The sequence below is a fragment of the Diceros bicornis genome, chromosome 37 (assembly GCF_020826845.1).
Source record: "Diceros bicornis minor isolate mBicDic1 chromosome 37, mDicBic1.mat.cur, whole genome shotgun sequence".
Classification (NCBI taxonomy): domain Eukaryota; kingdom Metazoa; phylum Chordata; class Mammalia; order Perissodactyla; family Rhinocerotidae; genus Diceros; species Diceros bicornis.
The window spans coordinates 18,755,344-18,991,985 of NC_080776.1; the positions used below are offsets into that span (position 1 = coordinate 18,755,344).

General features: G+C 42.0%; 4 protein-coding genes and 1 pseudogene across 9 annotated transcripts; 3 read left to right on the forward strand and 2 right to left on the reverse strand.

Annotated features, from left to right (window-relative positions):
• Positions 1 to 2,222: 2,222 nt before the first annotated feature.
• On the reverse strand, positions 2,223 to 34,558 carry SLC16A14 (solute carrier family 16 member 14). Of its 2 annotated transcripts, XM_058533166.1 has the most exons (5): positions 34,166 to 34,558; positions 26,835 to 27,106; positions 20,635 to 20,778; positions 13,104 to 14,081; positions 2,223 to 4,766 (listed from the first exon to the last, which is right to left on the reverse strand). In XM_058533166.1, the coding sequence occupies exons 2-5, from the start codon at positions 27,091 to 27,093 to the stop codon at positions 4,615 to 4,617; spliced, it is 1,533 nt and encodes a 510-aa protein (XP_058389149.1). In that variant the 5' UTR covers positions 27,094 to 27,106; positions 34,166 to 34,558; the 3' UTR covers positions 2,223 to 4,614. The 2 variants fall into 2 exon arrangements, with proteins under 2 accessions (XP_058389149.1, XP_058389148.1); XM_058533165.1 differs by lacking the exon at positions 2,223 to 4,766 and having other exon boundaries at positions 11,919 to 14,081.
• Positions 34,559 to 53,444: 18,886 nt separating this feature from the next.
• On the forward strand, positions 53,445 to 54,689 carry LOC131399104 (tubulin alpha-1C chain-like; annotated as a pseudogene).
• Positions 54,690 to 66,858: 12,169 nt separating this feature from the next.
• LOC131399105 (probable G-protein coupled receptor 148) lies at positions 66,859 to 81,229 on the forward strand. Its single transcript, XM_058533172.1, has 3 exons — positions 66,859 to 67,118; positions 69,335 to 69,485; positions 79,536 to 81,229. Exons 2-3 carry the CDS (start codon positions 69,406 to 69,408, stop codon positions 80,470 to 80,472), a joined length of 1,017 nt encoding a protein of 338 aa, XP_058389155.1. The 5' UTR covers positions 66,859 to 67,118; positions 69,335 to 69,405; the 3' UTR covers positions 80,473 to 81,229.
• Positions 81,230 to 101,725: 20,496 nt separating this feature from the next.
• SP110 (SP110 nuclear body protein) lies at positions 101,726 to 150,401 on the reverse strand. 5 transcript variants are annotated; one of them, XM_058533168.1, is made up of 24 exons: positions 150,280 to 150,401; positions 147,799 to 147,946; positions 146,023 to 146,191; positions 143,834 to 144,100; positions 143,423 to 143,464; positions 142,444 to 142,527; positions 140,981 to 141,058; positions 139,056 to 139,121; positions 135,713 to 135,853; positions 133,870 to 133,950; positions 132,728 to 132,781; positions 130,352 to 130,417; positions 128,875 to 129,024; positions 123,002 to 123,034; positions 121,808 to 121,861; positions 119,379 to 119,444; positions 113,430 to 113,528; positions 112,799 to 112,941; positions 111,921 to 111,965; positions 107,039 to 107,154; positions 106,224 to 106,332; positions 105,884 to 105,955; positions 105,166 to 105,306; positions 101,726 to 104,072 (listed from the first exon to the last, which is right to left on the reverse strand). In XM_058533168.1, exons 2-24 carry the CDS (start codon positions 147,943 to 147,945, stop codon positions 103,959 to 103,961), a joined length of 2,337 nt encoding a protein of 778 aa, XP_058389151.1. In that variant the 5' UTR covers position 147,946; positions 150,280 to 150,401; the 3' UTR covers positions 101,726 to 103,958. The 5 variants fall into 5 exon arrangements, with proteins under 5 accessions (XP_058389151.1, XP_058389150.1, XP_058389153.1 ...); XM_058533167.1 differs by having other exon boundaries at positions 143,423 to 143,467; XM_058533169.1 differs by lacking the exon at positions 101,726 to 104,072 and adding an exon at positions 104,740 to 105,012 and having other exon boundaries at positions 143,423 to 143,467.
• A 50-nt stretch (positions 150,402 to 150,451) lies between these two features.
• LOC131399106 (nuclear body protein SP140-like) lies at positions 150,452 to 223,178 on the forward strand. Its single transcript, XM_058533175.1, has 28 exons — positions 150,452 to 150,515; positions 152,183 to 152,309; positions 155,073 to 155,235; positions 164,668 to 164,845; positions 165,794 to 165,962; positions 168,339 to 168,422; positions 170,541 to 170,690; positions 172,471 to 172,554; positions 174,724 to 174,804; positions 176,917 to 177,000; positions 181,952 to 182,032; positions 184,124 to 184,207; positions 184,603 to 184,695; positions 191,072 to 191,158; positions 191,378 to 191,494; positions 192,359 to 192,412; positions 206,162 to 206,227; positions 207,895 to 207,975; positions 211,118 to 211,192; positions 212,467 to 212,571; positions 214,297 to 214,439; positions 215,153 to 215,200; positions 217,945 to 217,986; positions 220,320 to 220,435; positions 221,145 to 221,253; positions 221,549 to 221,626; positions 221,858 to 221,998; positions 222,730 to 223,178. The coding sequence occupies exons 6-28, from the start codon at positions 168,392 to 168,394 to the stop codon at positions 222,835 to 222,837; spliced, it is 2,058 nt and encodes a 685-aa protein (XP_058389158.1). The 5' UTR covers positions 150,452 to 150,515; positions 152,183 to 152,309; positions 155,073 to 155,235; positions 164,668 to 164,845; positions 165,794 to 165,962; positions 168,339 to 168,391; the 3' UTR covers positions 222,838 to 223,178.
• The last annotated feature ends 13,464 nt before the right edge of the window (positions 223,179 to 236,642 follow it).

A 236,642-nucleotide genomic window follows, 5' to 3' on the forward strand; every position in this document is an offset into this window, starting at 1 on the left:
TGCAGGTTCAGATCCCTGGCATGGACATACGCACCGCTTATCAAGCCATGCTGTGGCAGCATCCCATATAAAGTAGAGGAGGATGGGCACGATGTTAGCTTAGGGCCAATCTTCCTTAGGAAAAAAGAAGAGAATTGGCAACAGATGTTAGCTTAGGGCTAATCTTCCTCAAAAAAACAAAAAAAATATTGTATGAAATATCAAAACAGGGCTGGCCCCATGGCTTAGCAGTTAAGTGCGCGCGCTCCGCTACTGGCGGCCCGGGTTCAGATCCCGGGCGCGCGCTGACGCACCGCTTCTCCGGCCATGCTGAGGCCGTGTCCAACATACAGCAAGTAGAAGGATGTGCAACTATGACATACAACTATCTACTGGGGCTTTGGGTAAAAAAAAGGAGGAGGATCGGCAATAGATGTTAGCTCAGAGCCGGTCTTCCTCAGCAAAAAGAGGAGGATTAGCATGGATGTTAGCTCAGGGCTGATCTTCCTCACACACACACACACAAAAAGACAAAAAAAAAAAAAAAAAAAGAAATATCAAAACAAAAACATCCACAATTATCTGAAAAGACTATTAAAATACTCCTCTCCTTTCCAACTACATATAGGTATAAGGCTAAATTTTCTTCATATGTGTCAATTAAAACCACATATCACAACAGACTGAATGCAGAAGGAAATATGAAAATTTAGCTGTTTTCTATTAAGCCAGATATTAAAAAGTTTGTAAAATGTAAAACAATGCCATTATTCTTACTAAAATTTTTTTTGGAAAATATGGTTACTTTTCATAAAAATGTGCTATAAACACAGTAGGCTCATTATTGTTCTTTTAAAATGAATACATAAGTATTTAAAAATTTCTTAGTTTTGCTTTCTATTACAGTAAATATCAATAAGATATAGCCTACAAAACAAAATATCTTTGGGTCTTCATTGGTTTTTAGGAGTATAAAAGGGACCTGAGACCCAAGAGTTTGAGAACCGTAAATCTAGCACTTGTAGTCTGTATCTTTCATCTGAGAAGTAGACACATCTGTGACAGTTCTTCAGTCATTTCATTGAACCTCTCTGTATCTTTTATATTATCAATTACAGTTTCATTTAAACAGGTTACGACTCAAATCTCCCTTAGCTTTGTTATCACCTTGCCTCTTATAGTGCCCTGCAATAGCAGCTTACTTCTACATGTAGGCTACTGGAGGGCAGGCACTTTGCATAGCCTGCCTTGTTCTTAGAGAAACCCAGTTTACATCTATTGATCGGAAAAGGACCATGCAAGCAGAAAGACTTAGCAGAATAAAAATATTATACCCTATGAGTACTCCATAGATAGTAATTGACCAGAACGTTGTATAAAAGGAAATAATCAATGCGAGAGAGGCAGGACAAGTATTTGAAATTGATTGGAATGTTTTACTCTTAAAAATGTTGAGAGTGAGTTTCCAATTTCAGTGTGCATAAGAATCAACTGACAAGCATATCTAACAGGCAGATTTATTGGCCCCATCCCCCAAGATTCCAACTTAGTAGGTTTTAAGTAGCCCCAGGAATCTGCATGTAAAATAATTTTGTATGCAAGTTTTAAATGGAAAAAGCATTATGTGCATAAGGAAAAAAGTCAGACCCACCCAGTTCCCAGACTTTCCTCCTAGAGCCAACTACTGTTAATGTTTTCTTGTGTTTCCTTCCAGAAATGTTCTATACATATACAAGCCATATGAATAACCTTTTCTTGTTGTTCACAAAAACATAATTGGGAGCACATTCAACATATTTTATCTAGCTTTTTTCTTTTAGCAATATATCTTGGATACTATTTTCTAATTTTAAGTATGGATCTGTCTTTTTAAAAAAATAGTTGCATCAATACCACACTTTATTTAACAGTTCCCTATTGATGGGCATTTAAATTGTTTCCAGTCTTTTATATAACAAACAAATCAGATGATCTTTGTTCATTCGTTTTTGTTCATATATAGGAAAAAATTTTAGAAATGCGATTGCTGGATTAAAAGGTGTGTGCATTTTGAATTTAATAGCTGGACTTGGCATTGCTAACAATCACGCGATTCCCTCCAGGTGGTTCTGTGACCACAATTGGAGAAAAACTGTTCCAGGGGAAAGAACCAAATGGATAATCATCAGTTGCATTTTAGGAGTTTTCCCCTTAAGGCCAAGAAAATAGAAATTTTATACAAAAACTCACTGACCATCTTTAAAGAGGACAAATTTATTTACTTGTATGTAAATAAAAATTACTTGGATATGTGAGAGGAAAACTATAAAGCACATAATATAAATATACAATTAACCCTTTATAATATTTTCAAAAAACTGTAAATAATAACATTTTAAACAGGAAACATTAATATATTTGCTGTAATTCTTTATAGCATTCTTTTTTATTCTGTTGTCAACATGAATATTGCAAGCAGGTTTTAGTCTATTTTCGTAAAAGGGGAATTTCTAATTTGGTAGAAATCATCACTTCCATAAACAGAGTAAGTCAGCAAACAATGGTACAAACCGAACGTGAGCAGGTCTAACTTGAGTATTACTAAACCTGGGTCATTGGATAAAAAGTTCATATTTATGACGCACAACCAGCAGCACGAGCATCAAAACGCATCGGCATTAGCACCATTCAAAATATTTAACACTGCCTCTCGTTAATTTGGTGTTGTCAGAAAACGAGAGTAATGCAGTAATGTAGTCAGTTTCAAAACACACAACATGTTTTTCAATCTAATCATCTCAATTTTATGGTAAATAGAGAGAGAGAGAGAGCATCACCTTGGCTTTTAAGATTTCCTTTATCAAAACAGAGAGCTGGATTCTTTAACAGCAGCCAAAGCTGTGATGACAACAAACAAGTCGTTGTGTTGAACCAAATGCAGTATGACATGCAATTTATTATCTATAATAATTTACAGGCAATTCTCGAATCATTGGAGGTAATATCAAGGATGTATATTAGCAATGCTTTTGTTTCTCCTTTCCATTAGCTGCCTTTTATTATTATTGTTATCCTGGTGGTCCCTTTCATTACACAACCCCTCCCACTAGACATTACAGCAGGAAATAATGGAGATGAAACAGAAAGGAAACTTGTCCATGTAATATCTTGTTAACAGCTCTGAAGAGTTTGGTGGAGTAACACTGACACTGCTGGCTAAAATCAGGCTTGGGGTAACATTCTGTGATTCCAATTACTAGTATCATTCCTGCCTCTAATTACCAAGGATAATTGAGAATGGTCTGTACTCACTTTAAATAAATTTGACCCAAGACACTGGCAACGATGTTAAAGGAGTTTTTTGTGTGTGATGAGCAAATTGTGAGCAGAAATTTAAATAGTTCGAAAATATGTGTAAACAAGGCAGCCAGAAATTTCAAAATGATTCGGGGAAGAACATTCTGCAGTCTGAAAAATGTTTGGCTTAGAAAAATAGAGATCTCAGATAAAGGAAGAGCATTATTTGACGTCATGAATCACAGTTATCTTCTGGATGAAATCAATCAAGACAACTATTTTTAAACTGTGCTGAGCTCAGGCAAATGAATTATCTATATAACAACAGCAGGCATTGGAGAAGGGCTATTTGTTACCCCTACTTCAATGTTAGGTGCAGACATCTAGACCAAGGGCATTCTGTTTATTACCCTCACAACTTGATAGTCTTATATTTTGGATTAGTAACACGCTTTACAAATGATTTATCCACTGACTTGATATGTCAACCAGCAGTTAGCTGTCTATTTTATTTTTTGGGCAGGAGAAACTCAGAAAAAAAATTTTATAGGCCCCAGATCATGCTCATAAACTAAGAGGCCAATGATATGAATAAAAGTGCTTGAATCATAGCCCTTGACTCAATGGTTGTGTGCACAAATATGACTTTCGATAAGGAAATCATTAATATTATGTATTTATTAAGGTTTTATCTCAAGATTCAGTTTATAACGGGATAATATTGAATTAGGACTGATGGCAAATGTTTTTCTTAGAGGAAGATTTAGAAATTGTACTCCCTCGCTGCAGAATTCTTGCATAAAAATATAAACTGCGTTTCTTTAATTGTACTAAATGTATTAGCACTGAAATCAGAGCCTGCCTTTCTTTTACAATGGTAGGTCAATAGCTCCCTGTAACAATTAACTTCTGAAATCTAGTCGTATTCTTGTGCTTAAAACCCATTTATCGTAAGCTTTCCGCAAGGATTTAGATACTTTATTTTCGCCTTACAAAGAAGCAGCTGGGTTGAAAAGCTTTTATTCCTTGTCCGTTTTAAAAGCTGAAACCGTAGTCCCAGTGGATGACACGAGACAATAGTTTTTATAAGGGCATTTCTAGTAATTATTTAATAGGCTGTCTTTGAAGGACAGTGTCATCTCTAAAACGTATGTAGTTCTTAATACCTTCCAGCATTGCTTCTCCCCAAACAGAAAGGCGGTGCTGCTTTCAGACGAGGCAATGACAATGGCATTTACAAGTGGCAATGCCAGTTACTGTACAGAGCTCTTTTTCACGATACGTCATAGGTCCTCACAGCAGCCACGTGAGGTAGGCAGGAGTACCACAAGGAAACCTTACGGGAAACATAACATGACACTACACGTGTGCACCGTCCATGTATTTTTTTCTGGATTGTTCTATAATTCGGACACACGGTTGAACGAGTAAAAAGAGTATTCCCACCATGTAAAGTAAACCACATATGTAGAAGGAAAAATCATATTTTTCAGTGATGTCGTAGATCCACCCTACAAAACAAAAAAGAATATATTCAGTGTAACATGGTTGATAAAAGTCAAGAACACAAAGCAGGCATTTATTGCTACTACGAATATTTCTATAAGAATTTGTTTATATGCCATTTAATGCCCAAAACATTTCATTTAGCTTTAAGTCCAGGCTATGTAAGCTAGAGTTCTTGGGCCTGGGGATGGCTGCATTTATCTTTTCAGCCACTGGGGTACTTTTTAAGGCACTGGAACAGTAGCTGGCTGATCCATGGGAGTAATCTTCTGGTTTTCAGCCCTCGGGGGTAACTCTCAAGTTGGCACAAAGCCAGCAGTGGAAAGTGAATCTAATGATTTTCTTTTTTCACAAATATAAACAGAAATCTTTTCTAAAACCTTCAAAACTCTTCTGAAGAAGTTTGTAGTGTATATTAAAAGGCTGAGCAGAAGACATTTGAACTTTCATTCATTCTGAAGTATTTGAGGGTAAGCATTTGTTCTAGAAGGAATCAAATTTTCGAGGTTTTATAAAATCCACATTTACAGCTATAAAATTTTAATATTTATATTTATAAATCTTTAAATTGCCAAAGATATAGGCTTAAAAGCTGACTAAATTATCAGTTCTTTTCAAATACTTTAATATTATAATCTAATAATTTCATATAATAATGTTACTAGGTACTTCTATAGAAATACTACTATATTTCATGGATTCTAAGATACCATAAATTATATGATGCATCATTATCTTAATGTATCAATAAGAAAGAAATATCCTTGTCAATTAAAATATGACTCAATGTTTTCTTAGGACTTTATAAAATGCATTCCAATTTCAGAGATGTTAAAATGTGAAAAAAGTCTCAGAAACTATGAAATATGAAGTTTCTTTTACTACAGTGATTAATTCTAAGAGTCAGTCACATAGCACGGTCCCCGTATAGCCAACTATGTGAACTGAGAGCATTAAGCCATTCACAAGAATTTTATTTACAGTAAAAATGTAAAATTTGAACATTTACTTTTTCCATATCAACAGCTGCATTAACTAGCAAAGACATAAGAAAAATATAAATGACTTAATGACCAAACAGAGTATTCCATGGCCACTTTTCAAAAATATCTTTAAAAACTATCTAACTGGCAAATGAATGCATAAGTGCAACTTAACCTTCTCCCATCAACAAACAGCAACACAAAGGCAACTGCTAAGTGTGTAAACCGGTACCTCTGACTTTCTGGTAGTTATCGATATCTCTTGGTTTATCGTATCTAGAGCATAATTAATGTGCCTGCACCAGTCAAGGAGTCATAAAGAAAGACAAACACTTAATAGCATTAAAATTAAAAATTTTTTTAACCACTCAAAAGCTATGAATTCTGAATATACTTTAAAAGTTAACCAAGTTTTTGAGTTTGTTATTTGATATAAAAAAGAAGAAAATATCAGACTCTTTAGATGTGGCCTAGTAAAATGCTCTATAATCTTTTCTTAATCTCCAGTTTGAGACAAGAGAGACTTGTCTCGAATAAGATTAAACATATAATCCAAAAACAATGATTCAGCTTCAGAGTTGAATCAGAGACACATTGACATTGACATATGAACCGAAACGCATCCAACTTCCCCTCAATGTCACTATTTGTCAACTGTGGACCAAATGTGAATTACGAGGAAGTGAATGATTCACTCCCAGATAATGCAGAGTGGTCTGTATCTATAAGCAGAGTATGTGAGGGGACTATCTGTAAGCTACAATTAAAAAAAAATCAATGAATATAAATGAGGTTCTCATACTCCACTCATCCCATATGAAAGCTGACCTTGTCACTTTAATAGTTAAATCCTCATTTTTCGTATGATCAAGTAGCAATGATGGCTCTAAATAACAAACACCCATAGCTGAAACAAATTGAACTACCATCGCTACTGAACACGGACCACAGAAATAGGACAAAATCCTAACTGATTGGAAAATTAACTTGTATTTAGTTCAGACTATTCACTTTTTTGTGTGAAGTGGCTGAGTATAAGCTCCAGGGCTCTGATGTGGCCGCTTCCCACCTCTCTCCCCTGCTGCCCCGAGCTTAGCCACGAGCACAGCCACAGTGAAGTTTTTGGAGTTGCAAACACATTTCTCTTGGCTCCTTGATGGTACAGGTACTAGTCCCTCTTCTGGGGGGATAGTAATTAATAAACACTATCACCCTTAGAACACCCTAGCACCTCCTTCCTCCACTCCATCCTCCCTCTTGTCTCTGCAGACTACAGACGGTCCCCAACTTACAATGGTTTGACTTATGATTTTTTGACTTTACAATGGTGTGAAAGTGATATGCATTCAGGAGAAACTGTACTTCTAATTGTGAATTTTGATCTTTTCCTGAGTTAGCAATATGTGGCATGATCCTCTCTTATGATGCTGGGCAGTGGTAGTGAGCTGCAGCTCCCAATCGGCCCCACGATCATGAGGGTAAATAACTGATACACTCACAACCATGCTGTACCCACCCAACCACTCTGTTTTTCACTTTCAATACAGTATTCAGTAAATTACATGAGATAGTCAACACTTTATTATAAAATAGGTTCTGTGTTGGATGATTTTGCCCAACTGTAGGCTAATGTAAGGGTTCTGAGCAAGTTTAAGGTAGGCTAGGCTAAGCTATGATGTTCAGTAGGTTAGGTGTACTAAATGCATTTTTTTTATTTTTTATTTATTTATTTTTGTGAGGAAGATTAGTCTTGAGCTAACATCTGTTGCCAATCCTCCTCTTTCTGCTGAGGAAGATTGGCCCTGAGCTAACATCTGTGCCCATCTTTCTCTGCTTTATATGTGAGACGCCACCACAGCATGGCTTGATAAACGGTGTGTAGGTCCGCGCCTGGGATCTGAACCTGTGAACCCTAGGCCGCTGAAGCCGAGCATGCGAACTTAACCACTACGCCACCTGGCCGGCCCTCTAAATGCATTTTTGACTTACGATATTTTCAACTTACAATGGCTTTATCAGGACCAAACTCCACTGTAAGTTGAGGAAGATCTGTATAGAAAATATCTGCTAAGTATATTACATATTGTTACAATCTTAAATTGGGTTAATTATATTTTAAAATCTTGCATCTTTCTCCTAAAAGTATAAATGTTTATAAAAGCATCTCCACACACCCCAATCTTTAAAAGTAACTCCTATGTCATTTTTTTAAAAAGCACACCCAACTTCGCCAAAGAATTTAACAGTACAAATTGGAGAAGTAGTCCTAAATTTTGTTAAATTAATTCTATAGGTTTCTCCAATCTACCTTTAGAGTTTATTTTTAAATGATTCTGGATCCTGCCATCTCTCGTTGGCACCTGTTTTAATATTTCCACTAGTTTGAACTCAACCCAGTCCTGCGTCAGATGCAAAGCGGGTCAGGAGAGACGGGACTTGACCACATGCTTTCATCCTCAGCATGTGTGGACACAACTCGTCAGAGAAAAGACGTTTCCAACAAGCTGCCTACCTCATTCATCCTTCACCACCTCTCCCTACAGGTCTGAGCTCAGTTCCTTGGTTTGGAGCCCAGGATCCTTGGCAACCCGGATCCAACCATCAACTCAAATCAACAGCTTCCAAGTAAAATCCAGTTCTCTATTAAATTGCATTCCCTTTTCATTTGAGTCTGTCAAATGCGGAGTGAGAGCTGTTTTTCTTATTTATTAAGTAAGTGTTCCCAGCTCTTGGTGAAAAACATTGCAAATTGTTGTTAAGGTGTTATATTTTATGCAAATGGAGGAGATATGTGTAGATTCTTGGTCAGTCAAATCTGGTGGCTGAGTTTTGCTATATTTTACACTGGAAACATCTAGAAAAGTATCTACTATTATTACATCTTTAAAGGAGATGAATTGAATGCCTGGCCATATTATAAATAAATGAGATCAAGAAGTTCATGTTGCTAACCAACATGGTTGAAATGTCTGTTCAATGGCTTTTATTGTACATTCTTCTAAATGGAAATGTGTAATTGTCTAACTTGTTACTAAATTGTACCAGATTTTATAATGTCAGTAGAAATTGCTTTGAAAAATGGAAAACACGTTCATTTCTAAACCCGTTAAAAAAGAAAAAGGTAATGTGAACAGTAATTTTCCTTGTAGCAAACCCAGCTAAGTAATCATTTCTAGCCCACCTCGAATTTCTAGCAAGAATTTAATGTGGTTTTTTAGTCACGCATATTGCAGTCACTTCTGAACTATGATGCAGAAAGGCTGGGCTTGTATCTCACTGCAGTGTTGGCTCCTTGGCCCCGGAATGTCAATGAATGAAACACAATGCAGTTAGCCAATGATGTTGTTCAGCATTCCTTAGCTCCTGAGTTCAGTGGAAGAAGAAGAAACAAACAAAATAAGGAAACACCATTTGTCCAAAGAACGTATACTCACGGTCACAACAGGCACATGAAAAGATGTTCAACAACATTATTAATTATTAGGGAAATGCAAATCAAAACAATGAGCTATCACCTCACATCCATTGGAATGGCTATTATTAAAAAGACAAGAAATAACAAGTATTGGAGAGGATGTGGAGAAAAGGGAACCCTCATACACTGGTGGGAGTGCAAACTGGTGCAGCCACTATAGAAAACAGTATGGAGATTTGTCAAAAAATTAAGAATAGAAATACCATATGATCCAGCTTTTCCACTTCTAGGTACTTTCCAAAGAACATGAAAACACTAATTCAAAAAGATATGTTCACTCTATATTCATTGCGGCATTATTCACAATAGCCAACACTTGGAAGCAACCCAAGTGCCCATCAACAGATGAATGGATAAAGAAGATGTGGTATATATACACAATGAAATACTACTCAGCCATAAAAAAGACAAAATTGTGCCATTTGTGACAACATGGATGGACCTTGAGGTTATTATGCTAAGCATCATAAATCAGACAGAGAAAGACAATCACCATATGATTTCACTCATATGTGGAAGATAAACAAACACATAGATAAGGAAAACAGATTGGTGGTTACCAGAGGAAGGGGGTAGGGGGAGGGTGAAAGGGGTAAAGGGGCACATATGTGTGGTGACAGATAAACACTAGACTATTAGTGGTGAACAAAATGCAGTCTATACAGAAGCTGATAAATAATAATGTACACCTGAAATTTACAATATGACCTCAATAAAATAATTAAAAAAAAAAAAAAAAGAAAGGCTCCTTTAGGTTGCTGGCCTAGAGATGCACATCAGAACACTGATTTTAAAGTCCCCATAGCAGCATTTGACACACATTCATAGAAGGTTCTTAGCCATTAATACAATGGGTTCTACCATCTATGGTGGCCCATATTCAGCTACAGAATCCACTTCTAGGGAGGAACCTTGAAGCAGGCAGAGATAAGACCTGAGGACTGAGATCTGGGTATAACCCCCTATGTTCCAGTTGTAATTCCTTTCTCTTCCACTCAAGAAAGTGCACTAGAATGCAAATAAGGGAGAAGGACATGACCACAGGAATGGGATAAGGAAACCACGTGGGTAAACGTTGGTGCTTTAATTAACATTGATCATGAATTACTTATGCCACACTTCACAGCTATGTTGTGATGCTGCTATTGAAATCTGATGGATCAGTATAAAAATAACCCCAGACTGACCATTAGAAGCAGAAAGTACTCCTGGATCATGCAAAGAACCATCAATGACAGATTCCATTTCCATACATACAATATATCTGAAGGACCTCCAACAAGAGGGTAGATGAGCCACTGATAATGTTCCCATCCCCTTAATGGATATTTCAGTTTGACATCTCTGGAAGGTACCATTGGTTGACTGATCCAACCCCCAATCCTGATTCTTTTCTCCTCTCCTTCTTCTAGTACAGAGGCTGGAAAGCAAAATACTCCAATTCGCAGTTCCCCTTGAAGCTCGGACTAGCTGTGTGACACAGTTCTGGCCAATCAGACATAAGTGGAAGTCTGCTGGGACTGAGCCTTTCCTCTCTTCCTCCTCCTTGTTATAAATGAGGATGTAGTGGCTGGAGCTACTGTAGCCATTGTGTGATCATGAGGCAACTGGTATGAGGAAAAGGCCAAGAGGATCTCGAACACATCATCCCAATATCATCCAGCTCCTGAACTCTATTTTTTTTTTTTTTTTTTGTGAGGAGGATCAGCACTGAGCTAACATCTGCCAATCCTCCTCTTTTTGCTGAGGAAGACTGACCCTGGGCTAACATCTGTGCCCATCTTCCTGCACTTTATATGGGACGCCGCCACAGCATGGCTTGACAAGCGGTGCGTCGGTGCGCACCCGGGATCCGAACCGGTGAACCCCGGGCCACCGTAGTGGAATGCGTGCACTCAACCGCTTGCGCCACCAGGCCAGCTCCCAGCTCCTGAACTCTAGATTTCTGGTTATGTGACACAATTAAATCTCTGTTGAAGCTACCATGGGCGGGGTGTTCTCTTATAGCCACATGCATCCCCAACTGATAGAGAATTCTATACAATGAGATCACTGAGCAAGTTCAGACGGTTCGGCTCCCAGTATAGTTTGCTGCACTGCTATAGTTATTCACTGTCACCTAGAAATACTGTGCCTGAACTCTGTGCACGGGCAGAGAACGGGAGCAGCTTGACCCAGGAGGTGCCCCATATATAGAACCTAAAGTGATTCTTGGCCTTAAACCTTTAGTCAGCCAGCCGCCAGGGTTGTCAGCTGTATAGGCAAAATCCACGATTTCTTGAATTTCAAATTCTGAGGAGGACTTAATAATGGGTATGTTGACACAGGCCCTCTGCCAGCAGGGTCCTAGGACAGGAGGTGACTATAGGATCCCTACAGAGACTGGGAAGGAAGGGGCAGGGAAGGCTTTGTCCTGCATCCATGGGGTTCCCCATCCATGGGGAAGAGGTATTCTTACAGAGGATACGAGAATAAAGGGCTGGGAGGGGCCAGACTAGCAGGGGGTGGGGGCATCTGAACCAGTGAGGCTCTATTGTTTAGCCCAGGTTAGCTTAAAACACTGCACAAATCCTCTGGCAGCTTTGACAATCGCCACCCGCTGTGGCCTGGCCGCCCTGGCAGCCCCCTAGAGAGCACCTTTGTGTTGACTTTGTGTTGACATTGCCCCTGCAATGCTGTGTGGGCTCCTGCCTCCAATCTTTGGACAGAGGGAAGACCTGTCATTTTTGCCTAGTACCTGGCCTCTTGGGGACTGAGTCTACCTGCTCAACCCTTGTGTGTCTTTTCACAAACAACAGGTTCAGAGAGGTACCCAGCCTAACACAGGCCTCCTCGGTGCCTGTGACTTCTGGTATGCCCTTTGCAAGAAGCAAATTCTCCGTTGAACTGAGGTGAATACGTGAGAGAGATCTTACCCTAGATGGTGCCAACTGGTGGCTGCTGGGCCTGTGGTGGGCAGAATGCCTCAGCTCTCCCCAAATGCCCACGTCCTAATCCTGGAACCTGTGCATGTCACCTTATGTGGCAAAAGGGCCTTTGCAGATATGATTAAGAACCTTGTGATGGGGGATTATCCTAGATTATCTGGTAGACCCAGTAATCACAGGCGTCTTTATAAGTGAAAGAAGGCAGGAGAGTCAGAATCAGACAGAGATGAGACGATGCTACACCTCTGGCTTTCAAGACGGAGGAAGGGCCAGGAGCCTAAAACACAGGCAGCCTCCAGAAGCTGTAAAAGGTAAGGGAATGGATTCGTCCCTAGAGCTTTCAGAAGGAGCGTGGTTCTGCCAACACCTTGATTTTAGCCACTGTGATCCAGTTTAGCCCTCTGACCTCTAGAACTGTAAAATAGTAAATCTGTATGGTTTTAAGCCACTAAGTTTGTGGCAATTGATCACAGCAGCAACAGGAGACTACAGGGCTAGGTCCAGCCCACAGATGTGTTGTTGGACTTACGCAGCATTGGAAATGTCGCCTAAGAGCCCAAAGTCTTAGTTTCTCTTGGGGAAAAAAAAAATCCTAACAATAGAAGATCTGGCAACCATTCTCCATATTTCTTGGTGATGGAACTCAGTTGGAGCTAGGCAGAGGCTGCCTCCTTCAGACCGGGCAGGGGCTCTGTGCCATTCGATAGTTCGCTTGACTGTCTGGCCGCTTATCTTGCAGATGAAGATCAAAAGGTCATCTACATTCTCCATGAAAGAATGACCTTTAACCTGCTAAAATTTATAAATGAGAAATCGGGGAGCAGGAATGGGAAGGAAAAGGAGCACGTACACAAATGGAAACTTCTTTCTTATTTATCTCGGACTTCATCACATAAATGAGAAAATAACCTAACAACCTACATGCGCTGTAAGCTCTTAAAGCCTTGCACCGTTTACCTGCAAAAGGTGGTCCCAGCAATGCGGAGATGCCGTTAGCACAGATGATGATGCCATAGGCGTTGGCCAGGTGTTCGATGCCCACCAAGTCTTCAGTCACCACAGGCATCAGGGAGAAATAACCGCTAGAGAACCCTATCAGGGCACAGATGACCGCCAGGCCAGCATACGTGTGCATCAGCGGCAGAATAAAGATACTGAGGACCAGGGTGAAGTTGGCCATCAGGAAGACGTTCCAAACGCTGATGCAAGGTAAGTCAGCCACAATGCCCAGGATCACTTTCCCGAAGATATGGACTATGGCTATAATGGAAGTCAGAGGGAAAACATCGTTTTGCTCTGATAAATTATACAAATTGACGATTTCTGGGAGGTGAATGAAAGGGATGACAAAGCTGCTGTATGCAAACAAAGCCCAGAAAATAAAGGCTACGAACATTCGATTAGTAAAGAGCGAGGCGGTCCCAAAATAGCCCGAGTACCAGTCCCGGAAGCCCCTCCTGACTCCCACGGTCAGCTGGCTCACCGTCTTCAGAACCCGAAGGGCGCACATGTTCTTTCTGTGCCCCGCCTCCTCCTGGCACACCTGGGCTGCAAGGTCACTGAGGGTCTCCTCGTTCCCAGGCCCGTCCCCCTTCTCTTCTGCTCTGCCCAGGGGTCCACTTGACTTAACAGATTCGGTGGAGGGAGCCGGGAGGACTTGGGGATCTTTCCCTCCTGGGTCGTTTCCGTCTTTCCCGGGAGAGAGGGGCCTCATGAGCGCCCCACAAACACACAGGTTTAGGGAAACGGCGCCTTGGATGAACATTGCATTCCGCCACCCGTACTCCGCGCACAGGTACTTCAGCAAAACCGTCATGAGGAACGTGCCAAAGCCGGTCCCTGTGGTGCTCAGACCCTGGGCAAGGGCGCGCCTCTTCTGAAAGTACCTCCCCACCATGACCACGGCCGGCAGGTAAGCCATCCCGCTTCCAAAGCCTGCGCAGGAGGGAAGGGGAAGAAAAAGCACACAGCGCGATATAAATGGCCATATCCAGAAGCTGCAGCATTTAAAGATCACCCGCATTTCATCATATTAGTCTCTCTCTCTTTTTTTAAAGGAAGAAATAATAATGATGGTAAAAAAGAAGCTCTGTGGGTAAGCACCAAAAGGGTCATCCATGGAAGTTTCTGGTCCATCATTTCTCCCAACAGGCTGTGCAGCACAGGTGACTTCAATAATGAAATAAGTCTGCATTTTCACATCACAATATAAGCTCCAGGAGGATAGGACTGTCTGTATTTTCACCCCTGGTATGCCGGCCCGCTACCGCCCAGAACACACAGCCTGTGCTCAGTGATTTGCTGACAGAGTGAATGGATTCTGAGGGCTCTGTTGTCAGTGCTAATTGCACTAAGTACCCAGAAAAGTACGTACAAGGGGATGAAGAGCGACTCCAGACAATTTGCAGGAGCCTCAGGAATGGGCCAATTTGTTCACAAATTAATTAGAAGAGTAAAAGGGATTATAATGTACCCATAAATATAGCAACTACTAGGTGTCAAAACCACATAACACTTATTTGTATCTCTGATTTTTAATTGTGTCTTTCTTAGAAAATTGGAACAGTTTGTGATTTACATCGACAACATTAAAATGCTGGTGAGGCAGGTTGTGTGTGCTGGGGGCAGGGGGTTTGGGGAACTTTCTGCACTTTCTGCTCAATTTTGCTGTGAACCTAAAACTGCTCTAAAAAATTGAAGTCTATTCAAAAAATGAAATGAAATAAAATAAAATGTTGGCCGAAAGCTTGTGAGTTATGTTCTCAACTTCTAGGTACAGACAGGGGAAACCATATGCCCCACTTCAGATGATCATGGGGCCCCATCTGGACCTCCTGACTTTAGGATGGCAGCATGACAGTATAAAAGAGACTTGACCAAGACTGATCCTCAAAGCTGAAGCCTCGCTAGTTCAGCATCATTGAATACATCAGAATTACTTGAATTTGGAAGGAGACCAGAGCAATCATACATGCAAATACAGTAGTGTTTACCACTGATTGAGTGCCGATTATGTGCCAGGTGCTTACAGCCTTTATCTGATTTAGTTTTCACAATAACCCCCAAAGCTATGCCCATTTTATAAAACGGGGTACTGAACATCATGGAGATTGAATTACTTTCCAAGACCCTGCAGCAGGTAATTGGAGAATCAAGATTGGAATTCAGACCCAACCGTGAGCCTGGTCCCTTTCCACTGCCCACGTTGCCTCTCACCCTAAACTGCTCATCTCCCCAGCTGCCAGCAGGTAGCCACAGAAGGATTTGATTCAGCCTGAGTTTCTAAAATGAGCCCCAAGAAGCAACCTGCCTCCTTTATTTACCTTAGAGCAGTGATATTTACAGCAACTGTCGGGAGCCAATGATCCCCAACTAGTCGCTCCTCAGGTGGAGACCCTTATTCTAAGAACAATTAAGCTGGCCTCTAAGTGACTCCCAGCAGAAGCGGGAGCAGTTCCCCACGCCTCAGTGAGGGCGGCTGTGTTGCAATAATTTGCATTATGGGAGAAATGAGCATGAAGAAAATGGCTATCCTTAGTTTCGAACCAAACTAAGAATGAATTAGCCTTTATGACTTTTAAGTCTACAAAAGGCAGAAATCTCTCATTTCCTAATATTCAAAGGGACAGAGAAAAATAGTCAAGAGTCCATAAGCTAGGCCTACACTCTGACAAGTTGGTTGACTTTCAATTATCTGGAAGATCTGCATGCTGTTTGAGAAAATTAAAAGAATTCTGGAGATTTCTATGGCTAATATGAATTTTGGGGACCTTGTGCTTTTATATAAGCTAGTTGTTCCCTCTGCTGGAACGTTCTTACCCTCAGACAGACCTAGGGCCCCGGCCCCCATCTGCTGCTCATTTCTCACCTTCTCAACCAAACCCACCTTGCCCACCCTCTTTTAAAATGCAACCCTCCTTCTGCCCACCACTCCTATTCCCAGCCCTCTTAATCTGGTCTACTTTTCTGTTTTCCTATAACATGTACTTAACCGTGTAATTTACTTATTTATTGTGTATTGTGTTTATGGTCTGACCCCTTCTCCCCTTTGCTGCACTATGAGCTCCATGAGGTCCGGGGTCATCTTCTGTTTGGTTCACTGATGGATCTCTTCCAGTGCCTAGAACAGTGCCTGGCACATAACAAAGGAATGAAATGAATGAAAGAAAGTTCTAGGGGAAGATAAAATGGCCATATTTTGAAATAATAGCAACCTTTTTCATACAACATTAATTTTACACTTCTAAGGTTAAGGCACAAAAAATTCAGCTGCAAAGTAAGTGCATTGATGGCTACTTTGAAAAAATAATTATTTATTAAGGAACTAAGAAATTCCTTGATCTTAAATATTGTGGCACAGTATTCTCGCCCCTATGATGGTACGGGGGTGGGGGCAGGGCAGGATGTATAGTAGAAAGAACCCAGCTCTGGCTGTGCTCCCCAGAAGCACCATGTGACCTTGATCAAGTCAGTTAAACACGCAGAGGCTCAGCTCCTTGGTAAAGCAAAGACAACACCACCAGCTGTGTTGTGTTGTCCTGCTATAGACATAAATGTAATACACCTGTGTCGTCGCATGCTGTTAATTAATGTTACCTTCTTACCTACTATAACAGGCCATTGGCTAATGAAACAGTTTAAATCAGATGCAAGGTAAGCTTTTAAAAAACAGAAGGGTTTAGTGAACCTTCATATACTCATCACCCAGCTTCAACAATTATCAACTCCTGGCAATTCTTGTCTCAACGCCCTCGCTGCCCCAAAACATACACTCCCTTCTCCACGGTACACTCCCCACCCCCACAGGCCCTCCTCCGTATTATTTTGAAGCAAATCCAGAATATATCATTTCATGTGCAAATGTTTTACTATAAATCTCTAAATAGAAGAATTCTTCAAACAGCATAATCATCATCTCATTGTCTTATTTGAAAAAATGAACAATTCCTTGATATGAAATATCCAAAAGGTGTTCAAATTTCCAATTGTCTCATAAATGACTATATTTTTTAAAAACTTGTTTAAATCAGGATCCAAGTAAGGCCCACACATTGCTATTTGTTGATATATATTTTAAGTCTCTTAATTTTTCTCTTTTTGTTTTTTCCTCGCAATTTGTTTGTTGAGGAAACTAGATCATTTGTCCTGTGCAATTTGTCATAGTCTGGATTTTGCTGATGGCAAAAATTAAGCGTAATTTTTTAAAAATCTGATTTGTCACTGACAATAACCAATATCCTAAATTTAATGTGGTTATGGATTTCTAAACAGCAGCAGAATAAAATGACTAATAGGAACAGAACTGAGGGACATACGCATAAGAGTAGCGTGAATTCTAACTTAGTTTGAATAACAGATGCTTCCTTGTGTGAGAAAAAGGAAAACCTCGTGCCCAATGCTAAAAGCATCTATTTCCCTGTTACACTATCCAGGCCTTTACAACATTCCCCCTTCCTAATGTGACCTTGTTATCCATAATCAGCACAATTATTTCATGAGCTTATAAGACAGGCCTGGGGATATTCAGGCTCAAGCCCAGCGGTCAGGCAAGACCCTGCTAATATCCAGCCCTGTGCAGGGCCCTGCAACAATTCTTCACCACACTCAGGATTAGAGGAGGAGTTTACAGCCCGACAGGCTGGGTGGAGAAAGGAGGCCCATATGGGGAGAGAGAATCCTGTGGTCCTGGGTCAGTGTGGATGGGGGAAAAGGTGTCTTCAGAAGCCAGGTTTAAGTGGGGCTCTGGCAAAGCTGAAGAACTTTGTCCAGACTCCCTTGGCTAAGTAAGATTGCTCAAACAGACATGAATTTTCTGCTTAATAGGAGGACACTCCTATGCAATTTTAATTGCCTAGGTGTTAAAAAAAAAGATATAAACAAATTTGCCTCAAATGTTTTTTGGAATGAAGACGGTATAGAAATTAATAAAAGGAACCTTAACTAAATTGGAGTCAGGAAGGACTGTAGGGGGAGCTCTCACAAGAGAGGGAGGGCAGGAGGTAACACTACTTTACTACTGAAGGAAGATTTCTGTCCTCACCCAGCAACAGCCCAGCCAATGAGAAATGCTGCAGCTCAGCCAATGAGAAGCTGTTGCAGCCCTGAAATGTTACTTTCACCCAAAGGACTTTCTGTTTAGAACAGCCCCTCCCTACTCCCCCTTTTTCTCCATAAAAGCAGCTCTGCTCCTTTCTTTTCTGGATTTGCCTATGGTTTGCCATAGCATGTGCATCCTGACTTGCAGTTCTTTTGGCTATTCCTGAATAAATTCATTTTGAGATAAAATAACAGGCAAGTTTGCTTTTTAAGTTGACAAAGGATATCAACAGAGTTTCTTTCAAACATAAATAGTATCTCGATCACTTGCTTTTTGCAGATCTTTACATCTAATGTTTTCTTTTCTATTAACCAGGGGCTAGATTGCCAATCAGCTTCAACACGCCTCAGTAATGACAGCCCAACAGCATTTTACATAGATAAGCTAACTGATTTAGCTGGAGTTTCCACTTAAATATAGTTATACATGTATTTGTGGGGGAGGTGGATAAATTTATTTTCAGAGACTTTCTTTGGGTTTTTCCTGTATAAAAAGTGGGAGTGATAAAGTGTCTCAAGAAACACTTTCCTTTCACCAGCCTCCTGAGTTCCCTCCTACTTCCTTGGATCCATAAATATTTGTTGAAGAAATAAGTGAATGAATGAATAAATGAATAAATATGGAGTAATATAATTTGAGGATCAATAGGCAATTAACTGCAAAAATAAAATTCCATTTATTTATTTATTTATTCATTCTTGTGAGGAAGATCAGCCCTGTGCTAACATCTGCCAATCCTCCTCTTTTTTTTGCTGAGGAAGACCGGCCCTGGGCTAACATCTGTGCCTCATCTTCCTCCACTTTATATGGGATGCCGCCACAGCATGGCTTGCCAAGCGGTGCATCCGTGCGCACCCAGGATCCGAACCAGCGAACCCCGGGCCACCACAGTGGAACGCGTGCACTTAACCACTTGTGCCACTGGGCTGGCCCCCTAAAATTCCATTTAAACAAAGAATCTAACCACAGAAATCTCTAAATGATGAGAATAAATCTCAAGTCCTGGTTTTTAGGATCAAGTCACAGTCCATATAACCAAACACCACCAGAACAAGTTCATAGAGGGTCCCACGTGTCTGCCCAGAGACCCAGTGTGGCTCCTTAGTCTCGGCAGAAGGAATGTTTATTTCCTCACCTATAGTACAAAAATCCCTGTGCTAGCTCTATTCATTGAATTATCACAGGGAAAAGTTTCTAAAACACTCAGGGAAAACATCTTAAGTTGTTCAAGACTGTTGGAAGGTCCTTCAGACCAATGGTTTTCAAACTATGCTTTAAAGGATACAGAAGTGCTTTAGGTGTATACGTGAATAGATGTACATTCCAGAGAACCAATTTGTCCACTTATATGGACAGTAGGTTTTTGTGTTCACTGTCTCCTGCTATCATAAAGCATATTCTTAAGCTCCTAATGTAATAACAATGTTATGTTACATATATAAGAACAATCATAGATTAACTGACACTTATTGAGCACTTTATTAGGTGCCAAGCACTGTACTAAGTGCTTTATATAGATTATCTCACTCATCATTTGAACAACCCTGTAAACTAAGCACTAAATTATCCCATTTTGCAGATAAGGAAACCGAGGCATAAGCAGGTTAAGTAATTTGCCTAAAGTCACACAGATAATAAGAAAAAAAAAAAAGCAAGAATTCCAAACTCTAACTTTTAATTCTTATTCTAACACTGCTGCCAATGTGTCATTTACTGGGATTATAACTCTCAACTCAAAAACGTCAGGCTGGATCTAGTTTATTGAAATACAATTGTACAAGTAAGAAACAACTTATCTGTGGGACTTCTGCTACCTGTTGATAAAGGAAATTATGGCTGGGACTATATCTTGCAGAACGGATATGCAAACCGCGCTGCCTGGCAGCCAATTTTAACCTGCTCTCTGGGGACCAACACTCTGTGTTCTAGATTTGCTTCTTAGAGTCTCTCCATGTATGTGGGTTTTGCTGCTATTTCATTAATCTGAACAGATTACTCTGTGACTCATGCTCGAGTCTGCAGTTATTAAATGAGAGAATGTTATTAATTTCCTTACTGTTTGGTCTATTCACCCACGCCTGTATTATTACCTCCTTTTCCTGTTCCTCATAAGAGAAAGGACTAGCACTTAGAACCAGGTATGGAAAATTTAATTAAATTCTGTTAGGGAGGCCAAGTACAGTTGCTAGGTTGTTTTCCCACGCTTAAGGCATATTTGATATCTTATATTAAAAAGTATTTCCTGGAGGATGGGATGGGGTTTGGGGTGGCGTGGAGGAGACAAAAGGACAAAATATTTTAGTGGGTCTCTTTTTTCCACAATTAAATGCATTGCCAAAATGCCCAACAAAAACATTTAAAATCAAGTTAAAAAAAAATCAATATGCTTACCAGCTGTCACTCCGAAGGTAATAAAGAGATAATGCACGTTCGCAGCGTAGGCGCTCAACACCCAGCCGAGCGAGTTCACCAGCCCTCCAACTATTGCGGTCCGGCGGCAGCCGCAGGTGTTAATGAACAAGCCGATAAAAGGCCCTGTCACAGAACGTAGAAAAAGGAATTGACTAATGGCGTTTTATTTTCATCCTTTCTTAGGAAATCCTCATATGACGATAAAGAATAAAACATTACTAGGGCTGTTAAATAAAACAAACAAAAACTCCCCATTTTTATGCAAAAAGTCTTTAGCATGCAAAGATGGATTTCAACAATTTCACTGGAGAGCACAAGCTTATAGGTTTTCAAGGAAGGCAGACCTGAAATAAATAGATAAATAAATTGGTTCATTCTCTTGTCTACAATAGAAGTCCTAAACTCGTGGTCTAGGGTCTCCATGTGGCCTGAGGATGCATCTTCCTTATCTGAAAGTTTAGAAAATGTTTTGAATCAGTTGCTAACATTTAAAAATTAAGAGAATTCACAAAAAAATCCAGTGGAAGCACAGAATACCTTCTCACACAGCCAAAATCGGCTGGAGCTGCACAGTGGCTGATCCGTTTAGCTGCATCACACCCTCGCTCTTTGCCGCAGTCTCCACTCTTCCCATTAGTCTTATATCTGGCCCCCTGCCCTCATTTACGTTACTTGTTTGGCCTCTGTACACATTTGAGTCTTTGACTCCAGACCTAAAGGGAGTCTAGGAAGAGGGTTCTCAGGACTGCCATGCTTCAAGCAGGGAATCTACAGCCTGTTTTCATGAGGTCACCCAGATGCAAAGCAAGTTGAAAAGAACTTGTCATTGCTTCATACACACTTCAGCCTCTGCTGACTCTCAGGCCATGACTGGACCCATCAGGCTCTGCACTTATGACACCGTGTGGAATACACTTGGTTGTGTGAGAGATGCCAGTACCCCCAACAGTACAGTATTATATGATCCACATTCTGATTGCTTACTTTACTAGGACACTCTAGTTTTTGTCAACTCTCTTTGTTTTCTTCTTGATTTGGAGGTAATTTCTGATGTCACCGAAGCTTAACGCTTGCCTCATGACCAATGATTCCTTGTCCAAATAGCAATCCGGATTTTAGCCATACAGTATGAGGCTGTACTCAATATTCAGTAAGATGGCGCATCTTAAACATCATCTTATTTTTGATCATTATTACTTTACATAGTCATGAAACCCTGTATTCAGGTGGCACTATTTCAGGTTAAAAACTTGTTGAACTCCAAGGAGCTTCCCCTTTTAGCCCAAACTGAAATAACACTTTCCTGTAAAGTTCTAACTATATTCATGTGCAAATTTGGGTACATAATCTGCTAAGAGGTTTTTTTTTTTTCCCGGTCTAATGGTTTTGAGAAGGCCTAATCCTAAAAATTATGAAGGCAAAGACTTATTCATTTAATTAACCCTGTCGCATTACAGAAAATAATTCAGTAGATAAATCTCTTAGAACAGACCATATAGTAAATATATTTTATATAAGTATACTGTGATTATATATTATAAAATAAGCACATTGTAAAATAATATATAAACTAAGTGCATTGATATAAACATCTGAGGAAATTATTGGGGGCAGCTGAAATTCAGAAACCATAAATTGAAGATATTTCTTTGATTTCTTTACAAATATTTTTATTTCCTAAACGCTTCATCACTTCACTACCCAAATCTCGGATGAATGGAAAAAAAGAGAAAAATGCACGGCTCATCAGTTTGCCGTTAACAGGCCTTTAAAGATACGAAATGTCAACAGATCACAGTTCAGTAGCACGATCATATTTTCCACATTACAGAAGGGGCCCAGAAGCAAGTTTTTCTGCGATACTGCATGTTTGTGAAAAATTGCATTAAGAAAGCATTTGCAAGGGGTGAAGGGATGCATTTATATGGTGACTGACAAACAGTAATGTACAACAAAAATTTCACAATAAAAAAAAGAAAGCATTTGAGGAAAAAAGGGGGGAAATTCTCGTGTAAGTGCAGATACTCATGTCTGAAGGAACGTTATATATCAAAAAGAAAGTATTAATTGCTTTACTGATGAGAGCGTTCAGTTGATAACAGTGTCTGGGCTTTTAGCTCATCAACTCCTGGACCAGTCGTGCTGGAGCTTCAGCATTTATGATTCGCAGATGCACAAAGTCAGCTTTGGAAATGCTGCGACTCCTCCATAGTTACAAAATATAAACATGTCAGAAAAAGGAAGTCAGACCCAGGCTGTCTGACTGTTTCACTTTCTAACCGTTGCTTACTGATGATCAGCTAGCATCTCCAAGATCGAATTGCCACTTCAACAAAATGAAAAGAACTCCCCACATGGTCTAAGGAGGGGGGAAAATAAGATCGAGATACAGTCCTTTGGCTGTGATGCCCACTTTTAGAGGAATTCAATGTTTTGGAATGAGACTACACACATCATCAGACTTTCTCCTCTTCAGAAGGAATCTGAACCTTGGCCCTTTTCCCACATAATAAAGTGTCACATTGGTGCAAGGAACACCCTGAGGAAGTCATAATTTCTTGCCCATTCCAGTATCTCATAGGTTGAGAAAAGGTCAGGGGAGGAGAGAAATAATCTGAGATGAGCCTTGGCATACAGTCATGAGTGAAAGTAGGTGGTTCACTGAACTGGTCTCTTGAGTAACGCCTCACTGTGATAAGGAGTTAGGAGCCTACAAATCAATGGCTCTCTGCCTTGGCTGAACATCGGAGTCACTTAGGAGCTTTAGGAAAAAAAGAAATCTTGATGCGTGGGTCCCATCCCGAGAGATTCTGATTTAATTGTCCAGGTGCAGCCCGAGCAGCAGGGTTTTGAAAAGCTCCGCAGTGGATCTGATGTGCAGCCAGGATTGACAACCACTGCTCTACAAGCAAGCAACCATCTGCAGCCCATGGATTCCCCTAACAACATGGCTTCCACAAAGAGTTATTCCAAGAGCCCTCGCAAAGGCTGCTGTAGCCACGAGTGAGGTGATTATATTTTGTTAAAAATTGGGGCCTCCTGCAGGAAACTGGCAAAATCTCTGTTGGCAAAGAATGAAATTACTGAATTTCCCATGTATAAATCACTACTTGAGAGATGGCTTTCAACTCTGTAACAGAGTTCATGGATTTTTTTTTTAATTTAAAAGAGGTAACCCAAATGTGCTTACAATGATTAAAAAAATGAAAACAATTTATATTTATTCACTTCAAACATATTTTCAGCTCCATTTGACATAGTGGCAGGCCATGTGGTATAGTGGACACAATTTTGGAGTCCAGTGGACCAGGTTTGAAGCCTGTCCCACACTTACTGGCTGTTTAACCTGCAGTAAGTTACTTAATGTCTCTGAGCATTGCATGTTCTTCCTCTGTGAGCTAGAGATGATGGTCTGGCCTGCAGTGTTGCTGCAGAATCAAATGAGATCATGTACGTAACATGCACTTGGCATGTGGTGAGTGTTCAATAAAGGAGAGCTGTTCTTGCTGGCTTCTGGTTGGAAAGTCACCGAACATATCTGCAGCCACCCTGTACCAGGCAGCTTAAGATAATGAGCAGCAATTTAGGGTGACGATAGATATAATAAAAACCTTTTTCATTTATATAACTATAGGCCTTGCTGTGTTATGATTTCTGAGTCCCAAGATAAAAGATCTTTATCTGGCAGGCACCTTCCTGTAGAAAGGTTAGTCTACAATCAGAAATTCCACCATCTGGGGCCGGCCCCGTGGCTTAGCCGTTAGGTGCGCGCCCTCCGCTGCTGGCGGCCCGGGTTCGGATCCCGGGTGTGCACCGACCCGCCGCTTCTCTGGCCACACTGAGGCCGTGTCCCACATACAGCAACTAGAAGGATGTGCAGCTATGACATACAACTATCTACTGGGGCTTTGGGGGGAATAAATAAATAAATAAATAATTTAAAAAAAAAAAAAAAGGAAATTCCACCATCTGGAATTCAGGGACTCTCCAACAGAATTCCAGATACACAGTTACCTCCCAATTAAATTAAAGATGACAATCACATTTCACCATCATTATGAGTTCGGTGTTCTTATTTTGGGGATCATCTTCAAAACCATATCCAATAATTTCAGAGCTAGTTTCCATTGCATATTTCTATAGAACTCGTGAAACACATAATGATGTCGAAGACAACCTCATAGGACGGTTTGGAAAATACTGGGACATTTCATATCCTGGCCTTTTCCTTTTTTGTTGCAGGCACACATTTCCTAGATTGAATCTATAAGTGTTTTGTTCTACCCCTTAAAAACTTATTTTTAAAAATGTAAGAAAACTTGGGGCCAGCCCGGTGGCTTGGCGGTTAAGTCCAAGAGTTCCGCTTTGGCGGCCTGGGGTTCGCAGGTTTGGATCCCGGGCGCGCATCGATGCACTGCTCGTCAAGCCATGCTGTGGCAGCATCCCATAGAAAGTAGAGGAAGATGGGCATGGATGTTAGCCCAGGGCCAATCTTCCTCAGCAAAAAAGAAGAGCACTGGTATCGGATGTTAGCTCAGGGCTAATCTTCCTCACACACACACACACAAAAGTAATAAAACTGGATTTTAAGTATTCTAGAAGCACAGTTTTCCTTTACTGACTTATTGAGAAGGTAGAATCGCATCTAACATAAAACTAGCACATTCCCTACACTGAAGTGAATCTACCTGCATTTTTCATATGACAAACAGTCCTAGTTTTAACAAGGGCAATGTCGGGTTGAAGGAGTCAGTTCATTAGTGTTATAGGAAAGATGATTTATCAATAATTCTCTCACGCACATAATGGTGCCCTTATTTAATTTTAAAACTAGATCAGTATTAATTCCCTTTGATAAACACACACACACGCCACACACATCTTGAGAAATAACACTCTGTCCTTGTTTTCTGTCATTAGTATCACCACTGTTGTTAATGTTGTGTGGATTATCCGAAATCACATCGATTGAATGCCAGCCAAGATCAACAAATCTCTGAATTGGATTCAAGCAATTAATTACTAATGTGGAAATCGTTGAAAAGGCACAGTCTCCCATCAAACACACATATGCCTGTCATACACACACTCTCACAAAACCAGAAAAAGATTTGAGGCCATTTATGCTTCCTCTATAAAATATATCACAAATAGTTTAAATTAAAAAAATAGATATAAAAGTATGGTTTTTACTTTCAAGGGAAGCAACTGAACAACATTAGGGTAGAGTGGCATGACCTCATAGGATTGTTAAGAGAATTAAATAAAATTAAATAAGATAATGGAAGCAAAAGCACCTGGTGTATAATAGATGCTGATTAAATATTAGTTGACAGTAAATGTTGTTTAGTTCCCAAACTGAAACACATTAGCCATAATGACATATTATATTTATAATAACTTTCTGGTTTAGTATCTCCAACTGGCTAAGAATTGGTTTCATAGATTGCTGTGTGGTTAGAAAATACAAGAATATATTATTATTCCTTCCTGTTAGCTAACTCAATAACCTTTCTAAAAGAGTTTAATAGATTTTGAAACAACATATGATCAATATTTCAAATTAAAAAGACTAGAACTCTGAAATAAGATTGTTACTTAACTTTTACAGTAGTTTCTCTAAAATTTTTATCTTTTAAAAATATTCATAAATGTTAAATAAACAGAGCTTTGTAATGATAGATAATGAATTATAACAGTTAAGAAAACAGAGTTTGGGGCAAAAGAGAGTTTTTTAAATGATCAATTTTTAAAATACTCCAAATGTTTACAATATCCAAATAGTAATATTACACAAAATGACAAATATTGTATGATTCCACTTATACGAGATCCTTCGAGTAGTCAAATTCATAGAGACAGAAAGTAGAATGGCAGTGGCCAGGGCCTGGGGGGAGGTGGGAATGAGGAGTTATTGTCTAATGGGTGCGGAGTTTCAGTTTGGGAAGATGAAAAAGTTCTGGAGATGGATGGTGGTGATGAACATACTCAATGGCACTGAACCATAATACCTAAAAAATGGTTAAAATGATAAACTTTATGTGATGTATATTTTACCACAAGAAAAAAATAATAACATCATTAGCATCTAATGTTTCAACAATACACAACATTACTTACAGCGGGGAATTGTCATTTTATAATTATTCAGTTTTACAACAGGTCACACGCGAACATACCCACAATCAAGGTGATACCCATGCTAAGGGAGCTGACCCAGGCAGTCAGGCCGCGGCTCTGATGGAATTCTTCAAGCCATTCCACATTGAGGACTCCCAGGGCCATCTGGGAGCCCATGATGAGGATGTGCACAAAGAAAGAGGACAGGACCATCATCCATGCCCATCCACCATCAATGTCTGGGTGGGGTTTAAGTGTCTTCTTATCTTTGGGGTCATCTTCAAAATCATATCCAATGTCTTCATGACTTGTATACATTTTTCAAGATTTTCTGAAATACATAGGACAGATCATTTGGTTGAACATTAAGACAAAAAATGTCTTCATCTTCTTTGGACAGCTCTGCCTCCCCATCATAACCAAAGCAGCCCCATCATCACATCAGCCCTTCAGATCAATCTTTGTCATTATGCGGATTTGGGAACATTCCTCACTTTTTCACAGTGTTTTTATGAAAGCTGTTTCATCTTTACAGTCATCCTGTATGTAAATATTATGACCCCCATTTATGGACATAGACTCAGAGAAGTGAAGTGCCTTTCCTGAGGTCTCATGGCCAGTAAGTAGTACAGCTAGACAGGAACCTGGGAACTGAACCCAGCAATTCCCGACTCCAAAGCCCATGCCTTGTGTCCTTTATTGAGATGGATACTGACAGGTAACAACAACAACGTCAGAGAAGGAAGACACCTGTCCTTAGGCAGACTTCCAGGGTAGCTTCACTTTGGTGGGGCCGTGGCAGAGGCTCTGTTTCTCAGTTTTGTGGGTCCAAGTGTTCTATTTCCAGTACAGCCAGAGTGGATTAGCTTCAGGAGACTGACTCATACGAACCCAACTCAGGAAAGATCGATAAAGTAGAAAGCCAATTTATTATTTTTGCAATGGGAGATAACAACTTTCTAATAATGGTAATACTTATGTCTGATATACAAGACACCCACCCCCATTCCCAGCATTTGCCTGGGAAACAGTTACTAGAAATTTGCTTGAAGAATAGGAAATCAGACTAAAAGATTTTGGATACTACAGTGATATACAGGCTACTAAGTGAGGTTACCAGAGAGCTAGAATCTGGATCTTGCCTGCATGCCAAATAAGGAGCTTTGAGTTTATCTCATACATAATAAACAGCCAGTAGCTGAATGTGCACAAGGAAGAGACAGGATGAGATCTGTGCTTTGTATAGATCCATTATCTCTCAAGATGTTCGGACAAGAGGAGGGAGGCTGGATGGAGCTAGAGAGGGGATAATGCCAGGGCAGGGGAGGACTCTGGTTTTGCTTTAGTTTTTAGGATGAGAATTAAGTTGTGCATAAGAATTGAGAATAAGAAGCAAAAGAGGAAGATAGAGAGGATGACTCATCCCAGAGATGGTGGGACAGAGTTGGTCTTGATTGGGTGACCCATCCTCTGAGACTAGAGGAAGCAGGAGGTGGGTGGAGATAAGATGGCAAGCACTGGGATGGAAAGTCACAGCTGTTGGTCTAATTTCTTTGGTGAGGTAGGAAGCTAGATCATTGGCTGAGAATGAGGAGGAGGGTGTTATGTAGGGGCCTCCGTGTTCAGGATAATGGAAGAGATTGTTGCCTACAAGTGGAAACGATTGTTGGGCAGTTCCAAAGGTAGCGCTGAGCCCTGCAGTGATGGGAACACTCTGCCAGAGAAGCAGGCAATTAGGTGGAGCATCATTGGTAGAGAACGTTAAAACAACAACAAATGCCTAAGAGTTGGTCTACTTTTTTATGATCGCCATGTGCCAGGAATTCTAGACAATGTCTAGACACTGATAAAATACTCCTCTCCAAAAGCATCTTTTGCTGGTCAAAGTTCCAAACAATTATGTTTTAATGCTGTATCTGTAAGCTTCAAATCAGCATGCTTTTATTACTCATCCTTTCATAAACATTGTATTCTACACAGAAGTTATTTCAAGAGAACTGCTGGTTATACACAGTTGACCCTGACACACATGTGGCCCCAGCTACACACATTTGTTTTGAGAGTAAGTTCCTAAGAGCTCAGAATTGTTGGAGCTCACCTCGGCTCAATTTGGATCTGCAGCCCCTGTGGTGTCACACCCATCACTGCCTTTAGCAGGACATAAGAGATGGACTGTGACAGCACAGTTATCATGGAGATGAAGAATCAGATGTCCAGTTACTTCACTTCTGTCACTTTAGGTGCCCCTTTGGAGACTGTATTTTTTTTTTCTGTTGCCCATCTTCCTCTGTTTTTTTGGCTCGAGGAAGATTAGCTCTGAGCTAACATCTGTGCCAATCTTCCTCTACTTTATATGTGGGTTCCTGCCACAGCATGGCTGGCAAGTGGTGTAGGTCTGCACCCAGGATTTGAACCCATGAACCCAGGCCGCTGAAGCGGAGCACGCCAAACTTAACCACTACAACACGGGGCTGGCCCCGGAGATCGTAATTTTGTTTAAATTTTAACATACTGAAACAGAGTGCAAGACTGCGAGGTGAAAAACTTTGGTTTGGAAAGCCAAATTTGTAGTCAATACATGAAATGTTTTACTCAATTTGAATAATGTCTTTAAAATGGAAATCTATCTTTTTTTTCAATTAATCGTCTTAAAATAGAAGAACAAATAAGAAAATAATGATTACCCCTAACCACTATATATGACTATTACTGAAACTCATTTTGTTGCAAGAGAGGAAGGTGGTGTAAAAAATGATCCCAACCACCTCCCGTTGTGGGACATCTCTCAGCCATGTTCTGATGTGGCTGGGGAGGACAGAGAAGCAGACTGTGGCCACCTGCACAGCGCCCACAGCCTCTTTCTGTACAGCCCTGAGCTTAGAATTGTGTTTACCTTTTTAAAGGCCATATGGCTCATAAAACCTAAAATACATGCTCTCTGACTCTTTATAGGGAAAATTTTCTGATCCCTGGACTATAGCACTGGTTCTGGCTAAGAGTTTACTGGGAAGAAATGGGCGCTAGGGAACCAGGGAACCAGGATGTCAGTGGAAGAGCACTTTAATGGATCTGTCCTGTCATCTTGATTCTTTCTTTCTCTCATACCTCATTCTCATTATTATTTTTATCTGTTAAATGATTCCGTCTCCTAAACAGCCATCTACTTCTCAACCACTGCGCTTCCTGCCCACAACGCTGGTCTCTGCCTGGGTCTTTTTCCACCTCTCCATTATCCAGACTGCTGGGAGGGATAAAGGTATCTTACCACGTAATTTCCCCGCCATGTCAAGTTATCTTCAGAATCGAGTCCAAACGCCTCCTGGCCGCTGCCAAGTTCTCCTCTCCCGTTACCTGTGGCCCCTGCTGGGTCCGTTCTCCCATCCCCCACCTTTGCTCTTTGCTCTCCAACCCTGCTCAAGCCCCTAGAGCTTCCTACACCTAGTGCAGTCTCCTGAGCTTTGTGCATGACAGTTCCTTCTTCCCTATTTTGGGAACGCACCTCTCTCCTTTGAATCGCCTGGTAATCTTCTGTTCATCCTGCAAAATTCAACTAAACTGTAAGAGTGAAACCTTGAAATAGTGAGAAAAAAAACTCTGCAAACATCTCTAATATTCAACATTAGAATGCGTGTTCAATCAATCATGGTATAGCCATGCAATGCCAGTGCACTATCAAGATTAAAATCGTACAAGGCTCTTTCAAGACGTGGCAAGCAGGTCACACCAAGGTGTGAATTATACATGGTGGTTACAAAATGGGATGTATGTGCTAATCCCTTTGTTGTTGCTGTTGTTAAAAATGCGTATCTGTAGGGGGCCGGCCCTGTGGCTTAGCGGTTAAGTGAGCATGCTCCGCTACTGGCGGCCCGGGGTTCTGATCCTGGGCGCGCACCGACGCACGCCTTCTCCAGCCATGCTGAGGCCGCGTCCCACATACAGCAACTAGAAGGATGTGCAGCTATGACATATAGCTATCTACTGGGGCTTTGGGGGAAAAAACAAATAAATAAAATTATAAAAAAAAAAAATACATATCTGTAGGAAAAAAGACCAGAGTCAAACAAAGAAAAACGCTGATGGAGATTATTCTTTGCATGATGGTCTCAGAAGTAATTTTCCCTCTTTTTTATTTATCTTATTGGTAAAAAAATTCTAAATAAACATACACTAACTTGTTATAAGAAAATAAAGTTCCCTCTCTCTATCTTTTAAACATCATCTGGATCAGCATCTTGCCTCCAGTAGGTTAGTGGCTAAATTGTAAAAGAGAAGAAAAAGAAGAAGAGCCACTTCTCTTGAGAAGTCTAGTTTGCACTGGGCTCTAGGCTTGCGTGTGTGTCTGTCTCCACCCGCTTCTCCTCCAATGAGATGACAGGCTGCCAGGGGATAGAAGGGGATGGGGCAGCCCTTGCTTTTCAAAGCTCACAGCTCAGAAAAGAGCTGTACTGTTGGAAGGACCCAGAGGATGAACCTGGAAAGGGTACAGAAGGGGTATCTGGCGTCGTCTTCCCTCCACCCTAGCTAGTTGTATGCAGAATCCCAAGGAGCCAGAAAGAGGAGAACCAGGCAGCTTGACAGGGAGCCTGACTGGCCTATGTGAGTAATAACAACATCGTTTTACACCCGTGGAACAATGGTCTGTTATGTTTAAGAAGATAAACAACACAACTTGGCATTTTCCTAAAGTCCATCTACATCCAAGGAAGCTTTTGAAATAATAAGAATACAAAAGTTATAGTTTTTCAACCCATGAGTTGAAATAGTAAGCATTTTTCTAGGCAATGTTAGAACTTTATATTCTCACTGAATTATTTACTTTATGGGTTAAGAGATGCAGTCGCCATTGAACTGCTCTCGACATTTCCAGTTTATTTCTTCATAAATAAATGATAGTGAATAACATTTAATGGACAAGTTTTACTCAAGAGGCACAACCATGTGTGTAGAATATAGTATCAGATGGAGAGTACTGGTGGGGGTGGGTGAAAGTTCTATCAGGTCCTCAGGGGGTCCCTAAAGATCTACCAGGAAATAGAATCATGTGCACGTCCCATCGAAATCTCTCTGAAAGTAATTCCTGTTTTGACTAATCACAGTTAACTTAGTGTCCAATCAGGTTGACTAAAATAAACAATATACAACAAAAAAAGAAATGACTCTCCTCTCCATCCCCAAGTTTGCTTTTAGCATGTATATAATTATAAGATGCAAAATATTGATTTGAGTATGATAATCCTACTCTGCACCTGGAGAATGGGAGGGTTTCTGGACCACTCTGCCCCAGGCTCCACGTCTTTCTCCACCATACACCTTCAAGCTCCCCCACCTTTTCCATACCCTGACACACGTGTAACATGACAACATGAGTGTGGTGCACTGGGGTAAATTGAGGCAGTGAGTGTGGGGCTTCTGCTAAGGACCAATATGTAAAATGAAACCCATTCAGCACATACTCTTAGGGCCTCGAGCTGAAGAAGGTGGAGAGAGGAAATGGGAAGACTATGGGACCAACAGTCAACCTTCCATTCTCCCCAAATGCGAGCTCATAAACGGTGACAAAGAAATCATAAATGCGGGGAAATGAAGTAACGCATGTAGGCTATGAAATGCAGGTCAGCTACATATTCACGTGCTAACAGGCAGAAACGAAAATAATGTAGAGCCTGCTGGAGTGTATCAGAGATTAAAACTAAATTTTCCACAGTTCTGTTACGAAAGTAAATTTTACAAGCAAGTCGTTCGTTTTTAAGTTGGCTATTGTGATTTTGTTAGCATGCCATGAGCTCTTTAAAAATGAGAAGCAAAGGGGAAAGCGCCAAGTTACAACTAAAATTACAATTTTCCCCAAAGGGGGACAGAGCACGTTGGTAGCAGGTTCCTCATCAGACGCAGGTGTAGTGGGTCCCTCTTTAATCTGGCTCTGTAGATAGTTTTGCCCTCTAGACCAGGGGTGCACGGGAAATCTCGGGCCCTTAGAGGGCGCACTTGAGGCCAACAGGCTGAGGTCGGAGCCGCGAAGGTTAGGAGCCGAGCTAGTGTAGAGACGACAGCGCAGGAGAAATGGGAACTCCAGCCGGGTTCACGCTGTATTAGCGGAACTAACCTATAAATGCCTTCCATGGGTCAAGGACTGTGCTGGGGGCTTCTCCACAACGATCCTGTCGGGTTGATATTAATGTCCCATTTCACAGATGAGGAAATTGAGGCTATCTGTCGAATGGAGGCAAGGAAGCTTAGAGAGGTCAAACCAGCAGGTGCAGGAGCTCAAATTAGAACCCAGGCCTGAGAGATTCCAAAGACTATTTTATCCCCTCCTTCTCCCCAACTAATACATTCTCTCTGTCTCTGTCTTTCTCTGTCTCTGCCTCTCTCTCTGCCTCTCTCTCTCTCCCTCTCTCTCTCTCTCTCTCTCTCTCTCTCTCTCTCTCTCTCTCTCTCTCACACACACACACACACACACGCCAGACAAGACGAAAAGGGATCTTTCTAATCCCCAATAATAACCCTCATTCATTGTTGCTAATGAGCCTGAATCAACTTTTCCGCAGAAAGAAAACAGCCTAAATGGGAAGCAGAGAAGAGCCCCTACAACGTTGTCAATGGCCTTGGCGGCGTTTGGCTCCGAAATGGCCGCCCCAGGTCCCTCGCCCCACTTCAGTCTCTCCTTTTCTCCCTGGAGGAGCCTTGATCAGAACCGCTCTGGGGGGCCCAGCATCTGCACGCCCCGGGCTTGCCCCCGCGGGATCCGGGATCCGGCCTCCGCGCCCCGCTCCGAGCGCGCGTCCCCGGGCACTCGGTTCTCCCCCTTTCCCCGGCACCCCGAGACTCCCTCTCCCAGGCCCCCCGCGTCCTCTGGCGCGCTCGGAACCCGCCAGCTCCGCGGGGAAGCGGGGCCGATCGCAGTCCCGGAAGCCTGCGCGGGGAGGCATCCGGCACCCCTAAAGGTCCCCTAGCCGCAGCCTCCCAGTCTCTCCCTCTGGGCTCCGTCACGGCCAGTTCGAGTCCCAAACTGGGGCCGTGAGAGAAGGCGGGGAGCGAGGCTGGGCGCGGGGCAGAGCGCGCCTCTCCGGCCGGGCGGGGTTCCGAGGGGCGCCGTGCGCCCTGGATGACGCGCGCGGGGCCCCGGCCGCCGTGGGAGCGAGGTGCGCGTCCCCACGCTCCGCCCTGGACAGCGGTTACCCCGCCCGCCCCGAGGTGGCCTCGCCCGCAGCTCGGGAGTCCCCCGCGGGCGGCCTTGGCGCGACCACCGTGCCCCGGCGCAGCCCTGCTCTCGACCGCCGGGACCCTGCCCTGGGCCCGCGCCGCCCCGTCCCCCGGGCCCGCGGCTGGGGTGCAGCGGCCACCCATAGTCCAAGATGCCCGCGGCGCCGCGCGGCCTCGGGATACTCACCGCCTGCAGCCCCCGGGGCTGCGACCTCACTCGCCTCCTGGCCCCGATCCCCGAACTTGCTGTTTCCCTCGGAGCCCCCTGAGCGGCTGCGTGTAGAGATTTGTTGCAATGTCGCCTGTCATCCTGGAGCTGCCGGTGCCTGCGGCTCGGCGCTCCGCCCGGCTCCGTGCGCTGGGTGCGGGGCTCCCGGGCTCCTCGGCCCCTCGCTGCCCGGCCGGGAGAGCGCTTTGTGAAGCGTCGAGCTCGAGGCCTCAGTCCGTGTTGGCTTTAAAGAGGGTTCGTGTGGAGGCGCCCGAACCTAAGCCGAGCTTCCTTCCAATCGATGAAATTTCAAATCTCCACGCTCTTTCATTCCTATACCGGCTAATTCTGGTTTGGCAGAAAAAAATTGCAGTCACCTCACGTGCACACTCTTGTGGCCGGTTGAAGTTTACAGCTCTGGCTGAGGTTCGCTCATGTTCTGCACGTTTATCACTGGCGGAGAGGGCCTGAAACCTAACCCAAGGTGCGGGTGAAGATAAAAGTGTCTTCCTTTCTCTGAGATAAGAGAGAAGTCAGGAAAAAGCCCTCACCCAAGTCTGGGCCGCAAAATATGGCAGTTTGTAGATAAAAGAGCTGGGCAGGATCTGCAGTATTCTTGGCTAAAGAGGACTGAAAATCTGTTATCCTTTGCCCCATCCTGGGTTCCACCTCCCTCTGCTCTTTCTCTGATATCTGACTGTTGCCTGTTACCTAGGTTCTTGGGCACCAGGCACAAATTTCCTTTCCACATGTTCCCGACACAATGCTTTGCCGGTGGACAGTTTTCAATATTTGTTAGGTGAATGTGTGAATAAATGAAGCCAGTGCTGTTTTACCTCACTTGAAGGATTTTGTAGTAGTTTTCCATTGCTGTTGTAATAAATAATCACAAACTTAGTGGCTGAAAACCATGCAAATGTATTATCTTACAGTTCTGGAGGTCAGAAGTCTGAAATGGGTCTTACTGGGCTCAAATTGAGGTGTTGGCATGGTTGTGTTCCTCCTGGCAGCTCTAGAGGAGAGCCACCAGCTTCTAGAGGGTGCCCACATTCCTTGGCTCAAGGCGACTTCCTCTGTCTTTGAAGCCAGCAACATTGCGTCATTCTGTGCCTTTCTCCCATAGTCAAATCACCCTCTGTCTCTTCTATTCTGTCTTCCTATTCCACTTTTCAGGGCCCTTGGGATTACGTTGAGCCCACCCAGTGGTCATTAGATTATTAGATAATCCAAATAATCTCCCTGTTTTAAATTCAGCTGATTAGCAATCTTAATTCCACCAGCAATCTTAATTCCTCTTTTGCCATATAAGGTAACATATTCACAGATTAGGATGTGGACATCTCTGGGGGACCATTATTCTGTCCATCAGAGATTTATTTCCTCCTTCCTTCTGTGGGAGATCAAGATTTGGCCATCCTAAAATATATCTCTTTACCTTGATTGTTTTCTCTGAGGGACATTTGACCTCCCCCACTAACTGCCTAAAGAATTTGACATGGTGGCTCCTTCCTGGAACAGATCTTCTATCATGATGGCTATAAAGATAATGTAGGATAGAGGTTATAATAGGAAAGACACCAAGCCCCTTTTATCAAAAACTTTGTCTCTCCCTGACCACATTATCTATAGATGACCCTGAAAAGAATTGTCCTCCTGCCCTCTGAAGTCCCAGGCCACTACCCACCCCCAACACGTTCCTCGCCTTTAGCTGCAATACTTAAGCAAGCAGCTTAGACAGAGGGGCTAGTTGCTCATTTCTGAGTTTCTCCCATGTATACATGTTATTAAACTTGGTATTATTTTCTCCTGCTAACCTGTCTTGTTGATTATTTGGCCAGCCAGAAGAACCTTAAGGGAAAGGGCAGAGGGAGATTCTCCCTCTTCCCCCGACACTTCCTTTTCTCCTTCCTTCTTTTCTTGTTCCTTTTTCTTTTTTACAAAAAAAGAATATCCACCTGTATTTCACATTTCCATTTCTTACATCAAATCTTGATTAAAAAATAATTTGAGAACATTGTGAGAAATGGTGGTTAAGTGAGGACATTTTGGTGAGGCACCAGGCTTATGTGGTCCAAATATTTTACTTTTGCTGATCAAACATGAACAAATGGATGGTTAGTATTCCCTCGGGCTGTCCTTCTCAGATATCTTAGCTCATTTCAACCAGGCTTTTTACAGCAAGTCAAGATTGGGGTTCCTGGCAAGTGCCTCAAGTACAGATGACTCATCTTATTTGGAAAGAGATCTGTAAGATTTTTGTCTGTTTTTTTTCTCTGAAACATTATAGATTTATTGAGGTATAATTGTTGTAGTATGAACTGTACATACTTAAATGTATAATTTGATGAGTTTTAGTCTGTGGAAACATTACCTCAATCAAATAACTCTAAAATTTCCTTGTGTCCTTTGTAAACGAGTCCTCATCTCGCTCCCACACCCCCAGGCAACCTCTCATCTGCTCTCTGAGAAGCTTCTTCTGAGATGCTTCATCTCTGGACTATGTGTACTTCGAATCTAGAATGCCTGTAAAAGGCTTTTCTTTCCTTTCTTTTTCCAGCTTTATTGAGGTATAATTGACAAATAAAATTACATATATTTAAAGTGTACAACATGATGATTTGGTACATGTATACATTGTGAAATGATTACCACAATCAAGTTAATTGACACACCCAACATTTCACATAGTTACCTTTTTCTGTAGTGAGAATGCTTAAGATTTACTGTCTTAGCAAATTTCAAGTGTACAATATGGTATTGTTAACTATAGTCACCATGCTGTACATTAGATTCCCCAGAACTTATTCATCTTATAACTGAAACTTTGTACCTTTTGACAAACCTCTCCCCATTTCCCCCATCCCCCACCCCTTGGCAACCTCCATTCTAGTCTCTGTTTCTATGAGTTGAACTTTTTTTTCGTTTAGGTTCTACATATGAGTGAGATCATACAGTATTTTTATTTCTCTGTCTGGCTTATTTCATTTAACATAATGTCCTCCAGGTTCATCTATGTTGTCACAAATGGCAGGATTTCCTTCATTTTTTTGTAGCATAATAATATTCCACTTTCTTTAGCCATTCATCCATTGATGAGCACTTAGGTTTTTCCTAAGTGTCTTGGCTGTTGTAATAACACTGCAATGAACATGGGGGTGCAGATATCGCTTTGAGATACTGATTTTGTTTCCCATAGAAGCCTTTCTGATAAATCATTTTTTCTTTACAAGTGTCATTGCTTTTCTCTGCCTGGAGGTCTGTCGTTAACACAGGTAGGCTGAGAACAGGCCCAGAGCAAAGGGACCTAATTGTGATCCTTGGGTTGGTATGTCTGAGTTAACTGAATAGAAATCCACTCTATATTAGAATGTAAAAGACAAGCACTAACCTCTTTTGTTGTATCTGAAGTAGAGGAACCTGATGTTATCTCTTGATTTTTAGGCAAATTACATATTGTCCCATGACAGCAATCTTATTGCTTTTAAGTGAGTCATATCAAGTAATAACCTTGTCCCTTAAGAAGATAAAATGACTCAAGTGCTGCCTCTAAAAGCCTTTCCTCTCGGTTTTAATCATGCACTCAACTGATTTCATAGCTCCATGTTGGAGTTGGGGCAGAACTAAGAATCTGGGCAATCTGTGCCTTAATTTTGGTGGCTCAGTGGTGTGGATTAGGCATAGTGCGGTATAAAATCAGCTTTTGAGGGAGTTGCTAGCACAGAATATTGAAGGTTTTAGAGGAATACCCTGAAGTGTCACCTTGACTGCCCCATTTTTATAGCCAGTCCAGATATGAATATGGCCTGAAAAGCACGTGGTTATCCCAAGGACATTGTTCTGCCCGTCTCTCAGCCTAGAAGGCAGCCCCACCCGCACCCCTCCGAGTTTAATACAGGGAGACTGTGATGGTTAATTTTGTGTGTCAATCTGACCAACAAGTGTTGGTGAGGATGTGGGGAAATTGGAACCCTCGTACACTGTTGGTGAGAATGTAAAATGGTGCAGTTGCTTTGGAAAACAGTCTGGCAGTTGCTCAAAAGTTTAAACATGGATTTACCATATGACCCAGTGATTCCACTTCTAGGTATATATCTAAGAGTAATGAAAACACTTGTCCACACAAAAACTTGTACATGAATGTTCATAGCAGCATTATTCATAATAATAAAAAAATGGAAACAACCCAAATGTTTATCAACTGATGAATGGATAAATGAAATGTGATATATCCATATAACGGAATATTATTCAGCAATAAAAAGAAATGCAGTACTGATACATGCTAAAACATGGATGAGTCTTGAAAACATTATGCTAAGTAAAAGAGGTCAGTTACAAACGACTGAAAGACTACATCTTATCTGATTCCATTTACATGAAATGTGCAGAATAGGCATATCTACAGAGACAGAAAGTAGATTAGTGGTTGCCTAGGGCTGGGATTTTGGGAGGAAACAGAGAGTAACTGCTAATGGGTACAGGGCTTGTTTCGGGTGATGAAAATGTTCTAAAAGTGATTTTGGTGATGTTTGTGTAAATCTGTGAATATACTAAAAACCACTGAATTACAAAAAAATTTTTTTAATTAAAAAAATAAAAAATTTCCCCCCAAGGTGACTAGAATGGACCATATTCAGTGGACTGAGAATGGGTTATGATCTGAGCATAATGATGAATCCATTTCTATGTACCTGAAGTCCAAGATATATTTAATTAATCTCTGTTCTTTAGTTTAAATACCTTCCTTAGCCTCATCTTAAACAATAATATCTACAAAATCGTGGTTGTGGTGTGCTAATCATACGTTTGTCTAATGCATTTCAATAGACAACCCTAATTATTTAAAAGTTTATCAGCCTAGCTCCTGCCTCATGGTTCCAGCCACCTCCTACTTGGTCTTGCTGCCTGCATGTATCTGTCTGATGGGCATTCTGCAACAGAGCCTGACTGTTTACCTGCAGGTCTGGCTCATGAGATCGTGTGAGAAGACCATTTGCTTTTCCAAAGGGATGTTATAAGCAAAGACATGACAGAAATCCCAAGACCTTCGGGTCTGAATTTTCCTCCTGGTCTAAGACCTCCCCAGACTTTATCCCAAAGCACCTACAAAACTTTCCCTGCCCGCAGTGGTTTCAAGTTACACCATGAATTCAAATTCAAAGAACAGATCAAGGGTGAATGAATACACAGCAAAATCAGCAACATGTTTTTGTCTTTACATTAGTCTTCCACGTTTTCTACATTTTCCTTTCTGATGAAAATAATCAATATCCTCATGTAGTAGCATATGATTACATAAGAGCAGAAATTCTAAAACACCAGTTCTGTCACTAACTTGGAAATTAAGCACTTTCTCACACGTGTGTCTTAAAAAATAATGCTTGGTTCATGGGGGTTGTATGATAGTTTTGTTGGTTACTATTATAAATTATTTTGTTGACTTTTATGAAATCAGTGATGTTAGTTAGCAAATCATTAACCCTTTTTCCTGCAGCTATAGGCTTTTCTTCTTTTGTTTAATATCCATTTTCCTGAAAAGTTGCATGTAGATCAAACCTTATTTTAAATGCTCTCGGGGTGTTCGCTAATGGAAATGCCTGGTGAATCCTTCTGAGGCTAGAAGAATCCTCATATACTGGTATATTTATATACCAACTTTTCTGTTTTATAGGTTTGGATTTAAATTGTATTATTTCCCGTAAAGCATAGCACACTTGCAACTTATACTATTTTTGAAATATTTTGAGTGTCCAAAAATGGATTGTTGGCATTTAACGTCCATGCTCCATGTTAAAAATTCAACTCCACATCATATTCTTTGAGAAGGTCACCAGTGAATAGGACTAAGTCTGGGACTCCATGAACATGGATGAGAAAGATCTAGCACTTTCTCTTGTCAGTCATGACCTCAGTGTGGCTTTATTTGTGGGAGCAAATGTTTCTGATGAAACCAGTTGAACATATGAGATGTGGATGCCATGAGAGGAAAGGGGTTTGGACCGAAGCACCTGAACTATTCTCTTCTTGTGGGACAAGTGTGTTATCTGGTAAAATTAATACAAATTATTAAAGGACAATGTATAGTTTAAGGGAGAATCAGTAGACAGGTTCTTTTACTTTCACAAGAGGAAGATGGTTCTCTTCCCTGTGATCATTTTTGGTGGATTTCTTATACTTCTACCTTGTACCTTTAAGCCAGACAGACAAACCTAGGAAACCTATTAACCAGAGATCAATCAGAATGGGCTGCAGCTCTTCAGCCCCGTTGCAGCAATTTTCTTGGACCTCTTTGCTCTGTCCTGCCCTTGACCTTGGGCCCTCCTCGAATTCTGTTTTCTACCTGACTCTTGCTCGTGTTGACTTGGCTTTGTGTCTCAGGTCCCCAGTTTTTCTCTTCACCTTGATGACAAGTTGGACTTCCAGTGCTCTCCCTGGAACACTGGTGGATCTTCCAGTCCCAAGCTGTTTCTGTAATCTTGCTCACAAGCTAGTTCCCCAGCTGGACCTTGGCTCCTCTGCAAGAGAGGACCAGATAATTTTGATGTATTGTGAAGGCCAAGGCCAGCATTAGGAAACTCTTATGACTGTGTAATCAGTGGTTATGAAAACCAAGGACTGTTCTCCTCCTGGTTGCAAAGCAGCAGAGCATGTGTGGTGGAAGCCAAGAGCACACAACGCTTAGGCATTTAGGTTGTGAGATCAGCCAGACCTGAGCTGGAAGCCCTGCTCCTCCCCTCTGTGTCTGTGTGGCCTGAGCATTCGGCCTAGAGTGGGTATGATGGCAGTACTACATCAAAGGGTTATTGCGAGGATTAAATAAGATAATACGTGTAGAGCACCGTGCTTGGCATATAATTAGGGAACTTGTTTCTCAAGTAGTGATAATGGTGTCAACGCAACCAATTCCACCTGGGAGAGAAAACTGCCTTCCAGCAGAGTCCTTCTGACAGGCAGCATAAATGAGCAGTTAAGAGCAGACGCCCTGGAGCCTCATTGCCTGGATTCAAATCCCAACTTTCACCACTTATTTCAGCTCTTAATGAGGTTACTTAGCATCTCTACATCTCAGTGTCATCTTCTGTAAAATGTGAAGGAGAAGGAGAAGAAGAAGATTCAGGTCTGGAAGTTAGGTAATAGTATCATAACTGTTCAATTTCCGATTTTGAAAATTGTGACTGTGGTTATGTAAGAGCATGTCCTTGTTTTTAGGAAATGCTCACTGCAGTATTTAGGAGTAAAGAAGAATTTAGAAAGTATGCAAAGTCCTTAGAACAATGCCTGGCACATAGCAGCCCATGAGTGTTTGCTGTTATTTGCTAACTGAATATTTTCAGTGCTGAATTCCGTTTGGTATCAAACAGTGCTATCGTGGCCTTCATTAACAATGTTGCAGGAAACTGGCTAATCTCAGAGCCTCTAATCAGCTTTCCAACAAAGAACCAAAGGAAGGAAGTCCAAACATGCACGTGCTAAGTTAATCGAGGTTTTCTTTTTTTTTTTTTGTGAGGAAGATCGGCCCTGAGCTAACATCTGCCAATCCCCCTCTTTTTGCTGAGGAAGACTGGCCCCGGGCTAACATCCGTGCCCATCTTCCTCCATTTTATATGGGACGCCGCCACAGCACGGCCTGACAAGTGGTGCGTCGGTGCGCACCTGGGATCGGAACTGGCGAACCCCTGGCCACCGCAGCGGAGTGCGCGCACCTAACCTCTTGCACCACCGGGCCGGCCCCTAAGTTGATTGAGTTTTAAGAAGTTGGTTACAGTAGTGGAATTGGAGGGCTGGTGCAATCGTGAATTAAGTAGGTCACATGGTGGTAGCTGGTGGGTGGTGCCACTCAACTGGCCCGCCATTGGTGTATGCTGGCTAATAAGAATAATCACAGTGCTTACGGTGAGCCTGGCACTATTCTCAGATCTTTGTGTACTATTTAACTTAATCCTCACAACACCTCCACGAGGGATTTACTATTATTTCCGCATTTACAAGTGAGTAAACAGAAGCACAGACAGGTTAAGGAGCTTGCCAGGTTTGCACAGCTGGGATTTGGATCAAGGCAGTCTGGCTCCAGAGTCCCTGCACTCCACGGCCTCATGCTGCCTCCAGGTGGGTATACATTTCTAGAGAAAAAAAAATGTCAGGGACGCACCCCCCAGTTCCTGCAGGCTACAGTTGCCAAGAACAGGTGTCCTGATCTGTCTAACCAGCTATTTAAAGGCCTCCCTGATCCAACCCCAGCTCATTTTTCTGGTGTCATCTCCTACTACATCTCTGTGCCATCCATGTTCCAGGCTAAGTGGATTCTCCTCAGTTCATGCCTTTCTGTTTCTATGTGTTTTTCCCTTGGCCTAGAATCCCTTCCACTTCTTTACTTATCATAACCCTTTTTTTTCTTTTTTGTCATGACTCAACTCAACCTAGCTTCTTCGGATCAAAATGCCCAGGACTTCTTCTGTGTCGCCATGGGATTTGTGCATCTATGGGACTCTGGAAAGTACCTCTGCTATTTTCACCAGCTCAGCATCCGTTCTTCCTGCTTCTGCTAACAGCAGCCTGGTTTTCCCTTGGTGAGCTGTCTCTGGTGAGAGTTGAACTGCTCTTCTAGGATCCACGTCCACCGTATTGGGGCATTCTTGCTCTCTGACCACAGAAATTAGCTTAGGAATGAACTCGAGACCCAAACCACTCCAGTCACCCCCAATCCCAGCACTTCAGCTGTCACCGTTGGGAAAGAGGCAGTCTCTGCTAGATGTGCGAAGCTAGTAGGACCCAAGCCTCAAACTGCTGGGGGTGGGAGGGGGGGACTTTTGCTACCTCATGGGAGTGTAGTAGGGTACGCTAGCTAAGGCTGAAGTCAGCACAAAGGGAACAGAGTCAAGAGTTAGAGAAACAATGAAATGAATGACAAAGAAATGTAAACTCTTGAGCCATTTTCAGTTGTGACCCATCCCTTGCAAGTGCGAGGATCCTGAGTCACGTGTGGTCCGTGGTCCTTGTATTACGATTGATTCCATGGCTTACGTGTGTGATTGATTCGAGGTGGTGCCAGCACAGAGTGGGCCTTCAGTAATGCATGTGGCAGGTTTGGATGAGCTGCACTCCTTGCTGTTGGGTGTGCTGGAGAATCCCACTCTGTTCCTATGTGTCTTGGAGAGCATCCTCTGGTTTGCTGCTCTGGTCCCACTTCCTACTCTGGAAGCCAAACTTTCCCTAGTTGCTGACAGCAAAACAGTTGCTGTGGGGAAACACCTTTTTACTTGTTCAGTCCAGAAGCATGGCTCATCCGCTCGCTTGCTTTTTCTTAGAAAAACTCCACCTTGGGAATTAGAAGAATGTATTCCTGTTGTGAAGTTTGCCTCAGGGCGTTTTAAACAGCATCACAGATCAGCAGTACATACACTCTATGTTTTGTCTAAATTTAACAGAAAACCTAAAGGCGTGAGAAGCATAGAGAGGAGGGGATTTGCAGGGAGCCATTTCTTGAACAGGGGAGAAGAAGAATGGAAAGAAAGTCTCAGCATGATGGCCTGGGGTTCGGAATTTAAATGACATCTATAAACAGGGAAAGTCCAGAGCAAAGTAGTCAAGCAAAGTGGCTTTCGAGCCCACTGGCTCCCAGTTCAGTGGCCCATCTTTCCCCTCCCGCTGTTCCTCTCCAGGTGGCTTCTTGCCCCTCAAGCCACTGAGGTCAACTCGTCCTCTAATTGTGTCTGTCTGGCTCTCTCATACCCTTTACCTTAGATTGTTGGAAATTACATTCCCCATCTTCGGGCCAAACTGCCCACCTCCTGGGGCCCCAATGTCTTAGTGACCATTATTCCTCGTCATTGAGCTAGAACAGATGGGCATTTCAGAAGTAAGTCTCAGGGCTGGCCCCGTAGCATAGTGGTTAAGTGCTCGTGCTCCGCTGCTGGAGGCCCAGGTTCGGATCCCGGCTGTGCAAGGGCGCGCACCAATGCACTGCTTGTCAGGCCATGCTGTGGTGGTGTCCCATATAAAGCAGAGGAAGATGGGCACGGATGTTAGCCCAGGGCCAGTCTTCCTCAGTAAAAAGAGGAGGATTGGCAGTTGTTAGCTCAGGGCTGATCTTCCTCACACACACACACACAAAAAGTCAGTCTCAGATCTTGTTACACCTGTGGAATCAAGCCCTTCCACTTAAAGCACCCTCACCCCACCTCATCCTCCTCTCCCAGCCTCAGCCCCACCATTTGGTCCTTGTGCTTGTGCATGTCCTGGGCTCCAGCCAGACTGGATCCTCCTTCCGTTACTCACACCAGTCTCCGAATCTGGTCTTACATTTTTCTACCTCTCTGCCTTTTGTCATACAATTCCCTTTTCCTGGGCTGCCTTTCTCCCCCATCTTTTCCTGTCTATCCTCTCCATACCTCAATGGAACCTTGACCCTATTCTGTCACTCAGCAAGGATGTTCTCGATACCTCTTGAACTAACCCATCACTAGTTTCTGCCTTCATGACATCTATCACATTCTAGATGTGGTATAGACATTTATCTCATGTTTTATGTTCCCCACTAGACTTCTCTTTAATGGACCAGGTCTGCATTGCTCATCTTTGCAGAGCAGGGCAGTGAAGTGGTTATGATCATGGGCTCTGGAGCCAGGTTGCCTGGGTTTGAAGTGTGGCTCTGCCGTTCACTAACTGTGTGACCTTGGGTATTTTACTTAATATTTCTCGTCTCTGTTTTCTGAGTCAATGGGAATAATAATAGCACCTGCCTCACTGGATTGTTATGAGGATTAAATAAAATAATATATGTAAAGAGACCAGAAAAGTGTCTGGCAGAGAGTAGTGTTACTCATAATGTTAGCTATCATCATCATCATCATCATCATCATCATCATCATCATCATCATCATCATCTTAATTTCATTCATTCAACAAGATATTCACAGGATGCTGTTATGTGCCAGACACTGTTCTAGGCAGTAAATTACAGTGATGGCCAGATCAGTCTTTGCCATTGTGAGGTTCATGTTGGGGGAGGAGAGAAAGAAGGCAAACAAACAAGTAAACGAATAGATGACCCCACTTCAGATAGTGATAAAGGCAGAAACGTAATAAGTGAAAAGATGATGTGATAGAGAGGGACTTGGAGGCTATGAGGTGATTTTTGATCACTCTTAAATGATACAAATTGTAGATGTCTTGCATATCCTTGATGCTCAAAATATTTGGGAAAGATGAATAGATGAATAAATAAGGAGTTACGATATTTCCCCAAGGGCTGTGTTTATTCTCATTGATTCTGGAATCTTGAGAAGCTCTTATGATTCAATGATTTCAGGCATCTGACAGAAGGTAGGGTGGGAGGAGGATATTCTGAGACGGGGGCCTCTTCTCTGCTCCCCACACACTGCCCCTCATTTCATATGCTGTGGGCTCCCTTGATCTCAGGTCAAGTCTGAGTTCTGATGAGGTTGTTCTCAAGTTCAGACACTTGGTTCTGGCTGAGTCTCGCAGCTCCAGCCAACCAAGTTAGGTCTCACCAGTTATGTGGCCAGGGGCGGTGAGGTACTGCTTTGTGGGCCATGGAAGGGGGCATGGCCAGAGAGGTGCCTGTCTTCTTTATTCAACTCAATCCCACAGAGCCCAGTAAAGATGTGTTCCTGGGAATCAGGGCCAACTTTATGCACAAGAGATAGAACTAACCCTCTTCCCCAACTACATAGCACACTTTGAAGCTTTTCTCCCCTAAAAATCACCTCCCTGGACTTTGTTTTAGGATGGGCACTTTGTTATAGGAAGACTGTATCAAGAGCATGAGATGCTTCTTGGTGCAATGGAGGCATCTCAGGGAACATCTGAACAGAGGGCCCGGGGCTGAAGGAGGCCAAGGCCAGGCAAGAGTGAACGTGCAGTGGAAAGAGGGGAGTAGATAAAGGAGCAGCAGGGACAACCTTAGTCTATGTCATACCTTGCCTGAGGCTGGCCATGCTGTGAACACTAAGCCTGAGGTTCCCGTGCTCAAGAGCTCTGTTGTGAACCAGGTACTGAGATTGAAAACAACTTTCTACCCTTTACCGTTCTGAAGTAGTTCTTCACGCATTGGGGAAGTACTACTTAATGACAAGTCTTAATGGCACATCTGTCCCAAACTGCCTTTTGGTCCATTTTGGGGACAGCAAGGCTGATGTTTAGCTGGTATTCCTATAGAGGGTGTTAAATGGTTGACACATTTCTATCACGATTGCTAAATAGGAAAAGAGCTCTTCCTGGCCCCTCATACAACCTCCTAGCCTCCCACCAAGGCTGGGTGCATTCTGATTGGTGGGTAACTTTGCCTTTCCAGACATGAAATATTTTGAATAGCACTCCTGGGATACCTCAGAATGCTGCACCAATGAGCTATTGTTCTATGTCATGTATTTAGATATTTAAAAGTACTAAGTTAAGTCATTTGCTACAAATCCATGCTTTTTGAGTGTCTGCTATTGGTAAACATTCTGATGAGGTCTCCATGCTGCGCTAGACAGATTGCAGGAAAGGCCCATGTGCCTACATGGACACACTTCACCCCACAAAAGCCCAGATGCTGGTATGCCTCAGTTTCCTGCTTTCCGCAGTGAGGAGAAACAGGAAGAGGGATGACAAAAGGTGAATGCTCTGATAAGCAAGCCCAGACAAGCTCTCCTCTGTGCCCTCTCCTCTCAGGGGGACCAAGCAGGGCCCTGGTTCCACAGAGCAGGCAGCTTGGGAACAGGTGCCATGTGGTTCTCCATCTGGAGATCTGGAGGTCTGGTGCTTCCGGGTGAGCCTGTGAGGCCACTGCCTGGAAGAATAAAACCGTCAAAGACGTTTACCCATGGGAGAGGCCACTGGGATCAAATTCTTGGGGTCTGAGTGATGACTGAGGCTTTAGAGGTGGGTGGCTGCATGGCAGAGCCTTTGTAACGTGTGGCAAAGTCTATAGGGTGGTGGCACCTAAAGTGGCAGCAGAAAATGGGTCAGTATAACTCAGGACGAGCCTCCTAACACCCGAGGCATTTGGGAACAAGTTTCCCTCTCTGATAAGTGGACGACATCCTTGCAGTTATGGCTCCCTCCTGTCCTGAACTCTCTGTTTTCCCTAAAATGCACAAGCTCTCCTTGGATGATTTCTATGACATGTACTCAGTTAAGAATGGCATAAAATGAAAGCAGTAGATGGAAAGAATGAAAAATGGCAAAGAAAAAATGTAGAAGTTCTCTTAATTTTGTTTCTTGTTATTAACCCTTTGAGGGCTTATTTTACTTCTTCATCCCAGTGCCTCCTGGAGAGCAGATTGTCTTTGTTGAATGGAGGCCCATACTCTAGGGCCTGGTGGGCTTCAACTTTCAACATGCTCACCACTAGGGTGATGAAATTGGCCTTTTCTCCACTCCTGCTATGAACATGCGTTAATGTCATTCATTTCAACACGTGGGTGCTTGAAGGAAGTAGCACCCTTCTTGTTCCTGATCTTCATCTGCTGGTGGGGGTGGGGCAGGAGGGAGTTGGGCCCCACCAGCAGCTGGCCGGGTAGGGACCCTCTCTGATTTTAGGTCATCTACACTCCAACGGTCAAGCAGCACTAGACTTTTCAGCAGCCCTCTCCCCTCCACTGCACACTGACCTCCCTCCTACCATCCTTGGGGCCCGCCCATGTTCATTCTCATGGGCCTGGATCAAAAACTATTTCCAGGCTCATGTTCAAACTGTTGAGGGACCACTATTGAGGGTGTTAGCATTTTGAAAGTTAACTTATCAGAGAATCTCAGGGTTGAAAAAGATATTGGAGATTATTTAAGCCCGGGATCAGCAAATTGGGCCGAATCCAGCTTGACACTCATTTTTGAGAAATCCAGCTTTACTGAAATACAATGCCCGCTCATTTACAATTTTCTTTGTGCTATAAAACAGCCACAATGGCAGAGTTGAGCAGTTGCGATAGACCATATGGCCCAGAAAGCCAAAAATATTTACCATTTACTCCTTTACAGACAAAGTTTGCCAATACCTGCTCCAACCTAACCTTCTTTACCTCCCCTACAAGCGACCAATTCTTGAACACCTTCTGTGACAGTGGGCTCACTTCCTAATACTCACCAGGTCTTTAATTCTAGAAGGTTCCTTCTTATGTTAAGCCACATTCGCTTTCTTGGTTTTTTTTCTTTCTACTACTTTATTTTTCCAATATCTAAAAAGTCCGAGAACCTCAAAGAGCTAATCTCTGATGTTAGAATTACAAACACTTTTACAGTGAAGTGGAAGAGATAGTTGGTGAGAAGGGGCTGTAGAAGTAATTACCCTTCATACCGCATGACATAGGTATTTACTTCTTTTCTGCCCACTTGCAAAGTCACTCTCCAAAATTTGGAGATTGAGGCTTGTAGGTTGAGCCAAATCAGCCTTTGGAGGTAGAATTAACCACACACCAGCATTCCCTTTTCGGCCCTTTGAGGGTAGTCAGCTCATGATATCATGGTCTGTGATCATGTCACACACATGGAGTGAGAAATAATAAAAGACAAATAATTATACAAGGGAAGAAAAGAGTCTGAGATTTTGTAATCTGAGGATTTCACTTACATACTATTCCTTTTACTACTGTTGTGTAATAAATCACCCCAAAACTTAGTGGCTTAAAATAGTCATTTCATTTTGCTCATGACTTAGTGGGTCAGGAATTCAGGAAGGGCTCAGCTGGGCAGTTCTGGTTTGAGGCCTCTCGTGTGAATAGTCAGATGACAGCTGGGCTGGAGATGCTAGAAGGCACAGCCACATGGCTGACAACTGACGCTGTCTGACAGTGGGGCGCTCAGCTGGAGTGTTGGCTGGAGCGCCTCCACGTGGCCTCTCCGGCATGGCAACCTTGGCTTAATTAAACTACCTAAATAACAGCCCAGGTCTCCAAATACAAGTGTTCCAGAACACAGTGGAAGTGTTCTCTATTGTTAAAGTAGTCACAAGCCCACCCAGATTTGCAGTGGGCAGAGGGATTGGACACAGACCCCACCTTCCAATGGCAGGAGTGACAAAGTCACATTGTAGAAGAGCAGGTGGGATGGAAGACATGGTCATGGCCATCTTTGGAAAATGCAATCTGCCGCAGGTATTGTCCTGACATTGTATTCCCTGCTTCTTCAGGAGCTGCGCCACATCCAAAATACGACCCATGAAGGAGGGGCTTTAAAAGGAAGTTTTCTCCACTTTCTATTCCTCGGCCCTTCTCCTCTCAATTCCTTCCAGCCCTCCATGCACAATGACAGTACAGATGAACTACCTGGCACACCCTGGATTGATTCCATTTTGGATGTCGATGGCAGTGCCATTTGGTTCCACTGTGCTTTGACACTAAATTTATGGCTTTGCACGTTCATTTTCTCTATTGCATTGCTTAATAGCTTGGTTGTTCTGGTGTTATATCAGGGTTGGATGACAATAGAGGCTACTTCATCATTTTCTGGAAGGTCTTTTGGAAAATTTCCAGAAGGGCCAGAGGACCTATTCTTCTCCACTCCCCTCACCTCCTCTCTGGAGGAAATTGTCTATCTGCTCCAGGAAGGTGACCTGACTCCGGGGACTCTGGATAGCACGGCCTGCATCATCTTGCTTGGCATGGCCCCTTATACAGTGTCATGAGCCATGCACTTGCCTTTCCTCCCCTCTCTCCCTTTTCCTGGGCCTTACAACCATCCTACTGGTTCTTTAGAGTTTTTGAGTACAGTCAGCCCTCCCTATCAGTGGGTTCTGCATCTGCGCATTCAACCAACCGTGTATCATATATGTATTGCTTACGATCTGCAGTTGGTTGGATCCTCGAATGCGGAACCCGTGCCTACGAGGGCCCACTAAGGGACTTGAGCATCCATGGATTTTAGTATCCGAGGGGGATTCCTGGAACCAACCCCCTGCGGTACTGAGGGAAGACTTCAGTTGCTTCCAGGAAAAAACAAACACACGACTTATTATGCGAAATATGTAAACACAGGAATAACATTTAAATATTCTTAACCAGTACAGCAGTTCGAATGCTTGGCAAGCTGTTTAGAAGAAACAGGTAAGAGCCTGTGCGGGGAAAAGTGGATTACCAGTAAGTATCTTATTCATCATTTGTATATGACTAAGCCGTTTCGCAACTTGATATAATTCAAGTCTGTGTCAAAATTAAAGGGAGAACTTACCAAAGAGAAATAAAATTTGCGGTATTTGATGAGGCATTAGGCGTGTGTGTATAATCCATGTACACCCACCCCATGAACTCTCTCGTGGCCTAGGAAGAGTTTCCATCCCCCTCACTGTTGGGAACTCGCGGTGTGTTAGCTCCTGTACCTGTTGCCTCAGCTGGTCCACCTCTATTTGGTTTTTATTCAGTGGCGCACCTTCCCTCACAGCCGTGAGCTAGACTGAACCAGAAAATAGTCTGGTGTTCAGATGATCTGGGCAGCAGGTAGAAGACGTAACTGGGGGCCTGTCATGCCCAATATCTAATTTTCCATCTTGGAGTTGAAGAGACATTTTCTTAGGCACCCGAACTTTATTCGCATGAAAATCACTGCAGGCATTTGTTAAAACACAGCTTCCTGAGCCCCATCCCTGAAGATTCTGGTTTAGTAGGTCTGGGGTGGGGCCCAGGTATCCTTTAACATCCACCGCAGACCACACTTTGCCAAGCGTTCTGCCCATTCCAGCTCCCCCCACCTTCTGCCACACTGACCCTCAGTGAGGTCCTGCTTTCCGCTGGGTTATGTCCTCAGTTTTTTGAACAGAGACAGAAGGAGAGCTCGTGTGACACACCTGAGGGGCAAAGACATAAGCCCCTTCTCTATGGCCTTCATTTAGCTGAGCACAAACCGCACTTCTTAGCCTGAAGAGTGTCTGGCCGAGGGTGGAATTGGGCTAAGATAAGCAGTTTGTCAAAGGACTCTTCCCTTCCTTTTTTCTCCATCCTTTTGCTGAGCGGGCCTCACGCCACCTGTGAAATGGTTGGGCAGTGAAGACAGCCATCTCAGGGGCACTCCTAAGGAAGTGGGGGGAGGTAGAACTCTCTTTTCCCAAGCCTGAGAGGCAAGAACTTTCTTCTACCTTTCTGAGTTCAAAGGGGGAATTAGGGTCATCCTTCCAAAAATCTTAGCGGCCTCTGGGACTTTTATGTGCATGAATTACCTGCAATCTTGTTAAAATGCAGAGTCTGATTCACTGGGCCTGGGGTGGGGCTGGAGATTCTGCGTTCCTCAAAAGCCCCCAGGTGATTCCCATCCTGCTGGTCCTTGGACCACGCTTTGAGTAGTGAGGAGTGTGAACAGATACCAGAATCTCATTGGAAGAGAGTGCCAAGCTCGCCCCAGGAAGCTTCGTCCTTAATGGACTGTCAATAGGAACAGACAGGTAATTGAATGAGTTTGGAGCTGAGGTTTCCCCAGAAATGAGGGCAGGAGGGGGATATCAGAGGAGCCAGCCAGCAAGCAAAGAGAAGCAGGACGAAGTGGGGGAAATAGTCTCGGGTAGGAGAGGTCCAGCTTCCAAGGTGGGCTTTCTATCAGCTCCATCTGAGGGCTCACAGTGGACTGAGGGCACGACTCTCCTCAGGACCCTGCTCTCAGGTGTAGGGGCGCCAGGTTTAGCAAATAAAAACATAGGATGCTCAGTCAATTTGAATTTCAGATAAACAATGAATACTTTTTAAATATAAGTATACCCCAAATTTTATGTGAGACACACATGAAACAATTATTCATTCTTTATCTGAAATTCAAATTTAACAGAACATCCTGTGTTTCTATTTACTAAATCTGGCAATCCTATCCCTGACCCCCATATTTTCTCTGTTCCTGATACTGAATTGAGTGCCCATCACCTGTGCTCCCAGAGTGATGTGTGCATCCATCCATTGTATCACCCATCACACTATATTTAACGAAATTACTGCTTTATTGTGTCCCTTCTCCACCCACCTCCTTACCGGACTGTAAACTCTTTGAGGGCAGAGATTATGGCCAGTTCACCTTTGGATCTCCAGTGCATTGGACATGGTTGAGCATGTAGGAGACTTCAGCGTTTGTTGAATGACTAACGCCTAATTCCTGTTCCCTCTGCTCCCCATCCTCTGCCCCAGGTAGGAAGCCACCCTGAGACGCAATGGAAAGTCCAAGTATCTCTAACCTGAACCCCCGAATCCTGGGGTTGGAAAAGGGAATGCCTGAATTGGGTCCTAGGAGCACTCCTGAGGTCAAGCTAGAGGGATGCTCCACAGTGGATCTTCAGAGCCAGGAGAGGCCAGGGTGGAGTAGCAGAGGCTGAGATAAAGAGCCAGGAATGGGGAGAGTAGGGAGGAGTAGGTACAGTCGAAAGGAGCAGGAAGTGGATTTGCGTGAAATCTGCAGAAGGCGTATCCCAGGCTATGAGTGGTGATTTTATTCCCTCCATTGTGCACTTTTGTGAATGGGTGGAGCTATTTTTGGGGACTAGCACTCGACATGCATGACAACCTTCACCTGGGGCTGAGAGAAGCAGGAACATCCCTCTGAGGCTCTGTATCCCTCCAGGCTTTGTGGAGCCACATGAAGACTTGTACTTGTGGGAGATTGGCAAGGAAGGTCAGATTTCCCAGCCAGGGAGAACTGGGGAGGGAGAGATTTGTTTTGGAAGTAGCAAATCTCTTTGGTATCCATATTTGAAATGAGTAAATAAGTGAAATAGACACTCATTTCTTTCTTTAGGGTTATTTTAGTAAGAGCCAAGGAAAGCAAACAATACTAGTCAACCTAAGATAGACTTCTAATAATTGGCTATCTTCTGAAAGTTGATTCATTACCATTAAGACAAAGTGAGTAAAAGATGTTTAACATTTATACTTGCACAGATTATGGCTGTGGCTAAGCATTGTTTTTACTGGCTTCAAAGAAGATTTTTTTGGTCTTAATCTTCTTTGTTTAAGGTATAAAAATGGATGAAAGCCCTTAGTTACATTTATATTGAAGATAAAGCTATCAGGAAATGATATGCTTACCAATGCTTTTCACAGCCTATTAGCTGTTGGTCTTAAAACAATCAGTAAGACCAGATGAATTTAAACACGATAACAGACTACTTCTCTCCCGGACTCCTCAGTAGACTGTTACTGGGAGAGCCTTGTTGCCGTCCCCTCACTTCCTCCAGACCCTTGGAGTCCTACCAGTCTCAGTCATGTGTGAGTGAATCTCCATCCACATTGGCCAGGCTGGTGTCCAGATCGGCAATGCCTGCTGGGATCTCTACTACCTGGAACATGGCATCTAGCCTGATGGCCAGATGCTAAGTGACAAGACCATGGAGGGATGAGATGACTCCTTCAACACCTTCTTCAGTGAGACGGGTGCTGGCAAGCATGTGCCCAGGGCAGTGTTTGTAGACCTGGAACCCACAGTCATTGATCAAGTCTGCACTGGCACCTACCGCCAGCTCTTCCACCCTGAGCAGCTCATCACAGGCAAGGAAGATGCTGCCAATAACTGTGTCCATGGGCACTACACCATTGGCAAGGAGATCATTGACCTCGTCTTGGACTGAATTCAGAAGCTGGCCAACCAGTGCACAGGTCTTCAGGGCTTGCTGGTTCTCCACAGCTTTGGTGGGGGAACTGGTTCTGGATTCACCTCCCTGCTGATGGAGTGCCTCTCTGTTGATTATGGCAAGAATTCTAAGCTGGAGTTCTCCATTTACCCAGCCCCCCAGGTTTCCACAGCTGTAGTTGAGCCCTACAACTCCATCCTCACCACCCACACCATGCTGGAGCACTCTGATTGTGCCTTCATGGTAGACAATGAGGCCATTTATGACATCTGTTATAGAAACTTCGATATTGAGCACGCAACCTACACTAATCTTAACCACCTTATTAGCCAGATTGTGTCCTCCATCACTGCTTCCCTCAGATTTGATGGATCCCTGAATGTCCATCTGACAGAATTCCAGACTAACCTGGCACCCTATCCCTGCATCCACTTCCCTCTGGCCACATATGCCCCTTTCCTCTCTGCTGAGAAAGCCTACTATGAACAGCTTACTGTAGCCAAGATCACCAATGCTTGCTTTGAGCCAACCAACCAGATGGTGAAATGTGACCATTACCATGGTAAATACATGGCTTGTTGCCTGTTGTGCCATGGTGATGCAGTTCCAAAGATGTCAATGCTGCCATTGCCACTGTCAAGACAGAGCATACCATCCAGTTTGTGGACTGGTGCCCCACTTGCTTCAAAGTTGGCATTAATTACCAGTCTCCCACTGTGGTACCTGGTGGAGACCTGGCCAAAGTACAGTGAGCTGTGTGCATGCTGAGCAATACCACAGCCATTGCTGAGGCCTGGGCTCACCTGGACCACAAGTTTGACCTGATGTATGCCAAGCGTGCCTTTGTTCACTGGTATGTGGGTGAAGGCATGGAGGAAGGAGAGTTTTCTGAGCCCCATGAGGGCCCTTGAGAAGGATTACAAGGAGGTTGGAGCAGATAGTGCTGAGGGAGATGGTGGAGAGTATTAACCTGTCTGCTGCAATTTTATACTCCGTTGTCTTGAGACTGTCTTATTTCTGTTGTTCTGTGAAGCTGCCCATTGTGGCCCTAACTTGTCAATAAAAGTGATGTTTCTAAAAAAAATAAATAAAAATAAACACAATAGCAGTACCGAAGACGTTTAAACGAAGAAAAACTACACACAAATTGCTTTTGCTTGTTAGTAAAATATCTTTTCAGAGATTTCTCTGGATTCTTTACTGCAGCCACTCAGATCAGACAGGGGAAAAGCAGGAGCCCTAATTTGAGAACAAGTTTCTGTTGAGAGGTTCAGACTGGATCACTAGTGCTCAAAGAGGAAAAACCCAAAGAGTTTTCTGACAGTTCTGCACATTGCTACACTCTGGCAAAGATGATAATTGATGCTCTGAACCCCATATTGTTACCAAGCAATGGGCTTGGTCTGCTTGCTGGGATCTCAGCCAATTAATCACAACAAGTTAGGGATTAGGAAAGGAAGTTTTAATTTGATTAGCTGGCATAATCAGAAAGATGGCAGACTAATGTCTCAAAAAAAACCATCTTAAAAATTACAGAATCATGAGGTAGTTATATAGGGAAAATGGGCAGTAAGAAAGGAGTTTCCTTCAGGCATGATGGACTCCAGGGTCTTTTATTGTTCCATTCTTCTGTCAGCTGTGATGGATACCTTGTAGGTGTGTTTCCCACCTGTGGTCAGCCTGTTCCTGGAGAGAAACTCATAGAACAAAGTTTTAATTTATCAAGGTATCATGGAGTACATACATAAGTGGAGGCCATAAATCAGGAGAGCATGTGAATTTTTTAGAGTATGTGCAGAGCAGCGAGTAGTCACACAGAGGAGGGAGTAGGGCCATTTAGCGTAACAAGATGGACTCACTTACGTTCACTTACAATATCTCTTTACAATTCAGTTAAACAATTATGTAGACCTAATGTAAGAAAAGCCACAGCTGCATACTCGAGGTGATGAGACAATGAAAGGCTTTGGGATCTCAAGGAAGTGACAACCCAGTTAGCGGAGATTAGCTGATACCAGGCAGGCCCCAGGGATTCTTTGATTTCTTTCACTCCTCCCACACCTCCCACCTCTCCCCATCAAAACTATTAGCAACTGGAGCTCAAAAATTTACCCTGAATCTGTCCACTGTGCTCTTTCTTCACTACCACCATCCTGGTCCAAGACATAGATATCTCTCACCGGGACATGGGCAATGGCTGCCAATGGTCTTCCCAGTTCCACTCTGTGCCTGTGTGGTAAGCTGAATAATGTCTGCCAAAGATATCAGGTCCTTTTCTTTGGAACCTGTAAATGTTACCTTATTTGGAAAAAGGGTCTTTGTAGATGTGATTAAGTCAAGAATCTTGAGATAGATTATCATGGATGATTAGGGTGGGCTTTAAATGCAATCACTAGTGTCCTTATAAAAAAGAGGCAGAGGGAGCTTTGACACATGGAGAAGAGGAGGACAATGTGGTGACACAGACAGAGGTTGTAGTGATGTAGCCACAAGCCAAGGAAAGCCAGCAGCCACCAGAAGCTGGAAGAAGCAACACCTGACTTTTGGCCCAGGGCTACTGATTTCCTTCTTCTGGCCTCCAGAACCATGAGAGAATAAATTCCAGTTGTTTTACACCACCAAGTTTGTGATAATTTGTTATACCAGCCCCAGGAAACTAAGATAGCCCCTCAATCCATTCTCCATGCAGAAGCCAGGGTGAACTTTTAAAGATGAAAACTGGACCATGCCAGTCTTTTGCTTAAGCCCTATTCATGAATTATCATCACAATTAAAATAAATCCAAAGTCTCAGAGAGATATCTGTTGGAGAACTGGGAAATCTGAATATGGAATGGATATTAGATAATATTGAGGAATTGTTATTAATTTTTTCATTTGGTTTATGTAGGAGAAGTTCCCTATTCTTGGGAGATGCATGCTGAAGGATTTAGGGGTGAAGTGTCTTGCAACTTTCAGGCACTTCATGAAAAAAAAATATATGTTTTGGAGTAGACTGGTTGGGTGATTCTGGCTTAGAGTCAGTCAGTAAGATGTTGCCTGGGGCTGCAGTCATCTGAAGACTTTCCTAGAGCTGGAAGACCACTCACATGACTGGCAAGGTGCTACTGGCAAGTTTGTTCCTCTCCACATGGGCCTCTCCATGAGACTGCTTGAGTGTCTTTACAATATGGCAGCTAGCTTCCCCCAAAGTGATCCCAAAGACAAAGGCAGAAGCTGCAATGTCTTTATGACTTACCCTTAGAAGTCATGGACTAATCACCAGTTCTATTTTATTCTATTGTTCATACAAGCCAACCCCAGGTCAGTGTGGGAGGGACTTATACATAGGTGTGAACACCAGGAGCTTAAGATCATTGAGATCCATGTTGAATGCTGGCTACAATATTGGGGAAAAAATATAACCAAATTAAATTCTAACCAAACTCCTTACTATAGCTTATAAAGTCCTACATGATCTGGCTCCTCTCCTGTATCTTTTCAAATAATTCTTCTCCTTGTCTACTCTGTTGTAGCCACACTGATCTTTCAGTTCCTTGAAATTGCCAAGTATCTTCATGCCTTAGGGCCTTTGCACTACCTGTTCCCTTTCAGGTATGCTCTTCCTCCTCCTCATTACACGGCTGAAGGCAGTCAAATCTCAGCTTAAATGTCACCTCTTCAGAGGCCCTGTGCTATAGAGTGAATGTTTTTGTCCCCCCAAATTTATATATTGAAACCTATTCTTCCTATGTGATGGTATTTGGAAGTGGGGACTGTGGGAGGTGATTAGGTTTTGAGAGTAGAGCCCTCATGAATGGGATTAGTGCCTTAAGAGACCTTAGAGAGCTCCCTTACCCCCTTCAGCCATGTGAGGTCACCGTGAGAAGGTGGCTATCTATGGACCAGGAAGTCCTCACCAAATACCTAATGTGCTAGAGCCTTGATCTTGGACTTCCCAGCCTCCAGCACTGTGAGAAATAAATTTCCGTTGTTTATAAGCCACCCAATCTATAGTATTTTGCTATAGCCGCCCGCAAAGAGTAAGATATCCTCCCTGACCATTCACTCAAAAGTCCCTTGCTATGACCCCACCTCTTTTGATTCTCTATATAGCAGTTATATATTTGTTGGTTTGTTTATTATTTATCTTTCCCACTTATCATATAAATTCTGTGAAAACCTCTCTGTGTTGATTATCTTTGGACCCCCAATGCCTAAAATGCTGCCTGGTACACATGGCACGCAATGAAGATTTGTTGAATGACAGTGAAGGGGAGAAATGTGTTCTAGCAGTAGTTTTGAAGAGTGTCATGGCAACACAGAAGAGACGACATTTTGCAGCCTCATAATTTTGACACTCTATCAGGTAATTGCTTCCTGGAGCTGTCACATGGACTAGATTGATGAATGGCCTTTATGTGCTCTGTGACGTTGTCTAACAAAGCAATCTCCTGACAAAGCTTAAGGACACACCAGTCTTCCTACCAACAATCACCCGTTGCTAGTTGCCACCAGATTTCTTTTTTTATTTTTGAAGTGGTCTAAAATCCACCTCGGCTCTCCTCCTGTCAGGCACGGTTGTATCCTTCACAACCTCACTGTGTGTTCATGGCCCCCAACTTCCCTCACCTGCTGCCCCTTCCCTGCAGCTCAAAGACAGGTTGCAGATTATTGCTTCTCAGTAGTCAGGGGCGCAGGAATTTCTTATGCCTTTCAGCCTCCAATACATCTCCATCACAGGAATGCCAGCTGAATTCCTAAATCCTGGGGTGCTTCTGGAAATTCCTGGAGATGAATCCTTCTGTAGCCTGCCTGTGGAAACACTTCTTACCCACATTTTGTCCCTGGAGTATTTACTCTTGCTCTAGTAGATCAAGAAGTGTAGATACCTGTTGTCTTTGTCTAGATTCTGTTGGGAGATTTGAAAGGAGACCCTTGCTGCTTAAAGTGGGATTTGTGGATAGCATTGGCATCACCTGGGATATTTGAAGGCCTCCTGCATCTGATTCTGCATTTAAACTCATGCCCCAGCCAATTCACATGAGTATAAAAAGTGTGAGAAGCACTGGTGTAAAAAACACCTTGGCGTTGTCTTCATCAGGTGCTAAGGAGCTGGGGTATTTAGACTCCTGTATCTGCCAGTCACTAGTTACAGGCTGCCCCAGGGGGAGTGAATTCTTCTCAGGATCATCGGGTTTACCGAGCGCAGCAGGCAGGTGGATTTTGATAGCCAGAAAGTGGTCCTCCAACAAAGAGAAGCAGATGCTGGCTGCTGGGAGGGAAAGCATACAATTACCGGACATGGAAAAGAGATTGGAGGGAGTGTGGGCAGAGCCCGGATTCCACCTGCCACACCTCTCGTATGAGCAGATTGGATCCAGTTTTCTCTCTCCTGATTTTATCCACTATTGCCCACAGTGACCTCCTCTGAGAGGAAGTGAAAATACTTGAAACAAAGCATCCTCCCAACCAGCAGCCAGGCTCCCAGCCTTAAAACAAGTGTGACCAGGTTGGAGGAACATGGAGAGGCACTCTTAGCAAAGCTAATTTCTGCCTCAAAAAAGTAAGTAGTCTATCGCTAACAGTTTTTTCAAAGCTGGTGGTGTGTAAATGTTCATAGGTGCTTGATTGTGTTTTAGAAAATGGAGAATGTAAGTTTTTGAGGGAGTAAACGTGCCTGGCTTTCCTTCCTCGTTATGGGAATCTCCCAACATTAAAAAAAATAAGTTTCATATAGTTTTTTTTTTTTTTTTGGAGAGGGGAAGTGGATTAAGAGAATGTTTTATTTTTTTTAAATTGGATTTATCGAGGTATAGTTTACATACAGTAAAAAATCACCGTTTGAAGCATAAAGTTCTCTGAGTTTTAACAAATGTTTACACTTGTGTAATCACCACCACCATCAAGACATAGAACAATTCCATCAAAACAAAAAAGCTCCCTTCTGCTCCTTTGTAGCCATCCCTTCCCTCACCTCTAAATCTTGGCAACCAGGGATCTGATTTCTGTCTCCACATTTTTAGCTTTTCCAGAATATCATATAAATGGAATTATGCACTTGGTAATGTTTTGTGTCTGGTTTCTTTATTTGGCATAATGCTTTTGAGATTTACTCATATTGTGAGTGTCAGTGTGTATTCCTATACCTTAACTATTTCTTTTTATTGCTGAGTAGTATTCTTGGTATGAGTATATCAAGATTTGTTTATCCATTCATCATTTAATGGACATTTGGGTTGTTTCCACTTTTTGGCTATTATGCATAATTCTGCTATGAACATTTGTGTACAGGTTTTTCTGTGAACATATGTTTTCATTTCTCTTGGGTAAATACTTAGGAGTAGGATGGCTGGGTCATGTGGTAACTGTATACATTTTTTAAGAAACTGCCAAACTGTTTTCCAAACTGATTTCCAAACTGATATTATACCACATTGCCGCCAGCAGTGTGTGATAGTTCCAGTTGATTCACATATCCGCTAGCATTTGGTACTGTCAGTTTTTCCCCTGGAATTTTAGACATTCTAATAGGTCTGTGGTGTCTCACTGTAGTTTAATTTATGTTTTCCTAATGACTAATGTTGTTGAGCATCTTTTTATTGCTCATTGGCCTTTCTTCTATCTTTTTTGGTAAGTAAAGTGTTCAAATCTATGATTTTTTAATTTGGATTGTTTGTTTTCTTATTATTGAGTTTTGAGAGTTCTTTTATATTCTGATTACCTTTCTTTCGTCAGTCTATGTTTTGAAAATATTTTCTCCTGGTCTCTGGCTTGTCTTTCCATTTTATTAACATCTTTCAAAGAGCAGAAGTTTTTTTTTTTTAATTTGCTTCTTTAAAAAAAATGAAAATATATTTCACATACCATAAAATTCACCCTTTAAAAGTATGCAATTCAGTTGTTTTTGGTATATGCATAAAGTTGTGTACCCAACAGCACTATCTAATTCCAGAACATTTTCATCACCCTAAAAAGAAACCTCATATCCATTAGCAGTCATTCCCCATTCTCTCTTACTCCTAGATCCTGGAAACCACTAATCTACTTTCTCTCTCTATAGATTTGCCTGTTCTGGACCTTTCATGTAAATGGAATCATACAATATGTGGCCTTTTGTTTCTAGCTTCTTTCACTTAGCATAATGTGTTCAAGATTCATACATGTTATAGCATGTATCATTCCTTTTAATGGCTGAATAATATTCCATTGTATGGAAATACTTCACTTTGTTTATCTATTCAGCAGTTGATGGACACTGAGTTGTTTTCACTTTTTGGCTATTATATGCATAATGCTGCTATGAATATTTGTGTACAAATTTTTGTGTGTTTTCATTTCTCTTGGGTATATACCTTGAAATGAAATTGCTGGGTCATATGGTAATTCTATGTTTAACCTTTTGAGGAGCTTCCAAACTGTTTTACAAAGCAGCTGTATCATTTTACAGTCCCACCAACAGTGTATGTGGGTTCCAATTTCTCCACATCCTCACCAACACTGGTTCCTGTCTGTCCTTTTGATTCTAGCTCTCCTAGTGGGTATGAAGTGGTATTTCATTGTGGTTTTAGTTTGTGTCATCCCTAGTGATGATGAGCATCTTTTCATGTCTTCTTGGTCATTTGTACGTCTTCTTTGGAGAAATATCTATTCAAATCCTGTGCCCTTTAAAAAATTGTGTTGTCTTTTTATTATTAAGTTGTAAGAGTTCAAAAAGCAGATATTTTAAATATTGAAATAAACTTTGCACCTTTTATTTTATGGTTTGAGCTTTTTGTGTCCTATGTAAGCAATATTTCTCTAACCTAAGGTTGCAGAGATTTTTCCCCTATGTTTTCTTTTTTTTTTTTTGAGGAGATCAGCCCTGTGCTAACATCTGCCAATCCTCCTCTTTTTTTGCTGAGGAAGACTGGCCCTGGGCTAACACCCATGCCCATCTTCCTCCACTCTATATGGGACACCGCCACAGCATGGCTTAACAAGCAGTGCGTCAGTGTGTGCCCGGGATCCGAACCTGCGAACCCCGGGCCGCTGCAGCGGAGGGTGCGCTCTTAACCGCTTGCGCCACCGGGCAGGCCCTCTCCTATGTTTTCTTCCGGAAGTTGTATAGTTATTGGTTTTACATTCAGGTCTATGATCCATTCAGGTTGAATTTTGCATATGATTCAAGGTACAGGTCAAGGTTCATTATATATATATAAATTGTTTCAGCACTATTTGTTGAAAAGATTCTCTATTTACTATTGATTCACCTTGACATCTTTCTAAATAATCAATTGGCAATATATGCATGAGTCTTTTTCTGAACTCTATTCTGTTCCATTGACCTATAGGTCTGTCCGTACACCAATATCACACTGTCTTAATTATTGTAGCTCTTAGAGTAAATATTAAAATTCAGTAGTGTTATTCCTCCAACTTTGTTCTTTTTCTCCAAAGCTATTTTGCGTATTATAGGTTCTTTGCTTTTCCATATAAATTTTAGAATCAACTAGTTAATTTCTTTCAAAGCAAATGCCTGCTAGGGTTTTGATTGGAATTGCATTGATGTGTCAATCAAATTGGGGTGTATTGGCAATTTAACCATATTGAGTGTTCTGATGTATGAATGTTCCCGTGAACAGATAGTTCTCAGCAAGGCTCACTGTTTTGCCCAATTCCTGTATGCTTTTCGCTCGTGGCTGATGATTAATCTAAGTCAAAAGTGGCAATTCCCCTCCTCTTGCCAAGACTGGTCTAGGAAAGGGCTTGCGACTCGGTTCTGACCAACGAGGCTGGAGGAAAATCGGCTTTGGGAGTTCTGGGAAAGGCGTCTCTGTTTTAAGAAGAGGACACAGCAAGAGAAGCCCCTTTCTTTCTCCAGATGTCATAGCGCCTAGATGTGGTACCAGGAATCATTGCGGTCATCTTGCGAGAAGAACCAGACGGAGGGCAAACAGCCAACATGCAAATGACAAAGCAAAAAGACAGACCTGGACCTAGACAACCCACTGAGCCACCGAAGTCGCCAATCTTGAAGCCCACACAATGCTTCCTTGTTATGTGAGAAAAAGATTTTCATGACTGTTCGAGTCTATTTGGGTTGGGATTTTCTGTTACATGTAGTGGAAATCACCTTACCTAATATACTCCTTCTAGTCAAACAGCTGAAACATCCCTGAAAAATCACAAGCTATAGATTTTTCATTTAAAAAATATTTTTAGTTTATTTTTACCACTCTTTATTTAAACCTTTTATGTTGTTTTTCAGATTTATAAATTCAATATAAGAAAAAGTACAAACAATACAAGTATGGTTAATATAAAAAGTCAGTTTCCTCCAGCTCCTGCCTTCTCCCCAAGCTAACCCAATACGCTTACTGGAAAAGAACCATTGTTATCAATTGGATGTGCATCCTTCTGGATCTTTTTCTATGCATGAAAGTGACATATATTTCTAAAACATAACTTATTTGAACGTTCATAGGCACAGGTGAATGAATATTTAAAATTTATAAGGAATTTTTAGATATAAGAACTTTTGTCATATGTGAATTGAAATTGTTTTAAATATTTTTCCTTTTGACGGAGTAACATTATATTGAGATACATATTATATGTTATATTTCAGAATCCAGTAGGTAGTCCTAATAACCTTTAAAAAAGATAAAAATGCATATCTAAAGAGAAACGTGCTGATGTCCTTCAATATTGGTCCATAGTAGTTATAAAACACACGTTTACTATTAATGATATAGTTCCAATCTCAGCCAGTCCTGTTAGAATTAGAGACTTTTCCACTATCGTAATTTTTGCGCCCATTCCTCAGTCACGCTTTTTTTCCACCCATAGAGCCTAGGGCTATGACTAAGTGAAAGGGGCTATTGGAAAAAAAAAAGTGTTTAACCACCTGGGGTAATGTGAGTTACTGAGTCAGAGCTAACTGGACTTTTTAAAAATTAAAGAAAAAATCAATATTAAAAGAAAAGTTCATAATTTTCACCCAAACTCCTACAATCCTATTCCCGAGTTAATTAATGTTAATGGGTTGATATGTAATTTTCTTTATCATCTCTTATGCTGCTGTGTGTGTAAAATGGGTCCACGCATTACTGTTTAAGTTAGGATACAGGTTTGACTCTGTAATAAAGACCCAAAATAACAGTGGCTCCCACAAGAGAGAAGTGATTTCTCATTCACAAAACAGTCCAGTTATAAGCAGTCTAGGAGATATGGACTTTCTACAGTGTCAGGGACCCAGGCTCTTTCTAGCTTGTTGTGCTGTCATTCTTAACTATTGTACTCATCTATAAGATTACCATCATTTCTTCACTCCAACCCAAGGAAGGAGCACAAGTCAAAGGGGAAGGCATTTCCCTTTCTAAAGAGCACAGCCCGGAAGTTGCACACATCCCATCTGCTCCCATCCAGTTGGCCATAATTTAATCATAAACTTTACCTCACTGCAAGGAAGGCTAGAGAGAAGCAATCAGGGGTGGAAGGGTTCAGAAAACTCCCAGGCTGCCTCCCAAGGGTCCAGAATCTCCAGCACCCCGAGCATCAGTGTTGTTGCTGTTCATCCCAGGTCATCTTTACTGGTGGAGGCTGAACCTGGGCGACTGCGAGTTCTCCAGTTAGAGAATAACACAAAAAGGGCAGAAACAATAAAGGGAAAGCTTGATTGATTTAACTAAAATGTAAAACTTCAGGATAGTAAAAAACACCATATGCAAGTTAACAGTCACGTGGCTTACTGTAAACTATTCGCAACACATGTAATAGGCAAATGCTTAATAATCTTAATAGCTCTTACAAATCGGGAAGAGATAAACAAATGCTTCAATTAAAAATGGGCAAAAGATGTCAGTGGCAATTCAGAAAAGGAGAAATATAATAAACACATAAATCTGTGAAACACTCTAAGCACTCTATATGGTTTTTTAAAATGCAAATTAAACAGCAATGGGATCCCATTTATCACATAAAGACTTTGTGTTGAAACTTTATACATATCGAGGGTTCTGGGCTGGGAGGAGGGAGGGAATTTTTTCGGCATTTTCATGCTCTGCTGGTTGAAACAATTGAAATAAATTTTGGGAAGGCCATTTGGCAATATGAATCAAAAATCATTTAAAAAGTACCTACTTTGACTCAGAAATTCTACATTAGAAATGGACCCTAAAGAAATAAATATGTTCTCTAATATTTAGGAGACTCAACGCAGAATTGTTTATATAATATGGAAAAACCTGGAAACAACAGAAATACCTAATAATAGGGGATTGGATAAATAACTGAAGGTCTGTCCACATAATGGACTATGCTGAAGCAATTAATAATTTTGTAAAAGTATATTTATCTTTGATACCGAGCATGGGCTCGCTCTGCTGCTGCCATCTGAGCCAACTAATCACAATGAGTTAGGGATCAAGAAAGGAAACTTTAATTAGATTAGATTAGCCTGCAAATGGGAAGATGGGTGACTAATGCCTCAAAAAAACCCATCTTCAAGGATTACAGAATCTTGGGGCAGTTTTATAGCGAAAATGGACAGAAAGGAGGGGGTTCAGAAGTGTACATGACAGACTCCAGGATCTCTCATTGTTCTTTTCTTCTGTCGATGATGAATATTCTACAAGTGTTCTTCCTTCCTGGAGGCCTTCTTATTCCTTGGGAAGATTCGTTAAAATTGTTAAGAACAAAGCTATCAGAGTACCTCAACAGGGGTATGTGCACAGGATCAGGGCCAGAAAATCATGAAAGCATGCAGCAATTTATAATGATCACATTATAAAAACTATATAAAACTAAAAGAGTTTCAACTAGGAAAGGGTTATTTAGTGTCACAAGATGGCCTCACTTGTGTTCACTTACATCTTGAAAAGGAAAGATGGTTATGATGTATTTTTGCACGGGAAGTTGTAAACAATGTGTCCAATATGGACCCATTTTTATAAAAATATCTACATAGGTCATTTAGGATGCACTGTTACAATTAACAGAAAACTCAATTTAAACTGACTTCAACAAGCAAACTTATTGGTTCATATAACTAGAAACTCCAGAAGTAAGACAAATTTTGGTGTTAGCTTAATTTCACAGCTCTGAGTTTTTTAAAGACTGAATTTCTTTTTATATCTCTTTTTCACCTTCTGAAGCATCTGTTTCACCTGAAAGTGGTTTGTCTTGCTGTGGCAAGATGGCTGCCAACAGCTCCCAGGGTTGCCTTGTCCCAGCTCAGAGAAGGACTGAGTGTCTCTCCTCCAGCCTTTAGCAGGAGTCCTAGGCTTCCCTCTGACTGGACCATCTTGATCACGTGCCTTTCCTGGAGGCCAAAGGAATGCTTTGTACTGATTGGCTTAGCTCTGGGTTAGGTGCTGGTCCCTAAAACAAACACTGCAGCAAGAGCACGGATTACTGTAATTTAGTTTACCCACATATGGGTCTATACTGGAGCTAGGCATGGGGTAAATCCCAGCAAAACTGCGTGGATGTTCCACCATGGTGTGAGGTGAATGGATGTTGAGAAGCTCATCCTAAGATCTACCTCCACAGAAAAAAGCCTGGAAGGATGTACACCAAAGTGTCAACAATGGTTATCTTACCCTGGAATTATGGGTAATTTTTATTTTCTTTTTCATGCTTATCTGTATTTTACATTTTTGACCACAAACATATTACTTGCATAGCTTCGAAAAGAATAAAGGCTATAAATATCAGGAAAACCTGGTGTATAACACTTGCATCATAATTAGCGGTGTGAGAGATTTAAAGCAGACATCTTAGCAGACAGGAAATAGGAGTTTTCGGAATGATACCAACTGTGCCTCGCAGAAGTTTCTAACTGTCTTTGTTATGAAATTGTGGTCATCTCCGCAGGCATAATCTGAGATCTTTGAAGGCTAGTCTGGCTTAAAGCCGCTGGTTGAGTGGCTTGATTTTTCCTTTATGTTAGGGTGGAGATACGTTTTATCTTTCTCTGGAGACATTTTTCCTTGTCGCCTTCAAACACTATGAAGTGGGTCCCAACCCCAGAAGGGGTGCAGAGAGCAAATGCCTCTTTGCAAAGGGACCTCTGTGTAGAGAGGGGAGGCGCTGGCTCCGGGTTCCTCCACTTCCTTCTTAGACAGAAGGAGTTCAGGGTTCTTTCAGGAAGTGGCCACCGCAGCGAGTCCCCGGCTTTCTCTGACATCCTGCAGCTCTCTACAGACTTGAATCACGTGTCTGCAGGCACCACGGAAAGGCTCCCGGTCTGAGGGCTCAGGGTCCTGGGAGAATGTGAAGTGGAGCATGTCCCTTGATTCACTTCTGTTAGATACCGGGTGTTGGGAGTACTTACCAGCATCCCTGAAGAAACTCCTGCTGCTCTTCTACATATTTTTTCCTGGAAAAGAGAACTCTGTGTTCCACTGGCAGAAAAGAGCCTCACTGGTGAAGTAAGGTAAGGATTTCTCATGTCAGTCTGGGCATCCCATTTCTCACTTTTATTTCTGCTTGAAATTGATTCTCAGCTCTGCGTTTTCAGAAACTCGATTTTATCCGATCACGCCCTTCTGGAATTATTCCATTCTGATGGTAAGCAATAAACTAATTTCAGTTTCATGATGAGAGCTACGCTTACCAAAAGGATAGAAGTGCTCCAGTTTGAGCGATCAAGGCACTCTGGTCTCAGTAGGAAAATACACGTGGGCGATGAGATGAGGCCAGAAGGTGGATACTGGATGATTTTAAGACTCCATTCTGCGTTTCTCCTGGTAATGTCATCCACCTCCCACCAGAATGTAAACTTCACTTGAGTGAGGACCTTGTCTGTCTTGTTCAGTGTCGTATCCGCAGCATCTAGAACAGTCGGAGGTACTCAACACGTACGTGATGAATGAATGAATGGAAAGCTGGCTAGCTGGATGGATAAATCCTTATTATTTCTAGAGTCACTGTCTTATGAGAAGTTTTCCCTGACCTTTCTAGGAAGGTTAGACTCCCTCCTCTGGGTTTCCATGGCCCTTTGAATTAAAGCACTTAACTCATAGTATTGAAACTATCTGCTTATATATGTATCCATCTTCCCTGAAAGACTGTGAGCTCCACATGCAGGGATTCTGCCTTATTTTTCCGTTTAACTACCTAGAGACGCTCTTCCTGGTACTCTAGCACATAGTCTATACTCACTGAATAAAATAAGACCGTGGCAGCCTCATGACTCTCAGCCTGTGGGATCAATTTCTTAAGTGGATCAGTGGATATGACATTAATCGGGCCCCTTCGACTCTTCAATGTTGGTGATCCATTATTAACTTCTTACTATTTGCTTTTCATTGCTTCTAAGGGAACACGCATCCTTCGATTTTCTGCTGTTATTTCAGTATCCTCTCTGTTGAACCTACAAATACACTGAATGGTTTCCATGGATTCCATTTCCAGGATCAAATTAGTCATGTCCTGATGTTATCCTACCCTAAGACAAAGAGACACCTTAATCTCATCAGCAAACCACCTCCAAGTCTTAGGGTAGGGTGCATTGTTTCTGGGAGGGCTACCTGGAGATAGCACATCCCTCTTGGGTTATGTGGATTCTTACAGCTCTGGTCGTACAAACTGAAGTCCCCGGTCTGGTCCCCACTCACTTTTGGCTCATCTCTTTTATCACCTATGGTCCTCTTTCTGGAGACTGCACTTCCTGCAATAGGTACACTTGCCTTCTGACCAGGTCACATTTTCTTGGGGTCCAGGTGGGGATTGTATGGCACCACTCTGATGACTGTGAGAGAGCAAAAGGTCTCACGTGGCTCCCGGTCAGTCCTGGATCATCCAGAAATAATATTCACTGTTTTGAGACCAGGTATTTAGGAAGTAAGACTTAGACTAAGTGGCAACTACACATTTAAGATCAGGGCAGGCTGGAAGTCTGAAACAAGGTGGATACTCAAGTTAGGTAAAACTGGCAATAACCAGAGAATGGTGATCTGAGCCTGATTTTTTGGCAGAGTTTGCTACAGCCAAGGAGTCCACATTCTCTGTTAATTTGTGTGGGCCTGAACCCACGGATGTGGATGGTTTAAGTGGCCGAGAAGGTGGTGAAAAGGAAGGTGGACATTTGTAGTTCTATTGGAAGGTTTTTTGAATGCCGGAGCAAGTCTCTCTAGACCACAGTGACACAGCCGTGCATTGGTAGGTACACACCACAGGGATTTATACATCTCAGCCATTGTTTCCTTATCTAAGGCCCACCCTCACCTCCCAGGAGGACTTGCATCCTGCACTTGTGTTGTCACCCAGATCTGTCCAGTTGTGTCATACACTGAGAGTCCCCGTGATGACTGGTCATTTGTTCTTCGATAAGATAGCCTCTCCATATGTCCGCATCCTGATAGCTTTGAAAGCCTCTTCGTCATTTGGGTCAAACCCCAGAGTTGGCCAGTATTTAGATCTAGCTACCTGTACCCTTCACACGCATGTGTTTCCTAAATTAGGCTATTTCTTGACTGTTTCCTTTCAGTAGGTATCATTTCTAAGTTTGCCTGTATCAGATTTGACCTCATTTCCTATCCACAGTGCCAGCCTCTTTGGCACAGCTGTGGTTTTCTGGAGGGCGTCTTTACCCACTTCTGTCTTCCTCAAACAGCCTTACTCAACTTTTTGTGTCCTTGCTTTTTTCAGGAGGTTTTTCCTGCCAGCCCCATGTCGGTACTGCCCAGGATTCATCTCAACATCACCTGCCCTGGATTTTCATGCAAAAGAAGGAAGAACACCTTCCCCAGATCCTCTTCTTGGGAAAAGGAGAAAGGAACTCACCTTTCTCTAACCAAAGGTTTGTGGTTTACATATGTTTTTTCCAAAAAATGTGAAATTGATCTATGTTTTTACCGTCCTGCTCATAAACTGCACCAGTGTTCATTCCTGCTTCCACTTCCAAATCAATGAAGTAAATTTCTTGAGGACAGTAGCCATATCTCACTCATCTCTGTAGGCCCAGCATTCTAGCACAGTGCCTGACACGTGGTAGGTGTACAATCCATGCTTATTGAATGAATGAATGAGCGAATGTATAAGTGGAGAAATCGGGATATGGGCATGAATTTAAAGATTCTGATTATAAATTTTTGATCACTCAAAAGTGGTTTCATGATAATATAGCTAGGACTTTCAAAGTTAATAATTTTCTTTGTCATCAATACTTAGAATGTGGGCCGGCCCCGTGGCTTAGTGGTTAAGTGCGCGCGCTCTGCTGCTGGCGGCCCGGGTTCGGATCCCGGGCACGCACTGACGCACCGCTTCTCCGGCCATGCTGAGGCCACGTCCCACATACAGCAACTAGAAGGATATGCAACTATGACATAGAACTATCTACTGGGGCTTTGGGGAAAAAAAGAGGAGGAAGATTGGCAATAGATGTTAGCTCAGAGCTGGTCTTCCTCAGCAAAAAAAGAGGAGGATTAGCATGGATGTTAGCTCAGGGCTGATCTTCCTCACAAAAAAAAAAAAGAAAAAAAATACTTAGAATGTAAGTTCTTTTGAGAAATACAAAATACAGTTATAGATAATGTGTGCAAAAATAGCATTAATGACAATAATATATTTTCTATTTGAGAATAAGTCCATTAAATAGAAAGATAAATATAATGGTCATATTTTAAGAGAATCACAAGGATGAGTATTGAAACAGCCTTTTGCTCTATAAATATGATTCAAAATTCTATGCCAATTCTAAAAGGCAAATATAAATGCTAGTGAAAATAACCAAGACTTTTATTAACTTGGTGTAAGTGGACTTGTTATGGAAAAATGCGAGTCCATCCAAATGGTAATTGAGAATTTGCTATGATAGGTGGACTTATACCCTTGCCAAAGGAACTTTATAAATATATAGGTTCCAACAATTGAGAGAAATCAGTTATACAATAATTAAGTAAAAATTCAAGTTAATAATCAATTATGTGCTAAGTAAAAGTTCTTAGAGTAGGCAAAAAGTTAAGGCATTCCATGAATTTTCAGTTTCAGTTATAAAATTTATTTAAAAATCATAGTTTTCAGGGGGACTGACCTGATGGCACAGTGGTTAAGTTTGTGTGCTCTGCTTGGGTGGCAGGGGTTCATGGGTTTGGATCCAGGGTGCAGACCTACACACTGCTCATCAAACCATGTTGTGGCGACGACCCACATACAAAATAGAGGAAGATTGGCACAGATGTTAGCTCAGGGCCAATCTTCCTTACAAAAAAAGAAGAAAAGAAAAAGAAAAAAATTACAGTTTTCACGTCTAGGGAGTCAACTTTGCATGACATGTATAATATGTATGGTGCAAAGACACCTGATAAAGATAGGAGTATGTAACCAAGCAGGGTATATTATAAATAGATTTCAAAACTAAAGAAATTCTTTTTCATCAGTGAAACAAATCACAGTGTATAAAAAAGCTTGGTAAGAATAGCTATAATTAAATTGTACCTTAATTTGAGGAAATAGAATTAAACTTGACAGAAGGGTTACAAAAAATCCCCAAGGCTGAATGAGAAAGAGAAACTAAAGCACTTCGTGGAATCTGCTGATTTCAGCTTTGCCAAGATTGTACTGACGAAATGTCTGGTTTATGGCTGAAGCCAGGCGAGGTCTGCTGAGACAGAAAGGGTGTATCTTGTTGCTTAGGATGGGTCAACTATCTTAACTGTGCAATGAAAGAAAACCATTGACTATGGAGTAGAGGATTGCCTACTAGCAAAACACAAGCCTCACCATCTTGGCTGCTGTGTGTTATTTGTTTATTTATTTAATTGAGCTTATATTGGTTTATATGTGTTATTTTATAAGCTTTAATAATGTTAAAGTCATACACAGGTAAATTAACTTTTAACTAGCTTAATAATTGCAATAGTGCAACATTAAAATAGCTTCAGCGTATTTCAAATGTAAATGCTACAAGATGAACTCTTATTAGAGACGAACTAATAGACTAATAGACTAAAAGACTAAATAGACCAACAACTAATAGACCAAAAATCCTCTCCCTTTCTGGGAAATAGTATTGGCAATGAATTATTTTCTCAACAGCATACAGATTGCTGTTTACTCTTTGCAGTTTGTAGACATCGTATTGACCTTTGGTGTTTGGAGAGACAGGGAGGAAGGAAGAAAGGCCATCTGTTTACTACCTGCTAGGTAACTGTCAGAAGATTCAGGATTGTGTGAGCTCCATGATGTCAGAAACTTGGTGTGTGTTGGTTACTGTGTATCCCCAGCACTTTGATCCCTGCCGGGGACACATAGGTAGTTGGAATTCACCAACTGATTGAATAAATGTCTAACTGTTGAGCCTGCCACTTTTGTTCCTTGGTTAGTCCCATGCCAATGCAGAGAGCTCCATCCAAGGAGAATCAAATGGCTGTTTTATTTTAGCCAGTGTACCATAATTTCATATAAATTCATTATTTAAGTTTCTAAGATTCATGAAAAATGTTGTTACATATGACATGATTATAGTAGGTATTGAACCATCTTTTTCTGAAATCCTGGAATGAGGCCTATGCCTTATTTCTATCTGCAGATATATGTAGGGCAGTGAAATGCATCATTAAATTGTGTCCTCTTTGTTCACACAGATATCATTGTTCCTGTAGTAAGTTGGATCACACACATTTATCATTATCTAAATTATAAAATGAAAAGAGCTTTGTCGCCATTCTTATGGAGCTACCTTCTTTGCAATACTTCCTTCTTAAATATTTATTTATATTCCAGGTTGGGAGATTTGCTTTACCCTCCCCTTGTCCATGGTCAGCCTAGTGTTTCAAAACCTCAAGGTGTTCAGTAAAGACACGTGTGCACATTGCTTTTTAAGATGTGTTTTTAAACATTAAGTAGTTTGTTTCGAAAAGGACAAGTTTCTATTAAAGCAAGGTGGTGAGTCTCTAGGTTAACGAATCCTATGAGGACTTAGAAGAATGTCTGTGGATCAAAACTTTGGTCATAAAAAAGTGGGAGAGGAAGCTGGAGAATTTCCCTTTTTATAAAAAATGACGGGTTAACATTCAAAAAGTTAACTGCCTGGGAAAACACTCAGAAAAATGTGTGATTTTTCTGTCTTCAGAAGTCACAGGGTATACCTATAGAAGCAGTGTGATTTCACCCAGTTCTCCACGTCACCTCTGGGAGCTGTTTCCAGATGATTAACAGAGCTAATATTTAGTTAAGTTCTTATTCTTGATGAGGAGTGCCTGGTGCTCAGTAAACACCGGTTCCCTCCCTTCCTTCCTGCCCGCTTTGAGGAGAATAACAGAGGAGATGGCAGAAGCTTCACAGACTGGAGTGGTGTTTAAAATACTAAAGAAGTAAGGCCACAATTAGAGTAAAGGGGACGACATGTTTAAAGAGAAAGGGGCATATTTATTGTGGAAGAGAAGTTCTGATCATTCAGGGAGGGTTTTAAGAGCCATTCTGAAAGTATCTACTTCTCATTGGCCTTCTGCCAGCAGGCACGAGCACTTGAAATCATTTCTGAAGTTTGTTCTCAGCTGATGAGTTCTTCCCATTGGTGTTAAGTCAGATACTGGCCCTAACCTTGCTGGACACTGGTGAGCGCCCTAGAAGAGAAGGCTCTCCTCCCTCTCTGAGATCTTTCCTCCTTCAGAAGTTCCCAGGTGTAGGTTCTGGGGGGAGTCTAGCTGGACCCATGGGAAGCCATTCTCAGCTATCTGGAAATAAGGTGGTAGCTGGTAGCTGCTTTTCCCTGCTGTATCAGTCTGCTCAGGCTGCCATAACGAAATACCACAGACTGGGTGGCTTAAACAGCAGAAATTTAATTTCTCATGGTTCTGGAGGCTAGAAGTCCAAGATCAAGGTGCTGGCAGGGCTGGTTTCCTCTGGCGTCTCTCCTGGCCTTGCAGATGATTGTCTTCTTGCTGTCTGTTTATATGGTCTTTTGTCTGTGCACACACTTCTCTAGGGTCTCTCTCTGTATGTCCTAATCTCCTCTTCTGACAAGGATGCAAGGGCACCAGTCAAATTGGATTAGGGCCCCCTCATGGCCTCATTTTAACTTAATTACCTTTTAAAGACCTTATCTCCAAATACAGTCACATTCTGAGGTTCTGGGGGTTAGGGCTTCAACATATGAATTTGGGGGGAGGGGACACAATTCAGGCCATAACACCTGCTCGGTCTCTTTTTTTACAGAATTCAATTCACATGCATCAATATGGTACTGTTAGGAAAAGACTCAACAAACAACAGTAACAAAATGTCATCTCAGGAGTCGGAAGAGCTGGGTTTGAAGCCAGACTTTGCCATTAACCAGCAACCCCCTGAGAGGAAGTGTGGGGAGCCCTTCACCACCTTCAGATATCGCCCCTCACTGACACGGGGGCAGCTAGCCTGTGGTTTAGACAGTGACTGCCTGGTCCAAATTCCAGTGTCATTGTCAAAAGCTAATTAACCCTGGCTGAGTTCCTTCCTTCCTCTATCCCTCAGTTTTCTTTTCTGAAAAATGGGAATAATGATAGTGCTTCCTTTATAGTCTTGTTGTGCGGATTAAAGAAGTTGGCCCTCACTAGAGCCGTGTCATAGTGAACAATCAACACGTTATCTACTTTTAGATTTTGTCTGTCATAATCCCTTTTCTCATGCTCCCTTCCGGGCCCTTCACTCACACTGGCACACATCCAATGCTCCATTGATTTTCTTCTGCAGTGGGGCGTCTGTTCAGGGACAGTTGCCTGTCGACCCTCTGAGGTGAGAGAAGTGGGAAATTCTCTCAGCTCAGTGACCCAGATCTCATGATGAGGCCAAGGTAGCAGTTGCTTGTCCATGAAAGGAATCTGTCTCATTCAGCCCAGACTCCCCAGTCTGCCCCTGCTGCTGACCAGGAGGGGGACAGGATGGAGAGGAAGAGTGGGCTCCCACAAATTTGTGAGCTCCCTGCAGAAATGGCTCAAAGCACATGTCCTGTTGTAGAGCCACTAACATCATCTTTTCATCCCGATGTGGAGAAAAACAAAGACCAACCAAAGGAGAAAAGCAAAGGCTGTTTATTCAGAGCTCACTACGGCAAAGGAGTCGGCCACCATCGCTTGTCTTTTGGCAGAGACTCAAAGGCAGACAGAGGAGTGGGAAAGCTTTATGCGGGAAAAAAGGAAGGGTCCAAGTGTGCCCTGATGGGAGACTGTGGGCCTGGGGAAGTTGGAGGCAGCCAACTAGAAGGAGGGCGTCCTTTGTGGCTATTTAGATGTGCGTATTTGGCTTTCTCTGGTTGGTCCTAAATTGGAAGAAGGGACAAAAATTGGAGAAGCTGTCAGTTATTAATCAAATCTTGGCTGTTGTGGGCCAATAGTTACAGAGGTTGTTTTTCAGCTTCCTGGATTGTCAGAGAGACAGCAGTCTGACTTCCCCTAAGTCAGACTTGCAGCGGGTTGCCTTCTGGGCTCAGTTACTGCAGATAAAGGGTTGGTTTCCTGGGCAGGTTGCTGCAGGTTGTGGGTGCGAGATCTATTTTTATATATGTTTGTAGATTCATACACCGAGGGCAGCACGTGGTGCTCAAGGCTTTGCCCTAAGCAGGGCTCTTAGGACGCGACCTGGGTGCTCCACTGACCTTGTATGTATCCATTCCAGCCCTTCCCACACATCTGCTTCCTACAGGATTTTTGCAGGGAGTGGTGGTGGCTGGTTCTGATTTTATTGGGGCAGTTGTGGATATAATGTAATCCTTTGCTGAAGTCTCTTAGCTCAAGGTTTTATTTCAAAGCTGGAGCCAAAGTAACATTTTGGGCTAGAAGGAAACAGGTATTTCCATTTCAGAATTTCAGAAGAAGAAAAAGTCTCTAACAACTCACATTAAGTAGAGGTAATATGATTAGATGAGGGCTTAGTATACGGATTTCGTTGCCATGAGCTCTTGAAATGCAAATATACCTCTGAGAAGGAATATGGATTCGGAGACTGGGAGATTCTTTCTGGCTGCATGATCCTGAATAAATTGCTGATCTTCCTGAGGTCTCATAAATAGATTAAAGGCAGTAAAACTTGCTCTCATTGATTTTGCAGATTTGCAATGCTCCTGGAAATTTCCTGTATACAAAAATTATTCTAAGCCACTTGCTATGGTAGTGGTGTCTTCATTGTGCAAATTCTCCTTTGCTGGGCTGCCTGCCCTGCAGAGCTCCTATCAAATAGCACTGTGCAAGAAAGCCTGGGCATCTCATGTTGGCTCTTAACCTGTGGCATGTGCTGCTCCTAATTTTAATCATGCAAGGCTCCTTATTGTCTACAAAATCAATTTTAACCCTTGGAATGGTATCAAGGCCCTCCAAATCTGGTTCTGGTCTTAGTCTGTCCTTAGTCTTCTAAACAAGCCTTCAGTCCACCAAAAATGATCTGCTTATTGTCTCCTGAACATACCGGGTAGGGTCCTCCCTTGGCTCCTTCTACTCTCTGTGGCCTGGCATCTGTACCTCCCCTCTCCCCTGCCCACCTTGCCATTGACCTACTTTGTTCCAGTTTTCATCCTTGAAAGGCTGGATTCAAGTCTCGCCTCCTCCAAGGAGCTTTCTCTCACTGCCTCAGTCATTGCTTCTATTTCTGAACAACCTCCAATAGCACACCCAGCTTTCTTACTCATTTGGTAAATGAGTGAAACTAGACATGATGTTGGTTATTATTACCTAATTACGTTGTATTCTGCATCTTCCACTGGACGAGAAGCTTCTGTATGTTAGTGCCCATGTTTTACCACCTTGTAACCTCTCTGTTTAGGATTCTGCATTGTATGTTTCGGTGCTCAGTGAGGTTTGGTTGAGTTTGACGAAACAATGTGCCACATTGATGAGTGTGTTCAACATATTAGAAAAATAAAGAAACTGGTCCTTGTCTGGTCTCAACGATAAATAGTTCCCTGGAACCATTTCAGATCTGGGAGGAGGGGGGTTGGTGGTTTAGTCTTTGTTATAACTGCAGCTGCAGCAATTCAGGGGAGAAAAAGAACAGCTTTTAAAATTTCATTGTAAAGGAAGCACAATGACAGTCACTCATGCTCTTTGTATGGTTTCCAGTCTTAGAACACAGCTAGGCCAAGCCCAGCTCATTGTCACTGGGGAGGTGCTGTCAAATGAACTAGAGCAGGGGTGGTGGGTGGGGACCCCAGGCAGGTTCAGGGAATTCCTGCTGAGCAGGAATGAGGAATACAGTGGCGATGCTACAGACATGACTGGCATTCTGCGCAGAATGAGGGGTGTGGAGCAAGATCGAATAATGGAGAAGAGCCCATTTTTTTGCTAGGCCAAACCGGGCAACGGTGAGCCCGGGAGTGGGCGTTATTGAGAAGCCCAAGCAGACAGGGAGGCCGTCATCATGTGGAGACTGCCAGCAGCGACCACCCTAAGTCTGGGGCTCAGAGGCCGGGTTTCAGGTCCTGGGAAGGGGCCTGATAGGCCCTGTCCTAGAGAGCCAGGGGTGCTATTCAAGGCTCAGCCATGGAGAATAAGATGAGGAGGTTCTGGATCAGGGGTGGGGGCAATCTTGTTCCGAAGAATAAAGTAAAAGCCCAGATACTCCAGGCCCAAGTGAAGAGTTGGCCCCTGAGGATGTGAGTGAGGACGACTCCAGATGCAGAGAGAATGGATGTGGAGCATGGCGGTGCTGCATGGCTGTGATGTAAGGAACCAGGGACCAGACGAGCAAGGTGACTTCAGCATCCCAAGTCACGTTCCTTGTTAGCGGCAGATCTAGGCTTAGAGTCCAGGTCATGGGATTGCCCCAGTCCAGGGGTGGGGTGTTTGTTCTAACTTCCCAGGGTTTCCATGCAGTCTTCATTGGGGCCCCCAGTGTCTATGGTGGTGCCTGAGGACAGCTACAGGGGCGCATGCTCTGGGAATGAACGATTAAGGAGGAGGCATTTAATACGGGCAGATGTGCATTCTTCTGCTTATTATTGAGGGGTTCTCGTGTAAGATTTTGATTGAACAACCTCCAGCTACAAGAAAGCTTGATGATGAGTTTGATGATGACAGTGACCACTACAATTTCGATTCCTCTCTGGAGAGCTGGAGGGTGGAGAAAATAAATTCCTGGAGTTCAACAGCATGACAATGGCACAAAAATCCATCAGAACAGAGAAAATTCTCCACAAAGGACGACAACACAATATACAGAAAAAATTGTGCCTTCAGCAAGAGATTTCTGAAGGAGCGATGGCATTTTAGATTCTCAGGAAGTTGCAATAGTTGTATCTCCATTGTGATATGCCCTTTAGGAAATCAGTATAATTTATTGTGCCTCTTCAGGGTCCATTTTATATACTTTGAACTCCAGGGGACAGAATAAAGGAAAGGAAACCCATTTAAGCTAGCTCAAGTAATAGAGGGGTGTGTTATATTTTTAGAACTCAAGGACGGAAAATGCAAAGCAGCTCAGTGGAATCAGAAATTCAGAAGCCAAGGGTGTTCTCTTTGGCTTGCAAGGTCTTTTGTGGCCTCTCAGGGGCCTCATGATCTCCCTTGTCTCTGCTTCTCTTCTACCTCTCTCTGTCTCTTTCTTTTGCTCACCTACACTCCAGCATGACTGCCAGGCCAATTACACGACATCACACTTGGACTACATTCTCTGTGTGAGAATCTTTGGGTCTGATTTTTAAGAGATAGACTGATGGACTCAGCACAGTCTACAGAATGATTTTCCATGGATCAGAGGTCTACTCCCTGTCCAATCAACTTTGATGGGGAAGGAGGTGATGCTGTGGTCATGAGGAAGTGAGGCAGTAAGGCTATGGTGGGGCTGATCACCTTGGGTGGAGTGTGGAAGGGGAGGCAACAGTTGGCGTTTCTATAGCAGGCTCTCACAGAGACAAAAATGATAATGTAATTTGGGGGTTCCTCAGGCTGCTATTCATTGCTGTGCACACTTGAGAAGATTTGATGAGGCTACTGTGCATGACTTCCCATTTCAGTGGTCACATTCCCAGCACCTTCCTGGATGTGCAGTCTTCCAGCTTCCTAACAACAGAAACAATATTCCTACAAATGGGGTTCGGTTGGCTGGTCAAATGACATTGGCCAAAGAAGAACTCAGCGAATGCATGCATTTGGCTTTGCATGTGACACAAACTTACTCGTAGTGGTTGTGAGTGTGGGCTCTGGAGTTGTATTCCCAAATTTAAATCCTGGCCCTGTTGAGTAGTAACCACACGGCCTTGAGCACGTTACATAGCCTCTCCAGGTCTCAGTTTCCCCATTTGTGAAAAGTGCATGATAAAACCGTTTCGTGGAAAATAAAATGTACTCCAGGTTAGTGAGGAATATGCTGTGAGAACAGTTTTTGATCCCTAGAAACTACTTGGTAAATGTCATCCAGGATTGTCATCATTGTTGTCAATCTCCCTTTCATGTCTCATGGACCCGAATGAATTCAAGTTTTGGCATCGACTTCTCCACGTTCCTCACAGCTCCTGCCCTAACTTCTTCCTCAGACCTTTGCAGGCACTAAGTGTTAACACGTGTTTGGTGGGTAATCAATTGACTTTTACAACATTGTGCTTTGTGCTCTGAATTGAGAAAGTTCTCACAACCAAAGATGAAAAAGGATGCATAAGGGGTACAACCTTGACCTGACTTTGAACAATTTGCTAAGTACAGAGAGAACATCTTTCAAACCCTCCTTTTAGATGATTTGAGTATATGCCCCTCCCCTGAAGTAAAGAGAAGACCCTAGATGATTTCTCCAGTTTCTTTGATCTGTGTCAATTCTATCTAAATTGTCATCCTTTGTACATAAAAACATGCAATCTGTCCCTTGAGACTGCATGCAAGATCAGAGAGCTGGAAAACCACCCAGGAAGCTTTAACACAGATTCACTCTTTCTTGTTCTTTGATCCTGCAGGAGCCAAGTTGCCCTGAAGATCATGAACTTGTCTTCCGGGCACTGCAACATATCGGATTGGCTAAGGCTGGAAGCCACAGTGAAGGCGTCTGTGTATGTGGTTTCTTTCTCCTTTGTCACCTTCATCACGGTCGTCATTATTGCCATAGTGTCACAGAATTCGAAACTGAGGAAGGAGGTCCGATACATCCTCCTTTGCCACCATCTGCTGTGCATCTCCTCCTATTGTGGTCTGGGGGTGGTTTTCCAAGGGATGCGGGCGCTGCTGGCCAACAGCCCCGTGCTGATGTGCTGGGTGGTGTTTGGAGCCCAGCTAAGTGTCGGAGAAGGAATCCTCTTCACTCTGGCCTTGATGGCTGTCAACACTTACCTGGCCATTTGCTGGCCGTTGAAATACCTGTCCTTTGTACATTCAGTTAGGTATAGGATTCTGGCTGGGACTTGGATGATCATTATACTCAAGAATGTTTGCTTATTCCTCATAGAGAGCACTAACTCCACTCAGACTGCTGTTTTTAAATCTGAACCCCTTTGCCCAGTGATCTTGAATGGCGTTCCTGCCAGAGCCATTGGCATGGTTTTCCTTTTCCTTCCCCTGTCTGTCATTCTTATAAGTTACTCTCTGATATACAGAGAAGGGAAGCGGGCTGGCCATTTTAACAGGTCAAATATCAAAGCGAGGAGAACAGTCCTTATTCATTTAGTGCAGCTGAGCATACATGTGATCCCAACCCTGTTATTCATAGGCTTGGGGAAGATGTGCGGAGTGTTTTTCTTTGCTTTAAATCTGGTGCTTTTTGGAGTCTTTGCATTTGCCCAGTGTTTTAACCCTCTGATCTATGGGCTCTGGAACAGAGAGCTGCAAAGCCGATTATACCATTGGATGTGCTGTCTGTCGTGGTGTGGTCACTCGATGAACAGCAGAGGGCCAGTTTAAACAAAAACGCAGCTGTTTTGAATCAACACCTCTAGTACTGAGGGACCATCAGCTAGGGCTGAGGACTTGCCTTTTACTTAACCTAAAATTGATTTTGAAAGTAATATGAGTAATCAAAGTTCTTCATCCAGCTAACAAACTTCACCACTGCATATGCTGAATTGGCCTCAGTGAAATCATTTTATGTGCTTATATCTAAACCCAGATGAACATTTTTGGCAGCATGCCTTACTGTGTTTCAGTAGTTGGGCATCTTTTGAGAATGCACTTGTTTTTAGAAACTGAGAAATAGTCCATGGTTGATAGGGGCAGAAGTTTGGCAATTCCCCTTACATTAATGAAGGGTAGGTTTGGCTACATATAATAACAAAACAGCAATAAAATAACAGTGACTTTAAAAAGTTAGAGATTGATTTTTTTTCTTATGCGGAAGAAATCTGGAGGTACAAAATCTGGGCCTATGTGGCAGCTCTGCAGGCAACAGGCTCATTCTCTTCTACTCTGCCATGATTAGTGTACTACCTCATGACCCAATATGGCTGTTGGTGCTCCTGTCATCACATTCACACTCCAGCCAACAGGAAGGAGGAAGGGGCAAAGAAGCCTCTGCACCCTCCTTCTAAAGACACTTTCTAAATTTAGACAAAACACTTTTTCTGACATCTTACTGGACAAAATTTAGTCATATGGCTATACCTAGCTTTAAGGGATGGTGGGAATAAACTTTAGCTGGGTAGCAGTGTCCCCAGCTAAAAATTGATGTCCTTGACACTAAGAAAGGAAGGAAGAATGGATAATGGGAGGCAAAATTATTGCAGGGACCATTTTCCCCTCAACCAAATACAGTATAAAGAAAGATAAGGGATATGTTATGATCATCACAAAAACATACTCTGCCTTCAATATGATACACAAATACAGAGTTAACTGTTCAGGATCCCAGAAAACTTTAATTGCATTAACAGATCTTGAAAAAAAATGGGCCTCAATAAGGAAAGCACTGTACTGGTTTAAACATGGCAGTTAAGTCATAATTTAAATTTAAGCAAGTTTGAGGCAGTAGTTTGAAATAAATTCTTTCACAAAAGTTCATATATGGTATTTCTTTAGATGAAATGCCTATTTCTGAATCAGTCGGGATTCAGTTCTAGAAACAGGAAACCTCACTCTAGGTATTTTAAACAGAAAGGATTTGATACAGCAATTAGATGCTAACAAAGTCACTGGAAGGGCTGGAGAAGCTGAAAGCAGGGCCACCACTGATTGATGTCAAGGGCAAACCACTGCCCCTGCTGCCTCGTGCCACTCACATCTTTGTGACCTTGTTTGCAAAAGGTGGCCTCCACCTCCTTCCGTGTTCCAGAGCTCACGTGATGGCCTTTAATTGGTAGAACCTAACTGGTATCCAGACCCTAAGAGCAAAGGAGTCTGGGAAATTTAGTTTCTCGTTGCACAGACTTGGCAGTACAGGAAGTTACTCCAAAAGGAGGGTAAAATGAGGATTGAATGAGCCAACCCATGGGATCTATCATTATGATGTTTAGTTTTATTTGCAGGTATTAACATTAGCAACAACAAAGACAACAGACACCATGTATTGAGCAGCTATTGTGCTCCTAACACCATGCAAATCCTCACAACAATTTTATAATGTAGGCATTATTATTCCTGATTTACAAATGAGAAAAGCTGAGGCTGAGAAAGGACTTACAGGAGCTTTGGAGGTCAGGACCTTCCCTTTAACATTTGTCACACAGATCATCCTCAACTTATGATGGGGTTACATCCAGATAAACCCATCATAAGTTGAAAACATCATAAGTCAAAAATGCATTTAACACACCTAACCTCCTGAAGATCATGGCTTAGCCCAGCCTAGCACCTTAAACGTCCTCAGAACACTTACATTAGTCTACACTTGGGCAAAACCATCTAACACAAAGCCTATTTTATAATAAAAGGTTGAATATCTCATGTAATCCATTGAATACCATACTGAAAGTGAAAAACAGACTGGTTGGATGGGTACAGCATGGTTGTGACAAACAGACTGGTTGGATGGGTACAGCATGGTTGTAAGTGTGTCGGTTGTTTACCCTCGTGATTGCGTGGCTGACCGGGAGCCGTGGCTGCTGCCCTACCCAGCATCACTAGAGAGTGTCATACAGCGTGGCGCTGGCCCGGGGAAAAGAGCAAAATTCAAAATTTGAAGTATAATTTCTACTGAATGCATATCGCTTTCCCACCATCGTAAAGTTGAAAAATCTTAAGTTGAACCGTTGTGAGTTGGGGACCATCTGTACACATGACTTGGCCCAGAGTAATCATTTCATCACTGTTAAGAGCTGGGCCAATTGCTTGGGAAATTCAGGCCTCAGTTCTCCACTTTGCTTTGGGTGTGGACACTTGGCTTGTGGAAAAGAGCCTCTTATTCACCCACTGCTTTGAATATACTTCCCCTTCCTTAGGTCCCACCCCATCCCCTTGTTTTCAGATTCCAGTGACTTCCATGTTGTGTTTTGATTCCATTTTGGCTCAAGTCCTTCTTGCTTCCTCTCTAGGCGTTCAGTCTAAGTCTTCCCTCTTCCTCCAACCCCAACTCTAAGAACTCAAAGCCCCACCTTCTCTTTTCTAATGAGCAAGTTTCTCTCCTGGGCAGGCACAAGATGTCTCCCGGCACCCAACACAGTGCCTGGTAGATGGCAGGCTCTCGAGAAATGATGAAATGGATTCATTGTCAATAAGATGTGCCTTTCTACAAACTCCCTCCCCACAAAAACCAAGCTCTCTCTTTGTTTTTGTTGCAATCTCAAGCAATCTGAGAGCAGAGAGTGGAAGAAAAACTCAAAAAATTTACCAAGCTTACTTCAATTATAAATCCTAGATCTATTATATACACAATTCAATTTATCCTTAAAACTTTTAAAACTCTATTTTCTGATATCAGAAGGTAACTTTTGCTTGTGACATTGAGTGTTAGAATGGTAGTTTTTTACTTTCAAATGCAAATTATTATTTTTAAATTAAAAAAGTTTTTGAATTGAGAATATATAGTATAAAATTCAAAAGGTTCAAAATGATATTTAGTGAAAAGTAAGTCTTTCTCCTCCCCATTTTTCCAGGTCCCCAGTTCTCTTCTAAGAGTCAACAACTGTTATCAGTCTCTTGTGTTTTCCTGAAGAGATGTCTACAAAGGGCAAATTACTGAGAATTTCTCATTTGTAAGATAATTGGTTTTGATATCCTGGTCTTGGATTGCAAAGTTGTTTAAATTCGTATTGAGAATGATAGTTTATGTCATGAATGACATCAGCAATAATCTTTCTCATGATGTGAAAATCCTTTGCTCCCCTAGAGAACCTTAAACTTGGGCAAGATGAGGAAGGGAAAGGGAGAGATGAAGTGGTGGCTAAAGTTACTTGCAATTAGTTTAGAATTCTTGTAAAATGTTCTTTTTCCCTATAGAAATGTGCAATGATATTGAATTTAAAGTCATAAAGGGTAGAGGTTTTGGGGGAATTGTTCAGAGAAGACATACTTTGCAAATAGCTCTGTAAAAATAAATTACTTAAGGAAAAATGTGAATTATCTCAAAATTCCCAAGTTCTTATGACAATTTCATTTACTATAAATGCAACCATATTATCACCGCATGAAACTGTTTCTGGCTTATATGTAGATATGCTATATAAACACATATGGGCTAACTGGAAATGATCTTGGGCATAATCTCGAAAAGCAGAACAGAAAAGTAGTTCCTAATACCTATCATAAGAAAATGCTGAATGAATGCAGACCATTGTTAGAAAGAAGTTCAAGACTGTAAAATCAGCCACATTAAAGAACTTTAAGCATTTTTTTTCTCTGAGAAGGTCAAAGTCTGCGGCTAGAACTGCCTGCCTGATGGCAAAGCAAAGACATATACAGTCATCCCTCAGTATCTGTGGAGGATTGGTTCCCGGATCCCGTGCATACCAGAATCCTAGGATGCTCAAGTCCCTTATATAAAATGGCATAGTGTTTGCATATAACCTATGCATATAACATCCTCCTGTATACTTTAAATCATCTCTAGATTACTTATAATACCTAATACGATGTAAATAGTTGTTACACTGTTGAGGGAATAATGACAAGAGAAGAAAGTCTGTACATGTTCAGTACAGATGCAACCATTGTAGGCCATTCCATCCGCCCTGGTTGAATCAATAGATGTGGAAACCGTGGATACAGAAGCCTGACTGTATATGCAGTGGAGAGAAAACTGCACATCTACCCCTGGTGGGGGTAGGGAAAGGATTCAGAGTGTTCTCGTAAGCCACGAGGACTTGTGGGAAGGATCTGGCCTTGGGGTTGTTGGAAAAGACCTGTCCACAAAGACTTCCTTCCAAAGGAGAAGGGCTCTCAGCAGAAGGAGGCTGGAAGTTCCTATTTGCTGTGGAGGATGAAGATGGGGCGAGAAGCAGCTGGCCACAGACAAGGATTGCCCGAGGGCCCAGAGGGGATAATTTTGATTGAGGATCGCACGAAGTGCTATAGAAGAGACAGAATCATCATTGGGAATCTGCCTCACCCAGAAGATACAAGCATCATATTATATCTGCCTTCGGTAAGGACAGTCTCTCCTGCTGCTTACATCTCCTCCTAGCCTCCATCTCTTCTAACCCCGGAAGAGTCACAGGCAACTTGGGGCGGCGGGGGGAAGGGAAGTTGTTTAGAAACCTTATTTCCATCTGCAACCTTAGTTCCCCCTTGTAATGTAGCAAAACATATCTACAGGTTCCAGGGATTAGGCATCTATGCAGAGGTAGAGATGTTATTCTGCTTATCACATTTGCTAAAATGAGATTGTTCTTTGGAGCTGAAAATGACCAAAGGACTTTTTATTATTTAAGAGTGACTAGACAAAATGCGAATAAAAAATGCAATGAGATAACACCTCACACCCATTTGCATCACTATTATCAGAAAAACCAGAAAATAACAAATGTTGATGAGGATGTAGAGAAATTGGAACCCTTGTGTGCACTCTTGGTGAGATGGTAAAATTGTGCAACCACTATAAAAAACAGCAGGAGGGTTCCTCAAAAAATTAAAAATATAACTATCAAATGATTCAGCAATCCCACTTCTGGGTATACAGCCAAAAGAATTGAAAGCAAGGTCTAGGAGAGATATGTGCACAACCATGTTCATAGCAGCACTATTCACAACAGCCAAGAGGTGGAAGCAACTCAAATGTCCATCAGTTGGTGAATAAGATAAACAAAATGTGGTGTATATATACAACGGAATATTATTTAGCCTTCAAAAGGAAGGAAATCCTGTCGTATGCTACAATATGAAAAAACCTTGAGGACTTTATACTAAGTGAAATAAGCTAGTCACAGAAAGACAAATGCTGTCTGATTCCACTTATGTGAAGTATACAAAGTAGTCAAATTCATAGAAGCAGAAAGTGGAATGGTGGTTACCAGGAACTGGGGGGAGGGGAAAATGGGAGTTGTTTAATGGGTATAGAGTTTCAGATAACTTTTTTTGAGATGAAAAAGTTCTGGAGATCTGTTTCACAACGATGTGAATATACTTAACACTACTGAACTGCACACTTAGAAATGGTGAAGTTGGTAAATTTTCTGTTATGTGTTTTTACCACAGTTAAAAGTAAAGAGTGATAAACAAAAGCATGGGATCCAAGATCTCACCCAAAGTTTCGTCTAAGGGGAGGTAAAGGTTGAATCCACAAGTGGGGTTTGAATGGGTCCTGGGGAAAAATCAAGTTGTTTTCTGCTTGAATCCTATCATGTCCTGCTATTTCAGTATATGGTTACCAATTAAGTATAAACAAGGCCATTATTCATTATTAAGGATTTGTTAAAGGCTAATTTTAAAGGAAATTTTATTTCTAGCTGTGACATATAGGTATGCTTACTTAAGATTAAGTACACTATACTATGTGTGTGTGTATGTGTGTAGAGAAATTTATATTTCTCTCTGTATACATTAACAGTTATAGGACCATTCTTGGCCAATGGAATCTGGTGTATTTCCATGAGTTAAGGTCATATTGACCTTGTAATCATTATGCCTATAGTTTATGTTGCATTACAATTTCTTTTTTAATTCAGGAAAAATCATTCAATCATTTGTGCCATAGACTGAATGTTTGTGTCCCCCCAAATTCATATGTTGAAACCTGATCCCCAGTGTGATATTATTTGGAGGTGGGGCCTTTAGGAGGTGATTAGGTCAGGAAGACAGAGCCTTCATAAGTGGGATTAGTGCCCTTAGAGAAGAGACCCCAGAGAGCTCCCTTGCCCCTTCTGCCGTGTGAGGACACACGAGAAGATGGCTGTCTGTGAAGCAGGAAGCAGGCCTTCACCAGACACCAAATCTGCCAATGCCTTGATCTTGGACTTCTTAGCCTCCAGATTGTGAGAAATAAATGCTTGTTGTTTAAGCTGCCCAGTCTATGGTATTTTTTTAAATAGCAGCCCGAATGAACTAGATAATTCGCTTTGCTTTGGATTTGAGGACTTTCTACCCATGTTCTCATTTTATCTCCAAACCAACCACCTTGGGTCTCCTAATTAAAGGCAAATAACCACAAGGTAGGCAGAAATAAGGGAGCGTGTGACTGACAAAGCAGTGATATGCCATTTCCATTAATTCCAAGATGAATTTTTTTTTTCATTTTAATATTTCTGAAATCTAGATGTTTTTCGACAATGGCATTTTAAAATTTCTATCCATTGTCTACACATCTATGAATTTGGATATTACTCCTGGTGGTATCTTGGGACAAGGGCAAACCCCTGATGTTTCAAACAATAACCATCTATGAGCCATGGGAGGAAAGAATGTGAGTCCTGGTTTTTGTCTGAAAACTACTCATTGACACCTTCTGATAAGATCAGGACATTTGCCAATAACTAGTTTCTCCCATGTTTAGGCCAAATTTGCCATCCCCTTGAGATTAGGTGAAGCCATGTGTATTGGCTGTCTATTGCTGCATAACAAATCACCTCCCAAAACTTAGAGGCTTAGAACAACAATAATCATTTATTCACAGTTTCTATGGGTCAGGAATTCAGACAGGACACAGCCATACAATGTCTGGGGCCTCGGCTGGAAGTCTTTAGTTCTAGAGGGCTGGAATCATCTGAAGCTTGATTGAGGCCGGATGATCCACTCACTGGTGGCAAGTTGGTCCTGGTGAATTGGTTCCTCCCCACATGGACCTTACCACATGTGCACCTCTCAAAGGGCTGCTTGAGTGTCCTCATGACACGGTGGCCAGCCTTCACCAGGATGAGCTATCCAAGAGAGAAAAAGAGAGCGCATCAGGGGAAGGCATCCTTTTTATGACCTGGTGCTATGATCTGAATATCTGTGTCTCCCATAAAATTCATATGTTGAAATCGTAATGACTGATGCGGTGATATTAGTAGGTGAGGTCCTTGGGAGGTACTTAAGGCCTAAGGGTGGAGCCCTCACGAGTGGAATTGGTGCCTTATAAAAGAGGCTCCAGAGAGATCCCTGGCCCCTTCTGCTACTTGAGGATACAACAAGTAGTGTGTGACCTGAAAGAGGGCCTTCATCTGTCTGCGTTGGCACCTTGATCTAGCACTTCCAGGTTCCAGAACTGTGAGCAATAAATTTCTGTTGTTTATAAGTCATCTAGCCTGTGATATTTTGTTATAGCAGCTCAAACAGACTAAGACACCTAGCTTTGAAAGGCACACAGCACCACCTCTGCCACATTCCATTTGTTAGCAGCAAGGCACTAAGTCTGGCCCAATTGCCAGGAAAGGGGAATTAGGCTCCACTTTTTGGAGGTGGCAATGTCAATGAATTTGTAGATTTTATTTTAAAACCACCACGCCATGTGACTGATTTTGCCAATGAAAAGTGACACGTGTCACTTCTGGAGGAGCCCCGTTAAGAGCCAGTGTGTGATTTTCCATACTCTTGTCCCCTGCCAATATTGAGGGGGCATGTGTTCACTTGCAGGAGTAAGGCCGAGTCATTGCACGGGGGACAGCTGCCCTAGAAAGTAGCCCTGACCTTCAGAGGATTTTGCATGAGTGAGAAATAAACCTTTGCTGTTTTAAACCACTGAGATTTTGGAGTTGTTTATTATTGCAGCGTACCCAGTCTATCCTGATGAATATGCCCCAGCATCCAAATTTGCAGAATGGATTGTTCAAAGACAATCCTGGAAACTAGGGTAAATCATTTTAAAAGACAAATTTGTGCCGTTTGCAACAACATGGATGGACCTTGAGGGTATTATGCTAAGCAAAATAAGTCAGACAGAGAAAGACAAATACTGTATGATTTCACCATGTGTGGAAGATAAACAAACACATAGATAAGGAGAACAGATTGGTGGTTACCAGAGGGGAAGGGGGTAGGGGCTAAGAGGGACATACATATGGTGATGGATGGAAACTAGACTTTTAGCGGTGAAAGTGATGCAGTCTTAACAGAAGCCGAAATATAATAATGTGCACCTGAAATTTACACAATGTTATAAACCAATGTGACCTCAATAAAAGAATTAAAAAAAAAAAAAGGAAAAAAGAAAAAAAAGATATACTGCCTTACCAGTGTTCCCAATGGCATAGAGCAGAGGTTGGCAAACTATGGCTCACAGACCAAATCTAGCCCACTGTCTGTTTTTGCACAGCCTGTGAATAAAAATTGTTTTTATATTTTTAAATAGTTGAAAAAAATCAAAAGAATAATAATATTTCATGACATGAGAATTATATGAAATTCAAATTTCTGTGTCCATAAACAAAGATTTTTTTGGAACACACCCATATCCATTCATTAAGTATTGTCTATGGCTGTTTCTGCATTACAGCAGAAGAGTTAAGAAGGCGCAACAGAGAGCGCATGGCCTGCAAAGCCTAAATTATTTGCTATCTGGCCCTTTGCAGAAAAAGTTTGCCAACCCTGGCCTAGAAGACAGTAGTCTTGCAAAATATAAAATTTGATGACTTTGAATTGAAATGTGATTCAGAAAAATAGGATTCTGAATAAATTTGAGGAACACCCTAACCAAGTAATTTTCTTAGCATATATATTTTTATGTGCCCATAGGTGATATGGGATATAAATCTGTCTAAATAAATTTAAAAGCTCTTTGGCTAAGTACACAGTGCAACTCCTAAGAAATAAGAAAGCAACGTGGCATAGTTTGCTTTGCAACATTTTCCCCCTTCCTCACAGTCTATGGTGTCTTAGACTCAATAAAATATGGTAGCATGAAAGAAAAGTGAAAAAAACTTCTCTGGAAAAGCCTTTGAAAGGCTGATGATGATTAGCAGGCTTTCTGAGCCGGTAGGTCTTTCTTGTACTTACCCTTCCTCAGGAATTTGGCAGAGTACAGAGAATATGGTGGCTGTGAGTTTTTACAGCAGCTTAGATAGCAAGTGAGACCATCAGGATCGAGGCGTCTTAAATCTAGTGTGTTCTCTGGATTTATATGTAAATTTAGTGGCATAAGACAACACATATTTATTATTTCATAGTTCTATAGGTCAGAAGTGTGGGTTCCTTGGCTGATTTCTCTGCTCTGGGTCTCCCAAGGTCAAAATCAAGGTGTTAGTTGGCTGGGTTCTTATTGAGAGACTCCAGAAGAATCCACTTCCGAGTTCATTCAGGTTGTTGGCAGAATCCTGCTCCTTGAAGTTGTGGGTCCGAGGTCCCTACTTCCTTGCCAGTGTCAGCTGGGACTGCCCTTGGCTCTTGGAGCCCTCACTGTGATCCTTGAACATGAGTCTCTAACTCTCAGAGCCAGTAAAAGCATACGGAATCCTTCTCATGACTGGAATCTCTAATTTTCCCTTCTGCTGCAGCTGGAGAAAGTTCTCTGCTTTAAGGGTCCCTGTGATTAGATTAGGCCCACTTGGATAATCCAGTATACTCCCCATACTTTAAAGTCTGTAAACTTAATTGCACCTGCAAAGTCCCTTTTGTCATATAACATAACATATTCACAGGTTCTAGGGGTTCAGGAGTGGATATCTTTTGGGGAAATCATCCTGCTGACTAGTCTCAAATATTTCCTTCCCATGTTTCTTCTAGAAGGTTTATCATTTTAGCTGTTACTATTAGATCTATGATCCATTTAAAATTTTTGTATACGGCATGAGATTATGGTTGAGTTTCTTTTTTTTCCTTTTCTTTTTAATTTTTTCACATATGGCTATCCAACTCTTCTGGAACCATTTGTTGAACAAATTAGGTTTCTCCCTAATGAAAAATACATCTAGGAAAATGAAGAAAAGAGGCGGCCACTCTCAGGAATTCCACCCTCCCTGCTTCCCTCAGTCCCTAGTCACCTGCCTGTCCCTGGGCATATAGTTTCCCCTGGGTTGGGATGGGGTCACTGTTCTCTTTGGGGATCCCCTGCCTGACCTTAGCTGGGGTCATGGCTTCTGGCCAGCATGACGGAAGCTGGTCACTTGTGCTGTGCCCGGGCCAAGGCGTGAAGCCTGGTGGGACCTCAGCATCCAGGTGAGGGAGGAGCTGGGACAATGCAGGCTGAGGGCAGGGAACGCTTACTTCTGAGGGCAGGGAACGCTTACTTACCTCAGGCAATGGCAATGACTTAGCTCTATCGAGCGGCCACTGTGTGCCAGGCACTTTGCATACGTGCTTGGATCAAATGACATTTCTTCTTTCCGTCTGGGAAATTAGGATGATTAACGTTGGGTTGGGCACTTTCCATGCTTTGTCAGTGAAAGAAAACTTTATATACTCCAGAGCTGAGGGCAGAATAAAGACCAAGCCAGGCTTAGTAATTCTCCAGAAATGACTCCGTGAGATAGACCATGTTAAATACTAGGCGAATAGAAGTTAGGTGGAAGGACTCTGCCAGCTAAATAGAACTATGAATCTTTCCTGGGGATCAGGAGCGAGGCCAGAAGGAAATAAATTCTTCAGGGTGAGGTGTGCTTTGATTTTCGGTATTTTAGGTCCGAAGCTGAAGCCTAGAGCAGACCCCTCCCTCCTCTAGGTACAGCGGCTTCTCCTCCACCCCTTGCTTCACACTCTGAGAAGCCTGGACAGTGGGGACTTGATCCCTTGAAGCTCTAAGAGGGAAGGGATGGTTACACTAGGGGCAAATTCCCAGTCCCCTCCTCCACTTCCGGTCTCCCCTCCTCACCTGGACCCTAGATGGTGGGTGTGTCCCAGTGCCTCTTTCAAGATGTTGCTGCTTCCGTGCCTCCTTGGGGCCTCTGGTCCTCAGCTCCAGGTCCCCCCTGCCTTCACTTCTTGCTTCCACACACAGCCGCTGTGGTAAAGCATGTCAACCCAGGACCTGTCAGTCGTCTGAATTCCTGTATATAGCAGGGGTACCTGGAAGCCACCTCAGGGTGATTTAACATTCAAATATAATACCAGCCCAACCTCCAAAAAAAGCTACAGAACGAATCTCAAGGAAACATCTCAAGTCTCTCAAGATTGAGCCACAGCGAAGCATCTTAAAGATCATCTCCACTCGCCATCTCTCTGAAGTCCTGTTGACAGTGCTCCGTAACGACCTTTTTGTCTCTCTCATGTGCTTACCCCCAACCCAGCCCACCGTGCTGCTTTTTTTCTTAGTCGTCCCTTCCCCCTTAGTTTCGAATCTTTTCTCTTTCTTGATTCTACAAATGGCTTCATTCTTTTCTTATTATTGTTTCTGAAACCCGGTTCCACTTAAATAAATGCTTAAATAAAGTACAAAACATTAAAGTTAAACAAACAAACAAAACTACCCCTAAATTAACCAAACCACAAACACAGCCGTCTCACCCGACAGGGCTGGGGCAGCCGTCTCTATTAAGCCACAGACACTACTGCTGCCAGCGCCATGGACACACTTAGTTAAATTTGTTCCTCTGTCAAAAGATAAAAGACTGGTCTTATCTTAGGGCAATGGATGTCAAACTTAATTGTGGCAAAAATTTCAACCTAGAACACTTGTTGAACTTGTTAAAAACACCACTTCTTTTGCATCTATCCTAGAGATTCTATCCAGGGTCAGGAACCCTGGAATCTGCATTTTAACAAGCTCCCTGGTGATTCTGAAGTGATGGTCCAGATGTAGGCAGATGTACAGCCATCTCAGAGGACCCCTCTCTAAAACAGGCTCGTCAAATTTGCTTTATTGGGACCAAAAACCCCTCTAGTGGCACAGCCTCCTCACTCATCCTCTGCCTTTGGCATCCTGGAGAGCAGGTCAAGTGGGGCGTTCTTGCAAATGGGAGGGTCTGTAATCCAGGTTCGAGCAAATGGAAGATTCTAGAATCCAGGTCTGAGGGAGCTGTCAGCCATCTCCAGGCTGGGTTTATCACCAGACTCCAACCTGTTTAAATGGAAAACTGGACCACACAGTCCTCTTTCCTGTCCAAGTTGCTTAGTGCACCTCCGTTGTTACATTATGCTAGCTGTAAGGTTTTAAGCTTGTGATAGAGAACAGAGGGACCTTCCATCACGGTAAGGAAATCCTCACTTAAGTTTTCATTTGTTTTTTTGCTGAGGAAGATTTGCCCTGAGCTAACATCCATGCCAATTTTCCTCTATTTTGTATGTGGGTCACCATCACAGCATGGCTGATGAATGGTGTAGGTCCACGCCTGGGATGTGAACTGGGCTGCTGAAGTAGAGTCCCCCGAACTTAACCACTAGGCCATGGGGCTGGCCTCCCTCATTTAAGTTTCACTGAGGCGCAAGCATATGCCTAACTGTGACTGTCCAACTGGTGACTCTTAGCCAGCCTAATCTGGGGAAGATCTGGCGCACGTTCTTGGTTGGCTGTCTTGTTAGTGAATGCTCAATTACAGAGCCAGTGAGAGCATCTTTATTCCCTTAAAAGCCCTCACTAGTTCCTTCTCCCAGTTCCTGGTTCTGGCAGGAGTCTTACTCCCTCAGTTCCTTTCAGTCTCTGGAGAGGATCCACACTGCCCTCTGGTGTTGGGGCAGCATTGTACAGTCGCCTGTAGAAGTCCAGAGTGCCTGCTGCTCTCAGAGCTGAGTTCTGAGCCAGTCCTGGGAGAAGAAAACAAACCTCTTGTTTGGTTCTGCTCTGCCTGAACTCTCCAAAGAGCTCAGAACTCTCCAAAGACCCCAGAGGGTCCAGGGCAAACTGCTTTGAGGAATTGGAAACTGAGGTGGTGTTGATATTAGGCACTGGCAAAGCATGTAAACTGGTCATGGTCCAGATACAGAAGTAGCCAAATCTGCCCTGTGGGCTCTGTCTGGGAAAATTTAGGCTGCATTGGCACTTGTAGGTGCCAAGGGGTGGGCTGCCTCTTCCTGCCCCACTCACTGCGCCATGTTAGGACCAATCCTCCGCCTTACTTCTCAGGAGGATGGGCCTCTCACCTTGGGATACTCTGACTCCCAGGGTACAAATATGTGCTGGAGCATCTCCAGTTTTTCCTGCTGGTGAGTACCAACACGTGCTCATTAACCTCAAGCCCACCTTTCAATGGCTGCCAGAATCCACCCATTTGAGGGCAGAAAGACCAGGCTCTCATGCCCCCCAGGGCACTTTTGTGGGCCCATGAATCAGCTCAGGACCTAGTCATGGAGCCAACTGAGCCAGTCCCCCCTCTACAGGCCTTGACAGCTGAACATAGTTGCAGCCCTGGGTATGAACGCTGTAACCACAGTGCCTGGACATCTGCCTTTGGGGCTGCAGAGACTGGAGAACCGTTGCTGTGCCCGAAGGCTAGAAACCTCACTGTTGCCCTTGTGAACTAAGGATATTTCTGTCTCATCTCACCCTCTAGATGCTATAGCATTTAGTGTGTCAAACCTTCATTCCACATCGAGCAGACACTGCAGACACTGTCCCAGCGCATGTGACAGATGAGTTCTGGAGTCAGCTGATATCCTGGACCTGCAGCCACCCGTTCCTGCTGACACTCAGGCCTCGTGTCCAGGTCTGGGTCACTGTCCTCACCACTGACTTCTTGCTTGAGGCCCCCATGCTGTCTTTTGGCAAATTGGCTTCCATGTCACATCTGGATAATGGAGGAGAGGGTTCCCACAGGGGTCGCTCATCCTCTCTGTAAGTTATCAGATGTCAAGGGCTGTTCATGGGGCAAGGTGTCCCCAGTGCCAATGCTTCCTAGCTCTGGTCTTGTCCAATGGGGATGCTGTTGGCACACTGCCTGAAGGAGTCCTGTGCTGGGAGGGCCTTCACTGAGTGGTATTCCCTTTTCTAGGTGGTGCTAGAGATGCAAATGGCGCCCTTGAGACCAGGAGAAAAGTGATTAAAACAATGGCTTCTTGGATTTCATTGTCTCACATGTCACTTCACAGTGGTGTGGCTGTTAAAATGAATAGGGTCTATGCTTTTCTTTTCTTCCAGGTACAATGACAGAAGGGAGAGCTGTGAATCCTGTAGCCCATATACCCAATTCCAGGAGAAAAGGAATTTCTTGGGATGGAGTGGAAGCATCTTTAGGAGGAAAGAGAAGCAGTCAGGCTCCTCGGGGCTCAGAGGAGGGAAGTAGAGAGGCCATGGCGCCCAGAAGGACTGACCAGGCTAGCTGGAGGCAGACTCCCAGAGCCACCTGTGGGATGTGAGGGCCTGGCTCTGCCAGAGCTTGGAAAGCATCTGAGAAAGGTGCTCACTCCAGATGCTGATTGCCAATTGTCTCCGTCTCCCAAGGGCAGGTGTACTTGACCAGGAGACCATGCCTTCCCAGCTCCTAGAATGAATTTTCCAAGGTTGAATTTCTGGTATCATCTGGAAGGGGGAATATATTTTTATATATAATTCCTCTACTCACTCCTGATAGAAAGCTTTTCTTTGTTCCATTTTTGCACCATTAGCCCTGCCCAGCTTCAGGGAACCATTTTAGAGTCGTTTATAACCTCCTGTGTCATAACTTGGGTGGAGGCAGTCCTGAATTGACCTGGGCTCTCAGCAGCCCTGGCCAGTGGTGGGATGGGGAAGGAATGGAACCAAGCTGGACCAGGAATGGAGAAATGGCCTGGGTGCAGACTTGAGGGGGTCCCCAGGGAGAGGCACTTGGCATTGTCTGCAGGAGTGTCACTGACACTGGTTTCTTTAAGAGCTTTTAATGTCTAAGGAGGTGGGTGCTGAAAGTGGGTGGGCCTGGGCAGCTGGAGACCAAAAGAAGAGTAGGCCTGAGCCTATGGCTCAGAAGGACTGGGAGAAGATAAGGACCAGCTGAGCTAAGCAGAATAAACCAGACCCAGCTCTTGTGGGTAGAAATAGTTTGAAAACCAGGCGAGCAGTGCAACAACAAAATGGAGCCAAAAGGAGAGATGGTTCCAGGGATAGGGGTCTTGGTTTTCACGGCAACTGAACTGATAGTGGTTGAAACTTTCAACTTGAAGGAAGTAAATGACTCTTTAGTGGTTTTTTTTTTCTTTCAGTAATAGAGTAACTGAGAGCCACGATAAGAGAGAGAGAAACCTGATTCAGTTTACCACTGCCAGAATGGAAGAAAGGGTCACAAAGGGATGCAAGATCATTTAAACACAGCAATCCTGCCCACTGGGAAACCAGTGGGTAGGGGGATCTTTCATCATAGTGTATTGAGATTACCCTAGGAAGAAAGACCTTCAGTGCACCCCTCAGAATGATTTGGAAATCCAAAGCCTATAGCAACGGAATTATCATCTCTAGGACCCACCATTCCCTCCCAAAATGGCACCAGGAGTGGCAGTCTTTATGGCCATATTTGTCATTTTCTATTTCGTTACATGCTTTTCTTGGTTCTCAAACTGCCTCCACCCTTTTCTGGATCATGGGTGAAGTCAGTCCACTTCACAGTTCACACTATTGTGGAGACACTGGGAAATAGGAACGAAGGAGATCTCTATGCATTTTCTGTTTATTAGTCTGTGACACCAGATACCTAAATGGAAACTGCAACACCCTCTTCCCCACTGGGAAGCTGAGAGATCCTTTTGAACAGTTTCTGCCTTGCTATGGGAGAGAGGACAGGGGCTGAGATGGTGTCACTCATTCCTTGTCTTAGACAGCTCATGCTGCCATAACAAAATCCCACAGATTGGGAGGCTTAAACACCAGGCATTCATTTCTCACAGTTCCGGAGTTTGGCAGTCCCAGATCAAGGTGCCAGCTGATTCAGCTCCCAGTGAGAGTGCTCACCTGGCTTGCAGACAGCCTCCTTCTTGCTGCTTCCTCACGTGGCCTTTCCTCTGTGTGTGTGTGGAGAGAGATCTCTGGTATCTCTTCCTCTTCTTATATGGACACTAATCCTACCTGATTAAAGCCTTACTCTTGTGACCTCATTTAACATTTATTACCTCCTTATGTGCCCCATCTCCAACTACAGCCACAATGGGGGTTAGGGCTTCAACATATGAATTTTGGGGGATGCAATTGAGTTCATAACACTCCTCTATTGGCATTAAATAAGAATGAAAAATCAGAAACACAGATCAGGACAACTTAGTAAGCTACAATGACTTTCTATTTTTGTCTTGAGAAAAGTATTGTGATAAAAAAACTTTATATCCTTTGAGGCTTGGTTAATAGCAATTAGCATTATTAAGATGCTAAAACATCATTACGTTTCAAATATTGACCAGAGAATTGCAATTGTGTTAGTATATTTAAGTCTTATACTAATGACCTAAGAGGAGAAGTGCTTTCCAGGACTTTTTTTTCTTTTTTTAAGTGATAAATAGGGAGGACAGAGAATGGATAGCTAGCATACAGGTAATAGATGTTCTTGAAAGTGAGCCCAGAACAAATGGATCAGAAAGATTTAATGCAGCTGAAAAAAGAGCCAGGTATGTGTGTTGAAAGGGCGCAGTGTGCCAGGCAAGATCGATGATAAGATATTACATTGAACCCTATCCTGTCAAAAATAACTAAATACATAACTACAGAGATAAAAGGGAAATCCCATATGTGTCCACATGCTAACAAGCAGACAGAATTCTGGCTAAAGTCAGTCTTCAGAGTTGTAGAACAAAATGCCCATGACAGTGGAACAAAGTCTAAATCAATTTTGAAGGTGAGAGGTTGGAATAAAATATATATTGTAGCACAATATATTGTTAATTTATGAAAGCAACAGAAGACAGTCTGAGCTATGCAAACCTCAGAAAACATGCCATCCATGTACTCTTCTTTTAAAATTACTTAAAGATACACTTCAGTTGACTGAAAGATGGAGCAAAAAAAGAAGCATGGAAAAGTCATGGCAAGAAAAGCCCGGTGGGAAACTCAAACAATCATTATTCTCATGAATATGGATTATCATATGACACAAATTTTTTTTATTGATGTTTTAATAGTTTATAACGTGAAATTTTTGGTTGGACATTTTTGTTTGTCCATCATCATATATATGTCTCCCTTCACCCCTTGTGCCCACTCCCCACCCCCATTGCCCCTGGTAACCACAATACAGTTTTCTCTGTCCACGTGTTGGTTTATATTCCACATATGAGTGAGATCATATGGTGTTTGTCTTTCTCTTTCTGGCTTACTTCACTTAACATAATACCCTCCAGGTCCACCTACGTTGTTGCAAATGGGATGATTTTGTCTTTTTTTATGGCTGAGTAGTATTCTGTTGTATATATATACCATATCTTCTTGATCCAATCATCAGTCGAGGGACACTTGGGTTGCTTCCACTTCTTGGCTATAGTGAATAATGCTGCAATGAACATAGGGGTGCATAAGCCTCTTTGGATTGTTGATTTCAGGTTCATTGGATAGATTTCCAGTAGTGGGATAGCTGGATCATAGGGTATGTCTATTTTTAATTTTTTGAGGAATCTCCATACCATTTTCCACAGAGACTGCACAAGTTTGCATTCCCACCAACTGTGTATGAGGGTTGCTGTTTCTCCACAATCTACCCAACGTTTGTTGTTTTTTGTCTTGGTGATTATAGCCATTCTAATGGGCATGAGGTGATATCTTAGTGTTGTTTTGATTTGCATTTCCCTGATGATTAGTGATGTTGAGCATCATGTGCCTATTGGCCACCTGTGTATCTTCTTTGGAGAAGTGTCTGTTCATTTTCTCTGCCATTTTTTGACTGGGTGGTTTGACACAAATTTTTAATTTTTGCTTTTCAATTACGTTACATGATATTTGACCAAACAGATAATTTATATAATGTAAAAATAACAAAATAATGACATATAATTGAATAAAATTAAAATAATTAATATGGACTTAAATTTAATAATGATAATGAATGTCCATATTACAAAGCCGTGAATAGACAGGATCTAGGGAGCCCAGGGGTATAAAAGTGACAAACATCTTGACTTAAATATGTAGCACATTAAAGATATTTTATTTTTGGCTCTGACATTCAAAAAATAAGTTAAAAATACATTTGGAAAACTTGCAGATAAATATTAGAAGAATTAAAAACTGTTAGAATGCCTTCCAGAATAGAAGGTGAAAACAAAGACAATGTAGACAAAAACAACATGAAAGTTTTCAAAAGAGAAAGAATAAAATAATAGGACAGAAATCAGGCCAACTATAAACAACAAACGCAACGGACGACTTCTTAGAAAAATATAAAAGCGGAATTGATTCACAGAGCAATAGAATATCTAAATAGTCTAATCACTATTGGATGGTTCAACATCTGCAAATCAATCAGTGCGATATACCACATTAACAAAATGGAGAATAAAAATCACATGATCGTCTCAACAGAGCAGAGAAAGCATTCGACAAGATACACCATCCATTTATGATAAAAACTCTGAATATAGAGGGAAAGTACCTCAGCATAATAAAGGCCGTATATGACAAACCCACGTTAATATCATACTCAATGGAGAAAAACTGAAATCTATCCCTTTAAGAACCAGAACCAACAAGGATGTCCACTTTCTCCACTCTTATTTAACATAGTATTGGAAGTCCTAGCCAGATCAGTCAGGTAAGAAAAAGAAATAAAAGGGATCCAAATTATAAGGGAAAAAGTAAAACTGTGACTATTTGCAGATAACAATTTTATATAGAGAAAACCCTAAAGAATCCACCAAAAAACTTTTAGAAATAAAAAACATATACAGTAAAGTTGCAGGATACAAAATCAACATACAAAAATCATTTCTATACACTAACAATGAAGTAGCAGAAAGAGAAATTAAGAATACAATCCGATTTACAATTGCAACAAAAAGAATAAAATACCTAGGAATAAATGTAACCAAAGAGGTGAAAGAATGGTACACTGAAAACTATAAAACGTTGTTGAAAGAAATTGAAGAAGATACAAAGAAATGGAAAGATATTGCATGCTCTTGGACTGGAAGACTTAACAGTTAAAATGTCCATACTTCCTAAAGCAATCTACAGATTCAATGCAATCTCTATCAAAGTTCCAATGACATTTTTCACAGAAATAGAACAAAGAATCCTAAAATTTACATGGAACAACCAAAGACCCTGAATACCCAAAGGAATCTTGAAAAAAAAGAACAAAACTGGAGGTATCACACTCCCTGATTTCAAAATATACTACAAAGCTATAGTAAGCAAAACAGTATGGTACTAGCACAAAAACAGACACACAGATCAATGGAATGGAATTGAGAGCCCAGAAATAAACCCATACATCTACGGACAGCTAATTTTTTGACAAGGGAGCCAAGAACATACAATGGAGAAAGGAAAGTCTCTTCAATAATTGGTGTTGGGAAAACTGTACAGCCACATGCAAAAGAATGAAAGTAGACCATTATCTTATACCATACACAAAAATTAACTCAAAATAGATTAAAGACTTGAATGTAAGAGCTGAAACCATAAAACTTCTAGAAGAAAACATAGGCAGTAGGAGCCTCGACATTGGTCTTTGCAGCATATTTTCAAGTACCATGTCTGACCAGGCAAGGGAAACAAAAGAAAAAATAAACAAATGGGACTGCATCAATCTCAAAAGCTTCTGCACAGGAAAAGAAACCATCAACAAAACTAAAAGACAACCTCACAACTGGAAGAAGATATTTGCAAACCATATATCTGATAAGGGGTTAATATCCAAAATAGATAAAGAACTCATACAGCTCAACAATAAAGAAACAAACAACTCAATTAATAAATGGGCAAAAGATCTGAAGAGACATTTCTCCAAAGAAGATATACAGATGGCCAACAGGCACATGAAAAGATGTTCAACGTCACTAATTATTAGGGAAATGCAAATCAAAACAACAACGAGATATCACCTCACGCCCATCAGAATGGCTATAACTAACAACAAGAAATAACATGTGTTAGAGAGGATGTGGAGAAAAGCGAACTCTCATACACTGCTGGTGGGAATGTAAACTGGTGCAGCCACTATGGAAAACAGCATGGAAATTCCTCAAAAAATTAAGACTAGAAGTACCATATGATCCAGCTATTCCACTGCTGGGTATTTATCCAAAAAACATGAAACATGAATGCGTAAAGATATGTGCACCTCTATGTTCATTGCAACATTATTCACAATAGCCAAGACTTGGAAACAACCTAAGTACCCATCAAGGGATGAATGGATAAAGAAGATGTGGTATATATACACAATGGAATACTACTCAGCTATAAAAAAAGATGAAGTCTTGACATTTGTGACATCATGGATGGAACTTGAGGGTATTATGCTAAGTGAAAAAAGTCAGATGGAGAAAGTCAAATACTGTATGATATCACTCATAAGTAGAAGATAAAAACAACAACAACAACAAACTAACACATAGATACCAAGGTTAGATTGGTGGCTACCAGAGGGGAAAGTGGAGGGAGGAGGGCAAAAGAGGTGACAGGGCGCATGTGTACAGTGATGGATGGTAATTAGTCTTTGGGTGGTGAACACGATGTAGTCTACACAGAAATATAATGATGTACACCTGAAATTTATATAATATTATAAACCACTGTTACCTCAATAAAAAAAAGCAATAGACTATCTAAATAGTCTCATCACCATGAAAAAGGAGAGAATATGGTCAATATTACCTCTTCAAAGAACTCTAGGCTATATAATTTTACGAGCTGGTTAATTTAAAACACTATAAAATATTCCAGGATATATAAAAAGGTAGACATTTTTATGACTTATTTTACCAAGCTAGCCTAGCCCTAAATCTGCCTATGGTAGTATACAAAAACTTGCAGACCAATCTCATTTATAAATAGAATGCAAAATCCTGAAAAATACTGTCTGCATTGGTATATTAAATATATAACAGAACCAAGAATAAATTGCACACAAATTTAGAATTCAATTTATTATATATTACAAAGTGGTATGAGTATAGAAATTCTGAAACAATTTTGTTGTAGTTTAAAGTTAAGCAAATGAGTAAATATACTGTGAGAGAAAAGAGACACAAATATTGACCGGAGGAAGACAAGGAAGAAGGCTGTGGAGTTGGATGGGAATTAAAGGTATATAATATTTATAAATCATATGTACATCACCTTTATCAAAGAACGTGCTTTGTTCTGGGATTGGGGGAATTGGTAACATGCGCCTGGCTGGATTTCAGAGTTGCTGTGGACCACGACTGCTATGTGCTTCCCATTTCCCCCTGTTTGAGTGCAAGTGTCTACAGTGGTTACTTAGTCCCTGTGCCATCACTGAATGTTGAGAATGGGGGAAACATAACTTGTCTTTCAGCTCACAAACCTCTGGTTCTAGAGCAGATGCACCTGAGAAGCTGCACCCAAGGAACCACACCCAAGGAACCTTATTGATCTGAACCTGATTTAGACTATGAGGTCCTGGGCTTTGCTCCAATGCTGCAATGAGTGAGGCTTCTTGGGTAGGGGGTGAGTGTCCTTTGCATGTGCCAAGGACGTGAATTGTTGTGGCCAGAGGGTGGACTACGGTAGGGTATTTCTGAAGACGGTGGCAACATTTCTTCCCGAGCAACATTGTCCTTTGAAATAACACTTTGCCACTCATCCCATCAAGAGGTACAGTCTATTTTCCCTCCTTTTGAATCTGATCCTTGGATCGATAGTGGTGTGGCAGAAATGACATGGTACCAGCACGAATGGGCTTAGTTAATACCGTGCAGAGCAAAGAAAAGGTGCTCTCACGGAGCACTGCCTGAATTCCTGACCCACAGAATAGTGAGCAATAAAATGGCCATTCTTTTAAGCCACTAAATATTGGGGTCATTTGTTACACAGCAATAAATAGCTAAAACACCACCAAAGAGGACTGGGGTCATTTCAAAACAATTCAGGAGCAAACTTCAAGAGATGCTCACTCACTGAAGATGGGCAATTTGAGCAGCAATAAAGATATTAACTACAATGGTGTGAAGCATATTAAATATATTTAAATCCATGAGTTCAAGATATTTTAGAGAAAAAAATAAATAAAACCTCCCTGGTCACTTTCAGAGGCTATTAGGGAACCAACTCATTTGAACACTGTTAAATAAAGAATCCAGCATTTATCTTGCCTTTCCTGTACAAATTGTATTTCAAGATAACCAAATATTGTTGAAGGGAAGCTCTTTGCAGAAGAATTCTGACTAATAAGTATAGAAGGCATAAAAGAATCTGAATATCATTTTGTAACCCCTAATAAAATAAGGGATTTAGGCAATGAGCAGCAATGGCTGCTAAGATCATTAGGTGGAAGGATGATGTATACTAGATGGGTCAGGCTGATAACACCTGAACCTGCTGGCTGATCTTAACATCACAAAGAAATGTACAGCCCCATCTGGGAAATCTGTTTGCCAAAAAACCAAGCCAAAACAACCCCCGCCCCCATAAAACTGGATCTTTACAAAAAATGCCAGAGCGAGAAACATGGCACTAAGGGGATGCAGAAAAGTCCAGAATATGAAAACTTTCATAGGACAAAGGCCCCAGGTTCTCCAATGAATAGACAGCAAGGAAAAAAATGCAGGAGTGGGGGGAAACTTATATAGATTAAAAGAGATTTAAGACACAGATTAGCCAAATGCAGTGTGTTGGACTTGTTTTGATCCCGATTCAAACAAATCAACTGTAAAAAGATTTATGAAGTCAAGAATATGAATGTTCTAAATGTTATTTCTATTTGCACTTGCAATGTTTCATATATATTTTTAGTATTACTTTTTTGCTTTTCAATATATACATATTTCGTAGGAATTTTTAAATGTAAAACATCATAAGCAGAAAATAAAATTATCCACAATCCACCCCCCCAAAAAGAAAGATTTATGAGAAATGGGGGGAATGTGAACTACGATGGGATAGTCAATGGTATGAAGGAAGTATTCAGTTTTTTTTTAGACGTGAGATATAATTTTTTAGATGTAAAAAGAAACAATAAAAGGAGGTAGAAGCTGTGCTGATGCTGTGAAGGGCCTGGGTTGGAGTCAAGAGGGCAGCCAATAACACCCCTGACTCATTGGCAGCCTAAGGATGGCCAGGTCACATCACCTGGATCCTGAAGTCGCGGATCCTCAGTCCTTCCAGAACAGGGTCAAGGAGAAGCCTGGAAACCATTCTCATCGGCTTCACGAAAAATAAGCACCTCTTTGAGATCCTTTTCAAATTCTGCCTCTAAATCCAGTCCTACCTGACCAAAGTTGGAAGCCTGGAAGAGAAAAAAGCAAACAAACCCATGTCTAAGGACAAAGGATTAGGACCATCAAATCACTGATATGTTTTGGGAGCCCCGCCCTCCCTTTCCCCGAAATGCTGTGCTTCCCCAGCACTCAGGCAGGATGGCTGGGAGATGCTCCTGCTACAGTATTGAAAAGGATGAGACTCTGCCTGGTTGTTAACTTGGACCTGACAGGTGTTCCTGACTGAAGAGCTGATTTTAATCACTGCAAAGCCTGAGCTTGGTACAAAATAGGTCAAGAAAAAGCGCTTCTTGAAAGCCTACTCTTTGAAGGAAGGATGACCTTCCTGTTCTCCAAGGCTAAGACTGTGCCATTGAGGGGCAACTTGAGTCGACTCTTTCTCTCTACAACTCCACGCATGGACATCAGCTTAAAATTTGTGGCTCATGAACATGCCAACATGTGGCATGGAGGTAGGGAGGGAGGCTGGGTGGTGATGAAAATCATCCTTAGATACTTCCCAAGAAATATCTGTACAAGTAAGAGTGCAAATCAGGGTAAACTTAAGAAATAAAAGTTAAGAATATCTTGGATTGCAAGATAGCTCAACTAGTTGTCTCTCTCTGCTAATGAAGGATGAGGCCAGCACCACCTGAGGGCAATTCCGCGTGTTAGAGTCCACTGGGAAACTTAGATGTGACAAAATCCAACCTTGAGCATCCTGGAAGTTTAATTTATTTCATTGTGTTTAATGAATTCATTTATTTCTGTATTTCTGAGGCATGAAGAACAATAGAAGCAGGAACTGCCCTTCCTTCCAGTTGGAACAAGGAGGCAGGACGAAATCGACTGATCTCAGTGGGAAGAGCCACCTGTCTGGGAACTGAGGATGGATTTTTTTTCAGGCACCATTTACAAGGATCCTTCCTGTCCTGCTTGTTGTTCTTTCTGACATCCTCCTCTCCGCCCCTGGAATGCAGAGGCAGTTTTCTTCTGTAATCCTTGTCTCTTTTCCCTGCCTCTCCAGGAAGAGATGGGGTACAATTCTTGCAAAGTTCTGCTGTCCCAGAAATTAGGGGAAAGTAGAAAGGACGTGAAAAGGGAGCAGGAAATGCCCTTTACCTTGTAAAATGTTTTATGGTTGCGAAAGATCAGGCGCATGTCCCGTACAAACCACGCCGCTGTGTACACTTTCTCAGTCAGCCTTTCCTTAACCAGGTCCAACCACATGGCTTCCTTAAAGGGCTCACCATAAGCTCGAATCTAGGGACAAAGACACCAACGGGGTGATGTTAGCAGCCATGACGACTGGAATGGATCCAACTGAAATACAATACAAGCCTTTATTTCCACGGTAATAATGATAATAACACTTGACATCTGTATGCTGGGCTTTATTCTAAGCACTGCCCCTATGTTAACATATAATCTCCACAACAACCCTATGAGATAGGGACTATAATTATTCTCATTTTATAGATGGAGAGGTTAAGCAACCTACCCAAGATTTCACAGCTAAAAAGTGGTAGAGCTGGGACTAGAATCCACAGTTTGGCTTCTGAATCTGTGCTCTAAACCCTGTGCTATCTGTACAGAAGACATTCGCACCTAAGAGAAGGTGAAACTGAGACCTATGGGAGGTGAAGCAACTCGCCCAGTGTACCAGAGCTAGCATGTGGTGGGGTGGAGTTTGAACCAGGTGGTCCCACTCCAGAGTCTGCAGCTAAACCTTCTGCTCTCTGTAGACAGTAGCACCCACAGGACCCATACTCCAAATTTCTAGAATGAGTTTTACATAAGAGAGATGCCTGGAGGATGAGAATCATCAAATATGACTTACGTTATGTGGAGTCTCTGCAAAAAAGGAGCTTTGTGGATGACAGTAGGCCTTCAAGAGGAGGAACTCACATTTCTGTAAAATGTGAATAGGACTTTAAAGTGAAATGCAGCTTGGAGAAAGTGAAGCCAGGCCTGCGCCCAGACATGCACAAACAGGAGCAGCCAAACACAGCCAGCCTTCCAACTGCGTTTGCCAAAGAGCTATGGAGTGGGTTGAATTCTGTTTGGACTCGATGTGGGACAATGAATCACCATCCTCTGAAGCGAGACACCAAAGGTTCCCTGTTTGATTCTCACATGTGAGGGGAAAGGAGAAGGCTTGGGGTTCACACCCAACTCACCAACTGCTCCTCAGGCTGCATCTGCCCCTCCAGGACCTCAGGTTCCCTGTGACACTGCTGGTTTCCTGAAGACTCCTTCATCCTGCAGAAGGTGCAACTCCACAGGCTCCTGAGAGGTTGGGCATAAGTGAGCAAGGGCAAGGCCCCTGGAAACAGCCACCATTCCTACAGCTGCCACTGTCCTCCTTTGAGGAATGGCCGACGGACACAGCTGGAGGATGAAGGGATACCTGCCAGAGTCTCCAAGCCCCCCATGTGAGTTCTGAACTGATGACCCTCCGCCCATCGAGGGAGTAGCAGGGGATCCGGGGGTGGAGGGCGGTGTCAGGGTGAGTAAGTGGGCTCTCCTTTCCCCGTCTGAGCTGCTGGGAACACAGGGAGCCGTACCCACCATGCCCGACTGTTGGAAGCAGGGCCTTAATCCCTGGGGGGAGGGGTCCCAGGCCTCCATCAGCCCTTTGAGACTGTGGTGAAATGCAAGAAGCAGGCCATGCTTCCTGCCTTTTTTGAATAAGCGCAAACACACACAACTGGTGTTTCCTGTCCCCAACCCCCCTTGGACAGTAGTCTGCAAACCTAGGAAAGGACACCTCCCTGGGACAGTGGCAGTGTGGTCCAGATGGCCCAGTTGCAGACTCAGAGACCCACGGCTATCACTGATACCAGAGGGAGCATAGGCTGCCACCGCGTAGGCTGCTCTGGGTCACACCCGCACCCATGATGCTCATGGGTCCTGCTCTTCCTTCCAGAGATGAGCAACCAGAGGCAGAGCCTGGACTGAGTGTGCACACGAGGCCGGGCTGTGTCTCACTAACCTCTCAGCCTCCGCAGGCGGGATGTGACAGTCCTCATGAAAGGCTCTCGGACAAGTGTCACAGCAGAGCAGTGGTCCCCCTCTACAGCACACCTCACATTCCTTGGAGTTTTCCCGCTAGAAGGGGAGATAATGTGGGCATTGCTAGGATCAGCGAGACCCACCGGACGCTGACACTGCGGGGCTCTGGGACACGGAGAATGCTGATGGAGGACGAGCCTGCCCTTTCAATTGTGGAAGAGTAAGTGGCAAGAATCGTCAAGCCTTGACCTGAACCACAGATAGCCAGCGCCCAAAGGGACTGGAAGGTATTGAAGCCCTTTCTGCACAAAGTGTGGCCCGAGGACCAGCGGCATCAGCATCATCTGGGAGCTGATTAGAAACACAGACCGACTGAGTGGAAATCTGCATTTTGATAGGATCCCAGGTGGTTTGTAAATACATGAAATTTGAGAAAACCTGGCTTTAGGTGACTCTCTCATTTTATAGGCCTGGAAAGATGAAATGCTTTTTTTCTGCAGTCAAAGCAACTTAGTACCTGAGCCAGACTGGCACCCAGGCTGCCTGTGCCTGGGTTCAAAGCTGTTCCATCCACTGCACGCCATCCCAGGCGAGCATGTGGGCAGACTCAGAGAACAGTCCCTGATGTTATGGCTGACAAACAGGAAGACAGATTCACAAAGACAGAGGGCTGCTTGCTGTGCGAATGGGTCATTTTATGGGCCCAAGAAACCAAATGGGTCTTTCTTGTGGCCTTAAAATGTGATCCAGTAAATTCCACAAGCGATTTATGTGAGGGACACAATCTTTACTGCTGGATAAAGACCCACAGGCAGGAGCACGTGGTTCCACTTCGGGCCCCACCAGATGGAGAGGGTGGGGCTCCGCACCCAAAAGGGAGCATTCTCTCTGCACTAACGGCGGGAGTCAGGAAGAGGCGTCCTTCTGCCTGTGCTCGTCTGCAGCACTACCCCTCCAGATGGACGGTGGGTGGGGAAAAGGAGGGAAACAGACCATCAGGAGCCGGAGAAAGGATCGAAGGGGCTGAGAATCAGTTGCATCTAAGGAGAGAAACCCCAGCACTACCCTCCACTGTTCATAACACAAGCATGAGACATAAGGGATGGGTGATGGCATAAGGGATGGAAATATTTTGTACAGTCTCAAAACTAGCCACTCAGCCAGACTAAAAATTCCCCTTGATTTGGGGATGGTGTTCATCTCTGTCGAACCCGGGGAGGCTTCCTGGGCCCCAGGGCTTCATAAGGAGGGTTCTTCCACCCCGAAGTTCAGGGGATCTCTCTGGCTTTCCCATCCTGAACTCGCCTTTCCACCCTGTACTTGCCAAACTGCCCTGCTCTGTCCCTGGGGTTGACAGTCTCTGGCCATTCTTGCCCTCTGACTGGACACTCGGCCTGCTCTTGTCCAGGGTACAGAGGCCAGTGCCCCAGGCAGCCCAGACTAACCTACTCCTCCTGGCTGAGACCCTGGTTGGGTCTAGAGTCCTGAGCCCCCACCCCCATGCTCTAGAGTGAAACAGTTTCCAACACACATGATATGAAAGAGAAAGGACATACCACTTGAAATGATGGAGAAAGAACACACAACTCCACAATCACGTCCTGTAATAAACAGTCTGACTCTGGTTTTTATGTTTGAGTGCTGATAACCTCGAGCCCCATCCATCCCTTCCTCTTCCCCTCTTGCCACATCTGGACAAGCTCATGTGCTCCTTCCTTCTGCCCCAGTGAGAAGTTCAAACCAGACAGGCCCCGACCCAGCAAGGGAATTCTTACCTTGGCCCCACCCCTAACCATAATAAAACTTTAGGCTACTCCCCCTCTCTGCTCAAGCCATTTCAGACCAGCTTGGGTGCCTGCCCTGCTCTCCTCAGAAAGCCTCAGTATGTGAGTAATAATCTTTTCATACTCTCTTGGCGCACATGTTGCATCATCAGTTTTGATATCTGAACCCAATTTTTGGTGGAGGGCTGATCCCACTTCTCTGTGGGCAACCACAAGACAGTGGGTTCAGCAAGCAGAGAGTCAAGGGGGCCACCACCACCAGGGGTCTTTTTTCTCTTGCTGTGGTTTGCTAACTGGCTGTGCCACCTGCTGGCTCAGCCTTGAGTCGTGTTGCTGCCTGCTGGGCCGCAGCTCTGAGGTTGCAGTAATCCACCATGAGGCACCATTGCTTCTTTCCAAGTCTAAGAGCAGGCCAAATTAGGTGATTAAATGGAGAAACAGTAGAGGTAGTCACTCCTGCTCTAAATAGAGCTTGTATAATGAGTTCCAATCCTTGAAGGCCCTGTTTTAATTTATACTGGACTCTATTAAACTATTTTAACAGAGGGGAAGGTCCATGGGTTCCTTTTCATAAAGCTGATTGTAAGTGTCAAAAATTTAATTTTGTTTTCATTTATTATACATTGGGCCAGAACATCTATGCCCACTACGGGATATTTTAGGGCAATGGGTGTTATAACCATGTGGAATTTAGGTAAGGAAACAGTTTCTATGGTGAAGGTGAGTTATACCTGTTTGTTCTCTATTTTAGGCTTGGTAATTTCCCTAAGAGTATAGAGTGTACTTTGTTTAAATTTAGTGAGATACAGCTATTCACAAAGGAGCCCCATGCATTAGGGTCCCTATACCAAATATTTCTGAAATTACTGATGCCGTCCACTTAGCAACTGGTAAATACGTTGACGTCACAGATTTGGCTAATATATTCTGGTCAGTACCCATTTCAACAGCATCTCAGCTGTAGCTTCCTTCACCTGTGCAGGGATACAACACACTTTTACCTGGCTACCGTGGGGTATCTCAACAGCTCTGCCATCACACACAATCTCTGCAGGCGTGGTCTTAGTTGCATCTGACTTTCCCCAAGAGCACAAGGATGACACCACACTAATGACATCCTTCTCATTTGACGTACTCATTCAGAAGACCCAATTACAAAAAGGAATGGGCCATCACCCCCGCATACAGAACAAGGCCCTACCAGCTCTGCAAATTTCTGGGCCTCATTTGACCCATTGAGGGCTGCTCCGTGCCTAACACTATCAAGAAACAATTACTGACCCTCTTACTACCTGCAACAACTGCCCAACATCTTTTAGGCCTTTTGAGTTCTGGAGGTGACATACTCCTCATTTACAGGTTTTACTTATGCCCATTTATGCTGTTACTTGCAAATTGGTCCACTTTGAATAGGAACCCATCTAACGAAAGGTTCTAGAATCTGTCCAAAAAAATTGAAAAAAACCCAAAAAGCAAAAACTGTCCTCCTCAGTCCCACACTATACACCATTAGAACAGCAACTGCTGGCTGCATACTGGGCCCTCCTGGAGATGGAGGCTTTCACAGGCCCTGAGCCTGGGATTCTCTGCACCAGCTGCCCATTTGGCCTTGGGTCATGGGAGCAGCACCCCGCAGGGCAGCCATGAAACACATGTTTGGAGTATCAGCATCAGGTCTCTTGATGGTACACATATACAGAGCTGGACACCAATGGAGACTGGGTGTACCGCAGAGCAACAGTGACATATTGGATACTGTGGCTGCGGGAAAGGCCTGCATTAGGCCATTTGTAGTCAGACTAAACCTCATTCTCATTATGCCAATGTGGCTCCTGATGGGTGGGACTGAAAGGTGGGGTCAAGTGTGCCCCTAGCTATCATGTGCTGACACATAGCGTTATGAACAAGAAGGAACTATCGTATTGGGGCCATCAATTAATAATCTGGATTTTAAATATCTTTATTGTTTTTTGTTTTCTGGTTACAAAAGTAATAAATGATCATTATGAAAATTCCATCTGTACATAAATTTGTAATATGGAAGGCAAATGTCCCCTGTAATTCCATCCTGGAATAACCAATTCTTTCAGGCATAGACCTACATATTCACATAAACACAATTGGGCTCCTTCCATACATATTACTACCAGTTTAACCCTTCTGAAGCTTTCCTGACCTCAAAACCCTTGAGAGGTTTTCCATTGGTTGAAGGATGGGTCTATACCTATGAATCCATGCATTTTAAAAAATACCATGCTGTAGATGTATCAGTTTATTTTATAATACCGACGGACATTTCTATTCTTCCTTAATTTTTTTGCTGTTACAAGGAGCATCTCTCTACCTATCAAGGTATTTCAAATCAGCATGGAAAAGATGGTTTATACAATAAACGGCATTGGCATCCAGCCAAGGTTCAGGCCAGCCTCCAGGGTAAGATGGGAGAGGCACCGTTGCTTCTGTTGGAGGTTCCCATCTAACGGGAAGCTCATGCATGGGACTCCCGTCTGGATGACTTATCTAAACAAGTAAAGGAGGCTGAGGAGGAGCCGCTGGTGCAGCCAATGGATGACTGCCCTTTTCACCTGGAGGGAGGCTCTGCAGAGACACAGCTCAGTTCAAATACATTATTCCATTCTGGCGCGACTGATAATGAACATGTTGAATTGAGGAATACTTAATGTTCAAGCAAGGATGATCTTCTCGCCCTTTCACATCCTGTTCTTTTCTATTTCATTACCATATTTGCTTTTCAAATCAGAGCCCTCTATTTCTGACACCTTTGGTTTGTAATCATCCAAACACTCAGGTCTTTTTCTAAAACATATGTACATCATCAGTTTTTGTCTTAATCTTTGTTTTAAAGAGTTATTTGCTTCTCCATCTCAAATTAACTATGAACATAGTGGCGGCGTGTACATGTACCAGCGTGCTACAGCAGTCGTCATGAAGATGCTATGTCTAAATAGGAAGGTGACTCAGGGCTGCGAAACTTGAGGACTTGAAGGCAAGGCTTTGGACATGGGAAGTCTGCAACATGGTGACTGAGAATTTGGTAGAAATTCACCTGCTATTTACCTCTCTCTTGAGACTTTTTCTTGGAGGACAATGCAAAAGTCTTTTCTGAAAGAAAGAGGGGGTCAACAAACGAGGTTATTCTGGAGGCTCTTCTCTTGTAAATATTGAAGTTCCCACTTCCTAGTGAATATTTGTACCTGGACATCCTAATGGATCTCAAACCCAAAGGGTCTAAAAGAAAAATTAGCTCCTCCCTCCTCCAATCAGTTTTTCTATTGGACTTCACTTAAAGATAAAATCATTTTTTCTCTGTTACTCAAACCCAAGACCTATTGGTCCTTCTTTCCTACTCGCTCCTTTCCCTCTCCATTTCCTTCCCATTCTCTCTAGATGAGATCCTTAGAATTTCATCCCAGTGATAATTTTTTGAGTATTATCAAGAGGCTTTGTGTTGGGTTCTGAGATCACAAAGACTAATACTCTTGTTTGTTGCTCTGAAGACAGAATAGTGTGCTATAGAAGTGCACAGGAGAGACTGATCATGGGCAGAGTGGCTTGGAAATGCTTCACCAAGGGGTCCAGATGGAGCAGAGTCTTGAGGAAGCATTTGTCGGGTGAAGGATGCAGGGAAGCTGTTGCAGGGGTCTATATCTTCACCTAGTTTCCTTCCAGCCCACGCTACCCAATACCACCAGGCTAAGCTTCTTAAATCTTACCAGACCTCAAAACTCTTTGCTTGCACTTACAGCTCTCCACCATCAGCACCAATCTGCATTCCTAACTTTATCACCCACAACTTTTTTCTATGAACGTTTAGCTCTTTCTCAATCACGCTGTTGAATCCTAACAGGAATTTCTTAACACTTCTGTTATTGAAATTCCACTCATCCTTCAAGGAATTAAACCCACCCCCTTTCTGTCCCTTGTCATCATAGTACCTTCAGCAGCTGTTCTAGAGTCATTCCTCTGCAATGCACACTCCTCTTCCAGTTCTTTGAATGTGCCCGTTGTCCTTCATTTTCAAATTCTTTTGGCGTGAACCAAACTCCCTCCTCATTCTGAATGCACTTCTCTGAGGCTCCTGTAAGATAAAGACAGCCCATTCCAGGATTCATTTCTATCCTCTGTGAGGTCATCCCAAACCTCCAAACCCCTAATTGTGGTGTTCCACCTTTCCAGGTCCAGAGAGACTCCTGGTGAGGTGGGAGCAGGAGCAGGGGAGTCTGTAGTCCTCCTCTCTCAGATTGAAGGGAGCCCTAAAACCAGCATGAATGGTGAGCAACTGGGAGAGAATTTTCAATTTAGGTGACACCTACATGTGGCAAGGACATGGTGATCAGTGTCACCAGGTCCATGGACAATTTCCATGGGGGAATGGAGTGGTCAGGCCGCCAGGTGTACCATGACATGGAAAAGTTTGAAAATTCCTTCTTAACAAGGACTTCTTCTTTTTCAGCAGCCTAGCCTGCAGGGTCCATTTCCTGAACAATTACACACAAGGGTATTTTCCTCCCTTCTAGTGAGTCCTTCATCTAGAGCTTCCAAAGAGCAGAAGATCAAGGAACGCACCTTGTTTCAGTTTCTCCTTGTATAAAATCCCTTTTGCCTCACCACAGGTCACAGGAAGTTTAGAAGACTGAAAATCCACAGTTTCATCTTTGGGTTTTTCTGAAAGTAGAAGAGTTTAGCATTACTCAGTCTTCATTCTCTCCCCCTCATGAATTATCCTTTCCATGAATTCTAATAATAATAATAATAACAATATCAATAATAATGTAAATGGCATTGGGGAGCATTCTCTGATTAATTTGCAGGAAGTCTTCCGTTTTGAGTGGCAGATTAGATATATGTACAGAGTGGTCTCTAGTAAGCAAACCACCACTGCTATCACCACTACATCAAACAAAATATTTTAGTAAAGCAAATAGGGCTTCTTTGGTGAATGTGTTTTAATTCACAAGCAAATTGGCCATCACCTAATGTTCACTTATTCCATCAGCATCCTACTTATCCCCTTGTGCTGATGGAAGTTGCCTACCCCAAACATTTCTTCGTGTCCATGTAGCTGGAGAAGAGGTCTTCGTCTACAATCTTATTGCCTGATTCAAACCAAGGAGGTGTGTGTGTGTGTGTGTGTGTGTGTGTGTGTGTGTGTAAGAAAGGCAGTTAGCATTGAGGGGATAGTGTCAGTTCTCATTGTTTGCTGTCCCTATTCATTTTATTGCTTCCCTGTTTCTTCTTCCATGAATAAAAGAAAACCCCAAAGAGCTCGAGACTAATCTGCACATTGAACATGGAGAGATCCGGCAACTCAGAACCCCTGAGTAAGGATCTGGAATTCTGATTCAGGAGAAGCAGCTGTAAAAGGTTTAAAATAAATATCAGCAATTCCTGCTCTCCCTTCCCCAGCCTCACTGTGGGTGAATTTCATCTAAGACAGACTGCAGGAGCTGTTTCTTGGAGGCGAGGGGAAAGGGCTGTCTATGGTTTATGTTAGTTATAGAGGATGTTACGTCTGGAATGGTGCTAGGAGAACACCTTGTCCAACTCTTTCCCCTGCCTCAAACACTTGTTGAAAGAGCCAAAGGAAAATGTATGAAAAAGCAAGAGCATCATTGGAAAAAGAACAGAGCAACATCAACGGAGAAGAAGCCATTAGTTACTTTGGAAAGATACGAACCACGTAGAGTCAGACCGAGAAAGGAGAGATCCCTGAGAAGTGAGGGGTGGTTCCTCCAACAGAATCCCAGAGGATGCCCCGCCTTGGGGGAGCAGGCGCTGTAGCGAGACTAGGTAGGAACGAGGGGGTGAGAAGAACTTTGTTCCAACAGCCAGCCAGCGCTCTTGCATGCAGTGGTCGGCTCCACCACTTGTCTCCAGCTCTTCCCACTAAATATGGCCCAGTGGATGAAAACACAGCCTCGGGAGCCAGACTGGGTGGGCTTGTGATCCCAGCTCTGCAATTTATTAGCAAGGTTACATAAGTGTGTCTTATTGTTATCCAAGTTGAGGGGTTGAGGGGGGGATTTGCCACTGCAGGTTCCTAACTTGGGTGACAAAGCAGAGCCACAGGTAACTTTGGACCATTATTGCAAACCCCGTGGGGGATTAGCACGACAATAAGGACCTTCTATAGTTCTCTGCCTCACAGAACTGTCTTCTCTTATTCCCTATGGTAAGTATGGGGCCAATGAACACAGGTGTCCCATACGCGCTCACAAGCAGATGTGGGAGCAGGGGTGGCTTTGGCAGCTCTGGGCAGCAAGCCAGGGTGCAGGATCGTGGGCAGAAGCAGCACCCCCTCCATTACCTGGTGCAGGCAGCAACCCGAGTCAGGCAGGACCTTGTGTCCCAAGCATTTCTGACATCACTACCCTGCCCCTAAGAGAGGGAGACAGCTTTCTGATCTGTTCCCCCAAATCCTGCATTTGGCTGAGCCTCACTTGCTCATCTCAGCGAACAGCCCTTTAAAGATGGAACCCTGAGGGAAAGGCCTGCTTGGAGCCCTTCGACATCTGTTAGATCATCACATATAAGTATGAACTAACAACCACAAGCCTGCTATGACAAGTGAGCAATTAAAGAACAAAGACATGGCCTGGGGAAAGATCTGGGAGCTCTATGATCTGTACCTGAAGGGTCCGCGGGAAGGTGGAGTGGCTGGAGGAAAAGCAAGTCAAGGAATAGTAAAGGCAGCACACACATTGTACCACTATTTTCACAACAACCTGTAAGAAATGGAAGGCAGTGATGATGATCCCCATTTTATAGATGGGACTCAGGTTCAGATTTGGAGAGAGAATTCCTGGTGGTCACCACAGTATATGAGGTAGAGCTGGCATTGGAATGCAGACATGCTGGACTCCTGGTCTAGTGCTCTTTCTGTACCATCAGAAATGCCTCAGCAAGATTCCACATCATATGGTTGATAACAGCCCAGAGACATCCTGTGTCAAATTAGAAGTCACAGTGATGGCAAAGGAGACAGAATAAGCCAGTGCTGATGAACAGCTGTCAGCATTTGCCTGGACTCTTGCCTGCTACTAGTGTTTTCTAAAAAGACCGGGGATTTTTTGTTTTGTTTTTTAGTGTAAAGAACAAAGGATTCGTTATTCAAACATCTAGGTTGATTTTTAGCTCATGCAAGTCTTTTATGCTCTAATTGAATCCGTAAAATGAGCTGAATACTTATTTGAGGATTCTATGGCATAATGTAGAACAAAGTGCTTTGCCAACTGTAAAGTGATGTACATTCTTACATTGTTATCAGGGCCTCTGCATATGGCTGTGTGGGTTGTGCACTGAGCAAGGATGCCACCTTTCAGGGGGGACTGGAATTGACGTCAAACATAATCCATTTGTACACGTCTTACAACAACCTTCCAGCAGAGGGCAGCCAAGGGCCTGGTTTCAGGAGTCAGCTCCCACAGATGCAGGGAAAGGGTATTGAGGAAGGGGCACTTTTTCTAGTTCACACGAGTGCATTGTACTGGTCAATGGAGGCCCTGATACTGGTATTCATACTTGGTGAAGAAGAATGAAGAACGTATGGATTTGACGGTTATTTAAGCACAAACTATGCGAGGCACAGAGGAGCCAGCGCAATGAGCAAGACCAACCCGCTTACTGACCTCACTTGACTTTCACGCGGTGACAGGGTGTCCACAGACAGTTCATTGCAGCTGTGGTAAGTGCCACGGAGGAAAAATACAGGACTCCATGAAGTGCCAGGGAGACCTAGCCCTGCCTGTCGGGGCAGAGAATGCTTTGTCCAAAGTGAGAGTCTGAGGATATGTGGCAAAGGGCGGGAGGAGGATGAAGGGATTCGTTTTGGGGAAGGAGTGAGTGTGCGTGCGTGTGTGTGTGTGAGTGTGTGTGTGTAGACACACTGAGGAGTCCCTGAGCAGGAAGCGAGGGGAAGCATTCAGAGTCAAAGTGACCTACGCCTTGAGAAATCAGGCTAATGGGGGCCCTTGGGGTGTGGGTAGGGATTGGAAAATAGATGTGGCTTGTGTGCTGCTTCTAGACCTGGGTGCTGGGTACATGAGGGTCTTCCTTTGCGTTAATTCCTCAAGCAGTTCACTTACGGTATGTGCCTCTCGGGGCCACTGTCCTCCTCTCCCTCCTTCTCCTTTTTCCCCTCCTCCTCTTCTTGCATTCGCTTTTCTTCTGCTTTTTAAACTTATTGCCTCAGCATTGTCTTTTGTCACTCTCTCCTCCCTCTTTAGGCACCAGCCACAGTGTCCTTTTTTTCCCCATTAATTTATTATTGAAGTCTAATAGATGCTACTCCAGGTGGGGTCTACAGACGGGTGCCATCTACAAGCCTTTTTGTTGCAGGTCTGCAAAAATAAGGAGCTTGTTGAAAGAAGTCAGACCGAGAAAGCCAAATGCTGTATGATTTCCCTCGTATGTGGAAGATAAAACAACAACAACAACCAAACAAACACATAGATGAGGAGAACAGATTGGTAGTTACTAGACGGGAAGAGGGTGCAGGGAGGGCAAAAAGGGTAAAGGGGCACATGTGTTTGGTGATGGATGGAAACTAGACTTTTGGTGGGGAACAGGATGCAGTCTATACAGAAGTAGAAACATGATGCACACCTGAAATTCCTACAATGTTACCTCAATAAAGAAATGAATAAAGCTGCTATAAACACTCAAAAAAATAAGGAGCTTGTAAATCAACTGTGACACTGAGCGTACTATTTTCATAGCAAGACATCCCAGTAGAGACAGTAGTGCACTGATTTCTATTCTGGTCAAGCTCCTGTCTCATCACAGGCTGGCGTGTTGAGTAGCATTGGTGTAACACACTTAGAGAAAAATGTATGTGCATTCTTCGCTTTATGTTTGTCAAACATAGAAAAGTCTTGTTATTTCTAGAGTTGGTGAAGATGCAGGGAAAAGGGAATCCATCCCAAACGTTTAACAGTGGTCGCATAAGATTAGTACCATAGAGCCTAGGTGTGTAGTAGGCTATGCCATCCAGGTTTGTGTAAGTTCACTTTATGATGTTCACACAACAACGAAATTGCCTAACAACACATTTCTCAGAACAAATCCTCGTCGTTAAGCTACACATGAATGTAATTACTCCTCTCCTTTCTTGTACGTATCTTTTTTTCTCCCCTAGACTCACAATACTCTTTGCTGTTTCTCTTTTTCCCCCTCAACTCCTCTTTTGGCGATTAATTACGGGTGTGTCAGTGAGGGCAGGGCTTTTGTCTATTTTGCTCACTGTTGAGTCCCCAGGACCTAGGACACATGCCTGGCACACACCTTCACCCAATTCATCTTTGTTGAATGAATATATAACAAGCAGTAGATTTTTGAAAATATTAGAATCATGATTTTCCTCCTCATAGATGGTAATGCCCCAGGGTTCCCTCATTATGAAGTTGGTAATTTTCAGGGGAAGGGCAGTTACTGGCCAGAACCAAGAAGTCACTGCTCAGTTGAGACTATTTTGGATTCATTACACAAAATTTTGAAACACAGAACTTGTTGGGAGCAAAAGCGGATTTCTAAGTTCCAAAAATTACCTTTATATGCCAACAAGAAAAGCTTGGAGATACGAAAGTCCAGTTTTCCTAAGAGCCATTGGTAGAGAAAACTCGGCCTATGACAGAGTAAGTTTCCTCCAGCCTAGGGAGGCAATGGGGCTGGGAATTGAGAAGAAGAGACAAGGGGAGGAGAAGGGCACACAAGGAGGTCTGAGTCCCCTCCCAGGTCAACCCCCAGGATTGAGGGGTGCTAGAAACAAGCAGGAAAATTGGGGATGTCCAAAGCAGTGACGCTCATGTCATACTGCATGTTTGGGAGCTGAGAGGAGATGCCCTCCCAGGGTGCCCCAGACCCATAAGGGCAGGAATCCAAGAGAATCTCCACCAACTGGCATACCTAGAACTACAGAAAAAGGGAAGGAGCAAGGTGAAAGGAGAGGGAACAGGGAAAGAATGCAGAGCAGAAGGAAGGAAGTGTGATGAGGACAAAGGGAAATAAAACAGAAGAGCCAGAAAGATGCAGCTTCATAAATTTTTCTTTGCTGCAGATAACACAACTTTCGTGCATGGAGTAGATACATGATAAACAGGCATGAGCTGATGGAGGTGGTTTTGAATGGTCAGTGACTCCAGATCTAACTCCAGTTCGGGCCCGGGAGTCTGAATCCTGCCTGCCCGTTCAGGTTTGCTTTGTCTGCTCGTCCTGGCTCTAAACTTGCACTGGACACCGTCCTAATCTGAAAATTGACTGATGCCTCCTGCCCACCCCCACCTCCATCCCTTCCCAGTGATGAGAGAAAAGATGCCTGTTTGAATCAACATGGCATCTGGGTCCCCCTTCTCTCGTGAGGAGGAGCCCTTTGATGGGGTGGCCTGGGGGCAGGGGTGGGGCTGCTGGGATCCAGTGATACCTGGGTGGCCGTGTGGCTGGGGAGGAGGCCATGCTGGTTGGCCAAGTGATGACCCAGATGAACACCAAGGCAGTAAGGACCTCATGCTTCTTACTTACCTCTTGGGAGGCTTTTCTTCTGTGTTTTTTTTGAACTTGACCAGTTACATTTTTTCCTCTTCTTTTCTAAAACAGAAAAAGAAAAAGTCATCTCTATGGCTATAAATATTGATCTACCTACTTGAGACGTCCATACCTCTAAGTCATTTTTTTTCTGTCTTTTCATCACTTTTGGAGGCAAGAAAACCATGACCTATCTGGAAAAAGTACTCCATTTTACTTGGAAATGAAGAAGGACTGAATAAAGAAGTAACAGAGATACACTAAATTATTAACATTTAAAATACGCTATTTTTCCAAATTAATAACCAATTTTTTCAAGACTAGAAGAAAATTTAGAGGAGGATTGTTTTAAGCCACAGATAGAAAAGATTTTTTTAGCCAAAACTCAAGGCCAGAAATCATACAGGAAAATATTAAAAGATGTGAGTGTTTAAAAAATTATAATGTTTACGCTTTGAAAAACATCCTCATAATAGTAAAACAAAAGGAAAAAATTTCAATATGTAATGTTAGAAGGTTAATATCTTTAATAGATAAAGCAAAAGATGATTAGTACACTAGGAATGTGGGCAAAAAGCATAAACTGAAAATACTCAAAGAGAAAATGCAAATGAAAATTTTATTTAAGGATCATCTTTAGACCACTAATAATCAAAGAAATGCATTGTTTGGTTTTAGGATACCCAAACCTTTAAAATGTTTTATCATGTCTAGTGTTGGTGAGGATGTAGGAAATGAGCACTCCTGTATTGTTAAAGGGAATTTAAGCAATTACCTTTTCTGAGAACAATTTATGTAATAGAATATATATAATATAATATATAACATAAAACGTAAGATATGTAGACCCCAACCAATTTCATATTTAGAAATTAATTGTGAGGAAATTATTGGACAAGTGTGCAAAGATACAAACACACCCAAACACAATTTCCATTTTCATACAAAAACTGTAAATAGCCTAACTGTCCATCAGTAGGTAATTATTTAAACACATTGTGGTTAATTATACAATAATGCACTATGTAGCTAAAACAAAGGAAAGTAGATAACATTGACATGAGATATGTGTGTTAAAAACTCAATGAAAAAAGTAGTTTACAGAATAGACTATATTCTAGGAATATATATACTCACAGTGTACTCATTGTACAAAGTCAGAGTACACAGTCTACTCTATAAACTACTTTATCTAGGGATTTAGTTTATTCTATATACCACTATATAAATATCTATATGTAGATAGAGATATAATGAAGTATGTGTATATGCAATGTTTATAAATAAGGTGGAGAAAGCAGATTAAATCGGAATTTAATTTCCTGATTAATAATTTTCTGTACGTTTGCAGACTTTATTAGAAACAATGTATCAGACAGGACAGGATAGGCTATGCAGTAACAAACAAAACTCAGTCTTGGTGGCTTAACACACAGCAGTCTGTTTCCCCATCCCACAGAATCCTCTGCAGGATCTGGAGTCTCCCAGGCAGCTGTCTTCTGTGTGGTGGTGCTGAGACTCACACTGCCTTGGGCTCTGGCACCTCCCTCTTCCACACACAGGAGAGTGTGGAACGCTGTGCAGTGGCTCTTATGTGCTTTGACCCAGAAGTGACACCAGCTCATTTGGCCAAAACCAGTCTCGTGGATCTGTGTCCTTCAAGGAGTTGGGGAATGTAGCTTTCCAAGGGTCTAGGAAGCGGAGGGGAATCGGAAAGAGTGGAGAGCACTAGTAATGCCCACTACAACAGTGTGCAGGGCCAGTACTGCTGGTTGTTCCCCTTTCTCTGGTCTCCCTTTTTCCTTAGTAGTGAAGACTCTGAGTTCAAGCTGGATACCTGTCCTTCTAGAATAAAGACAACATTTCCCAGCCTCCTTTGCAGTCAGCTGTGGTCATGTAACCAGTCCTGGCAATGAAATGGTAACAGAATTACTAAATGCAACCTGCAGACAATGTCGTTCAATGGAGGAGGCGTGCCCCTCCTTGACTTTGCCTCTTTCCCTTTGGCTGCAGTGCAGACTTGCTGGCTGCACCCCAGTGAAGGGGATGCCACATGCAGAGGATGGTGGAGCAATGGGCGAGAATGAGCCTGGGATTTATGGTGTATGAAGTGAGCCCCTGACCATCTACCTCCACACAGCAGAGAGAAATAAGCTCTCTTGTTTTAGCCACTATTTTTTTTTTTTTTTTGTTTCTGGTGGGGAGAGGTTAGTTTGCAGTCACACACAGCAAGCTAATCCCAATAGCTACAGCATATTACTTTTATAGTATGGAACATTTTCTATGTTGAAAAAAAGTTAAATCACTGTTTTACAAAGCACACATCTTTTTCTGGCTTGGATGTCTTTTGTAGCCCAAAGGACGTAACAACCACTAGGAGTAACATCAGATCCACCCTAACAGAGACCAAATAGGTTTATACTTACGTTTTTCCCCAGAAGATTTTTCCAAAGAAAGTTTACTTTCATTATCCATGGGATCTAGAAAGTAATGAAAAAAAAAGATAATTCTGAAATAAGCAAGATTGACATTTTGTGACCACACTCATTTCAGACAATACTGAGTTGGCAAAGCTTTGGCAGTATTATTCCTGTCCCTTCCTTTCTAATGGAGAACGATGGCTCCTGAAGAGAGTTCCAGGGAGAAAGATGCTAGTACTGTGCCAGCCAACCTTTATCCAGGGGATCTTGGGAAAACCCATTGATCCTTTACATGTCTCAATGTTCTCATCTGTAAAATTGAATAAGTTATTCAACCTTCTCCAAGGGTTGTTATAAAAATAAATAGAATTTACCCATGAGGAAATTTGAAATATTACTCTAGAATTCAGTGCAATGTAAGAGAAACTGTTAACAATGATCATTTGTATTTTAAGATGGTCAAATTTAACCCATTCTTTCTGATAATAATTAGATACTTGTCATTTGAGAGTCACATTTGTCATGTGGGAATTCTGTGAATTTGTGACACAATGACCAAATCACCAACAAACAGAAGAATTTCAGCTTTTTCCCCCTCCACAGATAGTGGTAGCAATGTGCATAACAGTAGTGATGGTGAGAAGTGAATTAACACGCACCATTTTACTCGCACACGCTCAGAGCAATACTGTCAGTTACTGGTGCTCAGTCATACTATCACATTTGTCATTAAGATGCTGTTCTCTTCCCAATTTTCCCAGAAAGGTTATTTAAGAAATATGGAGATTGAGATCTTAGGAAAAAACTTGATCCACGGCTTGGGCACCTTCAATGAAGTACCATGAATATAACTGAGCATGTCTACTCAGCAGTGATGATGTTGCTCCCAAAGGCGCAAAAACTGGTTCTTGGGGGGTGAAAAAAACTAATTCTTTTTATGTATAAAGCACAAATATATATATACATACAGTACACAAGTGGATATGTAATATATTTGTGGTATTAATATTGTGATTAGGAAAAAATATTTAAGAGGGCTCCCTAGGGCAGTGATAATGAAAAAAGGTTGAGAAACTCTGGTTTAGAGTAAAACATCTCTGAATTTGGGTTCCTGATAACTGCACTCTGAGACTTGCAATCCCTCCTCTGTATCGTGCATGATTCCTGGTGGTGTGCTAGGCTGCTCCTGGGGTCTCCTACCTTCTTTCATTTCTGAAGCGTCACCACTGATCTCTGAAAAAAAAAAAACAACATTTCTTTTAGATCTCAGAAAATGCTCCCTGGGAAGTTCCGTGGGGAATTTCCCAGAGACCCTGGAAGGACCTTGCACACTCTGGAGCTGAAGGCTAGAGAGTCTAGGTCTTGCTTGAGCCTCCAAGGATGCCCTCCTGAGAATGCATCTATCACTGAGTCTGTCTGCCACTCAGGGGAGGAGCAGAGCAAGGCTGGTCAGCAGTGCTTCCTCTACTAATGGAGACGTCTAATGGGAGGCAGTCATCTGAGCCCCTGGACCAGAGGCTCAAAGTGAAGTCATGAACCCCTGGTCTCTGAAATCCTTTTAGGAGATCTTCAAGGTCAAAACTGTCTTCATTAAGGGATATTATTTGCCTTTTTCACTATGTTAGCCTTTGCACACATGGAGCAAGATCCAAGGCAGGTAAAACCGCTGGTGCCTTAGTAGAAATCAAAGTAGTGTCCCTGAAACTTAGGAGTAGTCATTGCATTTTCCACCACCATTTATCATAAAATAAGCCAGTTTCACTTAAGAATGCTCCTAATGAACCAGTAAGCGCTATTAAATTTATTACATTTGTACATTTAAGTACACATCTTTTTAATAGTCTTTGTGAAAAACTGGAGAGTATATATAAAGCAGTTCACTGCATACTGAAGTACCAGGATCAATGGTTGTTTCGAGAGAAATACCTATGTGATTGTTTGAGCTGCAAGCTCGCTATATAATTCAGTGAACCAATATATTCCAAATGTTCATGATATTATAAAATTTTGCATGAGTAGAAGATCTATTCAAAATGCAAGATAGCATAATGCATTTTATTGTAACAAAGTATGACAGTTCATTGATAACGGTTTCAGATTCTACCTTACAACTAATCTTTAAGAAACTACCCCTTGTTGAGTTTGGGTGTAGAATCAAAGATGAATATCCCCAGATCTCCTAAAAGACTGTTAAAATACTCTACCTTTTTTGAGTACAGATCTGTATGAGGCTGAATTTTCTTCCTATACTTCAATCAAAGCAATATATCACAACTGATTCAACGCAGAAGCAGATACAAGAATCCAACTGTCTGTTTTTTTGAGAAGATAAACAAAACTGACAAACCTTTAGCTAGATTCACCAAGAAAAAAAGAGAGAGGATTCAAATAAATAAAAACAGAAATGAAAGAGGAAAAGTTACAACTGATACCACAGAAATACAAAGGATCACAAGAGACTGCTACAAACAATTATACATCAACAAATTGGACAACCTAGAAGAAATGGATAAATTCCTAGAAACATACAACCTACCAAGACTGAATCATGGAGAAATAGAAAATCTGAAACAGATCAATTACTAGTAAGGAGATTGAATCATTAAACCTGCCAACAAACAAAAGTCCAGGACCAGATGGCGTCCCTGGTGAATTCTACAAAAATTTAAAGAAGAATTAATACGAATCCTTCTCAAACTCTTCCAAAAAACAGAAGAGGAGGCAACACTTCCAAACTCATTTTATGAGACCAGCAGGATCTTGATACCAAAATCAGACAAGGACATCACAAGAAAAGAAAATTTCAGACCAATATCCTTGATGAATAGAGATGCAAAGATCCTCAACAAAATATTAGCAAACCAAATTCAACAATACAGTAAAAGGATCATACACCATGATCAAGTGGGATTTATTCCAGAAATGCAAGGATGGTTCAACATCTGCAAATCAATCAATGTGTTATACCACATTAACAAAATGAAGAATGAAAATCATATGATCATCTCAATAGATACAAAAAAAGCAGTTGATCAAATTCAACATCTATTTATGATAAAAATTCAACAAAGAGGGTATAGAAGGAATGTACCTCAATATACTAAAGGCCATATATGACAAGCCCACATCATTATACTCAATGATGAGAGATGAAAGCTTTTCCTCTAAGATCATGAACAAGACAAAGATGCCCACTCTCGCCACTTTTATTCAACATAGTATTGCAAGCCCTAGCCACAGCAATTAGGAAAGGAAAAGAGATAAAAGGCACCCAAATCAGAAAGGAAGAAGTAAAACTGTCACTATTGGCAGATTACATGGTACTATACATAGAAAATCCTACAGACTCCACCAAAAACCTGTCAGAACTAATAAATGAATTCAGTAAAGTTGCAGGATACAAAATCAACATACAAAAATCTATTGCATTTCTATACACTAATAACAAATTATAAGAAAGAGAAATTAAGAAAACAATCCCATTTACAATTGCATCAGAAAGAATAAAGTACCTGGGAATAAATTTAACCAAGGAGGTGAAAGACTTGTACACTGAAAACTGTAAGACGCTGATGAAAGAAATTGAATAAAACACAAATAAATGGAAAGATATTCTGTGCTCATGGATTGGAAGAATTAATGTTGTTAAAATGTCTATACTACCCAAAGCAATCTACAGGTTCAATACAATCTCTATCAAAATTCCAATGGCATTTTTCAGAGAAAAACAACAATCCTAAAATTTGTATGGCACCACAAAAGACCCTGAATAGCCAAAGCAATTTCTCTTTCTTGAGAAAAAAGAACAAAGCTGGAGGCATCATGCTTCCTGATCTCAAACTATATTACAAAGCTACAGTGATCAAAACAATGTGATATTGGCATAAACACAGACGTATAAATCAATAGAACAGAATACAGAGCCCAGAAATAAACTCACACATATAAAGTCAATTAACTTATGACAAAGGAGCTGAGAATATACAACGGGAAAAGACAAGTTTCTTCAATAAATGGCATTGGGAAAACTGGACAGGTACATGCAAAAGAATGAAATTGGACCACTATCTTACACCATACATAAAAATCAACTCAAAATGGATTAAAAATTTGATCATAAGAGCAGAAACCATAAAACTCCTAGAAGAAAACATAGGCAGTAAGCTCCTTGACAGTGACCTTGGTGATGATTTTTTGGATTTGATACCAAAAATAAAGGCAACAAAAGCAAAAATAAATGAGTGGAACTACATCAAACTAGAAAGCTTCTGCACAGCAAAGGAGACCATCAACAAAATGAAAAGACAACCCACCGAATGGGAGAAAATATTTGCAAATCATGTATATGATAAAGGGTTAATGTCCAAAATATATAAAAAACTAATACAACTCAATAGCAAAAACACAAACAATCCAATTAAAAAACGGGTAGAGGGTCTGAATAAATATTTTTCCAAAGAAGACATACAGATGGCCAATGGGTACATGAAAAGGTGCTCAACATCGCTACTCATCAGGGAAATGCAAATCAATGCCACGATGAGATCTAGCCTCACACCTGTTAGAACAGCTATTATCAAAAAGACAAGAAATACCAACTGGTGAGGATGTGGCGAAAAAGGAATCCTTGTGCGCTGTTGGTGAGAATGTAAATAGGTACAGCCACTATGGAAAACAGCAGGGAGGTTCCTCAAAAAATTGAAAATAGAACTACCATATGATCCTGCAATTCCACTCCTGGGTATTTACCTGAAGGCAAGGAAAACACTAACTTGAAAAGATATATGCACCCCCATGTTCACTGCAGCATCATTTACAATAGCCAAGACATGGAAGCAACCTAAGTGTCCATTGATGGATGAATGGATAAAGAAAATGTGGTATACTGAACAGACATTTCTCCAAAGAAGATATACAGATGGCCAACAGACACATGAAAAGATGTTCAAAATCACTAACTATCAGGGAAATGCAAATCAAAACTACAATGAGATATCACCTCACTCCCGTCAGAATGGCTATAATTAACAAGACAGGAAACAACATGTGTTGGAGAGGATGTGGAGAGAAGGGAACTCTCATACACTGCTGGTGGGAGTGCAAACTGGTGCAGCCACTATGGAGAACAGTATGGAGATTCCTCAAAAAGTCAACGATAGAACTACCATATGATCCAGCTATTCCACTGTTGGGTATTTATCCAAAGAACTTGAAAACACCAATTTGTAAAGGTACATGCACCCCTGTGTTCATTGCAGCGTTATTCACAATAGCCAAGACTTGGAAGCAACCTAAGTGCCCATCAAGGGACGAATGGATAAAGAAGATGTGGTATATATACACAATGGAATACTACTCAGCCACAAGAAACGATGAAATCCAGCCATTTGTGACAACATGGATGGACATTGAGGGTATAATGCAAAGTGAAATAAGTCAGAGGGAGAATGTCAAATACCGTATGATTTCCTTCATTAAGTAGTAGATAATAACAACAATAAACAAACACGTAGGGACAGAGATTGGATTGGTGGTTACCAGAGGGGAAGGGGGGAGGGAGGAGGGCGAAAGGGATAATTCGGTACATGTGTGTGGTGACGGGTTGTAATTAGTATTTTGGTGGTGAACATGATGTAATCTATGCAGAAATAGAAGTATAATGATGTACACCTGAAATTTTTACAATGTTATAAACCAATGTTACTGCAATAAACAAAAAATTAAAAAAAAAAAAGAAAATGTGGTATAATATACAATGAAATATTATTCAGCCATGAAAAATATGGAAAGCTTGCCACTGGTGACAACATGGGTGGACCTTGAGGACATTATGCTAAGTGAAATAAGTCAGACAAAGATACTGTATGATCTTGCTTCTATGTGGAATCTAAAAAAACAAAACTGAAAAACGACAACAAAAAAACAAACTTATAGATACAGAGAACAGACTGGTGATTGTCAGAGGCAGGGGGCTGGGGTGCATGAAATGGGTGAAGGAGGTCAAAAGGTACAAACTTCCAGTTATAAGATAAATAAGTCATGAGGATGTAATATACAGTATGGTGACTATAGTTAATAATACTGTACTGTATATTTCAAAGTTGCTAAGAGAGTAGATCTTAAAAGTTCTCATCACAAGAAAAAAAATTTGTAACTTTTTTATAACATACCTATGTATGGTGATGGATATTAACTAGACTTACCGTGGTGATATCACAATATATGCAAATATTGAATCATTATGTTGTACACCTGAAGTTAATATAATGTTATATGTCAATTATATCTGATTAAAAAAAGAATCCAGTTGTCTTTGATTAAGCTAGACATTGAAGAGATTTGTAAAAATGTAAAATGATGTCACTCTTCTCACTAATTTTTTTAAATTTGGAAAAGACTCCTATTTCATAAAATATGTTTTTCTGTTAACAAGTAATTGTGTTATTCTTTTAAATCTTTTTTTTTATATAATTTTATTTATTTATTTTCCCCCCAAAGCCCCAGTAGATAGTTGTATGTCATAGCTGCACGTCCTCCTAGTTGCTGTATGTGGAACGCGGCCTCAGCATGGCTAGAGAAGCGGCCCGTGGATGCACGCCCGGGATCCGAACCCGGGCCGCCAGCATCGGAGCACACGCACTTAACCGCTAGGCCACGGGGCCGGCCCTGATTGTGTTATTCTTAAATGAATTAATACATAAATATTTTTAAACAGTTTTAATTTCTGATAAGGTACATAGAGATAGAGATAAATAACAAAAACAAAAGCTGTTTGGGGTCCTCTATAATTTCTAAGATGGTAAAGGAGTCCTGAGACCAAAAAGTTTGAAAGCTGCTGCTCAGGCCACAGCTGAGGTCAGCTGGACCCTGTGAACACAGCTGCTTCTGCACAAAAACTCAGATGCAACAGACCTGTGTTCCGTCTCTGTCCCTCTTGTCAAACCTCACCATCTTCCTCTGCACTTCTCCCTCCTTCTACTACTAACATACACGTCTTGCTAACCCTGTGCCTGATCCATGACAGACCCTCCCACACTGAGCATTCAAATGGAAGATTCCACCGCCAGCCTCACCCTCTCGTCCAGACGTTTGGGCACATCTAGTCCTCGCCTTTTGGACCCTTGGCATGACCTTTGAGTTTCTGGTTGAGTCGTCCTTCCTTCGAGTTGCCTGATCCACCACTTGGAGCTTCTCTTGGATTCCGTGCCCAGGTGAGGCTGCCCCTGGGCCAAATAGTGATTTGTGAACAGTTTTAATTGGGGTCCCAGTGAACTCCGTCTTCCCCTAACTAGTGATTTCTTTCTCATGCCTTCAGTCCCCACCCTTTCAGGAAATCTTTGTATTCCGTACCTCACATTTATCTTGCTATTTCTCTATAGTTACTCCTCTATTTTCCTGTGTGTATCTTTCTTTCTCCCCCAGACTCACAATACTCCTTCCTGTTTCTCTTTTTCCCTTTCAACTCCTCTTTTTGTCTATTAACTACAGGTGTATCAGTGAGGGCAGGGGTTTGTCTGTTTTGCTCACTGCCGAGTCCCTAGGACCTAGGACACGTGCCTGGCACACACCTCAACCCAGTTCATCTTTATTGAATAATTATATAACAGGCAGTAGATTTTAAAATATTAGAATCAAGTATTTTTATCATTATAAATTTTAATGTCCCAGGGTTCCCTAATTATGAAATCAGTAATTTTTCAGGGGAAGGGGAGATGCTGGCTAGATTGAGGAAGTCACTGCTCAGTTGAGACTATTTTGGATTCATTACACAAAATCTGAAACACAGAATTTGTTGGGAGCAAAAGAGGATTTCTAAGTTCCAAAAATTACCTTTATGTACCAACAAGAAAAGCTTGGAGATCTGAAAGTCCAGTTTTCCTAGAAGCCATTGGTAGAGGCAACAGCCTATGACAGAGGAAGTTCCCTCCAGCCTAGGGAGGAACTACAGAAAAAGGGAAGGAGAAAGGAGAGGGGAGAGGGAAGAGGGAGAGAATGCAAAAAAGGAGGAAAGTGTGATAAAGACAAAGAGAAATGAAGCAGAGGAGACAGAAAGATGCAGCTTCATAATTTTTTCTTTCCCCTGCTGCAGGTAACACAATTTTCATTCATGGTGTAGGTACATGATAAGCAGGCATGCGCTGACTGAGGTGGTTTTGAATGGTCAGTGACTCCAGATCTAACTCCAGTTTGGGCCCGGGAGTCTGAATCTTGCCTGCCCATTCAGGTTTGCTTTGTCTGCTCATCCTGGCTCTAAACTTGCACTGGACACCGTCCTAATCTGAAAATTGACTGATGTCTCCTGCCCACCCCCACCTCCATCCCTTCCCAGTGATGAGAGAAAAGATGCCTGTTTGAATCAACATGGCATCTGGGTCCCCCTTCTCTCGTGAGGAGGAGCCCTTTGATGGGGTGGCCTGGGGGCAGGGGTGGGGCTGCTGGGATCCAGTGATACCTGGGTGGCCGTGTGGCTGGGGAGGAGGCCATGCTGGTTGGCCAAGTGATGACCCAGATGAACACCAAGGCAGTAAGGACCTCATGCTTCTTACTTACCTCTTGGGAGCCTTTTCTTCTGTCTTTTTTTTGGACTTGACCAGTTATATTTTTTTCTCTTCTTTTCTAAAACAGAAAAAGAAAAAGTCATCTCTATGGCTATAAATATTGATCTACAAGCTTGAGTCAATACTTTCAAGTAAATTTTTGCTGTCTTCTCAGTACTTGTGGAGAGAAGAAAACCATAAAATCTATGTGGAAAAAGTACTCCATTTTACTTGGAAATAAAAAATCATTGAATAAAGAAGTAACTGAGATATACTAAATTATTAAGTTTTAAAATATGCCATTTCCCAAAATAACCAGTTTTTTCAAGACTAGAAGAAAATATACAGGGAGATTGTCACCAGACACAGGTATAAATGATTTTTTTTAGCCAAAATGCATGGCCAAAAATCATAAAGGTAAAAGATGAACAGATTTGACTGTTTAAAAAATTAAAAGTGTCCACAATTCAAAAAACATCTCCACAATATTAAAACAAGAAAATGGAAAAAATCCATTATATATAACATTTCAGGATTAATATCCTTAGTAGATAAAGCAAAAGATGAACAGTACACTGGGAAAGTGGGCAAAAAGCACAAATTGAAAATGATCAAAGAGAAAATGCAAATGACAAATTTATTTTAAAAGTCATCTTTAGAACACTAATAAAGAAATGCATTGTTTGGTTTTAAGGACACCCAAACCTTTGAAAAGTTTTATCATGTCTAGTGTTAGTGAGGATGTAGGAAATGAGAGCTCCTGTATTGTTAAAGGGAATGTAAACAATTACATTTTCTGCAGAACAAATTGGTAACATATATAAAATTATACAATAATGTGCTAGGTCCCTAAAAGAAAAGAAAATAGATAACACTGACATGGAGATATGTGTGTTAAATTTACAATAAAAAATGTTTATAGAAGTGACTATATAGTATGAGCGTATATACATGGAAAAGACAAATGTATGCATATTTGTAGGTTATATAAATAAAGTAGGGGAAGCAGTTTAAATAGGAATTTAATTTCTTGATTAATAATTTTCTGTACGTTTGCAGAATTTATTAGAAACACTGTATCAGACAGGACAGGATAGGCTATGCAGCAACAAACAAAACCCAATCTTGGTGGCTTAACACACAACAGTCTGTTTCCCCATCGCACAGAGTCCTCTGCAGGACCTGGAGTCTCCAGGGCAGCTGTTGTCTGTGTCTTCTGTGTGGTGGTGCTGAGACCCCCGCTGCCTTGGGCTCTGGCACCTCCCTTTTCCACACACAGGAGAGTGTGGAATGCTGCGCAGTGGCTCTTATGTACTTTGTCCCAGAAGTGACACCCATCGCACCAGCTCATTGGCCAGAACCAGTCTCATGGATCTGTCTCCTGCACGGGGCTGGGGAATGTAGCTTTCCAAGGGTCTGGGAAGGGGAGGGGAATCGGAAAGAGTGGGGAGCACTAGTAATGCCCTCGACAACAGTGTGCAGGGCCAGTACTGCTGGTTGTTCCCCTTTCCCTTGTCTCCCTTTTTCTTTAGTAGTGAAGTCCCTGATTTGGAGCTGGATACCTGTCCTTCTAGAATAAAGACAACATCTTCCAGCCTCCTTTGCAGTCAGCTGTGGTCATGTAACTAGTCCTGGCAATGAAATGGTAACAGAATTACTAAATGCAGCCTGCAGACAATGTCCTTCAGTGGAGAAGGCATGCCCTTCCTTGACTTTGCCTCTTTCCCTGGAGGAAAGCAGACTTGCTGGCTGCACCCCAATGAAGGGGATGCCACACACTGAAGATGGCAGAGGAACAGGCAAGAATGAGCCTGAGATTTTATGGTTTTTAGTGTCAACCCCGGTCACCTACCTCCATACAGGAGAGAGAAATACACTCTCTTGTTTTATCCACTATATATATATATTTTTTTTTTTTTGCTAAGGAAGATTTGCCCTGAGCTAACATCTGTTGCCAATCTTCCTCTTTTTTTGTTCGAGGAAGATTAGCCCTGAGCTAATGTCTGTGCCAATCCTCCTCTATTTTGTATGTGGGATGCCGCCACAGCATGGCTGACGAGTGGTGTGGGTCCACACCCAAGATCCAAACCCATGCCACCGAAGAGGAGCATACCTAGCTCAACCACTATGCCATGGGGCTGGCCTCCTATTTTTTTTTTGGTGGGGAGAGTTTAGTTTGCAGTCACACACAGCAAGCTAATCCTAATGGCAATAGCATACTACTTTTATAGTATGGAACATTTTCTACGTTGGAAAAAAGTTAAATCACTGTTTTAAAAAGCACACGTCTTCTTCTGGATTGGATGTCTTCTGCAGCCCCAAGGACATAACAACCACTAGGAGTAACATCAAATCTACCCTAACAGAGACCAAATAGGTTTACACTTACGCTTTTCTCCGGGAGATTTTCCCAAAGACAATTGAGTTCCACTATCCGTGGGATCTAGAAAATAATGAGAAAAAAAGGAATTCTGAAATAAACAAGCTTTACATTTTGTGACCACACTCATTTCAGACAATACTGAGTTGGCAAAGCTTTGACAGTATTATTCCTGTCCCTTCCTTTCTAATGGAGAACGATGGCTCCTGAAGAGAGTTCCAGGGAGAAAGATGCTAGTCCTGTGCCAGCCAACCTTTATCCAGGGGATCTTGGGAAAACCCATTGATCCTTTACATGTCTCAATGTTCTCATCTGTAAAATTGAATAAGTTATTCAACCTTCTCCAAGGGTTGTTATAAAAATAAATAGAATTTACCCATGAGGAAATTTGAAATATTCCTCTAGAATTCAGTGCAATGTAAGAGAAACTGTTAACAACGATCATTTGTATTTTAAGATGGTCAAATTTAACCCATTCTTTCTGATAATAATTAGATACTTGTCATTTGAGAGTCACATTTGTCATGTGGGAGTTCTGTGAATTTGTGACACAATGACAGAATCACCTACAAACAGAAGAATTTCAGTGTTTTCCCCCTCCACAGATAGTGGTAGCAATGTGCATAACAGCAGCGATGGTGAGAAGTGAATTAACACGCACCATTTTACCTGAACATGCCCAGAGCAACACTGTCAGTTACTGGCGCTCAGTCATACTATTACATTTATGATTAAGGTGAGTTGTTTTCTTCCCAATTTTCCCAGATAGGTCATGTGAGAAAAATGGAAATCAGGACCTTAGGAAAAAACTTGATCCATGACTTGGGCACTTTCAATAGAGTACCACAAATACACCTAGAGCAGGAATTCTCAGCGGTGGTGATGTTGCCCAAATATTGGTTCTTGGGGGAAAAAAATATTCCTCTTCTTATGTGTAAAGACTGTATACACATATACAGTGCATAAATTGATATATATTATAATATTAAAATATCATGTGGGAGGGTTCGTGATTAGGAAAAATATCAAAGTTGATTCCTTAGGGCAGTGATAATGGAAAAAAGGTTGAGGAACTCTGGTTTAGAGTAAAACATCTCTGAATTTGGGCTCCTGATAACTGCACTCTGAGACTTGCAATCCCTCCTCTGTACCGTGCATGATTCCTGGTGGTGTGCTAGGCGGCTCCTGGGGTCTCCTTCCTTCTTTCCTTTCTGAAGTGTCATCACTGACCTCTGAAAAAAGAAACAACACTCCTTTTAGATCTCAGAAAATGCCCCCTGGGAAGTTCCATGGGGAATCTCCCAGAGACGCTGGAAGGACCTTGCACATTCTGGAGCTAACGGCTGGAGGTTCCAGGTCTTGCCTGAGCCTCTAAGGATGCCCTCCTGAAAACGCAACCACCACTGGGTCTGTCTGCCACTCAGGGGAGAGCAGAGCAAGGCTGGTCAGCAGTGCTTCTTCTACTAATGGAGACGTCTAGTGGGGGACAGTCACCTGAGCCCCTGGACCAGAGGCTCAAAGTGAAGTCGTGAACCCCTGGGAGGGGGTCCCTGAAATTCTTTCAGGAGATCTTCAAGGTCAAAACTGTCTTCTATCAAAGATGTTGTTTGCCTTTTTCACTATGTTAGCCATTGCACACGTGGAGCAAGAGCCGTGGTAGGTAAAATTGCTGGTGCCTTAGTATAAATCAAAGCTGTGTCCCCAAACCTTGAGAGTAGCCATTGCATTCTTTATCATCACTTACTCACCATTATAAAAAGCTAGTTTCACTTAAGAATGTTCTTGATGAACCAGTAAAAATTATTAATTTTATTAAATTTCTACCCTTGAGTACACATCTTATTTTTTTTTAATTTAATTTTTTCTTTTTTTTGTGAGGAAGATTAGCCCTGAGCTAACAGCTGTGGCAATCTTCCTCTATTTTGTATGAGGGTTGCCGCCACAGCATGGCTTGATGAGTGGTATGGGTCTGCACCCGGGATCTGAACCCATGAACTCCAGGCCACTGAAGCAGAGTGCACTGAACTTAACCACTTTGTCGCCGGGCCGGCCCTGAGTACACATCTTTTTAATAGTGTTTGTGAAAAACTGGAGAGTACATGTGAAGCAGATGGCTGCATCTTGAAGTTCACGGTTGTCTCAAGAAAAATACTCGTGTGATTGTTTGAGTTGTGACTCACTGTATAATCCAGTGAACCAATATTTTCCAAATGTCCATGGTATTATAAAATCTTGCATGACTAGAGCTATTCAAAAAGCAAGATAGCATAATGCATTTTACTGCAACAGAGCATGAAGAGTTCATTGATACGGTTTCAGATTCTATCTTACGACTAACCTTTAAGAAGCTACCCCTTGTTGAGTTTAGGTGTAGAATGAAAGATGAATATCCACAGATATCTCAAAAGACTGTTGAAATACTCCACCCTTTTCACCTACAGATCCAGCTGACTTTGAATAAGCTAGACATTAAAGAGATTTGCAAAAATGTAAAATGACGCCTCTCTTCTCATTAATATTTTAAATTTGGAAAATATATTTATTTTTCATGAAAGTATGCTATTTATGTTAAGAGGTAATCAGTTTATTATTGTTACTTTTAAAAGAATTAATACATAAATATTTTTAAACAGTTTTAATTTCTAGTAAGTTTCATAGAGATAGATATAAATAACATAAACAAAAGCCCTTTGGCGTCCTCCATAATTTTTAAGAGGGTAAAGGAGTCCTGAAACCAAAAAGTTTGAAAGCTGCTGCCCAGGCCACAGCTGAGGGCAGCTGGACCCTGTGAACACAGTTGCTTCTACACAAAAACTCCTCAGATGCAACAGACCTTTGTTCCCTCTCTGTCCCTCTTGTCAAACCTCACTGTCTTTCTCTGCACTTCTCCCTCCTTCTACTATTAACTTACACGTCCTCCTAACCCTGTGCCTGCTCCATGAAAGACCCTCCCACACTGAGCGTTCAAATGGAAGATTCCACCACCAGCCTTACCCTCTGGTCCAAAAGTTTGGGCACATCCAGTCCTCGCCTTTTGAAGCCTTGTCACGACCTTCAAGTTCCCGTCCTTCCTTTGAGTTGCCTGATCCACCACTTGGAGCTTCTTTTGGATTCCATGCCGAGGTGAGGCTGCCCCTGCGCAAAATAGTGATTTGTGAACAGTTTTACCTGGGGTCCCCAGTGGATCTCCTCCTCCCCATGTTATGACTTCCCTTCTTCTGCTCCCCACTTCAAGATTTCTGTACCCCTTTGCCCTATATTTCTCCTGCTGTTTCTCTATGATTACATATTTCTTCTTGTGTGTACCTTTCTTTTTCTCTCAAACTCACCATTTGGCCTCACCCTCTGTACAACCTGTTGAAATCAACCAGATACATTTGGGGGAATCTCAGAGCAGTGGGGCTTATTTCCTGATTCCTGTCTGTGTGACCCCTGCCTCCAGGAGGTGGCCACATCCGAGTAGAAATGGCTGAGTGGTCTGTTTTGGTAGAGGAAGCGGCTTATAAAATACCTCTCCAGGCTTCCCCAGGGCCTATGTGTGACACAGGAGAGATCCCAGTGTCTCTGGGTACCTCTAGTGGTGAAAATACAAGGTATCAAAGAATTGAGAAGCAGAGACCTTGCCATGGAGGGTGAGGTTGAGACTGAGAGGATTTGCAGTGCCCAGGGTTGCAGGGTGAGTCTGCTTCATTGTGGAAAGAGGAGATCACAATTTTCACTGGCTGTGGACTTTAGGAGCTGATCTGCGTAGGATGACCACTGCCCAGTGAGCAAGGATATTTCTATGGAGGTCAGGGAGGAAGCGCACGTGGCACAGCCACACCCCCTCCTGGCAGCTGAATGCATGAGCTTCTCTCTACACCCATGAGCCACTTCCGGAGGAAGCAGGAGTGGCTACATGTTAGAGAGGGGGTACTCGGAATCAGCAGGAAGTTCAATCACGGAAATTACTGAATGTTTGTCCAGAAGAGCATGGGGTAACCTAAAAGAGCATAAAACTTGCCTTTAATTGGCAAGTTTAACATTTTTCCTCTATCACAAAAGGAGGGTTTCAGAGAAAATGAAAACTCTTACAGAAAATAAAGAATACCACTTTTTTTTGTGTGTGTGTGTACGAGAGTATAGTATGTATATTTTCAGCCTAAGTCAGTGTTCTTTTTTTCTCTAAATTTTGTATCTCTTTTTAGGTGTTTTTAGTATTTGTAATAAAAGTGATTAATTAAATGTAAAATAATGTGACTCACAAATACCCCAGTAAAATTTTTCATTTAAATACAATAGAAAGAAAGACAAATCTGGAAGGGGCTGGCATCTCCTACTCCTTTTGGTAGCTTAGCAGAGGGAAGTCTCAGCGGGTCCGAGTTACCCCAATAGAAACAGGCTAACACCAGTCCTAGGACCCTGAAGTCTCCTCCTTTCTAACAGGGTCATTTCTCTGACTGGGAGCGTCCTTTGTTGCACAGTCACATAGACGTTCCTGTCCTCCTCTATAAACATGTAGAGCACTATGGGAGTGGGTGTCTCAGTATTGGGCTGCTGGCCATGGGGCATGCAGACCATCTGTGCCTGCCCTAAACTTGGAGTAATAAGAATTTGGAGGATGGTGCAGTTTCTACTTCTCTGCTGTGAGATTTTCCTCCAATAATCCTTAGTTTATAGTGGCACCATGTGGTGTTAGTGGTATCTGTGACTCCTTTGCATAACACAATAATAAATTCATAAACTATTCTTGGTCATTCTCCAAATTATAGGATACAGAAAATATGGTTTCTTTCATCTTTTTTTATTCAAGAATTAATTAACCCCTCATTTGTGCCTGGAGATTACCATCTAGCCTAGAAGAGACACATTGCATAAGTAATTACAGTAGAGAATGTGTCATCTTCCAAAAGGGCCAGTGCTGGGTGCTATAGAAACACACAGTGGGACCAGCTTAGCTAATTGAGGGGTTACAGCCAGCGCCAGATTCCTGGGTTAAGTCCCAAAGTGTCAGGAATACTGGAGCACCCTCTCCTTAGGTATTTACATGTCAAAAGAGATGAAGCTCAGGACTTGGAGACATCTCTAGTAAAAGCCTGAGTTTCTCTGGCTCTTGGAAGAAATATGCATTTAAATTCCAAAAGATGGAGTGAGGACCCAGGGTCTTTTCAATCCTGTTTCGAAGCAGCAAAGTTTTTTTTTTTTTTTTAATCCTTTCAGGAGGGGAGGAGAATAGCTGTCCTTGTTCTGTGCATTAACAGAAAGTCCACCATTCTCTGTTCCTTGTCTGTGGGACGTAATCTGCCACTCGCACAGAAAGATTCCATCAGCTCTCTTCTCGATGCCTGTGGGTCTGAGTGTAGGGGATAGATGCTGCAGTGTTACTCTGGCTGTTGAGCTGGTTGTGAATATCAACAAAGAATTCTTTTCTCTGACCCAGGTGCCTCGGGTGTCTGTAGTAGTCATGTATATAAAGAACATGACTATGCAAGTAGGGTAACATCTCAGACCCTTCACAGTTCTTGGCAAAGCACACACCTGGCACAATTGCACAGACGACTAGCACAAATCTTTTTTTTTTTTTTTTGTGAGGAAGATCAGCCCTGAGCTAGCATCCATGCTAATCCTCCTCTTTTTGCTGAGGAAGACCGGCTCTGAGCTAACACCTATTGCCAATCTTCCTCCTTTTTTTTTCCCCCAAAGCCCCAGTAGATAGTTGTATGTCATAGCTGCACATCCTTCTAGTTGCTGTATGTGGGAAGCGGCCTCAGCATGGCCAGAGAAGTGGTGCGTCGGTGCGCGCCCAGGATCCGAACCTGGGCCGCCAGTAGCAGAGCGCGCGCACTTAACTGCTAAGCCACGGGGCCTGCCCTAGCACAAATCTTGAAACAGGTAAAAAATTGACTTCTAATATTGACCCCAATATATTTGCATTCTTTCTGAGCAATGGGCACCGCCATTCACCCAGCCATTCAAGTCAGAAATTGAAGAGCAAGCCTTGATTTCACTTTCTCTCATCCTCTGCTTCCAATTTATCAAGTCCTGTCAACTCTATCTCCAAAGTGATCTTGAATTGGCACTCTTCTCTCTATCTCCACAGCCAGCTCTAACTCCAGGCTACTATCGCCCTCATGGCATCTGCCATCCAAATGGCTTCCCTGCTTCCATTCTCTTCTGTTTCCAACTTGTTCTTTACACTGCACCAAAATTGGTCAAGTTTAAAATTGGATCATGTCACTTCACTGATCAGATCTCTTCAACGGTCCCCCATTGATCTAGAATAAAATTCAACTTGCACAGCTTGACCTATAAGCATGAGCCGTCTCCATCCTCCAGCCTTCTCTCGTACTTTCCTTACCTCTTGGGAGGCTTTTTTTCTGCCTCTTTTTTGGAGTTGACCAGATATCTCTTTTTCTTTTCTTTCCTAAAAAGAAAGGATACAGATCATCTTTTATAGCTACAAGCATAGGTCTGCCAACCTTATATGTCAATAATTATCAGCTTTTACTTTTGGTCGTCAAAGCATAGTGGCTAGGAGGTCATTGGTGACCTTAGGTGATGCTGCTTCATGGAGTAATGGGGGGAGGAGAAATTCTAAAGCGGCAGAGGAGAGAGAGACATGAAGAAATAGAGAGAATGAGTTTAGGTAACTCATTTCTAGAAGTTTGGTTGTGAAATGGAAGGGAGAACTATGAAGGCAGTGGAAGAGAGACGAGGATCAAAAGAAAGTTCCTTTTATGAGCTGTGATGGGCTTGGGCATTGGCTGAATGCACATGCTTGGGGAAGGGAGATGCTGAATTCTCAGGAGAGAGAAAGGATCATGGATACCGTCAGGTAGAGGTGGAGGGATTGCCTTGGAGAGGAGGGTACTGGAGAGGAGAGGACAGATGCAATTAAGTTTTGCAGGGTTGGGAGTAGGAAGTGAGGGTATTCCCATTTCATGCCTTTCTATGAAGTAGGAGGAAAAGTCATCTCTTGGGGGAAAAAGAGGTGGTGAGAGTATCAGAGGTTTGGAAAAAAGAGCTCAAGGTCTGAAAGGATCATTGCAGGTAGGGGAATTGTCACACATGTGGAGGGATCATTTGCACTGGAATGGTGAAGACACAGTAGGTGCACTCTGCCCTACTGTGTGACTCTCCCCAGCAATGCCTGCTCTCAGATACAATGTGCAGAAAGTAGATAATAGGTTCCTCCAAAACCTGCCAGAGTTCTAGAATAAGACAGAAAGACAAGGCAGGTTAAGATATTGGCGATGAGTTACAGAAACGATGGATCTTGGACTCTAAGCTGGTAAGAAGGGATGTGAAGAAAGGCAGATGATGGATTGGAAAAGGGAAAGGCCAGTGGACTGGTCTTCTAAGTGAGGTTGATGGACAGCTACAGAGAGAATAAATTGTAAGGAAGCAATCAGCCAGGGATATTTTTGTATTAATTTTTTAAGATTGGGGTGAGGAGGAGAGATTAGAGGTTGAACGATACCTGTAGAAGAAGCAAACATCAAGGACAGGTGTCAAAAAAAGGAATTGTTAAATTAATTATTGGGGAGTTGAGCCAGGTTTGAATGAAGAAAGGGCCTGTGGATTGCCTTTGGGCACAGGAGGCCAAGAATGAGTGGAGGAAAAAGTCATTGGAAAGAGCAGATTTGAGAGGTCAGGGTATTGGATAGACCTGTTACCTATGTGTACCTCGAAGGTGTCCAGGATGATGGCAAGACTTGAAGTGACAGAAAAACTCTAAGTCAGCCTTGAGGTCTGCTGGGGCATGGAGGGGAGCAACAGGTGATAGTGATGAAGAAGGAGTGTGTTTCACTTGAATGGTCAAGGCTCTAAGGAGCGGGTCAGGGAGCAAGGGCCTGGTTGCGGGCAATCAGTAACAAGGAGTAGACATCCCACCTGCCTTCCACCATGAGATGAGAGATAGCAGAGAATATGCAGCCATGTCTTAAGAGGAAGCAGAGTCTTCTTCGGGAACCAGCTGTCAGCTAAAGAGGGAGGAGCGACTAATCCTCTAAGAAGTTGTGGATATAGGTGACCTTGATGATTTCTGAACACGCAGTTCCAATGGGTGCAAATTTCAATGGCCCTAAATGCCTTCTCATTTCCTTATAATTTTCATGAAGGCCTTAGAGGAAGATGCAGTGAATGGGAATTGCAGAAACAAATTGCAGTGGGCAACTTGACTATAATCACGTAGTGGGTGCTTATGACAAGATATGATCAGAAGAACAGAACGTAACTCCAAATTCACCCTCCTAGCATCTCCAGGAGAAAGGCAATCCTTACCTTTCTTTGTGGGGGGTGTGCTGGATGCCTTCTGGGGCTCTTTTGGGTCAGTTGGTTCAGGAGAATCATCTCTTATCACTGACAGAAGAAATAGAATTTATTTCAGAGCTCAGAATGGGCTGAAGAGAAATGCCAAGGGAGATCAGTAGGAGACCCAGAAGGGTGGAGAGCACATGTAGTGCAAGGCTGGGGACCTGCCAGCTCACAAGGTTCCCTGGATCTGCCTTGATTTGATCAACTTGTGTTATTGTGACCTGCATGACTGTCACAGTGAAACAGGGAACAATTGCCCCACAGAGGAGGGCTCAGTTTGGCCCATTTAGAGAGGTTCCCCTTACTCAATGGAAGAGAAGTACAATGGCTCTCAGCAGCCCTCACTCGGGATGAGGCTGAGAGCAGTGTAGGTGGTGGCCTTGAATTCTGATGGTCACAATGAAGGGGCATGTCTCTGCTATGTGAAAAATACACGCTGTTGCTTACATGTGTGTCTGTGAACGGATACTTTTAAACTGCTCTATGACTATTTCATCTTGAGAAATAGTGAAGGAGGCTACGCGCCTTACATATTTCCATATACGAGGACTGTTGAAGAAAGCAGGAGCTAGCCTGTACTTGCTAGCGCTTGTTAAAAGCAAATATAGACAAAATTCTGCTAGTTTTTGCTGCACTAAGAAAGACAGAAGGATTTGAAGCCATAACAAATAAAGGCCCATCTCACAAAAGGCTGTCACCTCTTGCTTACACAATGTTATGAGGTCCATCTCAAATTCCAGCCTGCTTAGGAACAGGTCATTGAGGCAGGTGAAAAGTAGTCATTAGACCTTTTAAATCATTTGTTGCATTTCAAGTTATTTAAATAACATCTACTTTTAAAAATCCAAACAGTTTAGAAATCATGAGAGTTGAAAGTTCCCTGCAGTCAGGGTGGGGGCTGGGAATCAGGACCATCCACTTCTGGGGCAACAATTCAGTGCGAGGGCCACACATGTTTCTGTTTGCTTTGCATTTTGATGGAGCAGTTTTGAGTTTTATCTTATTGAAGTGGCTGCAGAGAGTGGCTGAGTTCAACAGTCCTGCCCTGACTCAGTCCCTTGTCCTTTCCCCAGGGGGTCCCACCACAACCCTCCTGGCAGATAAGTGTTCTCTCTTTGCAGACTCCTTAGTGGTGTTTGGAGTCCAGGTCCAGCGGGTACTGGTGGGGCTTCTGGCCCTCGTCACCGGTGCCTCCCTCTCAGTCTACCTTTCCCAGGCTCATCTCCTTTGCCCTGCCCAGCAATTCTGTTTCCATTTGGGAGTTTGGGTCTCCTGCCTGTCCAAGCTCCTGAGGGCTGGGTGAGCAGCTGGAAGCTGAGCCAAGATGGTGATTGAGAGCAGAGAACCCTGTTCCTAGAAGGTCTGAATGGCTTCTTCTCTTGGAAGATGCAAAAACTAAGGCAAACTTAAGTTGTCCAAATCAAGATTACCTGGCACTGGGCCTGAGGGAGCACGGGGCATCTCTTGAGTGTCTTCTTTATCTTCTATTTGGGGGGTCAGGTTGTCACTGGACACTGAGTGGAGGAAGAAAAGAATTTCAGCTCCCAAGGCCAGCAAGCAGGGACTAGAGTTAGAAGGAACAAGAACAATCTATTCCATCCAGTAAAAATGATGGGGCCACCTGAACACGAAGGTCCGGCAAGGGTGGGAGAGAGTGGGGGGAGAGTAAACTATCATTTCCTTTCAATTAACTATTTACTAATTTAATCATGGTACTTATTTTTTTCTTTTGAAAATCTAGACGATGGAATCTTCCATTATTATTGGCTTCATGATTATGTTAACCTTATTTGGATGGTACGTATTAGAGGAGTGGAGGAAACATTTGCACCAAATAGGGCCCTTTATTCTCTGTATCGGAGAGCATGGAATCTATGATATCATCTTGGACGGTGCTCAATAATATTTCACTGTTATATGTAATGTAATCAAAGCCTTTTATAATGATGGTTTGGGGGAGATAAATGACACAGTTTTAGAAGCTAAATCAGGTCCAGCAGACCTTTAACTATTTAACATCTTTTCTAATAATTTCAGTAACATTACTCAGAATCCAAACCATATGAAAATGAGCGTGGGTGAAACTGAAAGGCCCCGTAATCAAAGGGCGAGCAATCAGGTGAGGGTCATGATGTGCGTGTTGCACAATTACTTGTCAATTCAGAACAGCGTGGTTTGAGTCCTGGTTGGACAGGGCTGTTGTACAACACAGCATCACACTGGCTATGGCGGCATCCCTGACAAGCGGGCCTGTGCCCAGTCGGTGCATCGGTCCCCGCTGTTTCTTTCTCTTTGTCATATCCAGTTCTTTCTCCCAGGGTTCCTACCACAAGCTTCTTGGTTGGCAGGTGTGTGTTCTCCCTTCACGGCCACCTTGAGCTAAAGTAAGTCAGCCTCGAGCAACATTACCTTTAACAGTGGCAGGCGGAGTGCCGGGCCTCTCTTGTGAGTCTTCTTTGTCATTTATGTGGGATGTTAGGTTGTCATTGGTCATTGAAGAGAGGAGGAAAAATTGTTACGGATTAGAGGGACAGGGTTCCAGAGAGGAGAGGGAATGGTAAGAATGCCTGGGGTAGAAGGAGCACCAAGACCCGAGGGCAGTGGGTTGTGCTGTTCTAGGGGTGGGAAGCAGCTGTTCTGGGCTCTAGGCCTTACCCAGACCCCGGCAGTGCCCTTAATCCATCTTGGAAAGGGCTGTGCAGGGCAGGTAGGTGCACGGGAAGGACCAGATCAACAAAAAGATGGGACCCTGAGGTTCTAGACAAGGCCCCAGGGACTCTCGGCTGGGGATGCACATGTGTTGGACAGGTCATTTCTCACCTGGAGTGATCCTTCCTTCTTGGATGACTCTGGGGGGAGACACGGCAGGGCCAGAAGAGCTGGGCGGCTCACCCAGGATCTCAGCGCTGTGCTGCGTGGATGCTCTGGGCTCACCGACTCTGGGTGCACTGGGTGGGCGGCTCGGTGGGGGGCGTTGGGGTGGAGGCAGCAGCAGCAGGGCCTGGCGGGAGCTCCCTTCTGCTGGGTTGGCTGGGACTTCGGTGAGGATCGGCGTGGTTCTGCTCCATCCTCCGTAGGAGGTAACAACTGGGATTGGTGAAGGAGCATACATCAACACCCTGGAGACTCAGAATTACTTGAAAGGGATTGATTTCTTTACACACAACTTCCAATAGGACAGGGCATGGTATTATTCATCGTCCCCTAGGTGCATAGATCCAATTTATCATCATCATTGTCCATTTGTCGCCTCTTTCTATTTTATGTATTTGATTTGGACATTCAGCGCTACAGTAACTGCATCTAACTCTGATTTAATGCCAAAGTGGTTTCACACACAAAATTGAGTTTGACTTTGTGCCCAGGGATTTAATTTTCTTTAATTTTGGTTTCAGAATTTAACCAATTATGTACAATGCTATAATTTTAATAGATTCTCCTGTTTAATAAATAAACAAACATATCACATCTCCCTGGGGCAAATGAGATAAACATAAGACATTTATATTATGGTTTCTGCTCATTTCTGCAGAGTCAGTTTCCACGCCTCCAAACCTTGCACCCAATGATCTGGCCACACCAAATTTCTCTTCCATCCCCAATACCCCAGGCTCTTGGCTTTCCATATGCCATTCCCCTGCATGGCCAGTGCCGGGTTTCTCTCATGATTCTTCTCCATTATTTGTTTCAGAAGAAAAATAGTCTCAACCAGTGAACAGAAAAAGGAAAGTAAGTTGGATTTTGGAGAGGGGCCCAGAACAAAATCACAGAGTTGCAGATCCAGAAAGATACTTGAGCTCAGCCAGGTCAGGGGGGCACTCAGTGTGTGGTTCCTCCGGTTCTCAGACTTACTTAGCCCAGCCTTTGAGAACACATTTCTCCCAACACTGTGCCTATGCTGCCAGGAGCACTGGCCCACATGCAGCTGCAGTTGCCTGGAGAAGGACTTTTCTCTTTCGCTGTCCCTTTAGCTCAAGGAATCACTTCTCTCTTTGGGGAGGAGCCTCTTGATGGTAAAGTGTCAGAAAGCAGATGAAGAGCTGTCAACAGTGGTGACTCCACAAATATAATGTCCCAATCCAGCACGATTTGCTGGTCTCCCCCTCTTGTTCTCAGATAAGTCAACCACATGCTTTGGCCAAATTGTTGTTCCTCAAACCTAAAATGCTTTCACTGCCGGCCCCTCGTACCCTGGCTTCTTTCTTCCCAGCTCTGTCACGGATCTTTTTTTGACTCCTTTGTTTATTCAGCTCTTTCTTCTTCTCAGTGTGCTTCAAGCCCCACCTCTTTCTCATACCATCCTTTTCTGTCTGTGTCCACAGTTCCCCTCCCTTTCTCTGTAGCTACTTTTCTTCTCTCCTCCAGCTTTTCTCTCTGCCTTCCAGCTGTCCTTGGTTAGAATGGTGATTAAAATCTTGGGCCCTGGTATTAGGAGGCCTAAGTAGGACTCCTGGCTCCACTTTTAACAGACAAGTAACTTTGGGAAGGTTATTCTCAGCTTTAATTTCCTTATATGTCAAATGGGGTAATCGTGACTCCACAGGATTGTTTAAAGATGATATGAAATAATCATATAAAGTGCTTGGGATAATGCCTGGCACACAGTAAGCACTCCAAAAAAAAGATACTTATTATTATCCATCCCCATCCATTTGTCTTCTTCTCTGGCTCTCCTTGGCCTTCCACCAGACCCAGTCTCTGTAACTTTGCATTTCTGTCACCTTACGCATTCCCTAGAGACCACCCAGTATGTTAAACTGTGCAGTTTCCCCCAGATTCATAGAACAGGTAAGACAGAAACATTCGTGTCCTCTAGAAATTCATCTTAGAGAACTGAGGCCAGAGGCTACTCTTCCTGTGGCACCTGTGAGAGTATGGTCCGTATCTTCCCAAAGAGAAAGTGGGCAATTAAAGTGCATATTCTGTTGGCTGAAAACCAACTCAAACTTTTAGCGTAGCAACTTCTCTTACACCTCTATAGCCCAAAAGTTCTTCAAGAAGCCTCATACCTCTTGTGAAGCTCTTGAGAATCTTCATCAGGTTGGGATATTCACGCAGGTTAATTTGGCTGAACAACATCTGCAGAAGTGACAGGTTAAACGTCGTCTCCAGTTTGGTGAGGATGTTGTACGCCACTCTGGATACAGGAACCAGATTGCTACAGGCTTCCAGGGATTCCTTAAAAAATGGAAAGAAGGATTATTGTAAATGATTATATAATGGAATGGAAGTTTATTACACATTTGTGGTTTTCTAAGTCATAAGAAAGCTATTTTGCTCTTTTAAGAAGGAATTTAACATAAAATGTATAGTGAAATTCTCTAATGTAAAGAAGTCACAGCTCCACACATTTGCCTTTGGAACTTCACATATATTTGGGTGGTTAGTCATAGGAATAAATAATTTAGCCTTCTTTAAAATAAGTCTGTTTTGTAAACCCTATTTCAGGTACATTGAGGGAAGAGAGAAATTTTAAGGAAGGAAAACGAAGTCAAAGGCTACTGTGTAATTAATTCTCTAAGTCCTGGGCAGGACTCTTTAGCAATGGACCTAATGGTTGGTTGCAAGTGGCAATTCTGGTGATTGCTTGTTAGCCTCTGCTCTCTTTCTCTCTCTGTTGGACTTGAGATGGCCTGAATGGGTTCCAGCCACAAGAAAATCATCCCAAGAACTCCTCTTGATGAGAAGTTGGCCAAAAGGAGAAACATGGTAGGAGAGAATTGATTGCAAAATACTTACTGAGCAACTACAAGGCTCATTGAGCTACTCCTTGCATACACAGCAATAGATAAGATCAACATGGTGCTACCCATATTGGGGAGGGGCACTGTCAGGTGGAGAAGGTGGGCATTAAATAATAAATACTCAACTACCACTGAGAGAAGTGTTATGAAAGGAAAGCATAGATTACTATGCGAAAGAATATGAGGGGGTCTTAGTTACATAAGTGGGTCAAGGAGGCCTCTCTGAGGATGATCTGGGCTGTGATCTGAAGATGGGTTACAGACAACCAGACCAAGACTCGGGGAAGATGGTTCTACCACTGCTGGCCCTTCCCTGGGCGGGGGACTCAGGAAATGCTTAAAAAATCCAAAATTATAGGAAAAGAGTACTATTTTTGTCCATGTAGCCATATCTCCCAGTGCCTCCCTTGCTTCACATCAGAATGGACTGTCAGCGACAAGCTCTTAGGAATTGAGATGGTACCCTCAGTGGGTTGAGTGGCGCCCCTCAACCCCCGCAAAGATATATTCACTTGAAACCTGTGAACGTGAACTTATTTGGAAAAGGGGTCTTTGCAGATGTAACTAAGTCAAAGATCTTGAGATGAGATCATCCTGGATTAGGGTGGGCCCTAAATCACAAAGACTAGTGTCCTTAGAAAAGAAAGGGAGAAGACAGAAAAAGGAGAAGGCAATGTAGAGATGGAAACAGCCATTGAAGTGATGTTCCTATAAGCCAAGGATACCAAGGATTGCCAGCACCACCAAGAGGTGTGAGAAAGTCAGGGAATGGATTCTCCCTCAGAGTCTCAAGAAGTAATCAACTCTGCCAATGTCTTGATTTTGGACTTTTGGCCTCCAGAACTGTGAGGGAATACATTTCTTTGTTTTAAACCACCTGGTTTGAGGTCCTCCTATGACATCCTCTTTCCCTGATAATGAACATTTGGGGCTGGGACTTCCAAACTCTACAAGTCCTGGGGTTTGTGAGTTGCGACTTCAATAACTGGTCATTCTTGATGAGAGCTGGGCTGCTGTGGGAAAACGATCAACATGACTCACCCTGTACATTCTCTCGGTGATGAAGGAGCTGTCTCGGAGGGCTTCGAAGAAGGGAAATGGCTTGTATATGGCATAGGAAATCTCCAGCTTCTGACATATGAAGTGCTGGAGAAGAGCCTCTTCTAAGTCTCTGGTCATGGTGAACATCCTATGGAAGAGACATGAGAAGAAAACAGAAGCAAAGACTCTGAGGAGCTTGGGGAGCTACTCATCCACAGACAAGCATTCTGGTCCCAAAGGCGTGCCTTAGCAGTCTGCAAAGCAACATCTGCCTCAAAGACTCATGGGTATAGGAAGCAATGACAATGCCAAGCAACAAGGGAGGCTGAAAGTTACTGACACCATGATGCTGAAATCCCAGAGGGGCTGCTGGTAAACATAAGGCAGATATTAAAAAGAGCTACTTATTGAGTGCTTCCTGTGTGCCCGACCTTGTTCTAAAGGTTTCACATGTAGTAACTTGTTTGATCTTCACAAAACCTTTGCAAGATGGTTACTATGATTGTTCTTATTTATATCGTCAAGGACACTGAGACAGAGAGAGGTTTAATAACTCACCCTAAGTTGCACAACTTGAAAGTGGTAGAGAGGAACAAATTCTGACTTTCTGGTTCCAGGCTTACAGTCATAAGTGCTATGGTCTGTGGCTACGCTGAACTGAGTTAAACAAGATTGGCTGGACTACAGGTTAAGGCAGACACTAGCAACGCTTATGAAAAAGGGACCATCTAAAAATGGGTAGACAGATGGAAGCCTGATGATATTTAGAAACTTTAATAAACCACCTAAAATCTTTGACACACAAATAGGCCAAACATAACTAAAGACAGGAAGAATATGAAAGACATGATTAGTAAAGGTGACTTAATTGATTTATGTATCAATTTTATATCTCAGAACAGACATGCCTTTTCCTGTGCCCGTGCAACATTTATAAAAATTGATCATTGATAGGCCATGAGAAAATATCAATGTTATGATAGGCAGAAAATTTACAGATAACATTCTTGACAAATTGTCCAGAAAAGGGAAATACTAACAAAAAATTCAATCACCTAGTGATTTTTTTAAAAAACAACACAAACATGGATCGTGCTTTTCCAATTTCATTTTGTGTCCAAGAGAAAATTGAACTGTAATTAATGACTATTTCCTGCGATTTAACCCCAGTGGCAGATTGAACACCCAGTCTCTGTTGTCATTCCCAAATCCTTTAAGTTTGACAGAAAAAATATACATTGTAAAAAAAGAATAATCCACAACAGTATTAGAAAACAAGAAAAGATGCCATAGGGGGTCTATAGTCGTGAAGAAATCCTGGAAGATAGAGAACAAATGGAAGAGAAATCGAACATCCATGATAAGGACAGGGGAAGGATATTGCAAAGATCAGCACAGAGCCAGAGAAAGCCAGAATGAACACATGCTAAGAAGAAAGAGGGGCTCTGGGGTTCCACTCAGAAAGATTGATTATACAACAGCATTCAGAACAGAATGTTCACCAGGTTTCTCATTCTTCATCTGTTATGATTCCCAAAGATGAAAATGAGGCACAGAGAGGTTAAGTAACTAGCCCAAGGTATTCAGTGGCAAAGCAGAGCTCAGCTGACTAAGGCCCCATTTCTCACTAGTGAGTGACACTGCATGCCATATGCAAGTGTTCAGGTTTTTATTGTGTAAAGCAGCCTTAAAAATGAATAAGCAAAAGGCAAACATCCAGGTATAAAAAAAGCAAAAGATATAAACAGGCAGTTAAGTCAAAGGCACAAAAAATATATCAAAAAACCAAGGGAACTCACTAGTACTCAGAACAGTGCAAATGAGGACAATTTGATAACATATTTGCCTATCAAGTTGGCCAAGATACAAAATAATAGCAATAATTGCAGAGGCTCTTGGCGGAAATCTAAACATGTCCAAACGTTCTGGAGGCTAATTTAGTAATCAGTGTCAAATGCCCTAAAATATATGTTCCCTTGAGTCCCAAAGTCCACTTCTAGGAATTTATTTCAAGGAAATAGTCATGAATGTGCTTAAAAAAAAATATATATATATATATATATATAAAGTTCATGATACACTAGAGAGGAAATGATATGTTCTCTCCTTATTTTCTCTTTTCCACCAGCTTCCCAACTACCCCTGGTCACTCGCACAATGGATAGTGAGTGAGCGAGTGTGGGATCACAGAACTCAGGTGAGGGGGCTAGAAGCGATCTCATTCCTTCTGCAACAACAGGCTAGAATTTAGGGAAAAAAAGAGTTGAACTGTGTGTCTGCTTCCCCCCAAGTCCGTCCTTCTTTTTAACAAGATCCTATTACATCCCACATACCCTCTCTACCTCTTTGGAAAACACTATTTTACAAAGAGAGAGTCTCACAGTTTAAATAGTTGAATTCTGCCCTGCAGCTGCTGCCCGGAAGTTAACTGTGCAAGCCCAATCACTAAAAATGAAGAAAGCAGCCGAGACAAAAACCCACCTTGATGTTGTCAGCCACCTGCTCCTGCCCCTTTCCAGGTTCAGGGCTGGGTCCAGGATCGCTCCTGGAAGAGCGGGAGAAGGGCAGGGAGACGCTGGTGGATGAAACAGGAAGTCTATACTTTGCCACATGCAGTAGGGGCCAGGCTTCTGAGAAAAGAAAAGTGAAAGTATTTGGAGCAGATCGTGCAGGAAGCTGAAGGCAGGGCTGCAGTCTCTCTCCACCTTTGGACACTTGTAAGGTTCCCAGGGCATTTGGGGGTTGGGGTGTGTGTGCTGCCAATCGGGACCCAGCTCGGGAGCGGGGTACAGAGGGGAGGAGGCTAGGGGTCCAGCCCCAGGTCCACGGGAACTGGGAATCCACCATTTGCCTACTTCCCTACCCGCCCCTATTTCCGCATCCCTTTTCTCATGCTGTATTTTTTGGGGTGCTGAATAGGTTCCCAAACTGGGTCGTGGTGATGGTGATAGTTACACAACTGAATAAATTTACCAGAAATCATCAAATTTTAAAAAACAAACAAGAAACCAAAGGGGAGGTGGGGCAACTCAGAAATACCTATAATTTGTCAGGATAAAATTGTTATCTAAGAAAATTGAAATAAAAAGGAACCTGAATATAAAGTGAAATCATGCAGAGGTCAGCAGACCTTCAGGCAGAAAGTGGCTGGGAGCCACACAGGCAGCTGGGAGCTGGGAGTGTGTGGAAGCTGGGTCTAAGGCAGAGCCAGGAGAAGATTCTAGAACAGCCACTCCAGGGGAGATGAGGAATGCCCCCTTTTATACACCCTTTTTAAGATTCCTAATGTACATTGGCATGTAGGGTCTGTGAGAAATCCTAAAATATAGAAATCTGTTTAACTTTATTTAAATAAATATTCTCAAGTGTATTTGACGCATGGGCTCCCCCACCCAGGATACCCATAAACCACTCAGTAAAAAGATGAGAAACACGGTTCTAGGGTCTAAGAAGCCTTCCCTGCTTCCTCTGGAGGCACGAGCACAGCATACCCCACGTACACCACACCAACAGGTCCCGCCCAGCAGGTCACCACGGCGGGGATGGCAAAGGTGTGGAAGCCACAGGAAGACGATGGTAATGGAGGGAGGTACAGGAAGAAATGTGGTGCTAACAGCTGAGGAGAGGGTGCAGTGTTGCCTCAGCCTTGGTAACACAGAGCACTTAAAATGCAGGGGACGTCAGTGCTAGGAGGGATTAAGACTATTTTATGCAACTGTCACACTTCACTGACCAGAGTCCCTCCACTTAACCTGGAAAACCCCATCATCAATCCTAGGAGCTGGATGCAAGAATCTCCTCCTTTAGACCTGCCCAGAGATATCCTAGGAAAATGCAAACCCCCCAAAAAAACCGGAAAAGAAAGCAGAAGAGGGAATATAATGTCCGATTGGAGAAAAATCGTTAAACTAGAAAAAGACGTGAATAAGGATAAAAGACGCTTCTAAATGACACATGCTTGAGAATACAGTAATAATAGGAAAACCTCAGCTTTTATTTCATACACAGGTGACATACAGAGAGACTAAAATTATGGATAATTCTTTTTTAGTTCAATTTTATTGAGGTATAAAATGCATTCATCTTAAGTATACATTTTGATGAGTTTCAACAAATGCAATCACAACCACGATTAAGATATAGACCATTTCCATCACCCCAGAAAGTTACCTTGTGCCCTTTGCAGATAGTCTCCTCCCAACCCCAGCATCAAGCAACCGCTGATCTGCTTTCTGTTTCTACAGAGTTGTTTTGCCCGTGTTAAAGTTTTATGTAAATGGAAACATGCTGTATGTGCTTTTTGATATACGGCTTGTTTTGCTCATTATTGCTTTTGAGATCCATCCCTCTTGCTGCAGGTCAGTAATTTATTCCTCTTTGGCAGGTGTGCTGGCCACGTCTTCCTCCTCTGTCTGATCACCATGATGTCACCAACATAACCCATCAGTGTGATGTTCTTTGGGATTTCCGAGTGATCCAGATCTCTTGGACTATATTATGACAAACGGCAGGTGAGTTAATATAAGCCGAGACAAAACTATAAATGAATATTTTTATCTGTCATGTGAGAATGAAAACTGTTTCTGATCCTCCTTTCTAATCAGAATGGAAAGAACACATTTGCCAAATCAGTGGCCTCACACCGTGTACCAGAGGCCCCTGGAACGACCTGGGCTGGGGATCTTACTGTCCAGATTGCCTGTTTTCTTATCCTGCTCCTCCAGCGTTCCCGTGAATTCTGTGAGCTACCCAATATACTTCCAAGAAACTGATTTTCTGTCTGGGTTAGCCAGAGTCAGTTTTGGTTACTTGTACCCTCAAACCCCAACTGATTAAAAAATTGGTATCAGAGAGCAAATTGTAGACAATGGATCTTCACGGAAATGTGATCAATCTGGGATTGGTTATCTGACCTAATTGGACATAAAAGTAGTGAACATCCCATTAATTGTTCCAAGATGGGAGTTAGGCAGACTTTGGCAAGCAGGGGCAAGATAGAAAATTAACTTATAGCACTGGACTGTGATCAAGACTCTGTAATTCACTCCTGATTCCAAGTGTCAGATCTTAGCACACTTAGCAAAATAGAAAGAAATCTCTCAGGTAGAAAGAAAGCATCAACTGGCCTTCAGAGATTATCACCTACTTGGCCTAAATCTGGGTGGAGAACAGAGTAAGGAAGCAGGCCAGAATCTCTTTACCCCAAAGGTCGTATAAAACAAAAAGAAGACTGCTCTGCCCCTGCACTGGGAATCAGGCACCATTTGGTAGTCATAGATGGTCCTGATGCAGACGTCCCTTATCCCAGAGAGACTGATCTCTAGTGAACATAGAAAAAAACAAGACAGTGGGAAATAGAAGCTAAAATTCCAGCCGGTTGTTATTGGGGTTAATGCACGATATTGCAAACTTCTCAGGAATACCCCTTAAGTCCCAGTGCTACCACTAGTCAGCTGAGGGAAAGCAAACACTTTCGCTTATAAGCAAAAGAATCTGACACATTTATGTCAGTGCCAGCTCAGCGGTGGCCTGGGTCGGCCTGCTGCCAAAGGACAGAGGGAGGAGAGAGGGGGCTGATATAGTCTGTGCCAAGCCTTGTCTGGGCCACTGTTCCCCCATGGAGGCCAAGAGCAGAGGGCAGCCGTGCCCAACAAAGGCTCAGCTTAGGAAGTGAGGGAGAGAGAAAGAGAGGCAGCCAGTCCCACGTGTGTGCAACACTTGGTGGGCACACAGACCCTGCCCACTGGTAACGATGTCCTCATCAGTGTCCTGGAATCTGGAATCAGCCCCAGCCAGACTGGTGTTCACTTCTTTGGGGGAAAGAAAGAGCAGAAGTGGGCGAGGGATAGAAATCTCTTGCCTTCTATATTTTGCAAACATATTTGTGCAAATTTTCTAGCACATCTCTAATGAGCTAGAAGAAGCAAATTCAGTGCAACATACTTTGGAAACATACTGCTTTGCTGCTGGCTTCCCAGTCCTCACCTGCTTTGGCTCACTGCCCTGACTGAGGCCCTGGATCCTACAGATACTTTGCCTCCCTTTCGCCTCTGTCTTTGACCCATTCTCCTGCCCGGATTTCCAGTCCTCTGGTTTTGATAATTTATTTTATTTGCACTTTGCCCCCATTTCTTTATCTTTCAACTTAATGTTGATGTGGTGCGTTTTTCTAAGTTGCTTCAAATCCTTTACAGAATGAAGGTCAGATATAAATGAAAAAATCATGTACAAACATAAATGTGACGCACTTGTTAGCTAGCATCACACTGTCCTTTAAGGTCTAGGTAATCTCAGTTTCAGACCTTTCTCCAGCCAGTAAGAAGCCTGTTGCTCTCCTCGAGATTTCAGCGACTAGTTGAAACTCAGTTTTTTCCTAATCACTCTGGGTTGCTTTCATAAAGTGCCCACGTATTCAAGAAAACTTGGAATTGCACATCAGGCTTCTTTGCCCAAGCCTGGCACTTTCCTGGGGATGCAGGAGCTGTGAGAGCTTTTTCTTTTCTTTTCTTTGTCATTTTACAAATATTTATTGAGTTTTTATTTCTTTTTTTTCTGTTAGTGAGGAAGACTTGCCTTGAGGTAACATCTTTTGCCAATCTTCCTCTCTTTTTTTTTGTCACTTGAGGAAGATTGTCCCTGAGCTAACATCTGTGCCAGTCTTCCTCTATTTTGTAGTGGGATGCTGCCACAGCATGGCTGATGAGTGGAGTAGGTCCATGCCCAGGATCCGAACCTGTGAACCCGGCTGCCAAAGCAGAGCACATGGATCTTTAACCACTCAGCCGTGGGGCCAGTCCCTGCACGAGTTTTTTGTTAGCCCTGGCTGCTGTCCAAAAAGTTGAAAAACATCTTCTCCACTCATAATGCTGAGCATTTCAGCTCTCTCCAGCCCTGTGTCTGAACGCTGGACCTAACTCTTTTAGTCCAGGCTCACTGCTGTGCCTGGCCAGCCCACTGGCCTGAGAGAAGATCTGAAACGTCTGGCTTTCCCTTTCCCTTCTCACAACGACCTCACAGCAATATAATTCCTCCCCACAGAAACTACCTCAAACCTTCCTCAAAACAACTTTGATCTGTTTGAGTGAAGCGGACTTTCCTGCCCTCTCTTGTTTGCGTGAACAAGAGGCCCCCTGTCTTCCGTGGATGCCTGTGGCTGGCCCTGCTCCTCCTCCTTGGGGCTGAGTCGGCCTTGGAGATTGGGGAGAAGGAACACCAGCGTGCTGGTGCAGCATGTCATGCTGTTTGGCAATTTTACTTTTCTTTTACCCTTTGAGTGCCGCACCTGACGGAGCGACCCATGGGCAGACCTTCCCGTCAGAGCTCTAGGAAGGCACAGAGGCAGTGCAAGTCTAACCAGGCGTGATCCTAGGCCAGCTCCAGGGCCCAGCGGGGCCAGCAGTAGAAGACAGCAGGTGGAGGCGGCAACTTCAACTGCACGTTAGTCCTGGCCTCCTCTCCTTGTCCTTCCTTTCTCGTAAGGTCGGCGTCTTCCTTTGTTATTTCTGTCTACCCAGCCTCTTTCCCAAATAGAAGAGATTGCACATAAACGAATAAGGAGGAAATCAGATTTTTAAAATTGCAGTGGATTAGCCCTTTGAGGAACTTAAAGTCATCCTGACTCACTTCACCTTCTTATTTTCATGCAACTGGGCTGTGCTGTTGGAACTTCCCGGTCTCTTTGAAGCCTCACTGCACAGTTGGGTGATTCCTCATACCCTCTGAACCCCAGACCTCCTCTATCCCCACCCCAAAAGACAACTCTGTCCAGAAAAAGGTCTTTTTAGAAAAATCAACATCCAAATCGAATGCCTGACTGTTGTCAAACTTTTTTGAGTTTCTGGGTGATTGGGGGGCCAGTTCTGCTCAGAAGCCATCTATATGGCCCTGAGCGCAAGAGTTTGACTCAGGGCCTCTGAACACTTGATAGGAGGAAGTGAAAGAGGGTGGGGCCCAACAAACTCAAATGCAAACAGGTGGGGGGTGAGCATTGCTTTTTCTATTCTGGGATGTGTTACACATCTTGTTAGAGAAAGAGGAAAACTGTCTTTTTGTGCGAGACAAATACATCAATACATTTTTGTTGGTAAAAATTAAGGCAATGTAATAGTGTATAGAAACTCCTCCAACCTGGAGCTCGGAACTCTGAGGGGGGGCTATTTCTAGCGACGACGGGGCCCCAAGAAGGCAGCGGCATAGCTACCAGTGGCGGCACAGCCTGGCGGGTCCTCAGCGCCCAGCACTGTTGCTCCTGGCGGCTGAGAGTGCATCCCCGCCACGGCTCCTTTACCTGCTCCAAGAGTTGGCAAGATGCGTGAGTGAAGCTCAAAGTCTGGCCAGCCCTTGGCCTCCAAGCAGGGAAAGGAAGGCACTGAGAGGTGAGGGTGGGGTAATTCTGGACCTTATAGAATGAGTTAAGGGGCCTTGCCTCTGCTTCTATTTTCTGGAAGAGATCGCAGTTGAAAAGGTTTGGTAGAATTCACTAGTGATACCATCTGGGCCTGGTGCTTTACTTTTTGGAGCACTATTAATTATTGATTCAATTCCTTTAATAGATACATGCCTATTCAGATGATCTATCTCTTCTTGTGTGAGTTTTGGTAGTTTATATCTTTTAAGGAATTTGTCCATTTCATCTTTTATCAAATTTGTAGGCATAGTGTTGTCCATAGTATTATTTCTTTATTATCCTTTTAATGTCCAGGAGATTAACAGTGATGACCCCTTTTTCATTTCTGATACTAGTAATTTCTGTTTTCTCTCTCTCTCTCTTTTTTTTTATTGTTAGCTTGGCTAGAGGTTTATCAATTTTATTGATTTTTTTCAAAAAATCTTTTAGTTTTATTGATTTTCTCTACTATTTTTCGTTTTACTGATTTCTATTCTAAGTTTTATGATTTCTTTTATTCTGCTTGCATTAGGCTTAAATGTCTTTGTTTCCTCCAGTTTCCTCAGGTGGAAGCTTAGAGCATTGATTTAGATCTTTCTTCTTTTCTAGTATATGCACTTAATGCTGTATATTTCCCTCTAAGCACTGCTTTTGCTGCATCCCATAAATTTTGATAAGCTGTTTTCATTTTCATTTAGGTCAATATATTTTTAAAATTTCTGTTGAGACTTCTTTGATCCTAGACGTATTTTTTGTGTGTGTGTGTGAGGAAGATCAGCCCTGAGCTAACATCCATGCCAATCCTCCTTTTTTTTCGCTGAGGAAGACTGGCCCTGGGCTAACATCCGTGCCCATCTTCCTCCACTTTATATGGGATGCCGCCACAGCGTGGCTTGACAAGTGGTGCATCGGTGCGCGCCTGGGATCTGAACCTGGGCCGCCAGCAGTGGAGCACACCCACTTAACCGCTACGCCACGGGGCCGGCCCCTAGATGTATGTTTTTTAATCTCCAAGTATTTCGGGACTTTCTGGCTATCTTTCTGTTATTTCTACTTTAATGCCATTGTGGTCTGAGAACATATTTTTAAAATGATTTTTATCATTTTAAATTTGTTAGGGTGTGTTTTATAGCCCAGAATGTGTATATTTTGGTCAATATTCCATGTGAGCCTGAGAGGTATGTTATTTTGTTGTTGTTGAATGGAATATTCTATAAATGTCAATTAGAGTAAATTGATTGATGGTGCTCTTCAGGTCAAATACGTTCTGGCTGACTTTCTGCCTGTTCAATCTGTCAATTACTAAGAGTATTGAAGTTTCTAACAATAGTAGTAGATCTATTTCTCCCTGTAGTTCTATTGATTTTTGTCTCATGTACTTTGATGCTACTTTATTAGTTGCACAGGCATTAAGGATTGCCTTATCTTCTTGGAGAATCGACCTCTTTATCATTATATAAGAATATATATTTATATATTCTTTGTCTCTGACAATTATCCTTGTTCTGAAGTCTGCTCTGTCTGAAATTAATATAGCTTCTATAGCTTTCCTTTGATTAATGTTGGCATTCCTCCATCCCTCCACTTTTAACTTACCTGTGGTTTTATATTTAAAGTGGCTTTGTTATAGACAACATATAGTTGAGTGTTTTTTTTATTCTGTCAATCTCTGTCTTTTAATCAAAGTATTTAGACCATTCAAATTTAAAGTGATAATTCATGTAGTTGGATTAATATCTACCATGTTTGTAACTGTTTTCTATTCATTTTACATGTCTTTGTTTCTATTTTTTCCCTTCTTTTTCTGCCTTTTTCGGTTTTAATTGAGCATTTTATAATTCTATTTTCTTGTCTCTCTTAGCATATCAATTATACTTCTTTTAAAACATTTTTATTGGTTCCCCTAGAGTTTGCAATATATATTTACAACTAGACATATCCACTTTAAATTACAGTATACTGTTTTGTGATTAGTGCATGCATCTTAGAGTGTCACAAATTCCTCCCCTCTGTCCTTTTTAACACTGCTGTCAGCCATTTTGCTTATCCATATGCTATAATCACATAGTTGCTATTACTACTTTGAACAAACAGCTATCTCTTAGATCAATTTAGGATAGAAAATTCTTTTTAAAAATTAGTGTACCAACATTTATTCCTTCTCAGATGCTCTTCCTTTCTTTATGTAGATCTGAGTTTTTGACCCATACAATTTTCCTTCTGCCTGAAGAATTTCTTTTAACATTTCTTTCAGGGTAAGTCTTCTGGCAATGAATTACTTCATTTTTGTTTGTTTGAGAAAATCTTTATTTCTCCTTCACTTTGAAGGTTAATTTCAAAGGCTATGAAAGTCTAGATTGGCATGTTTTTCCAATCACTTTAAATATTTCTATCCACTTTCTTTACTTGCATGGTTTCTGATGAGAAATCTGATGTAATTTTTATCCTTGTTCTTCCATAGATAAGGTCTCCGCCCCCACCCCTGGCTTCTGTTAATGTTTTCTGTTTGTCTTTGGTTTTCTGCGGTTCGAATATGAAATGACTTGGTGTAGATTACCTGGTATTTATCCAGTTTGGCATTTGCTGAGGTTCCTGAATCTGTGATTTGTTGTCTGTTATTAATTTTGGAAAATTTTTGGCCATTACTACTTCAAATATTTCCTCTGTTCTCTTTTGTCTTTCTTCTACTTCTGGTATTCCACTTACACATCTATTTCACTTCTTGAGATTGTTCCAGCATTCTTGGATATGGTGTTGTATTGTGTTTTTTTTCTCATTATAATTTTTCTCTTTGCATTTTAATTTGAGAAGTTTTATTGACATATTTTCAACTCACTGAGTCTTTCCTTGGCCATGTCCAATCTACTGATGAGCCCATCAAAGGCATTCTTCACTTCTGTTGTAGTGTTTTTGATTTCTAGCATTTCCTTTTTCATTTATTTCTTTGGGTTTCCATCTTTTTGCTTACTTAGCCATCTGTTCTTGCATGTTGTCTGCTTTTTCCATTAGAGCCCTTAACATATTAATTAGTCATAGTTATTTTAAATTCCTGTCTGATAATTCAAAAACTTGTCATATCTGAGTCTGGTTTTGATGATTGCTTTGTCTCTTCAGACTGTGTTTTTTCTTGTCTTTTGACATGCCTTGTAATTTTTTTGAAAACCACATGTAATGTATCAGGTAATGGGAACTGATGCATATAAGTGTTTAATCTTAAGTTTTATGTTAATCTGGCCAGGGGATGGGCCATGTTTAATGTTTGGTCTAGCTGTAGGTGGCAGAGGCTTCAAATTACTCTGGTGTTCTTGTTTTTATCTTCCGTATCTTCTTTGGATTTCCCTAATATCTCCTTAAATCGAGTCTTGTGGCTCTTTCAGCTGTGATCCACAGTTATTATAGTGGAGCCCTGTTGGTGTAGTGGTAAGGTGTTGGGGAGGGAAAGCATTCTTTAATCTTATGATTAAATCTCAATCTTGTAGTGGAACTGTGTCCCTGGATGGTGTCTTAGCTATTTCCCCTTTCCCCTCCATTTTGATGAGACAGGAAGCCTAGAAGGGGCTAGGTTTTGGTAATTGTCCTTCCTGTAGGTCAGATAAGGCTTGGGTAAAGTGTTTTCCTCTGGAGGGCACGCTTTTGTTGTGGAGAATGCTCTGGGCTGTTTCAAAAGTTTTCTTTTCTCTTCCCCCTCTGCCAGAAGCCCAAGAGGATTTTTCTTGGCTCTTCAACATGAGTACCTGGTGGGGTTTCTGGAGGTAAAACCCATAAAACATTGAGGGCCATCCTAAGACTGTGGTCCCCAGGAGTTTCTCACTCTCATGCTAGTCCACACTCAGCCTCCAGCAATTCATTAAACATACTATTTAAGTGTTCCTACTGGTCTGTGGCTCTAGTGGCTTCTGCTCTAGGTAGCTGATCTCATCTGTGATTCTCTAGATTTGTCTATCTATCCAAATTTTGGGGTGGCAGTTTGCCTTGTGACCTCAATTCTCTGATAGGTACGCAAAAAGTCATTGATTTTCAGTTTGTTCAGCTTTTTTTTTTGTAAGCATGGGAGTAATGATTTCTACGGTTTTTGCATATCAGTGCTAAAACCAGAAGTCTAGTGAACTTTTAAAATCTCTATGAGTTTAGATTTTTTTCTTAAACTTTCTTTTTGTTTTAAAATTTTGGTTTTATTGTAATATTATCTTATAGCCAGAACATGCAACCTGTTCAATTTCTCCTTTTTATTATTTATTTAGATTAGTTTAGGGCCAAACTTGGTATGTTCTTGTGTATTTAAGACCAAGAGTTGTTAATACATTTTGCTAATTTTTAAAACTTATAACCCACATATCTTTGTTTTTTTAATATATACTTAAGGAGTTAGAAATTGAAAGTGAAATGTTTTTTAATGACCCTGAAAGATTTGTCTATTAATAGTCTTAACTTTTACTTTTTACATACAGATGCTGTGAATTTTGCTTTTTATCTTGTTTGCATTTGTCTAATGTAACTTGCCCATTTTTTGACTTTTAACATTTTTAATGTCACTTTTTTTTTGTTGTGTCTTTTGTAGTTAGATTCTATTTTGACCATTTGTACTTTAAGATGGTAATTTAATCTGTTTTAAATGACATATATCTTCTTGCTTATAAATTTTTTGGCACTTCTTGTATCTTATACCTCTTCGTTTTCTCTGTTTAAGAAAAATGTATACTTTTATCCTTTTATGTGATTTATAGTATCATTTTGACTCTGCTTTTTACCCTTAGGTTTTCTAATGAATTCTCTAATATATATTTCTCTAAGTGATATCATCAAATGTGAAAGCCTGTCATTTGAGTTTATCATCTTTGAAATAAATCATTTAACTCAGTTTTTTTCTTGCCCCATTCAATTTGTTAAAAATTTTAATATAATCTGAAGTTGTAGATTAAAATTATTATAATTTTACTATTACATAAAGTATTATTCTTTCTTTCTAGAACAGTGCTTCTCAAATATTTTGGTTTCAGGATCCATCTATATTCTTAAATATTGAGAACCCCAAAGAGCTAGCTTTTGTTCACATGGGTTATATCTATTGATATTTGCCATATTAGAAATTAAAGTTTGAACACTTAAAATATTTATGTATTCATTTAAAAATAATAATAATGAACTCATTATCTGTTAACATAAATGACATTTTATGAGAAACAACTGCTTTTCAAAATAAAATAAATTAGTAAGATTAGCAATGCTTTACATTTTTGCAAATTTCTTTTAATAGATGGTTCAGTAGAAGACGACTGGGTTCTCCTATCTGCTTCTGCATTCAATCCGTTGTGATACCATAGGCCATGTATTCTCTGGAAAATTCCACCATACACTTGTGAGGGGATAAGAGAGAAAAAGAGTAAATAACATCATAGTATCAGGGCCGGCCCCGTGGCTTAGTGGTTAAGTGAGTGTGCTCCACTGCTGGCGACCCGGGTTCGGATCCCGGGCTCGCACCGACGCGCTGCTTCTCTGGCCATGCTGGGGCTGCGTCCCACATACAGCAACTAGAAGGATGTGCAGCTATGACACACAACTATCTACTGGGGCTTTGGGGGGAAAAATAAATAAATAAAATCTTAAAAAAAAATAACATCATAGTATCATTATGAAAACAGCTTTGACTTTGGTGGCAGCTGAAAGGGTCTTGTACAGTCCCAAGTGTCCCTGGCCCACACTTTGAGAATCACTATTTTAAAGTAATTTTTGAGATGTGCTTTTGTTTTCAAATAAAATTCACGGTTTCTGGACATCAATATTTTAACTGGTTTTAGTGATGCCTTCCACTGCTTTTATAACAGAACTTTGCTGGTATTGATTTCTTGATTCTCTTATTGTAGTACATCATCAAATAATTTGTCCCAGAGAGTATGTCAGTAAGAATGGGATAGATTATCCTGTTGGAACAAATGATTCCAAAATCTCAGTGCGTCACTGGCCTCTGCTTTAGGGAACCTTCACCCTGGACTCTGTCTCTGGCTGATGAGCAGTTGCCATCTGAAATGACAGCCTCCGTAGCACAGGAACAGTGAGCATGGCTAACCATGTGTTGGCTCTGAATTCTGCTAAAGCGATACCCATGCAACCAAGGAGGCAGAAGTAAAGAACATTGAACGTTGAAAATGGTGTGGCCAACACAGAGGCTGCATGAATGGAATATATTTTCTGAGCCCTTGCACAACCAGTTTGCCTTCGCACATGAATAATTGAACAGAGTGTACATTTTTTGTCATTTCCTTCTACCTCTGAGTCTATAGACTTGCATAACTATTTTAGACATTTAGGATTTCAAATTTACTTTTCATTTTTTTCCTTTAGCATTTTTTTCAGCTATGTTCTGGGCAAATTTTTTTCCCTTTATTTTACAACCATTTTAGTTAACCTTTTAAAAAAATTTTCAGCAATCTTTTTTAATTCCCAGCCTCACTGTCTTATTTTCTGGTCTTTTCTTCATGGCATCCTGGGCACAGTATATTCTCCTATCTGTATGACAATATTTGTCTTTTAGAAACGCTCTTCTGTAATATTTCTATTTCTGCTGGAGTCATTTTTGCTCTCTGCTCATCTTGGTTTCACTCCTTCATGTTGTAGGTTTCCTCAAATGTCTGTGGCCTGTTATTGTTTGTTCATACTTAAGGGCAAGGCACTGAAAAGCTAGCTTGGAACTCCATTTAATGAGATGAGCTGTGGGCTTTACTGGGAGAATCCCAAATCCCTGAAAGTGAAAATCTTTTTTCTGAGTCATACATTTTTCTTAAGAAGAAACCTCTAGTCTCCTGCCTAGAGGCAGGCGATCTGTGTGGTGGGGTCACAGACGAGTTGGGGAACAGATTGTTTTGTATTTTGCCTTTCAAACAAGACTTCTGTTTTCATCCTTGTGTCTCCCTCCCAAACTCCACTACCTCTCCAGGGGCCTGCAAGACACACTGGACCCTTCTCGGACCTCTGGGAACATCCTCCACCAGCAATAGTAGTCAGCACTCTGACCACTTCTTCTCTTTCAGACTTTTGTAAAATTTCTCATCTAATCCACTTCTCTTTCTCATTGTGACTTTAATTCCTTTACTATCATTTTAGAGGACTCTCTGGTGGGAGAGGAGAAAAACATTTGTCTTTAATTAGCTATCTTTAACCAGAAGTCTTTTTCTTCTTTTAAGGAATTCAATGAACAAATGGGTTTTATTCTATCCCAATGCATATTTAGAGAATGGGAAGTCCCAATGACCCTCTTATGGTGGGATAAAAAAAACCCTACAATTCTTTACACCTTTTAGAAATACAGAGAAGTTTATCAAGACATTATCAGTAAGGGGAACAATTTATCAAGTAAGAATCAGAAATACAAAGCTTTTTGAGTTTAAAAGTTATTTTTCCCAGGCATGGCCATAATGTTTGAAATCCAAGGGTCTTACAGATGTCCATGTATACAACACTTCCACAGGCAGGTTAGATACAGAACAACCTGTCCTAGTTTTGAATATTCATGCAAGTCTCTATATTGCAAGAAAAAGACGTATTCTTGTGACTATTGTTAACTGTAAACCTTATCAGAGGAGAGTCTTTGAGCTAATTTTATGATGTGGAATGCCATTCCTGCCTCTGCAGTTACAGATGGGAGAGGTCTATCTCCTTTACATTTTCTCAAGATTTCTTCTAGTTGTTATTAACTAAGAAGACTTGCAGTTCAGTGGTAGCTTCTGTAATATTATCTCAGTTGACTTTTTATTTCTTTGTCTGTAAACTTTTTTTAAAAATCTGTTTTAGTCAGGGTTCTCCAGAGAAACAGAAACTATAGGATGTGTGTGTGTGTGTAAATAAGAGAGAGAGAGATTATAAGGAATTGGCTCATGTGATTGTGGAGTCTGGCAAGTCCAAAACATGCAGTGTGGGCCAGCAGGCTGGAGACCCAGCAGAGACAATGGTACAGTTCCAGTCTAAAAGCAGTCTGCTAGAGAATTCCTTTTTACTTGAGGAGGCTGGTCTTTTTCTTCTATTGATGCTTTCAGCTGATTGGAGGAGGCCCATCCCCATTATGGAGGGCAAATTGCTTACTCAAACCTTACCAATTTAAATGGTAATCTCATCCCAAAACACCTTCCAAGTTGACACATAAAATTAACCTTCACAGTATCATATCAGTTCCTATGAAGATTTTAGGATTTTTCAATTCAATATTTTCCCTAGAGGGTTCAGATGAAAGTCTTTTTATAGTAGTTTTGATTAGCACAGAGTGAACTCTTTCTCTTCTATGTACAAGTCTTTCTTACGCTCAGTGTTTTCTTCTTTTGCACCCTTGATTATTCTCTAAGTAAATAAATTGTATTTACTCTGGTCCTTCCACAAGAACACCATTTTACACATGTTGGCTCTCCATTGACTATCTTTCATGTCTAAAATCTTACAGCCACCTCAAGCCTCTTGGAAACTCCATGTCTATTTTCATAATGTGTTTTGTTTCTCAGGATGTTCCCAGGGGATCAGAACCCAGAGGACCCGAACTCAGAGGAGCAGTTTTTCTATGATCTCATTTTCAGGCTCTTCAAAGAGAATAAGGTGGAGATTGCAAGTGCAATAACAAAACCATTTCCTCTCCTTATGGGCCTCCGGGACCGTGGCTTCATCCCTGAGCAGATGTATGAAGTAAGTGAGGGGAATATCCCCATGAAAACCATCCCCACACTATGTTATGCCAAACTCAGGATGCCACAAACAGGCTAAAGGGCTTCTATGAGGGGGGACCTTCACCATCCTATGAGTTAGGGGTTGACAGGAGAAATGGCATCACAGAAGACATTCCTTCTTCTGTGGTAAATGTTGGTAGAGAGGCATGGTGATGGAGATGTGGCGGGATTGGACATGGGAACACTACACAGGTACAGAGCATCTTAGGTACATTTATACACTATAATAACAATAACTAAAATTAAAGTAAATAAGTGAGTGGGGCTACGTTTCACTACAAAGCCCTGTTATTTTACATACTTGAACCTGAAATTATTGAAACTCACGGAGAGGTTGTGTCACGTTAGGGTAACATTGGAAGCAGATGCTTGCTGCTCTCTCTCCAAATCATTTCTTGTTCTTGAGATATTTCTGGAGCTTTGGAATGCAGGTAAAGTTTAGTGGTAGGTCTTCCTGGGGATACTGAGGACAAGCCTTTTCTTTGTTTTTGTGAATTTTCTTTGCCCTTTGGCCAGGTCCACAGCAGGGGAGGGTGGTCGCCTGGTTTCCTGGACCCCTTCAGGTGGGAGGCCTGAAGGTGGTTATTGTCTAGTCAACAAAATGGCCTCTCATTACCTGTCAGGACCACTCCTAAAGTGTCCTGTCTGGGCTCTTAAAGCCCCCACACAACATTCAACTCTGAACCCACTTTTTTCTTCAAAGTTGCTCTCTCAAGTGTACATCAATGTCAGAGAATCAGGTTCACAAAATAAGAGTCTATTTTTATGATGGAGGCTATTTAAGAAGTAATTGAAATGTATGTAGCATTCTAACATTTCAGAAAAGAACAAATGGTCTATCTACAATCCGAGTCTTCTATAACCTGTAAATCCATAGCTACCTAATTCTCTATTCAATATTTTAAAGCATTTTCAATAAGCCTGTAGAAATCTGGTCCCAGTGGAGAGAGTGGTGTATGATGTTCTCAGTGAACTGGAGAAGACATTTGACAAGAGTGTTCTGGATGCACTGTTCAGCAAGGTTAACCTGAGGGCCTATCCTGATTTACTTGAGATTTGCAGAAGCTTCCAAAATGGTAATTATAGCTTTCAACAACTTTTGGGGATTCAAGTCCATTTCAATCACTGATTTATTCATTCCCTCTTCATTCATATTTGATGATTATTTTCTTGAGTGACTACTTGGTGGCAGGCACAGAGAGAATACAATGGTGAAGAAAACACACATGACCTGTGTCCCCATGGAGCTTACACATAGTGGTGGGATGGACGTTAACCACATAATCCCACGAATGATTGCTCAGCCAGGACTTGAATTTGGTGCTGTGAAACATAGGATTTGAGTCTCTACTTTTTTGGAGGAAGGCATGAATTTTGTCCCTTTTGTAGGAAAGGAGGAAGCCCTCTCAGATACTTGCAGACATGCTCAAAGATGAAAAGATTTTCTTTGTATTAGGAAATTTGTCATTCAGTGCAGTCCTGTGCCAAATTACTTCTCCAAACAAAGAATGGAGAGGTCACAAGAGAAGCCCAGCACATACTTGTGCAATGGGGGATGGGGCAACATGTGAAAGCCACAAAGTGTGAACGGAATGGTGGAACTGCCGAATGATGTGGCTGAAAGACAGTGTGGGATGGAGTGTTTGGAAGCTAATTCTGGAGAGGGAATTTGGAGGGGATTTTGAGGGTCTAATGCTCTGTGCCAAGGAATTTAAAGTTTATTATTTGGGAAATAAAGAAGCAATCAATGATTTTTAAGCAGAGAAAAAGTAAAAGAAGTCAGTATAAGAATGGGATATATTGATTTGTGAAAACCATACCTTGATTAAAATAAGGGTTATCTCATTTCCACACTGTGATATATCCAAGTCAGAGAAAGGAAAAAATGAAGTCAAATACCTAGCCACAAATTTCAAGTCAATATTATATTTGTAACCAGGATGTCCCCATGCCGTGGTTATGAAGGGAATGGCAGTTACCTTTACTTCCCACATCTCAGGGGCTCTGATCCTCTCCATGGATTGTGGGAATCCCCCTCCCCAGGCCTCAGCACCCCCATCACATGTGTTAGTTTCCAGGGCTCCCCAAGCTGGGGTGACCCACACCTGAGTCTTGCCACTGCCCAGGAGCTGCACTGCCCACCGTCCGGCCCAGCGCAGCTGCCCACCTGCCCCCGGAGGAGGTCGCTGCTGGTGCCTTCTGAACTCTGCTGTCTACAGGAACTGAGAGTCAGAGGTCCACAGCCAAGAAGCTGATAGGAGGGTGGCCCAACGCTTCACTGAGATGCCTGTGCTCAGGGGGCCCCCCTTATGTTCTCTAGATCTGACCCACACAGCATCTACTCCCCCATATCTTCCTGCAGACTTTGCCTGGGCATGAAGTCAACTTGTCTTGGGGATGGGAAAAGCATCTGTTGTTCCCATAGATCCTCTCTACCTTCACTCCTTCCCTACAGCTGTGAGCCCTCACTGGGTATTGCCCTCAGGAGCTGTGCCACCATCATCCGTCCTTCTTTGCTGGCATCCTTCTACATTTCTTGGGTGTTTTTTTCTCATGTCTTATGAGATTTGCTTTTCCATCTATGTTTGTTGAGTCACTTTGAAATGCAGCTCTGAAGCCGGGGTGCTCTGGGCTGGTTTCTTGCGCTTTTCTTGTTACCGCCTCCCTGGGTCACTGTTACAACTATGAGATTCACTTCCTGTTTATGCCTTTCAGAGTGTCTTTTCTTTGTTTCTCTCACCACCCACCAGCCCCAGGAAGTACTATTTCCTCTTTACTTGTCTGTCTCTGTAACAAGATCATCTTCCCTGACCCAATTAAACCAAAGATCCCCTTCTTTTTTTCTTTCTTTCTTCCTTTCTTTTTTTCTTTCTTGTTCTTTCCTTCTTTCTTTCTCTCTCTCTCCCTCCCTCTCTCCCTTCCTTCCTCCCTTCCTTTGTTTCCTCTCTCTCTCTCCCTCCCTCCCTTCCTTCCTTCCTTCTTTTTCTTTTAATATCTCCATCCTTAAAAGATGTTGAGGCTTTCATTTGTTTTAATGTAGGTCTATTTCTCTGTAACATTACCTTTCTCCTGAAGAAAGTCCTCTGCTTCTTCCCTGTTCCTGGTTGCATGTAGAATTTACAAACTACTTTCCACATATATTATTTATTTTAAATTGGCTTTCACTATTTTCTGATCAATTTGAAGGGGGTTAACCACTATTTACAATGTTTACCCTATCCATCCTTTTTTAAATCTTGAAAGGTGCGTCTCTATGTGGAACAGCTATAGGGTTCCAGGAGCAACATCAAGTCACAGGCCATGCAACACCCACTGAAGCCCAGGGTTATCTGAGGGATGGAAGATTCCCCCTGAACTACTGGAGTCAAAGATGTGCCTGGATGTGTAATTATTAGATGCAGCTCTTGGTCACTGCCTGAGATCTCTAATTGCATTTTCCTTCCTCTTCTCAGTGATTCAAGACAACTTTCAATATCAAATCACTGATGAGGAAGAGACAAAGGAGATGCTCACCTTCCAATTAAACCATGAACAAGGTAATTATGACTTGATAGAAACTTATTTTCTCATCCACTAAGAGGAAAGGAGATCAGAGATCAAGAGACTGAGCTCCTGAGTGGAGAGTGTGCCCTGGGGAAAGGATGCAGAAGGAGACGAGGAAGCCAGAGCAGGCGCATGTTGTATCGGTTCCCAGTGAAGCAACCATGTTGAATCTAAGAATATTGCCAGGCAGATATGACAACTAAAAAGATGGAACATGAACCCAACATGGAAGATCTCAGTGCTACCACGAGCCAGAATTAAGGGGAAGAACAGACTGCAGTAGTTGTGACTTAGGCATTCAGTGGATCTGGGAAGGAGTAAGGGTTTGGTCCTATATGACAAGTCCAAAGAGGGAGACTTTGGTTTGTCAAAAGAAGGAACGGATGTAAATATTACTCACAATAAAATAGAAGAAGAGAGTGAGTAATTGTGTGTAGAAGAGAATGTGGAAGGAGTGGTGCTGTGTAGAAAAGAAAGAGAGAAAAAAGGAAAGGAACTAAGAGACGGGAGAAGAGAATCAAGGGCAATAATAATACAACAATGACGTAGTAACAACACCTACTTTCATGGGCCACCAGGCATAACATCAGCACTTCATGTGGATCCACGCATTTAATGCTCACATATGAGCTATGTCCTTTTAGTGGTAACTGATAACCACTATTTCTAGCTTTTCAGTCATCTTTTCATTCATATTATTACCAATAATTAATTATTACATTATAACATGTAAGACATTAATACTGAAAATTATGAATTCTTGCTAAGTTACTATAACCCAGATATCCCTTTACAAGTAGCATCTTACTTAATCTTCTTAACAATTCTATCATAAGGGTTTTGTTATTCCCATTTTTCAGGAGAAGAAACTGAGGCTTGAGGATAGTTAGTGATTTGTGAAAGGTCACACAACTAGAAATTAGCCTGTCTGGAACTCAAACTCTCTCCTCATCAGTGAAGAGCAAAGATTCTGAGGCCTCATTGCTTCAGATCTTGACTCTATGACTTGCTTACTTGGGCAAGTTACTTTACTTCTGTGTTTCAGTTTCCTCATCTACAAATCTATATCCATATCTATATCTAAAATAAGGTTGTGGGAATTACATGATTTAATTTATGTGAAGCACTTACAGTAATTCATGACAGAAAGTAATTGCTGTTTACTGTTATTATTATAATGTGTATCTCACTCCACCAACACACATTTAGTCAATACTCTAAATTTTGAGATTTTTCTCCTCAGACACCCACTGAAAAGAAAATTATTTCCTAGATTAGAGTAGCAGTGAGCAAAACAGTCTTTAAGCTCAAGAAAAGTTCTCCATCCTTAAGCCAAATGGTTTATAATAAATTTATTTACTTTAAATGTTGACATTTTTTCCTTGGAAATGACCAAAGTAAGAAAACTATAGGAATATAACAAGCCTTGTAGAATGCCGGCAATATGCATCCTTTAATTTGGATTTCTACCTCAGGTAGTCCATATTTTAAAAATATATTAATATATTTGAATAAAATTTGGATCTATTTAAATCTATTTGGAGCTAATTAATACATTTTTATAAAATGTCGATCTATATGAGTAATAATCATACTTATTCTTTTGAATAAAGACAAATTGCTAAAAGTATAAAATGTACCTTAAAAAGTACAAAGTATAGGGAGTCAAGAGGTACAAACTTATAGTTATAAAATAAATAAGTCATGGGCATGTAATGTACAGTGTAGTGACTATAGTTAATAACACTGTATTGCATATTTGAAGGTTGCTGAGAGAGTAAATCTTAACAGGCCTCATTACAAGAAAAAAATTTTTTAACTATATATGGTGACAGATATTAACCAGACTTGTGATCGTTTCACAATGTATACAAATATCGAATCATTATGTTGTACACCTGAAACTAATATAATGTTACATATCAATTATACCTTGATAAAAAAAGTACAAAGGATATGAAAAATATATTTGGAGATTCACCTACTACTGAGGGTAGTGAGAATGAGAATAGGGTGGTGGAAGGATAAGTAATAGTTATTAGTAAAGAGTAAAAGAGGGTCATCATGAAGGGAAGGGGAACAAATTCTTCAACATTTCTAATGTGATCTAGGTAACGCCCTACCTAGAGCTAGAACCCCAGAGCATCTCAGTGATGGACAGCAGATGAGTACAAGGGAAGCAGATTCATTTCGTGACCCACATGGTACAGTAAGAACCCAGAAAATGACAAATGAATGTGCCCAAGAATCTGAACAAGCAGGTAAGGTTGACTGACAGTCCAGCATTTTCCTGGATGAATATGAGTGACTGTAGCATATACAGAGAGAAGGTAAGGGCTGTGTCATGTGTCATAATTCAGAAAGGTGGCCCCAACGAGCCATGAATGGGGGCAGAAGAGTAGACCAGAGCTTGAGGCAAGGAGACATTTATTTACCAAAAAGAGTGTCTGGTTTCTCTGGCAAAGGGAAAAAGGAAAAAAACCACAAAGAGACAGAGAGGGTAGGACACTGGAAAGGCATAGGTATAGAAAGAGCTAGAAGGGAAAAACTAGACAGACAAAGGGGAAAGAGCTAGAAGCCTCCAAGGAAGAGAGAGGCAGAAACACAAGGTGCCAAGAATCACCAAGGAGAGAGATGCCCTCAGAATCAAGGATGCACAAATACTTCGTAGGACTAGAAGTAGAAATGTGAGAAAGGAGAAAGTAGAATGAGTTGTAGAAAGACCAAAAAATAGGCAGAGCAAACATGGAAAAAACAAACGTCCTCTCCTACTTCACACCATCCATAAAAAATAATTCAAGTTGGATCACAAAGCTAAACGTTATGGCTAAAACTATAAAGCTTCTAGAAGAAAACACAGGAATGTATATTTGCAAACTTAGTGTAGGCAAAAATTTGTTACATAGGACACAAAAAGCATGAATCATAAAAGAAAAACTTAGTAAACTGACTTTATCAAAATTTAAAACGTCTGCTTTAATCCAAAGACACCATTAAGAACAAGAAAAGGCAAGTTATAGACTGAGAGAAAATATTTGCAATACACATATCTGACAAGGGATTGTATCCAGACTGTACAATCTGGGTAGAATTCCTACAAATAGATAATAAAAAGACACACCACCAATTCAAAAAATGGACAAAAGACTTGAACAGACACTTGGCTGCAGAAGATATAAAATGGCTAATAAGAACATGAAGTGTACATTGTCATTAATCATCAGGGAAATGCAAACTAAAACCACAATGGGCTACCATTCATCCACTAGAATCGCTAAAATTAAAAACACTGACAATACCAAATGTTGGTAAGAATATGAAACAATTAGAACTCCCATATATATATTGTTGGTAGGAATATAAAGTGTTGTGACCTCTTTGGAAAACTGTTTGGTGGTCTCTCATAAAGTTAAATCTAACCTATGATTCAGCAGTTCCACTCCTAGGTATCTATTCATGAGAAATGAAAACATGTTAGCACAAAGATTTATACAAAAATGTTTATAGTAGCTTTACTCCTAACAGTTAAAATCTAGAACAAATCTAAATGCCCAGTAATAGGAGAGTAAATAAACAAACTATGATATATTTATAGACTGGGATACTATTAATCAAAATAAAGGAATGAACTACTGGTATATGTAATGACATGCATGAATCCCAAAAACACTATGTTGAGCAAAAGAAGCCAGTCAGAAGTGTACATGCTGTGTGATCCTATTTGTCTGAGCATCAGTACAGACAAGTACAGTACCAGAAAGAAAGGACTTATTAATAGTGACAGAAATCAAAACAGTGGTTGCTTATAGTGGGTAGAAACTGACTTGAAAGCAGCACAAGGGAACTTTCTGGCATGGTGGAAAAGTTCCAACTTTTAACTGTGATGTTAGTTACGTAGCTATTCTGCACTTAAGAGATGAGCAAGGCTCTGTTGGGCCTCAGGTGGGGTCCTTGGAACTTGAACATCAGAGTTCAGCTTGAGCACACAGAGCTCTCTTCTCTGGTCATTGTCTGACTTCTGTCATTTTCTTGTTGCTCCAGTGACCTGTGAATGCTTACCTCTCCAAATGAATAATGTTAGAGGGTTAGAAGATAGACTCAGCTTACTGCCATGTGATGGACAGGGTAACTATCATTTAATTGATTAATTCCATATTAAAGCTTTGTTTTCTTGTCTTCATGGAAACATGAAGGCCTATCCTAGGCCTCTGCTAGCCCCCACTTCTCCCTGTCCTTACCTGCCCACAGATGTGAGAAAGACAATGAGTAAAGGTGTCTGAGCTCCTGAGTGAGAGAGTATCCATCGATGGAGAATATAAAAGAGAAAATGGAAAAGATAGACAGGGGGTAACAGATGACAAATTACTTGAATGGATCCAGTTTTCCAAGAAGAACGTAAAATCCCACCTCTCAGGTTGGCATGGGGAATAATTTTCAATTAATTTCATAGAACAATTAAGAGGAACTTGGAAATAACATGTTATGTCAGGTTCACATGGGAGACCTTCATTATGGAGCTGTCCAGTTGGAGGTCCTGGGTACTGTAGACAACATCCAAGAGGAGAGTTTTGGAGATGATGAGAGAGGGGAACCTGGAGGATGAAATCATACAAGAGAGGCAAAATTTGAAATAGTATTGGCATTTGGGAGGGCAAGGTAAAGTGGGAGAAACAGAGATAGAAGGGCAGGAAGTGTAAAACACAGCAGAGAAGAGAGAAACTGAAAAACCTCTCAAGGATCAGAGACAAAAATTGAGAGAAAATATATGGAAAGAGAAAGATGGAGAGGAAAATAAATACTGAGAAATGGGCCAAGTCAGGGAGTGGTACAAAGACGACCATGAAGAGAAAGAGTTAAAGAAGAATGGATGGAAAATAGGTTAAGAGTGAAGAGGCTGAAAGGGAGGGAGGAACAGATTGGGACATTGAAGGTTCAAGGTGAGAGCACTGGGTAGAAGCAGCTTTTGGCACAAGCATTGATATTAGCTGTGAGTTTTCAGATTAAGCGTCCCTAATCATCCAAGTGGCACTTGCAAAATGTTCAGTTTGCAATAGGCTCTCCTTGAATTTTCCTATGATTCCCAAGAACAAATCTCGACCCTAGATTGTCTTCAGAGTCCATTTATCCATGGACCTGAAGACCACGGGTCTGATTTCTTGCACTCTTTCAAGAACCTTAAATTCGGCACTTATAGAACTGAAAGCAGCACCTTCATTGCTCGAGTGAGATCTAAATGCTCTTCAAGATTCTTTTCCTCCATGATGGATCACTATTGTCCCACGGTTTTTCAAGTTGGAAACCTAGGAGTCATCCATGACTCCTCTTGCCCTCAAATACATGCCAGTTACTCATGGAACGTAGTCATTTCTCCTTCAGCATATCTCCCACCTGTCCATCTGTCACATCTCCAAGGCCAAATCTCTAATCCAATTCTCTGTCACCATCATGGTTCTCAGAGCAACAGCCTTCTACTCATCTCCTCCCTCTAATCTTACTCCCTTCAACTACATTATTTGCACTTCAACTAGATGGGGTATCTGAAAATAAAAATAGAGTGTATTACTTTCCTGCTTAGCTTCTTAATACACTCAGGATTAAATAAATATTTCTTTTAGTGGCATCCAACATCACCCACAATGAACCACCTGTCTATTTCCCCAGCCTCATCACCTGTCTCCTACACTATTATTTCAAGATAGAGTAAACTTTCTTTCCCAATAATTTTAATTGTTAAATCTCTCTTTCATATCTGAGTCTTTTCATATTCTTTCTGCCTTATTCAGAACTGTCTTCTTGTTCCACTACCCTCCACTTACCATTCTCCAATCTGGTTAAATCCTGTTTAAAACATACTGTCTCAGGGAGGGCTTTCTTTAGAGAAAGCTAGAAAGGAACAATTGAGAGACAAAGGATAGGAAAGAAAGAGCAATATCAGAGAAAGCAAGAGAAAAAGTTGCAGAAACAGAGAAGAAAGAAACATACCAAGAGAGAAGCTCCAAGAGACACCAGCAGAAAGAAACAAGCAGAGACAGATCAAATGTACAGAATCAAATGGAAAGGGAAGAAGTAGAAAGAGAATGAGATGTAAGAAAAGGAAGATTTCCCCAAGGTGGATGAATTATTCTCAGCCTGTAAAGAAAGCTGTTGAAGCAAAATTAACCTTCAGATCAGGTTGTTTTGGGGAGTGGGGCATTCCAGTTTCTCAGGCTTTCTTCGTTTTCTTATTATTTTTTTGCCGTGATTCCTCCTTGGTCATAAATTGAGATGTCTGAGGGCTTTCATTCCTTTCTGCAGAGGACAGCAAGGCCTGTTGTGAAACTCATGATGGAGAAGAGCCTCAGGAAGCCTTGAGCTCCCCACCAAGACAGGGGCCAGGTAAGGATGGGAAGATCGCTAGCCCTGGGCTGTAGGGTGTCAGGCAGCTGAATTCAGAGCAGATGTTTCCTGATGCATTTTACTCTGAGCATCCTCCACAGTCAAAAGATCCAGTGTGTCCTGTTATCCATGAGTCACATAAATGTTCCTAAGTCCATATTCTAGTAGAAATATGCTAAATAAAGGTGATATCTTTCATACCTATTAATCATAAAGTCTTGAATTGATACCTACCCACCCTTTATCTTCTTTAGAGAATGAAAACTAAATTTTATTCTGTTTTATAAATAATGTTATTATTTTGTGCCTAACTTTATGAACCCCCAAAAGAAACATGGTCCTGTAGATCAACTGCTCTGAAATCTAAATTATAATTTTGTCAAGTATTTTTCATTATGTTACTGTTATTTTTCAAAGAAACTTCAAGGAAAAGAATTTTGGTAAATAAGATGTCATTTTATCTCTACAAACTTATGAATTCAGGTGGACAGACTGTTGCTTTTTCCTATTTTATAAAGAAATAGAAGCACTGGGATGTATAAGGCTCTTTTACTAGGTCAAATTAGTCAAGCAAGTGGATGGACCAGCATTCTCAATGACTCACTGTGATGATGGTCACGTGGGGCTGGCAGAGGGTCAGGGCCAGGGACACCTGGGCAGAGTTCACAAGGAGACCCCAGGAGGTCTACACCCAGGGGAATGGATCAGGGCTTGATGTAAGGAGACTCGCATCCAGAAAATATATTTTGATGGTGGGAGCAAGAGAAAGCATAAAGAGATGGTAGGATTGGGACTTTCCATGTGGGATGCAAGAGATCTAGAAAAGAGCTAGACAGAAAAATTGAGCCACAAGTAGGAAAAGTGATAAAGAGCACTGAAGACCAATGAAGAAGAAAAAGACCAAGGGGAAAGCCAGAGATCAAGGAGATGTACGATCTTTCATGGTGTAGAAGCAACAGTGTGTGGTGACAGAAAAATGAGAAGGAGAAAGGAGGTGACTGAGGAATAACAAGAAGGAAAAGAGGCAAAGCATGTCTCTGGTGGGTCTTAGATGAAGTCCTTGGAGGACTTGTATCTTTTTCCCAACGAGAAGCTTACCTGAGTGCTGAACACCAGAATTCAGCACGAGCACCCTGAGGTTTGTTTTCTTATCACAATGTCTGGTTGGTCATTTCCACGTTTCTCTTCAGAAACCTAGGAGTCATCAGTGACTCATCCCCTGCCCTCAACTCGCACACTCCATCAGTCATGCAGTTTAGTCAACTACTAAAGCTCTCCAAAGGACTAATGGAGTTGGTGCTGAAGAGATACCCAAACTGCTACCAGGTCATGGGGAAGATAATTATGATTTAAATGATGAATTACCTCATTTAATTTGTTTGCCTGTCTGTATGCAAGAGAGACTTCCCTTCCTTGCCCCCAACACCAGCACACACTTTTTATGAGCCTCTGGGTGCTTTCCCCGAATGTGAGGGAGGCAAGGTGGGAAAATGAGGCTAAGCACCTTAATGGAGGGGCTCCTGTGTGGAGAATTTAAGGGCACAGAATAATAAAAACATAGATTGGGGTACCAAATGGAGTTGCCTAAGTGGGCCTAATTTTATCTAAATGTGTATGGAATCTACATACTACCAAGTTCAGGTTTGGGAAGAGAGAGATAATTTTAAACTTCCTTCCCAGGGGTTACATAGGAATAATGAAATATTATGTATGGGAAAGACAAACAGGAATAAATAGGGAGGTAATGGAGCAAAGAGGTAAAGAACATCATGGAGGAAGAAGACAGAAGTGCAAAGAGATGGCAGACGTCAGGGAGAGACTGTCACAAAGAGATTCACGAATAGCTTCATGGTGCAGATGCAGTGATGTGTGGAAACAGGGTTAGAGGGAGAAAAAAAGAGAAGGAGAGAGAAGGAGAAGGGGAAAGGGGCCTAGCAAGGTACTAAATGGGGCAGAGCAAAGCTCAGTTGGTGCAAACCTACTTTTATTCCCAAGGAGCAGTTCTCCTGCACTCTGAACATCAGAGGTCTGATGCACTCTGAAAATTGACCACATCCAGGTAGAGACTAGGTCATTCTTAACCATCCATCATATTCCTATTTCTGTCTTCAGTGTCCTGTGAACTTGTAGATCTACAAATGGATGAAGGAGAAGAATCAGAAGAAATGCCCAGGTTACTACCTTATGATAAAGAAGGTAGTTAGGATTTAAATGATATATTATCCAATTAAAGCTTTATTTTCCTGTCAACGTAGAGAAACACCTATTCTTCCGTATCCTTTCCTATTGTCCCATCCACCTACCCATCCATCCATCTGTACACCCTTCCATCAGTCCATCCAACCACACTCACATACACACATAGATAGATTATGCCCAGCTTCTGGTTGCTTTTCTGAAGAGACAGAAGCAGTGAAGGAAGGATGAGCTCAGAGTGGTTGAGGTTTCCCTGGGTATAGGCAAAGAGAGGGAGAATAAAAAATATAGATGGAGTTATTAAATGAAGAGAGACTGGAGTGATTGCCAATTTCACCTAAATAAAATTGGAATCCAAACATTACCGGGTTGGAATGTATCAGGGAGAAGAGATAATTTTCAATCTGCTTTCCCCGAGGTTGTGCCAGGAACATGGGCATAATGAGTGTAAATGCAATATAGAAAACTCATGAGAAGGACTTTTGAAATGGACTTGACAAGGGGAAGGATCCCTGCTTGTTTGTCAATGGCAAAGAGGAGAACTTTGATTCTCTTGGGAGAAGGAATACGTGAGATGGACAAAATATACAGAAGGGCTGAAGTTTAAATATTTAGATTTAAATTTTAGGTTGAAAAGTTAGAAACAGAAAGTTAAGAAATAGAACAGATAGAAGCAAGGAAGTGGGCACCACAGAAATAAGGAGATAAGCTCAATAATCAAACAAGGTGCAGAATTAAAAAGGTAGAGAACACAATATTAAGAGAGAAACTCAGAGAGGGAAATGTTAAGGAACAGAAAGAGTTGGGGAAGGGCACAAAGTTATTTTTAGAGAAAAAAATAAAGGAGAATGGGTGAAAAGTCAGTAGAGCGGGATAAAGAAGTCAGTTTGGGCATTGCAGGAATTGAGAGAAGAGTCAGTGCACAGAAGCAACTTCTGGCACCAGGAGTGGAACGTGTTAGCAATGAGTTTTCAGATTATGGTGTCCCCAAATATACTCAGAGACAATGGGCCTCTCCTCAGCAATTCTTGTCTACTCCCATCTATAACTTAATGATCCCAAAGTTCCTATCTCCAGCCCACTTGTCTTCTAAGCTCATTCATCTAAGTGCCTGAATAGATTTGTGCAGGGATATGAAAGACATCTCCATTTGGATGTTTTTCAGGAGCCTCAATATAAGACATTTCCACAATTGCATATATCATCTTTTTTGGTTCCACATCTGCCTCCTTTCCTGGTGTTCCCTATCTCAGTATGGAACATTATTGTTCCATTCTTAAGCAGAAACCTAGGAGTCATCAGTGACTCATCCCCCACCCTCAATTCACATACCCCATCAGTCATCCAGTTTAGTCAACTACACCTTTAACTTGTCTCCCACCTGTCCACTCCTTTCCACACCCAACACAAAAACTCTAGTCATAGATCTCTTTTCTCTGGAATGAGAACCACAGCCTCTAGTTTCATATCTTCTCCCAATCATGCTCCCATCACATCCGTTCTCTCTAACTCAACTAGATGACTCTTTGGAAATGCAAGTTAACTTATCTTGTTTTTCTTCCTTAAATCAATAACTTTTTGTTGTCATAAGGATTAAATCCATTTTCCTTCCCATGGCTCCAGCCTCACGTCTGCCTCTCTTGCAATTACTTCAAAATTTGTACTAAACTTTGCAGTAATTTTAGTCTTCTGATTACTCTTTCTCATTTGAGCATTTGCACATGCTTAACCCTGTGCTTGGAATAGTTTTTTTGTCCACTCTGCTCTCCATTCTGCTCACTAATCTGCTGAAAGCATGTGGAAATTATGTACTATTCCAGATCCCTAATTCTAGAAAGCAACAGAATGAGAGATGGGGAGAGGACATAAAGCACAGCATCAAGGAAGCAGGAGGGAGAAAAGGGAGGTGGGAATAGACATGGGAAAAGAAACAAACCAAGAGATTTCAACAGCAAGATACAGAGGTAGAAACAGAAGAAGCAGAGACATGTGGAAAGGGTGAAAATGAGAAAGAGAACAAAGGGTGGGCAACAAGATGTGCAAGGTTTCTGACAGTCTCCATCAGATTATTGGATTGTCAAGACCTCCTTTCACCTTCACAAAACCTTAAGACAGAGGCATGCAAACTATTGTAACCTCTATTTTACGGGTGGGGAAATAAAGCACAGAAAGGCATGCAGGTTATCTTTGCAAAGGCAAAGTAGAAAATTAGCATGCCCTCAGTGTGTCACTGCAAGGCCAGCTGCCAGTCAGGGCAAGGTCATGTGGTCAGAATATGAAGAGGAAGCCAAACAAGTTCTGCAGGTTCCCAAGGAGTGCACTAGTACCCAATATAAGAATTTAAGACAGGAAAACAAACAATGTTAGTGGAGAGGGAAGAGAAACCGCTGAGAGACAGAGAGCATAGGAACGGACCCAACCACTTGGTCTAGGAGAGATCTAAAATAAGAGAGCTAGGAAGGATAATAGGAGAAAAGAGATACAGTATCACCGAAAAAACAAAATAAAAACCAAGACCTACAAACAAAAGACAGGAGAAGCCGGGAGAGAAGCCCACAGTCAAAGAGATGCACAGCTAGGAAACAGAAATGTGTGGAGGCAGAACGGTAGGAGGGACACTGAGAAGTAGAGAGAAGCAGAAGGAGGTCCAAGAAGGTGGCAAAAAAGCAGAACAAGACGGCGTGGCTCTCAGGGGCAGAGCTTGCAGCAGACATATCGCCTTCCCATCGTGGTTGGCACGAGCACGCTCAGGTCTGTTTCTGATCGTCCCCCATGGTCCATTATTTCCTTGTTTCTCTGCAGTGACCTCTGATCCCAAAGCTCCCCAAATGACTCATGAAGGAGAACCAGAGAAGGTGCTCAGCCTACTACCAGCTGAGGGAGAAGGCAATTATGATTTAAATTCCCAAATACCTCAATAAATCTTTGTTTTCTAATCAGCATTAGAAAAAATGAGGGGGAAAAAGTCTCCCTCTTCTCCCATCCTACCATTCTCTTCTTCATATTCACATATATACAAATGGAATTGTGTCCATTTTCTGTTTTGATTTTTCAAAACTGCAAGACAGCCAAAGGATAAGGGTGAGCTGATTTCCTGAGTGGAGAGGGCATCACTACATGGAGAAGGTAGGGAAACAGAATATACCAAAGGTAGGCTGGGGCACCAAAGCAGAGTACCTGGGTGATTTTATAAATGCACATAAAAATCAAAACATCAGCAGGTTATAGCAATTGACACAAGGAGATCATTTTCAGCCTACTTCTGGAAGTACCAGGAACATGGAAACAAGCTTTGCGAATTGATTGATAAACTTGCAATTTAGAAAGTTCACATGGGAGACTGTTAGGATAGAGCTGATAAGGGAAGGGTCTCTGGCGCATGTAGTCGATGTGAAAATGGAAGAACTTCTATTATTTTGGGAGAAGGGATCTGTGAGAATGAGGAAAATATATAAAATAATGGAAATTTTATAGGCATCCTGAAGAATAAGACCCAGAGAAGCAGAGATAGAAAAGCAGAAAGTGAGAGACAAAGTAGAAGGGGGTTAACCTCAATAAGGAATGAGATCCAGAGATAAAAATTAGAGAAATTATATAGACAAACAAATAAATACTAAAATAAAAATGTTGAAGGAAGCACAAAGGAAACTATGTAGAGAAAGACATATGAAAATAATTCAAAAATCAGTAAAGAGTGACAACTGCTGTATAGGAAAGAGAGGAGAGAAGTTGGGATCCCATAAGGTTGAATTATGAGTCATTAGACTGGAGCATCCTCCAGCCAAGTGGGTCTATCTCAGCAGTCAGTTTTCAGATTAAGTTCTCCCTGGTAGAGAAAGGTGTGCCTGTGACATACTCAGAGAGTAATACTCCTCTCCCTGGGCAGTCTCAGCTACTCTAAGGTAACAGAATGAGTCTCAAGTGCATGGCGGCTAGGCAGACCTGTTTTCCAAGGTCATCCAACTATGTACTGGAGACATCTATCCCAGGACCTTCTCCATTTGGATGTCATCAGGAACTGACCCTTCCGGAATTGAAACCAACATCTTCTTCCATGATACTAGAAACTCCTTCTCCAGAGTTTGCTCGCTCAGTCAAGGGAACATGAAATGTCCCATTTTCTCTTGCTCCCATCCTACTCATTTTCTTTCTAAGAATTGTCAGTACGATTGTCATTTGCAAGATATAAATCAGATTGTATTATTTTCCCACTTAAGCCTGGTGATCTTTGTTGCCTTAGAATTAAATCAGTTACTTTTCCTGTGGCTTTCTGTGCCTTCTATTCACCACAGGACCCCAGGCTATTGCTTCTGCCTCATCTCTATTGATAGTATGAATATTTTCAGTGATTGCCATGTTCAGATCTTTTTTAATATGTAGGCCATTGAATAACTTTTCCAACTTGTGTTTGGTGGTGTTGCCTTGGCCCACTCTGCTCCTTATCTCATTCCTTGATCAGGTTGAGTTATATTATTTCAGGGATGTCTCTCCTGACATCCAGTACTAGAGAGGGAGTGAGAAGGAAATAAGTGAGGTGGGGAAAACTGATAAAGATCAGTGTCATGGGTGCAAGAGAAAAACAGACAGGAAAAGAGGAGACAGAAACATGTCAAAACAAAGAGAAACATCTGGAGACACTGGCAGCAGGAAACAAGGGCAGAGACAGAAAAAATGTGCAGAGCCAACAGGGAAGGTGAAGAAGTAGAGAGAGAATTAGGTGTATGGGGAAGGAGGGAGATGGTGGATGGTTCTCAGCCTCTGGTGACAGTGATGGGAGTGAGTCAACCTATAGGCCAGGTGAACCCAAAGGGCGGACCAGGATGGTCTGGGACAGGGACAGTCCCACCTAGGAGATACTTGAGCTTCCCGCATCTTCACTACGAGTTTTCTTTCCATCATGTCCGCTTGGGTGTATACTGAGACCTCTGAGGGATTTCATTTATTTCTGCAGACGATGGCAATGCCTCCTGGGAGACCTGTGATGCAGAGGAGCCCGACGAAGCCTCAAGCTCCCCACCAAGATGTGGGCCAGGTAATGAATGGGGATATTTCCAGCGCTGGTCTGCAGGGTGTCAGGCAGCTGAATGCAGAGATGGACAGCATGACCCTTGCTGTTAGAGTAAATGTGTTTCCTCTTCATGTTGTAGTAGATAACTATCAAGGAAAGACAGCAACTTTGTCTTTCACAGTCTTTATGTCTATTTATACCAAAGGCTCAATATTGTGATTTTAACCCCTGCCCACCTCTTATTTTCTATAAAGAATAAAAGCTAAGTATTTATATAGTGTTTAGTAATAATATTATTGTATTGTCATAACGTTGGATAGGTTTCAAAACAAACATGGTTCTACTGGTCAGAAGAAAAGATCAATGACTCTGAAGCCCAAATTACAGTTTTTGTCACGTATTCGTCATCAGGTTATTGGATTATTTAGCTCTTCTTTTTTTGAAGTACTTTGGCAGGTGAGACTTCCTCATAAAACTTGAAGACTTAGCTAGGGAAAGTGTTGTTATCTTTCCTTGGAGAGGAGGAAATGGAAGTACAGGAAAATGGATACTTGTTTTCCCCTGAGATCAGAATAGGGGGAAGAGCGGAGACCTGTGTCCTGAGCCTCTCGTGGCGGGTTGCGGCTGTGTGAGGCTGGGAGGAGGTTGGCATGGTCGCGCAGTCGGAGCCCAAAGGGAGACCTGCCGGCTCCCAAGGGAAACGGAACAGAGCCTGATGCAGAGGCTTCCACTTCACAAATAAAAAACGTCATCAGAGAGGGGAAGCAGTCAAGAGAGACAGTGAGAGAAAGAACGGGTCATGCTATAAGGATGGGAGAGACCTAGAAGAACAGACCTAGAGAGAATAAGCAGAAGAGAAGAGATCAAGATCACCATTGATATTTGCAAGTCATATATCCTGTAAGGGGTTGATATCCACAATACATAAAAACTCATACAACTTAACCACAAAATACCGAACAACCTGATTAAAAATGAGCAGAGGAGCAGAACCGACATATTTCCAAAGAAGATATACAGATGGCCCAGAGGCACATGAAAAGATGTTCAACCTCACTAATTACTAGGGGAATGCAAATCAAAACCACAATGAGTTATTAACTCACATTCGTTAGAGTGGCCATTATTAAAAAGACAAGAAATAGCAAGTGTTGGAGAGGATGTGGATAAAAGGGAACCCTCATACACTGCTGGTGGGAGTGTAAATTGGTGCAGCCACTATGGAAAACAGTACAGAGATTCCTTAAAAAATTAAAAATATTGGGTATTTATCCAAAGAACATGAAAACACTAATTCAAAAATATATATGCACCCCTATGTTCACTGCAGCATTATTCACAATAGCCAAGGCTTGGAAACAACCTAAGTGCCCATTGACAGATGAATGGATAAAGAAGATGTGGTACATATACACAGTGGAATACTACTCAGCCATAAAAAGATGAAATCATGCCATTTGCAACAACATGGATAGACCTTGAGGGTATTATGCGAAGTGAAATAAGTCAGATGGAGAAAGCCAAATACCACATGATTTCACTCATATGTGGAAGATAAAAACAACAACAACAACAAACAAACACATAGATGCAGAGAACAAATTTGTGGTTACCAGAGGGGAATGGGGGTAGGGAGAGGGTAGAGGGAGAAAGGGGGACGTTTGTAAGGTGACAGTTGACAACTAGGCTTTTGGTGGTGAACACGATGGAGTCTATACAGAAGTTGAAATATAATAACGTACACCTGAAATTTATATAATGTTATCAACCAATGTGACCTCAATAAAAAGTAATAAATTTTAAAAAAGATGATCTTTGAGGAAAAAAATATAGAAAAGTAAAGGGATAGGAGAAGTCAAGGGGAGCAGAGCCCACAAAATCAAAGATGCCCAAATATTCTCCTAGTGCAGAGGCAGAAGTGTTTGGAGGCAGATCTATAGGTAGGAAACTGAGAAACAGAGAGCAGGAGAGCCAGGTGAACAAGATGGAAACAGGCAGAACAGGGTTCAGTCGGATCTCAGGTGCAGTCCTTAGAGCAGATGTCCATTTTCCCAAAGGCCAGCTCACCTGCGCTCTGAACATCCTGGGTCAGCTCATTTCCTTGTTTCTCTTCAGCATCCTGTGATTCTGAAGCTCCCCAAACGACCAGTGAAGAAGAACCAGAGGAGGTGCCTAGCCAACTACTATGTCATGGAGAAGGTAATGGTGATTTCAATTCCCATTTGACTAATTGAATGTTTGTTTTTCTGTCTACAGGGAGGAAAATCTCCCCTCCTCCCCTGCTCCCCTTCACATACCAGTACAGAAGAAATGTGTAGAGCCAAGTGGAAAGGATCAAGAATAGAGAGAGAGTGAGGTCTATGGGAAGGGAGTGAGATGGGTGGACTGTCCTCAGTCTCTGGTGACAGTGACAGGAGCCATGTTAACCTCCAGGTCAGGTGAACTCAAAGGCAGGAGGGTCTGAGGGCAGGGACATCCCCACCTAGGAGACACTTGAGCCGTCTTGGTCTTCCTGGTTGTCTCAGGGTGGGTTTTCCTGCTGTGGTTTCCATTGGTCATACGCTGGGTTCTCTAAGGGATTTCATTCTATTCAGCAGAAGGCAGCAGTGCCTGTATAGAAATGTGTGATGAAGAAGAGCCACAGGAAGCCTTGAGCTTACCACCAAAAAGTGGACCAGATAAGGGAGGTAAGGATTGTCTGGGCTGCAGGGTGTTGGGAGGATGGTGTTTCCTGATGGATTTTACTCTCAGCATACTCCACAATGAAAGGTCCAGTTAATTCTCAAATACCGTTTTTCAAATTTACTTTGGCTCTTTGTGAAAATGCAGGGAGACAAGAAATTTTGAGAAACTCCATGGTTAGGATGTCGTGTTGTTTGAATGTTGGTATCCACATATTCAGTTGTAGTAGACAGAATCCCACATAGGGAAAAGAACAAAAGATCTGCACAAAAATTTGATTAACTTTAGTGGAACTGTTATCATATAATCTCTAGCTATTTATTGTTATCTCCTAAGAATATTTATATTCACCTCTTCCAGCACAGGAACATAATATTTTATTTATGTATTGCCTGTAGAGAGTAAATTTATCAGTTAAGTTGGCGTAACATACTTTATATCGTCATCGTTTTTTTCTTTGCCTAAATGTTTTGAACTTTTGAACTTATTATAGGAATAACTCATGGCTTCAAATGTTTGAGTCTCTTTGGAGATCTGATTTATGTCCTATGCTGTAGACAACTCTTAAATATGAAGTAGAGGCAGGCCCAGTGGTGTAGTGGTTGAGTTCTTGTGCTCTGCTTCGGTGGCCCAGGGTTTGCAGATTCAGATCCTGGGTGCGGACCCACACGCGGCTTGTCAAGCCATGCTGTGGTGGTGTCCCATATAAAGTAGAGGAAGATGGGCACGGATGTTAGCCCAGGGCCAATCTTTCTCAGCAAAAAGAGGAAGATTGGTAACAGATGTTAGCTCAGGGCTAATCTTCCACACACAAAAAAAGAAAAAGATGAAGTACAGTTGGGTTTAAGCTGATTCTTATGATGAGGCTGAGTCATGGTGTTTATATAGTTTGTAGCACCCTCGTCCTGAATGCGCATCAATAGATATCAGACTAATATTTCTTAATGCTACTTACCCTACATTAAAATTCATTTTTGAAGCATAATTGCAAGTATAGCCATTATTTTTTTTCAGGAGTGGGCTTGGGATGACATATTCAGAAATTCTTCAGATTGGCCACACTAGAAATGTTTTGGAAGAGCTGAATTACCAAGTTAGGGTGGTGATTATCCTAAGTGAAGCTGGTCTAGAGAAGTTATTATTAGTAGTAAAGAGAACATTATGGGGAAGTCAGAAGTTTCAAACATGAAACTAGTAAATATAAAAGCTAAAATTATAAGGATATAGGATGAATGTGCAAAGGAGAATGTGACGATCAGTGTGACAATCTAGGCATCCAGGAAAATCTTGTTCTGATGATCTTGAGTGGAAGCAGTCTACTTCATGTATTGTCTGCATGTTCTGAGGATCTTTGGGTGGTAAAAAGACACCAAATAATTCACTTGATGTTCATTTTTTATATGGGCACCTGAAAAGATTTAGAAGCCTTTTTGTTTCTATAGCATTCGGAAGTTATGACCTACTCCAAAAGCATATTGGCTTTCAGTTTTAGCAATTTGGCATGTCTCAGAGAAGACTCTGTGTTCAGTTACTTGAGACAGTTTTGCTTTATGTAAGGGAATGGACTCTACAAGGGAGTCTGGAATGGTCATTGCATAACTACCCTGGTAACTTATTTTATTTTACTTTGTTTAGTTTTGTTTTGTTTTTATTTTAGAGATAATGCTTATCACCAAACAATAGTAAGTCAGGATTTAGCTTGGAAATATCCAAAATATCTTTTCTGGAAGTGGACACCAGAAACAAAATCCTAGGATTCCCCTTCATTGTGTAAGAGTTATAGAGTTGCTGGTGGAGAGTTTTATGCCTGTACAGGATGATAGAAAAAAGAGACAGTAATGATATTTCATAATTAGTTAACTGAATGGCAGAAAACTGTTGAATGTTTTCAATTAGCAATAGAATTGTACAGCATGCAATTCATCATATTTAAAGATGATCCAGGTGCAAAATCTCAAGAAGCTTGGACTAATATAGCCATCTGTAATTGCTTTGAGGCAACCAGGGTAAGCTGTGGCTACTAGCAATGGGCTTTTGATGTCTGTCTTGTTTTGAACTAATACCCCTACAGCACGGCTTATTTTCTTATGTACGTATAAAATAAAGAGATTATGATAACATGGGGGATCCAGTGTAGATGGTTGTCGAAGGCGTATTTTGAAATTGTGAAGGTCTTTTCATTTTCTGCATTCCATGAGAGCGGCTCTAATATATTTAATGTAGTCAAATGTGGGGAAACTATTTCAGAAAAGTTTGACACCCACTATCTAAAATACCTAGTTGATTCTAGGCATCCTCTTATTTGCCCTTTAGTAATTGCTTGTGGGTAATTTTGGATACTTTATAACATTTCTTTATATAATATTTTTCTTCAGCCAATAGATATGGCTGAGAAAATAACCTGTTGTTTTACAAAATTGGAGTTTTTTCTTTGAAGTTTTATATGAGTAGATTTTTTTTTTTGGCCAGATCAGTGAGTAGATTAAGAATTATCTAGACTTATAGAGTATAAGAGGAGGTGACCTCTATATTGGATCAGAGAGGATGCACAAATGAGCTTTATATCTCTTAGGTCTTACTTAAGAAGTGAGAGAAGGATGTTTGTATTAGTTTTTCATCACTGCATAACTAATTACCACAAACTTAGTGGCTTCACGGAACACCAACTTATATTATCTCACAGTTCCGTGGGTTAGAAGTCTGGACAGGCTCAGGGCCGGCCTTGTGGCGTAGCGGTCAAGTGCGCGCGCTCCACTGCCGGCGGCCCAGGTTTGGATCCCGGGCGCACACCGACGCACCGCTTGTCAGGCCATGCTGTGGCGGCGTCCCTTATAAAGTGGAGGAAGACGGGCACGGATGTTAGCCCAGGGCCAGTCTTCCTCAGCAAAAAGAGGAGGATTGGCGTGGTTGTTAGCTCAGGGCTGATCTTCCTCACACACACACACAAAAGTCTGGGCAGGCTCCACACAGTCCTCTGCTTAGGGTCTGACAAGGCTGAAATTAAGCTGTCAGCCAGGCTGCAGTCTTATCTGGAGGCCCCGGGGAAACTCATCCAAATTGTCGGCAGAATCCAGTTCTTTGTGGTTGTAGGACGGAGTTCCTAGTTTTGTTATGATGCTTGGCCAGGGATCCTTCTCAGCTCCCAGAGGCCACACACATTCCTTGACACATGGACCCCTCTGTCTTCCAACCAGCAATAGCAAGAAGAATCCTTCTCAATCCTTCTCAATCTCCTTCGAATCTCTGGCATCCTCTCTTGATATCAGCTGGAGAAAACTCTTTGCTTTTAGAGGGCTCACGAAGTTAGATTAGACTCACCAGGCTAATCTTTTTTTTTTTTTTAATGTTCACAGAATTCTTTTTTTTCTTTCAGTTTTATTGAGATATAATTGACATACAGCACTGTATAAATTTAAGGTGTACAGCTTAATGATTTGACTTATGTATATTGTGAAATGATTACCACAATAAGTTTAGTTAACATCCATCATCTCATATAGACAAGCATGAAAAAAGAAAAAACGCTCTTTTTTGCTTGTGATGAGAACTTGTAGGATTTACTGTCTTAGTCAATTTCAAATATACTCTACAGCAGTGTTAACTACAGTCATCATGTTGTACATTACATCCCAGTACTTATTTATCTTATAACTGAAAGTTTGTACCTTTTGACCGTCTTCATCCGATTCCCCCACCCCTATTCCCCACCTCTGGTAATCACAAATCTGGTATCTTTTTCTATGAGTTTGGTTTTCTGTTTGCTTTTTTTAAGATTCCACAATGAAGTGAGATCATACAGAGTTTGTCTTTCTCTGACTTATTGCACTTAGCTTAATGCCCTCAGGGTCCATCTATGTTGTCACAAATGGCAGGATTTCCTTCTTTTTATAGCTGAATAGTATTCTGTTATATGTATATACACCACATTCTCTTTATCCATTTATCTGTTGATGGACACTTAAGATTGTTTCCATGTCTTGCCTATTGTAAACAAACAGATATCTCCTCAACATAGTTATTTCATTTCCTTCAGATATATACCCAGAAGTGGAATTGCTGGATCATATGGTAGTTCTAATTCTAATTTTTCGAGGAACCTCCATACTGTTTTCCATAGTGGCTGTACCAATTTACAATTCTACCAGGAGTGTTCAAGTGTTTCCTTTTCTCCTCATCCTCACCAGTATTTATCTCTTGTACTGATAATCTCTTTTACTTAACATCAACTGCTCCATACAACATAATCTAAAAATGGGGGTAATATCTCATAATATTCACAGTCTCTTGGGTTAGGGAAGGAAATCTTGGGGGGTCATTTTAGGATTCTGCCTATTACAATGGGGCTTAAGTAAATCTCTAGAAAATAACTGTCCAGATGAGCCATTGATTTTCCCAAGCAAATAATACAGGCTATCCTTATCACCTGGGACATCAAACAAAGCTGAGCATAAATGTATTAAAGAAAAGAATTTGGCTTTAGAGGAGATTATAGCAATTGTGTTAGGCACTACAGAAAAGTGAGGTATACCTATTATCTTTATTGCCTGCAGATCTTGAATCATATATAGTGCAAGTATACTAATGTTCAGATCAACTATAAATTGATCTTGTGCAGGAGAATTTTCCAGGAATTCTAAAGTTAGTCCTTCTTTAGTGCATTTAATCTGGTAGTTTCATTTGCAGAATAGATACCTACCTATTAAATTTATAGAGGGTTTTTAAAAGAAAAGAAAGAAAGTGTTCATTGGATAATGGTCTAAAAGTAACAGTTACTGGTTGGGACATGGGCACTTTTGGTCATTTTTCTCACTTCTTTTATAGAAATACTATCAAATACATTGTTTACTTTTGATGTGTCAAAAGTTCTCCATTGAAACCCAAAGTCGTCTTTTGTGAAATTTTGCTGTTTATTAAGATAAATGCCGTTTATTAAGATTTGTCTTTGGCAAAGATAAGCTCATGACAAGCAGCAGAGAGGCCACTACGTTCAGTCATAAGTGTGAATGGTGTCATGCACGTGATGGAGTATTTTTCACCCACCAAGCAGAGACCAAAAAGGGGATATATGATGAATTAGACAATAGCAATTGACCTCAGATTATGTGCTAAACAAAGCGATTTTCTTTCACAAATTAACAGGATGTCAAGGGTCTTCATGGAGGTTTTGGTGAGGGACTCAAGATAGTGTGACCAAATATCTTTGCACAAGTTGGCTACTGTTTAATGGATCCACATCCATTAATTAGGCTTTGGGGCTGGCTTGGATAGGGGACTTATCAGGTCTACGCCTCCATCTATTTGCTTTGGATCACTTTCTTATAACATTCAAGAAACAGGAAAATCAGGAACAAACAAACACACATGAGACAAGACTTTTTAAACATAGAAAAAAGAAAAGTGAGAGTAAATGAAGTAGTGGAAGAATAAGAACATTAACAGAGTATTTGCTAAATGCTATACCTCCAAACCAAAATTTATATTAAATTACTTTGTATTTAATTGCATATACATCTTTAAATAATAAGATGAATTTGGAAATAAGAGCTCAGTGAAACAAGTCAGAGCTCAAGTTGTTGTTGAGACAGATTCACTTGACAGTGGATCAGGAAGACAATGTGAGTTGGGCACAAGAGGCCAGGGATTTATACCTGTTGGTCCAAGGGTCCCACAGGACATTCCTAAGCAAGAGTCTTCAAGGTGATCTTGGTGTGAACTCCATTTTTGAAGGGACAGACCATCATGCAATATCTGAAGCTATAAGATGGATTTATTGCTGCTAAGCAAAGCATATGGTGGGAGAAGGCAGTACTTATAGGACACAGTTTCTTTAAAAGAGGAAATTTCTGATTTTATATAGAATTTTAGAAAGCATGTAGTTCAGGGACTGCAGACTTTCAGAAACAGGAGTGTTGATGAATAGGTTAGCGTTCAGCTATAGACACAGGCTTTCTGGAGTGTGGCTGTTACTGATAGGCTGATTTTCAGAAGTGTAAGTCTGCCACTGATCAGCTGGCTTTAAATGTGGTTAGTGATGTAAGTAGTCATTGGCCAATTGAGATGAGTTTAAAACTGCTTCTGGGAGTTAGTTTTTACAATTTTCAAAGAACAGTTAGTTTTTTCCTGGAAGGACAAGATCTTTTTATTTTATTCTTAGGGCTACAAGTTGAAATATAAAAGTAGAGAAAGCAGAATTATGGGTGAAAGATGGGAAAAGCATGGCTCTGTCAGATCTCAGGTGTGATTACTGGAGCAGGTATATTTTTTCCCAAAAAGCAGTTCATCTTAGCTGAGAATATCAGTGTGCAGCATGAGAGTGCTAGGAACTCTTCCCTAATCACTGCCTTGGGATCCAGGGACAGTAATTTTCTTGTTTTTCTTTAGTATCGAATGAACTAGAAGCTCTCCAAACGCATGGAGAAGGAGAATCAGAGGAGCTGACATCTAGCCTACTACTCAATGATGGACAAGGTAATTATGACAAAAAATAATGAAAACAGAAACAGAGTTCTGATAAAGAGAAAAAGACAAGAGAAGAAAAAAGGGAGACTTAAAGGAAGAGTCAGGTATACGGTGAGTTAATGGAAGATTTCAGAGGAAGAAGTAGAAAAAGGGGGATCAATAAGGGTACAAGAAAAGAGGATCATTGGGACAAATGAAAAGTCTTCATAAATCGCAATTTTGGCCCAGGAGCAGAGCTACCAGCACGTGGAAATGAGAAGTGTTCCTGCGTTATGTGCTTCCCAAAATATGTGCCAGGACGTCTGGGAGCAAGGACTGGAAGCGGCCAAGCACGTGACATGATGGGTAAGGCTGCCTGAGGGTCATGGGATGGGGGTGGCTCCATGGGTACCAAAACCCCCAGGTAGGGTGGTGGTGGGTGGTTCAGTCCATCTCAGTATCCAGTTCTCTGCATTTGCTTGACCTAACTCTTTTGGAAAAGCAGGGAGGCAAGAGATCATTATTAAGTCATGTTTAACAGGATGGGCCCTGTTGATTATATATGGATGATGTGGTAGAAATACACTCTTAAAGATGGCACTATTTGTTTATTACACTAGTATATCAATAGTAAAGCCTTGTATTTGTACAGTGATTTTCATCCCTGTCACACCCAATCTTCTATGGAACTCAAGAAAACCAAGTGTACTTCTACTGTAGATAATATTGTCATCTTGTCACAACCTTAGAAAAGCCTCAAAAGACAACTGATTCTGCCACTTAACTGTCCAGAGGAAAGACTTCAGATCAGCTATTCTTAACCCAGCACATATTTTTGTTGGATATCCTCCAACATGTTACTGGTTTATATAGCGAGTTCCTACAAACCTATGCACATAACATCTAATTTAATTCCCATAAAAATTTTTAAGACCTTAAAAAATTTTAAGACCTAGACAGGATAGGATAACTGTTCCTATCCCTGAGTAAACTAACCTACCTAGGTATTTAAGAGTGTTTTTCAAAGTCCTATTGAGAAATAAAGGAAGACCCAGGGCCCATCCTGGACTCCTACTTCTCAATTCAGTACGTCTCTAGTTCCTTTAAGAAGAAGAGAAAAATGATAACCTAAACATCTTTATAAACTCAAGCCTTCTGCAATATCATCGTAAGATTTGTAACTTCTCTTTATTCATTTATGTTTCCTCACCATCACTTGTTGTTTTCTAGATACTGTGGATCTTGGAGACAACTCTACTTTGGGAAAACCCAAGAGGAAAAGAAGTAAGAGTGCATAAGATTTTACTTGCTTTTGATGTTAAAAATGAGTTTTTTAATGCCAGAGTTTTGTTATTATTATTTACAATAATTAATGATAACAATATGATGGCCTCTCAAAGATGTCCATGTCTCCTAATATCTGGAACCTGTAATGTGTTATCTTATATGGCAAAAGGGATTTTATGGGTATAGTTAAGCTAGGGACTTTGAAAGGGGAGATTATCCTGGATATCTGGGTGTGCCCAACATAATCAAATGGAGAACTGTTCCTGGCTGTGGAGAGAGGGAGAAGTGGCTGTGGAAGATGGTAAGAGAGAGATGCAATATTGCTGCCTTTGAAGATGAAGGAAAGGTACAAGGCAATAGACCTGTAGAAGCTGGAAAAGTCAAGGAAATAGATTCTCCTTCGCAGCCTGAAGAAAGGAATGAAGACCTACTGAAACCTTCATTTTAGTCCAGAGTACCCTTGTCAGACTTCTAACCAACATAACTGTAAGATAATAAATTTGCATTGTTTTAAGCCACTAAATTTGTGGTCATTTGTTGTGGCAGCAATAGGAGAGTAATACAGATTTGGGTTATTGGAAGTAGGGTGCAGCTATAATACATTCTAAAAATGTGAAAGTGGCCTTGGAATTGGGCAATGGTCAGAGGGAAATTGGGCAAGGGAAAGAATTTTAAGAAGAATGTGTAGAAAATGTCTAGATGGCCTTGAGCAGTTTGTTAACAGAAATATGGCGCCAACGGCTCTGCTGGTAAGGACTCAGAAGTGAAGAACATGGTAGAGAAGACCTATATTGTCTGAAAGAATACATAAATCATGCTGAACAGACTGTTAGCAGAAATGTGGAAGTGAAAGGTGTCACTGGTGAAGGCTCAGAAGGAAATAAGGAACATGTTTTAAAAACTAGAGGAAAGGGGATCCTTATTATATAGTGGCAGAAAGCTTAGCAAAATTCTGTCCTGCAGGTATGTAGAAAGCAGAACTTTCTGGATATATAGCTAAGGAGATTTCTAAGAAAAGTGATAAAGGTGCAGCTGGTTTTATTTTGTTGCTTATTGTAAAATGTGAGAGGAAGGAGAGAAATTGAGGGAAGAATTGCTAAACAAAAGGAATCAAGACTTGATGATCTGGAAAATTCTCAGCATATCTAGCTTGCAAAAGATGCTAAAATTAAGAGATTCACTGTCAGGAAAGCGCACTCTGTAGAAGTGACCAAGAGTGGGGCTGTACTGCTTTTTGCTAGTGCCTGAGAAGTAGCGAAAGGTCAGAGTATTCAGTCACATAAAAGGGTATTTAAAGCGATTAAATATGTGACTCATAGATCCCCTCAGCCAGCACAGCAGAAGTAAAAAATAGACATATAATTATACAGGAAATATCTGTGAAGGAGCCTCGTTTCTAATGGAGTAAATCTCACATACATGGGAGATCTATATAATTCTTGTGAATTTTATACCAGCAGAAACAGAGATGTCCATGTTCTAATTCCTGGAACCTGTAATCTGTTATTTTACCTGGCAAAAGAGACACTGAGGATGTGATTAAGTTAAGAATCCTTTTTGTTTTTCCATTTTTTTTTATTGCAGTAACACTGGTTAATAACATATAAATTTCAAGTGTACATCATTATATTTTGCTTTCTGTATAGACTACATCATGCACACCACTCAAAGACTAATTACAGTCCATCACCACACACATGTGTCCAATCATCCCATTCGCCCTCCTCCCTCCCCTCTTCCCCTCTGGTAACCACAAATCCAATCTCTGTCTCTATGTGATTGTTGTTGTTTTTATCTTCTACATATGAGTGAGATCATACAGTATTTGACTTTCTCCCTCTGACTTATTTCGCTTAGCATAATACCCTCAAGGCCCATCCATGTTGTCACAAATAGCTGGATTTCATTATTTCTTATGGCTGAGCAGTATTCCATTGTGTGTATATACCTGATCTTCTTTACCCATTCATCCCTTGATGGGCACCTAGGTTGCTTCCAGGTCTTGGCTATTGTGAATAATGCTGCAATGAACATAGGCGTACCTGTATATTTACACATTCGTGTTTTTGTGTTCTTTGGATAAATACCCAGCAGTGGAATAGCTGGATCATATGGTAGTTCTATTCTTAATTTTTTGAGGAATCTCCATGCTGTTTTCCATAGTGGCTGCACCAGTTTGGACTCCCACCAGCAGTGTATGAGAGTTCCCTTCTCTCCACATCCTCTCCAACACTTGTTGTTTCCTGTCTTGTTAATTATAGCCATTCTGACGGGAGTGAGGTGATATCTCATTGTAGTTTTGATTTGCATTTCCCTGATAGTGAATGATGTTGAACATCTTTTCATGTGCCTGTTGGCCATCTGTATATCTTCTTTGGAGAAATGCCAGTTCAGATCTTTTGCCCATTTTTTAATTGGGTTGTTAGTTTTTTTGTTGTTTAGATGTATGAGTGCTTTATATATTTTAGATATTAACCCCTTATAAGATATATGGTTTGCAAATATCTTTTCCCAGTGGTTAGATTGTCTTTTCATTTTGTTGATGGTTTCCTTTGCTGTGCAGAAGCTTTTTAGTTTGATGTAGTCCCATTTGTTTATTTTTTCTATTGTTTCCCTTGCCCTGTCAGACATGGTACTTGAAAATATGTTGCTAAGAACCATATCAAAGAGCGTACTGCCTATGTTTTCTTCTAGAAGTTTCATAATTTCAGGTCTTACATTCAAGTCTTTAATCCACTTTGAGTTAATTTTTGTGTATGGTGTAAGATAACGGTCTGCTTTCCTTGTTTTGCATCTAGTTGTCCCGTTTTCCCAACACCATTTGTTGAAGAGACTTTCCTTTCTCCATTGTATGTTCTTGCCTTGCTTGTCAAAAATTAACTGTCCATAGATGTGTGGGTTTATTTCTGGGCTCTCAATTCTGTTCCATTGATCTGTGTGTCTGTTTTTGTGCCAGTGCCATGCTGTTTTGGTTACTATAGCTTTGTAGTATATTTTGAAATCAGAGAGTGTGATACCTCCAGCTTTGTTCTTTTTTCTCAGGATTCATTTGGCTATTCGGGGTCTTTTGTTGTTCCATATAAATTTCAGGATTCTTTGTTCTATTTCTGTGAAAAATGTCACTGGAACTTTGATAAGGATTGCATTGAATCTGTAGATTGCTTTAGGAAGTATGGACATTTTAACTATGTTAATTCTTCTAATCCAAGAGCACAGAATATCTTTCCATTTCTTTGTGTCTTATTCAATTTCTTTCAACAATGTTTTATATTTTTCAGTGTACAGATCTTTCACCTCCTTGGTTAAGTTTATTCTTAGGTATTTTATTCTTTTTGTTGCAATTGTAAATGGGATTGTATTCTTAATTTCTCTTTCTGCTACTTTGTTGTTAGTGTATAGAAATGCAACTGATTTTTGTATGTTGATTTTGTATCCTGCAACTTTACTGTATTCATTTATTGTTTCTAAAAGTTTTTTGGTGAATTCTTTAGGGTTTTCTCAATATAAAATCATGTTATCCGCATATAGTGACAATTTCACTTCTTCCTTTCCAATTTGGATCCCTTTTATTTCTTTTACTTGCCTGGTTGCTCTGGCTAGAACTTCCAATACTATTTTAAATAGGAGAGGTGAAAGTGGACATCCTTGTCTGGTTCCTGTTCTTAGAGGGATAGCTTTCAGTTTTTCCTCCCATTGAGAATGACATTGGCTGTGGGTTTGTCATATATGGACTTTATTATGTTGAGATACTTCCCTTCTATACCCATTTTATTCAGTTTTTTTGTGTGTGTGTGAGAAAGATTTGCCCTGAGCTAACATCTGTGCCCATCTTCCTCTACTTTACGTGGAATGCCACCACAGCATGGCTTGACAAGCGGTGCATTGGTCTGCGCCAGGGATCTGAACCTGCGAACCCCAGACTGCCAAAGTGGAGCGTGCAAACTTAACTGCTATGCCACCATAGTGGCCTCCTATTCAGAGATTTTATTGTAAATGCATGCTGTATCTTTTCAGATCCTTTCTCTGCATCAGTGATCATGTGATTTTTATTCTTCATTTTATTAATGTGATGTATTACGTGGATTGATTTGTGGATGTTAAACCATCCCCGCGTCCCTGAAATAAATCTCACTTGATCGTGGTATATGATTTTGTTTTGTTTTGTTTTGTTTTTTTGAGGAAGATTAGCCCTGAGCTAGCATCTGTTGCCAATCCTCTTCTTTTTTTTTTTTTTGTGAGGAGGACCAGCCCTGAGCTAACATCCAATGCCAATCCTCCTCTTTTTTTTGCTGAGGAAGACTGGCCCTGGGCTAACATCCATGCCCATCCTCCTCTACTTTATATGGGACGCCACCACAGCATGGCTTAACAAGCGGTGCGTCAGTGCGCACCCGGGATCCGAACCGGCGAACCCCGGGCCGCCGCAGCGCCACTGGGCTGGCCCCAATCCTCTTCTTTTTTGCTGAGGAAGACTGGCCTTGGGCTAGCATCCATGCCCGTCTTCCTCTACTTTATGCAAGACACTGCCACAGCATGGCTTTGATAAGCGGTGCATATGTCCGTGCCCAGGATGCAAACCAGCAAAATCCGGGGCGCCATAGTGGAGCAGGCGAACTTAACCACTATGCCACCAGTCTGCCCCAATGATCTTTTTAATGTATTGTTGTATTTAGTTTGCTAGTATTTTGTTGAGGATTTTTGCTTTAATGTTCGTCAGTGATATTGGCCTGTAATTTGCTTTTTTTCTGTTGTCCTTGTCTGGTTTTGGTATCAGGGTAATGTTGGAAGTTTCCCCTCCTCTTCAATTTTTTGGAAGAGTTTGAGAAAGATAGGTATTAAGTCTTCTTTGAATGTTTGGTAGAATTCACCAGGGAAGACTGTCTGGTCCTGGACTTTTATTTTTTGGGAGGTTTTTGATTACTGTTTCGATCTTCTTACTGGTGATTGGTCTATTCAGATTCTCTATTTCTTCTTGATTCAGTTTTGAAAGGTTGTATAATTCTAAGAATTTATCCACTTCTTCTAGATTATCCAACTTTTTGGCATATAGCTTTTTTTTTTTTTTGTGAGGAAGATCAGCCCTGAGCTAACATCCATTCCAATCCTCCTCTTTTTGCTGAGGAAGACTGGCCCTGGGCTAACATCTGTGCCCATCTTACTCTACTTTATATGGGATGCTGCCACAGCATGGCCTGACAAATGGTGTATCTGCACGTGCCTGGGATCTGAACCCTGGCCGCCAGCAGTGGAGCACGTGCGCTTCACCGCTACGCCATCGGGCTGGCCCCGGCATATAGCTTTTCATAGTATTCTCTTATAATCTTTTGTATTTCTGAGGTGTCTGTTTTAATTTTTCCTCTTTCATTTCTGATTTTATTTATTTATGATTTCTCTCTTTTTTTCTTGGTGAGTCTAGCTAAAGGTTTGCCAATTTTGTTTATCTTTTCAAAGAACCAGCTCTTGATTTCATTGATTTTTTCCTATTTTTTTTTAGTCTCTATTTCATTTATTTCTGCTATGATTTTTATTATTTCCCTCCTTCTACTGATTTTGGGCTTTGTTCTTCTTTTCCCAGTTCCTTTAGGTGCACTGTTAGATTGTTTATTTAAGATTGTTGTTGTTTGTTGAGGTAGGCCTGTGTTGCTATAAACTTCCCTCTTAGAACTGCTTTTACTGTATCCCATAAATTCTGGCATGTCATATTTTCATTTTCATTTGTCTCCAGGTATTTTTTGATTTCTCTTTTGACTTCTTCATTGACCCAATCGTTGTTCAGTAGCATTTTGTTTAGTCACCACATATTTGTGGCTTTTCTGATTTTCTTCCTGTAGTTGATTTCTAGTTTCATACCATTGTGGTCAGAAAAGATGCTTGGTATTATTTCAATCCTCTTAAATTTGTTGAGACTTGTTTTGTGACCTAATACACGATCATTCCTGGAGAGTGTTCCATGTGCATTTGAAAAGAGTGTGTATTCTTTGGTTTTTGGATGGAATGTTCTGTATTTATCTACTAAGTCCATCTGGTCTAGTGTGTCCTTTAAGGCCAATGCTTCCTTATTGATCTTCTGTTTGGATGATCTATCCGTTGGTGTAAGTGGAGTGTTAAAGTCCCCTACTATTATTGTGTTACTGTCTATTTCTCCTTTTGTGTCTATTAACAATTGCTTTATATATTTTGGTGCTCCTACGTTGGGTGCATAGATATTTACAAGTGTTATATCCTCTTGTTGGATTGTTACCTTTATCATTATGTAATGTCCCTCTTTCTTGTTAAAGTTTTTGTTTTAAAGTCTGTTTTGTCTGATATAAGTATTGCTACCCCAGCTTTCTTTTCATTGCCATCTGCCTGGAGTATCTTTTTCCATCCCTTCACTTTCAATTTGTGAGTGTCTTTAGGTTTGAAGTGTGTCTCTTGTATGCAGCATATATATGGGTCTTTTTTTATCCAATCAGCCACCCTATGCCTTTTGATTGGAGGATCTAGTCCATTGACATTAAAGTAGCTATTGATAAGTATGTACTTATTGCCATTTTGTTACTTTTTTTCTGGGTGTTTTAATAGTTCTTCTCTGTTCCTTTCTTCTTCTCTTGCTCTCCTCCCTTGTGGTTTGATGGCTTTCTTTAGTATTATGTTTGGGTTTCTTTCTCTTAGTTTTGTGTGTATTTATTATAGGTTTCTGGTTTGTGATTACCTTGAGGTTCATATATAATAATCTACATATATAGCAATCTATATTAAGTTGATGGTCTCTTTAGTTTAATCTCTTTCTAAAAGCTCTAATCTTTCACTCCCCTCCTCCCACATTTTATATTTTTGATATCATATCTAATCTCTTTTTTGTGCGTTTGTATCCATTAGCCTCTTATCATGAAAACTGATAATTTTTTCCTATTTGTGGTCTTCTCTTTCCCCCTTAAATAAGTCCCTTTAGCATTTCTCGTAAGGCTGGTTTATTGGTGATAAACTCCTTTAGTGTTTGCTTGTCTGGGAAACTCTTCATCTCTCCTTCCATTCTGAATGATAACCTTGCTGGGTAGAGTATTCTTGGCTGTAGGTTTTTTCCTTTTAACACTTTAAATATATTGTGCCACTCTCTTCTAGCCTGTAAGGTTTCTGTTGAGAAGTCAGCTGATAGCATTATGGGGTTTCCTTTGTATGTAACTTGACGTTCTCTTGCAGCTTTTAGGATTCTCTCTTTATCTTTAATTCTGGACATTTTAATTATGATGTGTCTTGGTATGGGCCTCTTTGGGTTTATCTTGTTTGGTGCTCTCTGTGCTTCCTGTACCTGGATGTCTGTTTCCTTCCTTAGGTTAGGAAAGTTTTCAGCTATTATTTCTTCAAATATTTCTTCTCTGCCCCTTTGTTTCTCTCTGCTCCTTCTGGACACCTATGACATGGATGTTAGTGCTCTTGATGTTGTCCCACAGGTCCCTTAGACTGTCCTCACTCTTTTTTCTTTTAGCTATTCAGCGTGGGTGATTTCCTCTAGTCTTTCGTCCAGCTTGCTGATCCGTTCTTCTGTATCCTCTACTCTGCTTTTGAGTCCCTCTAGTGAATTTTTCATTTCCAGTATTGTATTCTTCATTTCTGATTGATTCTCTTTTATATTTTCCAATTCTTTGTTGACGTTTTCACTGAGTTCATCCATTCTTCTCCCAAGATCAGTGAGCATCCTTATGACTTTTTTGTTTGAACTTTTTGTCAGGTGGATTGCTCATTTCTGTTTCATTTAGTTCTTTTTCTGGGATTTTGTCCTCTTCCCTTACTTGGAACATATTCTTATGCCTCCTCATTTTGCCTCTTTCTCTGTGCTTATATCTATGTGTTAGGTAGGTCAGCTAAATCTCCTGATCCTGGAGAGGTGGCCTTATGTAAGAGATGCCTTATGAAGCCCAGCAGTGTGCTTCCCTCTCATCACAAGTTCCAAATGTTCCAGGAGTGACCCCTGTGTGGGCTACATGTGTCCTTCTGTTGCGGCGGGGTTGCTCTTGCTGCAGGTGCCCAGGGAAGCTAGCCAGGTGCCCCCTGGCTGGCTGGTTGTGTTGCTCACCTGTGTGTGGCTGCTATGGACCCTTCAGTCACTTTATCAGTTGCATGAGACCCCAGCACAACTGGCTGCAATGTCTAATAGCACATTCCTGTCGTGGTTTTTCTGTTAAGTGAGTAGGCCCCAGGTGTGGCTGGTTGTTAGGCTCAAGGGCTTACAATTGCTGTAGGCCTCTGGCGTACAAGGGTCTTGTCAACTCTCTCAGGACTGCATCTGGGTGGGGCTGGCCCCAGGCAGGGGAGTACCCAATTGTTTCAGGCTTTGGATGGTGGGACCGATCCCCTATGTGGCTGTTTGAGAAGCACAAGTCTTCTGCAGCTGACAAGCCCCAACACCCACAGGGCCACACACCCCATCAACACAGTCCTGCCCCATGCGTGTGCCTCAACCCCCTGAAGCAGACCCAGTCACCCCACTGCAGAGACCCCACACACTCCACCCACTCCTCATGCATGCCCTGTCCCACGGAGGTGGTCCCACTCACCAGGCTGCAGAGGATCCAGGCACCTAGCCTATGCGGGCCCACCTGTTGCTAGAGGGTTTGCTGTTGGGTGGGGCCAGTCCCTAGGGTGGGCTGCCTGCCCTGGCTGAGCTGAATTAAATTGATGCTATAGTGTGTGGGGCAGACCCTGGGCTAGCATGCCAGAGGAAGAACTCCAATGGCGTCTGCCAGTGTCTGTGTCAGCCTGCCTGGACTGGGTCACAATAATGGCTGCCGCCAATGTCTCAGTCCCTGGAGAGGTCTCACTTCTCACCGAGATGCACCCAGAGCCTATCAGGAGAGTGTCTTTTCACCAAAGGACTGTGAACCTTTCTTTCTGGTGATTTTAGGTTGCTTTCTGAAACAGGTGAATTTTTGCATGGGCCCTTTAAGAGCTGGCTTTTTTTTTCCTTACGTCCGATAGCTTTTCTGGGGGTATTCCCCGTTGTTGTTAGTAGCCAGCCAAGCCAGATATGATGCTCGTCTTGGTTGTGCTGGGACCAAAAGATGCTTATAGCAGTAACGCTCCCCTGCTCAGGCCCCCCACTCCTCCAGGGAAGGCTGTGTACCTTTGGATTACTCCCGGGAGGCCGTGAAGCACTGCGGCTTGCATAGGTGGCTTTTTTTCTTTCCAGAAGGAGAGAAGGGAATTTCTGCCTCTTCCACCTCAGTCAGGACTAACCCTTGTTGTGGGGGTTCTTTTAACCCAGCTTTCAGTTCTCTCAGGGGTAATTGTTCTAAGACTAGCTATAAATTTGTTGTGTCCATGGGAGGAGGTGAGTTCAGAGTCCACCTACACCAGCATCTTGACACCAACTATATCTAAGTTAAGAATCTTGAGATGTGAAGATTATCCTGTATTATCTGGGTGGCCCCAGTCTAATCACATGGGTCCTTAAAGTCAGAAAACTTTTCCTGCTGTGAAGAGAGAGATATGTGACAATGGAATAATGATCAGAGAGATGCAGTGAGGCTGGCTTTGAGGATAAAGGCAGGGAACAATGATCCAAAAAATGTGGGCAGCCTTCAGAAGCAGGAAAAGGTAAATAAATGGACTATCCTCTACATCCTCCAGAAAGGAACAAAGTCCTATGGACTTCTTGATTTTAGGTCAGTGAGACTTATGTCAGATTTCTGACCTTCAGAACTGTAAGATAATAAATTTGTGTTGTATTAAGCCACCAAGTTTATTGTAATTTTTTATAGCAGCAATATACAAATAATACATTTCATAAAACCAAAAAAATTTCACCTTAATATGGTTAGATTACATCTTTTAAAATAGCAATTTATATTTTTTCAAAATGCTGACATCTTTATATTTTTTTATTTTAAAATATATAATCTTTGTAAACTTCGACGTGTATCTTTCCAGATTTTTTCTATGCATGTATTAACATATTTAGAATTATAACCCTAAATAAATCTATTTATACTGTTACATTTCTATAACTTTAAATCAGTATACCATGCACAAGACATTATAAACATTTAACATTTTGCCAACTTAATTGTAAAAAGTTTTTTTTGAGATAAAATTTACAATGAAATGTACAAATATTGTGTTTCATTTAATGAGTTCTGATAAATGCATTCTCCTGTATAATCCAAATCCTTATCAAGATATAGAACATGACCATCAAAAAGGACCCTATGCCCTTTCTGGTATATCCTTACCCTCACTCATCAGAGGTAAACACTATTCTTATTTTTTCATGATAGCTTAATTTGGCTTGTTTTAAAACTTTAAATAAATAAGGTTTTAGAGCATGTTCTCTTTTGGTGTAATGGTTCTTTCATTCAGCCTAATGTTTTTGAGATTCACCCACGTTGTTGAAAGTATCAGTAGTTTGTTTCTTTTTATTGCAAAGTAGTGCACATTGTATGAATATACCAAATTTTGTTTATATATTCTCCTATTAATGGACACCACACGTTTCCACTTTTGGCTAATATGAAAAAGCTGCAATGAGCATTGTTGTGGAAGTCTTTCTGTGTCTTCATGCCTTCATATCTCTTGTATAAATTCGTAGAAATGAAATTCTGGGATATGGGATAGGTGCATCAGTTCTTCTGTTTCCCAAAACCCATGTAGGGGGTGATATGGCACACCCACGCTGAGCCCAAGCTGAGGAAGACTATGTTTCAGAAACCTCCAGTCTTAGAAGTGGGCTGTTAGCAAACCCGCTCAAACCTTACCCCTGTGGGAGACATTATCTTATTGGCTGGAACTTAAGCAAATCTCCTCTGAGGAGAGGAGAGAGACTTCATCATCCTGGAATATTTCTGAGGAGGTAGACGTTAGTTTATACTGATAGGAAACAAATCTGCCCTTTAACCTGCAGGGCTACCTTATCTCCAGTTTTCAAGGCTGTTTGCTATTCAAACACGTTTGTAAAGATACTCTGAGCCAAGTGGAAATGCCAGAGAGAATTGCCTCCCAACAAATTCATCTCACACAGCAGATTCTGGCAAATTTCCCCGTGAAGAAACCACTCCACCAGACACTCTGATTAATTTGACCAATGGGGGCTGGAACCAAATCCATTCAATTTGTTTCCTGAAGCATTTAACAAATTTCATAAATCATAAATGTTTTAGGTCTCTAATGACCACCCCTAATCTGCAATTCACCACGTTTGCGTGAGGGAGGCAAGTGAATGTCTGGCTTTCCCGCAAGAAGTACAATCCCAAGGTCACACATGGTGTCCCTGAAGAGAAAGCATTTACAATTGTTGAGGTCCCTAAGGGGACATACCTCAGCCAGGGTGAAGGTGGATATTGCCTCCAAAGTGGGCCCTTGGCCAGCTCTAAGCCCTAGAGTTCCCAGTTCCATTCACTGCATCTAGTCCTGATTTGTGGTGGCGGGGGGACTGGATGGACTTACTGATGACAGTCCATCCAATCTGTCCTCTTTGTCCATGACACCAACCAGGTGGTATTTGTTCTCCTCCCTGACACTGAATGACTGAGAATGGAGTGGGGCAATGGAGAGATTCTGCATGGGATGTGCTGACAATGGGGCCAGCCTCCATCTTCTTGTGTCTGGTGCAGAATACCAGACTCAGCATCTCTGTGGTGGGAGATCTATACCAGTTTTCCTTCTGGAGGAAGGATTCAGGGTAATTCTGAAAGACAGATATCATTAATGCTCCTCCATCCCCTGTATATCCTAGGGTTTATGGTGTTCCCTGGATTGGGAACTCAGTTGCCTGGATTTTTGCTCTTCCTTCACTGTCACAGACTCTGTGTGACCATTCCAGTGGTTGTAACTTCATCTTTCTTTCCCCATCATCTCTATTGTCACTCAGACCTTTCATCCAGAAGGGTCAGATACAAGCAGGGCAAAGGCATTTTCATAAAATGTAATCAGAATTAAATCTGAATCCCCTAGGCACTCTGAAGGCTGTGCACTCCAGGCTGGTTGGGGAAAGAATGAGGCATCATCCCCAGGAATGGTCAGAACAGAATCCTGAGTTTTCAGAATTGGTCTATACAACCCATTAACCCCCCCCCACTTTTGTCCTGATCATGATGCAGGAAAGAGCTGATCCCTGTCTGGGAGCAGCTGTCTTCAGTGACCAAAGAGTCACACAGAGGTGTGTGGACAGGAGATGAGGAACACTGATTCAGACAATCAGTGCATTGGGAGTAGCTTTTGATAAAGGGCACATTATTGTCAGACTGCAAATGATCCAGCCATCCAGACTCATGGCACCCATAAGTTTCCAGGGTCACACTATTGTGACCAGAGTCAGCTGGTCTGTAAGCTGAAGTGTAGATGATGTTGAAGCACCGTCCGTAGCCCCAAAAGTGGCTCAAGGCCTGTTCAGTGTGCAGGAGCAGACAAGGGCAAAGCCCCTTGTGACGTGGCTCCCCCCTGCCTTGGGATGAATAGGTCAGCTTCTAGCAGGAGTCACAAGCCTGGCGTGCAGCCATAGCCCTGCAGCAGAATCATGGTGTCAGCCTCTGTCAGCAGAGACCAGGCACTTACTCAGGAATTTCCATGAGGGGCCCAGACTGGTCAGTCAGCACCACAGTTCGTTTCTACAATCACAGCCCCAGAGATAGGGTGTCTTTACTCTGCTACTCTGTCGTTTTCCATGTGGCAGATGAAGCATCTAGGCCATGTACAGAAGCCCAGTTGTCTGACTTCTGCCAGCTGGAGGAGTGACCAAGTCCACTTTCTGTCTTGCAAAGCTGGCTCTGAGGGTGAGTGGCCATAGGAGCCCAGTGGACATCAGTTGTCAGCTTAGCCAAACATCAGGGCACCAGGCTCATGCCACCAGGGGAATCTTGGTGAACTGAGGATCCCACTGAGACTGAGGTTTGCTTTAGGCTGTGAGTGGGAATAGAAAACCGAGATGCCAATAGGGCAAAGGCCCCGCATTCTTGATTATACCATTTCCATTTGAAGAGCAAGTCTTTTGGACCCTCTCTGCTTCGTAAGCCCTGGAGTCTGAGTTGACCCACCTCAAAATGGGAATCTCTGGTGGGAGAGTCACAAGGCCTCCATCCATGGATAGAGGCTTCACTTTTGGTAGTAAAAGTTTAACAGCTGGCTGTTATTACAGTCATGACAATAATGACAAGATACAATCTCTTTACCCAGTGCCATGGTCTTCTCACATTCACATGTTTTCATATCATTCACAAGAAAGCGAAACTCAAGACAAAAACCCACTATAGTTCCTTGAGTCCTCCAGGAACTTCAGGTGCTGCATTAAATGGAAGTGAGAGGATTCGTGTTACAACTGCAAGTACAGAGATTATTTAATGAAAACTCTCCACGTCCAAGTTGTGACTGCCTCCTGCCTTCAGCACAGTATATTACCCACGACATTATTCAGCTATAAGGAGTGTGCCTCCTTAGTGCACATTTGAATTTACATGAAAACACTTGAAAAGGGGACATACTGATATATAACCACAACAATTATCATTCTGTCTGAGGCACCAGCAGGAGTTTGTTTTCTAATTTTGTTTTTTTTTAATTTTCAAAGGAAAGTCATCTCCTATAGACTCCCAAGTCCATGCAGAGTAAAATATAACTCTATAATCAACCTTAACACTGCTACACTGGTAGTTAAGAAATTTGCCCTGTTCTTGGCGCAAGTCTGGAAAAAAACACTTGAAAACTGCTGACATATAATGCTTTGAGAATTGTATTTACAGCTCTGAATGATTAACTTTATTATCTTTTTTTTTGAAGAGAAAAAGAAAGGGCATTCCTGGTCAAGAATCAAAAGGAAGTGGCAGGGAAACACACATCGAAAAGGTAAGCAGGCAAAGTGAAGTAGTTACACTTTCTGAGTTTGTGAAGGCACTTCTTATTGTATTCTTGTGACCTGCGGTCACCTGAGGACCATGATAGTTTCCTTGTTACTATGTCAGTTTGGACATAGGCTAAGACACGGCAACGAAGAGGCCCCTCAATACAGCAGCTTCAACATAATGGTTTAGTTCTCATACATGTAATAGTCCAGAGCTAGATGATCCAGGGCTAATAGGAAGACATGACCATCTTCAATATGTGGCTTCTTTCCTGGGTCAAGAAATTTTTTTATTAATTTGGAGAGATGTTCCAAAGAAGGCTAAATGAAGATAGCAGACTGTATGTGTATGTGTGTGCATGCGGTAAAAAATATATGGGGTCTGGCCCTGTGGCTTAGCGGTTGAGCGCTCGCGGTCCGCTGCTGGCAGCCTGGGTTCAGAACCGCCGGCACACACCAACGCACCGCTTGTCCGGCCATGCTGAGCCGGCGTCCCGCATATAGCCACTAGAGGGATTTGCAACTATGACGTACAACTATCTACCGGGGCTTTGGGGAGGAAAGGGGACAAAAAAGGAGGAGGATTGGCAATAGATGTTAGCTCAGGGCCGGTCTTCCTCAGCAAAAAGAGGAGGATTAGCACAGATGTTAGCTCAGGGCTGATCTTCCTCACACACACACACACACACAATATATGTATATATGTATAAAAATATATATTTGTACAAATGTTTTTATATATCTGCAAATCTTTATTTATATATATTTATCTGTCTCTCTATATAGAGAGACATAGATATAGATATATAGAAAAATCAATCACAATTCACCCATAAAAATTTATACAGTGGTTATATATAGTCATTGGTGATGTTTATATTTTTATTTGTGTTTTTTAAATGTATATTCAAAATATTAAACATGTTCAACTTTTGTAATGAAAAAGTGTTATTTAAATAGTAACATATACAAAGAGAAAAGCCTAGGAGGATATTTTTGAACAAGTTAATTGTGGCTATCTCCAGGTGATGTTTCATACAATTTTTATTTTGTAAATCTCTAGTAATATATACTGGAATTGCTTCTAATCAGGTGCCTGAAATCTTGTTTATTTTAGTTGTGGTTTAAGGAACTCTTTTCTCCTAGACAATGAGTATGAGACCTCATTTTCCACGACTGCCAATTTTGAACCAGTAGATCTATACAATAAGATATGAGAGTCTGATTAAAAATTATTAATTTTCACCAATCTACATGTCTTATGTTATTGCCAATTTACATGACTTCCCTGTTTGGTAAATGTGCACAGTTTTGTTTGGAAAGAAAAAAAAGAGATTGCATCCGTTTTAAGAATGGTTATTTTCAAAATACCAAATATTTGGATTTAATCATTATAATATTTTCATTTAGGTTTATATGTTCTTAGATAAATTCTAAACCACTCCTTTCAAAGTACAATGAAATCTTGTATGTAATTTAAAAGTCATCCCTTCTAAAAGTAGAGAATGCCCCGGATGCCTGCTTAAGATCCCTTCCCACCAACTTGCCTTCTTGTCTGAGTGTATGGTGAAAGGGGGTTCAGAATTGAGTCTAGTATTCCCTCACTTGCTTTTGGTCCCACATGTCAGCTGCTGTTTTGCTCAACTCTGTATTTTCCCCTGCCTATCCCCAGACAACAGCAAAGCTGCTGGCCGGTTGGTCTCAAGTGGAGACAAGGTGAAAATGAATCTACAAGACCCTGCCAAGATTAAAAGTAAGATAAAGTTTGTGCCACTCCCACTTTGCCCTACAGGTCAAAACAAATTATGCCAAGGTTTGGGGGAACATAGATCCTCATTAGTTTTTTACTAGTCAAGCTTACCAGTCAATTTGAGAGCTGTGGAATCTAGAAAGTAAACCTGTTTGGAGCCCGGGTTATAGATTGTTTGCATTTATACCATAGTTCTTATCTGCCTGGGGCCTAAAATTTTTTTCCTCTGAGTTTTATCTGCTTTTCCTGGAAATTCCTTTACCTTACATGATTGGTTTATTAAAATGACTGGACTTGGTGAATTGCAAGCCGAAGGCAAGTTCATTCTCTTGCTGCCCTTTCAAACCTACCCTCTAGATCAGTTTTCCTATCTTAGACAGGCCCTGTAGCTTTCCTGTTTACTTGGCACATGAGTAAGAATCTCTTTTCCAGTAGCTGAGAGTCCTTTCTGCCCTAGTATTAAAACTTCAATATTTTCTCCAATTCAAAGCACCTCTCCTCCTTCAGCCTGGGCAAGCCTTGGTCTGAGACAAGGGGAGGTGGCAAGGTTAGGTTCTTCTCTCAATATCTCTTGGCTCTACACTCACTCAAGAGCTGCTGGTTTGGGTCCATCCAGGATTGGGGAGGTGGAAGAGAGAGGAGAGATCAGAGTGTGGAAGTATCTTACCTAATGGGCACAGCTGTGAGGTAACATTGGAAATGGAGGGTGCACGATCACTAGCTCTTTCCTCCATGAGATGCTTTCATCAACTCCACAGTGAGGGAAGAAGAGTGGTCAGGCACCACAACTTGACATATTGGGAAAGAAACATAGTCTTTCTTCTACTGCCTGGATGTGAGTGAAGAGCTAGGACCAGCATAACCTGTTCCACTAATACGTGTGTGGTCACATAGGTGGTTTGGTGCATTGCCTTAGGACGTGGGGTGCTTGGAATTAGGGTGACCAACTCAACCCGGTTTGCTGAGAACTTTCCCAGTTTTGCCACTGAAACTCCCATGTCCTGGGTACCTTTCAGTTCTGGGCAGACTGGGACAGTTGGTCACCTTCCTTGGCACTTAGTAAATTGTTCCCAACTGTTGGGACTTCTACTAAAATTTTGAGAAAACAAGAAAGAATTTAAAATTCTGTCACACTTACTTCTAGAGGTTAATTAATACCATCATAACAATTTTTTTAAAATAATCTTAAATTATATTCTGACTGCTATAGTATTTAATAGGGTTTATAATGGGGTTTCAGTGTTATTAAATGAGTATGCAAACAGGGGACACACAAATAGTTAAATCCTGCATTGCTTAGCCAATCTATTTTGAGAGTAAAATGCAATAGTGCTATATTATGAATTAGCTGATTTTAAGCTCCAAATCTCCTTTATACCCAAAGCTCCATAGGCTGGAGTAGACTTGAATGTATTTCCTTTTCCTCCCTAAAAATATTAGACCTAACAAGTTTGACGAAATGTAAATCCAACATACCCACTAGTCTCAGGAAAGGTGTAACCAGAGACAGACAGAGAGAGAGCAAGAAGGAACTCTGTGTTTGCTGGGCTGTCCAAGGTTGCAATTAGAGCTTTAGCACCCAGCCTTACTGGAATATAAGAGAGGCAAGAATAAGGTGTCTGGAGCTCTTCTCATTGGGCTGTGAGCATGGACCTTTGGAAGAGGAGGGAGGAATGAGAGGGAGTGCCAGAGATATCCTAGCCTTCCAGAGTCCCTTTCCACTTTGGCATCTTGGGTGAGGAGAGCCCCTCAGAGAGCCATACCCAGATGGATGACCTTCTATTGCCTGGTGACTCCACCTTCCAGAGGGAGCAAAAGGATTAATCTACCTCTTCGAGAAGCATATTTCCACCTTGTTAGTAGTTCTTCTTAGCCCATGGCTATTGATATCCAGTCTTCTACTTACTTACACAAGTTTATCAATTTCTGTAGACTTCCTCTTTGAGCTTTTATTATCTGGGTTAAATAATAACAGAGTGACAACTTGTAAGGCGATAGCTTGTTTGATTTTGTGATAAGGTCTAGTTATCAATATTTGTCCCATGGGGCCATTTTGATCTTAAGAGATAAAAACCCTCTCAGTCACTGTTTAGTCTCAAGACCAGAATGTGGGATTATTTTACCAAGCAATAGGTCCATTTTGGGTTTGATTGAAGGAAATATCCTTTTAATTTTGCTATTCTAATATGCTCATAATCTGCTTAGAGTTTACAGCACTTAGAACTGAGTAGTCTGGAAAATATTTCTTCATGAGGTCTACATACCCCACCTAGCACTACCAAATGGTAGTCATTGGATGGTGGGCGTTGAGCACAGAAAGAAGGAAATGAATTTGTCTTCCTGCCTTAGAAAATAAAACACCTTTGAATGATAGCAAACCTTGACATGCATATCTATAGCCAATTAACTTACAAGTGGAAGAACATTCTTTGCTGCAACATCTACCAACTCAGTCCTTAATTATTATTTGAAACTAAGGTTTTGGAGGACTCAATTTTACCTTTCTCTTGGTTAGCCTTCTTCTGGTTAGTTTCTTAGATTCTAATATCTTTGTCCAAACCCAGGTGGACAAAGCCTGTGGTCACATTTACTATAACTTTCAGCACAAACATACAAATATCTTCATTCAAGGTGATGTGTATAACATGTGTGTCACCTGTGAAGCCCACCATAGGGTTTCCTTTAACTCACAGGACTTCTATCTATTCCTGTCTCTCCACAAAAAGAAATCTGAAATGCTTTCACTTAATTTTGTGGTTTTTGTCTCAATTTTCTCTGAATATTTGAGTTTCTGTAATGTAAGAAATCATCATCTTGATCTCATATATTTGTTGGAAAGACTAAATAAATTAGTAGATGTACAATTGACATCCATTGGGCACTTAACACATGGCTGCTTGAGATATAGGTGAAATGCTGATTGCAACTGTTTGTTTTACTAATGTGGGGTTATGAAAAATAAAATAGAAGGTGAGCCTAAGATTAGCCATCTAATTCTTGGTATCTTAAAGACTAGGGATTATATATTTTTCTTTATACGTTAGGCTTGGGGGAAGTTACATTTAAATGGAAATTTTCGAAAGCACTTATATATGCAATGCAACTGCATGTCTGTGACTGTGATTATATTTTTCTATTTTCTCAGGGAAAATGAGAGGCAAATATGCAGTCCACTTAACTGGTAGTCACGGAGCCCCACAGACAAGAATCCGGCCAAGAGGTAAAGAAGAAAAGGGGAACAGATTTTCGATAACTAAACAGTTCATTTCCTGTGCTTTACTTTGTGATTTTAGTAATAAACCCACTTCCCTAATTGCCTTTTGTAGCTTTACTATTGAGAAATGTATATGATTTGGTCCATTTTCAAAATGTGTCAGGAAGAGAAAGAAGGTAATCCCACAAACAAATAACTTGGCGATAGATCTAAACCAGACTCCATGGGTCCGGGGGCCACTACAGTGCTGCTGTCTCCACTGAACTAATAACTTTCAAGTTGGAAATAATCTATTGCCATATAAAGGGTATACATAACCCACACATTATTTAGGTGACCTTTCTCTTGCTATACAGTCACAGGTTGCAAACCACAGGTGACCCGGAGTGGTGGTCGGAAGTCTATGTCTTTACCTTCTTTTGACTATGTGAGCTTAGGAATGTCACTTGACCACTTTTACCTCAGTTTCCTCAACTGTAAAGCAAGAGAGTGAATTAGGCCAACCATTTGTCTCAGTCCATCCCAGTTCTAATAGTCTACCTATTTCAAAACTGGTCTCTGGACCACGCACAGTTCCCCTTCTCCCATCGTGGCTCTGAAATGTCTGCTGGAAGGGCAGCATCAGCTACACATCCTCCTTGAGTTAGTTCATTTGATGACCTGTACCTCTACTTCTGTGGAATCCAGTCTCCAGCTGCCCTCCCCCCATGCCATTTGTAGATTACTCTAGAGCTTCCTGAGCTCCTCTTTCAGCTATGGAGAAAGCTGATGTGAGGGAGAGATGATGCAAAGCAGAGAACACAAATGGAAGGCGGACACCATCTCCATTAGGTTTACCCCATCATTATCCTCTCTCTGCTCGCTCAGTCAGAGCTCAAATAGGGAGATACAAGTACGGTCTCTCACTTTGTCTCCAGCTACCTTACTACAGTGAAACAGTATAGCTGGAGAGCTCCCTTCAGAACATGACAGAAGCTGTATGTTTCATTGTCATGTAAGAATCAGTGAGGCTGACTAGATTGGGAGTTAAGATAGTTTTATTGAAGCCTGATGTCTCTGCTAAGCATTCTGTTCTTGTGAGATTTGAAGGGTGAGATAGAGGTAGACATTCTGTAGTTATGTATCAAAAATACCACTGGAAGAAAGACTTTGAAATTCTAGAGATTTGTGGAATAGTTTCCTAAGTGCCCCTATGTCTTTATAGGAGCGACCTCAATGGGGGTGGAGGGGTGCATGTGCAATTGCAAAATGACACATAATGAAGAAATCTTCCCTTTCAGGGTCAAGAAAGTACAGAGGTAAAAGTGTGGATTTTCGCTCTCAAATACTCCCTGTGACCTGTGGTCAGCTGAAGGGGACATTATATAAGAAGAAATTGAAACGAGGTGGGTTTCAAGGTCTACTTTAATTTGCAACTTCTATCTGAAGGAATCCCAAGAAGTGATGGAATTACCATGTGAATTACACATTGTTCAAGGAATTGGGGCCACAGTTTGGCTTGAGAGAAGGTGGATGTGATCCCTAAGATGATATTTTCACACGTTAAGAAATCATACACATTAAGTGCTCACTCCCACATGAAAGTGTCCACAGGGATGCCCAAACAACCAAAGAGAAGTGAATCAGAAATAAAAGGGAAGAGGCCCTCAGACTCCACTTCATATCCTCTTTCCCTTCTGGATCATCATCACCAGGCCAGGGTAGTAGTGATGTAGTGAGAAGATCACAGAATTTAGAATCAGAAAACCTGAGTCCCAGCCTCAGCTATGCCAAGAGTGATGAATTCAGCTGAATAGAGAATGGGACCTTTCTGAGCCTGAAATTTCTCATCTAAAAAAGGGATAATAATTAAAGATCTACCTCCTGGTGTAGCTGTGAGGAATTAATTTACATAATTGATGTAAAATATTTTAACAGCTTAACTGAGATGTAATTCACGTATCGTACAGTTCACCACTTACAGTGTACAATTCAATGTTGAATTTTGTTCATATATTCACAGGATTGTACAGCTATCACTACAATCTAATTTTAGAACACTTTTGTTCATCCCCCACTAAAGGAAACTCCATGACTATTAGCAGTCAATGCCCATGCCCACCTCACACCACTGCCCAGACCTAAGCAACCATTACTTTATTTTCTGATTTATAAATTGGCCTATTCTAGGTACTTCATATAAATGGAATCATATAATATGTGGCCTTTTATGAATGGCTCTTTCACATCACTTAGCATGATTTTTTCAAGGTTCATCCACATAATAGCATGTATTAGTACTTCATTCTTTTTTATTGCCAAATAACATAATATTTCATGGTATAGATATACCATATTTTGTTTATCCATTCATCAATTTGGGTTTTTTCCACTCTTTAGCTATTACAAATAATGCTGTTTTTTTTTTCAATTTTTTTTCCATTTATTTTTCCCCCAAAGCCCCAGTAGATAGTTGTATGTCATAGCTGCACATCCTTCTGGTTGCTGTATGTGGGACACGGTCTCAGCATGGCCGGAGAAGCAGTGCGTCCGTGCGCGCCTGGGATCCGAACTCGGGCCGCCAGTAGCGGAGCGCACGCACTTAACCGCTAAGCCACGGGGATGGCCCCAAATAATGCTGTTTTGAAATTTGCGTACAAGTTTTTGTGTGAACATATGTTTTTGATTCTTTTGGATGTATACTCAGCAGTGAAATTGCTGGTTCATATGGTAATTCTACGTTTAACTTATTGAGAAAACACCAAAATGGTTTCCACAGTGGCTGGCCTGTTCTCTATCTCCAGAAAATTGAAATCCTCTCATCCTCCAGAGTCGCTTGCTTTTTTCCTTCATAGATGATTTTGAAATAATTCTAAAAGTTTGATTTTGATGACGATTATCACTTTTTTGTTGCACAAAGTTTCAAGAAATGTTATCACAAAGCAGGAAATCTCCTTTAATGGGACTTACAGCCTGGGTTTGGGGATTCTGAAGTCTGAAAGGAGAGGCCAGACTCTCCTGCTATTGTTCTTGAGCCCAAATGGGTGTCTCCAGATCCAGTGTGGTAGAAGGCCACTGTCTGAGTTCTGAGGACAGAGAGGGCTCAGTATCAACTTACCCTGGTCTTACAGGAGCCTTGGTGAAGAGTATACAGCGTGAAGATGGAAAGTGGCTCACTCCCAGGGAATTTGAAGTCAATGGAGGCTTTGCAAGATCAAAGAACTGGAAGCTGAGTGTGCGCTGTGGTGGGAGGCCCCTACGATGGCTGATGGAGGTATTCCGGTGACAGGGGGCAGGAGATGTGACTTACCTTGTTGCATCCTAAAAATAAGATCACTATTTGCTCACCAAATATTTGTTGAGTTATAGCTGAAGCCCTGATGCACCAGACTTTATCCTCTCACCAGGGGAGAGGTGCCCCACATTGATAACTTCAGTACAATGCAGCACGTCAGTGTCGTAAAAGGGGCTCTGTCAGGGTAGATGCAGGAGCTTGGAGGAGGGAAAGGTCATTCTGATTAAGGTGACTGCAGACAACTTTATGCAGTGAAAGAAGACAGTGTACAGTCACACAAGAGGGAAAAAGACTCTCCAGAGAAAGAATGACGTGAAAACCAGGACCATGACTAAAGTAGATCTGTGGGCTGAGGTAGATGGATTCTGTGTGACAAGGCACAATCCATCAATTGGGGTTGTTTGTGGAGGGATTTAATGCCAGGCTAAGAAGTGGAAACTCATAACATAGGCAATGCAGAACCAGGGAAGTCTTCTGAGGTGAGAAATGACATATTTAAAACAGTATCTTAGACAGCCATGGAGCCTTGAAATGACTTCAGTGTCTTTCAGCCCAACAAACCTATACTCAACCTACAATGCTCAACTCAAATGTCACCCCTCTCCGAATATTTTTGAGAGGAGCTTAAAAATGCCAGATTCAGAAAACAGAAACACAGGCTAACCATATACTTAAATCTTTTTATCTTTCAGAAAGGATTTCTACATAATCCTGCAAGAACTTATGGCAGGAGACAAAGGGTGATTATTATATGACTTTTTACAAGTTCTCATCACATTACTGATTTTGGTACAGCATGTTATTTTATGGTTTCTCAATTGGGTAATTATAATTAAGCTTCCTCCTCTGCCCCACCCCAGCCCCTTTTTCTGGGGAGAGCATGTGCCTTCAGAGTTGCTATTCTGAAGAACAGGTTGCATATAAAGCAAGGTCTTCTTTGAATGGTAATCCATTTGAGATGGAGATGATAAGGACTCATCAAAATAGACCTCATGGAGGTACTTTAGCTAGAGATGCAGACACTGTATAGGTGTCAAAGTTGTAAAAGCAAACATGACTGTGGAATACATAAAAACATTTCACAATAACATGATAGGGTCTTCTTTAGCTCAAACCCAGGTTTTTATCATCAATGTTACTATTTTCTAACTTTAATGAATAAGATGGAGCAAAAGTTTATTTACAGTCATTTAGATGACCCCACTCTAGTAGATAGTCTATCTTGGAACATATATGAAACTATATATCATTTCATAAGATGGGCAACAGAAAACACATTTCTTTTCTGATCCTTTACATCCCCTTCCACCTTCCAATAAAATATACACACAAACACGCAGAATTCTTTATCAGGGGGAAATTGTTTGTCCTTCATGAGGATGATGCTGTTGGGGAGGAAGCTCTTGGGAGATCAATATACCATATAGAAGGGGATGATCTGGAAAATTCTTTACTTTGTTCTACCAGAGGGGCCGTGCAGACCTCCTTTCTATCTGAGAAAGTGATTTCTCCCTCTATGGAAGAAGGCTATGGAGACAACAAACAAATACATAAAGTGCAGTGTAGATTGAGGACAAGGTGATGGTTTTCCCAAGGTCCGGTATGAATGAGAGCTTGAGCAAGAAGGAGAGGGAAGAAAAGCCATTCTGACACACTTCAGGTAGAAATGGCCACCTGAGACATTCACAGACTGCTAGAATAGATCACCCATAGCTGGCCAATGGGACTTCATCTTCCACTAGGAATTTGAGGTCCAGACCTTTACATTATCTGATGTTTTGGCTGATTTGAACTCTCATTCCTTGGGACATTTCGTCCACTGGATTTCCTAAAGGGAAACTATTATTTGACCTATTTAGTATGTTAAAGACCAGCATCTGTACCCATTCCCCAGGTGTCAAGAATTACTCAGTCTAGATTACCAAAGTGAGCTGGCAACTACCTATCAACAGGATCTGCCCATGCATGGGGGCAACACTTTTCAGCAATAAGCTGCTGTTGCCTCCATATTTGTATCTCCCCATGAGCAAGAATGGAAGGTCCCCAAATTGGCAGATCCCAGAATCCATTACTACTCTGGGGGTCCTCTGTGCCTCTCAGAACCTCTCTTGTTGATGGAGCCCCTTGGTTTCTGGAAACTTCAGTGTTAGTCTTGGCACCACATCACACCTTCCTGGCTCCTAAGGGCCAGGGCTCCTAAAGGGCCACTAAAACTTTTGTTGACAGTTGCTATGTTGTAAAATAATCCCATATACTCCTCCAGAACAATCATTTATTGTATGCTAATATTTTTGCTTAAGAAATAGCAAATAATCTCTTTTCCTAAGCAAAATAATGCTCATTTATCATTCATTCAACATACAGTCATGCGTTGCTTAACAATGAAGATACGTTCTGAGAAATGCGTTGTTGGGCAATTTCGTCATTGTGCAAACATCATAGAGTGTACTTACACAAACCTAGATAGTATAGCCTACAACACATCTAGCTATATTGTACTAATCCTGTGAGATCAACATCATACATGTGGTCTGTCATTGACCAAAATGTTGTTATGTGGCCCATGACTGTATAATTATTGAACACATACTAAATGCCCAATGGCCATTAAAGAAGATTGAAACAATATCCCAGACCTCAAGCATTTCTTCAACTTCACTGTCTAACATGGAAGAATAACTAATGGGGAGGGGTGGAGGATTCTAGGCCACACAGAGAGGCGGGCAGTGACACGGCCACTTCTCAGGCCATTGTCCAGTAGATCACTCTGTCCTGGGCTAGAGATAAAAGCTGAGGTTGCCTGATCCCAGAAGGGAAGGAGGCCAAGTTATTCTACTGAATGTGTAAAAGTGACATAAGTCCAGTGGGTGGTAGTCAGTTACCTCTGAAAAGTCAGCTAGCTGACATATTGGGATTTGGGTGAAGGGGAGAGAAGGGTGACCTTCTGGAAGAAGAGCTGCAGACTGGGGACCTTGGATGCATTTTATCTTCACGACTATGCCCTAGAAGAGCTGCAGAAGGCAATGGAGCTCTTCTCTGGGACACTTGCAAGATTCCAGGACTCTGGGCTGTGTGGTTTCTGGGGGCTCTTGGCAATGAGTCTTCAGCCTGATACTCTCATTGCAGCTCCTCCAGTGGGATGGCACTTTCTAACATAAAGAAAAATACCTGAAGGCCCCTGAACATAGGAGAAACAGAGGAGTTTCTCCAATTCTATCTGTGTAAACCATGAAGGGCCAGACTCCCTTCATTGCCTCACAAAGGCCCACCTTGGGTCTGAGACTCAGGGATTATAACTACATTGGGCCAAACAGTGGTACTTTGGCACTTTTAATTCTCCTAGTAGATATATATGTCCGTAAAAACAGGTATGAAATAATGGGTAGACGTGGCTTGAATCCCTCAAAAGATGTCTCTTTAAATAAGTGATGGGTGCAAACTTCACATTCAATAATGTCACTCAATCATTCTCTCTTTTTGGCAGAGAATACTGAAGTCTCACAACAATGCCTTAGTTGACCCTTATGTAAGTACTAGCTCCCACCCGTAACCTCAGAATAATCCAGACCTTTTCTCTCAGTACATTGTCTGTGTCGTTGCCGCTTTTCCCTGAAGCATGCTCACACTCAGTGGGAGCATGTTGCTTTGTGTGATGAGCAGAGAACAGCAGATGCATCACCTACGCCAGGTAGATGGTTCTGGGGTAGGGTATTTCAGCATGAAAGCATCCTTTCCATTTGTTCAGTGGAAACCTTCTCATTTCCTCATTTCACCTTGAAAGTGAGTATGGGAGACAGAGCTCTAGACCACTGGGGTCTCTAGAGATGGTGCTTGAAGTGGTAATGGACAGGGCTGGCCTGCAGATTAGAGGTAAGGAGCAAATTTGAGAGGATTGCAGCATTTTAAAGAAGGCAAGGGAAGGAAAATCCCAAACATTCATCCCAAGGTGCAGGCAGAGCTAAGATAGGTTGAAGCATCAGCCAGAAGGAATAAGCCAGGCCAAGCTGGAGAGTTCAAGGTGCAGACCTTGTTGTGAGTCCTGCAGAGAAATGTACGCAGGGCAAGTGGGTCCTTTATGGAACTCCTGGAGCCCATCCTGAGGGAGCCACCAGGGTGCTGAGCTGATTAGAACTGAAATCATCACCATTTATCAAATCACGGACATTTTTACTCAAACTGGTATCATCTGTCTACCTGCTTTAAGGTCTGCCAAAATTATGGATGGCTCGCTCTCTAAGTTAAATCATACTTTGATTTCTTTCATTGCAACAAGATAGACATTTTAAGCAGAGTCACCTTTGCACAACTCAGGGGGCAACAATCACATAGGATATTATGCAGTAATATTGATACATAACATCCAACAGAGGAGGGATAGTCAAATAATTTTACATATACTTTACATCCAAAGCAATACCCAACAAGATTTAGATCTTACCCACACTGATTTTGACCCTTGGACAACTAAGGGAGTCTTCAGTCATCTAAACAGCACTGGAGTTCAATGTTTATGTGGCTTGTTTGGGAGGGACGTAGACACACAGGGTCAGGTCTCACAGCCCATGGCCGAGAGTCCATGGGGAGGAGAGGGAATCTGTTCCAGCAAGAGTGCCCTTACCCCTGTTAATAATCTTTCCTGGGACGGATATTACAAGCCAATTCAACATTGACTGATAATATCTCCATGCCTTAATAACGAGCCTTTGCTGAGGCTAAATCTCAACTTAGGCTACCCACTGGAATCATGTGAAGACCTTTGAAAAGTAGCATTGTCTGGATCCCACCCTAGAGGAAATTCTGACTTAATTAGTCTGAGCTATGACTTGGACATTAGGATTGTTTAAAAGTCCCCAAGATGATTCTAATACACAAAATTACCCAAGCTATGAATTAATGAAGAATACCAATGCCTTTGCCCCACCCAGACCAATCGATTCAGATCTCTGGCATTGGGACCAGGACATTAGTATTTTATACATTTTGCCCAGACAATTCTAACGTGCAACTGGCTTAGAAAATAAAGAGCCATAGAGATAAATCTGTTAAAAAGAATACGGATGTGAGATTCTTAAACACTGATTATACTTGTTATTTCCTTGTTCTTCTGAGGAGAGGGTTATCACATTCTGGGGAGGTATAATGGTAATCTGCGAGCGGCTGCACTCATGAGAAGAAAAATGGCTGTGTGCCTCCATGCTAGAACAGTCTAAGTCCCCAGTTGAGAATGTCCTTGAGGATCCTCCAGAACATTGAATGGGAGCACTTGGCAAAGATGTTACTTGGGGCTATCATTTCCTTTTACAAGGCCATTTTTAAAAACAAAAGAAATGGCCAGAATCCCAGTTCACCCAACACAAGCATTTTCACCCAAAGCCCAGAACAAGACTCAACATAATTGTTAATTAGTGTCATTTCATCTTTTATTACTTTCCACACTAAGAAATTTATTCCATCTTATTAAATTCTCCATATATCAAGCTTCCACAAGTCGATTTAGTCATTGCGGTGCGGGCAAATGGATTTAACACTTTATTTCAAGAACGTTCTTTATCTGCAAGGGTAATAAAATTATTCAGATTCCTATAAAATCATCCTCTGGTTTTGTTGTTAGTCTTTCTGTGTTAGAATCTCTGATTTTGTAGGGAAAATTTTTCTGATCTGACACACAGGTGCCTCCTCTTGAACTTCACTGCAGACCACGATTTCTTCTTCTGAATTCTTTACTCCACGCTACTCCTTCATAGCTCAGGAGGAAGCATATGTGTCCATGCAGTTCACACAAAGGCAATAGGTTCTAGATTCCCAGAGTGCTGGCCTTCTGGGGTCTCATGGGAGATCAGACATTGTTTTATCTTCTAGCCAGGAAACTCAGATGTATGTGAGATGTGCCGGGATGGAGGATGGCTGTTCTGCTGCGATACTTGTTCAAGATCCTTTCATAAGGACTGTCATATCCCACCTGTGGAAACTGAGCGGTTTGTGAGATGCAGCCCCTTCCCTCCTTTGTAGGCACACTTCTTCCTGCCTTGCACACTCACCCTGCAGTGTTCCTACTTGTGTCTAGATGGGGAAAGAGCAGGGCCATAGATACGGGTCCAGCGGTGTGATCCAGAGAGCTGTTTAAAGGTGCTGGCAGCAGGAGGGTCATGTTCTTTGCTCTCCTCAGGGATGCGAGGCTGGTGGCTGCATCCTTTGCCTATGTACCGCTACTGTGCTTTCCTAGAAGGTTTCCAGCAGGGACTCTTGTTCACAGGGGTGGAAATGCCAGTTGTTTGTGTTCTGTACGTATTCTGAAAAGGCAGGAAACCTGGCCAGGTTCCCTCATTTTGCCACATTCTCAATTGGCTGGTGGAGGCCCGAAGCCCCCAGGAGTTAAGGCCCAGTTTCTGAAACTCCAGCCTGGCAGGCAGGGGTCCTTGGTCTCCCAGCAGCTGAGACGAGGAAAGGAGAGCCCACCATTCACCCTGACACCACCCTCCACCCACTGACCTCCTGCCACAATGTCCATGGGAGTAGGATCATTGGTTCAGACCCCACTTGGGGGGCTTGTAGACTCTGGCAGGTGTGCCCTTTGTCCTCCAGCTGTGTCCATTGGCTATTTCTGAAAGGAGGACAGTGGCAGCTGTAGGAACAGTGGCTGTTTCCAGGGGCCTTGCCCTTGCTCACTTATGCCCAACCTCTCAGGAGCCCGTGGAGTTGCTCCTTCTGCAGGGTGAAGGAGTCTTCAGGAAGCCAGCAGTGTCATGGAGAATCTGAGGTCCTGGCAAGGGAGATGGGGCCTGAGGAGCAGTTGGTGAGTAAGATTCAAACCCTAAACCTTCTCCTTTCCGCACACACGTGAGAAGTCAAACAGACAAAAGGCGAGGGGAAGGGCGCCCACAGGGAGCCTGCTCTTTGGAGCCATGCCTCAACCACACTGAAATCACACCAGAACTTGTTTGCAGAAAAAATAACTCAGCCATCTGCAAGAACCACAGACATTGAGGAAACTTCTAGAAGACTGGTGTGGTCATGCCTGTCAGTCTGAGTGTGCATATGGGCTCATTCTTTCCAAGCTGCTTTTCATTCACAGCCTCCTTCTTTTGCAGAAATGTGAGTTCCTCCTCCTGAAGGTCTATTGCCATTCAGAGAGCTCCTTTTTTGCGAAGATTCCATATTATTATTATGTAAGTAACAACACAAACCGTGATTAGAGGCTGCCATGATGATACCTGACCTTGAAGTGGGCTCCTGTGGGATTTGTGATCTGAGTGTGATCTGAATTCCCGTGGGAATGAAGATATGAGCTGCCATTATCTTTATCTCAATGTAATTCTGCTGGAATTTATGGGAATCAATAGAAGGCAGACATTGAATTATTTCAGTAATTCTCCCACTGATTTTCTTTTTTTCACCAGATTAAAGAGGCTTCTCAAAAACTAAAACCCATGTGGTTGGACAAAATCAAGAAGAGGCTAAGTAAGCAGGGTTACCCCCAAGTCGAAGGGTTTGTGCAGGACATGCGCCTCATCTTTCAGAACCACAGGGCGTCTTACAAGGTAAATGGCTCTCCCTGCCTCCATTTCTTTTTCTCTCCATTGAGTTGCTCTGTCCTTACTTTCAGGTGTTGGGAAATTTTACAGTTTCCGTAATCCTATGACAAATCTGCACAAGCAGTCGTTCTGGAAGTGAGTGACTTCTTCCATTCAGGGCTTAAGCTCACCATGGCAGAGTTACTGAGTCAGAACTTGTCCCTGCAACCAGAACCCCAGGCCCCTGAAAACTCATTCCCCTCTGCAAAGGCAACAGGTGCCCACAGAGAACAGTCAAGTCCTCCCTGCTCCAAACCTGAGAAGAGAATTGCATGTAAAAGTTGTATTATGCTTCTTATCTCTCCCCTAATACATTCACTTAAACTTCTCAGAAATCTTAAACTCCAGATTCTTTGCATGCGAATGGAAAAGGAAGACCACTGATTGTACTTAGAAATTTCTGTACTATTTGAATGATTACAAAGAACATAGTTTACTGTCCTAACCCTCACTAAAATAAATAGCCCAACCATTAAGTTAGAGTCCCCAAGTGTGGTAATGATTTCCCATTCTGTCCAATAATAAGAAATAATCATGCACTTAGGAAAGAGAAGTTACTCTCAACTGCATGAGTTTTTAAGCTTAACCTGGTTAATGTAGCTTAGGGTGTTTAAGACAAGAGTCTTGATCATTCTCAATTGCAAGGTGTCTAACACTGATAATGAGGTTCATTATTTCTGTCTCTATTTTTTTTTCAGTACAATGACTTTGGCCTAATGGGACTTAGACTGGAGGCTGAATTTGAGAAGAATTTCAAGGAAGTGTTTGCTATTCAGGCAACAAATGAGAACAGCTCACCTGTGTAGTGGATGCTGGTGGTACCTTGGAAACCCCCCTTGGAGCAGGCTTCTCATCCTCCAGCTGCTGTGAGGGTTGGCTGCTGATGCCACCCCTCCCCAGCGTATTGCCTTCTGCCAAATGGAGCCAGCTTCATCTGCACATTACTCCTCCTCGACCTGGAGCCTGCCCCAGCCCCAAGGTGGAACCATCTGTGTGGTGTGTGATTCAGGCTCCTGTGCTCCCCATGGGATCAGGCTGGAGCTAGTCTCCAGCTGTGACAACATCCTTGCTTAGCTTTTCCCATCACAGTATCTTGCTTCCTTCACTTCTCCTGAGAGAACTCTCACAATAAATCACTTACTTAAGAGCCTTTATCTCAGACTCTGCTCTAGGGAACACAGCTTAAGATAATAGACCTAGCAAGCAGGCCCTAAGGATGGGGTTCTGCAGTTGGATCACTGTCTAGCAGATGGTGACAGGTAGAATACCAATATCCCTGGGGTGCTGTAACAGTGCAGTTGTCAGACTTTCACCTGTAGGAAACTGGATGAGATAAAGGGGAAGAGATATACTAGCTGGTGCAATTGTCTGGCATTTACAAAGGCAGAAATAGTAACTGTAAGATCTGTGGATTTGGGTGGGTATTGCTAAGTGCCGCTAATGTGTTAAAAAGAGTAAGTGAAGGGCTTAAATCTACGAATCACCACCTAAAGCAAAGAGACCCTCATACCTGCAGCTGGAAGGCAGACAGTAAGGAAGGCCCAGCACCAGCCCTAATTATAAGAATGGCGTAATTTCAGAGAAGTCTGAATTCTAAGCTCAGAATGGTCTTTTATGCCAAAGTCAGGGCCGTGATAAATAAGGAGTAAAGCCTTGAAACTCAGAATGGGTCTTTCTAGGCAGATGCACATGAGAACCTTGAAGTTCAGATCCCCTTGAACCCACTGGTCAGAATTCCTACCCCTTGTTAGAAGACAGACCCCCTACCCTCCCAAACATCTTGTCTGAATGAGGACTACGTGGAGTCCTCTCAGCATGACCCAACTGGGATCCTGGGTTGTCCTGCTAGCTGAACAAAGGGTTTACTCCAATGGAGCTGCAGGACTGGCCAACAAGGACCAGCAGGAGCCAGGAGATTGCATCTGGGAGTGATCCTGGATGAAGTAAGGTGGAATATGAAACTGGAAAAGAGAGAATTGTCAATACAGGTGCACTCCCCTGTACCACAGAGTTTAATTAGCCTGGCAAGGGCCAAAGGTGATGACTCTGATATCCTCCCAAGTGGCTCTTTGAGGCTTGATATAAGCCACAGAACACACTAGATGAAGTGGAAGTAGAGATACCAGACATGCCAGGGCAGACTATGGAAAAGGGGGATCTGAAGGCCTAGGGAAATTTGCATGGCTCTACTCTCCACAACTGGAAAACCATCCATCAGGTGACTGGGTTCCTCAGGAGGCCTCAGAGATGCTAACTTAACAAGGTGATAAGGAACACATGACTGAGGGGGCACCAGCATCCTTGAGATTCTCAGTGGGGTCTGTCCACTGTAAGTCGGAATAATATAGGAATGTTTTACGGAACTGGATTCCCTAGTCACAATGGAAATGACAGGATTCCAGAGTAACGGAAGCCAGGTGGGAGCATTTAATTGTCAGAGCAAGAAAAAATAATTTCTTAAATGGGCAGCAAGGTTAGAATGACAGCAAGGGGTACCTGGCCCATAGATGTATATGGAGATTGCTAATAGGACACAGTGTTCTTATAGACATGACAGATGGCCAGCCAACAAGGACATTGCTTCATATATATCATCAAAAGAGATTAAAAATAGATGAGTAGAGGGCTGAGATCAGCTATCTCAATAAAAAGTGAAGATCCTCAGCTCAGTATCCAGAATGGAGCCAGTTCTGAGGCCTAGAATCTGCTGATTGAAATGAGGGCAGGACTCATGAAAGGACCTTGCAAATGTACATAGTAGTGATTCCCTCAGTTCTTCACCAAAAGCACCTATGGCCATTTATTCAAGTAACCATATGTCAGAGAAAGGAAAATACACAGATCTCTTAAGAGTTGTTGATACAGCATCGAAGCTGATGCTAATACCTGGAGACCCAAAGCACCATCACAGCCCCTGTTAGAGTAGAGTGTATGGAGGTCAGGTAATGTCCACCGAACAGTGAGTCCACTCTATCCACAAAGCCAGCCAGCAGTCATTTCCCCAGTTCCGGAATGTATAATCAGGACACACATAGCCTGTTGGCCAACCCGGTTCTTTAACCTAATGTTCCTTAATCTATGAAATAACAATGACTGTCTTAGGAAAAGCCCAGTGAAAAGCCCAAACTGAAGTTTTCCATAGTGAAAATAGTAAGTTGAAAGCAATATCATATTCCTGGGTTGGGGAATGACAGAGATTAGTGCCACTGCAAAGACTTAAAAGATACAGTGGTTGTTACCCTATTACATCTCCACTGGATTCGGAAGTCTGGCCTCTGCAAAGCTAGGTGGTTCGTGGCTACAAGATGACTACTAAAAACTTAACCCAAGTAGTAGCCCCAATTGCAGCTGTTGTGCTGGATGCGGTATCTTCATTAGAGTAGATTAACATGGCCTGTGGTATGTGCTATGCAACTATTAAGATGGAAAATATGCTTTAAAAATATCCAGTAGTGGGGTTGGCCCCATGGCCTAGTGGTTAAGTTCGGCGCATTCCACTTCCGTGGCCCAGGTTCGGTTCCCGGGTGTGGACCTACACCACTTGTTGGCAGCCATGCTGTGGCGGTGACCCACATACAAAATAGAGGAAGATTGGCACAGATGTTAGCTCAGGGCAAATCTTCCTCAAGCAAAAAGAGGAAGATTGGTGACAGAGGTTAGCTCAGGGTGAATCTTCCTCAGAAAAAAAAAGAATCCAGTAAGATATAGGATGAGAAGCAGTTCACATTCACATGGACTGGACAGCAGTACATGTTTACAGTCTTTCCCCAGGAATATGTGAATTCTCCTGCTCTCTGTTACAATATAGCCTGAGGGGACCTAGACTGTCTGGACACTCTGCAATACATAACGTTAGTCCTCTCTATATATATATTTTTAATTATTTTATTGAGGTTATATTGGCTTATCATATTGTGTAAATTTCAGGTGTACATTATTATATATCTGTTTTTGGATAGACTGCATCCTGTTCATCACCAACAGTCTAGGTTTTATCCATCACCATACATATGTGCTCCTTTACCCCTTTCACTCTCCCCCCAGCCCCTTCCCCTCTAGTAACCACTAATCTGTTCTCCTTATCCATGTGCTTGTTTATCTTCCATATATGAGTGAAATCATACAGTGTTTGTCTTTCTCTGTCTGGCTCATTTTGCTTAGCATAACAACCTCAAGGTCCGTCCATGTTGTTGCAAATGGAATGATTTTGTCTTTTTTTATGGCTGAGTAGTATTCCATTGTGTGTATGTGTGTATGTATATATATACCACATTTTCTTGATCCATTCATCAGTTGACGGGCACTTGGGTTGCTTCCATGTCTTGGCTACTGTGAATAAAGCTGTGATAAACATACGGATGAATAAATCCCTTTGGATTGTTGATTTCATGTTCTTTGGATAAATATCCAGTAGTAGGATAGCTGGATCATATGGTATTTCTATTTTTAACTTTTTGAGAAATCTCCATACTATTTTCCATAGTGGCTGCACTCCCACCAGCAGTGTATGAGGGTTTCCTTTTCTCCACATCCTTTCCAACATTTGTTATTTCTTGTTCTGTCAATTATAGCCATTCTGACAGTTGTAAGATAATATCTGATTGTAGATTTGATTTGCATTTCCCTAATAATTAGTGATGTTGAACATCTTTTAATGTGCCTGTTGGCCATCTGTGTATCTTCTTTGGAAAAATATCTGTTCATATCTCCTGCCCATTTTTTGATCAGATTGTTTCTTTGTTGTTGAATGGTATGAATTCTTTATATATTGTGGAAATTAACCCCTTGTCGAATATATGATTTGCAAATATTTCTCCCAGTTGGTGAGTTGTCTTTTCATTTTGTTGATGGTTTCCTTTGCCTCGAAGATTTTTAGTCTGATGTAGTCCCATTTGTTTATTTTTTCTTTTGTTTTCCTTACCTGAGTAGACACTGTATTTGACAAGAAATTGCTAAGACCAATGTCAAAGACTGTACTGCCTATATTTTCTTCTAAGAGTTTTATGGTTTCAGGTTTTACATTCAAGTCTTTAATCCATTTTGAGTTAATTTTTGCGTATGGTGTAAGATAATGGTCTACTTTCATTCTTTTGTATGTGGATGTCCAGTTTTCCCAGCACCACTTATTAAAGAGACTTTCCTTTCTCCAGTGTATGTTCCTGGCTCCCTTGTCAAAAATTAACTGTCCATAGATGTGTGGGTTTATTTCTGGACTTTCAATTCTGTTCCATTGATCTGTGTTTCTGTTTTTGTGCCAGTACCATGCTGTTTTGATTACTATAGCTTTGTGGTATGTTTTGAAGTCAGAGATTATGAAACCTCCAGCTTCGTTCTTTTTCCTCGTGATTGCTTTGACTATTTGGTATCTTTTGTTGTTCCATATAAATTTTAGGATTCTGTGTTCTATTTCTGTGAAGAATGTCTTTGGGATTCTGATTGGGATTGCATTGAATCTATAGATTGCTTTAGGTAATATGGACATTTTAACTATGTTTATTCTTCCAATCCATGAACATGGAATATCTTTTCATTTCTTTATGTCTTCTTCGATTTCTTTCAATAATGTCTTACAGTTTTCAGTGTATAGGTCTTTCACCTCCTTGGTTAAGTTTATTCCCAAATATTTTATTCTTTTTGTTGCGATTGCAAATGGGTTTGTATTCTTGAGTTCTCTTTCTGCTAGTTCATTATTACTGTATAAATGCAACCGATTTTTGTATGTTGATTTGTACCCTGCAACTTTGTTGTAGTTGTTGATTATTTCTAATAGTTTTCTAGTGGATTCTTTAGGTTTTCTATATACAGAATCATGTCTTCTACAAACATCGAGTTTTATTTCTTCCTTTTCAATTTGCATCCCTTTTATTTCCTTTTCTTGCCTAATTGCTCTGGCCAAAAGTTCCAGTATTATGTTGAATAAGAGTGGTAAGAGTGGGCACCCTTGTCTTGTTCCTGTTCTCAGAGGGATGGCTTTCAGTTTTTCACCATTGAGTATGATGTAGGCTGTGAGTTTGTCATATGTGGCCTTTATTATGTTGAGGTACTTTCTTTCTATACCCACTTTATTGAGACTTTTTATCATAAATGGATGTTGGATCTTGTCAAATGCTTTCTCTGCATTTAATGAGATTATTATGTGATTTTTATTCCTCATTTTGTTAATATAGTGTATCACATCAATTCATTTGCAGATGTTGAACCATCCCAGCATCCCTGGAATAAATTCCACTTGGTCATGGTATATGATCTTTTTAATGTATTATTGTATTTGATTTGCTAATATTTTGTTGAAGATTTTTGCATTGGTATTCATCAGCGATATTGGCCTGTAATTTTCCTTCTTTGTGTTGTCCTTGTCTGGTTTTGGTATTAGGGTAATGTTGGTCTTGTGGAATGAGTTAGAAAACCTCCTGTCTTCTTCCTAATTTTGGAATAGTTTGAGAAGGATAGGTATTAAATCTTCTTTGAATGCATGGTAGAATTCACCAGGGAAGCCATCTGGTCCTGGACTTTTGTTTTTGGGAGTTTTTTGATTACTGTTTCAATCTCTTTACTTGTGATTGGTCTATTCAGATTCTCTATTTCTTCTTGATTCAGTTTTGGGAGGCTGTATGAGTCTAAGAATTTACCCATTTCTTCCAGGTTATCCAATTTATTGGCATATACCTTTTCATAGTATTCTCTTTTGTATTTTGTATTTCATAGTATTATCCTTTGTATTTCTGTGGTATTCTTGTAATTTCTCCTCTTTCATTTCTAATTTAATTTGTTTGAATCTTCTCTCTTTTTTTCTTAGTGAGTCTGGCAAGGGTTTGTCAATTTTGTTTATCTTCTCAAAGAACTGGCTCTTAGTTTCATTGATCCTTTTTATTGTTTTTTTAGTCTCTATTTCCTTTATTTCTGCTCTGAATTTTGTTATTTCCCTCCTTCTACTGACTTTGGGCTTTGTTTGTTCTTCTTTTTCTAGTTCTTTTACATATAGTTTAAGAATACTTATTTAGGATTTTTCTCATTTGTTGAAGTAGGCCTGTATTGCTATAAATTTCCCTCTTATTACCACTTTTTCTGCATCCCATAAGAGTTGGTATGATGTATTTTCATTTTCATTTGTCTCCAAGTAGTTTTTGATTTCTCCTTTGATTTCTTCATTGATACAATAGTTGTTCAGTAGCATGTTGTTTAGTCTCCACATATTTGTGACTTTTTCAGCTTTTTTCTTGTGGTTGATTTCTAATTTCATAGCATTGTGGTCAGAAAATATGCTTGATATGATTTCAATCTTAAATTTATTGAGGCTTGCCTTGTTTCCCAACATGTGGTCTATCTTTGAGAATGTTCCATGTGCACTTGAGAAGAATGTGTATTCTGCTGTTTTTCGATGGAACGTTATATATATCTATTAAGTCCATCTGGTCTAGTATTTCATTTAAGACTATTGTTTCCTTGTTGACCTTCTGTCTGGATGATCTATCCATTGATGTAAGGGGGGTGTTGAGGTCCCCTACTATTATTGTTTTGCTGTCAATTTCTCACTATAGGTCTGTTAATAGTTGCTTTATATACTTTGGTGCTCCTGTGTTAGGTGCATATATGTTCATAACTGTTATGTGTTCTTGGTGCAATGTCCCTTTTATCAATATATTCTGCCCCTCTTTGCCTCTCACTGCCTTTTTTATCTTGAAATCTACTTTGTCTCATATAAATATGGCAACATCTGCTTTCTTTTGCTTGCCATTTTCTGGGAGTATCCTCTTCCATCCCTTCAGTCTGAGCCTATGTTCATCTTTAGAGCTGAGATGTGTTTCCTGGAGGCTGCCTATTGTTGGGTCTTGTCTTTTTTGTGTGTGTGTGTGAGGAAGATCAGCACTGAAGTAACATCCATGCCAGTCCTCCTCTTTTTGCTGAGGAAGACTGGCCTTGGGCTAAAATCTGTGCCAATCTTCCTCCACTTTATATAGGATGCTGCCACAGCATGGCCTGACAAGTGGTGCATCAGTGTGTGCCCGGGATCTGAACTCAGGCCGCCAGCAGTGGAGCGCACACACTTAACCACTATGCCATGGGGCTGGCCCCTGGGTTGTGTCTTTTAATCCATCCAGCCACTCTATGTCTTTTGATTGGTGAATTGAATCCATTTACATTAAGAGTGATTACTGATTCGTGAGTGCTTAATGCTGCCATTTTATCTCTTGTATTCTGATTGGTCTGTATTTCCATTGTTTATCTTCCCTTGTATTTCTGACTGCCATTTCAGTCAGAAATACATTCAGGTGATTTTCTGTGATGATTTTCTGAGTTTTCTCTTTATTTATGATTTGTGACTCTTCTCTGATTTTTTGTATTGTGTTTACCATGAGCTTTCTGTAAAAGATCTCATAGATGAGATAGTCCATTTTCTGATAGCCTCTTATCTCCATTAGCCTGAGGAGGTTCCATCCCTTTCCTCTTCCCCTTCTATGTTTTTGTTATCACAAATTATTCTTTTCCGTGTTGTGAGTTTGTGACTAAATTGAAGTGTTTATTGTTAATTTTGACATTTTCTTTCCCTTTATCTTTTATGTTATAATGAAGTGTTTGCTAACCTGTTCTGACAGAGAACTGCAATTTTCTGATTTTGTCTGTCTATTTATCTCCTTGATCAAAGCTTTGTAAACCTTGGCCTTTTTGTTTCAGATAGGAGGGCTCCCCTCATCATTTCTTGTAAGGTAGGTCTTGTGGTGATGAACTCCCTCAGCTTTGGTTTATCTGGGAAAGTTTTTATTTCTCCATAAGATCTGAATGGTAATTTCACTGGATAGGGTATTCTTGGCTGATACTTTTCGTGTTTCAGTATTTTGAATATATCATCCCATTCTCTCTTAGCCTGTAAGGTTTCTGCTGAGAAATCCACTGAAAGCTTCACAGGGGTTTCTTTGTAGATTATTTTCTTCTCTCTTGCTGCCTTTAATATTTTTTCTTTGTCATTGACTTATGACAATTTTAATATTATATGTCTTGGAGAAGGTCTTTTTGCATTGATGTAATTAGCAGTTCTATTGGCTTCATGTACTTGTATGTCCAGTTCCTTCCCCATGTTTAGGAAGTTCTCAGCTATTATTTCTTGAACAAGTTCTCTGCTCCTTTCTCCCTCTCTTATCCCTCTGGGATACCTATAATCCTTATGTTACTTTTCCTAATTGAGTCAGATATTTCTCAAAGAATTTCTTCATTTTTAAAAAAAAATCTTAGTTCTCTCTCCTCCTCCACCTGGAGCATTTCTAGGTTTCTATCTTCAAGGTCACTAATCCTCTTCTCCATATTGCCCACTCTATTTTATATGCTTCCTACATTATTTTTTATCTCATTAATTGTGTTCCTCACATCCACAATTTTTTTTTGGTTCTTTTTTAGAGCTTCAATTTCTTTGGTGAAGTGTTCCTTCTGTTCATTAATTTTATTCCTGAGCTCAGTAAACTCACTTCTGAGTTTTCTTGTAACTCATTGTGTTTCTTTATGATAGCTATTTTGAATTCTCTGTCATATTGAAGTCTTCTGTGACTTCAGGCTTGGTTTCTGGAGACTTGTCATTTTCCTTCTGTTCTGCAGTGTACTGTAGTTCTTCATGGTGTTTGATGAATTGATCCTCTGCCAGTGCATTTGTGGCAGTAATCACCTTTTCTTATTTGGGTACAGCTTTGATTACTTTGGTTCTGGTCACCTGAGTCTTGTGTTCCTCCACTGCCTCTCCTTGGGCTCAGATGCTGCTGTCTCATGCACCACCTGCACTGTTGTTCCTGGGTTGTCTTGGGGGTGCTGGTTGCACTGCTACCAGGGCTGGTGGGTTCATGGGTGTCACTGTCACTGGCGGGGGCCTGGGGACCCAGGGCCTTGTATATAGCTCCCACTGCTGGTGGAGCTGGTGTTGGGGTCACCGCCATTGGGGGCTGGGTCACTGGTTTTGCTGTGGTTCCTGTGGCTTCTGGTTGCAGGTTTCACCTGTCATCATTAGGGGGCCAGGGGCTGTTTCTTCTGTTCCTGCCCCATCTGCTTGTAGTTGTGCTGGTCAGCCCCTCTGCATTTGCACAGGCTGGGCCGTTGGCTGTTGGGGTGCCTTTGCGTGTGCCAGACCACTGCACTTGGTGGGGAGCGTTCACATGGCTGGGGCCACCACAGCATGGTGGGTACTCCCATGGGCCATGTTACTGCTGCTCCACAAGCATTTGCAGGTGGGCTAGGCTGCCCCCACTTATACTCACAGTCTCACTGGCCACTGTGTGAGGATCTACAATCTGGATCGCTGCTGTTGGGGAGGCTCATGGGGCCACTCCCTCAGTTCCACTGCTTCCTGGGGGTCCAGTCCACCCACTTTCATGTGTATAGCTGTATTAATCTGTCAGGTAACCTGTTGTGCTGTATAGGGAATCCTCTGTTGGTTAATGGATATCTCTCTGGTTGTAACTTAGAGGGGAGAGACAAAGGGAACAACTCACTCCACCATGATCCTGACATCACTTTCCTTCCACTATATTGATGACTGTATTAAACAGGGTTCTTCAGAGAAAAAGAACCAATAGTTCTGGAAACATAACATATGTATATACATATGTATATATGGGGGATTTATTATGTGGAATTACCCTATGTGATTATGGAGGCTGAGAAGTCCTTTGATATGCCATCTGCAAGCCAGAGACCCAGTAAAGTTGAGGTGTAAATCCAGCCCAAGTCTCAAGGCCCAAGAACCAAAGGAGCCAATGGTATAAATCCCAGTCCAAGAGCAGTAGAAGACCCATGTCCCAACTCAACAAGGCAGGAAGGCAGAGAACAAATTTCCCTTCCTCCACTTTTTGTTCTATTCAGGCTCTTGAGAGATTAGATGATGCTTACCCACATTGGGGAGGGCAATCTACTTTGCTGAGTCACTGATTCAAATGCTGATCTCATCCAGAAACATCCGGAAAGACAAACCCAGAAATAGTGTTTAATCTGGGCACCCCATGGCCCAGTCAAGTTTACACATGAAATTAACCATCACAATGACTTGCTTTGGTGAACAAGAAGTGTTGAGCGTTCTGAAAGCCTTGTTGAGTCACATGCACTCTGGACGAGGACAGAGAAACCCTGCAAGGCTTCAGAGACATGTCATATAGGTAAGCTTTTAGGGGTCCAGTTGTCTGGAGCAAATTAGGGTATTCCCTCCAAAGCTCCAAGCTATTGTTCCTTGCATCTCCTACCACTAAGAAGCATAATGCTTGATAGTCCTCTCCAGGTAAGGAGAATATCCATGGTTGACTATTTGATGAAAATGATTCTAGGCTTTGTAATGTATGTGTGTGTGGGAGGATGCTGGGGGAGGATGGGATGAGGGGAGTGCTTATACCATTTTAATCATAAAAGGGGTTCTAATCAATGTTTTCCACTTAATAACATATAATGGGCATTATTACATGTCAGTAAATATAGTTCTATATCATCCTTATCATAGCTTTTATTTTTCATGCAGCCTCCCTTGCTCTTGGCTCCTATTGATTATTTTGGAGCTGTGAACAATGCTAATTTGTGCTGAGACAGCAGAGCCTAGATTACAAGAGCACAGACCCTGCAGTTAGCCTGTGTAGGTGGAAACCCAGCTCCTCATGTACTGGCTGTGTGTCCTTGGGCAAGTTACTCACCTTCCCCGTGCAGTAGTTTCATCTATAAAATGGAGATACTAGTAGTACATAGCTCACTGGATCATTGTTAGGATTAATGAGTTAATATTTGTTATGCACTGAAAGCAATAATTAAATAAGCTAAGAAAACCTACACACAAATGTCCTTGTATCTATTAAGGCTCTTTGCCAGCGAGACTAACTTTATCTAGGTTAGCCAAAAAAAGACTTCACTGATGAGATGTACAGTGGCTCATAGGAAGGGCAGGAAGGCTGGGTGCTGAGCCTGCAAACAGCCCCAGAACCAGGGAGGGAACCAGAGCAGCTCCAGGAACTGACATCAAGAACAACTCGGCCATCTCCTCAAGGAGCTGCAGCAGAATGAATGTGATCCAACTGTTTTTTTTAACTCCTTTACAAATTTTACTAGAGTCCAACTTCTCAAAGAGAGTCTGGATGGCCTGGCTTCCTCAAAGGCCAGTGTCTTGATCAGCAGTCTCTCTACTTCTGCGCACAAAGAGAAGTCGCCAAAGGAATCTGGAGTCTGTTAGGAAAGGGAGGAGGAGGCTGACAGCCAAGGAAAACACGACTGACTGATGGATGGATCCCACCCAGGGGGAGCTCCTAGAGGTGGGCCCTGCTGTCTAACGGGAGGAATGGGGAAGTCCCGGGAGAGCCAGAGGGGCCACAGAGCCTGGGGGTTCCTCAATGGAGCAGGTTGACTGTGTTCCCACTGCCCTGTGCTGTGGAGATAAAGGCTGAGTTGCTCATCATTCTAGAAGGGAGGGTGTCCATCCCATCCCACTGGACAGCCAAGGGCAAAGAAGGCCACTAAGCCTGTTACTCCCATCCATCCCATTTACCTGGTCTCAGATGCAGGCTGTCTGCTGTGACGCTGGGGAGCCCGGCGGTGGTCTGAGCTGGGAGGAGTGTGCCCATGTCCCTGGGAACTGCGGGAAGACCTGGTGCCCCTGAGGTCCTGGAGCCCTTGGTAATGACCCCTCAGCCTGAATCTCCCTGTGTGGCTCCTCTGGCGTCAGCACACACCCTGCTCTGCTGTGCTGGGGAGAAGCACCTTCTGTCTGGGAGGAGGGGGCGGGGCTCCTGTAGCTCTCTCTGTGTAGACTGGGTGGGGAGATGACCCTGTGAGGACAATACTCAAAGAACAACTGCCAGAGGCTTCTGGAAAGGAAACAAATGCAGGTTGACTTTGGAGGAAAGTCAAAATTCAGAACAAGCAGCCAGAGCGAAATGTTCTCTTTTTTTTGTAGCCCGGCTCTGAGAGCAGCCCCAGACTTGCATGGGGTGACCGAAACTTTGGTAGAAAGCCCACCTTCTTTCTGGTCAGCAGAGCCAAGGAAGAAGCACAGGGCAACCAGGCTTTCTGGGGAACAAGGGAGGAAATCCCAGCAAGGAGAAAGTCACAGAGGAACCCCAAATTCTGTGTATAACCCTCCACATGTCTCCCCTACTTGAGTTCCAAACCAAGTGACAGGCAAAAAGGTGAGACAGATGACGATCAAAACACCAGCTTTCTTCCTGATAAAAGCAGGATTGGGGTTGCAGCTTAGTGTGTAACAAAAAAGGGATCCCTAAAACTAAACCCCAGGATTGGGCTTATCCACACTACCTCTAACAGCTCCAATCAACCACAGCCCCCCACCACTCACAGCCCCACAGGCCCCTGTCCCTGTGCACTTGATCTTGGAGGAACCAACAGAACCCTGGCCTCTCCAGGCAGAATGAGCCCAGGGAGACGACCAAGGAGCAGACTCACCCCTTCCACTGAACCTCCAACCAGAGAGTCTCTCCAGGGAGGAGAGGGGGCAGAAGGACCAGGCGAGTCACACTGATTGGTGTACCGCCCCCTGGAAGGGGACGTTGCAGTGGGGCTTGGCTGTTCTTCCCACTTAGGTCCCAGGTGCCAGCTGCCTCCCATTTCTGCATCCACAGAGGTGCCCAGGGTCTGGTCCTCTTGCCCCAGTGGCTGCCGTTGCTGCTGCCGCTTCCTCCTGCCCTTGCAATCTCAGGTCCAGGAGGCTACTGCCTCATCTCAGGGACAAACCTCTGGCCCCCACAGGGGCCTCCCAGGGTGCAGACTGAGCCCCACTACTGAATCTGAATGGAAGCTGCTCCTGGTGAAGCTGAAGAAGCCCATCCCCTTGGCCAGTCCTCCCCCCTGCGGTCCCTCCTCAATCGCGGCCTCGCCTGCTTTCCAGGTCTCCAGGTCCAGGAGCTGGGCTACTTCTGCGACAGCAGAAATGGTCCCTGTTCTCAGTGCTTCTTGTTGCCATGGAAAATGCCCCAAGTGCTCCCTTATTTCCTTCAAATCAGTGCAGCAGGATTTTTAGGAATTCTATCTGCTTCTTAAATTGGTCCTGTCTCTTAACCCGGGCGGGTCTGACATTGTTTTCTGGTCAAAGAGACTTTGCTTTCTCCACAGAGGCCTCCTGATTCCTCATAAATCGCCACTGCTCTTGCAGAGTGTGGTGTGTGCCCACCTTTCTCCAGCCCAAAGGAACATCTCCCTCCCTCCCAGCATGGGAGTGTCCACCCCGGAAGGGTTGGTGCCTGTGGATTTCCCACCCAGCTGGCTGCCAGCTGGCCTCTAATTCCAGGTGCTCATCTTGGTGACCCTAAGCAGACCCATGGAAAAGCTGGCACATTTATGCCAACACCCAGCACAGTGGGTGCCTAGGTCAGCCTGCTGCCTAGGGACAGAGAAGGAGAGAGAGGGGACACCAGAAATGTCTGGTGTCATCTGTGTCAGGCCATGCCTGGGCCACATGCCCCATGGAGGCCAGGAGCAGAGGACACTCGTGCCCAACAGAGGTTCAACATACCAGCCTTTCTACCCCACAAAGTGAGGGGGAGAGAGAGACAGAGACAGAGAGATCCAGGTGTGTGTAGGGCACCTGGAATACACAGACCCTACCCACAGGTAAAGATGTCTCATCAGTGTCCTGGAATCTGTTCCAACC

Excerpts from the sequence above, each read along its gene's own strand:
- SLC16A14 (XM_058533165.1), bottom strand. The coding sequence starts at position 27,093 with ATGTATACAAGTCATGAAGACATTGGATATGATTTTGAAGATGACCCC. Across the intron at positions 20,779-26,834 it reads GGGTATCACCTTGATTGTGG|GGCCTTTTATCGGCTTGTTC; the intron begins GTATGTTCGCGT and ends GTTCTGTGACAG. Across the intron at positions 14,082-20,634 it reads TACCTTCGGAGTGACAGCTG|GCTTTGGAAGCGGGATGGCT; the intron begins GTAAGCATATTG and ends CCTCCTGCGCAG.
- LOC131399105 (XM_058533172.1), top strand. The coding sequence starts at position 69,406 with ATGCAAAAGAAGGAAGAACACCTTCCCCAGATCCTCTTCTTGGGAAAA. Across the intron at positions 69,486-79,535 it reads TCACCTTTCTCTAACCAAAG|GAGCCAAGTTGCCCTGAAGA; the intron begins GTTTGTGGTTTA and ends TTGATCCTGCAG.
- SP110 (XM_058533167.1), bottom strand. The coding sequence starts at position 147,945 with ATGTTCACCATGACCAGAGACTTAGAAGAGGCTCTTCTCCAGCACTTC. Across the intron at positions 144,101-146,022 it reads TCTCAAGAGCTTCACAAGAG|TTGTTACCTCCTACGGAGGA; the intron begins GTATGAGGCTTC and ends CACCAATCCCAG. Across the intron at positions 119,445-121,807 it reads AAAATCTTCTGGGGAAAAAC|AAAAGAAGAGGAAAAAATGT; the intron begins GTAAGTATAAAC and ends TTTCTGTTTTAG.
- LOC131399106 (XM_058533175.1), top strand. The coding sequence starts at position 168,392 with ATGCTCACCTTCCAATTAAACCATGAACAAG. Across the intron at positions 211,193-212,466 it reads GACAAGAATCCGGCCAAGAG|GGTCAAGAAAGTACAGAGGT; the intron begins GTAAAGAAGAAA and ends CTTCCCTTTCAG. Across the intron at positions 220,436-221,144 it reads CCACCTGTGGAAACTGAGCG|GAGCCCGTGGAGTTGCTCCT; the intron begins GTTTGTGAGATG and ends CCAACCTCTCAG.